At 43.3% G+C, this 288,358-nt stretch overlaps 1 protein-coding gene across 2 annotated transcripts; it reads right to left on the bottom strand.

Moving 5' to 3' along the window:
- Positions 1–94,498: 94,498 nt before the first annotated feature.
- Positions 94,499–207,888, bottom strand: TTC29 (tetratricopeptide repeat domain 29). 2 transcript variants are annotated; one of them, XM_060246672.1, is made up of 9 exons: positions 207,757–207,888; positions 203,269–203,352; positions 188,923–189,146; positions 186,959–187,144; positions 160,209–160,421; positions 158,408–158,493; positions 108,047–108,138; positions 99,171–99,294; positions 94,499–95,545 (listed from the first exon to the last, which is right to left on the bottom strand). In XM_060246672.1, exons 1-9 carry the CDS (start codon positions 207,843–207,845, stop codon positions 95,192–95,194), a joined length of 1,452 nt encoding a protein of 483 aa, XP_060102655.1. In that variant the 5' UTR covers positions 207,846–207,888; the 3' UTR covers positions 94,499–95,191. The 2 variants fall into 2 exon arrangements, with proteins under 2 accessions (XP_060102655.1, XP_060102656.1); XM_060246673.1 differs by lacking the exon at positions 186,959–187,144.
- Positions 207,889–288,358: the final 80,470 nt, after the last annotated feature.

The following is a 288,358-nucleotide window of genomic DNA, read 5'->3' as shown; positions in this document are numbered from 1 at the left end:
TGGCCCTCTTAAATGAGCCATTCACTTAAAGGCTATTATGGGCGAATTAATAAATTACACAGCGAATTATTAAATCCAGATAATTACAAGGAATAAGTAAGTAATCATTCGTTATCTCAGCTAATTACTGTGGGTCACAGTGAGCTGGAATGTGAAACCCTCCTCGGGAATTGAAATTAACTTTGCCACAGCGAGGCTGCGCTTGACATCCTTAGTCTGTAGGCGCATGGCAGCTCCCCTGTGAGCCAGGCTTGCTATTTAACTTGGAGAGGGTGGAAATACAATTAAGTGGGGAGGAGATAATAGGAAGCTGCTTAGAGAGTCAAAACGGAAGGAAGGAAGGAAGGAAGGAAGAAAGAAAGAAAGAAAGAAAGAAAGAAAGAAAGAAAGAAAGAAAGAAAGAAAGAAAGAAAGAAAGAAAGAAAGAAAGAAAGAAAGAAAGAAAGAAAGAAAGAAAGAAAGAAAGAAAGAAAGAAAGAAAGAAAGAAAGAAAGAAAGAAAGACACTTGCCCTTTGAACAACTCTCTGGAGACCTAAACCTTTCTATACCCACAGATCAGGGAAGTTCTCGAAATCTGCTTGTTTCCTACTGATCTTTAATCACATATTAAAGGAGACAGGGACTGGGCTACAGGCCCCAGGCAAGGCACAGACTGGCAAAGCAAAGAGCTCCCAGAACTGAGAGGGTTCAGGGAACCAGCGTGCGCTTTGTTTTGGAGACAATAAAAGCATTCATCTCTTAACTGCAGGACCCTAATTAGGAAGCAGTGTCGCCTCTTCTGTTGATCTTTCGCCAAATCTCGCCCAGAGCTAATGTCAGGGCTGGGTCCTCCCCCTTCCCCTTTTCCGACAGGACTTCCCGTTCTTTATTGTATTTACTTGGATCTTCGCAGAGGGCAAATCTATAGTGTAAACTAGGTGACATTCTGTCTATATTTAAACATACAGCTCATGGTAGGGGGAACTGATAATCACATATTGGAAAAGAAGACGACAAATCTAAAGGGTTCTTTTTTATCTGTTGTAATTAGGTGGACAGTCTTTCTCCCCTTTCCTTCCTCGAGCCTGGGATGATAATTAAAATTTAATGAAGGCTGGGACGAGAGGGAGCCCTTGTCTGGGGACGCTGGAGTAGAATATTTTAACTGTACATTTACGCCAAGTGTCTGGCTTCAAAGACGTGACTGCTTTTAATCTCGAATTAGAAAAACCACAGACCTGAAATTAAATATTAGAAGACGCCCTCTCGGTTCTTTTCCCTTCCTGCAGCCCTGTCACCAACGCGTTGCCTTCTCTTGCCCGGCAACACGCACACACCTCTCAAATCTCCAATTACATTTGCGTAAATAATACATGACTTTGATAGGGTACGGGATTCTGGTGCTTTTGGATTTTTGTTGTTGTTGTTGAAAAAATGGGCTAATGCAATATTAATCGCTTGTGGCTGTTATAAGAACGCGCAGGGCTTTTCAGGAACAAATCGATGGAGGCTGGGGATGGGAAGAGCAAAGACTACCTCTCTCCTTGCGGTGCAATCTGGTTTTCAAAGGCTCACAAAGCTTTGGGTGAGTCTGTCTGTATATGTGCTGGTTTTTTGTTTTGTATTGTTCCTTCTTTTCTTTCAACCAGAGGCCCCTTCGCGCAGGTAGAAAGAGACCAGTGACCGTCTTGGCGTGCAGCTGGAGTGCTAATAATGCACCGAAGGTGGGTGGCTGGGTGGGGGGAGGGGAGGGAGGCCTCGCAAGGCTTTTGCTCTGTGCCTAAACATTAATCACAGCAAAACGTCCCCGGCGCCTGCCGCAGCAAACAGCGAAGTCCTCACCGCTGGGAGAAGCACAGGCCCAGCGCTGGGGCAGTAGGAATTCCGCCTGCAAAGTCTGCCCCTCCGCCCGGTTCTTTCAGATCAACGCCTCTCCGCCAGAGACTGGATCTTAAGCTCCCAAATCAGTCATCCAGAGTTAAGGCTGTTTGAAGCCCGTTGTGTTTTCATAATCGTGCCTATTTGCATTCTAATATGGCTCCACCGTTTCCCAGATAACCGAATCCATAAATTGTTCTCAAAAAGCTGGAGGCGCGACTCGCGAGAGTTGCACGAGGCTTCTGGATTCTTGGGCAAGCCAAGCGCGACTTCGTTTGCGTTCCGTTCCTATTGAGGGTCACTTCCAGTTGTGTTTCTTTGCCTGGCAGGACTTAGAGACCCCTGCTGTGCGGGAGTGTTTTGAAAAGGTTTAGTAGGCGAGTTGGGCCTTGGGTGCTGCACGTGCAAGTCAAGGCGAGTGGCCATCCCTCTTGAGTCTTAATTCACAGGTCTGTGTCCCCTGAAATGGATGAGGCACGTCAACCCTTTGAGCCGCGGGATTTCTGCTGCTGTGTCCGGGTCTGCAATCAACCCCCAGCACTGGAGAGGAGGCTCCACAGGCGGGCATCCGAGCACAGCAGAGAAAGACTTCGACGTGTAAAGAGAAGGTAAACTGTTCTGTTTCTTTCCCCAACTAACTAACCTACCCCGCAGTAGGACCAAAGGGACGAGTCTTTCCGTTTTTGGTAACTCCTGTTCCTCAAACACAGAATGTTTGTTCTTAGCCTTCCCTTCTCACTTGGCGTGTTTCTGCCCCATTGAGTCTGACTTTACCTTAAACCAACGTGCCTTTGACTTCTGCAAACTAAGGGGAAGGCATTTAAACTCGATCCAGATTTAATAAGAAGAGGAGCAGTCCTTTGGGTGTAAATCAGACAGATAAGACTTTTCTCCGATTTTTTGGAAATGTGTAGGACCTTCGAGACAGAGGCTCTTTCCCCCCTTTTTTTACTGCTTTCCGGAGGTAGTTTTGTTACCGGAGCTTCAGATATAAGCTTTATTACTATCACTGCATAATTCAGTACAGGGTTTGTCCCAGTTGTGCCACACTCTGCTCCCAGGTATGAACAGCATAGGATTGCAGCACTGGGAACAACACTGGATCTGCCCAGTGTAAGATCTGTTCTACAGGGAAGAGGTAGGACGGGCTGAGAATTTATAACTGGCCCCAGGTCACCCAGAAAGCTTGCATGGCAGAGTGGAGACCCTAACCCGCCTCTCCCAGATTCTAATCTGACATTCCGACCACTAGGGCCACTCTGGATGTCGCTTGAAAGCCAGCTCCTTCCGATTTACTTCCACTCCTCAAAACTACATACCTCGGAAGTCACTCGGTCTACTCCAGACGTAAACAGATGGAGGATATCATTTTGCCTTTCAATATCCCTCGGGTAAGTGTCATCGGCTCTTTTTGGCTATCGAAATGCCTCAGTAGAGAAGATTTAGGAGTGCAGAGGCTGCCTTCCTGTGGGTTACAGTAAAAACAAAACAAACCCTGACAATTGCATTCCGTTTGGAATATAATGTCTTTGGTCATCTCTCCCCTCCCCTCCCCCCCCCTTTCTGTTCACTTGGTGAGACTTATATTACTGGGGAGATGGCAGAGTTTTTAAAACAGCAGCTTACAGAAAACTCAAGGGGAAAACAAACGATTGGCAACCGACTTGGAGCTCCTTCTCCGCTTTAAAAAGCCTGCTGTGGGAGGAAAGGCCCGGTGGGGTGGCTCGCTGTCGTCCGATATCAGAAGCGAAGCAGAGCTGGTACTTGGAAGGGAGGCCACCAAGGAAGGCTCTGCGAACCCACATTGGCTTCACACTTGCCTTAGAAGCCTCTTGTTGGGGTCGCCATAGGTCTGTTGCCGCTTGAAGACATAGCTTGGTACTGTTTACCAAGGAGCCCGGTGGCGCAGAGTGGTAAAGCTGCAGTACTGCAGTCCAAGCTCTCTGCTCAGGACCTGAGTTCGATGCCAGCAGAAGCTGGGTTCGGATAGCCGGCTCAAGGTTGGCTCAGCCTTCCGAGGTCGGTAAAATGAGTACCCAGCTTGCTGGGGGGAAAGTGTAGATGACTGGGGAAGGCAATGGCAAAAGCACCCTGTAAAACGTCTGCGGTAAAAATCGGAAACGACTGGTGCTTGCGCAAGGGACTACCTTTACCTTTTTACTGTTTCCTTGGTGGGCGGGGAGAGAACTCCTCGTTCGTTTGTCAATGCCGACCGGAATAGAGGGGCGCTGTTCTGTTCTAGATGTAAAACAGCAACCGCCTAGACCATTAAATGATCACCGCTCCTGATAGAGGAGGAAAAGAAACGTCTTTGGGTAGCTTCTTACATCCCACCGCTGACCGCACCCTCTCTTGGGATAAGTCCAATGGATTCACCAGTATTAGGTCAGAGTAAGCACATGTTCCAAGTAAAGTTGCTTAGGATGGGGAGGCCTAAAGCAGGATCCAGCGCCTCCTCTTCGAGTGGAGGGCGGGGAGCGGGAGCGGGGTTAGGTTACTGTAGAACAAAGCAGCAGAGCCTGGCCTGTCCAATAGCCAGAGGGCCACTTTTGCTGCTTTCTTTCCCAGCCCCTACCAGCCCCTCCTTCCTCCCCAGGGACGCCCATCATTGCCTGACTTTTTAACGCGAATCTAGGCAAGCAACCAAAACAAGACGAGCGAGACCCCGATAGATAGACCAGACCAGAGATATGACTTTGCAATCCTTTAAACTCTCTGTAAGCAGACCAGTAGCAAGCAGAGGCCTCTCTCTGTTTGCAGGGAGTCTGGCATATTAAACGGCTGTGTGTCCCTGTTCCCACCTGCAGTCTGGAGCGATGCTCTGTCATTTTGCTGCAGGTGAGAATCAGGCGAGGCTGCTGGGGCTGAGTCTAGCCAGTGAGGCGTCCGCTTGCTCCCTAAGAAAGGTGGAAGGCAACACTAGAAGCTACGCAGACCTCGTGGACAAGGCGCTCAAGGGAAGCGGGCGGCGGTTATTCTTGTCCCCCCCCCCCCCCAATCCGCCTTGTTTTTTGTAACATTCCTGCCATACAGAAATGAAGAGCTCGGCGCTGAAAGCGCTGCTTGCCTGGAACTCCAAGCCATCTGTCACCAGAGCAAAATAAACGAAAATCTCGTGCGGGCTTCTGTCTGGGACTGTTGCTCTTGAGACAGAAGGAGGCCGCTTTGGGTTGATGAGCCGGCCAATAGGATTGCTCAGAAAGATGGGCAAAGGTGGAGCCGGGGGTGGGGGCGGGAAAGCAATAAGTGGGCAACTGATCCATGCAGAATTCCAAAAAGGAGACCGTTCTCCATCTCAGGCCTCACAAAACCTTGTATGGAGGAAAACGGAATGCTAAAATGAAACGCATCACAGAAGACAAGCAGCAGTTGAATACACACCTCAGGTACCCCCAACCCCCGGTGCTGTCACAGGAATCGATCGCCTCTGAAAGGTACCATCTGCTCTATTTCAGACAGACGTTAACAGAAACACTTAAGAAGGTTCCCTTCCATTTCCCCAAATATCTTAGTGGCATCGAAGTCATTTGATCCTAGTTATGCTGTGACCCAGCAAGCGTATTTATATTCCACGACAGTTAAGCATTCACATTGTTGTCCCTGGGACTTAAAAGTGCCTCCTTTTGCTAGACTACTCACGCCTAGTGCGCGCGCGTGTGTGGGGTGGGGACAGAAACCGACATGTATTGTTAGGATCTCTCAGTGGAGGCTTCACCATGGACGGAAGAGAGCTGAAGAACCCGTTGCGGTTGCCCTGTGATCGCCCTGTTTTACTTTGCGCTTTTATGTCTGCAGCACCGACAGCTCCTTACAGCTCTTTAAAGGGACGACATTGTTTGATTTATGCAATGCAGAAGAGAGCCCTGCCATTAGTAGAGTTCTAGCTGTTTCTCCCACAAGGAATTAGGGGTTGTGTGCACTATGGGTTTAATCTGAAATTGCGTCCCAATAGAGGAGCTGGGTGATAGAATGCCTACTCTGCATTCTGAAGGTCCCGGGTTCAATCCCTGGCATTCAGTTAAAAGGATCAGGGGAAAGAGGGAGAGCCGCTGCCAGTCAGAGTAGGCAATACCGACCTTGATAGACCAATGAGCACTTTGAAGCCTCTTTTGTTTTATTCTCCCAGAGGGCGGAGGATGTTCTGGAACTTAGCCTTAGCAGTTCTTAAAGGACTGCGTTGACTGTTCTGGTTTTCTCTATTCATTAATATTCTAAATAGCGACACATATCCCGGACACACCTCCCCTCCCCCGCAAACTGTCTTACAATTGTCTACGCTGGTTGTTTAGCGTTGTGTATGAGTCCAGCGTGTTGCATTAGCGAGAGCGGAGGTGTCTTTCTCCAGCAACCTCTAACTGTCTGCTGCTCATATGTAGGTTCCTTCGCCCTCACCAAAGAGGATTTCTCTTGGGCTGTAGGAACTGTTCCCTCTAAGCGGAGGTAGTATGAGCTAGGTCCAGGGTCGTAGTCAGAAATTTAAAGGCTGGGGGGGGGGGGCGGCATTTTAAAAATTCAGGGGACTCCTGAATTTTTAAAGTCCCCCCTCACCTAAAAATCACTCTGGAGGTGTGTAGCACAAGAGTGGCCTCCAGCCTGCAGGAACAATTTAAAGATCCCACCAACAAGCTGGATCGCCTCCAGTCAGACATTTTTCTATATAATCAGCTCACATTACCATGGGACGTGTGACGCTGCAGTATTCTGAATCAGACCTCTTGGTCCATCAAGAACAGTATTCTTTGGTAGATCCAGGCGGGCAGCCGTGTTGGTCTGAAGCAGCTGAACAAAGCAGGAGTCAAGGTGCACCTTTAAGACCAACCAAGTTTTATTTAGAACGTAAGCTTCCGTGTGCTCTTAAGCACACTTCATCAGATCAGGAATCCAGCACAGTGAGCAGAGCCATACATAGCTGAGCAGAGCCATACATAGCTGGTAGGCAGTGGCCCAGAATGCAGCATGGTACAGATTTATTGCTCCCTGTGCTTCATCGTCTGATGAAGTGTGCTTAGAGCACACGAAAACTTAGGTTCTAAATAAAAATTGGTTGGTCTTAAAGGTGCAACTTGACTCCTGCAGTATTCTTAGGTGGGCAACAGCTTGGAGAGAGTGAGCAAATCCATGAAAGAGAGTCAGAGAAGGGGCTCTCTAGGACTCAGTCTGGCAGCAGCACCCATATTCCCATCCCATCCCAAACCCCACCACCACCAGGATGATGCAGAAATTGAATGGCTCTTGAAATGAAGATCCCCAGGTCCCACCTGGAGCCTGGAATCCCCACAGACAGTCTTAGGGTACAGTTTACACTGCCCTGGACTACCCTCAATTTACCAGGCTTATCCACTAGAGACAATGGCAAGAGAAAGGAGAGGGTGAGTGTCAGCAGGCAACAGAAGTTTTTGGCTACAGACAAAATTAACTGAGCAGAACAGTAGCGCCAGTGTGTGATTGGATGGGAGGGGGGGCTAAGGGCTTGCCAGCAAGAGAGGGAAGGCACAACAGAGCAATAGATTGGCTTCTGGGCAGCTTTGGAGGCGGGACTTTCCCCCTTGCTGGGGCAGGGCTACTTTGCCAGATACAACGGGAAGTGTGAGATGCTTTTTTTTTAAACTAAATATATTTTCTGTACTTTCTTTACTGCCTCTGGGCAGCTCGTCCCCACGCCACTCTATTCGGACGGCCCAGTTTACATATATGTAAAACTCAGGAGTATCCTCACACAGCAGGCAGGAACGCACGCACCTCCCAGCCGCACCTGGGGGAAGCCTCCCACTGCCCTGCTTCTCCTCCCGCCCCCCAGCTCTGGGCTGCAGAGTCCATTGAGGCGTGCTGCCTGCCCAAGCCTGTAGCCAAGAGGTGGGAAGAGAGGCCTTTATGCGAGAGGAGCCTCAGGCGGCAGCAGCCGCAGTCTGGCCACCGGCGCGATTCCCTTCCGAGGCTTGTGCGGCTGCCTCCCCCTCCCCCCCTTCTGCCACTCAAATCGCCCACCAGAGGGGAGCTACTGAGGCAGCCTCCAGTGCAATTCCCTTCCCAGGTTCCTTCCGAGGCTTGTCCTCGCTGCAGCTGCCTCCTCCTCCTCCCCTCAAATCGCTCACCAGAAGGGCAGCTGAGGCAGCCTCTGGCACAATCCTTTCCCCTTCTCTGTGCTCCCGCTGCCTCCCCCCGCCCCCCACTACTCAAATCGCGCACCCAGCACCATTCGCTTCCCTTCCTTTCTCGTCGCTGTCGCCAGCCACGGCTGCCTCCCCCTGCATATCACGCACCAGAGGGACGGCTGGGGCAGCCTCCGGTGCAATTTAAAGGGGCCGCGAGCAGCTGATGGGTGGGGCCTTAAAGGGGGAGGGGGGAGCCAACAACTGCTTGTTCTTCCCGCGGGTGATTGGAATCGCGGAGAGTGAGGGGGCAAGTCAGGAGGCCAGGTAGGGCCGGAAGGTTAGGGTCGCAAATAAGTCAGGGGACTGTGCCCCGGGAGGCCCCCTCGTGGCTACGGGCCTGGCTAGTTCACACATTTTTAGCCTGCAGCTCATACATTTTTGTCTTAGCTCAGGAAGGATGACCCCGGAGCACATTAATTTATGCAGTAACTCACAACTTTAATGCCCGGAGTAGCTCACACAGTAGAATTTTTGCTCACAAGACTCTGCAGCTTAGGGGTTGTGCATTGGCTGTAGGTCTTTCACAGAAGTGTACCACTGACTTCCCTGCGCTGCTTGTTCCTGCAGGCGCTGCAACATTGGTGCTGAAGAGCCACGCCTCACCCAGGGGACTGGCCAGGCGATGAAGTGCTACTTCCTTCAGCCAGCCACAGGACGTTGGAATACCTCTAGAGGCAGGGTAAGTTGGCGGCTGGTTACGCGTTCACCCCCCCTCCCCAAAAAGCTCTCTTTATTCTAATAGGAGAGAGTTGTTTTGTTTTATGAACTGTAGATTTCCTGAAGAGGGAGTGATCTTAGTTATTCTCATAGCCGAAGTTCATGATGGATGACACAGATTATGAATCATAATACTTAACAAGCATCCTGTTTGAAGACAAGGCCTTTCTTCTGAGTAGCTGTGCAACAAAAGAGGGTGGCCATCAGAAATTGGGGCCACACTAGGGCAAACTCTGAGTTACACTCAGGGCTTTTTTTTGTAGCAGGAATGTCTTTGCATATTAGGCCGCACACCCCTGATGTAGCTAATCCTCCAAGAGCCCACTGTAAGCTCCAGGAGGATTGGTGACATCAGGGGTGTGTGGCCTAACATGCAAAAGAGTTCCTGCTACAAAAAAAGCACTGTTTTCTATTTCGCCTCAGTCTCTAGTTTCTCCTTAAAAACAAGGGAGCTTTGAAATCAAGGACCTCATTCTGCAACAGACTCAGCTTATCTGATTCTGCAACCTAACAGTTACAGGAAATTCCTCTGAGTTCATCTCTCTCCTCAGGGAGTAACCAGAACCAGCCCCTAGATATCTCCAGTGAGGGAACTGGTCTTAAGCAATGGGTTCTAGTTATGACTTTGCCTCCCACAGCTAGCTGTGCAACTGCTTTCCAGGGACCTAGATCAAGATGGGTAGCCATGTTAGTCTGTCTGCAGTGGTAAAAAAGGAGCAAGAGTCCAGTAGCAATGAGCTTCTGTGGTACAGAGGAAGGGAGCACTGACTAGGGCCACAAATTTTGTTAGTCTTTAAGATGCGACTGGACTCTTGCTTCAGGGACCCCTTATTCATGGCACCCCTTTCCCACCACCACCCTTTACTGATACAAGTACCATAGTTGCCAATCTCCAGGTGGTGGCTGGAGATCTCCTGGTATTATGACTGATCACCAGGTGACAGTTCCTAAAGAGTAAATGGCCACTTTTGAAATAGGACTCTGTGGCATTATATCCCCACTACAGTCCCTCCTCTCTCCAGACTTCACACCACAAATCTCCAGGAATTTCCCAGCCAGGAGCTGGCAGCCCTAACAAGTACACAGTGCTATAGGCTGACAGGGGAAGATCTGCAGGTTCAATCCCCTGATGAGTTGGGGGCGGCTGGGCTACAGGTGTCTCAAGATCCCAATGGACTTCTGAACCCCGTTGCTACAGTCATTTTCAGGAAAAGAAAAGCGCTAATGCCTCCCTCTCCCAGCATTCGCTCTGCGCTCTGAACTGGGGCTCTTCTGTAGATGCGAAGCTCAGCGGCGACAACTCTTTCCCAGTAATGACCTCTGGGCGTTTAGTTCTGCTGTGGCTGAAACCTGGAATCTTGGGACGGGTGTAGCCACGCCCACGGAACTCCGAGGAAATGATGTGACACCGGGTAGGTTTGAAAGGCGAGTGGCTTCCTGTGTGACCAGCAGAGGGAGCAATAGTGCTCCCGGCGGGAATTGTACAAAGAAGTCCCAAGGGAGCGGCTGTCTGCGTGGATGTTTCCTCGGAGGATGTGTGAGTGAAGGAGCTCATTCCCACCTCGGTTGGTTCAGTCTCCTGATTAAGGCCGGGAGAATTTCCTGGCGCTTTCGGTTTGTGGCTTTGTAGTGACCGACCTGAAGCATTATCCAATCCCGTTGTCACTCACCAGCATGAATTCCAGATTTCACATTCATTGTGAATGAATGATTGAATGAATGAAAATTCAAGAGTCGTTTCACAGGCTAGCGTTTCCCCATCTGGCGGTATATTTAATGGAGGCCCCTTTTCCCTGCACGGTTTACATCTTGCTGCTCGCTTCTATTCGCTGCTCTGGCGCCCGCAGCTCAGGAACAAGAAGCCTGCAGTGACAGCTTGACCTATAGGGGGCCTCCTCGACCTTCTGCGCAGATACAAAGGCTGCGGGATGAGGCGCCTCCTCCGGTTTAGCAGCTTGCCGGCTATTCATTGGTTCGCGTTACAGAAAGGCAAGAATAGGCTTGTAGGGCACTCCTCCACTGAGTGACTCCGGTCTCAGTACATGGGAATGAATGGGTTCAGATTCGTATAACTCCGTGCTGTCAGTCTACAGACTGACAAATGTTCTGTCTAGTCACTAGGGACTAGTGGCTGGATTGGAAATTTTAAGTAAAGACCATCCATAAATCAACAGCAACGTTTCTTCTTTAAGGTTGCTAACCATCCAGTAAGTGTATCATATTTCTGTTTTGGAGAACAGGAACGAGCAGGACAATTGGAAGGGAAAAGCCAGATTTTTTAAAACGCTTATTTTTATTTTCAGTCACATGCATTTATAATTTAAGATAAAATATCCCACTTTTTTCTAGAAAATGTGAATTTTCAGACATACTTTTAAATCACTCGAAGAAAGATTTCGCTTCGATAATTGAGGACAAAAATCGATCATCATTCTGGTTCAAAGAAAGACAGCATCGATCTACAGGTTTCCTGTTCGCTTTCCCCTTTCATACACACACCCAGCTGGGACCCATCCGGGTCAAGCAGATTGGCTTCTTCTTCTCCCAAACAAAACATTCGCAGTCACTCCCGGGAGAGAATCGCTGGCATCTCCTCCTTTCACCACAAGGAATTAGGTGCAGGTTTTCCAAGGTCCTGCGTTGGGATACCAGGTGTTTGTTTGGCCCTCCAGAATGTCTGCCAAAGACTCGACTGAATCAGAGCCCAAGGCAGGCGGCGGCTAACAAGACAGGCAGGGAAGTGGTGCTCTTGCAAAATGGCGACCGGAGTTTCGACCCAAAGGAAGACAGCCGGTAATAACCCCTCTTAGAAACCTCGGGCCAAACACATGAGAACGCGATCAGGGTTCTGACGTATGGGTGGAATGCAGAGTCCAGCTTGTGAAAGTCTTTCCAAAGCAGAAGGTAACGTAGAGGCCGCCTGTAGGGTCAGCTTGGCTTCCGTCGAAGACTTCTCAAGCCCGAGAGATCCCCGTTCTCAAACAGAGAGGAGGACTCTATTCTGGCTCTTATCCCGCAGGCCAGAGGGGCCAGCCTCGGAAACTTCCATCATGTTCCAGAGGGTTGTTGTGCCAAGGCCAAAGGAGTATCAGGTGAAAGCCAGAGAGGGCAAGATGGCGCGGGGGTGGAGCTTCCTGCTCCAGGGCGCCTTAGCCGCCTCGGAACGATGACTCTGGCTGAGGGGCTTGGCCGGGCCAAAGGTTCAATCCCCGGCTCTTGCAGCCTTGGATAGGGAGGCAAGGAGGCTTCCTCCGCCCTGGGCGGAAGGCCCTCTTCTCCCCCTCCTGGCGCCCATCTGTCGCTGCTCGCCTTCAGCCCGCCCCGGGGTCCGGCCGCTCTCATTGTCTCCGTGTCGCTCGGCGTAATATTTACTGCTCCACCCCCCGCGTGACTTTTAGCTGGAAATGCCAGGAGTGGCCTGCCCAGTTCGGCTGCGGCTCAATTAATCATCTGCACCCGGATTGCCAACAGGCAGGGCTCGCTCCGCTCCTCAGTTTATACAGAACAGGATCATTTACATAAAGTCCTTAAGGCAAATAACTGTTGGGGCTCTAATTTATATCTGATCGAAAATTAGCCGTCATTATGCGCTCCATTAGCAGCGTCTTTAATGTGCTTCTAAGCACCATTTGTCAAGCGGCTTGTTAATATCCTTCAAGTCTTTAAAGTTGAGAGCTCATTAAAGAGTGCGCTCTCTGTTATTGATGTAATTTAGATGAGTTTGGAAGAGCAAGCGCGCCATGCCTGGAATGGACAACCGGCAAGAATAAGGGGCGGCGGCAGGAGGAGGAAGTTGGCTCGCTTACAAAGGAGACCTGCCGGGGAGCAGGAGGAGGACCCCCGGGCCTAGCTGAAGGAAGGAGGCGGAGTGGCTGGCCTGGACCTCTTCCCTGTTCTCATGCCTTTTTGACTCTCCCCCCCCAGGGGGGCCCCCAGCTCAAGCTGGCCGAGAAGAGTGACAAGGGAAGGGGTCCTCCTGGGCTAATGCATCATCTCCCCGCTGCAGTGACCATTTGGCCTTGCCCCTGGCCTGCCTATCCCACGGGACTCTCAGCTAGCCAGGGCCAGCCAAGTCAAAGAGGTCCCAAGGTCGCTGACGTTTGGCCCTGCTGGGGCTGCTCCTGTGTCTTAATGCTGTGGGTGACTCTCCCTCTTCGGGGCTCTTTTGCGCAAGCGCTGCCGTTGTGGAGCCAGCAGCCCTAGTCCCTCGGAAGGCCGTGGCCCCGGAAGGGAGCGACTTGGTGCACTGCAGGGCCTGCCCTGGCACCTGAGCGGGCCGCAGAAGGGAGGATTCGCCGTGATCCGCCGCCAGCGTGGCCTGTCGTGGGGGGGGGGGAGCACATTCTGCGCGCAGCTGCACCTAATTGGACGGAGGTACAGTAAACCCGCTTAATTATGTACATATTATTACATTATCTATCAACCATTCCATCAGAAGAGCATCAAGGGCGATAAATTACCCCTGTTATTTATCTAAAAATCCATATATTCTGTCATCTTTTTTTCCTGGAGGACATTATGCTCGTGAAAGATAATAAAGGGAAGCCCATTAGCCGGGGCATTAAATTGCCGCTGAGTGCAACAAGCCTTTCACCAGCGCAGACAAATAACAGAAATCTGCATACAGCCTCCGGGCCCCCCTCCGCGCTCGCTGCCGCCGCGCCAGTCCCCCTCCCCCAGGTCAGGCACGCAGGGCGAGTCCCCCAGATCCAGTCGGCTCCGGGCGGGGCATCGGGCAGGAAACCGAACCCTGCAATATTCTGGGAAAAAGGTAAAAGTCGGATCTACACGGATCTTCATGAATTCATATGATTTTTACATTGAAATGAAATCAAACCACTTTAATCCTATAGATCCTGTCTTAGACTATAGGCAGGACCACAAAAATCATGCCTCCACGAATTCGTGGCGCCTCAGCAATGCAAAAACTGGCTTCCAAAGCACGGATCCTCATGAATTCATATGATTTTTATGGAGAAATGAAATCAAACCACCATTATGTTGTAGATCCTGTCTTAGACTATAGGCAGCACCAGAAAAATCATGCCTCCACGAATTTGTGGCGCCACAGCACTGAAAAAACATGTTTCCAAACCACGGATCCTCATGGATCCTCATGATTTTTGCTTTGGGCCACCCCAAGATAACCAGCCAATCACATATCATGTCCATGGGCAGATGTTGCACCACAGAAATCGTGGATCCACGTGTTCGTGGCAGCGCCAGGGACCAAAAACTTGCTTTTGGACCACGGATCCTCATGGATCCACATGATTTTTGCCTTGGGTCCCCCCAAGCCATCCATCCAGTCATATATCATGTCCATGGGCACAGTTTACACCACAGAAATCATGGATCCACGGCTTCGTGGCAGCGCCAGGGACCAAAAACTTGCTTTTGGACCACGGATCCTCATGGATCCACGTGATTTTTGCCTTGGATCCCCCCAAGCCATCCATCCAGTCATATATCATGTCCATGGGCACAGTTTACACCACAAAAATCATGGATCCACGGTTTCGTGGCAGCACCAGGGACCAAAAACTTGCTTTTGGACCACGGATCCTCATGGATCCACATGATTTTTGCCTTGGATCCCCCCAAGCCATCCATCCAGTCATATATCATGTCCATGGGCACAGTTTACACCACAGAAATCATGGATCCACGGCTTCGTGGCAGCGCCAGGGACCAAAAACTTGCTTTTGGACCACGGATCCTCATGGATCCACGTGATTTTTGCCTTGGATCCCCCCAAGCCATCCATCCAGTCATATATCATGTCCATGGGCACAGTTTACACCACAAAAATCATGGATCCACGGCTTCGTGGCAGCACCAGGGACCAAAAACTTGCTTTTGGACCACGGATCCTCATGGATCCACATGATTTTTGCCTTGGATCCCCCCAAGCCATCCATCCAGTCATATATCATGTCCATGGGCACAGTTTACACCACAGAAATCATGGATCCACGGCTTCGTGGCAGCACCAGGGACCAAAAACTTGCTTTTGGACCACGGATCCTCATGGATCCGCATGATTTTTGCCTTGGATCCCCCCAAGCCATCCATCCAGTCATATATCATGTCCATGGGCACAGTTTACACCACAGAAATCATGGATCCACGGCTTCGTGGCAGCGCCAGGGAACAAAAACTTGCTTTTGGACCACGGATCCTCATGGATCCACATGATTTTTGTCTTGGATCCCCCCAAGCCATCCATCCAGTCATATATCACGTCCATGGGCAAAGTTTACACCATAGAAATCATGGATCCACGGCTTCGTGGCAGCGCCAGGGACCAAAAACTTGCTTTTGGACCACGGATCCTCATGGATCCACATGATTTTTGCCTTGGATCCCCCCAAGCCAACCATCCAGTCATATATTATGTCCATGGGCACAGCTTACACCACAGAAATCATGGATCCACGGCTTCGTGGCAGCGCCAGGGACCAAGAACTTGCTTTTGGACCACGGATCCTATTGGATCCATATGATTTCTTCTTTGGATCCCCCAAGCCCTCAATCTAATCACATATCATGTCCATGAGCAGAGTCTGCACCACAGAAATCATGGATCCACGGCTTCGTGGCAGCGCCAGGGAACAAAAACATGATTTTGGACCACGGATCCTCATGGATCCGCATGATTTCTGCTTTGGATCCCCCAAGCCCTCAAACACATCACATATCATGTCCATGAGCAGAGTCTGCACCACAGAAATCATGGATCCACGTCTTCGTGGTAGCGCCAGGGACCAAAAACATGATTTCGGAGCACGGATCCTCTTGGATCCACATGATTTCTGCTTCGGATCCCTCGAACCCTCCATCCAGTCACATATCATGTCCATGAGCAGAGTCTGCACACAGAAATCGTAGATCCTTGTCTTCGTGGCAGCGCCAGGGACCAAAAACATGATTTTGGACCACGGATCCTCATGGATCCACATGATTTCTGCTTCGGATCCCCCCAAGCCCTCCATCCAGTCACATATCATGTCCATGAGCAGAGTCTGCACCACAAAAATCATGGCTCCACGTCTTCGTGTCAGCATCAGGGACCAAAAACATGATTTTGGACCACGGATCCTCATGGATCCACATGATTTCTGCTTCGGATCCCTCAAACCCTCCATCCAGTCACTTATCATGTCCATGGGCAGTGTTTGCACCACAGAAATCGTGGATCCATGGCTTCGTGGCAGCGCCAGGGACCAAAAACTTGCTTTTGGACCACGGATCCTCATGGATCCACGTGGTTTTTGCTTCGGATCCCTCCAAGCCCTCCATCCAGTCACATATGATGTCCATGGGCACAGTTTACACCACAGAAATCATGGATCCATGGTTTCGTGGCTGCGCCAGGGACCAAAAACTTGGTTTTGGACCACGGATCCTCATAGTTCCATGTGATTTCTGCTTCGGATCCCCCCAAACCCTCCATCCAGGCACTTATCATGTCCATAGGCAGTGTTTACACCACAGAAAATGTGGATCCACAGCTTCGTGGCAGTGCCAGGGACCAAAAACTTGATTTTGGACCTCGGATCCTCATTGACCTGCATGATTTCTGCCTTGGATGCCTCCAAGCCCTCCATTCAGTCACATATCATGTCCATGGGCAGAGTTTGCACCACAGAAATCATGGATCCACGGCTTCGTGGCAGCGCTAGGGACCAAAAACTTGCTTTTGGACCACGGATCCTCATGGATCCACATGATTTCTGTTTTGGATTCCCCAAGCCCTCAAACCCATCACATATCATGTCCATGAGCAGAGTCTGCACTACAGAAATCATGGATCCACGTCTTCGTGGCAGCGCCAGAGACCAAAACCTTGATTTTGGACCACGGATCCTCATGGATCCACATGATTTCTGCTTTGGATCCCTCGAACCCTCCATCCAGTCACATATCATGTCCATGAGCAGAGTCTGCACCACAGAAATCGTGGATCCACATCTTCGTGGCAGCACCAGGGACCAAAAACATGATTTTGGACCATGGATCCACGATTTCTGCTTTGGATCCCTCAAACCCTCCATCCAGTCACTTATCTTGTCCATGGGCAGTGTTTGCACCACAGAAATCGTGGATCCACGGCTTCGTGGCAGCGCCACGGACCAAAAACTTGCTTTTGGACCACGGATCCTCATGGATCCACGTGATTTTCGCTTCGGATCCCTCCAAGCCCTCCATCCAGTCACATATAATGTCCATGGGCACAGTTTACACCACAGAAATCATGGATCCACGGTTTCGTGGCAGCGCCAGGGACCAAAAACTTGGTTTTGGACCACGGATCCTCATGGATCTACATGATTTCTGCTTTGGATCCCCCCAAACCCTCCATCCAGTCACGTATCATGTCCATGAGCAGAGTGTGCAACACAGAAATCGTGGATCCATGTCTTCGTGGCAGCGCCAGCGACCAAAAACTTGCTTTTGGGCCATGGATCCTCATGGATCCACGTGATTTTTGCTTTGGACCCCCCCAAGCCCTCCATACAGCCACATGTCATGTCCATGGGCATAGTTTGCACCACAGAAATCGTGGATCCGTGGCTTCGTGGTAGCGCCAGGGACCAAATACTTGCTTTTGGACCACGGATCCTCATGGATCCACGTAATTTCTGCTTCGGAACCCCCAAGCCCTCCATGCAATTACATATCATGTCCATGGGCAGAGTTTCCACCACAGAAATCATGGATCCACAGTTTCGTGGCAGCGCCAGAAATAAAAAACTTGGTTATGAACCACCGATCCTCATGGATCCACTTGATTTTTGCCTTGGATTCCCCCAAGCCCTCCATACAGTCATATATCATGTCCATGGGCAGAGTTTTCACCACAGAATTGGTCGATCCACGGCTTCGTGGCAGCGCCAGGGACCAAAACTTGCTTTTGGACCATGGATCTTCATGGATCCACATGATTTTTGCGTTGGATTCCACCATGATTTTTGGCAGACCTTGCACCACAGGAATGACAGGTCCATGGCTTTGTGCCGGTAACAAGGAGCCAAAATATGGTTTTGAAATGCGGATCCTTCTTGATCTTAAAGTTATTTGCGTTGGATCAAGGAAAACTCGACATTATACCACATGTAACATCCATGGTCATAGCTTGCTGAACAATTATCACACATTCACAATTTTATTGTTCACCACACTCATTATCCATCCAGATGTCACGTCTATGTCCAGCGTTTGCAAAATACAAATTGGATTTCGAGTACCTTGTATGATGTCACAGTGTGGTTACATACTTTGAAACACTTAATCTTCATGAGTTCTGTGACTTTTCATTTTTGAATAGTTGGGCTCATCATGCATGGTCCCCCTGAGGTTTCTTTCACATCACACAGCACGTCCATGACCACAGAATAACCCACGAAAACCTCAGAACACTGCCAAGATGCCAAACACTGCTTCAGCTACTTTGAGGCTTGTGCATTATGACATCACACCAATGTCTACAGGATGACCAAACAAAAAAAATCTGTAATGTCTCTACCTTATCAAGGACACCACAGTAACATGAGAAATCAAAATCATGTCCGTACCTTTCACTGTAAATAACTGCATTCTGAACTTTCTGATGCCACTGAGTTGCAAACTATCCAAGGCAGATATTGTAATGGTCTTATCTTTGACTTCAAAACATCTTGCTCACTAGATAGAGGCCACCAAATTAGAATAATGGAATCATAGAGTTGGAAGGGACCTCCAGGGTCATCTAGTCCAACCCCCTGCACAATGCAGGAAACTCACAAACATCTCCCCCTAAACTCACAGGATCTTCATTGCTGTCAGATGGCCATCTAGCCTCTGTTTAAACATGTCCAAGGAAGGAGAGCCCACCACGTCCCGAGGAGGAAGCCTGTTCAACTGAGAAATTGCTAACCATCAGGAAATTCTTCCTGATGTTGAGCCGAAACCACTTTTGATCTCAACCGCTTCTGCTCCTACCTTCCAGGGCCACAGGCAACAACTCCACACAAGGCAAACACAATTTATCACCAAAAACCAAGTGTCCACATCATGTTCAGTGATTGTGTCACTTTACTCTGCTGTGGTTAGGACCCTACCAGACTACTGCGTTCATTTTGGGGCACCACAGGTTAATAACGAAATATGTCCAGAGGAGGGCAATGGAGATGATGAGGTACATGGAGACCAAGTCCTATGAGGAAAGATTGAAGGAGCTCGGTCTGTTTAGCTTGGAGAGGAGACAACTGAGGGGTGATATGATCACCATCTTCAAGTACTTCAAGGGCTGTCATATAGCGGATGGTGTGGAATTGTTTTCTGTGGCCCCAGAAGGTGGGACCAGAACCAATGGGTTGAAATTAAATGAAAAGAGTTTCCAGCTCAACATGAGGAAGAACTTCCTGACCGTTAGAGCGGTCCTCAGTGGAACAGGCTTCCTCGGGAGGTGGTGGGCTCTCCTTCCCTGGAGGTTTTTCAACAGAGGCTAGATGGGCATCTGACAGCAATGAAGATCCTGTGAATGTTGGGGAAGGTGTTTGTGAGTTTCCTGCATTGTGCAGGGAGTTGGACTAGATGACCCTGGAGGTCCCTTCCAACTCTATGATTCTATACAATTCTATTATTTTAGTGTAGAACAGGGGTGGCCAACAGTACCTCTCCAGAAGTTTTTTGCCTACAACTCCCATCAGCCCAGCAAGCATGGCTGATGGCTGGGGCTGATGGGAGTTGTAGGCAAAAAACTTCTGGAGAGCTATCGTTGTCCACCCCTGGTGTAGAATGTCAATTTGGGGACACTGCTAAACCAGGAATAAAGGTCAACTGTGAAATTGTTTTCCAAGACTCCTATCTTTTCATAAGAGGACCCATGAGGATCCGTGCCTCAAAATCATGTTCTGGATCCATGGTGCTGCCACGAAGCCATGGATCCATTATATCTGTGGAGCAAGCTCTTTCCATGGACACAACATGAGATTGGATGGTGAGCTTGGGATGAGCCAATGCAGATATCATGAGGATCCATGAGGATATGTGCTTCAAAGCCATGTTTTCGCTCCATGATGTTGCCACAATGCCAAGGATCCATGATTTCCAGGGTGTAAACTCATGAGGATCCATGGTGCAAAACCAAGTTCTTCTTCCATGGTGCTGCCACGAAGCCGTGGATCCATGATTTTTGTGGTGGAAGCTCCGCCCATAGACATGATATGCGATTGGATGGTGAGGTTGGGGGAATCCAAGGCAAAATTCATGAGGATTCATGAGGATCCATGGTCCAATACCAAGTTTTTGGTCTCTGGCACTGCCACGAAGCTGTGTATCTATGATTTCTGTGGTGCAAGCTTTACCCATGGACATGATATGTGATTGGATAGAGAGCTTGGGGTGGCCCAAAGTAAAAATCATGAGGATTCATGAGGATCTGTGTTCCAAAAGCAACTTTTGGTCCCTGGCGCTGCCATGAAGTTGTGAATCCACAATTTCTGTGCTGCAAACTCTGTCCATGGGCATGATATGCGACTGGATGGAGGGCTTGGGGGGCTCCAAAGCAAAAATCATGTGGATCCATGAGGATCCGTGGTCCAAAAGCAAGTTTTTGGTCCCTGGTGCTGCCACGAAACCGTGGATCCATGATTTCTGTAGTGTAAACTGTGCCCATGGACATGATATGTGGCTGTATGGAGGGCTTGGGGGGATCCGAAGCAGAAATCACATGGATCCATGAGGATCCGTGGTCCAAAAGCACGTTTTTGGTCCCTGGTGCTGCCACGAAGCCGTGGATCCATGATTTCTGTGGTGGAAACTCTGGCCATGGACATGATATGTGACTATATGGAGGGCTTGGGGGGTTACGAAGCAGAAATCACGTGGATTCATGAGGATCCGTGGTTTATAACCAAGTTTTTGATTTCTGGAGCTGCCACGAAGCCGTGGATCCATGATTTCTGTGTTGTAGACTCTGCTCATGGACATGGTACGTGATTCCATTGAGGGCTTGGGAGGATCTGAAGCAGAAATCATGTGGATCCATGAGGATCCGTGATTCAAAACCAAGTTTTTGGTCCCTGGCGCTGCCATGAAACCATGGAGCCATGATTTCTGTGGTGTAAACTGTGCCCATGGACATGATATGTGGCTGTATGGAGGGCTTGGGGGGATCCGAAGCAGAAATCACATGGATCCATGAGGATCCGTGGTCCAAAAGCAGGTTTTTGGTCCCTGGAGCTGCCACGAAACTGTGGATCCATGATTTCTGTGGTGTAAACTGTGCCCATGGACATGATATGTGGCTGTGTGGAGAGCTTGGGGGGATCCGAAGCAAAAATCACATGGATCCATGAGGATCCGTGGTCCAAAAGCAAGTTTTTGGTCCCTGGTGCTGCCACGAAGCCGTGGATCCATGATTTCTGTGGTGGAAACTCTGGCCATGGACATGATATGTGACTGTATGGAGGGCTTGGGGGGTTCCGAAGCAGAAATCACGTGGATTCATGAGGATCCGTGGTTTATAACCAAGTTTTTGATTTCTGGAGCTGCCACGAAGCCGTGGATCCATGATTTCTGTGGTGTAAACTGTGCCCATGGACATAATATATGACTGGATGGACGGCTTGGGGGGATCCAAGGCAAAAATCATGTGGATCCATGAGGATCCGTGGTCCAAAAGCAAGTTTTTGGTCCCTGGTGCTGCCACGAAGCCGTGGATCCATGATTTCTGTGGTGTAAACTGTGCTCATGGACATGATATGTGACTGGATAGAAGGCTTGTGGGGATCTGAAGCAGAAATCATGTGGATCCATGAGGATCCGTGGTCCAAAAGCAAGTTTTTGGTCCCTTGCGCTACCACGAAGCTGTGGATCCACGATTTCTGTGGTGCAGACTCTGCTCATGGACATGATATGTGACTGGATGGAGGGCTTGGGGGATCCAAAGCAGAAATCATGTGGATCCATGAGGATCCGTGGTCCAAAATCAAGTTTTACGTCCCTGGCGCTGCCACGAAGTCGTGGATCCATGATTTCTGTGGTGCAGACTCTGCTCATGGACATATGTGACTGTATGGAGGGCTTGGGGGATTCGAAGCAGAAATCATGTGCATCCATGAGGATCTGTGGTCCAAAAGCAAGTTTTTGGTCCCCGGTGCTGCCACGAAACAGTGGATCCATGATTTCTGTGGTGTAAACTGTGCCCATGGACATAATATATGACTGGATGGATGGCTTGGGGGGATCCAAGGCAAAAATCATGTGGATCCATGAGGATCCGTGGTCCAAAAGCAAGTTTTTGGTCCCTGGCGCTGCCACGAAGCCGTGGATCCATGATTTCTGTGGTGTAAACTGTGCCCATGGATATGATATATGACTGGATGGATGGCTTGGGGGGATCCAAGGAAAAAATCATGTGGATCCATGAGGATCCGTGTTCCAAAAGCAAGTTTTTGGTCCCTGGCGCTGCCACGAAGCTGTGGATCCATGATTTCTGTGGTGTAAGCTGTGCCCATGGACATAATATATGACTGGATGGATGGCTTGGGGGGATCCAAGGCAAAAATCATGTGGATCCATAAGGATCCGTGGTCCAAAAGCAAGTTTTTGGTCCCTGGCGCTGCCACAAAGCCGTGGATCCATGATTTCTGTGGTGTAAACTGTGCCCATGGACATGATATATGACTGGATGGATGGCTTGGGGGGATCCAAGGCAGAAATCATGTGGATCCATGAGGATCCGTGGTCCAAAAGCAAGTTTTTGGTCCCTGGCGCTGCCACGAAGCCGTGGATCCATGATTTCTGTGGTGTAAACTGTGCCCATGGACATGATATATGACTGGATGGATGGCTTGGGGGGATCCAAGGCAAAAATCATGTGGATCCATGAGGATCCGTGGTCTAAAGCAAGTTCTTGGTCCCTGGCGCTGCCACGAAGCCGTGGATCCATGATTTCTGTGGTGTAAGCTGTGCCCATGGACATAATATATGACTGGATGGATGGCTTGGGGGGATCCAAGGCAAAAATCATGTGGATCCATGAGGATCTGTGGTCCAAAAGCAAGTTTTTGGTCCCTGGCCCTGCCACGAAGCCGTGGATCCATGATTTCTGTGGTGTAAACTGTGCCCATGGACATGATATATGACTGGATGGATGGCTTGGGAGGATCCAAGGTAAAAATCATGTGGATCCATGAGGATCTGTGGTCCAAAAGCAAGTTTTTGGTCCCTGGTGCTGCCACGAAGCCGTGGATCCATGATTTCTGTGGTGTAAGCTGTGCCCATGGACATGATATATGACTGGATGGATGGCTTGGGGGGATCCAAGGCAAAAATCATGTGGATCCATGAGGATCCGTGGTCCAAAAGCAAGTTTTTGGTCCCTGGCGCTGCCACGAAGCCGTGGATCCATGATTTCTGTGGTGTAAACTGTGCCCATGGACATGATATATGACTGGATGGATGGCTTGGGGGGATCCAAGGCAAAAATCATGTGAATCCATGAGGATCCGTGGTCCAAAAGCAAGTTTTTGGTCCCTGGCCCTGCCACGAAGCCGTGGATCCATGATTTCTGTGGTGTAAGCTGTGCCCATGGACATGATACATGACTGGATGGACGGTTTGGGGGGATCCAAGGCAAAAATCATGTGGATCCATGAGGATCCGTGGTCCAAAAGCAAGTTTTTGGTCCCTGGCGCTGCCACGAAGCCGTGGATCCATTATTTCTGTGGTGTAAACTGTGCCCATGGACATTATATATGACTGGATGGACGGCTTGGGGGGATCCAAGGCAAAAATCATGTGGATCCATGAGGATCCGTGGTCCAAAAGCAAGTTTTTGGTCCCTGGCGCTGCCACGAAGCCATGGATCCATGATTTCTGTGGTGTAAACTGTGCCCATGGACATAATATATGACTGGATGGATGGCTTGGGGGGATCCAAGGCAAAAATCATGTGTATCCATGAGGATCCGTGGTCCAAAAGCAAGTTTTTGGTCCCTGGCGCTGCCACGAAGCCGTGGATCCATGATTTCTGTGGTGTAAACTGTGCCCATGGACATAATATATGACTGGATGGATGGCTTGGGGGGATCCAAGGCAAAAATCATGTGTATCCATGAGGATCCGTGGTCCAAAAGCAAGTTTTTGGTCCCTGGCGCTGCCACGAAGCCGTGGATCCATGATTTCTGTGACGTAAACTGTGCCCATGGACATGATATATGACTGGATGGACGTCTTGGGGGGATCCAAGGCAAAAATCACGTGGATCCATGAGGATCCGTGGTCCAAAAGCAAGTTTTTGGTCCCTGGCGCTGCCACGAAACAGTGGATCCATGATTTCTGTGGTGTAAACTGTGCCCATGGACATGATATGTGACTGGATGGAGGGCTTGGGGGGATCCGAAGCAAAAATCACATGGATCCATGAGGATCCGTGGTCCAAAAGTAAGTTTTTGGTCCCTGGTGCTGCCACGAAGCCGTGGATCCATGATTTCTGTGGTCCAACATCTGCCCATGGACATGATATGTGATTGGCTGGTTATCTTGTGGTGGCCCAAAGCAAAAATCATGAGGATCCATGAGGATCCGTGGTTTGGAAACATGTTTTTTCAGTGCTGTGGCGCCACCAATTCGTGGAGGCATGATTTTTCTGGTGCTGCCTATAGTCTAAGAGAGGATCTACAACATGATGGTGGTTTGATTTCATTTCACCATAAAAATTATATGAATTCATGAGGATCCGTGCTTTGGAAGCCAGTTTTTGCACTGCTGAGGCGCCACGAATTCGTGGAGGCATGATTTTTGTGGTCCTGCCTATAGTCTAAGACAGAATCTACAGGATTAAAGTGGTTTGATTTCATTTCAATGTAAAAATCATATGAATTCATGAAGATCCGTGTAGATCCGACTTTTACCCAGACCCAATATTCTGCAACTTTACTAAACGACAGTTTACTAATTTAGCGGCCAATCGATCCGCCTACCGATCCGGTCACCACATCAGTTGTACCAAAGAACAGGCGGGCTGGAGAGAGTCTGCGACTCTCCAGCAACTGCTTTGGAACCGCGAAAAGTCTTTAGAGCGGCCGCGCCTTCTGATGCCAGACTCGGCGGGAAGGAATGGCCCCTTCGCCCAGGCTGCGGCAGAAGTCTTTGAACCCAAAGGCTTTGGGCTGCTGCGGTTGGGCCTCGGCTCTGGAAACCCCTTCGATTCCAAGCGTCCTGCGGCTCCGCCCTGTTCGGCGCCCATGGTGGAAAGGCAGTCCCACCACGCGGCTCACTGGGAGGGATCCCCGGGAGTTTAGGCCGTGGGCGGCACCACAGCAGCCTCAGCCGGAACGCCACCTCGAAAGATGGGCACACACACACAGAGGTGTTTGCACGGGCTCTGATTGAAGCGCGGCGTCTTAAATGGAACAAGAGACCGCTCTGTAACCATCTGTCCAGGCTTTCGAATCCCCCCAAACAAACTTGGGCCTTGGGAGAGATCAGCGGACCGGACCTGGGAAGGAAAGCAGAGGAGACTCCGCTCTGCTCTCCTTAGTGGAGGCCAGCGATGGCCTCAGGGCCTCTGAGCGGGAGGGCAGCCTTTCCCGAGGAGGGGCCCGCCTCGCCCTCCTCCGTCCCAGCTGGATCTGGCTGCGGGGACTCTCCCGGGCTGGACCTCTGGAGGCCGGGCCCGCCATTCCTCCAGGCGAAAGTCATAACGAGCGTCATTAGCATGCTAAAGACAGATGTAAAGAACCGGAACGAGGCGGCGCTGACAGCTGAGCCAGGAGGAAGGGCGGCGGGCGGTGGGTGGCAAGGACACGGTGCCAGGGCCCTAGGCCACCAAGCTGGGGACAGCCGGTTGTCTGGGAAGGAAGGAAGCCGGGGGCCGCCTGGCTTGGCCAGCTTGGAAAGGAGACGAGAGTAGGCCTTCCAGGCGACGGGCTAGACTGAAGTAATGTCGCGAGAAGGGAGGGCGGGACATCTGGGGCCTGGAGCGCGGCCGCTGCCAGCTTGGCGCCCCGAAGAGCCCCTCCCGGCTGGCTCCTCCCCCTCAGGCTCTGGCCGCCCGCCGCACGCGCCCCTCCCTTCAAAGGGCCGCCCCCCCCCCCCCCCCAGTCTGCTGCCTGGCCTTGGTCGGGGGTGCTTGTGTGCCTAGTGGATCCAGGGAACAGCTTGACTAGTGCAGAAAGCAATCGATGCTCTGCTTTTCAGGAGGAAACAAAAACTGAACAACAGAGCATCCATTAGTGCTCTTTGCCCTGCCTCTGACCTGCAACGATTCAGCTGAAAAACTGCTAGAATTTCCCTCTCTGTGTAGTGGCACCCAGAGGTAAGGACGGGGGCGGGGGGAGACAAGGGAAAGAAAAAGTGAATCTGGATTTAAAAGAGTTAAGCATATCCCAAACACTCGCACTGTATTCGTGATTTTGAAGGTAATAGTGATCTCGGTTTAACAGAGGCTATAAATTAATATCAGATCGTCCCGAACATGTATGCTTTCTTCTGAATCGCCTTACACCTTGCCATTACCAAGCCACTGTCCACTGCTTCACCCCCTAATGGGAAACCTTTTCTTAAGGCACTGTCAGAAAATACAGCTTTAAATGCCTCTGCTGGAAGCTGAACATGAGTCACAACTACACAGTGTTTGCCCCAATGCAGGTTATTGTACACCCCTCCCCCTTGGAGCCACATGTCATCTGTACATAGAATCCTTATTTAACTGCTATTTTTAGTTATTTGCATTTCTGTGGTGTGGATGGATAGTGATGGCCAGTGTTCCCTCTAAGCTGAGTTAGCCTGTTGTCTTAGCTCAGGAAGGATGACCCCAGAGCACAGTAATTTGTGCAGTAGTTCACAACTTTAATGCCAGTAGCTCACAAAGTAGAAGTTTTGCTCACAAGACTCTGCAGCTTTGAGGGAACATCGCTGATGCCTAATATGGGATTTCCTACCAACCTTCAATGGGTAGAGGAATTTCACTTTACATTCCAAGAAAGGATGTATAATGTGGCTGCTGGTGTAGCAAGATTAATAAAAAGTGTGTGTGTGTATCCCCAACTTTTACTTCAATCTAGTTTGATTTTTTTTAAAAAGTGCAGTCCAAAACAAAGGTAACCTTCTAAGTCTGTTGACTTAAGCGGACTTAGAAGGGCATAACTCTGGTCAGTATTTCCCTTTAGAGGACTATGCTAAGTTTGTCCACTCAGAATCCTATTGAATACTCAAAAGGAGTGACCCCTCCCCAAGAAAGTGTTTTTATGATTACACTGCATCTGCACTTCTGAGTGGAGCTAAACTCTTCTAAGCCCATTGACTTATGTGCACTAGAAAGATCTTATTCTGCTTAGGATGGCACAGGTAGGTTGTAATCTTATACACACTAACTTCTGAGTAAAGAAGACGCTCTGGTGAACATATTTCTGAGTATGTATGCTTCAGAGCAGGCTGTTGGGTCTTATATGACATACTTTAGTTTTCATATTGGAGGGAAGGGTATAGTAAAGTGGTAGAGCACATATTTTGCATTAAAAGGTTCTTCACATCTTCAGCTGACAGGATCTCAAGTAGCAGAAAGCACCTCTGCCTCAGATCTGGTTGGGATAGGTACTGCCAGTTGAAGCAGAATGATCACAGAGGCAACTTGTTTTAATTTGGCATGTCAGGTGGCTGTTCTAGTGTTTATTTTTTTCTTTTTTGTGTTAACCCTTGGTTTTCAAACAGTAAACTTCCTGATAAATTATCAGAAAGATCACAACAGTATTACAGTGTCTTATTCATTTGCCTCTTTTTAAAAGGATGTATCTAATCCTTGAATTGGTGCTTCCATATGAAACTCTTGCTTCACATCCCCATCCCCCGCCCCACAGAGGGTTGGACAGGCATCCACATGACCTTTGTCCACCTTCTAGCTTTCCTCCAGCTTTGCCGCTTCCTTCCTCTACAACCCATCTTCCTTAGAGGTCTCCCATCCAAGCACTAACCATGACTGAACCTACTTAGATCCCAAATTCTGATATGAAAAAATCCCCATGCAGAATCATTACCAATGCTTTTGCATCTGCACAGGAGAGCAAAACTGAATTGCTCCTGTATGGAAGCAACCTGCACTCCAATTGATTACTCTTGTAGAATTCATTGTAGTGGATTGAGAGTTCAGACTGTGGTTTCACTTTTAATGCAAATTTTTTGTTGTTAATTTGTTTTACATCTACATTATTTCTCTGAAGAGAAAAACTAGGGGTCCTCAGTGTGGTACCTGTGGGCACCCCGGTGCCTGCCAACATCTTTTCTGGGACCTGCCAAGTGTTTTAAGAAGGTGGGTGGTTTAATATATTTCAGAAGTTACTTTGGCAGCAGCTGCCATAACAGGGCATGGATCTCCATTGCATGACCAAAGAAGAATGCAAAAAATATTTTAAAATTACATCATATTAAAAGAGAACTTCTGCCTGAAATGTTGAAGAGTTCCAATTAGAATTATGCATAGCCTCACTCCTTGCCATTTTGTGGCTGGGTGCACATTTTATGATAGCCATTTTGTAGTTGTGCCCACCACCAGAGGTGCTTACAGGCTCAAGAAGGTTGAGGACTCCTTATGAAGACTATCGCAAGTGAACTTCTTTGACTTTTTATCTGGCTGGTTGTCAGTGCTAACCTGTTTCAATGCGCAGCTTCTTCATAGCACTCCAAATTGGGACAACTGTTACTCAGCACTTCAATGACATAGGCATAGACTAGGTAATAGATTTCTGGTCTTCAGGGTAAGGAACCAAGTCATGGCTTCAGATGGACAATTTATGTTGATGTTGCACATACATCCAGGAACCTTTGAAACCACATGTGATGATTGACGGGTGTCTCATGCAGATGACAGAATAGTGATCATGCCAGTCTTCAAAGTAAGTCCCAAAGCCTAATCATTCATCAGCATACAGCAAATGCATGACTAATCCATGGGGATAGTGCAGATGATTTGGGACAGTTGGGCATCAAGGGCCCCCCTATAATATCATGAATGTATGTTATTAATCTTCAGTACTCACTGACTAGTGACATTTTTTAAAAACTGTAATGCTGTTGCAGGCTTCTGTGTAGTCTATGCAAATATATAAAACAAGACAAATGCAGATCATTACCCAGGGCTGGATTCAAGGATTCCCTGCCGGAAATCCTTCTCCATCAGAGGAAGCCCCCTCTCTTAGGAAAAAAGGTGTGGTGTGGTTTGATGCAGGCAAGGAGACAACACAAGGTAGGATTCTTAACAGAAGGTTTTATTTTTTACTTCTTGCAGCCCCTGCTTCACATCTTCTTCCATCTTTCATTCCTCTACTCCCCTTTTCCTTTTCAGTATGGAGGGCTCCAGTCTGCCGAGTAAAATATATGGTTTTCCTAATGGGACAAACTTCCAAACATAAACAGTGAAACAAACCACAACCGTTAAAACACAACAGGGAGTCCTTCAATTTAACTCGCTGTAATCACATTCTAAACTACAGTTTTATAGTCCAGTTTTATGTTTTAATTTTCAAGATTTGGGTGGTGGGAACAATCATAGACCATCTAAGCTTTCTTCTGTGAATTGGCTTACAATATCACATGAATTTTTTTTGTTAATTACCCAATGCTAACATTAAAATACCCAAGGCTTGGTGTGACTTTGTCCATGGGGTCACAAAGAGTTGGACTTGACTGTGCAACTTAACAATAACAAAACATTAAATACAACTCTGGCTGATTTCGATCATTTTGTGGCATGTGGATGAACAATTCAAGGTCTATGCCTCAGCACTCTTATCTTGAGAAGGACACAACAGAGAATCCAGAATTTATGTTGGAAGTTTTAAGCTGAAAAAGCTAGTTGAGTTACATGGAAATCATCCATGGCACCCAACCCACTTTCTTCTATACATCACATTATATTGCATATTGGTTTTTGATATACATAGTTACTGTGGTCTTAATAGTTTTATTTTTCAGAAAGGAAACAGAAGAGAAAAAGAAAGTTAACAGCACACATGTAATGGTTCTTTTATTTTTGAAACAATTATGGATCTACTTGAGCAGTGGAGAATGCTCAGGCAAAGATATATGTTTCTCTAGAGATTGCTTATACCGCTTTCCTGTAAAACATCTTCGACTCAAAGCAGTTTTTGGTATAGCTGTTCTAATTCTGTCTACTGAAATTCAACTTGCTGTTATCTGATGATCTTTTTGATGAAATGGAATCTGGAATGAAGACAGACACTAAACACAGGCAGTCAGGTTTTACACAGAACAGTTTATCTTTTTTTTTTGTAACAAAAATTGCCACTGTTCCCAGATTGTTTTGTATCCACAAAAAGATACCTTGAATAAATACAAATCTTTGACGTCTAATCAATATTTAATATAAACATTGTAAGTTTACTTACATTTACATTGACTTAATTCATTTATATTTACTTAGTTCATTTACTTAATTATGTTAACAATATTAGAGAGGATTTAGTCAAATTTAGTAAATGTTAAATAAATCTAATAAAGGTCTGATTCAGGTGGGTGCTTGTCTTGGTCTGAAGCAATAGAACAACATTTGAGTCCAGTGGCATCTTTAAGACCAGTGGAATTTAATTCTAGGTATAAGCTTTTGTGTGCATGCACAATTCTTCAGGTATCTGAAGCATCCTTTTTTTGTAATTAATATCAATCACATTTCAGAGGCAGAATGGGAAGTTACAACAGCCCTAGGAAAGGCATATCAGAAGGCCTAATCCATCTCCATAATCAGGTTCAAGGGCAGAGCTTAGCATGTCAAAGAGCACAAAATTGTAAGGCACAGTGCCTGATTTTGGCCAATCCTTTAGTGTTGTTTCCTATTTTTCCCAGTGCACTTTTTCATGAAATTGGTGTAGGTTTTCTTTAACTATCCATGTCCTTTTTCATTTTAAAGTAGTGCAGTATCCCTCAGGAGAGGAAAGATGCCTTGAGGGAAGACACATACCATGGCTAGCCTGCAAAAGAGGAGGCATTTCCACACTCAAGCACAACAAGTGGTCTTGTGAGCATTGTGTTGGCAGAGGATGCCCAACTGGACATGTGTAGAAAAGAGCAAGAGTCCAGTAGCATCTTTAAGACTAACACAATTAGTGGCAGGGTGAGCTCTTGTGAGTCATGGCTCACTTCTTCAGATAAAGTGTAGTCAGTATAGCTTATGTTGATAATTACCTCCCAGACCCATAACCAGTGTCACTGGGCTTCAAATCCAGAGGCCCTGGGACAGCACAGGAAGAGATGCATCCCTTCTATTGGCGTCATGGTTTCCAGTTCCAAGACATGAAATGCCAGAATCTGACACAGAAAGAGGAATCTGCTCCCACATTTTTGCCTTCCATTGAAGATCACTGGTCTGTCAAGGTTGGTATAATCTACTCAGACTGGCAGTGGGTCTCTAGGGTTTCAAGTCAAGGTCTTTCACTTCATCTTTTACCTGATTCTTTCAACTGGAGATTCTGGGGGATTGACCTGGGAACATGTTTCTGTGTTGATTGGCTCTAAGGCTTCAGGTAGACAGAGTGCAACAAGAGCTTTCCTCTCTTGGCTGGCAGGAAGGATAGCCTGGCTACCTTCTTGTTTCAGTTCAAACATTTCTAGGTGAAATGACTCAATTTCCAATTCTTCCTGCACTTCAAGATGTGTTACAGCAACAATCCAGCAGAACAAGGAGCTGCTGGTACAGACGTGGAACTTGAGTTTAACAAATTATTGCTAAAAAGGGCCTACACACTTGCTATACATATATAATGCAGACAGGGAGTGGACCATTGTATCAAGTTGTTGGAAGGATTGAGAATAAGAAGGTTTACCTTATAATAATGAAGGCAGTGAAAACAGGTGTGATGTTCACAAAGAAAGGATGGACTGGAGGTGCCATAAATGAATGTTCTGTAGCTTGCAGAGCAATGTGTGTAGCAGAATAGCCAGAGAAAACAAACATAAAAACATTGCCTTGAGTTAGAAGGGAACCCCTCAATGACAGGGGTCCCTGTGCAGAAGGAAACTCAAAGGACAGGGGCCTGAACTTCTCATAGTGAGGCAACAGTCTAGATCTCATATCAGATTATCAGGGAGTTCATCTCTCTCAGGCGATGGAAACCTAGTTTCTGTTGAGTGTCTGCATTAAAACAAAAGACACAAGGAAAGTATGGCCAGTGTTCTAGGGGAAAATAGTGGTATGGCAACTAATTATTTAGAACACCAGGACACACTGAGAAACATGTGCCTTCAGCAGGGTCCCCACACCATAGGGAAGAAGAGATCAGAGATGACACTGATTTCCAGAGGCGCAACTTCCAAAGAAGTGTTCTGAGCAAAAGCACAGCTGAGAGCACATGAATGGTGCATGTTAGGTCTGTCCCATAAATAAGGAAAAATAAGTCTGGGCATCCCCTGAAGGGTAAAATATACACTAAAATACATATTCTGTTACAGTGTCATATATACATATATTCACCAGAAAAAGGCAGCAGTGGAAGCTACAAAGAGCTGACGATCATAGTAAAATAAGGACTGACTACAGAAAAGAAAGACAAAGGAACACACAAGACAGGTTTCCCTGGCATGGAGTAGTAACTTAGTCAACAGAGTCAGGAAAAACAATACAATGGCCTGATGAGGGCCACCCTAATAGCTGTGCATATTGTAAAATGCCAAAGGGTGGACTAAAAATTGAATAAATCAAAGCAAAGCATAGCCCCAAATGAAGGGTATTTCTACCACTGGGAACTTTCATCTGCAATGGCAGAGGGGTTGTCTATAGGAATGGTAGCGAGGTCACGGCAAGACAAACAACAAAAGTTCAGACAGCAAGCCATCTGCTCTAGGCTAGAACATAGGCCTCTTCAGGTGTGCATCAAAATACACAACAATCACTTGAAATTAGTTTTTTTTTCTGTCCCAGGGGTAGCATGGAACTGAATAATCTAATTAATGGGAGACAGGCAACCTCCCTTTAGATGAGAGTTGGGAAAGATCTTGGTAACATAGGTGCAACATACATGACATAGGTATGAAAAGAATTGTAGGAAATGTGGTACAGTGTTCCTTCTAAGCTGTTAGTGTAAGCTGGCTCACCTTTTTTTTTTTGGCTCCAGCTTCCACAATCTTTGTCTTAGCTCAGGAAGGATGGTCTGAGAGCAAACTAGTTTATGCAGTAGCCAAATGGCTTGCTCACAATTTTAATGCCAATAGCTCACAAAATAGAATTTTTGCTCACAAGGCTCCATAGCTTAGAGGGAGCATTGACTGGGGGGCGGGGGGGGGGGAAGGTGACTCAAGGATCTGACAGCAAGCCCGTTACTCCCCACAGAGTGCTGATCATCTGACCAATTGTACTAAAGAATTTATAGCCTCCCCGTGGGGCACACTAATTCCTAACATGGGCTAGGGCAATGTAAAAAGACTGGTCCAGATTAAAGGAATTGATCTGTCAGGTAAGTCACCAGCATAGGCTGTGAGATATAGTGTGTCAAACTCCAAATGGGATAGTAAAAAGACCATCGTGACCTGTTAATTCACAACGTAAAGAGAGACTGCAATAGAGAAATTCTGCTTTCCATTCAGGTTACGTGTACAACAGTCTTACCCTGTAATGGTTAGAGACCAAAGTGCTCTCAGACCTGTAGGTCATGAAGAATAATAGAGATGACCACTGGAATCAACCATATATTTGCCAAGGAATTGTATTAGAGGCTGTAACATCAGTTAGTAATTACATTAGGGCCACCATGCGTTCAAACAGCGCACGACCCACTGCCAAAACAGAGATGGGCTGTGCATGTCCCAGAGGAGTGGTCAAACTATTCAAGTGCATGAGCAATGCTTCCCCAATGCTCCCTGGTGGTTCAGATGGCTGGGAAAGGCGCCCTGGAAGTGCACCAGTGATTTGCTACCTCTTAATACCTGGTAGCTTTTTGAAGTGGCAGAGCAACGGTGGAGGACGAGGTAAGGGCAACAGCGAGGTGGGACCCAGATGTGTGCGTTTGAATCCTCACTAGAACCTTGCAAGGTAGGTCAGGTGGAGAGAATGTGATGATCCAAAGTCAGCATGTTTGCAGACAAAATGGCTTTTGAACCTGGGTCTACCAGATCCAGCCCAACACTCCAAGCACTACACCACACTATGCCACACTGGTTTTTGCTTTGAAGTGCATCATAAGAGTAAGTCAGCTAAGGAGTCCCCCAATTCACTGACAGTTCTGAAGGATACCATGGAACTGAGAGGAGTGGTGAACTACTTAGGCTTGCCTCCAAAAGCAGATAGTCCAATCAATTCTGAGTTCCTCATGGAGATGGCAACAGTATCAGTGCTGACAGGCTGCAGCAAGGTGGTGTATTGAGGCTGCTATGTCAGCTTTTAAAACTAGACTTTAGGAGTTCAACAGACATACAGGGTTCTTTCACCACTAGGTAAGAAACTCCATGCTTGAGAGGGCAGATGCTGTTCCGATCAACTTCAAGTAGGAAAAAAGTTCAAATAAGTGGCCAAATTTATTCCCTGTGAACTTTTGTGTTCCCTCCTGATGGGCTTTGATTGTCTTGATGACACTCTGCATATTGTTTTGATTCGGTCCTCCATGTAAACAAATGCATTGTAATGCCACCCTAAGCAGAATTACATCCTTTTAAGCCCACCATTTTAAATGAATTTAGAATGGTGAACCACTGTTTAGGATGACATTCCTAAGATTTAATATTGTTCCCAGTACCTTCCATTTTTTTTTTGTATTGTATGTCAGCTTGCTGGAGTGATTGTTTATGGATGCCTTATGACAAAAATTATGCTCATATTATAGCATTCTAAACTGTCCTAACAATCTTCAAGATAGCAGGTTGACAAATTATAACAAAGTGGTCTACCAGTTTCCTGAAAATTATTAATCTCTGTCAGGGATCTATGTATTGCTGTTATGGAAAGCTCTGCAGTTCACATATAAACATTTGCACTTTATATATAATCAAAAATGTGCTTATTTTCCACTTGATATGAGCATGTAGTTTATAATAACAGCATTATTGAAATATATGCATGAGCAAGTGTGTTTAGTATTTACATCTTTCTCAGAGCATTTAGTGTGTGCTAGCTCAGAGTTCTCCAAGAACTGCAACCTGCCGGGAGCAATTTTAGAAGTCATAAATCTTGACCCTATTCTGCTTAGATGTTACCACCTCAGGCATTTCTTTAGCTGTCACTACCAAATGTATTATAAGACTCTGAATACACTGCTTTCTTACAATGATCTCAGGAGAAGCAAAGTAGAAGACCCAGTTCATCAAAATTTGTGAATGATATAAAAGCACTGTAAGAACTACGGATTTGTTCCCAGGAATCATTTTGTAGAAAAAGAAGTGCTGGAGCTCATCAGCACAACTCATTTGCATATGCCACACCCCCCTGATCTCACCGGAGGGTGTACTAAATTATACCAGCTCAGCGTCTACCTTAAAATGCTTCTTGAATTATAGTTGTCATTATCAAACCTTACTCTCATCATACTTTTAAAATTACATTCTCCTGTGTGCCACAGTGGCATGATGAAGATTTCCATCTGTCTGCTTTATATGTTTGAGTTTTCTCATTTTTTGTGGGGAAAATATTACAAAGTTTGCCAAATCTTAAGAGTTCAGCAAATTTCTCATAGACGGGGGTTGAACAAGGGAGCCCAGAAACAAGTATTTGGGGGTGGGGGTGGTAAGAAAGAAAGAGTACAAAATTTAGAGGTTCTGGAGCCCTGCTCCTGAGGGCTCCTGCCCAAAATGAGGCCTGTTTGTTCCACATATTACAAGTGTGGCAGTGACACTACTCCTCTGTGGCTCCATCCATATCAGTAATGCTAGAACAACTGAGATTACAAGGGAGGAGCTGGTAATGAGGGCTGATGACTCTCATATCGGGGAGAACACTGAGAAACAACATCTGGTTCAGCTGTGCTACTGCCATAAATTCACTAAAATCGCCTAAGGCAAACCACTACTCAAAACACAATGCCCAGTCTCTCTCTGCCCCTTGCCTTAAATCTCTCTGCCCCTTGCTGTGCATCTGTACAGCAGTTAAGGGATCTCTAGCCTCTTGAGTGAAGTGCAGAGATCGCAGGCAGGAGCAATCTGGGCAGCTGCAAGGTGGTTGGGGGCCCTTCCTAGTATCTGCCCCTCACCATTGCCTCTTGATTTGCTGTTGTGTGGTAGTAGAGAGAATAGAAGCAACCAGGGCAGCTGTATAGCAGTTGCCCCCACAATGTGGGATTCAGTGCAGTTGTCCTGGTTGTCCCAGATAGCTAAGACTGCCAGTGGACAGTCAGAGAGACAAGACCACAAACCATGAAAGAGGCTGGACCCAGACAGCTTTTTTGCTGAATATCGGCCGATTCCTTCTGCATTATGGCCCCTGTCCAGCATACCTTTTGTCCTATTATCCTAAACACAGACTTTTTGGTGGTCAAAGGGAAACCTTCCTTTTTCTCCAGCAGAAAAGTTGTTTGGATTCAACCCATTATCTTCTTTTAAGAATTGTTGCATTTACAAAGTGTTTTACTTTTCTAATAGTAATGCAAAGTAGGTTAGACAGAAGGACAGTAAATTGTCCAAAATATCTTAGTCAAGCTTCACAGCAGAACTGAATTTTTAGATTTGGATTTTACATATTCAGAATGATGTACTTCTGTGGTCTGGTCCTCATGCTAGTGATAATGGCGGAAACCATGCGGCACAGGTAAAATCATTGGGTAACCTTGGTTCTCATGGTAGCACTGAACTGGGCCTACTGCTATCAGATGCATCATACAGTGCTGTCCCTCAGTGCTGTCCCCCCACCACAAGATTACAAATATTTGTTTTCATAAAATACAGACTAATTATCTGATACATGTGAGAAAATCTTTAATTTCTTTTTAGCATCTTGTCAAACAAATATAATCTAAGAGTCAGAGGAAGACATATATATCTCATCTGCATACATCAGTCCTATAAAGTATTGAATTTCAGTATTTTCATTAATTTTAATGATACATCTTGTAGTGTATGCTGTCAAATGTAAATATACCATATGGTTTCTTTTGCAAGTCTGCTGTTTATGCTGATAACTCTATATGTAAAAAAAAATGTACACTGCAAAATGTGCTTGAGTAGTCTGGACATGTGATTATTTTGTACTTTCTATTAGCATTCCAAGATGAAATTCAGATTCTCAATGTGTTTCTTCTAACAAGCATCTTCCCTTATTCACACATCAACTTCAGAATCTTGTATAACTCTCTGGAATGGAAAACAAAGTGAAATGAAGTTATCTTGATAGCTGTGAAAAATCTGCTGAATTTTAAATGTCATGAAATGCTAATGTTTCTTTACTGGTTTCATGAGGAACAGAAATCTATTTGGAGGGAGTAAAAAACAAATTAGAAGTATGTCGAAGGCCAAGTTAAACTGCCTTTGTTGACATCAGTATATGCTGAAGAATGTACATCATGCATATAACTTAAAAAGAAACATATGTACCACAGTCTCTTCAGAAGCAGAAATCTTTCATTAAATTTGTTTCACTGTTTCTTCTTCCTTGGCACCTGTAAATGATACATACTTAAGTACTCGCTATAGCACAGATGACAATCATAAAGTGCAATCCTGCTTGATTTATGCACAGAAAGCAGAGCACAATGCAGCCTGACTGGACACCATTATAATCATCTCCTGCTGCCTGAGGTACTGCCACTCCCTGAGCACTCTATCAGAAAATTCTCTTCAAAACAAGCCCTCTGGAACCTCATGATGAAGTATCCAAAGATCTGCTTTTTGCCAAGGCCACTTGCATATTGCTACTTCTGGTGGAAGTAGGAACAGCATTATCTGTGAGCTGGGGAATGCTAAATGCTTAAACATTTAGTGAATCAGCATGTAATCCAGTGTCACTAATTTATGGAGGCTGTGCTAATGCAAGGAACCTGCCCTGAGTCTGCTCTGCAGGAAGGGCAAGCTATAACTCAAATAAAATAAATAAAATAAACATGATGCACAGGACAGCTTACTCTGAACAATATTCTGGCTATGATAAATCTGCGCACAGATGACAGCTGATTTAATTATTTAGCCAATTTTTCTAGAATTGATTTGGAATTGGTTCCAAGAAAAATGCATTTAAGGTCACCATGTCGAAGCATGCAGCTTTTATACAAGAACTTAACTTCAAACATTATAATCACATCACTGTAGAACTGACACAGCAACCAATGGATAAACTGGATTGGTCTTAAACAGAATTGTCTGAGCTCTATTCTAACTACCTTCTCCACTATTTCTGGCAGAAATATTCCGAAGCCAACGGCAGCGTGTTTATGCCAAACACAGCAAATCAATATGGAAGTACAATATCAAGATACTGCTACTATATCTACAGTGCAATCCTAAAGAATGCTTTCCTGGGGGTAAGTCCTATTGAAAGACCTGAGAGGGATTCTGAGCAGAGGTGTTTAAGACTTCTCTCTAAGTGAGTCAGCCAGTTTGGTGTAGTGGTTAAGTGTGTGGACTCTTATCTGGAAGAACCGGGTTTGATTCCCCACTCCTCCACTTGCACCTCCTGTAATGGCCTTGGGTCAGCCATAGCTATCTCAGGAGTTGTCCTTGAAAGGGCAGCTGCTGTGAGAGTCCTCTCAGTCCCACCCACCTCACAGGGTGTCTATTGTGGGGGGAGAAGATATAGTAGATTGTAAGCCGCTCTGAGACTGATTCAGAGAGAAGGGCGGGGTATAAATCTGCAGTCTTCTTTTTCAATCCAGTGTCACTTATGGAGGCTGTGCTAGGAACATGGCACCTGAATTATATGGACCAGTTTAACCTGCAGTAATGCAGTCCTATGTACACTCCTATGTCCAAGAAACTGGAACAAAACGTTGGCTGTATCTTGTTTGAAGATAATTCCCCCAACTTGTTAGTTACTGATAGCTATGACTGGGACACCCCTGCATCTATCCCTGCATTTTCAGTGGGTCAAAAAGATCTATAAGCTTCCTCACAAGTGGGCAGAAAAGACACTGCAACCTCTGCAAATCAATAAGAGATACATAAAGTTCCTCGCAGGCCAATAGTGTCAGCAGAAGAATCCTTAAATTTGATCTTATGCTATCAGAGTTATTACTGGCTTCAACATAATGCTAGATATGTTTTTAAAAGCCCCCTCACACTACACTGTCATGTATGCATGCATACTATTGACCCTAGTATTCTACTGAGATGCCTTTCAGCACTGGGACAGGAGGTGGTTATGGTGGTTCGAGTCCTTTCTGGGGGGCTGGAGTAAAAAAGCCACTGAGAGACATCTTCAGGAAGTTTGGGCTGTGGTGTCACCAACATGTGGATGACACCCAGTTCTACCTTTCTTTTCCACTTAATTCCAGGAATGCTGTAAAGAACATAAGAATGTAAGGAGATCCCTGCTGGATCAGACAAGTGGTCCATCTAATCCAGTATCTTGTCTCACATAATGGCCAACCAGTCTCTTGGAGGTCTGGGCATAGGGGCCGAGGCCTTTCCCAGTGTTGCTTCCTGGCACCAGTATTCAGAGGTTTACTGCCTCTGAATGCAGAGATTCCGTTTAGTCACCATGGCTAGTAGTCATATGGACCTATCCTCCATTAATTTGTCTAATCCCCTTTTAAAGCTGTCTGTGCCTGTGGCCGCTACATCTAGCAGCAAATGCCACATTTTAATAACTCACTGCATGAAGAAGTATTTCTTTTTGTCCATCCTGAATCTATTGCCCATCAGCTTCATTGGATGCCCTCAAGTTCTTGTATTTTGGGAGAGAGAGAAAAAGCTGATGTTCTGAACCTGTGCTTGGAGTCAATAGTGGAGTGGATGAGGGTGAACAAACTGAAACTTAATCCTGACAAAGCAGATGTTCTCTGGGTTAATAGAAAGGCATAGCAGGGACTTCAGATCTCTCTTGTTTTTAGTGGAGTTATACTACCCTTGAAAAGTCAGGTTCATAGCTTCTAAGTACTATTAACACAGCTGTCACCTTAGAAAACCAGATGGCTGTGGTGGTCCAGAGTGCTTCTGCCCAACTGCCTCTGTTCCTGGGTCAGTTAGATCTAGCCACAGAAACCTATGCCTTAGTCACATCTATACTAGACTATTGTAATGCACTCTGCTTGGGGCTACCCTTGAAAGAAACTGCAGCTAGTGCAGAATGCTGTAGCTAAACTGTTAGTTGGAACCAGGCCCGGCCCTGGGGCGTATAGTGCTTGCCACCCTCTCTGCATGGGCATCCCCTGCCCCCCATCCGCAGTGTCACAACACGGTGCCGTGCCCCACCCCCACCCCTTTCACAGTGCACTCACGGAGCAAAACGATCCTCCCACTTCAGTGACTGTTCTCTTAATAGCGAGGAGCAGGAAGGGGCTTTGAAGCCTCTTTCTGCTTGCTATTAAGAGAACAGCTGCCAAAGCGGGGAAGCAGAAGGATCAGGTTGCTCCACACACACACACCGGCGCGCTCACTGGAGCAAAGCGATCTTCCTGCTTCCCCACTTTGGCGGTTGTTCTTTTAATAGTGAGGAGCAGGAAGGGGATTTGAAGCCCCTTCCTGCTCCTCGCTATTAAGAAAACAGCCACTGACGTGAGGAAGCAGGAGGATCACATTGCTCTGGTGAGCATGCTGGGGGTGTGTGGCCTCTGGGAAGCTCACAGGGAGCAGGCCGGGCGGGCGAGCTAAGGAGGAGGGGAAGGGCCCGGCGGAGGAAGAAGACGGCGGGCGAGGGGAAGAAGGGGCGGGAGGGCCACTGAGAAAAGAGGAAGACGACGGTGGGCAAGCTACGGGGGGAAGGGGAGAGTGGGGGCAGCGGCAGCAGTGGCAAGCAGTGAGGGAGGGAAGCACGGTGGGAGGAAAGGACATGGGTTGGTGGTGGTGGTAGCAGCGGCGGCGGGGGGGGGGAGGAGGCAAACTAAGTAGTTGTCTTGGGCACCGGGAGGGGAGAGCCCAATTTGGGGCCCTCCCCTTCCCGGTGCCCTACGCAACCGCCTAGTTTGCCTAGTGGACGAGCTGGCCCTGGTTGGGAGCATGTGAGCATGAGCAATTATACTGGCTACTGATCTGCTGCCAAGCCCAATTCAAGGGTTTTGCTTTTAAAGCCCTACACGGCATGGGATAGAGACGAGTTATCTGAAGGATCATCTTCTTTCATATATTCTTGCCTGTGAATTAAGATTACAGGGAGAGGCCTTCCTGGTTGTCCCACCAATCAAAGAAGGCACATGAGAGAGAGCCTTTTCAGTGGCAGCCCCATGATTATGGAGCAAGCTTCCCAGAGAGACCTACTTGACCCTCACTTTTAGTCTTTAGGAAGTAGCTGAAGACTGTTTTATTTAGAACTGCTTTTGATTAAAGAAGTCTTAATTTGTCATTTTAAATTTTGGTTTCATGTATTTTTATGCACTCTTTTATGCATTTTATTTATACTGCAAGCCACGTTGAGCTCTGTAAGGAAGAAAGGTGGCTAATACATGTTTTAAATAAATAAACACACTAGCATTACTAGTGTAGGAGAGCCAGTTTGGTGTAGTGGTTAAGTGTGCGGACTCTTATCTGGGAGAATCAGGTTTGATTCCCCACTCCTCCACTTGCACCTGCTGGAATGGCCTTGGGTCAGCCATAGCTCTAGCAGAGGTTGTCCTTGAAAGGGCAGCTGCTGTGAGATATAAATCTGCAATTCTTCTTCTTCTACTTATGTCATATACTCCTGAGTCACTGATCCCTAGAGCATAAATGCTATATGCCCAATTGCCAGAAACCTGGTTTACAAGAGACTAAGCATAGAAGATTCAGCATAAGCATAGAAACATGATGGTATTAATAGTGATCATAAAATAATACTGTTGCATCTGTGAAAAAACTGGGATGGACTTGAACAGCTTAAAAGGTCTGGTTTCAGAAGCAACCTGGCATAATGCACAGCCTACCCCACGTTTAATGATAACATATGTACAAGAAGCTAGAATAGAAGTATCCATCATCCCCATCTTGTTATCCAACACTTGATAAAAAAGCAGTAGAAATGAAAAACTCTGTTGCTTACCGCTGCTTATTTCTGGAACGGCAACAGTACCTGCCTCTCCTGTAGAACAAATAGAATAAAGTTGCTGTTATTCATCCCAAGCATTAACAGCAAGCATTAAAATCCATTGCCATCACCTACGTTTGAGGTTCATTCATGCAAACCTTATGAAAGAATCCACTTGTTCTCAAGGAAGTTAATGAAAACAAGAGTACCATTTTGAGAATTCCTGGCACTGTGGCACCTGTTATTACTAGGGCTGAACTGGTTATGAAACTGTTAGCTGACTAATCATCTATTTTAACAAGTAAAGCAATTAAAATGAAATAAAAGTTCATATAACCAGAACCTCAACATGAGTGCCATCTTAATATATCGAAGGGAAAATAACATAAACCTAAATAATCTTTAATATTATATTTGCATTTCTTATGGCAAGGACATACCAGAACCAAAACATCTTCAAGAATAATGAAGTGTTCCCTTAACTCAAAGTTCTGTGAATGTAATTTTTTTCTCCATCATCAGCAGTATATGGGATATAACCTTCTGCTTTTCCCTTTTTCTCTGTGCCTGCACTGCCACTGTGAAGTGGAGGTGGGAGAAAAGAAAGAGCAGCACCATGCTGCTGAGGTAAAAGAAAGGTGGGGAAAGTATCATGGGACTAACCTGAATCAGCAATGAATTACAGCACATCCTTTGCTGAGATTCTGCATTTTGGTTGTAAACAAAATACCCTGCTTGCCTCCCTCCCATTGTGAGTGTAATCAGCTCAGTAAGTCATCATTAACTTAAATGTTTAGTCATTTCCTAGTTTTCTCTTTGAAATACCAGCATTTGTTCATTTTTCTTTAAGGGACCTTTCATCACAAAATTTCATACCCATGGTTTATACAGAAACAGTATACCGTTCCCCCATACAAGTCACTCTGCGACAGGGATTTATTAATGAGGCACAAATTTTAGATAGCCATGCATGTTGATTGAATTTTTTTTAAAATCAAAAGCCATGCAATCTCTTTTATTAAGACCATCCAAAATGGTACAAAACAGTGTGTGAACTGTCTCCAGAACTCTTCATCAGGTTGGATTTTGCAAAGAGGAGGGGGATTATTGAGACAATGATCTTGAAGCCTTTTATCTGCAGATTCAGGGTACTGGACTGAGACAGCATCAGACATCTTTAGCTTTTAAGAACAACCACCACCTCCATTGTGAATATAAAAACCCAGTGGTTAATGACCATTCATCCTTCAGAGCAATACCTCAGACTAGGGCTGGCCCTAGACTATCTGCCACCCTCGGCAAGGCTAACTTCCGTGCACTGATAGCATTACCGAGTCACATGGGAGGTGCCCAGTTCGGTGTCCCCAGAAGACTGGTGCCCTAGGCTATTGCTTAGTTTGCCTAGTGGCAGGGCCTGCCCTGCCTCAGATTTCCCTTTCATTGTACAGCAAGCAGGCAGGAGAGAAGTGCTACAGGTGTCTGATGAAATGTATTGAAGTGCAGAAAGAGGAACTTAAAATATTTTAAAAGCCTTTCTCAAGTATATTCCAATCAATAGGAAAAAATGGTGGATGAAAGACTACAAATAACACATCAAATGAATCCCTCCATTCACTGGTAGCAAATACTGCAGAAAGTTTAAATTTCTATTGTACATCAACCTTCTTGCATGTCCATCAACTGATCCAGAAACTTGCTTTTAAAAACTCATGCATTTCACATATACACACTAACAGCACAATCCAGGGAGGGGGGAGCACTCAGGAAGCTGATCAGCCTCTATGCTGGTATACCCAGGGCTTTTTCTAGCAGGAGCTCCTCTGCATGTTAGGCCACGCCCCCTGATGTAGCCAATCCTCCTGGAGCTTACAGTGGGCCCTGTACTAAGAACCTCTAAGCTCTTGGAGGATTGGCTACAACAGGGGGGCATGTCCTAATATGCAGAGGAGCTCCTGCTAGAAAAGAGCCCTGGGTATATCCCTCCAAAAGGCTAGCATAAACCAGAGATACACTGCTGGAAGAAGAAGATATTGGATTTATATCCCGCCCTCCACTTCAAGGAGTCTCAGAGCGGCTCATAATCTCCTTTACCTTCCTCCCCCACAACAGACACCCTGTGAGGTGGGTGGGGCTGGAGAGGCCTCTCACAGCAGCTGCCCTTTCAAGGACAACCTCTGCCAGAGCTATGGCTGACCCAAGGCCATGCTAGCAGGTGCAAGTGGAGGAGTGGGGAATCAAACCCGGTTCTCCCAGATAAGAGTCTGCACACTTAACTACTACACCAAACTGGCTGTCTACTAGGAATGTCCTAGTGTTGCCATAATGTTGCCAAACACCAGTGCAGCAATGCCACAGCCCCCCACCAGAGCATCACTGGTGCAAAACTTTGCATTAGTAGGGGCAGGTTCAAGGCATGGCAGGAGTTAGGTGGCCCTCCTGGGAATGTCCCCCACATGCAACAGCACAGTTGCACTTGCAAAAAATGCAATGTAGCCCATATGCACTCACGGAGTCCAGGAACTGCAACCCCACCACCAGCCACCATAACCCTGAGGCCCTGAGAACTACAGCAACTGGCCTCCCTGCCATGGTCAATGCTAGCTCTTGGCAGCCAATATAAACACTGGTCTGTGCATGGGCAGGCCACATGCCATGTTGTATGGCACAGGGTTGGTTGCCAGGACCAGTGTTTATTAAGTAGGTTTGTTTGCACATCAGCTCAATGACTGTGGACCTGAAGAATGAGGACGTTAGTACTATTGTGGGCCCATTGACTTTGCTGGTTGATCTCTCTTTAGGGCCTCCAGTTGGCCACATTTGTGCCACCCATTCTGTGTTTGCAAGCCAGGAAGAGATAGAGGTCATAGATGGGGCAGCCATCCCCACTATGATGAGGACAGAGATAAAGCAGCCATGTGCTCAGGATCTGGTCATGGGGCTTTTGTGTCATGGGTATACCCTGCTTTCTGATATGTTTTTCTCCATTGCTCCCCCAGGCTCCATCACTCTGACCTTTTCCATTGGAGTCAAATAGCATATTTTCAGCCTCACCATTTTGAGATGGGTCATGCCAGCCATATCAATTGTCCTCCAGACTTTGTGCATCAGAGCTCTCCCCAAAGTGACTAGATGTGGACAAAGCATAACAGCTGGTGAACTCAGAATCCTGATAGAGATGGTGCTGCAGGGGATGCGGAAGGCTGGTGGGGTAGTGCTGCACCTGGACCAGCCATGGATGCTATGGTCAGTGCAGTCTTGGTGGGGCTGGTAACTCTAAGATGGGCAAAGGCCCTTTCATTTGTTTGGGCAGCTATCAACAGGGCGCTTTGGAAACCAGGTACAAGTAGAAGGATGCTGTGGCCTAGGATCACTAGGGCTTGGATGGCCTTGCAGCAGTTCAGGGAGAGTCTACTGGCCACCTTGAGTGGGTGGTAGGTAGTGGTAGGGACATGGAGGGGCAACAGGCATGCATTGAAGGATGGCTTGCAGACATGTCAGTGACACTCTATGATCTGGCTCTGGATCCCATTCCTCTGGCTCCCCTCCTGCTTCAGCAGTGGTGGGCAGCTGGGATTGCCAGTGATGACCTTCAGAATCATCCTTACCAACAGGGCTGCAACCAGCATGGAGGCAGCACAGGGGGCACCCTTTATTGATTTTACTAAGCCTGCTATCATTTTTCTGTGCCCCCAGAATCTCCCCCTTTAATTATGAATGTTGGTGGGGTGGCTGCAGACTACTTTCCCAGTAAACCACAACTCCCCAAAACCCAGAGATATTTTCAGGAAGGGCTTTCCACTCCCACGATATGGCGGAAGAATGGCCCTGGCAAGCTGTTCAGGATTACTTCTCAGGAGTAAAGAGTTGAAGAGAAGTCTGCCGGGGCATGAATTAAATTAAGGCAATTAGAGTATCTTTAATTTAATTAGAGATTGTGCCTGAATATTCCTAAATGCTCCCCCACAAAAAAATTCTTGTTTCCAGCCTGCTTTCCAACATCCCCATGGAGCTGGGAGCCTCCTTGCCTCTGATCATTGGGTGGCTGTGGCCAGTTTTGTGTTCCTGGTACAGTATCCAGTGGATTGGGTTTGCAGATATACTTAGGGTGATGGTATGTGAAATAGTGGAGCCCCCTTCTCCTTTTTGTGCCGCAAACTCTGTTCTGTTTGGCGGAGGGTGAGAGCATTGCCTGCCTGCTATGTGGGACTGCCCCTCCCATTCCTTCTCCTCATATTTCTCCAAGACAGACTTCCCGTGGTTCCCCTGTGGTTAGTTGGTGCCCCCTGTTATTGCACTTTTGTTCCCCTGTAATATTTTGTGGGCGTGATTGCTGAGGATGCTGACATGGTCACTCAGCCTGTGAGGCCCCGCTGCAGGAGCATTTGTCTGGTCCAAAGCCTGTGCAATTTATCCTTAGGGAACAGACCAGTGGTGCCACTGTTGTGCTGACCACCTTTGCACTGCCTGAATGGGAGAGTGGGTTACAAAGATTTAAGCAACATGTATAAATTCAAACTGAGATGAAGAATAACTAACTGAACACATTCTTCCCTCTTTTACCTTTGTCTCCATCCTCCTGTCCATTGAATTATCTGCCAAGTCTAATTTTAAATTGCAAAATCCTTAAGGCAGAGACCTGTCTCTTATTGTTACTCTGTAACGCTCCATGCAAACTGATGCCACCATATGGTTAATTAATGTTAATCTAGTGATGAAGATTAATTAACAGTTAAGCATCATGATAAACTGGTACTTTAACCAATGAGTAAATTAATATATTTTCTGACCTCTGTCCCATTATTTTGTCTTTTAATCAATTTCTTAACCCTCTAGTCAAATGCAAAGTTTTCAGGTCATATATATCACTATGGGTGTTCACAAGATAACATAAAAGTTTCTTGCACCAAAGAGCTTTCAATGGAAATGGAAATTAATAACTAAGGTACTTTTATTGTTCTTTGCTATACTTTAAATATCTGAATATAGTACATAAAATAAAACTCAGGTGGTGTTGCTCAAGTTGCTTAGGTCTGCAAGATGTTGTTTTACATAAGTCCCATTTGTTGCAGTGTAAACTCTATTATTTGTCAGTGTGTGAGTTATCACTTCAATATGTCTAAGTGTGAACCATATACACACTATTTCCATAGTCACATACATTTAATCAAACTTGACTAGGATTTGACTTCAATTTGGCACAATTTAGATGACAAGATCCATTTCACTATTCTCTTCTGAAGTTTATTTGCATTTTTGAACCGTCATGTTTTTGTGTGTAGGCAGCTTTAGAACAACAAAATAAAATGCAACAGGAGCAAAGTACCATAATCACTAATGAGCATCCTCTCCCCCTGGAATTTCTTCAGACAGAAGCCCTGGGAAAATGAACAGAAGGTATACAGTTCCTATTCATTTCAATGGACCTTCTGCATGAGAACTTTCTGGGAGTCATATTCATTATCTACATGATTTTCAACTTTTGTATTTCACTTAATCAGTATTAACAGAATGTCTTAATCTTATCAGATATGATTGTTTTTATCTGTTTATCTGGAATGACTGCCTTGAAACTGAGGCAGGTTTATTTGGCAGTTTTATGGAAATGACAATTAATGAATGTGTAGAATTTGACTACATAAACCATTTTATCCAGCATATTCTATTCAGAAAAGAGTAAACAGTACCTTATATAAAGGCTGTGTCAAAGTTTACACAACAGGACCCTTGGTAGCTAACATAACACTTCTCCAACAAATCAAAGGTATTGTTCTCAGCTTACATGAATATATAGTAGCCACTGCCTTAAATTTAAACCTTGCAATGAGTGGCAGACTTACCACGGAAATATGAAGGCCATATTGTATCAGTGGCATCTGCAAAAATTTTCTTCATACATCTCTGCTGTCTTGAAATATATGTTGCACTTGAAAGCTAAAGGGATTACTTTTGAATAGCCATCACAAAGGTTGATTATATTCGTATTTCATTTAGCTAAACCCTGCAGGCTATTATTCCATTAGTTCTGCTTCTTCAATCCAATCCTGCATTGCCAAAAAGTTGATCATGTAATGTAAGAGGCTGGGCAATATATTAAGCTATGAGAAGCTGCTTCAGAAAAAGCATAGGAATGTTGTATTTAAAACTAATGGGTTAGATCCAGGCTAAAGTGGCAATTTCCACCAATTCTCCCTACCTGCTGCAGATCTGCCCATGTCATTCCTCAGGGCCCCCTATCGCCTAGGAGCAGCATTTTGTGGGCATCAGTGGGAGGGGGAGGCAGGAAATTGCTGTTCTGCCCCTGGAAAATGTAGTCTGGATCTAACTCAATATTTGTAAACTGATTAAGGCTGCCATTTAGTATACTTACTTCCAAGTACCTGGTCTTTTTGCTAGAAAGCTAAACAGCATCTTAGATTAGGAAAATGGTATGGGGAAAAGGATTAAACTCTCTCCTAATCAAATTAGCATCAACCTCTTATGGAATTTTCTGTGAAAATTAAGAACTAAGAAAAGTGCCCTTTCTCCTTTCTGTACCCATAAACTATGACAGGTAGATTCATATCACTTAAATAGACTAAAAGAAAAGCTACCAAGCAGATGATGGACACCAAAGGTCTACACAACTTCTGGAATTTGTATCGGCCTAGTTGTATTCCAAAATAGAATACGGTAATTACAAACTAAGTACCAGTCAGGGCTTTTTTTTAGCATGAACGCACATGAACACAGTTCTGGCTGGCTTGGCATCAGGGGATGTGGCCTAATATGAAAATGAGCTCCTGTTGGGAGGGGAGCAGGAGTGATGGCATAACCTTCTAGAGGGTTCCACAAGAACACATACTGATTGGATTGTCACCATCACCTGATGCCATATGGCTCAAGACTATAACGGGGCTAGGAGCCAGAAAGAGATGATGCTAACTTTGTGTTTCTGGTGGACTGGGGCCTGGACTATGATATGCTTGTGTTGCAATGGATGGCTATGTAGAGAATGCTTAAGCTTCTGCCTTGGACTTTGAGACGCTAAGATTGTGCCATGTGTTAGATAGAAAAGTTAGCTTTTTCTTGTTTTCTCAGCTGCAAGGATTTTAGAATTTTGTGCTACCTAGAAATAAACTTATTCAAAGGTATTTAATAAACTTCATATATTTGTGTACAGCAGCCCTGGGAACCCATGGGGTCAGACTTGGACTCCTTGACACCTGCAATACATCTGCAACTAAATAAGACGCCAGGGAGATTTTCTGTAAGGTCAGAGTTTTGCTTTAAAGCTTTTAAGGAGCATTAGACTTGAGTGCATCCCTTCAGGGTAAAGAAGTGTGGGAAAAGCAAGTTAAAGACACTGATGCTTTCAGAGAAGATGCAAGGTTCCTGTCACTGAACTTTACTGAAGACTCAGTTTTTCTGCAGTCAGTTTACAGAAGAGTTAGTTTTCCTTCAGGGAGAAGAAAACCACCCTTCAAAACTATCTGTTATCTGTCCATCTTTGTATAGGGTGGGGCTGCTCTCCTAGCAGAAACAGTTATCTTTCTCTTAATATGTACAGGGAATATAAATGGACACTCAGGCTACATTTAGGGAATAGAAAGGAAAAGTAATACCTCCAAAAACACAGGACCTTCCACTGCAAGGAAAATGATGTTTGTAGCTAATGTAGAAATTGAGGCAATGGCTCAGAATCAGTCAAGAAGTAGTATTTAAAGGAGCCAAAGCACTAACCCCTTTGCTTTTCACATGGCACCCATCTGCCCATGTGGTAGAGATATAATTGAAACTTCACCTCATTTTATATTTAGTTGCTATTTGTATTTGTCTGTAAGAACTAAATTCATATAGCCTTTTCTGATTAGGTTTCCTCACTGTTCACATGATTTTTATCTGTTATATATTGGTTGGTAGCAATAGGCATGTTATTTTGTCTATGGTATAGTTTATATTTTGTTTCCTTAGAATTTGGCAAGCATTTGCTAAAAATATCTCTGGGGTTAAGTATTAGCAGGACTGTTTTTACATTAGTTTCACTAATGTACTTTGGAGCACTAATAATTTCTCTCATACACAGTCTATATTTTACAGGCATGAAAGAAACACTGTAGATCTCATGCAAAATTGCTCAGTGGCTGACAATAAGATAACAAGCTTAAAAAGGATTGTATGACCAAATGCAGTTCTCTCTAGTGAACTGCTCACTGCAGCTTTGCTTAATTCTTAATCTTTGCTTTCACTATTTAATTTGTGTCTGCTTTGGAGATCTGCTGCAATGTAGCAGTTAAAAAAAAATCCACATGTGCTCATAAACCTCCCCAAAGACCACTAACTTGACACACAGGCCATGACAGCTGAGCTTCGACTACCAGGAAACCTAATCCAGGGTTTCCATCATGTCAGTTGCTGCCTTTATTTCATTACACTTTGACTCAGCCCCTAATGGATTCAGCTTTATAAAGTCTGTAAAAGAGGAAAAGAAAGCAATTTATTCATGTTTCACTAGAGCTCAGCAAAGACCTGAAATTTCTCTAAAAATGCAAATCATTTTGTGCTAGGCAAGTGGAGACTGGGCAGCTAAATCTTTTGGAGGAAGACTCCTTCCCAGGCCTAATGTTTTTATACTCAGTGATGGAATAAATCGATTCCTTTATTATAACATCTCCTTCCCTCTCTATTTACTAGAAGAATGTAATCCAAGACACTAAAGAAACATGTTTAGCTAGTTGTTAATTTTGTTATTAATCCCTAATATTTCAAAATAAGCACTATAAACACATGTAGAAAAAAAATCAATACAGATCTCTTCAACACCAGGTCAGGGAAAGGCAGATTTACTTAGAATCCAAGATGTAAAACTCTGATGTACAAAACTAAGCCCTTCCTTATGTAGCAGGAATGCATACAAATGTAATATAAAGCAGAAAGAAACTATTTCAGGAAGCAGAAGCATTCTACATATGCTGCTCTAAAAATGGCCCCCAAAGACTTTCTTTACTTAAGCCATAGTGTTTAATGTGAATGTATGTATTTAAAAGATTTTATACCTTAAGTCCAATCACTTTCGCTAATTTATGATAAAACACACTGCAAGGCATGCTTTTGTTACATAACATTTTGTTACATAACATACTTAACAAGTGTAAAGCTGGTTATAAAAATAATTAAACCTGCATTCTTAAAAACAATGACATTGGAAAGTATAGTTAGTACTTGACTTTTCAGTTCAAAGAACATTTGAAATAAAACAAAATGTCTCTGAACAGTTTTTAAACCATTATTTCATATATATAAAAGGTCAAATTTTTCTTCTTTAAGGAAAAAAACTCACATTTGACTAGATATCGAGCTATGGTATTGAACTGAATTTGTGAAGACTAGATATTTTACCTTCATCCCCTTTCAATAGGATGACTGACAATACACTTAAATTGAGTAATTTCCCCCAAATTACCTTCTGTTTAATTAGTTTAGTTTATTTGATTTCTATCCCACTCAATTTCCTATAATCAGGATTTAAGGTGGTATACAACATATAATATACATCAAAATATAGTAAGATTCAGACAATACAGTTAAAATCTAGTACTATGCAACAATTTAATCTATTGTTGGATGGCACCACATATTTATTCCATGGATAGCTGGAGTGGCTAACATATCTATACCACAGGTAGCTGAAGTGGCTGGTATATAATCCATATTTCACCCATAGACAGGATCTTAAACATAAAAGAATAAAGGAGGGAGGAAAGAGTCTAGTAAGCAGGGTTCTTTTTCTAGCAGGAGCTCCTCTGCGTATTAGGCCATGCCCCCTGATGTAGCCAATCCTCTTGGAGTTTACAGAAGGCCCTGTACTAAGAGCCCTCTAAGCTCCTGGTGGATTGGCTACAACAGGGGGCATGGCCTAATATACAGAGGAGCTCCTGCTAGAAAAAGAGCCCTGCTAGTAAGTATGAGAAAGATTATGTTTATTGCTTATACATACAGTCCGTCTGTATGTAGAATATGGGAACAGGTATTTTTGATATCCTATGTTTATTAAGATAGAAGAAGATATTGGATTTATACCCCACCCTGCACTCTGAATCTCAGAGTGGCTTACAATCTCCTTTACCGTCCCTCCCCCCACAACAGACACCCTGTGAGGTAGGTGGGGCTGAAAAAGCTCTCCCAGAAGCTGCCCTTTCAAGGTCACACTAGAGCTATGGCTGACCCAAGGCCATTCCAGCAGCTGCAAGTAGAACACTGGGGAATCAAACCTGGTTCTCCCAGATATGAGTCCAAGCACTTAACCACTACAGCAAACTGGCTCTCACTGTGGTCATTATGGAACCACATTGCTGAGGAAGTCCCTAATTGCAGATTGTTAAAGTGGTGTAGGGTTGCCAAGTCCTCTTTAAGAAGAAGAAGAAGATATTGGATTTATATCCCGCCCTCCACTCTGAAGAGTCTCAGAGCGGCTCACAATCTCCTTTACCTTCCTCCCCCACAACAAACACCCTGTGAGGTAGGTGGGGCTGGAGAGGGCTCTCACAGCAGCTGCCCTTTCAAGGACAACCTCTGCCAGAGCTATGGCTGACCCAAGGCCATGCTAGCAAGTGCAAGTGAAGGAGTGGGGAATCAAACACGGTTCTCCCAGATAAGAGTCCGCACACTTAACCACTACACCAAACTGGCTCAGTTTAAGTCCCAGCGGGGGGCTTTTGTGTGTGCGCAAAGTGTGTGTGCGATGAAATGATGTCACCCAGAAATGGTAGCGCATACGCAGGACCGCTCTAGGTGTATCCAGGAAAACTCTATGGTTTTCCTGGAAGCTCTAGTCATTTGGGAGGTAAAACTCTATGGTACCACAGATTCCCCGCCCAGACCGGGGGCTTGGCAGCCCTAAAGTGGTGGCATACTGGCATTTAATTGGACACTGCAGGGTAAAGAAGAAGAAGAAATTAGATTTATATCCCGCCCTCCACTCCGAACTTCAGAGTCTCAGAGCAGCTCACAATCTCCTTTATCTTCCTCCCCCACAACAGACACCCTGTGAGATGGGTGGGGCTGAGAGGGCTCTCACAACAGCTGCCCTTTCATGGACAACCTCTGCCAGAGCTATGGCTGACCCAAGGCCATTCCAGCAGATGCAAGTGGAGGAGTGGGGAATCAAATCCGGTTCTCCCAGATAAGAGCACTTAACCACTATGCCAGACTGGCTCTCCCAATGGTGTCATTCCAACTAGTTTAGTGACTTCCAGCTGAACCAGTTAACCATAGTTTTGCCTATCCCTGCCACATGTTCAGCCTTGATCAATCTTAGGTGAATTTCTTCCACATGAAGGAAACTTATGCCTCTCTGGTTATTTATTATAACCACTTTTCAAGATGTTATCTGGATCTTCAGCAGTGACAGATTAATGGTATAGGATTCTAGTTCTAGTTAGGCCCAGTAGCCCTGTGCCATCAAATGCAAAAATATGAAATAGAACCCCCAGCCTCCTAGACTGACTTCTGTAGTTACTGGGATGCATGGTGGTTCTTAAAATGAAGATCCAGATTGCAGCAAGTTCTGATCCAGCAACCACTTGACTTTGTGGAGACTGGAATGTGCTTTAGTTTCTTGCCTGTTGTGATACCTGTTCCTTGAAAAGGATAGAAAAGCATGCTTGAATCCATTGACTTGAACTATATGTAGATATCTTATCACCCAGAACATTTACTAAGGGAAACAAAATATTGCTTCTGATTTACAGAACTCTTCAGCCATAGATAAGTAGAATTTCAGAACCTGTCTTACATCTAAGTGATAAACACTTTCTTTCCTGTCTATGGATTAGGTTGGGACAGAAGAAGAGTAACACTATCTTCTCTGACATGTAAAAAAAGAGAGTTAATTTTCAGGATGAAAGTGTAGAACCACCCTATCTTCATGAAAGATACACAGTTCCCTGTTGATTGACAACGTACTCAGCTTGGAGATTCTCCTCACTGATGTAATAGCTACTAAGAAGATGGCTTTTCTTTTGGTTGATTATGAAGCTGTGATGCTGGAGAGCAGAAGTAACAGCATGAACATTCTCAATATCCTACTGGAGGCTGGGCAACCTTATTAGCAGGTTGCTGAGACAGGGAAAGAGGGAGAGTCCCTGAAATTGAATCCGATGACTAGGGTAATTCTGCAAATACTTGAAAAGGCAAAACCAAGTCTTCAAAGTAAAGGTTAAAATGGTAAAGGTAGTCCCCTGTGCAAGCACCAGTCGTTTTCAACTCTGGGGTGATGTTGCTTTCACAATGTTTTCACAGCAGACTTTTTACGGGGTGGTTTGCCAATGCCTTCCCCAGTCATCTACACTTTCCCCCCAGCAAGTAAAAATAACTCCCCATATATGAGAGATGAAGACAGGCCCCCGCCCCAAATCTATCATTACTGGGGTGTTTGACTTCAAATTGATTTCAAATGGAAATCTTTGAAAGTACATTTTCTTTATCCAGTGTTTCAATAACTTCAGATGGCTCATGTTCTTGGGAACGGTGAAAAAGATGCAGTAGATGCTCAGTTGACAATTATTTATCAGCACTCGTTCTTTTGCCCTGATCCCCAGCAGGCAGAAGATTGCCAGGAGAATATATGATGATTTCTCTTTGAGACAATAGACTCTCTTTCTTGGAAGGGCTTTGAATTCCAGGGAATAACCCTGAGAGACTGTCCCCAGCACCCCGTTTTGACTGAGCTCACAATACTATCAAGTACTAGAGATGGCTTATTGTGGGGGAACTATCAACAAGTTTGACAGAGTTTCCTTCTACCTCTGAAGAAGCTTTCAGGGAGTCACTTGGGAATGGAAATCTGTGGTCTTCCAGATGGTTCAGATGAGCAGCACTTTCACTCAAAGGTTCTAAATCTTTTGGCTTGTGTAGGCCATGAAATCATAGAAGAACGACAATACCTTTTCTCTTGTTTTGACTAAAACTAGTAGAGAGACTCCCAAATAATTTTGAGCTTGTGAATGACACACCTGGCAGATACAACTGGGAGCCACAATCTCCCAATGTCTCACTCAAGTACTTCTACATACTGTAACATTGGTAGTTATTCCTCTTGCTGTGAACTGACTTGAACCCATGGAGGAGATGGCAAAGATAAATCTTTTAATGCTAATTCTTGGTCCCCCTGGCGAAATCTCAGCTCCCTGGATTCCAGTTATTTGACCATAAATAAACTTCCTTTGCAAATAAAGAATTAACACTGGAAGTTTTAAAGGCCCTAGAATTTAATAAGAAATGTTTCTTAGGGATAGCCTGATGTGTTTGTCACCTTGACTTGGCTACAACTGATGAACACAGAGGAATCACTAAGCACTGAGGCAACCTACAATGTGTCCTGATTAATGGGTCAAAGGCTATATGGATGTACACATGCCTAATAAAACAAAAATGTTTTAGAAAGAGGCTGTGCTGACTGATATTATTCCTTCTCAGATGAAACAAGCAGTTGTACTTCAGCACAGGACACACTGACCTGGTTTTTCGACAAGTTTAAGGCAATTATTTAATTTTTTTAAAATCACCATATGCAAGTTATAATAATGTCAGCAATGGAGGTTTTACATTGCTCCAGCAAGTTTATCCAGTACAAAAATAATCAAGACTTGTACATCAGAACAGAGAAATTGTCCAGAAAGGGATGTTTGAAAGAATTAGTCTGGAATTTGATATGATGGGGAGGCTGGCTAGCATTCTAATTTTCTGAAATAATCTCCCCTACCCTCAGATTATAAAATATTATGCCACTGGCTGAAGTTTTGATAAATGACAGTTTGCAATAGGTGTTTATGACATTCCATGATGTGATATGCATTCAGATATTTCTGGTCCAAATATATAGTCAAAAATATCTTAATGATATTTTGATGTCTCTTGGCACTTGGGTGATACTCAGGTTTCCTGAAATATCAGTAATCCAGTCCTAAAAAATCTCAGAAACATTCATGAGAATTAGGAACTGGCAATTTACGGCTCCCAGGCCTGTTTTCCTTCCCTTGTATAGATTTCCTGAGCAACGGCAGGGTAGGAAGAGGGAGGCAGTTCTCTCAAGCGATGGGATCAGATGTAACTCACTGAGCATGGGCAAGGAGAATTAAAAGGAGACCTGCAGCTTAATTTCAGAGTACAATGTTTTGGATAGGGATGGGCACAAACTGGCCGATAAATTAAAGTTCATCACGAATTTTGGCCTGTTCGGTGTTTGTGAACCAAAGTTTGTGAAGAATTGGGACAAACTATCACAAATTTTGGCACAATTCATTGTGGCTTGTAATGGTTTATGAAGAGAAACAGCTGAGCAGCTGAGAGCTACCTGTTGCTCAGTTGTTTGGTTTAAATGGCTCAGAGTCACTTAAACCCTTGTTTTCAGCTTCCCACTGCTTTCTGCTCCCTGTGGCTTTCTGCCAGGAGCAGAAAATGGGTTTAAATTTCCTTACTTTCTGATCTCCATGAAAAGATGTAGGGAGCAGAACAGGGGGTTTAAATAGAAGGGGTGAAGTGTCTTCCCTGGGCCACTTCACGCCATCTTTCTGCTGCATGTGGTTCACTGCAGCCAGCAGAAAAGTGGGAGGAAAGTCCATTCCTGGGGAAATCTTCCCCCTTCCTGCTGGCTACTGTTTTTTGGGCTGTCTTTTGCAATCATTTTAAAGGGACTGCAGCAGGCAGCCCCAAACAGCTGTGTTTTCCACCAGGAGCAGAAAACAGTGATTTAAATGACAGCTGTTTTGCAGCCCCTTTAAACTTTAAAGGGACTGCAGAAGATAGCCTGAAACAGCTGAGTGGCAGGGAACAAGCTGCTGCCCAGCTGTTTTTTGGGCTTTCTGCAAAACCAATTTAAAGGGTCTGCAATTCCTTTCAACTGGGTTTGTAGATTCAGTTTGTAAATCAGCCTCCCAGTTTGGTTTGTGTTTCAGCCATGAACCAAAGAGCATTTTCTCAGTTCATGCCTATCCTTAGTTTTGGAGGGCTGGTGCTTACTACTGCTGCTGCTCTGGAGTGTGCTTTGCATTTCTGCTCCCTGCTGCTTCCTGCTGGGGAAGATCTTTTTCTTGTACCTGTGTAGTGTTTGCACAGAGTGGACTTGGTTTTAAAATTTTGTTTAAAATATTGTTTCAAGTATTTCTGTGTTTTTTGCTGAAGGGTGATGGTGGGTAGAGAGCAGCTTTTTGTTTGATTCTTTTAAAAGTAGTTTCCTTGTTTTTATTTTATGTGGTTGTTAAAAGGATTTAAAGGCTTGTGCTGTTGTTCCCTTACCTTGTCTTCTTTTAGCATTTTTAAGTGGTTTGCATGTTCTCTGCTTGTAAAAGGTTTGCAATTTTTAAAGGGTTTGTATTTGGGTAGGATTCTCTGGTTTACTACTAGCTCTCTTTGGCTTGTTGGTTCTGTTTGCATTTGGAGCATTTTGGCCATTGTGTGTTCTTTGGCTCTTGTGTGTTTGTCTATTGGCTCCTTTCCTCTGGAAAAAACTGATTTTTCTCCCATAAGAAATAATGGAGACAGGTAAGATGCATCTGGGGACACCTTGTTCAGCAGCTGATAGAGTTGTACCCTTTGATCCAATTCATCTGAAAACTGTGGGTGGGGGACTTTCATGGCCAGGCAGGGTGAGGATCTCTGCAATTTGGGTGTTATAAACTTGAAAAACAGCCATTCCAGCCCCCTTGAAAGTGTTCTCCACAGAAGATAATGACCCTGAAGAACTTTAGGTGAAAGACTCCAAAACCTCAAATCCAAACCCAAAAATGATACTGGGTACGCAAATTATCTGAAATACTGGTATGGAAACCATTCTAGCAGTCTGAAAAATACCTATTTTTCCCAAATGCACATTCCTAATTGTATATTATTACTATTATTATATTTGATTATAATATTAATATAATATTACTATATTATATTTGATGAATCACCCTATCCCGCCAGGCTCTGGGCGATGTACACCATTAAAAATACATATATAAAACATCAGTTACATTAAAAATATTACAAACCTGGATGGCATCTTTAAAGTGCTCTTATTCAGTCATTCCATATATGAGAGGTCTGAGTAAATTTTGATTTATTTTTCTATATTTGTTTCAGCTTTAGTTAACTCCTGTGTCTCAACCAGTGCAATATGTTAATACTGAAACATCAGACCAGTAGAATTTACTTGGGGAATATAAAAGAAATAAATTCTGCACCTACATTGTTTCAACCTTACATTTCAAGGACCTGTGATATCATTTTAAAAGCTGGTTTCTACTCAGTTCCTGTTAATAGATTTTTTCCTAGAACAAATATATGCAAGCTAGCTTCCAGTACAGAATTTGCTCATTGCATGCATAATCAGTGTTGAAATAAGAGCAGCATGGAGTGTTCATGGATTATATTATTTGAGCATGGGGTCAAAGCTGCCTTGTATTCCTTTGGGTTGGATTTGGGAATTGCAGGAGACTTCAGTTGATCATTACCCCTAAACAATTTTTTAAAATACATTCGTGTCTGTTGTTCTCCTTCCCTTGCTTTATCTTTAGTACAGTACAGTATACATAATTTAAATAACCAGGGAATGTCTCTGGGCTTGAAACCACCTGCTGGCTTATATTAGCTAATTAATGGTGATTTATCTGAGTTACTAATTTGAGTAGAGCTGATCGCCTTCAGGAATTTTTGTGAACGTTCTAAGAATTTTGATTACAATTATGCTTATTTGATGGGCAGTCTACTTGAAATACTTTTTAAAAAACTGCCTGTTAGCTGAAAGGACTTCTTTCGTATCATTACAAATAAATGACCTTGTATTATTTTCTAGTGTAGATCATATATTCAGGTGGTTTGTTTACTCCTATATTCAATTTTATCTCTGTCCTACTCCCCATTTTCTTGCTTATATTAAGGATTATTTGCCTAGACTCCAAATAGAGACTATTTGAAAAATAGAACTGATCTTGTACGCAGAAAGCGTAATCATTTTCACAAAAATTAATATAGGTGATTCATTTTAGCTTAACATCTCCATCATGGTGGCCTGATTCCCAGGGCCTTAAAGTGTGAATTTAATGGTGATACAATCTCTGAGGGAGACATATAATAGATACCTCTCAGCCTATTGGATCTATGTAATTTCTCTTTTTCTCTTCTGGTCTCAGTGTCTCTTAAGGCAATCTGCTCTGAAGATGGTAAAAAAAGACTGGCCATTTCTTTTAGTGTGATCCCATTACTACTTATACTAAACAAAGAATCAAATCCCAAGATAAGCTATGCAGTACACATCTGTTAACTACACAATCCTAGGGGGATGTTTACTATATTAAGAAGTTTATTATTTTGCTCCCCATTTAAAGAGGGGCTTCTTGTTTTTTGAAAAACTGAAACATTTTCTAGGAAGCAACATAAAACATAGACATAGTTGTTTCCCCCAAAATATGTTCCCATTTGTAAACACTAACACCTCTCCTCCTTTTACTGACAGGATTTCACTTGTTAGTACCAGTCTGTATTAGAATATATTGTCTATAAAATGGAGGAGTGGAGAATGATGAAAACTGCTTTGGGCCCCATTCGGGAGAAAGTAAGGGTATAAGCTAACTAAATAAGTTGCCCTGATAGATGAACTATATCTGTCTACAGATGAAAAGTGTAGCACTTCATTTTTGCCTGGATCTCTCAGCAGTGTTTGAAATAATCAACATGGTATACTTCTTGACTGCTTGGCCTGTAGGTACCTAGGTGGTACTGTCTTGTGTTGGTTTCAACTCTCTTGCTCTCTCTCTCAGGTAGGTCTGAGAATATGTTACTGGGGGATTTCTTTTCAGCCCCTTGATTACTTGCCTGAAGGGTTCCTCTGGTTCCACTGGGAGGGCTGAAAAGATCCCCCCACCCAAGCAACATCTTCTTGGGACCTGCCCTCCAAAATAATTTAAAACCAATACAAGACAGCTGCTGATAACAAATGTTATGAACCCTAGGCTGTGAAATTCCCTTCCCTGAGAATTGAGGTTCATGCCATCCTCGAAGTCTTAAAGAGGAAATCAGAAGGGTTTTTGTTGATGTTGTTACTCGAAAAGGCCTCCAAATTGGTGACTTAACTGATTATTGATAGTGCCATCTCCTCTTCTGATGGTGTAACACCCCCTGCACAGGGCACACCAGGTAAAAGATGTCACTTATCATCCTTCACCCCCCATTCTCTCACAATACACTTACCAGCCATGCCTGGTACAGGAGTGGGCCAGAGTGGGGCCTGGAAGTGTAGTATAAACTAAGTTGGAGTTGAACCAAACAAAATGGTTCCTGGCAGCTAAGCATAAGTCTGATTTGCTATTTTGGGAGGTGGCTTTAGGGCATCTTCAGGTGAATGGTTTTACTTCGCTATCTAAAAACAAAGAGGTATTTTTCTGCATTATGGAGCCCACAGGAAAGAAGAAATTTCTCCTTATCACAAAACCCCAACACCTGGTTCCTCCTTTCCTGAGGATATCACTTTAATCAATATGCCATCCCCACAACTGGGTAGCCTTTTCTTTTCATCAAGCAAAGATCATTAAGGGACTGTTAAATCTCACATTCCTAGCTGCATTCCAACAGAAATATTAACAGTTCCTGTTTACACCTGGAAACCCTCAATTTACATAGATGCAAATATGACATCTTTGTCTTTTCCTGAGAACTCCATTCAGCATTTCCCAACACATTGTTTTACTCCCAGTTAATCCCATCATTACATTGTTTCAAGGTGCAATTATGTTAACTGCCTAAGGACACTTTTCCCCCTATAAAAACAGCACTTAGAGCTTAGTCAGCTTGCCCTCCTCCTGGAGCCTGAGGACTCTTTGGGATAGGTAGATATATTTTCTCCAAACCCCTGCTATAATCCCTTTTAACCCTGTCTTTCCTACAACTGATGTATTTGTCTTTCTGTGTGAATTTATTCTCTATATGTGTGCATTATTTTATTATTTTCTATTAATAAAAAAACCTTTCTTGGTTAAGAAACAGCCTGGTTAATTTTGAGAGTTCTCTAGGGAAAAATCTCCGTCAACTTTGGTGGAACAATCCCACTGTTACTGGCCTCTCACTAAGCCTGCAATCTCCTTTAAGAGCTAATATTTCCCCAAATATTAGGAGACCCTCCCTACTGGTAACAATTGGGGTTTTTTTTGTAGTTTTAAGATGTTACATCGTTTAAATAATGTTATATTTTTATTGTCCTTGTTGTGGAACTGCCTTTGGGCCTTCTTTGGAGCTGAAAGACAGCATAAATATTTAATTGTGAAATAAATAAACTAGGATGTATTGGCGATATGAACTCTGTTTCAATGTATATTTATAATCACTGCCAGTTACATTAACCAGAATATAGTATCCCTTTTATTATTATATATTAGGAATTTTGAAACTGGTTCTGTCTTAGTGTAGTGTTCAGCCACATGTCCTGTAACACTCTTACCATTCTTCACCCAACCAACCCATACATCAGCCAAAATAAGCAAGAGAAATAAGACATGCTGTACAGCAGAAACCTAGCCACTGTACTTAAAGGTACATAAAGATCAAGATGGGCAGCCTTGTTAGTCTGTCTGTAGCATTAGAAAAGAGCAGGAGTCCAGTAACACCTTAAAGACTAGCCAAATTTGTGGCAGAGTATGAGCTTTTGTGGCTCTACTGCTAAAGGTACATCTCTGGCACTACACTTCATCTCACGATTCATCCAAGAAAGGGGGAGTTCAAAGGCATAGGTCACCCCATTCTTTTGTGGGTTACCCACAAAAGCTCATACCCTACCACAAATGTTAGTCTTTAAGGTACTGCTGGACTCTTGCTCTTTTCTACTGCTACAGACAGATTAACATAGCTGCCATCTTGATCTATATGTATCTTTAAGTACTGTGGATAGGTTTCTGCTTTATAGGGCTTCTTCTTTCTCTTGCCTATTTTGGCTGATGTTTGGGTTGGTTGATTGGAGAATGGAAAGAGACTGTTAGGAAGTGAGCAGTGTCTCACGAAAGCTCATATCCTGTCACAAATTTTGTTAGTCTTTTAGGTTCTACAGGACTCTTGCTCTTTTCTACTGCTAAAGGTATATATCTTTGCCACTATACTTTATCTCATGATTCAGCCAAGAGGGGGGAGTTCAAAGGGAACCTCAAATGTAAATATTTGTTAGCTTATTGACTTTTGTTAAATTTTGTGACTTATTTTTATTTGTGTGATACGTCATCTTTTTTTATTATTATGGCTATGGACCACAAAAGCTGGACACACTCATACCTCTAGAAACTTCTGAGAGTGCCTGCTCAAGAGATGCACAGAGACTGGGCCACAGCAAACTTAGGGTGCTTGCCTTATACTTTGAGAATAATATACTTTAGTGCCAGCTTAATTTTTATACAAGCGCTATAAGGTCAAATGGACAGCCCTCCCCTCCTACACATTGTAATTGCTCATAGAGGAGACAAGGGGCAGAAAGTGGAGTTTCCTCTGGAACTTGTTGTCCAAAGGACTTATCAAAAAATGCAGAAAAAATAATACAATAGGGCATGCAAATGTCATCTTAGTGTAAAGAAACAGAAGCATGAAAGGTAAAAGTAAGGCCTTTCATGCACAAGTCAGTGACAGAGCGGAGAATAGCAAACTTCCTAAGGTCGTTATTCTGAACAACAATGCTGTGAATGGTACATCTTCAGTTTATATCTTTGCCATTTCTTCTGAGTCTCTTTTGTCTACTGTCTTGAGAATATGTTCTTCTGCAGGTGTTGGATTTTCTAAACTTTTCAGTATCCTTTGATGCAGTGGCCTCTGATCTTTCTTCATCACTACTATGGATTTCTATCTGACCTCTTGCCAATTAGTTTACCTCCTTCTTTATAAGTAGCAGAAATTATAGAAGTTATTAACATTCTTGATTAATGATCTTTAGCTACTTCACATTTATTTTTTATTACAACTATGCAAATAAAACACATCAACAAGTTTCAGACTTGTTTAATTTTACTACTCATGAATATTATGCAACTGAAAAGCTCTAACACAATCAATGGCTCACCAGTACCATCCATGGGTGTGTTCACAGACACTAAATAACATGCTTTGCAACTGGATTTTCACTGTATTAGAATAGCAAAATCCACCTGCAAACAGTTGCCATGTGAAAGCACCCTTTGTCCTCTGTCACCAAAATCTAACCCCAGCCAAAATCTTATAAAATTAACTGTATGAAGGATACTAAAAACTAATCTGAACAGGAAGTGTTTACAGAAACCTATGGAAAAAGTCAGTACATATTTCAAAGGGAGCTAGCTTTCTAACCTGCATCCCGAACCCTGGATGCAGAAAGTTTCCAAGCAAGCCTTAAGGAGACATGCATGCAGAACCTCTTTAGTTGGTAGTGCAGAACCTAAGTAATGTCAAAAGACAGTTACTGAAGTAAAATCTAGAGATAGATATAATATATGCAAACAGTGGATTAGTCTTTGTATAAGATAACAAACTAGCGCATAAGGTTTAAGCAGTAAGGTTACTTTCATAGTTAGGATAGCAGCGTAATACTTAATGATGCATAAGTTTGGCTGATATTGGAGTCCAGAGTGTGTTTTAGAGGCTACTGTCATAAAGTCTCCCATTTCAAGCATTAAATGGGGATGTTAATGTCTATATATGAAGAATAGTTGAATAACAGAATGTTTTTTTTAACCATCTATGGATTTATTTTTCCCTAAACAAGAAGAAAGTACTTCTTGTAAGTTTATGTACCATCATTTCTCGCTGCAAAGATCACAGAATCACAGAATTGGAAGCAGCCATACAGACCATCTAGTCCAACCCCCTGCTCAATACAAAATCAGCCTAGAGCAGGGGCATCAAATTCATTTGTTAGGAGGGCCGGATCTGACACAAATAGGACTTTGTGGAGCCTGGCCATGTGTATAGGCTTCCCCCCCCCCCCAAATTGCATCCTCCTCCCCCGCTCTCAAAAAATCTGGGGGCGGGGGGGAGAGAACATACCTTTAGGCATCATGTTGTACAGCTTCTGATCCGTTTTAAAATGTGTCCCTTTAAGGCTGCACAGGAAACAGGAAGGGCTTCATGGGAAAGTAAGTTTCCATGGAGAACGGCCCCTCCCTTTCTTTTCCTGTGGAGCCTTGCTTTCATTTTCCCAGCAAGCACATTCTGCTGGAAGACCAAGTACGGTAAGTGTTTGTGTGTGTGTGTGAGAGAGGGAGGGGGCAGGGAGGGGGGATTCCCTGGTATGGAGGCCCTCCCCCCCTTTAGAAAGTGTGTGTGGGGGAGGGAAATGTCTACTAGGCACTCTATTATTCCCTATGGAGAACGATTCCCATAGGGAATAGGGAATTGTTCCGTGAGTATTGGGGGCTCTGGGGGGGCTATTTTTTGAGGTAGAGGCACCAGATTTTTAGTATAGCATCTAGTGCCTCTCCCCAAAATACCCCCCAAGTTACAAAATGATTGGACCAGAGGGTCCAATTCTATGAGCCCCAAAAGATGGTGCCCCTATCCTTAATTATTTCCTATGGAAATGTGATGGCCAGAACTCCCTTGGAGTTCAATTATGCTTGTCACATCCTTGTTCCTTGCTCCACCCCCAATGTCTCCTGGCTCCACCCCCAAAGTCTCCTGGCTCCGCCCCCAAAGTCCCTAGATTTTTCTTTAATTGGACTTGGCAACCCTACATGTGTATCATAAAATGTAATGTGAGGCAGTGCAGATGTAAACTTTATAAAGGACACAATTAATAATCCTGCCCTTAATCTAGACCCATTATTGCAAGTCCTCTCCTCTACCATCAACAGGAACGGCTCCCTGTCTTCCCTATAAGTGGCAGTCCTTCAAATACTTCAAGAGAGGAATCATGTCTCCCCTAAACCTCCTCTTCTCCAGATTGAACATTTCCAGCCTTTCCTCATAGGGCTTGGCCTCCAGATGGATCAACGAGTTCAGTTTCCAAGGCTGAGTTTATGAGTATATATGGGTATGTTATAGGTAAAACTTTTAAAACATATGGTTGATGAAAGCCTCCAGCTAGGAGAAGAAATCTGAAGAGAGTGTTTTCTAAGCGCTCCAAAACCAGTTGTTTTTGTCTATGTGAAACCACACAGCTTGAGTGACAAAGACCAGCTTTGGGAGTAGCAATTTTTAGTTATTTTGAGCAAGAAATGATGGTGATGCATCACACTATAGATTAGATAAACAAGTTTTTTGTGTATCATTCTGCACTCAGGAAACTCAGCTCTTCATAGTTTTCATTCAAAAGCTCACTGAACTTAGCTGACTACTCCCTGAAGACCAGTTTGCATTTTATTTTACATAAGAGTGCTATAAAAACAAACTGCTGTGGTAGCTTTTGGGGGATAGTGCAATAGAATGCTGTTTTTACTGTAGCACTATTTCTTCCTAAATTTTCTCAGTGATCACACAAGTGAAATTCTGCCAGTAGTAACAACAGGAGAAATGCTAATAATCTGCAAAATGCTGGCCTTCAATAATTTATCTTTGAACCATCTAATCATGCAAGGAGCAAGCAGAGAGGAGGTAAAATCAGTGCTTAGCAGGATTAGTAAAATCCACTTGAATTCTGGAAACAAAGAAGCATTTTTGACTGCTATCGCAATTCCCCATTTTTTCCAGTCCAGGATTGTTTCATGTAAGAACACCTTCCTTGAAATGAGATTTCTTTCTGTGTAGATCAGTTTTGGAGTGTTCCCTCAATAACTGCTAGGAATTGAGAAACACAATTCTTAACAGTACTTGCAGAATACTTAGCTATAATTTAACTCACATATACATCCAATAATGCTTATTAGAAAACCTGGGAAACAGGACAATTACCTTCCCCTCTTAATACATGAGATATGAATAATAACAGCAAATACACCAGACCAGGACAAGCTGAGGCACAGATGGGATGGAATGTTGGGCTATAGAAGTCACAAGGAGCCAAAGACTGAGACAGAGGGATTTGCATTGTCAGGTAGGATTTTCAGTGATTTCCAGGAACACACTTATGCAAAATGCAAGTTATGTTTGCTTATGAATATATGTGCATGCACACATAAAGCAGCATTTTAAAATGTTAGATCCATTTTAGAAAAAATATATCCAAAATGCTTTCCTTCACAATTTGTTTGGACTGAGCAAATAATTACCTTTATAATTATTCAGTTAAAACATATTTGACATTCAACTATAATAGAAGGAAAAGTCAAAGGGATGAATACAAATGGAAGTAGTTAGTTTATAATTTAACATACCTGCTTACAAACAAATTTTGGTATATAGCTTAAGTGGAATTCTATGCAAGCAACAATTTCTATTATGTTGAGAGCCAATGGTCCAATTTCATATAACAGTCAAAGCAAAACAAAAGATGACATTGGTGGGCTTTTCCTCCAGCACATCCACAAAAGCTACACTGTGAAACTGTGATGGAAATATTAGAGCTGTTATGCTTGAGAAAAAAAAGAAAGAAAAGCAATGATCATTTCATTCTTCCTGTCTTTTAATGCTCCAGGGTTTTGGAGACGAATAGGAGCAATAAGTTCACTTTGCAGAATTAATGCTGTAATTCTTTATCATAAGAGCAAAGCATTACCTCAATCTGATTTTTCCTACAAAATGGTTCAAAGTATTTTTAATGATGGCCCTAATTTGTTAACACCTCCTAAATTATTAATCCCCCTTTATATTCAAGTAGTTATTGCATGTCATAACAATGTATCTATGCAGGGAAATTTAATACTATTTTCTGCATATCAAGAAAAAGCTTGTTCTGCAAAATGCTATTAAAATTGATAATGAGCTAAATATTTGCCATAGTAAAGGCAGAAATTACTGTATCAATCAACCTGGATGCTCTTATTCAATAAGCAAAATTATCATATTAACCTTCCCTAGTTATAAGTTGCAAAATGCTTGTTTTCATGCACACCTAAGGCCTCTGGTGGTCATCTCAGGCAGCTCCTATTTGCTGATGTAACTGGAGATAATACTACAAGCTTTTTCATTCCCTTCCGAACAATGTATACTGTAATCTTCAATAAGAAATATTTTTAAAGAGAACCTTCCTCACAATCGCAACAAAGAAAATATGACACAAAATACTCTATAAAAAGGTAAAGGTAGTCCCCTGTGCAAGCACTGAGCCAATACTCTATACACTTGCAGAAAACATTACAGGACCAGAACTCAAAATATAGAATAGTACACAACATACAAGATAGACACTGGGTCAACTCAGTATCTTTTTTATGCCTTCTAAAAGAAGCACAAATGAAAATGAAATCACACAACTCCTATTTCTCAGCAGAATACAAAGCACCTGAAATGGAACATTAAGAATATTTGTCATGAAAGGATTCTGTTCTTGAATTAAGCAGCTGGGTTTGTCTTCACTTCACACAACATGTGGCCAAAAAGAATGAAGATAAAACCTCTCAAATTAGAAATTCAGCTTCAGAAGGAGCTAATCCAAACAAAGCATTAATTTATGGTGTTTGGTGCAACCAAACATCTGTGTGAAATCTGTTATGGTTCTACAGCTAAATTATCACCAAATACAGAGAAGTGCTTCATGAACTTATTATATTTTATATTTTAAATTTAAAACAACTGAATCTTACCTTACCTCCATGGATACCAAATGGCTAACAATGCAACGCCAAGTATATTTTTATCTGTGCAGCAATACTATTTGTATTGGTGATTAAAAGAATCTCTAGATGTAAGCATTATGACTTAGACTGTTAAAACCAAATCTAGACATGAAGGATCTTAGAGAAGCTGGAACCTGTTATAGTAAGCTGCTCTGCAAGCTCTCCATCAGCTTTGGAGCTTCAAAGGGTAAGGATAGGAGGGGGAGGAGAGGGAAGAAAAGAGCCCCGCAGGCCTGATTAAAGCCATGGGTGGGCTGGTTCTGGCTCATGGGTGGGCTGGTTCTGGCCCATGGGCTGGACATTTGACACTCCTGGTTTAGTCTGTAGAGTGGCACTGGACTTCTGTTTCATTTTCTTATGGCCCTGCTAATCCAAGGCTATCCCTTCAGCACCTGAAGAAGATTTTGACTGTTTACACATGGTCTTAGCCAAAGACCATGGTCTTCTGGTGCAGAAAGGTACAGATATGAACTGGCCATGCTGGATTCAAACCAGCTCACTTCAACCAACCTGAAATCTGAAATCTACACATCTGTTACAGAAATTATTCTAATTGATATTTTATCAATAAAAGTTAACTAAACTTGACATGGATCTGGGAGACCCAGGGAATCCCCACTCTGCCATGGATACTTGCTGGATGATGCTGGGTCAGTAAAACACTCTCAGCTAACCTGCCTCAGAGGATTGTTATGAGGGTAAAATGAGGAAAGCGTAACATGGCAAGAAGAAGATGATTATGATGATGTTGGATTTATATCCCACCCTCCATTCCAAATCTCAGAGTCTCAGAGCGGCTCACAATCTACTTTACCTTCCTCTCCCACAACAGACACCCTGTGAGGTGGGTGTGTCTGAGAGAGCTCTCTCAGAAGCCATCCTTTCAATGACAACCTCTGCCAGAGCTATGGCTGACCCAAGGCCATTCCAGCAGGTGCAAGTGGAGGAGTGGGGAATCAAACACGGTTCTCCCAAATAGAGTCTGCACACTTACCACTACACCAAACTGGCAAGCCTCTTTGGGTACCCAGTGGGGAGAAAGGTGCAGTATAAATGAATTTAAAAAATAATACTTAAGTGTTTCTGCACAAACATATACAGAATTTTCAAAACACTTTACATACATTATCTTTTAATCCTTACAACTACACCTTGTAGTGTACACTCTATTACTGCCACCATACTGTAGATGGGGAGATAATCTAAGGCTTTCCTAAAGCTCAGCGAGTTCATGGTGTATGAACTATAGCTTTTTTTTTTTTTTGTTAGGAAGCTGTCCAAACTGATGTCAGGGCTAACAGTTTGGAAACACTTATCCATGCACTAGTTGCATACAGGTTGGACTACGATGTTCTGTGTGGGGCTGCCTCTGAAAATTGCTTGGTACCTTTAACTGATTCAGAATGTGATGGCTAGTCTGCCAGCAAATTATTAGGATCATACGCTGTAGTTTCATGCTTTGTTTGGATTAGCTCCTTATGAAGAACTCAACTGGCTACTGGTCTGCTTCAGCACCACTACCTATAAAGCCTTAGAACCAGAGTATCTGAAGAGTTGTCTTTCTTCCATATTAGCTTGCCATCAATTGAATTCAGCATTAGAGGTACTGCTCTGTGTGCCCCCATAATCTGAGGTATGGTGACTGAGCAGGGTTACTGATGCTACAACTTAGAATCCCCTTTCCACTGAAGCTCATCCGGCAGCAAATATATAGAACTGGATCCTAGATAGCACCAATGAAAGGTATTATCAGAGATCAAATTTATCTGCCTTCTGCTGCTTCCAGCAGCCTTCCTGGTGAAGCCTGGAGTTCTCTAGAATTATGACTGATCTCCAGACTACAAAGATCAGACTACTGTGGATGAAATGGCAATTTCCAAACCATATGCAAAAGAATAAATTTATATAATTCTGACATAAAAAACCATAACACTCAAAAACCAGCGAGGGAACATTTAATCTTCCAGGACATTCCATTGCTGACCTAAGAGTGGCAGCCCACAAGGAGAGAAGCTTCAAGTGGAGATTACAACATGAGATTGCTGAGCTTTAAGTTTATTCACAAGTTTTCAATAATGGACCATACAGGGATAAATGGCAACATAGAATTCTTACCTCACTACAGACACTAATCTTTTGCCCCAAAACAGTCCCCCGCTGCTTTACTCAAGCTGATTACTATGCTTACTGCATCCCAAATTCCTTCTCTGCAGCACTGGGATATAAGGACTCTGAAATCTCCATTCCAACTCATATCTGACAAAAGGAGCTTTGACACTCAAAAGCTTACACAAAACAAAAATTGTTGGTCTCTAAGGTACTACTGGGCTCAAACCTAGCTGTTCTACTGCAGACCAACATGGCTACCTTCTGAAACCAGTTTTAAATTTTATTCTAACACCCTTTGGGTATTTTGTAATTCAAATAAAGATTTGAATTAATTGATCAAATGAGGGCCATATAATGCTGAGAAAATGCCAAGTAATGATCAAGGAAAGAGTGCTTTATAGAGCCACATCCCACCTTGCAACAATTTGGAATTACATCCAAGGCAGGTTTGAGCGCTAGTATCTCTAACTTCAGAACTCCATAGCAGCAATATGAGTAAAAACAGTACCATGTTTAGATCCAAACAGGCAGCATGACAGACAAATATACAGAAAAAAATACAGAAGGCATTGATATGTTGAAGCCATTACAAGGAACATATGTTTCTCTGAGATCTACAGAACAACTCTGACACTTCAGTGCGACCAGGATATAGAATCCTAAGTAAGCCTACTCTGAATCCTACACAGGTCTCTTCAATGGAGCTTACTATTCAGATCAGAAGAGAAATTAAGAGTAAGAATTTACTCATAATGTTGAATGAAGTTTCTGCTAAAGGATTATATATAGGCTTTTTTCATTTCATCTTGAAAGCAATATACCTTGAGATAATGCTAAAGAGTTAGTTTTCAAACTGAGCTGAAAATTCTCAGTATCTGGAAAACAAGAAAGAACTACCAGTAATGCACTGTATTTATCCAAGGCTTCATGTTGGAATATCACAACATTGGTTTAATGAATTTCCTGCCTATTCTTCCATAGCACTTCCCAAGCCAGTCCTTTCCATATAGCTGTGCAATAAAATATCTAAATGGAAAAATATGGATTTTGTGTAAAATAAGGGGTGTGAATGGAAGGAAGCCGTATTAAGCTATTTTGTTATTTAAACTACATGAAAAATGACTCAGAAATGACAGGAAAACAGAGTTTACTCCTGTTGAGTATCTCATTATTTCAGTTTTAAAGGGAAATTACTGATTTAATTATGAGATTTTCCTGCTGAAGCAGGTTCTGCTCTTTATGACAACTGTTTCTATTAGCACTACACAACTTAAGGTATCGTCAATTGCATTAAAAAAAAAACCCAGTACTTATACTGAACATGCAACTGCCAATGGCATTCAACGTTTTAGAGGCTTGCCGTATTCCCTGCCTTGACCTGCGGTATATCTACACTGAGTCACTGGAGGGCATTTGAGACTTAGGAGTGCAAAGAAGTGGAGGGGGGGAGGGATTTGGGATGAGTAATCCTTCCAGAGATCTTCAACTTTAATGCTCTGATAGTAGATCAGAACTTTTGTATCATAACTAAAACCTCTGTAGTGCTGGTGAAAATATTTATTATGGCCCAGTGGCAAAGGACATTTTCATCCAAAGGGATGGCTGGAAAGAACATCTCAGACATTTTGAGACAAATGCAAGATAAAATCAGCTCTTCTAATAGAACTAAGACATGCCAAATCCAGAAAGTGGCTTCTAAGTAATCATAAAGATTATCAAAAACTAAGCTGAATGATGCAATGTGGCTCTCATACTATGACCTGCATATAAATATGGCAATCATAAAAGAACACAAATGAATTACTGTGTAAAAACTAATAATATTGCAAATTGAGCAAAGTAGCACCTTTAAGACCATCAAAGTTTTATTCAGAATGTAAGCTTCCAAGTGCATGCATACTTTTTCAGACAAGGAATCAGGTACAGTGGGCAGAGCTACATATAGCTGGTAGGCAGTGGTTTAGAACGCAAAATGATACGAATTTAAAATCCAATTACAGAATAGCAAAATTAAATTGAGCAAAAAACCTACTCTCGGTCCCCAGACCAAAAGAAGCCAGGCTATGCGTGACAAGATCTAGGGCCTTTTCGGTGGCAGCACCAGAGCTTTGGAATGCCCTTCCAGAAGCCGTACGGGCCCTGCGAGATCTGTCTGCGTTCCGCAGGGCCTGTAAGACTGAGTTGTTCAAGCAGGCCTTCGATGCTTGATGGAAAGATGGCTGCCACCGGACATCACACAGATTGCCGGTGATCACTGTTTGGAATTTTAATGCCGCTTATAATGTATGGATTCAGCACTATATAATGGTTTTTAAAAATTGTAATATGTTTTTAAACTATGAATTGTAAATTATGGTTTTATATATTTTATTAGTTTAACTGTGTAAATGATCCTGTGAGCCGCCCTGAGTCCGCTTGTGGAGAGGGCGGGATATAAGTCAAATTAAATAAATAAATAAATAAACAAACCTTTGATCTGGGTAGCATTAGCATTTTAAATTTAAATTGGATTTTAAATTTGTACCATTTTACATTCTAAATCACTGCTTACCAGCTATATGTAGCTCTGCTCACTGTACCTGATTCCTTGTCTGAAGAAGTGTGCATGCACACGAAAGCTTACATTCTGAATAAAACTTTGTTGGTCTTAAAGGTGCTCCTTGACTCCTACTTTGTTCTACTGCTTCAGACCAACATGGCTCCCTACCTAGATCAATACTGCAAATTGTTCAGCTTGCAAAAAAGAAATAGCACAGTTACTGCATTGTGAATCTAGAAGAAAAGCCAATACCATTCCTTAAAGTTGGGTAATCAGAACTCTGTGGTGGGTATGACGGAAATTGGGAAATGCATTTGTGTAGAATTAAGTATCTGTATCATGTAAAAAAGGTAAAAGGTAGTCCCCTGTGCAAGCATCAGTCATTTCTGACTGTGGGGTGACGTCACATCACAATGTTTTCACAGCAGATTTTTTTACAGGGTGGTTTGCCATTGCCTTCCCCAGTCATCTACACTTTATCCCCCAGCAAGCTGGGTACTGATTTTACTGACCTCAGAAGGATGGAAGGCTGTGTCAGCCTTGAGCTGGCTACCTGAACCCTGCTTCCACCAGGATCAAACTCAGGTTGTGAGCAGAGCTTGGACTGCAATACTGCAGTTTACCACTCTAGGCTATGGGGCTCTTTGCATCATGTAAGGCTGAAACTATTTAAAGATCTGACTAAAGCAGCAGAATCTTTCATGTGAGCAGATATATGGCTTGATGTAGAATGGGCAGAAACAGCTAACATAATATATAACAAGAGGGGATCATGATTAGAGCACGTAATAAAGCTTAATGAAGCAGAATGATAGACTAACATTGAAATTAAGAGTGTCAGATTAAGTGTGATAAGATTAAGGCCTGGCAATACAAGCCACACTTTGTATAAAGATCATTGTGCATAATAGTAGCATTTTTCTTTCTCTTTAATGTTTTCTTCTTTCTATGCCAATAAATGTCAGGTTTCTTGAAAAATTTATAGATGCTCATGGCCAAGATGATTTCTGGTAATGTCCAAATTTACCATGCATGTTTTGGTAAACCCACCACCTTCAGCACTTCTATTTTACTGGCACTGCAGTCCCAAACATAAATGTAGTGTGAATGTAAACATGCATGCTTACTCAGAAATAATCACCAGTAAATTCAGCAGGGCTTATTCCTAAATAATTGCAAACACGATTACAGCCTTAGCAGGATACAAATCCTGCTGTTATCAGCTGAACTACTATACTGTAAGTTACACCTAAGGATGGATTCAAAAGAGAGTGTTTTTACAATTATTAGGAAGAAGTTCCAGTGCTATGACACTTCTGCTGTATGGATGAGTTAACAGGATTTCTGTTTCTACTCTGGGTGTCTTACAAATAAAAGATTAATCTGCCATTAAATAAATGTATTATAGAAACAACAAGCCTTGATACTTGCTTAAATCATATCAAGATGTTTTTCTCTACCCCCCCAAAAAGGAAAACTCCACCAAACATGAAAGTATGTGTATTAATCACTGTCTGTTTTTATTTGCCAATTTCTGACAGCTGTCAATAGGGAGATCTGATTTCTTCATCCAACTTCACAAATATAACATTAGTAATTTCAGAGAAAGATCTTGTCTGTGAGATCTCCAATTTCATTGCCCCAATTCAATTACTACATTCTTGAACGGCAATGTATTCATTTGTGGGTACTGAGGCAGCCAGTAGGAGGCTATTGATTGGAGTATAATGTCATGTGTAGCAGCGAGAGTAAGATAAAAAAGTGTTTTCTGCTTAATGGGTTGGTATTAAGTAGGTGGGGATGGCTTCTAATTAGCCAACAATTGCTGTGTTTCCCAGTTTTCCTTCTTTCCCTCCTCCTGTCGGTCACCAGCTGCCAATCTCCCTCTCCCTTTTTTTTTGTGTGGAGTTCATTGCTCACTGCAGTGAAAGCCTTTGTTTAAAAAAGAGGGCTCCCAGGGTCTCAGCTGCTGGGGTACAGCTTGCTGCCTGCGATGAGTAGCAACTGTCAGTTTATTTTATCTCAGCCTTTTCATCATTCTGCTGAAACTGGTCGAGTGAAACCACCTGAGAGACCTGAGGATTCAGTACCTACAAGTCATTAGCCAAGACTGCTCAGTCTCTCCCCACACAGCAAGTCAACTGAATGCAGCCTAAAATACAGTCCACTTTAACCCCATGTTTTCCTATGGACATATATGACTTGCACTTGCATCTTTTTGCCAGACAGAATGCATCCATAATAAAATAATCTAAAATGTTTTATAGTGCCTCACAATACCTGTATTCAGTGTAAACCCTCAGAGCTGAAAACTATAATGCAGCAATATACAAGAGATTATTTATTGCAGTCTCCTTAATCTGATATGCTCTCTGATGTCTAAATTATTTTCTGGAGCACAAATACTGAAGACAGTAATGCAACCAAAGTTAAATTTTTTGCTTATCTAAATATTTTTGACTGTATACATTGTTTTTTGGGGAAGGGATTGAAACAATGTAACTGGTACACATTGGATTTTCTGTATATGATCAAAAACATTGGAGCTTGCAATCAGATCTGAATTCAGATTAATTTATATTATATGGGTAGTTAATCATTTTTTGTAGATGTTCATAACTGTATTATTATTTTAAAATGTTCTTGATTACAATCCATCAAATTATGCACCCATTTCTACTAAATGTGTACATATCTACAATTTGTTATACATAACTTCTCTTGCTTCCTCCTATATTTCCAGTTTTGTTAAATACCATAAATGGGAAAAGTTTTAAGCTATCCATGAACAAGAATATTTGCAGTAGATCACGAATGACCTGTTGCTTTCAATATCAGTATTAACAACTGTATGGGAATCGGTTGCTAAAGAAATTTGCAATTCCCATGTGACAACAATATGATTCTAACAGCTTTTCTACATCTCCTTTGTGGGTCAACAGAACAATCCAGGTAGCTAAGAGAATCTAGGGTCTTGTTCAGCCTGGATTTCAAGAAGAATTTCAGCATAACAACTGCAATTTGGTACAAATGCCATGCATTATACAACCATAAAGATATTAGGGAACTGGATAAATGCAAAAAATCCTATATATATTTTGGCACAAGTGAATTTGGCTTTTGAAAATAAGATTATCCAAATAATTTACATTTTCTTAACAAGGCCATCTGGGATATCACATTTTAGACAACCTGCTCAGTTGTCTTGGTTCATCTAATATACTTTATATACGGTAAAAGAGGCATAAATAAAATATATGTGTGCATAGTGCATTCACTCCGAAACATAGTTTTCATTAAATATTAATATATCACCCTATGTGCTCTGGGGCACAGGACCAGGATGAAACTGGTACAGAGTTTGGGGGTGGAAGTACTTAGTGGGTAGTAAGAGAATATTTATTTCATAATTGTAAGATGGTGTGCTTCTCTGAAAAGTACAATTTACATTTATGTGGTATTCTTCAGAATTCAGATTGAGTTCTACTGATCTGACAGAGACAATATTGGCTATGGCTGCACTAAAACATTATGACAAAGTTATTAAACAGGTCTTTCCACATAGTTCATGAAAACTGCTTGTTTTCCATGTCCGTGTGCTCCTCCTACTTCCCTTTGTGTGCACAGCTGGACTGCATACTTCCTGTTTTGATCAAACTCCAATTTGCCATTATGTCCAAATATTGGCAGCATGGCAAACTGGAGTTCATTTCCCCCTACAAACCATAATGCTTTCAGACACCATAGCATATTGGAGCTTGTTCAAAGTAGGAAACGTTTAGTCAAATTCTGTATACTAGAGGAGGGAAGTAGGAGAAGTGAAGGAAGAGCACAAGCACACTGAAAAAAACCTGTTTATTTAATGCATTTTAAAACTTGCTTTCCCCTAAGAAGTACTCCGAACAGTTAAAACCTGTATGTTATGCAAGTTACCAAGTGGTAGCTTTGTTATTTCCAGCAAGGTCTACTGTTAGCATCCCCCTTATCTAAGTAACTTTCAGTAACATTCTGGGAACAAGCTTTTTCAATGGCTGCCCCATGCCTCTGAACACTCTCAGAAGACACGGGGGGGGGGCACTCCTTCCCTTCTTGCTTTCTGGTGCGGATACAAAATAGAGCTGTTCTGGCCAGGAAAAGGGAAAAAAGAGGAATAAGATGTTTTATCTGTTGTTTAAATGTTTGTTTTAACAAATTGTTTTGAAACTATTGACTCCTACCTTCAGTCCTGAGATACTCATAACAAAGGGAGGCATATAAATATTTGATATAAATAAATAAATGAGTAAAATGTGCAACTTGTGCAAGATGCCAATTAGAGCTTTCTGTGATGTCTTAATGTAGTCTATGGCTCCTGATTCCAAAACATTTAAATCTGGAACAAAAGTTTTCCTGAGTAAAAGGCAACACAGGAAAGAATAATAATACAGGAGATAATCATTATTAGTGGTTGCAACTAGGGGTGTGCATTCGGTTCGGCTGAACCGAATCAACCGCCGAATCACCCGATTCGGCTGTATACGGAATCGCATACAACCGAATCCAATTGGGATACATTATGCGGGAGCCGAGTATGGCTCCCCGTATACTTCCGTATAGATATTCGGAAGTATACGGAATTCAATGCAAAAGGCGGGAAAGGGCTTCTGCAGCCTCAGGAAGGCTGCTTGCCTTCTTTTGCGCCTTTGGTAGCCTTTTCCTGCCTCTCCCATAGCCTCCCTGGGAACGGGGGGGGGAGGGGGAAGAGGAGCCCCAGCAGCCAATCCAATGCATGCTTTGCAGGGCTGTTGTGTAGCTGATCCTCCAGCCATCAGCAACATTGTTGTTCTTTTGATCTTTTGCTTACTTGGGTATCCAAGTAAGCACTGTTGTCTGGCCAATTACAGAGCAGTGCTATTTTTTGAAACTGCTCTGTAAGGCCAGAGAACCTTTTTAAGGAGTCTGCCTGGCTGGACTCCTCCATTGCTGCTATGTTGGTGTGAGAGAGAGATTGTGCTGTGCTGGCCCTTGGCCTCAGCTGCTGCTGCTCTCTCTCAGCCTTACCGGACTTGCCTGGAGTAAAGGTCTAAGGTAAGACAGTCTTGGGGTTCTTGTTTTTATTTTAGTTGGTAAAAGGACTTTTTAAGACTCAGAGTCCCTTTACTTATTCAGATTTGGGTGGTGGGTAGCTTATTTGGGGTTAGGGGGTTCTGCTGGGGGAGGGGGCCTGGGGTAGGGTTTTTTTTGCCAATTTGCCCATATCTTACTTTAGTGAGAGGACTTTTAAAAGTGCAGTGTCCTTTTACTTTTCCTGATTTGGGTGGCTTGGATTTCTTGGGGTTAGGGTGAAGGTTTTTTTTGGGGGGGAGGGGTTGGTAAAGTTACTGTATTGCTAAAAGTTAAGTTTTTTCCTGTTTTAAAAGGATTCTGTGTTTGATTTGTTGCTGCTGTGTTATGCTGCTGTTGTTCCTTTTCTCTTCTGGTTCTGGTTCTTTGGTGAGGGGGCTGTTTGGCCTAATTTTCATTGTTTAAAAGGCCACTTTTTTAACAGTTGAGTTTCTTGGCCTTCTTCTGTTGTCCCTTTTCCTGGTTCTGGTTTTTTTTTGGGGGGGGGAAGCTGGCACTTGGGTGAGAGACCCAGAACCAGCAGGCTTGTTGTGCTTGGCCAGCTCTTCCTGTGTTGTTTGGGGCAGGGCTGGAGAGCTGGCATCTGTAGATTGTGTGTTCTGTGGCAGGGAAGCTGGCACCTGGGTGAGAGACCCAGAACCAGCAGGCTTGTTGTGCTTGGCCAGCTCTCCCCACATTGTTTGTGGCAGGGCTGGAGAGGAATCTGTAGATTGCGTGTTCTGTGGCAGGGAAGCTGGCACCTGGGTGAGAGACCCAGAGCCAGCATGCTTGTTGTGCTTGGCCAGCTCTCCCCGCGTTCTTTGGGGCAGAGCTGGAGAGCTGGCATCTGGGTTTGCTGCAGCCAGGTCTGCAGAGCAGACCTTGAGCAGATTGTGTTTTGTGTGGCAGGGTTCATAGAGTAGATAGATGTATATAGTGCATTTGGATCCTATAGAGATTCTCTGGTGTGAAGTTAGGTTTGGCTTTGGGTGCCCCAGGAATTAGACCCCCTGGCCCAAACTTTTTGGGACTTGGGGAGTTTTGTAGGGGAGAGTCCCCTGCAAATTTGGGGGCTCTCCCTCAAACCCCCTCCCCTCCAGGTGGCTTCAAATATACCCTGTTTGCCATTGATTTCAATGGCCCATAGGTTATATTGGGGCCCTATATTCGGAAACAGCCATGCATCTACCGTTTATGTGGCTATTCTGACTACGGAATTCAGAAATATATGGGATTCTGTATTCCCCCCCCCCCCCCATATATTTCCGAACCCATGTACTACCGAATTTTTTTTTTTTTTTGGACATCCCTAGTTGCAACTAGAACTTCCACAACTATGGAGAAGCATTCTGAAACAGAGTACCTCTTCCTTCTTTCGGCCTTCATCACTGCACTTAGGCCCTATGGGGGAAAACTAGATGACAGGGACAGAGACTTCTTCTACATCGGTTATATGCCCCAAATTTGGTTCAGTTGGGAAGTGGGTTTTTTCTTACCCTGCCCCCCAACACTGTGGTATATTTGTGTTCCCTCCTGGATTTACCCTGACCTTTCCCAACCCTACTTTGCTATTAAGTTTTGAGAAAGATTACACAGAAGTCTGGATGGCTGCCATGTGAGCAGGAAAGTCTGTACTTTCCCAGTCCTGCTTAAATGGCAGCTGTTTCCTTCACCCCAAAAGTGCTTAGTAAGAGGTGGATGGCAAGGAGAATCTGTAGTGGTTACAAGATAATGCAAATATGGCCATCCACATTTAAAGGGACCACACTCCTTTTAAGTGCCTTTCCTTCATGGAAATAACCCATGGCAGTGCTAGGATTGTCAATCCCCAGCTGGGGGCAGGGGATCACCTGGTTTGGAGGCCTTCCTCTCGCTTCAGGGTTGTCAGAAAGTGGGGTGTGGAGCATTCCATTATACCTTATGGAGACCAGTCTCCATAGGATATAATGGAGAATCTGTGGGTCCTTGGCTTTTGAGCTAGAGACATCAAACTTTCCACACAGAATCTGGTGCCTCTCCTCAAAAAAACCCTCAAGTTTCAAAAAGTTTGACCCAGGGGGTCCAATTCTATGAGCCCCAAAGGAATTCCCAATTCTATGAGCCCCAAAGCCCCATCTTCCATTATTTCCATGAAGGAAAGGCATTTAAAAAGAGTGTGGTCCCTTTAAATGTGGATGGCCAGAACTCCCTTCAGAGTTAATTCATGCTCGTCACAACCTTGCTCCTGGCTCCAACTACAAGTCCCCAGATATTTCCTGAGTTGAACCTGGCAACCCTAGCCAGTGCTAACCTTCTTAATACTGTGCCATGACCTCCAGATGGCCCATATCTTGTGGATGTGAGAGACAGACAACATAGATATCTTAGGTGGTAAGCAGTCACATCTTCAGTGCCATAAGGGTCAAGCTGAAAGAAGCAGGGCCTGTAAGAAGGTTCAGAAGGAAGCAGCAGCTTGCTTGCTTGTGTGACCATCATCTTCCCACAATACAACGGGCAATAATGAAACAGCAGGGGTGGCTGTATTGCCATGGGCACCTTCCTGTAACCAGATATATTCTTGTGGGAGAGGAAGAAGAAGATGATGATACTGGATTTATATCCCGCCCTCCACTCTGAAGAGTCTCAGAGCGGCTCACAATCTCCTTTACCTTCCTCCCCCACAACAGACACCCTGTGAGGTGGGTGGGGCTGGAGAGGGCTCTCACAGCAGCTGCCCTTTCAAGGACAACCTCTGCCAGAGCTATGGCTGACCCAAGGCCATGCCATCAGGTGCAAGTGGAGGAGTGGGGAATCAAACCCGGTTCTCCCAGATAAGAGTCCGCACACTTAACTACTACACCAAACTGGCTCTCCAAGGGAAGGGAAAGACTACAATTTGTGTAATCTATGAGCACTTGCAAGAGCTCCTAATAGTGGATTACTAAAGAGGAGGATCTATAAAGCTCTAGGAGTTGAGTTGGGAGATCAGAGGCAAAGGCAGAGAACCCTCTTCCCTCTAAGTTGAAGCTGAAAGGTTAGAGGCACCACTAACAGACAAGGGGATGGGAACACTTCAGACATCATAGTCCTTTTCTTTCTTCTCTCAAACAGTCTTTCACATCACTTAGCAGCTGTGACCCTGAGGCTGAACTTATTACAGTCTTGATGATCAAGGAACAAGTAATTTCATCCATTTAGTGTGCAATATCAACAAGTTCAAGGGCAGCAGATCATTTCAGAAATGTACTAATGATACACCTTGTAAAGAAGTAGTTATAGATGAAGTATTAAAAAGACAAAGGAAACTTTAAAAATGTATGCTGACCTGAAGGGACAAAGTATTTAATTGAAAAGTATAAAATACTAATGTGTAATTTGTGACTGATAGAAGTATAGCACCTATTTCTATCTATTTTTTATATTTTTATATTTTATATTTTTAAACTTCAATTAATTTATGTAATTGAACCATATTTTAAATTATTGTTATCTGTTTTAACCAAATCATGGCTTGCCATGTCTGTGAGCCGCCCTGAGCCCGCCTTCTGGCGGGGGAGGGCGGGATATAAGAATAAAATTTACTTTACTTTACTTATTTACTTAATATAGGTGATGTTTCAATGTTCATACAGAAAATGGCAAAACTGGCGTAAATTGCAATTAAAACCAAAAAGAGAGAGTAACCATTTGCTTCTTTTTGCATAAAGGAGTAATAAAAATGCCAGATCTGCTGGGTATAGTTAACCTATATCACTGTAGTTATTAATTAAACAGAAGGCAGAATAACGGAGTGCAAGAAATTACTTGGAATTAAAGTAATTTTTTATCTCCCTAATATTGCTGGAATACGAGGGAATTTTCTCGTCTTCATACTGCCTATAGTAACAGAATCTGGGCACCTTTCTCCTTTCCTTCCCTTTGCAGATGGGAAGAGTTCTAGTCAGAAAGGTGCAGCCACTTTCAGGTATTTCCTTGGTATCAGTTCCTTGGTAAGTTCAACAGTTTTATTCCTGTCACTCAAGCTCAGCGAACTAATACCTGACAGTTCAGCACAACTGTTACCTTCTCCTTGGTTCTCTTTTAGTTGGTTTTCCATTCAGTTTCTCTATAATCTACAACCAGCAGCCCTTTCTCTCACAGATGTCCTTGTAATTTATTTGGAAGGAAATGCATGTTACACTATCACATTGTGTCCTGAAATCCCAGCTTCTACTTCTCAGCACGGGGAAAAACAATGAGGAGCCAGCACAAAGGATATCAGTGTGCTAATGCGCCACAAGAAGCTCAAAACAATTTAAGTGCATCTAGACCTCTGTTTGGAATTAAGTCTCATTGACTGCAAATTCACAACAGTGGGACAGTCAACTCTGTGGGGAAACTTCTCTAGTCACTGTGAAGCATGAGGCAAGCTAAAGGAGCAGAATGTCATCCTAAGATGTGAAATTAGGCATCTTATGGTCAATATACTGAAACCAAATGTCTCTTTTTAATAAAGAAAAGTGACAAAATTGCTATTCAGAATTGTTTAGGTGCATGTAATCAATCATTCTATTGGGCAAAGGCTCCCATCTTGCTTTGGAACCAGGCATATAAAACTCTTTCAATTCTGGAATTGGTGGAGTGATGCAAAACACTTCCTAAAAGTGGAAGGGACTAGACCTCCACTTAGGGATGCCATCTGTTAGTAGGACTTGGCGGTCCCCTGGAATTACAGCTGAACTCCAGACTAGAGAGATCAGTTCGCCTGGAGAACATGGATGTCCTCCCCAGACTCCACCCCCAAATCTCCAAGAGGTTCTAAACCTGGAGCTGGCAATCCTAACACCTCATCCCCCGCTGGTGGCCTGGGGAGACCTCGTAACCCTACCTCAGTCATCAGGAGTTATAATTTTCTGAACCGGAACACCCTATGATGCAACAGTTAACATCCAATGAACTTGTTGGAACATGTACCACAACTTGTATCTCAATTTTTTTTAGGCAAGGAACATAAAGTTGAGTCTTGTCTTTGCTATCTCAAATTCACCAAACAAGTTTGCAGAAGTTTCTCTCAAGGTTTTTATTTGGGAAAAGGCTTTTGTGCTCACAGTTACAGCCAGTTCTGCTGAGCAACACTGATATGAATCTATCAGTTAGCCTTGCTCATGAAGAGATTGCTGGTGGCCTTGTCCATTTTTCCATTCTTGGAGCCACTGCACAGTCTATTTCTGTGCTCCTAATAATTCTCTATGACTCTTGGCTTTCTACTAAATGGAAAAATGACCCAGGCATCTAGGAGTCAGGTAAATTTAAGAGTGAATGGAAGAATGGAAGCTGCATTCTGGTTCTGAGAAGTCTGATAGAGGTTTTATCACTGGATCAGGGTTCAGTTCCTTGTTCAGCAATGGTCCAGCCCAGAATTTTGGCAGCACAGTAAATTTAGTTTCTAGTAATGCTCTCCTGGCAGTCCTGTACTGGACTCTTCACAAGTGCTACCCCAACTGATGTTGGAAAAGTGAGAGTTTTTAAAACTTCTTCGAATCACATACTTATCAACAAACAATTATGCCACTATTTACTCAGTCAGAATACAAACATATACAGTGTCAAGAGTTTACACAGAAATGCTGATCTACACAAAGTGTAAAGGAAAAATGATCCACTTTAGCAATAAGAAACATTTATCTTCTGTATATACTTCCTGTAGAAATGCCCTTCTATGTGAGATGACCTATCAATTAGCTGCATAAAAGTGGATACTGCATGTTAGGATTCAGAATCCTATGTCTCAAAATGCCATGTTCCAAAACCACCAGGAGGAAAGTTTTAATGCTAGATGCTGCAAAACTTCAAAAAAGCTGTATGAATGTGAATAAAATCATCATCATAGTTGTGCAAGTGATCATAACCTCTACATTTATATATCTTAATGGCTACCCAGCTGATATAAGGCCTCAAATTGTTAGGCAAGTTATAATTTTTAATGGCCATGAAACAGATGAAAATAGAGAATTAAATTGCCACTTTGGTGCTATTCATACAGTATAGAAAAGAAAGAATTAAGAAAGCAGCTATACAAAATAACTGTGTCATAATAGGTGATTTTAAACTACCTGCACATCAATTGGGTCAATATATATTCAAATCAGGAGAAGGAAATTGGGTTTCTAGATACTTTCAATTACTGTGCCATGGAGTAGATGGTCACAGACCCTATGGTGGTGGGGGGCAGGCAGAGGCAGTCCTGAACTTGATCCTAAGTAATGCTCAAGACTTGAAGAAGTATGCATGCCCACAGATGCTTATACCTAGATTTAAAGTTTGTTGGTCTTAAAGGTGCCACTGGACTAAAATTCTGCTTAAGACCTGGTGAGAGATGTAAATGTGATAACACTGGTTGGGAATGCCAACCACAATGCTATTAAGTTTAGCATTTATGTAAATAGGGAGTAGTCTCCAAAGACCATTTCAACAATTTACTTTAGAAGGGGTAGTTCAAATGAGGATGATTGTGAAAAATAAACTGAAAGCAAAAGTAAGGAAGGTCAAATCTCTTCAGGAGGCCTGGAGATCATTTAAAACTACAATCCTGGAAGCTCACATAAAATGTACACCACAGTTTAGGAAACGTACAAATAGGTATAAAAAAAGGCCTGCATGGTTAATGAACAAAGTGATGGAAGCAGTAAAAGTAAAAAGGATTCTTTTAAGCGGTGGAAGGCTAGTCCAAGTAAGGTAAATAAAAGGGAGTACAGGCCTTAACAGAATGCTAGTCGGTGTTCAGACAGGGAAAAAGAGAGTATAAGGAATATATTGCAAAAAAACTCACCACCTTCAAATACATTAGTAGCAGAAAACCAGCCAGGAAGGCAGTGGGGCCACTGGATGACCAAGGGGTGAAAGGATTACTAAAGGATGAAAGGGGATTCTCAGAGAAACTGAATGATTTTTTGCCTCTGTCTTCACTGTGGAAGATGGGAGATGTCTGCCCACTCCAGAAATACCAATTTCTGCAGGGGTGTTGAAAGTCTTGCATTGGATTGAGGTGATGAGAGGAGGTCCTATGACTGATGAATAAATTAAAAACTGAAAACTCGCCAGACCCAGATAGCATACATCCATGAGTTCTGAAAGAACTCAAATGTGAACTTGTGGATCTCCTGTCAAAAATACACGATCTATCACTAAAATCTGCCTCCATTCCCGAGGACTGGAAGGTAGCTAATATAACCCCTATCTTTTAAAAAGGTAACAGAAGAGATCTATGAAATACAGTCTAATGTTGATTCCAGGTAAGTTGGTGGAATCTGTTATTAAAGACAGTATTAGTAGGCACATTTGAGTATCCTCTCTAATCTCCCTCTGGGAATCCTACCCCCCCAGGGAAAGTGCATGCGCAATACATAGCCTCTCCTCTCCCGGTGTAGTGAACGCCGCGTGGTCACTGTCTGGCTATGCCTGGCAGATGGTCACTGCAATGGCCTCTCCTGCATTACTGCATCCGTAGCAACACCTTCTCGCTGGTCCCCCCCGTTTTCACAGAGTTTGCTACGTCATGGTGCGACCGAATGTCCGGCGGTATAACCGGATGGGCAGGCTGGGCCCACCAACCTCGCCAGCCTAAGAGAAGGAAAACTCTAACATCAAACCCGGGCAGATAGAGCTCGTTAATGTAACACCTACCACCTGGAGGACTCGCTGCCGGCGTCCCGGCTTACTGGGCCATGGCAGATGACCCCCAGGTGAAAGGGTGGAGCCAGTACCGCGCACACTGCGCTTCACCTAAAAAATTCCTCTGCGCAGGCCTGAAGGGCATATCCACACACACAACACACAACGCATCAAGTCCTGCAGCGATGGGCAAGGGGCGAAACGGCAGGTGGAAGGTGCCACTGGAAGCCGCAGTCCCGATCCTGCATGTAGGCGGTTCAGGGTATTGGTCGCCTAATGCTAACCCGGAGACGAAAGCATTTTTCGGCAGCACCCTGAACGACCAAGCAGCCTTATCTAGGGACAGCACTGCTTGCTCCACACGGAGAGGGGCCTAGAAAAGGTGGCCTAAACAAAGCTCGTCTCCCCCACCCCAGTTGGCTAGCCGCGGTCAACGGGCATCCTTACTTGCGGTCGAAAAATAACAACAAAGAAAAGGCATGCACCTGCCTCACAAAGTGTGCAAAGACTAAAGCTTGCGTGTTGGAACATCAGAACCATGCTTGACACAGTAGGCAGTGGTCGCCCTGAACGACGCTCTGCTCTAGTTGCCCACGAACTTCTCAGGTTGAATATCGACATAGCAGCTCTCAGTGAGGTCCGTTTCCCTGAGGAAGGTAGTCTTCAAGAACACGGTGCTGGCTATACCCTCTACTGGTCGGGTAAGTCAAAGGCTGAGAGCCGCCTTTCTGGCGTTGGCTTCATGGTCAGGAACTCCATTGCCTCCAAACTCGAAAACCTGCCAACAGGTCACTCAGATCGCATCATGTCCATGCGCCTCCCACTTCAAAACAAGCAGCATGCAACACTCTTCAGTGTGTATGCCCCAACCCTTCAAGCAGATCCTGCAGAAAAGAACAAGTTCTATGCTGATCTACGCAACCTCGTACGGAAGACCCCTACAGAGGACAAGGTGATCATCCTTGGCGACTTCAATGCCAGAGTAGGTAAAGACTCGGAAGCCTGGAAAGGAGTACTTGGCAAACACGGCATTGGCAACTGCAATGACAACGGGCGCCTCCTACTAGAATTCTGCATGGAGCACCAGCTCACCATCACCAACACTATCTTCCAGCAGAAGAACAGTCTGAAGACAACCTGGATGCACCCACGGTCCAAGCATTGGCACCTTATCGACTACATTCTGGTGCGCCAGAGAGACCTTCGAGATGTCTTACACACCCGAGTAATGCCCAGCGCAGAATGTCATACGGATCATCGTCTTGTACGCTGCAATCTCCGTCTTCACTTTAAACCCACACCCAGGAGAGGAGGTATCCCTCGGAGGAAGTTTCAGATTGGCAGCCTCCAGTCAGCTGAAGTTAAAGCTGCCTTCCAGGCAAAACTCCAGTCAAGAATTGAGGACCCCAGTTGCCCCACAGACCCTTCTCCAGAAGCACTCTGGGAACACCTAAAAACTACCGTCCTGCAGATCTCTGAAGAAGTCCTCGGGTTCTCCACAAGGAAGAACAAGGACTGGTTTGATGAGAACAATCAAGAGATCCAAGAATTACTGGCAAAAAAGAGATCTGCCTACCAAGCACATCTTGCTCAGCCCTCCTGTCCTGGGAAAAAAGCAACCTTTCGCGCTGCACGTAGCAACCTCCAGCGCAAGCTTCGAGACATTCAGAACGAGTGGTGGACCAAGCTTGCAGAGAGAACCCAGCTGTGTGCAGACACTGGTGATTTAAGAGGGTTCTACGAAGCCCTGAAGGCAGTATATGGTCCATCATATCAGGCTCAGAGTCCCTTGCATAGTGCAGACGGCCAAGTGCTCCTCACAGACAAGGCATCCATACTGAACCGGTGGTCGGAGTATTTTCAGGTTCTCTTCAGTGCCAACCGTGTAGTTCAAGATTCAGCAATCCACCTCACCCCACTTCAACCGGTGAAAACAGAGTTGGATGAGATCCCCACCCTAGAAGAGACTGTTAAAGCCATCAAGCAACTGAAAAGTGGCAAGGCAGCGGGAGTTGATGGAATTCCACCAGAGATCTAGAAGCATGGGGGCACAGTACTACATAGCTCACTTCACAAAGTACTTGTCACCTGCTGGGAACAAGGCAAATTACCACAGGACTTTCGCGATGCAATCATCATCACCCTATACAAGAACAAAGGGGAAAAGTCAGACTGCTCCAACTACCGGGGGATAACCCTGCTCTCCATCGCAGGCAAAATCCTTGCCAGAATACTCCTGAACAGACTGGTGCCCGCCATTGCAGAAGAACTCCTCCCAGAGAGCCAGTGCGGCTTCAGAGCTAACAGGAGCACCACCGACATGGTATTTGTTCTCAGGCAGCTCCAAGAGAAATGCAGGGAACAGAACAAGGCTCTGTATGTGACTTTTGTCGACCTTACCAAAGCTTTCGATACCGTTAGCAGGAAAGGCCTGTGGCAAATCTTGGAACGTTTAGGATGTCCCCCAAGGTTCCTCAGCATGATCATCCAGCTACACGAAGACCAGCGAGGCCAAGTCAGACACTGCAACGACCTCTCAGAGCGCTTCCCAATAGGCACAGGTGTAAAGCAAGGCTGCGTTCTCGCGCCAACTCTCTTTACGATCTTCTTTAGCATGATGCTTCAAAGAGCCGCAGTAGATCTAGATGATGACGACGGTGTATACATCCGCTATCGCACCGATGGCAGCCTGTTCAACCTGAGGCGACTAAAGGCACACTCCAAGACAATGGAAAAACTCATCCGAGAGCTACTGTTTGCTGATGATGCTGCACTCGTCTCCCACTCGGTATCAGCTCTGCAGCATATGACGTCCTGCTTTGCAGAGGCTGCCAAGCTATTCGGCCTAGAAGTTAGTCTGAAGAAGACAGAAGTTCTCCACCAGCCTGCACCCCAGGAAGATTATCACCCCCCCTGCATCACTGTGGGTGAATCAGTTCTGAAGACAGTCCAGCAGTTCAGCTACCTGGGGTGCATCATCTCCTCAGATGCCAAGATCGACAAGGAGATTGACAACAGGCTGGCAAAGGCAAACCGTGCATTTGGCCGACTGCACAAAAGAGTGTGGAGCAACAAGCATCTGAAAAAAGGCACAAAGATCAATGTTTACAAAGCGGTTGTGATGACAACCCTCATCTACGGCTCCGAATCGTGGGTTTTATACCGTCATCACCTGCGACTCCTTGAGCGCTTTCATCAGCGCTGCCTTCGCACCATCCTCAACATCCACTGGAGTGACTTTGTGACCAACACTGAAGTCCTCAAGCGGGCGGAGGTTACCAGCATTGAGGCACTGCTGTTGAAGACGCAGCTGCGCTGGGCAGGGCATATTTCTAGGATGGAAAACCACCGCCTTCCCAAGATTGCCTTGTATGGCGAACTCTCCACCGGCCATCGAAATAGAGGGGCACCGAAGAAGAGGTACAAGGACTCCTTGAAGAAATCCCTTAGCACCTGTCACATCAACCATCACCAGTGGTCTGACCTAGCCTCAGATCGCAAAGCATGGAGGCACACCATCCACCAGGCTGTCTCTTCCTTTGAGAACGCACGCATAGCTGGTCTTGAGGACAAAAGGAGATTGAGGAAGAATCGCACTGCTACAGGACCAACCCTAAATCAGACTTTTCCCTGCAGCCGCTGTGGCCGGACCTGCCTGTCCCACATTGGTCTTGTCAGCCACCAGCGAGCCTGCAGCAAACGTGGACTATTGCACCCTTCTTAAATCTTCGTTCGCGAAGCCAAGCCGAGAGAGAGTAGGCACATTGATGAACAAAAGCTATTAACGAAGAATCAGCATGGATTCTGTGAGGGAAGATCTTGTCTCACTAACTTTTTAGAGTTCTTTGAGGGGGTGAACAAACATGTGGACAAAGGTGACCCAATAGATGTCATTAACCTAGACTTCCAAAAAGCTTTTGATTGAAGTTCCTTGTCCAAAGCTCCTATATAAACTCAGCAGTAATGAAATAAGAAAACAAGTCCTCTTGTGGATTAAAAACTGGTTAATTAGCAGGAAATAGAGGCTGAGTATAAAATGGACATTGAAAACAAATGGGGATTGAAAACAAATAAGTCATTATCATAATACCCCTGTATAAATCAATGGTGCAGCCTCATTTGGAATACTGTGTGCAGTTCTGGTCACTACATCTGAAAAAAGATACAGGATTGGAAAAAGGGGCAATTAAAATGATCAAGTATATGGAACACCTTCCCTATGAAGAACGTTAAAGAGGTTAAGGTTCTTTCGCTTGGAGAAACGTCAACTGAGGGGTAACATGACAGAGGTTTACAAAATTATGTATGGGATAGAAAAGGTAGAGAAAGAAGTACTTTTCTCCCTTTCTGACAATAAAAGAATTCATGGGCACTCACCCTGATCTGGACCGCCCAAGCAAGCCTGATGTTGTCACATCTCAGAAGCTAAGCAGGGTTGACTGCATTTAGTATTTGGATGGGTGACTGTCCTTGAAATACCCAGTCAGGAGGCAGGGGCAACTTACTTAGCCATTTCCCTGAATATCCTCCAGGCCCCCCAGTAGGGGTCAGTCACCAGTGGTTGACATTAGTTCCAGGTGAGACATACACACATGAAAAATACAATAACAAAAAAAGAATTCATGGGCATGCAATGAAATTAATGAGCAGTAAGATTAGAACAGATAAAAGGAAATACTCTCTCAGCCCCACCTATTTCACAGGGTGTCTGTGGGGGGCGGGGAAAGGTAAAGGAGAATGTGACCGCTCTGAGACTTTGAGGGGGTGGTGACTACAGGTGTAGACAGCTTCAAGAGGGAACTGGATAAAGATATGGAGCAGAGGCCCATCGGTGGCTATTAGCCACAAGGTTTAGATGCTCTGGGGCAGTGATGCTCTGTATTCTTGGTGTTTGGAGGGCATCAGTGGGAGGGCTTCTGGAGTTTTGGCCCTGATGGTACCTGGGTTTGGTCCACTGTACAACAGAGCGTGTTGGACTGGATGAGCCACTGGCCTGAGACAACATGGCTTCTCTTCTGTTCTTACTTTGGGGGTGTGGTAACTGCCAAATTCAGGGCTATGTGGGCACCAGTCTAGAAAGAAAGCAGTTTCTGTGAGCAGCTTCACAGCAGGGATACTTAAGTTTTTACAAATTATACAACAGAACATTATCTCTATCTCTCTCTGTTCAAGAACCTCTTATGCTCACAATGACTATGTGTTCACAATTCAAAATGAGCAATGTTTTGAATAATATTGCATTTATTACAGTTGCTGTCAAGATAAATGACCCAGAGACATCATGCACAAATCATGATTCAGTTTAAATCAGTAGTACAGTACTGTGTTGTTTTTGTGCCTGAACAGTCTATAGCATTGATCAGTCATCAGCATTCATCATGTTCACACATGGCCAAAAGCTATAGGATTACATAACAGTTCCCAGGTGGCAATGCAAAAGAACACAAAGTATTTGTGATCCAATTTGCAATATAGACTTTGGTAATGAAGCAGGTAAAATGCAGCTTGTATACCCTTCAGAAGCTCCTACCCAGCAGCTGGCGGAGGGTGGGGAGGGGCAGCAGCAGTTCTCCAGATGCACATGGGCCCTGTGCACAAGGACCCCCTCCCCACAAAGTAGGATGAAAACAAAGAACACAGTTCTTTTGGAAGTTAGTAGTATTTTCTGTTGAGCAGATGATTAATGAGTACACTTGTAGAAAAGGAAAGCATTGATATGCATGTGTAAAACAGTACAGTACAATTTTGAGTGCTTCATTAAAAAGTGAACATTTTCTATAATTGCTTAACAGAACAATTCTTGGGAGGGGGGCAAATTGAAACAGGGAGCTGACTGACCCCTATGCCAGTATAACTTGGATTCATGCTTATGTAAGGGTTGCATATGCTAGTGCAGGGCACCAGTGGTGCTGCACTGTGCACTTCCACTGGTATAGCTGCATAGTAGCTGCATGGCATTGGAGTTACAGCATGAACCCCTGTGCCAGTGTAAATGTGGGTGCACCGGGGGCTTGGCACCAGTCAGGTGGCTCCCAAAGTGTTTTCAGCATGGAAACACCCCCTCAGAAAAGGCACAAAATTGCTGATGCACCCCATTGGCAGTCCTGGTGACTTCTAATTCATCCCCCCCACTCAGCTGTGGCCACCCAATCAGCACATCCCCCTACTCTGGCCCCACCCCCTTAGCACCCAATCACTGCCCTAGATGTGGTTCCAGGAAGTCACCACACAAATCCAGAGGTAAAGTGCATGGCATGGAATGCTGTCTGACAGCCCCATACCCTGTGGACTAACAGTTAGTAAACACACACCTCAGTGGCAGGCAAAACACAGACAGGACACCTAACACCACTGAGTGAGCACTTGTGGGGAATACACCACAGGGAGACCAAAGTCCACGCTCTGTGGCGGACTTTCCCCAGATTCAGCCCCCACAGGTCCATTAGCTTGTCCACTAGGATCCCAAGGAACAGCCACACACAAAAAGGTAAGTAAGGCACCCCTTCCCAACCCGCATGTCCCCCTTGGCAACAAGCTGCACTGGACAGTGTCTCCTGCTTCCAAACCCAGCAGCTGGGGTGGGGGGCAGCAGCAGTCCCCCAGATGCACATGGACCCTGTGCACTAGGTACGTAGGTATCTTGGGAGCTGTCTGAGCCAGCTGCTGGAGGAGAGGGACAAAAGTGGCACTAGTGCACTAGGCTGCATAATATTGTGCCAGGTGGTGAGCCCCACCAACCTGAGTGCAGAGTGATCCCACATGATGCTCAAGTCCTACAGGTGCAGAATACTCTGACTCTGCTGACAAAGTGCTTTTTCCAGATTCATGGAGGTTCTGATAGAACACTGACTCAGGTGTGGATGGTCTGGATTTTGCTACCAGGGAGGTCCCCACTTTGTGGCATCAGAGTGCCAGATGAGGTGTGTGCAACTGCCAAATACCCTACAAGCTGCCAACAAGAAATGGCGGCAGCTGCTCCAATGTATATTTTCCCTGTAGGCAGGTGCTGATCCCATAGTGGTCACCCCATCCCTGGAGCCAAAGCTCCACCATGTTCCCTCTCTGCAGCTGGAGCCAGCCCTCAGGAGCACACAGGCATATCTAGCCTCCTGGCCCTTCCCTCCCCATGTAATCTGCCATGCCCACTGGGAAGGCACCCCTAGCACAAAGGATATGGTGGGGTTCCATTCAGAAACACTGTGATCCCACCCTAACCACTCTGTTGTTCCAGATTCCATCCAATAATCAAACTGTTTTTAAATGCTTTATTTAAGTATTTTAAATCCTGAAAACTTTGTATGTTTGTATTTTCCTTTCATTTATTTGGTCTAATGACCACAATAGCAACAAACAAACATCCAATAAAACTCATCTATTGTATATGTCTCAGGTGTTGATGTTTGTTGTGGAATATGGGAGGTGGGAGCACAACAGACACAACAACAGCAGGGGCCCATCCTGACAATAATGCTGCCACAGCAGTGGACACAGATGGGTGAGAGGGAAAAGCTACTGGCCAGGCAGCCATTTCCCCAGCCAAAAGCACACAGCATGCAGCCAAAAAATGAAAGGCTGCCCCACTAACTTCTCTGAAACAGGTGGGGGGCAGCCCAGGAGGAGACATCTTGGCATGACAGTGATCCAACATGAAAATGTCATGGGTGGTCCTTAATGGAATGGCCCTAACTGTGGTTCCTGGGCCCAGCATGGGTTGATGACCCACCCAGGAACCGCTGTGCATACAAAAACCATTGTGGGCTTTAGGGGCTGCCACCTCAGTGAGTCTTGGTGGGCAGCAATCTGCGCTGCTGAGTGGAGATGGTCAATTTCACAGGGTAGTCCCCTACAGAGGCCTGCTAGGCCCATCTGGATCCCAGCTTTCCTGGGGATATATGGTTATGGAACTGAGGGGCTCAGATGGCACATGACAGTGGCTACTGGGCAACCTTGGCCACTGAGGGCACAATCGAAGGTTGATGTGTTCAACAGTCTTCCTGATGGCCCTCCTGCAGCATGGCTACCATGAGGTGAAATACTGTTGCTATGTGTGCCAAGACAGGTTCCAGCCATCCACAACCATACTGGGGCCCAGTGCTGACAGAGCTTGGAATACCTACCCTTCATGAGGTGGGTGCAAAGGTATGTACCATGGAGGGATTGGCCATCTTCATGGATGTGCAATTCCTTCCATGACTCTCCCTCTTTTGCAGAAATTTGCAAAAACTGCAGGTTGCCCAACTGGCCACTCATGTGACCGATGTATGCCTACATCATGTCAAATGGTGGAATTTTCTAGCTCTACAGACACTGATGCTCTTTCCCCTTTTCAGGGGACCAAATCATTTTGAAAAAACAGAATGTGTGTCACTGGAGGCTCCCCATGGCTGCAACAATTACCGACCAAGGGGCCCAGTGCAGTGTGGATCCATTCCAGAGCCATCAGCACTTTCTTTGGAGACCAGAGGTTCTGAGGACTGCAGCAAATGGGCCGCAGAGATGCCACACTAGTCCTGGGTGAACCCTGTACCTGGCCATTAGGGGATGCAGCTGCTGATGCCCCAGAAGAGTGGGGATTCTGGCCCCTTGCTGGGTCCCCACCAGGGCATGGGACTCTCATCCAGCCCAGCCATTTCACCTACCCTTTCCTCCATGTGGGTGGTAAATGAGTGTGAGTGACTGGAGAGCCATCATAAGTGATGGGAAGCCTTTTCCAGGGGGCAGCAATGGATGGAGAAGCTGTCAGCATCTGTAACGGTGGCTGCCAGGCACCTGGAGGTGCTTCTTGCCATAGCAAGGGACACACATGAGGGACAAGGTGCATCAAGAGGATGCTGGGGGACTTCTCAGAGTCTCTCTGGGCCCCCAGCACTTCCCACTTCTCCTGCTGTGCCTCCACTGGGGAGTGGCACATGAACGCCCTTGATGGAGTGGTGCCTGTCTGGCTGCCGTGGCTGGCAGTGAAAAGGGGGCAACGTCACATCCACCTTCTTGTCTGCCCTCACCTTCTAGGGCCTTGCACACAGAGCACTACCATGAAGTGCCTGCAGGGCTGATGGGTGATGCCTCCTACCCACTGACAGGTGGTCAGAGCTTGTGATGGGAGCTGGTCTCTTTATGGTTGTGTGTGCAGCAGAGGACAAGGGTCACTCCTGTATTCCACCTCTATCTGCTTCCTGATAGTGACAGGCACTTGGCAAAGCCTCTCGGGCTCATGGCTCTCATTGGTCCTGCCTGCCCTGTCTATTAGGCTGCCCCTGCCTCACAACAATTCTGGAAAGGAACAATGTGGTAGGGTTGCCATGGATACTGCTGCAGCAGTGTGCCTTGGTCACACTGCTGGGTCATCTCTTCCCCAATTTGCTCCCATATACCTATAACCTTGGGGAGTAACTGGCACTACTGCAGCTGCACCAAGGCCAACCGCCACAGCACAGGCACAACACAGGATTGCTCTGCCTGTGTCCTGCTTGCGTATTTGCACTTGACCCCTAACATCTGTGTTAAATTGTGTCAAACATTGCCAAGAATCTGAGTTTTCTGAAGAGAGTAGTTTAGGTTTCATATTATGTTTTTGGTTCTCTACAGCTCTTCAACTTTTTGGAAGCAAATTAAAAAATGTAGAATTATGAGACACATTTTGTAATCCTTGAAAGTGTCAGAGAAACCTGTCAGTCACCTGTGTTTCTCAGAGTCTGTGTTTATTTACATTAGTAAATACACATTCTTTGGCAATGAACTGCTGCTACCAGAACTGTTGCACATTCCAATGATGCAATGTTATACTATTCCAACAGCTGTACTTATATGAAGACAATTTCTCATTTGCATTTCCTCATTAGTACCCAAAAGAAGCACTTTCCCTCAACATATTTTTAATTTTCTGCAAGAGAATTTCCAATCTTATAAACACCTGTAATTTAATCTGATTTCAGCAGCAGCTAAAATACACATCAAGCAAAGGAATTCAGCTCTTGATGCCAAATTCGCTGTGTTTTTCCAGTACACTGATGAACAACCAGGACCTTCTAACCTTCTGCAGAATTAATTAAATAAAGCTTGTTTTCTAGCTGATGTGATGCTAGAAAGGCATAATGAAATACTCTATAAATGGGACTTACATCCACATATCAAGGACATGAAGTAAAGGACTATACAGTCACAATACAACACTGATCTTTTATGTTACCCTTGTCTTAACAGACTTCTAACTATTTAAAATTTGTAACTAATCAACATTTTTCCTGGCCTGTTCTAAGCTTTATGTGGAGGCAGCTTGAAAAACAACAAGAGGAAGCTGGGAGATTCTAGTGAAGATAGCTGTTATACGCATACGCATACACACACACACAGCACATACTTCACATGATCCCAAATCTAACCTTCTTGGAGGAAAACTGGATTAAACTTAGAAAGTAATTTAATAACACCATACAAGAGAAATGACTTAGCCATTAAGGACAATGAAGCACTAATGCGTTTCATAACTAGCATCTTACCAACTGTAAAAGGGTCAATGCACATGTCACTTCTATTCCCCTTCCAAGCCAGCAGGTATTCGATGCTGACGTGATCTGCAGCTTCTGTATGACTGTTAACTTTCATCATCATGTTGTGAGCTTTCCCAATGCCACAATATGCCTTTGTTTCGTTCACTAAAGGCAAATCACCAAGAAGATTTGCCGCACAAAATGCTTGATTAAAATATTCACAGGCTTTGGAGTAGTTCCCCTAATAAAAGAAAAACATATGCTTCTCAGTTGTTAAATAGTTTTTACAAGGTTGCAGTTTGTTGCTGATTGAACCAATTAAGTAGCAAACTATGTAATTTTGGAAGAAAAAGTTTACCTTGTTGTTTCAATATCTTCACATGTAAAACACAAGCTGATGTTAATTACTATACTTTTAAAAAAAAAAAAAATCCTTTCCTACTATGTCTGCTATGGTCTTACGGTGCTCTCCCCCCTCTCCAAGGAGAAAGAAAAAATGTTGTTGTCAGGAGTATTTTCCTCTGCTTCATGCAGAAGTAGGAGGCCTGAACTTTAGAAACAGACAGCTACAATGGAGGAGGGCTGAAGTAAATGAGTTCACTTCAGTGAACTGAATAAAACTTGCATTACTGAAGTTGCCACTTCCCCTCCACCCCATGATAATCCCACTTCTTATACAAAACTCTGTCACCACATTTTTAATTTTTAACCAAGAATCTGTCCTGAAAACACCATCTATGTAACAAATCAAGACGACAAAGATGCACAGAGAGGCAGTCATGATGGCTCCTACTTGGTGGTCTGGAATCCATTCCCTCGCCAAAGCCGGTGCCTTTACCTGGAGCAATACAACATTTAAAAAAATTCAAAACAGCTAGGTTGTCCACTTACAATCAAAAATGGAAGATTCTTTTCATTTACTGTGAAGTCTTCCTTCTCTGTGGTCCTGGAGTGGGCCAGTCCTTTTACTCCTGGGATAATAGCTTCTCCTCTCCAAAGGCAGGGCTGGCAGACTTTGAACCCAGAGGGGAGGTGCTTGTCCCATGGATTCCCAGTCTGTCTTCAAGCCAAACCTCCCTATACATAACTAACAACAACATAGTAGGGGAAGAAACACAAACAACACACTCCCCCACACCAACTGTAACGTATTGACTTTCACACTCATACTGGGGAAAAACCCAGTTCCTAGAGACAAACAAGGCTTCCCACTAAACTAGGGATGCTCTTAAGGCTGTAAATCAGTAAGTATATCCTACAGTATCACTTTTGACATGGAGGGAACCTCCAGAACGCCAATCAAATCTGGAAGCTGAGGAAGCCAAAGAAGAAAGGTGAGTAGGACTGGCCCACTCTGGGACCACAGAGAAGGAAGACTTCATGGTAAGTGAACAGAATCTTCTGTTCTCCAGTTGTTCCAGGAGTGAGCCAGTCCTTTTACTCCTGGGACATAAACAAACAGCTTCCCAGACTAAATGGAATGCTGCAATACCCTCCCACCAATGCAACTTTGCTTATTTAGTAGTATCTAGTGAAGGAACGGACCGACCTCCTTGTGCTGCCTTATAGACTACCTCCAAAAACAGAAAGGAACGGTAGGCTGCTGAGGTGGCTGCTCCCCTCAGTGAGTGACCCCCTGAGGAGGAACTAACCCTCTGGCCTTATACACCTCTATGATACACCCTCTGAGTCACCTATTTATGGTTGCAGTGGAAATCCCTTTACCCAAGAAGGATTTTCGAAAGGAGACAAAGAGTGTTTCAGTAGTGTGGAAAGCCCTGGTTTGGTCCAAATAGAAACTCAGGGGTTTGTGAACATCTAAGCAGTGCTACAGTTTCTCCTTGTTGTGAGTTGGGTTTGGACAAAAGGATGGAAGGACAATGTTCTCTGAATAATGGAAAGTGGAATTAACCTTGGGTATGAATGCTGGATCTGGGGAAAGTACCACTCTGTCCTGGTGAAAAACACACCATTCCTTATGGATAGATAAGGCCTGTAGCTCCAGCATCCGTCATGCCAAAGTAATGCCAACCAGAACACGGTTTTAAATGTTGGTTGCTTAAGGCTCCATGAGGCCATTAGCTCAAAGAGCTTCTGACATGGGGATTTTAAGACTACATTCAGCTTCCAAGTAGGAAAATGATGAGTTTGGGGTGGATTAATAAGGGCCGACTCCTTGAGAAAATTTCTGACATGAGGGTGGAGACATAGAGACCTCCCGTTCTGAGTACCTCTAATGGTTGAGATGGCAGTCACTTGTCTCCTTAAAGAACTAGAGCTGAGAGCCTTCTCTAGCCCTGATTGTAAAAAGGCTAGGACATTCAAGGCTGTTGCTGACATAGATTCCACCCCTTTCTCTAAACACCAGGATTGAAAAACCTGCCAGGTAATGTTATAGGATCCGTTAGTGGATTTCTTTCTCGAAGCCAGCATGATATGGATACTCCAGAGGCACGGGGATCAAATAAAGCAAGGGGGGTAGCGATCCTAACTCATAAAAGGTATGATATAAGAACAATAGAGGTGATAAGAGAGGCTGAAGGGAGATTTATCATGGTTAAGTGTTTGTTTGAAAATAGGTTAACATCATTGATAAATATATATGCTCCAAATACAGGGCAGAAAACCTTTTTATTAAAAGTTCTTTAAAAAGCTAGTAAATTTATTGAAGGATGTTAATAAGGATAAAATAATAAATTGGAGACAATGGAACTTTATTGAAGTATATAAAGCTCTTAAATTGGCGCCTAAGCCCACATACTTTAAGACTCTATTCTGTTATAACATACAGTTAGAGAAAGTGGAACAGGACTAATATTTCCACACAATACAATGTGGGAACACAGAAGAAAAACTTCAGTCATTACTAAACCTATCCTGGAATAGAATCCCTTGTCCCATTTCAATTGGCTTATCAGTTTTCAAAAATAAGATAAGAGCTGGATCCAAAAATGCTTTTCAGTGGCATAAGAGTACTTACGTTAACAGAGTTTCAGTTCAAACTGACATTCCTTGATTTTTGTTAATCATACTACCTCCCACATGGAGTCCGCTTGCTACCTCCATATTGTTCAAAAGGTAGTAAATTCCTGTTCCAATGTCTTTGCCTGCAATACTCTGGGTCTACCCCACATTGATTAAGCAATAAAAACTCAGGTGTTTTTTTTTAACATGCCTGTCTTTGATTTGCTGGTTGTGGGTGAGATCACACCAGGAATTTGGTGCACCAGTATCTCAGCTTTGAAAAAGCTGGTTCTCTCTGATGCATGCTGCAGCCATCAGACAGCTCCCCTCCCTGCTGCTGGGAGAGGCAGGGGCTGCACACATGCAAGAGGAGCATTCAGACTGCTCCTGAATGTGCAAAGCAGGTACACTGCACACCTGGCTGTTCAGATAGCTGGGAAATGAGCCCTGCATGAATTTTAGAGATTTGTTATTGGGAAGTTCCTGGTAGCTATTTAATTCAGTCCCAGCCCATCCTAAAATGAGGTTAGTATGGGTGGGACTCAGGGGGCAGATGTGCGCACATTAAATCCAGAGGGGAGGTGTGGCTATGTTGGGCCAAATCTCTTGTGTGATTGCACTCTAAGCTTCCAAAGTTAATCACAAGCTTTAATGTTTTCCCTTATGTCACCTATGCTGTAATCTACTTCTAATTTTCATCTGAAAGTCACAGATGTAAAAATGTGTTTATTTCAGGAAGCGTGCTGCTACCAGAGAAGGAGATGCCATGAGCTTGGAAATACAACCTTGGAATACAAGCAGTATTCTGTTGAAACTGCAGACATATGTCAATACAAATATCAGGGATCAGGTTCTCCAAATATAGATTCACTACAGACTTCACTAATCAAGCTAGTACTTACTCTTTCATTGTAAATGTTTCCAAGGAATGTGCAGGCGTCCACTAAGCTATGTGTCAGTTGAATGTTCTTGGCAATATTCATAAACTTCTCCAAGTATTTAATAGCTTCATCCACTTCTCCCAGACTAAGAAGAAATAAGAGACTGTAACTTAAATATACAAGTTCTGATTTACATGAATAACTACAGTTGAGCATTGAACAATCAATCCATATATCCTTGACACTGAAAATTCTACAGCTTTAACTTTTTTTTGTGTACTTTGGAGAAAAATCGCAAACTGCAGCAACTCGTACAAACTTGAGGTGTACATTCAGATCTACCTGAGATACATTTTGGCTTCCCAAATCCAGAGATACATTTTGGCTTCCCAAATGTACCTGGGGTTTCTTGAGGAAAAAAAAAACCCAAGAAAATCCCAGATATATTCAGTGGTTTCTTGTGCAGGTTTATTCAATCCCTTTATACTTTAAAGGGATTGCAGAAGTCAGCCCAAGGATTGGCCAGGGTGATGAGGAGCTGAGAGCTCCCCACCATCTTGGCTGTGGCTGACTTTTCTTGCAGTCAGCTGAAGATCAGTTGGGTCGGTGGGGAACTGACATCTCCCCACTGGTGCAGCTCTGCGCTGCCTTCTCCTGTAGCCCAGGGCTGCCAGTCCCAGGACTGACTTAGTATTTTTTTACCATCATTTTTTGGTTTGGGTCTGTTCGATCCTAAAATTTTTAGGATTTTCAGGTCCCATAGACCCAAACTGAAAAAAATACTGGTAAAAAACCATTACACGCACCTAGTACAAAACATGAAGGCTTCTGCTTAGAAACATGATGGCTTCCTTCAACAGATCATGGCTGCTCTTTATGTTAGTGAGCCAAGGGTTGCTGGTGTCACTCTATCTACCTTACCAGAACCGAACTGCAGGTGTCACCTCTAATTCCCAATTCAATATACACAACCTGAGGTCACTCCATAATCTAAGCTGAATATTGGCCAATATACACTGACAAAGACATTTTTTAATAAAGAAAGCTATATTAACAATAAAATATTTCACCCTACTGTAACAACACACAAGTCCAATACTAAACTTTGTGAGTGAAAACATCACACACTTTTTTTCATGTGTCACGGCTGGTGACCTTAATATTAGCTGTGAATCTGAGTGTCTAATGTAGTCGTGCAGAAATCAAAATGTCAAGCCACCAGTGAACTAAAAGCTCACATCCTAATATAGAAATGTGTAGTAACTAGAGTTTATATATGATAAAAGGCATAAAAGGCATTTGTTATCTTCTTTAAAAAAGGTTTGCACCAGTTTTTGAGTTGCAAATGACTGAGTTTTAAGAAATAAATATGTAAAACATGTAAACAAAAATGTACAAAAATATGATATGTTGAGCCAGTGTCCTCTCACAAGGGAACAACAAAAATAGTAGAACATCTGCAAAACTGTAATAGTGTGACACATCCAGGTGAGTGGAATACAGCAATATAATGCTACAAGTTGAAAAGGTACTTAAAATTACCTAAAATTAAAATGGCCAATTTTATGCTAAAATAAAATTGTTGATATAAACATTCCAATTAAGAATAGATGGCAAATGAACAACCTTGGAATGTAAAACATTACAAATATTTGCCATACATCAAAAGGTTTCTAAAGTTTACAGAGTCACATTTTGAAGCCTATTTATCTTGCAAAGGAGAGAAAAATCAAACATTACACATTGAAAAACTGAACTGATTTATATAAGTAAAAGGACAAGGTTAAAATGTTAGACAAATATTAATTCCAGTTTTTCTAGTTTTCTATATGCAGTGCACAGGTGCAACTTGAAGAGCATATTATATGGTATAATCATTAAATTCATTCAACCAGACCTTAGAGAGTTAAAAACATATATTCTGAGGAAAAGTACTCCTCGGTCCAAAGAATGAGAATGAAACTGTGCAGAATATTTGTGTATCAAGGTGATTCCAGTTTCCAACTGGGAAAACAGGACTGTTAACACCCTCATCCCCTGACAACTGTCCAATTATGTATATCACACTTGGCCTACTGTTTGCAGTAGAAGTAATCAATAAAGGATGTGGTTGAGTGAACATAGATTTTGGTTGAACCAATGCATGAAATCTTAATCATTTACTCAGAGTGGAGAAATCAAATAGAGCAGAGATGAAACAGCCACTGAGGGGTTTGTTGATTGTGCCACCAAGTTTGTGGGCCAGAGGCTGAAAGTAATAAGTCAAATGGAATCAGTGATAGGAGAAAATGTAAAAAGGTTTTCTTAATGTAATGAATTAATAGAAATGCTTTTGATGTATTTTTGGTCATAGCAACATTCTATGTTTCATTTATCAAAAAAAGCAAAGTTCCTAGGTCATGTCATTTCTACAAAGTAAAAAAATAAAATTTAAAAAGTAATGTAATTTACAATCAAAACATAATGTACAGACCCAAAGCTTTATTTCTGCCATGATAGTAGACTCTGCTACAGGAGTAAAACTGGACCAAAAAAGTCTATAGGTTTATTATACAAAAAAACAACTCTATACAATAGTAGTACCATTTGAACATCTGTTTACCCCAACCAAGCTTTTCTTTGTTCTTTTAAATAATTATACATTTTGTTTTATATTTACTTTTCATAGCTTCATGGAATCTGAATGGAACCATATCTTAAGCAGTATTTGAACCCTCAATTTCAGAAGACAAAAGTGCCTGCTTGATATCAGTATTATTGTTTTAAAGGTCTAGCTAGAAGGTCCAATTATATTTCATGAGACGTGAAGCCTTATGGTATCTTCCACTTCATCCCAGTGCTCTGAAAAGGATATGATCTGACCCTAGAAATGCAATCAGCAAGGGGTGATCTTAGCAATTCTGGAACCTAGGGGAGGGGGGAATCAAAGATATCTCCCCACCACAAGCCCTATATTTCAATGCAACTCACTCTTCTCAGCTGCCTGGATGGCTGGCTCAGTGGGCAGGCAAAAGCTGTGCAGCACCCCATCTCGACTTGGAAGAAGCTCAGGGCATTGTGAGTTTGCTGTTTGCATTGCAATTTGCATTTGCAAACTGCAGGAGAATGTGTTGCTTGTTGGTGGGGTTTGCAGCGACCAGAGGAGCCATGAAATTGCCAGAGTGCCTGAGAATGAGCAGCAGAGTTCCTCTTTGCTATCGGGGAGACAGGGTGACACTGATTGACATGTGCAGGAAAATGAGGTGCAGGATGCTAAGAGGGCAAAACAGCCGTATGACAATCAGAGGCCCTCTCCAGTGCAGGGCCCTGGGCAGCTGCCCTGTAGCTAGGGTTGCCAAGTCCAATTCAAGAAATATCTGGGGACTTTGAGGGTGGAGCCAGGAGACTTTGAGGGTGGAGCCAGGAGACATTGGGGCGGAGCCAAGAACAAGGGTGTGACAAGCATAATTGAACTCCAAGGGTGTTCTGGCCATTACATTTAAATAGGGTTGCCAAGTCCAATTCAAGAAATATCTGGGGACTTTGGGGGTGGAGCCAGGAGACATTGGGGCGGAGCCAAGAACAAGGGTGTGACAAGCATAATTGAACTCCAAGAGAGTTCTGGCCATCACATTTAAAGGGACAGCACACCTTTTTAAATGTCTTCCTTCCATAGGAAATAATGAAGGATAAGGGCACCTTCTTTTGGGGCTTATAGAATTGGACCCCCTGGTCCAATAGTTTTGAAATTTGGGGGATACTTTGGGGAGGGGCACTAGATACTATATTGAAAATTTGGTGCCTCTACCTCAAAAAACAGCTCCCCCAGAGCCCCCGAAACCTCCAAATCAATTCCCCATTATACCCTATGAGAATCGATCTTCACATAGGGAATAATGAAGACGTTTCCCTCTTCACCCCCCTTCCCCCTCCGCTCCCCCCCCCTGTTTCTGGCAAATCTGATGCAGGGGACTGGCCTCTCTACTCACGAGTTGCTGCCAGCTTCTCACAGCAACACAGGCACACCAGCTGGGCACTTTATGGCATGGAATAGGAAGCCGGCAGAACTCACTCACCTCCGGAGGTGCAAAGGCACATGGTCCTTTGGAGGCGGGGCTGGGCTCCCCTCCCTTTACCGGCCAGCTGACTGGGGGCAGGAAGCAGCCTGAGAAAACGGAAGAACTCTGGCTGCTGCGATCGGGGCTGGGTGGGAAGGGCTGCCATTCTCCCCCCCTCCCGCTTTCCCTTTTTTGCCGCGTGGGGGGAGGAGGCTCCAAATCAGGGGTCTCCAGGCCAAGCGGGGGATTTGGGAAGCCTACATTTAAAGGAACCGCACACCTTTTTAAATGTCTTCCTTCCATAGGAAATAATGAAGGATAGGGGCACCTTCTTTTGGGGCTCATAGAATGGGACCCCCTGGTCCAATCGTTTTGAAACTTGGGAGATACTTTGGGGAGAGTCACTAGATACTATACTGAAAATTTGGTGCATGTACCTAAAAAAAAAGCTCCCCCAGAGCTCCTGAAACCTCCATATAAATTCCCCATTAAACCCTATGAGAATCAATCTCCACATACAGAATAATGCTCAGCTGACATGTCCCCCCCATTTCTAGCAACTCTGAAGGGGGATTGGCTTCTCTACTCACGAGTTGCTGCCAACTTCTTCAAAGTAACACAGACACACCATCCCAAGAGGAAGCCTTTCAATCAGCGACTGAAGCCTCTGGAGGTAAAACCGCACATGGTCCTCTGGGGGCGGAGTTCCCCCTCCCCGCCAGGCAGACTCCCCGAGGAGACGCCACCCAGCAGCCGGAGAGGATGCAAGGACTACGAGTCCCAGCATGCACCTCACGAAGGGAGGCCGGACTGGAGCGAATAGCAGGCCGGCAATGGGCGGGTCTTTGTGACCCGGAGGAAGGGAGAAGCCTGAAGCCAGGCAGGGAAATAGACATGGCGCCGTTCCACCACCCCCACCCCCACCCCCGCTTCCAGATTTTTAGAGAGCGGGGGATTAGGCTGCTAATCCAGGGGTCCCCCGGCAGGGCGGGGGGGGGGGGTTGGGAAGCCTACCTGTAGCTAAGACCACCCTTGCAGGTAGCCCAAAAAATGATCACCCCTGCAGGTAGCCCATACTATTCTGATAGCAAAAATAAAAGCAGTTCCAAAAAATGCAAAGAGATTGCTGGAATAAGCTTTCATGAGCCAAAGTATTTGTCTGATGCAAAGTATTATATTTGGTTGAAAAACAACATCCAGCTGAAAGAGTAAATGGTTCAATTTAATCTGAGTAGGTGCTGGCCATTTCTAAACTATGAAGACTATATTTAAGTTTTTTGTTGAGAAACATAACATACATTAGAAGGAATGCATGTTCCCAAGCAAGTTTTACATGCTAGCTCTTATAGATAATATGGCTGGCCTGAAAGGGCTTCTGCTTATTAAAATGCAGGTCAGTCTTCTGGATTAAGAATGAATGATTCCTGAATTAATCACTGAAGGAATTATTAAATATTTGAACAGACTTGACCCTTCACAATAAGAAACTGAGAGGCTATTATACACTATTCACATTTCATGAATAACTCTGGTCCTGACATATAGAACAGAAATCTTCTCTTTCAAGAAGAAAGACTAGTTTCAAAAAGCAGTGCTTCAATCACCATCCAAAAGCAAGACTTTCTCAATCCATCTTCTTAGGATATGATCACTGCTAGAGGGTCCCTTAAAAAAGGACCTTGCCAAAGCAATCTCAGGTTTTTTTTTTTTTAAAGGAAGCCAATTATAGCAATACTATTCTCCCAGCATTTACTTGTCTGCCATTTATTGCCTCAGCGTCCAAAATCTCCAAAAGCTAAAGGCCTTGGCAGATATGTCATCAATAGTCTCAGTCTCTGGCAGATACTTAGGGAACAATGCATGAGCTCCAGTTCCATGATTTCTGCAATTAGCTATGCAACCATATATATACACACAAAAACATACAGCTTGTTCTTAAGATTCTGAATCCCTTTCTAACATAAATCATATTATAGCTTTCTAGCTGCCCAGAGTGGACCTAAGTGGAAAATTAATAAAAAGCACATTGATCAATGAATACTAACATTGCCATTATTGCAAATATAATTTGATTAATAACTAAGTAGTGATGAAAGCATTTTGAATGATCTCATTAGGTGAAGTCTTCTGAAGTCTTCCCAAACCACAAAGGAACAGAAAAGAAATATAAAGGTGTGTGATCCCCCCCGCCAAGAACTTCCTTCTTACCTTTTCTGAAGTGAAATGCAGGAGACTCCAAGAATAAAATTATGACTGTAATCTGCTCAGAAAAGTGATTATTGAGGTACTCAAATGGTCCACCAAGGTCCCCACAAATTAAAGCATTTCCATAAATTTTATAGGTATAGGGGAAACATCCATGCTTTCTCTTGTATTTCTAACCGTTGAACTAGATGCTGTGGCTTCCTCGAGTCTGCCACAGCAGCTTGTGGGCACATTGGGGCTTGGAGGGGGAAACTGGGAAACACTCCAGGCCCTAGTGTGCCTGCGAACTGCTGTGGAAGACTCAATGAAGGAACAGAATTTATTTATTTAATTCTATTTTTAGCCCGCCCTTTCCGTAGAACAGGCTCAGGGTGGGTTACAGCATAAAAACAGTTAACAGTAAAAGACCAATTAAGAAATATAAAATCTAAGATTACAAAGACTAAGATGGCAGAATTCTGCCTCACAGATGTGACCTATTGTCCATGTTCAGCAGATCTTGTAGTGCTGGGATGGAATGAGGGATGGAATTGGGGGGGGGGAGGCCAGTAACAAGTGACGCCCACTGCCTCTGCTGAAACCCTGGCGAAAGAGCTCTGTTTTACAGGCCCTGCAGAACTGAAGCAGATCCCACAGGGCCCGGATCTCCAGGGGGAGCTCATTCCACCAGGCAGGAGCTAGGGCTGAAAAGGCCCTAGCCCTCATCAAGGCCAGATGGATGTCATGAGCCCTGACAAGGAGGAGCTGGAAGGGTTAACAGACCTGGAAGAGTTGCCAGCCAGTTCCTCAGCTGAACAAAGCAGCTGGTCCATCAATCACTCTCCAGGCACCAGTGTCAGCTGTTGAAGAACAATCTCCTCCAAGCTCTCCTCCTCCCATTTCAAGAGTTCAAAGCAGGCTCTGGAAAGAACTTTCAGAGCGAAGACATGAGGCATGCCGATGCTTCGGATCTCTCAGCCCTGAGTTCTAGCAGAGTCACTGCCACCCAGGGAGCAGGCTGATTGAGATTCCCATATAGCTCCCACCCAGGACCTGGTAACCTTGTGGAAGCACAAGTCTATTCTCTGGCTTGCATCCATGCTCCTTCCTGATCCTGACCTGCTTGATTTCCTTGGCACCCTGACCTTTTGGCTTTTGGACATTGACTTCTGATTCCAATTTGTGATTCTACATTGGTGACTTGGCTCCTGCTTGACTTCCTGGACGTTGACCTTGGACTGGCTTTGGACTCCTGCCTGCCTGCACCCTGAGAATGTAACAATGGACATCTCTGGGGCCGGGTATTACCAAAAGTTGCTGGTTTGTTGATCATAAGGACCTATGGGGCTCATACAGGGAGAGGCAGTCCTGAAGGTATGCTGGCCCCTGGCCATATAGGGCGTTAAAGGTAAGTACCAACACCTTGAACCGGATCCAGTACTCAATAGGTAGCCAGTGCAGTTCACGCAGTACAGGATGGATCTGTGCCCTTACAGGCGACGAAGTCAACATCCGCGTAGCAGCGTTCTGCACCAGCTGGAGATTCCGGAGGAGGGTCAAGGGCAGCCCCACGTAGAGAGAGTTACAAGAATCAAGTTTGAATGTTAGAAATATCATCACAGAAATAGAAATAAAATCACTGCAGGATGGCAGAAAGAGGAGGGACTCCTGCCTCCCTCCAAACTGTTTTCCTTAGCTGAAATGACAGGGGGGGAGTATTATCTGCTCTACTGAAAATTCATGTGCATGCAGCCCCTCCAGTGGGGCAAATAACACCACCTGTGCCATTCTGACTCAGAAAAACAGTTTACAAGGAGGAAGGATCCTTTCCACCCCCTGCTCTGCTATCCGAGGTTGAATCACTCCCCTGTGGCAGTTTCAGAAGGAGTTCCCACCAGAAATTCTAAGTCCCAACATGTCTGCAGACCCACCCTGGTGGACTTGTGGAAGCCATAACATCTAGTTCACCTCTACAACTGGGTCCTTCTATTGAAACAAATGGGGCTGCTGTGTAAACAGGACTCTGTATGTATATCAGACAGTATGCTGACCAGTTGACTGGGATGCCTGTGTATAATTTAATACCTGTAAACAAAACATTTAAATTATCTCACTTTACTGGGAACACATTGATTTCTACCAAGTTTCAGTCTGATTTCAAAACATCTCCTACCAAAATCTATATTTTTATGGTATAAAATTACAATCTGAAATTATGGAAAGAGAATTATATTTGCAACAGATGTTTAGTCATGTCCTGAAAGCATACATAGCGTCTTGCTGAAAGAAGTGAGGCAGAACAATAAAAACCAAAAATTTCTAAAGAAGAATTCTAGAAAGGTTATACAGTGGCACATTTACTGAGGCATGTTATAATTTTCTGCGCATTTTGTTTTTTTAACCAATAAGGGACATCAGCATGTCTATTTTCCAGTTATGTCTTTACACTTTTTGAAAGGGAAAATAATCAATCCAGCTCCTAACATTTATAAAGAACTGTTTTGAGGGCACACCACATAATTTAAGCAAGTTATGATTGAAGTGTCACATGGTAAAGGAGGGCATTACTAAAACTTTGAGCAGCCAGTAATAGCAAGCAACTGACCTCTAACAATTTAAGTCTTTCACAGCTGACTGAATTTACAGTGACAGCAGGATAAGGACGCACTAACCTACCTTACCAGGACTTGGGCTAAAGCTTGATAAGCTCTGCCTATGCCAACATAGTCTCCCAGTATTTTAGATAATTCCAGGTAAGCATTTAGCTTCTGTAAGACAAAGAAACATACAAACATCAGTAGCCATTTCTTTTTAAAGGGCTTTAGTCCTCACTGCAGGACCAAATAGGAAACTGCTGTGTTGATAGCACCATTCATTTGAAATTATTTACACAAAATATTTCCTTGTATAGTTATTCTATACATTTATATCTGTAAATACTATACATAAACTTCTGATTTAATAAAAATAACATTATTTACTGTATTAGAAAGCCACATAAATGGATTCAAGTTTACAAAACAACTTACACAATTCACAAACTGTGCATACTTGCATGGTGATTACAAGCTAATATTCCTAAAATGACATTGGCATGCATCACTCACATGCAGTTTCCTTTTAACAGTTGTTGAGAGGATTTTTAGTAATAAATTTATTTCAGTAATAAATCGTTAAATATAATAATTTTAAAGGGTAGTATTGAAAACAAGCAGTTGTATATCGACTTATCACATGTACTTCTAATTATCTTTGCACAAAAGTGATTTGTTAATATTCATTTGGAATACAGTCTATTAATGTGACTTCTCCTGTAAGCAAAGGATTACATCTGCCACAGTGAAACATATGATCTTAATTTAATATAACACTGACATAATCTGTATTGCATAATTTCCCTTTCCATCAATTTTTTTCATCAGTGAGTAGCAGGAAAGCACGTATGTATAATGAAATCCCATTCTTTCCTTCACCCCTCTCAGTTCCTTGACCCAATCTATTACACACATGAGGACACAAGAACCCTCTAAAGACTATCTATGGAAATCTTTTTGTACATTTTAAAGCAAGGATTAGCAAATGTGATTTGCCAGGTTTGAAAAGGGGTGCGAAGTGCAAGAGACCACAGTAGAGAAATCTTACACAAATAGTGAAGCTTGACTGGATGTTCAGATGTATCCCAATAGAAATGGATGTAGCTTGGGCCAAACTGACTTTGACCAAAGCTGTTTACACATTACTACTGAGGTGATAAGGCAATTCTTTTTTAAGGAATTAGCTAACAGGGTTCTGATCCAGGTCAGCTAGAGTGAGTCACTTTAACCTTTGCACTGCTGGCACCTTGGAATGGATTTGGGTCAGCTGCTTCCACTGAAAATATTTCAATAACACATTTGGATGCTCAAGAGGGAAGTGACACAGCCAGTTTGAACCATTCATTCAAGTGATATGAAAACCCCTTGTTAGATAAAACTGGGACAAAAACATACTATGCTATGTGGAATGAATCATGCAACTCTCAAGGTATTTTGTTTAACAGATGTTCTAGGGTTTCCCCCCCTAGTCCTTCAGTTCTATAATTCATAGTTTAAGCCATCTTCATATTCGGCTGCTGTAAATTTGTCCTTCTGTTGTCCATGTGTTTCTGATTGCTGAGCAGTCGGGTTAAAACAGATAAAAGGAAGTACTTCACCCAAAGGGTGATTAACATGTGGAATTCACTGCCACAGGTGGTGGTGGCGGCTACAAGCATAGACAGCTTCAAGAGGGGATTGGATAAAAATATGGAGCAGAGGTCCATCAGTGGCTATTAGCCATAGTATATTACTGGAACTGTCTGCGGCAGTGATGCTCTGTATTCTTGGTGCGGGGGGGGGGGGGGTGGCAAAGTGGAAGGGCTTCTAGACCCACTTGTGAACCTCCTGATGGCAGTTGGTTTTTTTTTGGGGGGGGGGGGTTTGGCCACTGTGTGACACAGAGTGTTGGACTGGATGGGCCATTGGCCTGACCCAACATGGCTTCTCTTATGTTCTTATGATTTAAATAAGGCCACATTAGGATGACACTCTCATAACTGGAAAATCTACACTATAAGGAGAACAACAATTCTCAGTGTACACAATGAATAGAAGTTTTATACCCTCCTTCCCAATCTTACCTGTGAATTGTGGCTTAGTGTAGATTGGAACTACAGATACTACTGAAGCATCAGAAAGAAAATGGATAATTTTTTTTAAATCTGAAACTACAGGTAACATTGTTTCCAGGTCTTTCATTCATGACTGCAAAATGAATACACCCATAAAGCCGACTCAGGTGCAACTTAATGCATTAATGTCTACTAGAATTTGCATATGGCCTGAAGCAACTGACTCAGTAAATTTAATTAAATTCTTCTAACTCTCACACATCTGTATTTTATAAAAATTTACTAGCATTTTTAGACAGAAAATTAAATTTAAACCTAAGGAGTTCCTTGACTTCAAATTGGAAGAACTTTGTGTATAGAAATATGTGGATCTATACCAAAGACAATTTTAAAAAAACCCTCAAACCTTTTTTCTTTTAGTTAAGGAATCACAACATTATTCTAAGAGATGGAACATATCTGTTTGAACATTTTGCTGTTTCTCTGTCCCCTCCCTCAAATAATAAATACAGGCTTTCCATTTTAAGATGGCCTCTGTAAGAATATATTACAGATGCCTCCAATAACAAAAAAAATACCTGTAAAAGGATGCTGCTTTTGTGGCACAGAAATTTTTGTATTTATTAAAAAAGTTTTATTTTGTGGGAAGGAAACTGGCATGAGAAGCATGCTATTCAGATGTACAATGGGTATTCTCTTTATATTGCATCAGCTCTAGTGCATTATTAAATTGATTTTAGCTTTAATTCTCTTAAGAAATACTACATAGACAAAAGTTATCATCTTCGATCTCCAAATTTGCCTAACATTATCAGATACATTTATATAACAAAAATGTAGGTAGTATCTGTTTTCCACTAGTCATATTGTTAATAGATATTATTGAAGTGGGTGAAGGCTGTACTTTATAGGGTTTAAAAATGGGTTTTGGGTCAAGAAGACATATTCTGAGGCATGTGCATAAGCTTAAAACATTCTGTTCACCTTCTGTGGTGAAAGCAGTTGTACAATAGAGCTAGGAAAATATCAGCAGTATGAAGGAATAATAGCAAATATTGAAACAGGAATTCCAGATGAAAAAAGAAACTGAGGTGTAGGTTATATAAGATGAGGATGGAAAAAACTGTTCTAGTAAAAATGTTTAAAGTACTCAAAAACTAACAGAAGATTAAATTGTACTTATGTTTTCTTAACATTAAATATGTATTTCCAAGGTCAAACCTCAAGATGGAGGTCATCTTCAACTCAATACTGGAGCTTGTGAACACAATCAAACAGCAGACAGGGAAATTCTCTTCCTTACCACTGGTACATAAATCTGCTCTCATCCTCAGATACAATTTCTTCTTCTGCTATAAGTTATGAGAACAAATGTAGAAATCTGGCATGATAGCAGACGTATTCTAATGTACCACTTGAGCTGGGCTTTAAAACAACTCTTGCTGAGATCTTCATGCATGTTTAATTCTTCTGACTTTCCTAAAGTATTTATTTCATTTAAGCAGTACCTACTTTCAGTCTTCATTACATAATTGCAACAAATCTCTTATAATTCCAAATAATTGCCACTGGAAATATTGAGGATCTTATTCTAGCCCCTCCACATGAGTGGGTCAGAATCACTGACAAAGAGCAGGAAACATGGTCAGAAACATGGTCTGGGGACCAAGAATACAGGCTGTTCTACTGGGGCAGATGCCTTTGCTGCTGGGTTAACTGTTGTGAAGAGACCTTTTCCCATAAAGTGGCCTTGAGGTGAACAGCATGATCAGCCCTGGCTTTTGGGGTTATCAAGAACCACAGCTGTTATTATTAAACACCCAGCTGCTAATATGTCAAAACAGACATCCAGGCCCAGGGAGTATATGCCACGCCCTTGAGTCCTGCTAGAAGGAAGGGAGAAAACTAAATAAAATAACTTTAGAAAACTTAAAATATCCTTGTAGGTTCTTGTGGTATTACCTGGTCCCAGGTCTATAAAATAAGGAGACGAAACTATAGAAAAATATATACTATTCATTTACAGAAAAAAGGGGGGAAAGAGAACATAAAAAGGGATATAAAAACCAACTAAAAGAACATAAGAGAAGCCATGTTGGATCAGGCCAACGGCCCATCCAGTCCAACACTCTATGTCATACAGTGGCAAAAATTTTTATATATACACACACACTGTGGCTAATAGCCACTGATGGACCTGTGCTCCATATTTTTATCTAAACCCCTCTTGAAGGTGGCTATACTTGTGGTCGCCACCACCTCCTGTGGCAGTGAATTCCACATGTTAATCACCCTTTGGGCGAAGAAGTACTTCCTTTTATCCGTTTTAACCTGTCTGCTCAGCAATTTCATCGAATGCCCACGAGTTCTTGTATTGTGAGAAAGGGAGAAAAGTACTTTCTCAATGTACTTTCTACTTTCTCAATGTGCACAGAGGAACACAGAAACAAAACCTATGGCAATTAGCCAACCTTCTTCTACACTGGACTGTGCAGCCTACTTACTCGATGCTCTCATAGTCAGGCCCACAACACCGGCAGACGTCTTGATGTCCCTTCTTCCTTGTTGTTGTCATTGGTGCTGAATGCATATCCTGATCATCCTGGATCTGGCTGAAATGTTGGTGAGCACCTAGCCCGAATATACTCTGGCTGGTTATTGGCTACCCAATCACTGACATGATCTAATTAGAGAGCTGTCATCTAGCTCTAGATTCAGATGTTGAGCTGTTAAAGCTAGATCAAAAGGATCTACCTGTCAACTGGGTCTGACTTTACAGGTTTGATAACTTACCTCCAGATTTAATTAGGTAATTGCCTATTACTCATTCTATTCATTGGTGCAAATCCTGGTAACATTTACAGACAAAGACACTGAATGACATAAACACATACATTACAAATTACAAATCAGTTTCTTGACAGGGGTAAACTGTTGACAGATCTTACATGCTGATATGTTATGGCTCTCTCTCAGACACAACATGAAATTGGTGTGCTCATCCATTCTCATCATCTTCACCTAACAAGAGGAGCACTTCTTAAATGACATTTTTTTAAGACCAACAAACAAGAGCTAACTAAGAACTGTTATTTTCAGCAGCTGCAAAAATAGAACTGAAGGAGTCTGTGGAGCCCCTCCCCAGAGCACACAACTGTTGGGTGGGGAAACAGCTTTAACAGTTCCCACTGTGAGGGGCTCCTCCTGCTCTGTTACTAAGCTAGTTAAAAAAAAGCTTCTAATGGCTGGAGATGAACAACCACAGTTGACCTTGGACACTCATCATACTACATCATAATGTGGCCTGAGTGAGAATCCAGAATATTTACCTCCAGAACAGAAAAGTTTTGATCTTCTCTGCACTAACCTGTCCTAATATGGTCTAAACCAGGAGCAAGAACGTTAACAGCCTTTTAAAATCAGACCTAGTGGTTCATCTAGTCCAGCATCCTGTTTCACACATCAGCCAACCAGTTGCCCCAATGGGCCAACAGGGCACAAAGGCTAAGCCTCTCCCTAATGTTGCCTCCTAGCAAATGGACAGATGTGGAGTAAGTGGATTAGAGCAGAAGAGGGGAAATCACAGCCAATGCAAGAAAGCATGTGTGCAAAAATATTTTTGTGATTTAGAACTGTGAAAAATTGAATAAAAGTAAAACATTTTTCAAATATTTGAGATTATTGATGATCAGATTGCAATGTGAAGAAAGGAGTGCTCAAGAACCCTAGAGAGAAATGCAAGGATTATCTTTATTTTTCTCATATAATCAAGTGTTAATGTTAGTTATTGTATGACAATTAACTATATCACTTTATGTCTTGCATCATTCATGTCATTAATAATTTTGTGGAATTATAGCAGGCAGAAAACATACACAACACAGAATCTAATTCGGAAGCCTAGTATGGAAATTACTTTATACAGAAGCAGAACTACAGGTTATACTTAGGCAAAATGCAGAAGCTGGATAAATCTGTATTTCACAACATTATCATCTAAGGTAACAAAAATTGGCTCTTCCAGTATATCATATCCTTTTGTTGGATGTAAAGAAGTGCTCATGGTACTACGCCATGGAATGTGCTATTTTTTCCCCTGACTCCCTGTATTCTGCAGCCTTTATGCCACCCCAAAAGCTGTTTCTGAGGGTTAAGGACTCTCAGGAATGACACAGGATGCGGTATGGGGGGTTTGCAGCTTGGGAGAAGGGAGAATGTGCAGATATTGTGGATCCCCCTCTTTGTGTGATAAGTGCCTTTTGCTCATGCAAAAGCTGTTTTGGATCCAGTCTCCTTAAAAATTAAATAAGGATTTAATGACACTAAGCTACATTGCTATAACAATCACACCATGTACATTCACACTCTTTAAACCCTCATATTTTAAATCACTGCCAAATTTTATTGGAAATACATTTATTTTGATTTCTGACAATTTAATAAAGCCCAGGCATTTCATAGTTGCTGAGCAGTTAAGACGCTTCTGCCTCATTTACAGTTCTTAAATATGGTTCAGACAATCAACTATAACATTAGTCAAAAACATGACTAATAGATTCTGACAAGCATCGCAGTAGCAGCCTAAAGACCAGACTGGGTAGCAGCTTCCAAGGATATTTCCTGCAGTCACAAGAGGTGTTGGTAGACAAATTGATGCAGAGGGAAGTGGGGAGAGAGGGAAATGCCTAGTTTCACAAAAGGTGCAGACTTCTGACTTACAGTTTTTTAAAAAAAAGTCTGCTTATTCCTATACCTGTCTGAAATTAAACTGCAATACAATCAGCAGAAATTTGGTTGAAATCAATTTATTTAGTGGCACTCTTGTATTTCTGCTGAATCAAATATACTTTCTTCAAGTTCTGCATATTCTTCTTCTAAATGTTACTGAATACATTTACCAGTGAGAGGTTTACCAGCCTTCTTCCCCCTCCTACTTGTAAACAAGGAATGAGAATACCCCAGGCCTCTAATTATGTTATCTGCTGTTGATTCAGATCCAGAATTGAAAACCATGTGTGTCTCTCCTGTAGTAGTTATCCAATAAGGCAGCACTTTCTTTAAAGAAGGGTTATATTTAAAATATTTAGAAAAATATTATTATATTATAAATAATATTATATAATATTTAGAAAAAATATTAAGAACATTGTGAGGTAGATTAGGCTGAGAGTGTGTGACTGGCCCAAGGTCACCCAGCAAGCTTCAATGGCATAGTGAAAATTCAGACCTGGGTTTCGCAGATCGTAGTCCAACACTTTAACCACTCCATTCCACTGGCTCTCCAGTATATATATATATGGGTGCGTGTGTGTATCGCTTACAAAAGCAGGAATTTTATGAATTACATTTCACAAATAAAAATAAGGACAATCTTATCCATACTCCTCTACCAAAGTCCAACAAACCCAAGTCCAACAAACTGGTAACTAAACACTAATTATTACACATTGCCAAAGCTTCTGATCTGCTTGTTGAATGCTATATTCATTTCACCATAGCTGGTCCTACACTAAGTAAAAAGTAATGGGGGGACACATGGGGAGGGAACAAACACTGATTTGTACAAAATTTTAATAAGGCATTTTTTTCAAGAGGCAAAAATAGAGGCCAAATAAGAACAATGATTTTACCAAGAACAGCTTCTAGAAAACAGATATTATCCCTTGTTAAGTAGTGATGGTTAGAAAATATGCCACAGTAAAACAAGACAGCTTTGTCAGTCACCAAGACTAAAGAAGGCAAGGCCAAATGCCCATGATAAAGTGGGAAAAAGAAAGTTTATTGAGTGGATACTTTTTTTAAAAAAAAAGTCCTCACATGTTTTCCACACAACTTTATCAGGAGACCTCTAAATATGATCTCCAGCACTTTCCCCACAGCCACCATGGCATTTGGCTTTGCTTTCTTTCATTTTGAAAATATGTCACACCACAATCTTCACCATGTAGGCAAAACATTTTAACATCCCAGAGATGTAGGTTTCCTGCAAGAGCAGAACCAGTTCCTGGTCTTGCTAGCCATCCCTGGGTAAGAGGTTCTCCAAATCCCACTCCCAATATTAAGTACACTGCCTCTTTGGCCATCCACATATACATGCAGGTAAACTCCTACAGGATGAAGGAGCACAGTGCCACACTTTCATGCTCCTTTAAGCTGACACCAGTGCTCGTACAGCTGAAAAGCAGTCTATAGGACATAAAGTGACACAGGAGTCATGCTCTACTCCCTCTTCAAGATGCCATGCCCAGCAGTGAATGGGAGATTATATCAGAGGTCATAGCAATGTCATTGGGATCTGAGGGGTGATACCTCATTCTTAGTAGAAGTGCATGGGCCAAATATTTCTGACTGATCACATGCCTTTTACCAAGCTGTGGTCCACATCAGATGCTCAAACATGATGTCCCTTGATCCTGACACTGGTGAAGTGGTCATATAACAGATTTGGCTTAAAGCTTCAGTTATGACTATTAATCCCAACGAATAGTATTGGGTGAGTCATATCATGTATTTCAAGAACAATTCTATCATAAACTTGAGAATCAGTGACAGAAACATGAAGCCACGCAACTCCTGTCATATAAATTAAGCTGATTAAAGTCACATGCATAAAGTTTCCTATTTGTGTATATATGTCTCAAATAGATAAATATACCAGAAAGTGAAAAAATGCAAAGCTAATTGAAGAATTGGCAAAATGTCCATGGCATCGTACTGAAAACAAGATTACCCAATGATGTTTGTGATTCTTTGTGATGTTTCAGATGTAAAATGCTTGACATTCTGGAATTAAAACCATCCCAGAGATGCAGCATTCTGTTCTTCACTGGTTAAGGTTATCTGAGCTGTTCCAAGGGATTTTGATTTTCTTGGCTTTTTCCTTACCTACTTTATTATTTTATTAATTCTTAATGTAAAACATTTGTTTTTTAAAAAGATTTGTCAGTTTGCAGTATAAACATCCACAGTAATTGAATCTGGTAATAAGGGGTGTGTGTGGAAATGATAGGATTATAGCCATGTGTCATACTGTAGCTCCTTTCGGCTGGTGACAGCATAGCCAATTAGGGTCAAACGAAACTTGACAGTGAGTTTGTGACTACCATGAGGATGGCTCTCCTTCCCAATGGGGACCCCTAAGGCAGCTTACATAATTCTCCTCCTCTCCATTTTATCCCCACAACAATCTTGTGAGATAGATTAGGTTTAGAGTATGTGACTGGCCCAAGGTCACCCAGTAAACTTCCAATTCCATGGCAGAGTGGAGATTCAATTATTTTAAAATGCTTCAGGGGTCTCATCCTCATTGGGCCTGTGGTACAGACTTGTAAAGTGCCTCAGAACAGCACTAAGGCCAGTTAACAAACTGCTTAAAATGCTAGAAATATGCAACATAATGGGAGAGGAATGGGGCTTTGTTAGTATTCTAATGACCTTCAATCTGGATTCTGCTCTATATGCTAGCATAATGTTGCTGGTGAAAATACTAGCATAAATGGTTGTGAAAAACAAAGCCTCCTTTTTAAATCTCCCACTGTGCCTACACAGACACAGAGCAGCAACTAAGCCTGCAACTTATGAAAGAACATCTAATCGCTATATAACCAGAGATAAAATACCCATATCTTCGATTACAGGGTGCATGACATCAGGCTATATATATCCCCAGAAGTGTCAAACATAAGGCCTGAGTGCCAGAACCAGCCCGTCCAGGGTTCTTATGCATCCCACAAGCAACTGGTGCAAGGGAGTGAATAAGAGGTTGTTGAGGGGAGCAAGCGGGAGGAGTCACTCCAATTGTGGAACAGCAGAATAACCTCATCTACAGCAATCAAGCAGAACCCCTTCACTTCAGTGGCAGTTTCCCTGGTAAGTATCAGTGGGTTGTACTATGCATTCTGTACACTCAACGTATTTCCCCATACTATGAGATCATGTGACTCTTTCCCGTTTTTACTGTGGCTGATAACAGCAGACTCCCCTTGTGCTCAGCAATATGGAATATGGAAAAAGGGGGTTTGCAGCTGCTTGTACATTTCAGGAAAAGTCTGATCAGTTTCAGGAGTGGATTTCCCCCCCCAAGCCGCATTCCTTTTGGTTTCCTTTAATTCAATGAACTAACACTAAAAGTTATGCCCAAAACTTGAACCAAAAGATTTAAATGAGAGGTGCTTGATGGACAATACTGCACAGCTGCAATAGGAAAGACAATTACATAACCACATGAACAACAATACAAGGAGACTTGGCAAAATTATCTAAACTAAAATGATCATGGCTGGGAAGAATCTTCACAATAAAAATGAATGTATTGCCAATACTAAATTTCTTATTCCAGACACTAACAAGTCCCATACAAGAAAAAACTTTGATGGACTTGCAGATACAAATAAATGCATTTGTTTGGAATGGGGAAAAACAAATTAAATTCAAAGTGTTGCAAGATGGGAAAAAAGAAGAGGACTGGAAGTTCCCAGCTTCAAGCAGCTAAACTAGTCTGGATCAGAGAATGGATTAAAAAACCAAATGACAGATTAATGATACTAGAAGCTACAGGGTTAGAGAACAGACTGCATCACATTCTGAAGAATGAAAAGACAAGACAAAACCCACATCATTAGAGGCAGTTTACTTCAGACTTGAGGGTCTTTGAGAAAAATAATCAGCCCATGATATCCCCTGTTATGTCACCAATACATGCATATTACAACAGACAAGAGAAAAAGCAAGAACTTCTTAACTTACAGAGATATGATAAACTCAAAAGGTAAAACCAAATCCTGGCAAAAAGATTCAAGAAAAAGTGGAGATGATACAATGGCTAGTCTACTTTCAATTAACTTCTAGACTTAAGAAAGATCTTCTCACAGAAAGAGTTGGAGTAAGAGACTTCATTGAGTTTGAAAAAGTTATTGCACAACACAAAAATCATTTGCTAGGATGACTCTACAAATCAGGGGTGGGATTCTAGCAGGAACTCCTTTGCATATTAGGCCACACACCCCCTGATGTAGCCAATCCTCCAAGAGTTTACAAAGCTCTTTTTTGTAAGCTCTTGGAGGATTGGCTACATCAGGGGCATGTGGCCTAATATGCAAAGGAGCTCCTGCTAGAATTCCACCCCTGCTACAAATTATTACTCTACTATGGCATGGAGACTGAACAAGTTAAAATGTGCATGATAAAAGGTCTGTAGAATCTTGACAAAGAGATACCTTTCAGAAACTGGGAAAAGATATGGACAAAAGGCATGAAGTTTACAGCCTGTAAAACTCTTAAGAAAAAACTGGTATAAGATATTCTTCTGATGGTATCTTACTCCTATTGGCTATTCACAAAATTGACAAGAATTACAAAGGGACTTCCTGGAAATGTAAGGTAGTAGAAAGCACATTTTATCATATGTGGTGGTCATGTAGAAAACAAGGAAATATTGGACTGAAATTCATGCAGAGATCAAAAAAATTATTAAAATTAAATTCCAACTGAATCCAGAGACAATGCTATTGAGAATGATTCCAGACAACATGGAAAAGACATCACAAGATCTACTCAGATATATATTAACTGCAGCAAGAATAGTTTGCATCTATTTGAAAACAGAAGATTGTTCAACAAAAGAAGCTTGATGTGATAAATTAGCTGAATATACTGTCATGGCAAAATTAATGAATCAAGTAAATAAAAGAACAGTTAAAGAATTTAAGCAGAAATGGAAAGCATATTATTTATATTATGGTAATGGCTTACAACTGATGATAAGTTTCTAATACCTGAGATAAAAAGCTGGTACCTCCTGGAAGTCAGGGAAAAATTATAGTCATGATTAATGTGTATTATTTGTCTTCAATCCTTAGTAATGTAATATATCTATTTTATAAAAAAGATTTAAAATCATATTATGTAAGCAAAATGTAAAAAAATTATAGAAAAAGTTATAAATGCTAGTTTAAAATTACTATATTAAAATATTTTAATTAAATTGTTTAAAAATTGGTGTTCTTAAAAAAGTATATTGATATTCTGAAAAAATGTATGAGAGTTGAGATAAAATTCTACTCATAATATGTATCTATTATACTTATTCTATATATTCAAATTGTTTCCTCAGTAAATGGAAAATGTGAAAGCTTCTGATGAATAATGCTTAATGACTTTTTGTTACTCCTTTCCCCCTTTTGTTTCTGTACCCCTTAATTATATAATAAATAAAAAAATTACCAAAACACAGCTGCGATACAACAATGGCATGAATTAGAAAAGGCCTTTGGATCCCTCAAGCCCCCCCCACCATGTCACAAATTACGTTCCTGCCCCAATTAAGAGAAACTGTGGGCTTTGGTTGCAGTTGCAGAATAAATACACAAAAATACTCTGAAGAAAAAACAACAGTGCATAAGGCAGGCACACAAATTCGAAGTCAAGCTTAAAGTGTTGACTGCTGAGATTCTCTGCAGTAAGCTGTCACTGCATAAAGGGCCTTGGAATGCACAAAAAGAATCTGGAGATGGAATCCTAGAGAAAGACTCTATACTCCTTCATCTTGGAATGCAAGGACAATGCATTCCATACAGGAAAGCAAGGGAAAGAGGTCCTCTGCTTCAAATGTCTACTGTTGCCAAAATCTCCCACTGCATCACATGCATACTATATAATGGCTCAACAAACCTCCCTCCCTCAACCTTTGTTATTAGTGCCTCCTTTACACAGAAGCAAACAAATGTAAAATCTCACTACAATGTCAGTTTAATGTCATGTTAGATGTAACCACACATAAAAGTGGTGAAACAGGAACCACAACCAATTTCTAGGTGACTACCAGCTATGGGCATACAATTATAGGGACAACTCTAGCTGTAATTTTGAGGTCTGTTAATGTAGGTTTCAATGCAATAGGAATCTTAATGTTCAAAGATAACTTGCACCCCATTCACCTGACTTGCTTTCAGAACTCCATTCCTGATGCTGTTAATAAATGTTTGGATTGTTTCACAGCTTTGCTTCATTGGGTTTTGATAGGTACAAACTGATTTCCACTCTGGTTCATATTTAACCTCAGCTGCCTTCATCATAAAAGGAGGAGGCTGAGTGGATTCCTCCAATGTTTGCATAATGGTGTTCTAGCAAGAGGCAGTGGCAAGCTCTTCCCAGGTCACAATCCCTTGGATTACTGCTGGTACGTGACTAACCATACAACCTACATAAACAATCCCTTTACACACCCATTGCCAGTAGCCACTGATGGAAGTTTCCTCCATGAGAAGCACTGCAACTCCCTATCATTGCTCCATTCATTTGCTAACCTTACTCTCTTCCAAAAAGTGCTCTGTGCCCTACCTGGAAGTTGAAAACAACTTCTGTCTTCATGGAACTTCTGGGGTTAGATGGGTATTTGTGCTCATCCAATTCAGTCCAGCCTCAATATTCAAACAATCTTTAAAACAAGCACTGTTTAACAATATTTATGGGATAGCTTAGAACAAATGGTAAACCCAACAATAAATTCTAAGACCAAATTATAACATTGTATTAGTTTTATTATTTTAATTATTATTTTTAAATTATTAGGAGCCTTGATAATCTGCAAAAGTAGAAAAGCAGTATACAGATGGCCTAAATAAATAATGCATATTATATTTGTTCTTTTTCAACCTTTCATACTAACTATAACTTTCTTCAAAATGAACAGACTACAAAATACAGAGTTTAAAAATTTTAAGCAACAGATTCTTTTAGCAGTATGAAATTATTAATTTTCACTATATTATTTTTATGAATCAGAATTTACAAAAATAAAGTATACAACATAGTTCTATAAAGGACCTATTTGTTTAGTAGCTATATATTTATATTAAGCAGGAGTCAAGTTGCACCTTTAAGACCAACCAAGTTGTATTGATAAGCTTTTGTGTGCTCTCTAAGCACACTACATCACACCCTTATAGAAATGCATGCTTAGAGAGCACACGAAAGCTTATGTTCTCAATAAAACTTGGTTGGTCTTAAAGGTACCACTTGACTCCTGCTTTGTTCAACTGCTTCAGACCAACACAGCTGCCCTCCTGGATCTATATGCATTTATATTAGTTTGCCTCATTAGATCAGTATAAATCCAAGTAATTAAAAATCTATTTAAAACCAAATCTTAAACAATTTGTTTCATTTTTTAAAGTAAAATTAAAGCTCTTAACAAGATCTTTTCTAATTTAGAAACTAAGACATAATATTTCAAACAGCAGCACAGTATGGAGAGATGAAGCTTTGTCTGTTACCTCATAGAGGTGATATAGGAAGCAAAAACAATTTATGTATCCCTTCTATCCTGACAGCTGTGACAATGACTTGCCTGCCAAGAGCTTTTATCAAGTATGTTATAACAACTAGTAATAAGTGTAAATAATAAATGCCTACGATCTTATGGGAAACAGTAGCAATAGCAAACAATTTTTGGTGCTTGCTGATGGGGGACTGCTGATCTTGGAATTCCCTGGCTTCCCAGAAGAGTTTTGGCATGACAATAAACAACAGTTTAATACTTTATCTAATCCCAGCCAGGAGGTGAATTCAGCAGCAAGCTTTTGCAGATGTTCACATCCAATAATCTATCCATAATTGATGAAACAGGGAGGTCAGATGTAATGGCTGCTACTACTCCAGCAACAAATAAATGGTTATTGACAAAACAAGCCAGTGTGGCACTTAGTACTGAGCAGTGACAAGCCTGAAAGCAGAGCAGAAGTAGGGATGAGAATACAGTTTTCATTTTGAGATTTTTTCAATGTGATGTGTAACATAAGGGTTACCAAGATACACTCCAGCAGATGGAGATGACTTTTGCTGGAGGTTCTTCAAAGCAAAGATGGTGAACAGAACAATGAGTTAGATGACAATAAGATGACTGGAGATCTGGGTAAGTAGAAATGCATGCTCTTGTAGAATAACACTTTGATCCAGATGTCTGGATTGCTTTATCATACTGATATACCTGAAGTTTTATACCTAGCTGACAGGATGATGTTACTTCATAAGATCTTCATATACTATATAGTATTTTATACATATATAGTTCCAATTGCTTTTACTTTTATACTCTGACATGTTTATATACTAAGCAATAATTGTATGTAGTGAAATGGGTTAAACACATTTACATTAAATAAAAAATACCAAGTTAAAAAAAACACATTTTGCAAAATTGCATTTTCTACAGATCCTGAAATTGCAGCAAAAGTTTCTAATCAATAAAAGCATGTATTTGTAAAGACTAAGCTAATAATAAATTATAGGAAATGCACTAAAAGACTGCATTATTTATTAAATAAAATATAGACACTTATATGCAAACAAACCCTGAAATCCCAAGCACTCATCTAAATGTTAAAATACAATATTTTATTATGTTTACTAAGCAGTAACTGAAATACAGTAGAATGAAACAGAAACTGTGATTGCCATTTAGAAACATAAAAAGATTTCAGGCAGTAGTAGTCTAAATATTGCTATTAGTAAATTCACTTTAAATAGCAGGGAATGTTAGATCAATTTATTTTCCCATTTACTACCTACCCTTCTAATCAGAACTGAAACAGAAATATATGCAAACTGAAAATAATAGAGTGTACTGTGGCAAGTAATGCTCCAAATTTTATTGTATAACGAATATTCATGATCTTAGAATTTTCTTGCATTTTCACAAAGGAAATTCAGTTAATTATACGAACCTTCTGTGTGTCCTTTACGGAGGAGGGGCAACAGATACCCTCACAGTGGTTGTATAATACTTAACGTTTATATTGAGATATATATCAGTTCATTGATCCTCACATCAAGACAATTAATTATTATTAATCCCATAGTTCTTGTTATGTTTTGTATTAATCCCACAGTTCTTAGAGTCTGCTGAATGTTAGAGTATTACACTAAGCATACAATAACTCTGAAATGTAGTTTATCACTATTATTCCCATAATGATCAACAGTATTTGTATGAGCTAGGATGGGCTATGATGAACTGAGTCAGAATGGCTTACAACATCTTGCAGTGTAGTTCACTAATTGCCCACAAGGTTTGCTAGGAGTGAACAAAATAATTTAGTACAACTGTTTTTCAACTGCTGGTGTACAGATACTTCTCATTAATAAACAGAGACTGGTTGAGGCTTTAAATGAAACCAAAAATGTTGAAAAATGCGTTACTGAAGTCTATTGTGTTAACCTTGTATTTTCTCTCTATAGGGAATGCAGTATCAGCGTTTTAAAAAAAATGACGGAGATCCACTTTCCAGTCTACTAACTTAGCCACCCACTGGCTGCAATTCACTTCATTTGTCATGGAATTATTTAAACTAGGATACATACTAAGGCATGCATAAGCAAGGGAAGGCTCACAAAGGAGGATTGCTTGTGTTAGCAAGTGTAGGAATGGTCACACAAATAAAGCATAGTAGCAGCAGATAAATTATCAGGAAGAAACTTTCGAATTAATGACCCCTGTGGCAGAACAATCATGCTCCGCCCTGTTCCACCCTGCCCTCCAAGGTTTTCTCAACATTTGAACAGGCTTTTTTCTCTCGCTGGTAACCTGCCACCACCACCACTCTATAGGAATTGCCCACTGGGGGAGAGGCTACATACAACACTGAACAAACCATGAATAATTACTAATACCAATGCTCTCTAAATATATGTGATACAGAGAACCACCACCAGCATCAAAAGTTATCAAGTATTTATTAAAGAGAAAATGTTCACAAGCATACTTTTAGCACAGCACCAGATTAAGCAAGGGAATCAAAAGAAATGGGCAAAATGCAATTCCTCCCTCTATACATGCCCTATCAGACGTTAAATATAGGACAGGCTCTTTAGCTTAGAACATTATAGATCTTCACAAAGTTCTCTTTACCTTTCTGCTTCCTCTGACTGTCTAGGCAAGCACAAGGCAATGGCCGCCTCCTCCAGACCTCAGTTAAGAGTTCTGTCTGATCTGATAGATTCAGCACAAAAGAGACCTTCCTACTTGCTCCTTTGAGTTTTATCACCTCTTTCCCTTACCCACTGACCAGTTCAGGCCAAGTCAAAGAGGCTTTTCCTGGAGATGACCAGTTCCTTCCTTCCTGAAGGCTCTCTAGTATTTAATTCTTCCAAATCTCTGTTCCCTGTTTGCAGGGGGTGGAGGAGACTGACCTTCCTATTGTCTCTAGCTAGACCTATTAGCATTTCTTAAGAGCTAGCTAAGATGACCAGAGCCAGTGGGTCCATTAGGTGGCCAAAGGTGCCTGCCTGGAGTGTGGCCTTGGGGGGAGGGTGCTAGTTAGGTCCTCCTGCCCACCCTCACGTCTGAGGCAAGGGAAATAGCAAGCTCAGTGACAACTGACACAGGGCTTCCGACCTCAGAGTACATGCTCGCTACTAGTTCGCCCTTGCTCCATCCCTCATGTCTGTGCTTCTAAGAACAGACACAAGGGATGGAGAGCTGGTGTGCACACACACTGAGCCCAGAAGCCCCATAGTGGCTGCTGCTGAGCTCACCCTCGCTGAGGAGGTGAGGGGAGGCTGGGGGTGCCTGGCTTGGGGTGCCAGCCTTGCATGGGCTCTTTAGCGCCGGTGCTGGAGGTGAGCCTGAAAAGAAATTGCCTTCTCCCTGCCTGTTTTCTGCCCAGAGAGAAAAACTCAGAGTGAAGGTTTTGCTCATTTCAAACCTCTGAAGAAAAATGCATTTTTTCACAGCATGTTTTAAATTTCCCTTTGATTTCCTTGATCTTGTGGAACAATCTCTTCATCCTTTTTTGTTGTTCTGTTTCTTTACACTGGTTATTGCAACAGCTCTCTTTGTCTCTACTAGGGTTGCCAAATCCAACCCCAGAAATATCTGGGGACTTTGGGGGTGGAGCCAGGAGACACTGGGGTGGAGCTAGGGGGGAGGGGGGAAACGGTGCCGGGGAGCGTGGCGAGCCGCCCCGCAGCTGCGGCCTCTGCTCCGCTTGCCGTGGCTGCTCCTCCGAGATGGGCTCAGCCTGAGCCCATCTTGGAGGAGCAGCCACGGAGAGCAGAGTAGAGGCGGCAGCGGCGCAGCGGCCTCTTCTCCGCTCGCCGTGGCTGCTCCTCCAAATGGGCTCAGCCTGAGCCCATCTTGGAGGAGCAGCCATGGCGAGCAGAGTAGAGGCGGCAGCGGCACGGCGGCCTTGCCCGCTCCGCCTCTGGGATGGAAGCGGAGGGGGGGGTGAAGGCGGGCTGAAAGCGTGCGAGCCGCAAGTCCGGGTCCTAGAAGGGCCCGGATTCGCGGCTCGCCATGCTCCTGGCCTGCCTCACCCTCCCCTGCACTGCTGCCGCCTCTTGGCTGCTCCTCCGAGATGGGCTCAGCCTGGGCCCATCTCAGAGGAGAAACTGCGGTGGGCGGGGAGGGGGCGGCAGCGGCGCGGCGGCCTTGCCGGCTCCAAGATCCGGCGGCTCGGAGCCGTTTCCCCCCTCTCCCCCCGCTTCCATTTTTTGGGGGAGCGGGGGAAGAGGGTGGAAATCCTGGGGTCCCCCGCCAGGGCAGGAGGGTTGGGAAGCCTAGTCTCTACATGCAAATTGCTGGAAGGCTGCATTCAGACTTCTGATTCTATTTGCCACCTTTTACATTTGTGTGTGTGTCTGTTTGTCTTTAGCAATTTTAAGAGTTTAAGGGTACGTAGCTGTTACAAAGTCATCCATACATGTTATCAGGCCACCACAGGTCAACCTAGCACTATCTAGACTGTATAAGCAAAAAGCAAAAGCTAAGTAACTGTAATGTATATAATTCAGGCAAGTTACAGACTACAGGCTAACAGACAGCTCTGGGGAGCTGCCAACAGTCATGGTGCATGTTGGCACCAATGACATTGGGGAATATAGTTGTGTGGTCCTGGAGGAAAATTTAGGTTAAATGCCACAACTTCAAAGGTAGCATTTTCAGAAGTACTGCCTATTTCATGCAGAGGGCCAGCTAAGCAGTCACAGATCAGGGGTCTCAATGTGTGGATGAGAAAGTACTGCCAGGAGGAAATGTTTAGATTTGTTAGGCACTGGGGGATTTTCAGGGACAAGTCAAGCCATTACAAAAAAGACAGGCCTCACTTGAATCATAAGGGAACCAAGGGTGCTGGTGGTTAATATAAAAAGGTGTCAGAGCAAGTTTTAAACTATTCCCAGGGCGGAACATGACAGGAGCTGGGATGTCTCCAGTTCAAAACAAGTCAGTCCAAAGGGATGATTGCATAAACACTCTGGGTAATATTGATAGCAGCATAATAGAACTTGGGGGCGAGGGGAGGATGGCGAATGAGGGCCAAGTGTGATGACTAAATGAAGGTTGCTGAAGAGGGAAACACATTATAGGTACCTATATGCCAATTCTAGAAGTCTTCGAACCCAGATGGGGGAGCTGCAGTGCTTGGTGATCACTGACAATTTAGATATAATAGGTATCTCAGAAATATAGTGGTATGGAGAAAATCTATGGGATATAGTCATTCCTGGATATAAGCTCTATAAGCAGGGCAGGGAGGGACGGGTTGGTAGAGGTGTTGTGTTGTATACCAATAAGGCATAGAATCAAATAAGTTAGAAAACATCAGGGGAATTAACTCCCTAACAGAGGTGACATGAAATATACTGGGTGCAAGATTTACTTAAAAGTGGGGGTGTACTATTGCCCATCTGATCAAACCCTTGAATGATATTGAAATGGAGAAGGAAATGAGGGAGGTGATTAAAGCACATAATGAGGAGCAAGTTGTTAAAAGCATCAAGACAAACAATAAGCATTTATTTAAATATATCCAGAACAGGAAACAGCCAGAAAACCTTTGGATGACAAAAGAATAAAGGGATTGTTAAAGGAAGATAGGGAGATGACAGAAAAACTCAGTGAATATTGCTTCTATGCTCATTGTAGAAAGTGTGAGGCATTTATTTAAGCGACAGCCACTATTTTCAGGAATGCAGTCTAAAGAACTTTGTCATATTGTGGTGATGAGAGATTAAGTTCTAGATCTATTGGGAGAAATTAAAAACCAATAAACCTCTAAGGAAACTCACATGTGAAAGGTTACATATATGGGCTATTACAGGGGTGGGGAACCTTCGGTCCGTGGGCCATAAACAGCCAGTGAGACCCCTTGGACTGGCCTACGCCGGCCTCCCCGGACCCAGCTGGCCAGCAGGGATCACTGGGCCAGCTGTGCTGAGCGCTGGCCTCCCTGGGCCCAGCTAGTTGGCGGGGATCGCTGGGCTGGGGAATGTTGGACTGTGCTACACGCCAACCTCCCCAGGCCCTCCTGGCCAGTGGGGATCACTGGGCTGGGCCGTGCTGCCCCAAGTGCCACATCTTGGTGGGCTGCGGCGTGGACGAGCTGCCCGCCAACATTTTGCTGGTCCATCTGCTGGACAGCATAAGGCAGAGACCCTGTGGTGGAGCGGGAGCAGAAGGCGGTGGGGGCAGCAATTGTGCTTGAGCAGCCACTGTGGGGGCAACCCTGCAGCAGGGGGAGGAAGAGGAAACAATCCCATCACCGCTGCTCCACGAGGCTGTCACCCCGCTGTGATTGTGGCTGCATCCATCGGTTCTCCTACCACAGCCGCCACCACTGCAGCTGCCTCAGCTGCCACCAGCCTGAGGGAACTGCCAGCTGCAGCGCCCTGCTCAAGGTAAGCGGCAAGTGCCCGGGCCGTGTTCTTTCCCCCCTTTCCCGCCTTTTTCTTCCCCCTTTGCTCTGCAATCACACAGCGCTCCGCCCCAGCTAGTGGGCTGCCTGGACACACCCACCCATGTGGACCTGTCACAACAATGTGCATGCACACACAGCCCCCCTTCAGAGGACTCCTTGTTTTCTGACCTGTGTGCAGGTGTATGTCCTGGGTTTTCCCTCTTTGCATGCAGGCGAATGTCCTGATTTTTCTTGAAGGGTGGGAGGGATGGCAAGGGTGCGGGGTGGGAGCCAACTACCACCAGTTCAACTTGCACTTGATTATCCCAGATGGTGTGGCCTAATATGCTAATACTGGGAGTATGGCTTAATATGCTAATGAGTCTCTGCTGGCCCACTAATGATGTTATAAATTTCTAAATGGCCCTTGGCAGAAAAAAGGTTCCCCACCCCTGGGCTAGTAGATCAACTATCACTAAATTCAGCCACTGTACCAGAAGACTGGAGAGTAGTGAATGTTACACTAATTTTTTAAAAGGGGTCCAGAAGGGAATCAGGGAATTACAGGTCAGTCAGACTAATGTCTGTCCCAGGTAAATTAGTAGAAACTGTAATTAAAGATAGAATTATTAGGCATATAGAAGAACAAAGCCTGCTAAGGGAAAAACTAGCATGGCTTCTGCAAAGAAAAGTCTTCCCTCTCCAGACTTTTGGAGGTTTTTAAGTAACTGAACAAGCATGTAGACCAGGGGTGTCGAACACATTTGTTATGAGGGCCAGATCTGACATAAATGAGACCTTGCCAGGCTGGGCCATGAGTTTCATAAAATGTAATGCCAGGTAGTAAAGATATAAACTTTATAAAACACACAGATTAACACCAATATTTTAAAAACTTAAAGCATGCTTAAAACATTACCACTCATTGGTCTTAAAGGTGCTTTCTTTTTATCTCTCTTGTGCGATCCAGGGAACTTATTTATTTATTTTATTTTATTTATATTAAGATTTATACCCCGCCCTTCTCACCTAGGTGTCTCAGGGCGGCTTACAACACAATAATTAAAACAATTTCAGTTTAAACAATTAAAATACCATTAAACCATAATTTAGTAAAAACAAGATAGAGTAAAAACCGGCGGCCTATAGATACATTTTTTCATCCAGGATATTTTGCATTGTCAGTTAATATCATAGGCCTGCCGGAAGAGGACTGTCTTACAGGCCCTGCGGAATTGCCCTAGATCCCGCAGGGCCCGCACCTCTTCCGGCAGTTGGTTCCACCAATAAGGTGCCGTTATTGAGTAGGCCCGATCCCTGGTGGATTTTAGGCGGGCCTCCTTTGGCCCGGGGACTACCAACAGGTTTTGTGAACCTGAACGTAGTACTCTCTGGGGAACGTGTGGGAAGAGACGGTCCCTAAGGTAGGCAGGTCCTAGGCCATATAGGGCTTTAAAGGTCATAACCAACACCTTGTACCGGACTCGGAATATTACTGGCAGCCAGTGCAGACCCTGGAGCCCTGGTCGAATGTGCTCCCATCTTGGGAGCCCTAATAACAGCCGGGCAGCAGCGTTCTGCACCAACTGCAGTTTCCGGGTTCGGCACAGGGGTAGCCCCATGTAGAGGGCATTACAGTAGTCCAGCCTCGAGGTGACCGTAGCATGAATCACTGTTGCCAGGTCGTCACATTCCAGGAAGGGGGCCAACTGCCTCGCCCGCCTAAGATGAAAAAAAAGCGGACTTGGCAGTGGCTGCTATCTGAGCCTCCATCGTCAATGAAGGCTCCAACAGCACCCCCAGGCTCTTAACCCTGCCCGATGCTGTTAATGGAGCGCCGTCAAAAACTGGCAGGGGGAGTTCCCTTCCCGGGCCGCAGCGACCTAAGCAAAGGACCTCTGTCTTCGCCGGGTTCAGTTTCAGCCCACTCAGCCTAAGCCACCTAGCCACTGCCTGTAACGCCCGGTCCAGATTTTCTGGGGCGCAGGCGGGCCGGCCGTCCATAAGCAGATAGAGCTGGGTGTCATCAGCATACTGATGGCAACCCAGCCCATACCCTCGGGCCATCTGGGCAAGGGGGCGCATATAGATGTTAAATAACATCGGGGAAAGCACCGCCCCTTGAGGCACCCCGCACTCAAGCGTGTGTCTCCGGGACAGTTCCTCCCCAATCGCCACCCTTTGTCCCCGACCGTCAAGGAAAGAGGAAAGCCATTGCAAGGCCAACCCCTGAATCCCTGCGTCGGCAAGGCGGCACGCCAGGAGCCGATGGTCGACCATATCGAACGCTGCCGATAGGTCCAACAACATCAGCACCGCCGAGCCGCCTTGATCCAGATGTCGCCGAAGGTCATCCACCAGGGCGACCAGCACCGCCTCCGTCCCATGGCCCGGGCGAAAACCAGACTGGTAGGGGTCGAGGGAAGTCATTATAATTTGGTCCTATTATGAATCTGTACAGGGCTTTTTTTGAGAAGGAACGCATCAGCAGGTGTGATCTAATATGTAATGAGTTCCTGCTGGGCTTCTCCTACAAAAAGCCCCATGTAAAACAATGGTGACATCAGGGGGTGTGGCCTAATATGAAAATGAGTTCCTGCTGGCTTTTTCTTTTAAAAAAGCACTGAATCTGTATAAGCAAAATATTCCAGACTGAAAACATTTTAACGCTGACAAGACTATCTTCTTGCCTGTGTACACAACAGTAAAACATTGAAGGGGAAGTGGCTATAGGATTAGTAATCAAAACTCCTTGAACAGAGAAGGGTTATGAGTAAGCAAGGTAGATTTATTCTTATTAACGAATTACTTGTCTTGAAGGAATATGTTCACTGACGTGTTATGAATGTGTTATGACTTCAGTGCTGAGACCAAACTAAAGATGCATACAAAAGATCACTTAGCAAAGACTAATTACTCCTTAAGACACTTTCAAGCACTCTTTTATGCATACAGACAGGAAGATCAGACAGGCAAATGAGATTTTCTACATGCAGAGGAAACCCTAATATATGTAGAGAATTGAACATACAATAAAAGTTACATTTTGAAATGATCTAGTACGGAAAATGTCATGCTTTTGATATAACATTCTCTATGACTTGAGAAGAGTCTGTAAGGAAATGAATAGATTAGAAACTAAATCCAGATGACTGAAGAATATTGATAATGATGGTATACACAATAAAAGAGAGCAACACTTCCAGGTGACCATCATCGCTACTCTGTAGAAAATCTCTTTGCAATCCCAAATGTGTTAGCCAGATTGTAAGTAAAAATGCCAGCTCCATTCAAGAGAACATTTTCTACAATGTAACAAAATATTATTATGAAAAATAGCTGGATATTCTATTTTATGCATGTTAACACATTTTCTCCAAGTCTGACTCTCAAAAAGTAAGACTCAAATGCTGTGTTACAATCCACTAATCCTAAAAAAGCCACTTGATGGAAAGTTGTATGATGACAAATGGGGTTTGAAGGATGAGTTTGTGAGTTGTAGCTAGCCATACACTAATGACATGGCATGAGAAAAAGGAGACACACCTTTGGAAATGTTCCTAGGTGGAAGAGACACAAAAGAAAGAGAATCATACAAAGTCCCCAGGTCTAGAGATGAAAAACTACCAGAAATATTGAAACTACAACTCCCCCCACCTCCCCCCCAGAAATTGGGGATAAATTGAAATACATGCAATACTAACTTTATGACAAATTTTATTTTAGTGATTTAACAAACTAAAAACCAGGTGTCATCAGGTGGTCCCTCCCACTGTTGTCTCCCCAAGCACCAAGAATACAGAGCATCACTGTCCCAGACAGAGAGTTCCATCTATACCCTGTATCTAATAGTCACTGATGGACCTCTGCTCCATATGCTTATCCAATCCCCTCTTGAAGCAACTCTCAAGGAAGGCCTGCTCATAAGTGTGCCCAAAGCTTTCCCTGCTGCCTGAGCAGTCTCTCTGACATTTTGCTACAGCAAGGCATAACATGAAATGGCTTTCTATACAAAAAAGGCAAAAAGGCAACACTAATTAGGTAACTGATGGGAGTGGGAGGGAAACAGAAGGGCTGATTACAGACCGGCACTTTGGGTCGACTCAGAGACGCCTCTGAGATTGACCCAAAAAAACCTTCTGGACGGCAACATCTGCCGTCTGTCCGGATCCCGTACTCACCCCGTCCTGGAAGATGATTCACCTGGCTCAAAAAGGGAGCACTGCAAAAGTGGTCCCTTTTTGCTAGGGCGGCTCTGAGGTGGCTCCCAGCCGTCTGGAAGGCCAGAGACTGCTTGAAGAGCGCCCAGGGATCCGCGAGCTGGACGCGTAGTGTTCCAGACGCTCCCCAGCCACCCAAGGCCCACCCCTTTCCTCGAGCGCCGCCTGGAAGCTCTGGGATGCTCGTTTTCCGGCTCTCTGTATTTGGGGCGGCTGCCAGCCCAAAGCGGCTGTCTGTTATGAGCCAAAGAGTTTGGAGGGCACCTGAGTCAGGTGGCATGTGCAGAGAGGGGGAGGGGTGCTCACTGCTCCTTTGGCCAGGTAGCACCCTGGGCTGCAGTCTACCTGGCCTACTTGGTAGTGCCAGCCCTGACTACAGGAATACTCTTTGAACATTCTTCCTTGATAATATCTCTGGTTTCAATCCATTGTTCTTTTGGACTTAGTGATACATGGCCTTGAAACTCTTCAGGAATGTTGTTTAGATTCTGTTTTGGCACTACAAATGTTTTAGTGTTTTTCTTCAGCTTTATTCTAATTTTCAATATTAACAATTCATCATTTGTACAGCAGCTCCTGGTGTTGTTTTAGCAGAGAGAACAGAGCTTCTCCATCTTCTGCTTCCAGTGCTGTATTTCATTTCTATATTGGATACTCAGTTCTGTCCATGTTTACAATCATCTGTAAGTATGATTCTACTGTGTAATTTCTGCATTGTTCAATGTATCATGTTAATGCCCATCCTTTGTTTCAGTTCTGTTTAGAGTTCTGCTTGGTCCCAGATTTCTGATAGTTCTAACTTGCTGGGTGTTAATAACTTTCATGCTAGTTATAAGCAAACAGAAACATCCAAGGATTCCTGGTTTTACAAGTTACCAAGCATTTTATGAAGCTTTTCAGCTGAATGTGCATTCTGCCTCTATATCAGAAAGTATTTGCATTTTTCTACATACTGAAGAAATGTAATATGAGACCACAATACATCCAGATTCCTGTATTCACATGCAAGATTTTCTGTAAGTTGAATTTCTTTATATAGATTTTTTGCTTGCACTATAATATGCATTCTATTGCTTGTGGCCAGGACTTGAAAATAAGTGAACTGTTCACTCTCTCGTTCACAGGAAGTGCTTTGTACTGTTTGCTTTGTTTCAAGACTTCAGCAATGCAAATTCTATTGCACTATTTATTGAGTGTTCCATTTTGTTAATTATATTAACTTACACTGTGTAATCATCCTTGAATCTCAGTGAGGAAGGCAGTCTTTAAATAGCAAATAAAATAGTGTTAAACTGCAAGAGGTGGATTCTCTGCAATGTCTTTCCTAGAAGTCTCACCACCACCCACTTGTTAACTGGTAGATGGATGTCTTAAACTCCCTTCTCCTTTTTAGAGATCCTGCCTTTGGAGCAATAGCAGCTGCTATTTTTTGGTTCTCACTATTAGTGAATCATACACAGAACATGAGTCAGCAGTGTGATGCAGTAGCTAAAAAGGCAAATGCAATTTTGGGTTGTATCAACAGAAGTATAGTGTCCAGATCATACAAAGTGATTGTATTGCTTTACTCTGTTCTGGTTAGACCTCATCCAAAGTATTGTGTTCAGTTTTTGGCACCACAATTTAAGAAATATATAGGCAAGCTGGAACATGTCAAGAGGATGGCAATGAAGATGGTGAGGGGTCTAGAGACCAAGTACCTACGAGGAAAGGCTGAAGGAGCTGGTATGTTTAGCTTGGAGAGGAGACAACTGAGAAGTGAACTATCTTCAAGTAGTTAAAGGGCTGTCATATAGAGGATGGTGCAGGGTTGTTTTCTGTTGCTCCAGAAGGTTGGACCAGAACCAATGGGTTGAAATTGAGTTTTCGGCTAAACATTAGGAAGAACTTCCTGACAGAATGGTTCCTCAACTGAACAGGCTTCCTCAGGGGGTGGCAGGCTCTCCTTTGGAGGTTTTTAAACAGAGGCTGGATGGCCATTTGAAAGCCATACCGATTCTGCGAACTTAGGGGGAGATGTGAATTTCCTGCATTGTGTAGGGTGTTAAGACCTAGATGGCTCTGGGGGTGTTCCTTCCAATTATATTATTCTACAATTCTATGGTTCTAATTTGGAAGCACAGAGGCCAAGGTTAACAAAAGGAAAATATTTGCTCCCTCCTTTTATCCTATTCCCACCCTCCTTCACACATACCCAGAATCAACTGTGCCAGCAACACAAGAGGTAGAGTTCCTGGACACCAAATTGAGCTTATCTGTCTACATGGAGGATTGTTGAGAGGCTGGAATTATTTACAGCCTCCCTCTCCTGGGTGAGTAACCAAGTTCTGCCCTTTTCCCACTATCCAACAGTATCTTCTCAGGCATGTGCCCTTGCACATGTGGTTTCCAGAACAAAATATGACTTAACTAAGTACTCAAGTGTCCCACAAAACCACATTTAGAAGGAATCTGTGGTGCTTGCTTATTTCAGATCCCAGAAAAGCATGAAGGCCTCACAGACAGGGTACTCAATTGCCTCTGCCACAGGTGAGTTGTCAGTGAAAGAAAAGCTTTAAGGTAGGGCTAAGAGCTCACACAGAGTACACACAAAGGACTTTGTTTGGCTTGTGGGAGAGAGCAGATAGAGGTATTTGGGTACAGTCATGTTTCTAATGATGTCTTCAGGAGAATGACAGGCTCTGAATTCCAGAACCTGGCTTTGACCAAAAAAAGAACTATTTTCAGACTTTTTTGGGGTGGTAGATGTGGAGGATGGCTCATATGATGTGAGCCAAATTCTAAGCCAAGGGGAGCTCATTTGTCAATCACCACCAGAAACTCACTCCCAGTCTTATTTCAGCTAGTACTAACTTGGCAAAATGTGAAAATGGGATTTGCTCTGACTAGACCAGGAATAAAGTATCTCATGAAATGATCTAAATATAATTTAACTTACATACCCACAGACACCCAACCCAGTTGCTTTCTGCTGGGGTCTATATACACAGGCCAACATAATTTATGCCTCACAAAGCCTAACATAATGCAGCAGCTTTGTCTATGCCGGCCAAGTGCTTAGCCACCTGATTGGGGGGAGGCGCAATCCTAGGAAGACAGCAAAAACAGGCTGTTTAATTAAATTATAAATTCACATAAATTCACTTTTGCTGAAATAGTAGAATATGTATGAATCTTTCTAGGCAACTATGAAGTGTTCCAGGGAAAACATCCTGCTCCATTTTTTTTAAAAAAGCCTCAATCTCAAGACAAGGTTGTATTTTTAAAGGCTGCAGCTTAATAGTGCCAACTTTTAAATTAATGCATTATGTGATTGCTCTGAATTTATGCTTTCCCTACAGTTTGGATTAAGAGAGAGAAGTAACGAAAGGAAACAGTATCTGAAAAAAGCTGCTTCCTTTAGATTCCCCCAGAAGGGGACTGCCTGAGGTGGGCCATAGGACAAAGGGATAAAGAAGATGAAAACTCTGATGCAAAGCAGGAAAATAACTGCTGAGACCCCCAAGTGTACACCTAAATAGTCCCATGCTGTGTGGCAAGACCCTTTTAGCATGCTACAGAAGCTGGTGATGAACTACACATTACCATGTGGCAAACTGGTTCCTAGCAGTATTGTCTGCACATTACAAGTAATGAAACCCACTAGTCCTCTGGGACCACACTGCAATGATTTCATCTCTGTAAGCATCTGAGCTCCCCTTGGATAAAGAAACCATTAAACTGAGAGCAGAATGGTAAATTTTAACCAATGATTTCTAATTGGATAATAAACCTCACTGCATTCAGTGAAACTGAAAACTTTTGGTATTTTACTGATGTATATATTAATCAGTGCTGATAATTTAAAAGACTATATAAAAGAATTTCTATATCTATGCTAACATCCATGATGTCTTGTGTGCTTTCAACAGATAAAATTAAGAAAAAATAATTATTGCTACAACTAAGTTTTTCTGAAAAAGTATACCATTTAAAATTACATATAGCATAGAAGTAATGTATTAAGGACTAAACTGAGAAACAGATGCTGGTCCTAATTCATCCTCTATATTCTAGCAACTGTAAAATGAAAAAAAAAAAAAAGGATTACGCTTAAGAGCAACTATTCTGCTTATGGCTTATTAAAAATAGTTACAGGCACCAGAGCTGATCAAACCCTTTTTGTTTCGTCAATAAAGTGAACCTATGCTACTATTTTGATCAAGGTGCTCCTAGAGTTGTGAAAAATGTGCACACAGATTTTTACCTTCTATCATTTTCTGTGATTACTTTTGTATTATTATCTTAAGAAATACTTGTGGATCTCAGGAGAAACTGTTTTATGATTTTATAGTTTCATTAATTTTAACTACAAAAGAAAAGAGCAAAAGCAAAGATACATAAAAAGGGGGGCAAGGGCATTTACAGAGTGTGAAAAAACCAAAACAGAGAGAAGTACAAATATATCAATTATAATTCTACCTCCAAATAAAATATCCAGATCATTCTACCTGCAAGTATAAAGTTCTCCCTATATTTTACCATCTTTGTCTTTCGTTATAGAAATTTTTTACTAAACTAATACTAGCAATATGAATCTAAACAATTCTTCTTGAACACAAATATATATATATAAAAATTTCAAGCTATCTCAACACAAAGCTATCTGATTTAGCTTAACCAAGTTATAAGCACAAACTAATTTGTTGATTTAAAAATATTCTTATTAAAATAAGCACATAAAATCATATCTTTATCCTTAACAAATTAAAAAAGATACAACATAATGTTGTCTATCTCAATATGAACAGTTTCTCCAAAGGAAAATATGAGAGACAAATCTATCAGATTACAAAATATTTGTGCTATGTGCCTTTTTAACAATTAATCCAACTCATGTATCAATATGAGCAATTTCACCAAATAAACATACTAAGAATAAATCTACTATGTAAAAATAAATGTGTTGTCTGCACTCTTTAACATTGATCCAAATTAACTGTATGTTTAACTAAAATTTTAACAACACCCTTCCTTCCTTAGAATCTCCCTTGGTCTTTTAAAGTCACATACCAATTCATTATTAATAATTCCATATTTGTTTACCCACAAGGAAAACCAGAACTCAGGAAACCTTCTTCCCAAAATTTCAAAACTTTTGGATTCCTTTAGTTTCCATATCCATATTATGCCAGAGAAAACCAACTTAGTGTAACCCAGACCTCACACTTTGCCTTTTAAAATCACATGCCAGTTCTTACTGAGAGTTCCATATCCAACTATCCCCCTCTCTCGGCTTGGCTTCGCGAACGAAGATTTAAGAAAGGTGCAATAGTCCACGTTTGCTGCAGGCTCGCTGGTGGCTGACAAGACCAATGTGGGACAGGCAGGTCCGGCCACAGCGGCTGCAGGGAAAAGTCTGATTTAGGGTTGGTCCTGTAGCAGTGCGATTCTTCCTCAATCTCCTTTTGTCCTCAAGACCAGCTATGCATGCGTTCTCAAAGGAAGAGACAGCCTGGTGGATGGTGTGCCTCCATGCTTTGCGATCTGAGGCTAGGTCAGACCACTGGTGATGGTTGATGCGACAGGTGCTAAGGGATTTTTTCAAGGAGTCCTTGTACCTCTTCTTTGGTGCCCCTCTATTTCGATGGCCGGTGGAGAGTTCGCCATAGAGGGCAATCTTGGGAAGGCGGTGGTTTTCCATCCTAGAAATATGCCCTGCCCAGCGCAGCTGCGTCTTCAACAGCAGTGCCTTGATGCTGGTAACCTCCGCCCGCTTGAGGACTTCAGTGTTGGTCACAAAGTCACTCCAGTGGATGTTGAGGATGGTGCGAAGGCAGCGCTGATGAAAGCGCTCAAGGAGTCGCAGGTGATGACGGTATAAAACCCACGATTCGGAGCCGTAGATGAGGGTTGTCATCACAACCGCTTTGTAAACATTGATCTTTGTGCCTTTTTTCATATGCTTGTTGCTCCACACTCTTTTGTGCAGTCGGCCAAATGCCCGGTTTGCCTTTGCCTGCCTGTTGTCAATCTCCTTGTCGATCTTGGCATCTGAGATGATGATGCACCCCAGGTAGCTGAACTGCTGGACCGTCTTCAGAACTGATTCACCCACAGTGATGCAGGGAGGGTGATAATCTTCCTGGGGTGCAGGCTGGTGGAGAACTTCTGTCTTCTTCAGACTAACTTCTAGGCCGAATAGCTTGGCAGCCTCTGCAAAGCAGGACGTCATATGCTGCAGAGCTGATACCGAGTGGGAGACGAGTGCAGCATCATCAGCAAACAGTAGCTCTCGGATGAGTTTTTCCATTGTCTTGGAGTGTGCCTTTAGTCGCCTCAGGTTGAACAGGCTGCCATCGGTGCGATAGCAGATGTATACAACATCGTCATCATCTAGATCTACTGCAGCTCTTTGAAGCATCATGCTAAAGAAGATCGTAAAGAGAGTTGGCGCGAGAACGCAGCCTTGCTTTACACCTGTGCCTATTGGGAAGGGCTCCGAGAGGTCATTGCAGTGTCTGACTTGGCCTCGCTGGTCTTCGTGTAGCTGGATGATCATGCTGAGGAACCTTGGGGGACATCCTAAACGTTCCAAGATTTGCCACAGGCCTTTCCTGCTAACGGTATCGAAAGCTTTGGTAAGGTCGACAAAAGTCACATACAGAGCCTTGTTTTGTTCCCTGCATTTCTCTTGGAGCTGCCTGAGAACAAATACCATGTCGGTGGTGCTCCTGTTAGCTCTGAAGCCGCACTGGCTCTTCTGCAATGGTGGGCACCAGTCTGTTCAGGAGTATTCTGGCAAGGATTTTGCCTGCGATGGAGAGCAGGGTTATCCCCCGGTAGTTGGAGCAGCCTGACTTTTCCCCTTTGTTCTTGTATAGGGTGATGATGATTGCATCGTGAAAGTCCTGTGGTAATTTGCCTTGTTCCCAGCAGGTGACAAGTACTTTGTGAAGTGAGCTATGTAGTACTGTGCCCCCATGCTTCCAGATCTCTGGTGGAATTCCATCAACTCCCGCTGCCTTGCCACTTTTCAGTTGCTTGATGGCTTTAACAGTCTCTTCTAGGGTGGGGATCTCATCCAACTCTGTTTTCACCGGTTGAAGTGGGGTGAGGTGGATTGCTGAATCTTGAACTACGCGGTTGGCACTGAAGAAAACCTGAAAATACTCCGACCACGGGTTCAGTATGGATGCCTTGTCTGTGAGGAGCACTTGGCCATCTGCACTATGCAAGGGACTCTGAGCCTGATATGATGGACCATATACTGCCTTCAGGGCTTCGTAGAACCCTCTTAAGTCACCAGTGTCTGCACACAGCTGGGTTCTCTCTGCAAGCTTGGTCCACCACTCGTTCTGAATGTCTCGAAGCTTGCGCTGGAGGTTGCTACATGCAGCGCGAAAGGTTGCTTTTTTCCCAGGACAGGAGGGCTGAGCAAGATGTGCTTGGTAGGCAGATCTCTTTTTTGCCAGTAATTCTTGGATCTCTTGATTGTTCTCATCAAACCAGTCCTTGTTCTTCCTTGTGGAGAACCCGAGGACTTCTTCAGAGATCTGCAGGACGGTAGTTTTTAGGTGTTCCCAGAGTGCTTCTGGAGAAGGGTCTGTGGGGCAACTGGGGTCCTCAATTCTTGACTGGAGTTTTGCCTGGAAGGCAGCTTTAACTTCGGCTGACTGGAGGCTGCCAACCTGAAACTTCCTCCGAGGGATACCTCCTCTCCTGGGTGTGGGTTTAAAGTGAAGACGGAGATTGCAGCGTACAAGACGATGATCCGTATGACATTTTGCGCTGGGCATTACTCGGGTGTGTAAGACATCTCGAAGGTCTCTCTGGTGCACCAGAATGTAGTCGATAAGGTGCCAATGCTTGGACCGTGGGTGCATCCAGGTTGTCTTCAGACTGTTCTTCTGCTGGAAGATAGTGTTGGTGATGGTGAGCTGGTGTTCCATGCAGAATTCTAGCAGGAGGCGCCTGTTGTCATTGCAGTTGCCAATGCCGTGTTTGCCAAGTACTCCTTTCCAGGCTTCCGAGTCTTTACCTACTCTGGCATTGAAGTCGCCAAGGATGATCACCTTGTCCTCTGTAGGGGTCTTCCGTACGAGGTTGCGTAGATCAGCATAGAACTTGTTCTTTTCTGCAGGATCTGCTTGAAGGGTTGGGGCATACACACTGAAGAGTGTTGCATGCTGCTTGTTTTGAAGTGGGAGGCGCATGGACATGATGCGATCTGAGTGACCTGTTGGCAGGTTTTCGAGTTTGGAGGCAATGGAGTTCCTGACCATGAAGCCAATGCCAGAAAGGCGTCTCTCAGCCTTTGACTTACCCGACCAGTAGAGGGTATAGCCAGCACTGTGTTCTTGAAGACTACCTTCCTCAGGGAAACGGACCTCACTGAGAGCTGCTATGTCGATATTCAACCTGAGAAGTTCGTGGGCAACTAGAGCAGAGAGTCGTTCAGGGCGACCACTGCCTACTGTGTCAAGCATGGTTCTGATGTTCCAACACGCAAGCTTTAGTCTTTGCACACTTTGTGAGGCAGGTGCAAGCCTTTTCTTTGTTGTTATTTTTCGACCGCAAGTAAGGATGCCCGTTGACCGCAGCTAGCCAACTGGGGTGGGGGAGACGAGCTTTGTTTAGGCCACCTTTTCTAGGCCCCTCTCCGTGTGGAGCAAGCAGTGCTGTCCCAAGATAAGGCTGCTTGGTCGTTCAAGGTGCTGCCGAAAAATGCTTTCGTCTCCGGGTTAGCATCAGGCGACCAATACCCTGAACCGCCTACATGCAGGATCGGGACTGCGGCTTCCAGTGGCACCTTCCACCTGCCGTTTCGCCCCTTGCCCATCGCTGCAGGACTTGATGCGTTGTGGGTTGTATGTGTGGATATGCCCTTCAGGCCTGCGCAGAGGAATTTTTTAGGTGAAGCGCAGTGTGCGCGGTACTGGCTCCACCCTTTCACCTGGGGGTCATCTGCCATGGCCCAGTAAGCCGGGACGCCGGCAGCGAGTCCTCCAGGTGGCAGGTGTTACATTAACGAGCTCTATCTGCCCGGGTTTGATGTTAGAGTTTTCCTTCTCTTAGGCTGGCGAGGTTGGTGGGCCCAGCCTGCCCATCCGGTTATACCGCCGGACATTCGGTCGCACCATGACGTAGCAAACTCTGTGAAAATGGGGGGGACCAGCGAGAAGGTGTTGCTACCGATGCAGTAATGCAGGAGAGGCCATTGCAGTGACCATCTGCCAGGCATAGCCAGACAGTGACCACGCGGCGTTCACTACACTGGGAGAGGAGAGGCTATGTATTGTGCATACACTTTCCCTGGGGGGGTAGGATTCCCAGAGGGAGCCCACCACCCCAACTATCCACAAAAAGGAAAAAAGTTCAAGAGTCCTTCTTCCTGAAAGATTTCCACATCTTAATTTGCTGGCCGGGATGCACCTTCTCTCTTCTAAATGTGGCCTGCCCTCTCGTTAATGGGAAGAAGAATTCAGCACCATTTCCTCCTCTCAGCATGACTTCACTCAGTCTTAATTTCCGGTGTTGTTTTGTAACTGCGCCATAAGGATCCATCTTGGTTTCTTTTTGTTCATTTTGGAGCAGATCACTTTCCCATTCTAATTCCGCAGACGTCATCAGAATCTCTTTAGCACTCAGCTCCTGTAGATTTGAAAGTTCGCTAGCTTTCAGCATAAAAGCTCCCATTTGCTTTCTAATTAACTGCATTAATGAGCCAAGATCCTGTTTCAGAGAAGTGATATTCCATAAGATATCTTTTTAATAAGACATTTCACTTGGCGGTGCCATTTTTCTCTGTCAGCAAACTCAGTCTCTTAATTCAAGTTGAAAAGTATCTTAAAGATCCAGTTAAATCATCATTCCAAATCAGCTCCAGCTGAGATTTCAAATGTTATCATTTCAATTGCAGTCAGATGACAGGAACAGATCTCTCTAGAATATATATCATTTGTGTTCAGATCATATTGCAGCCAAATAATAGTCTCTTCAACATATATCCAATTATAATCCGGGTCAATTTAAGTATTTATATTCGGTCCAATTCAAGTAATTACTGATACTTAAGATTGCTCATAGACTTTTTGAGGCCTCATTTGCAAGAGAAGTAGGTGTATAATCAGCCTCTATCCCTTCCTTTGAGCTAGCCACTCGTTGTTATGCAAAACAACCCATCCAGTGGTATTGAAAGCTTACTTACTTGCCAAGAAGAATTGTCACGTTAGAAGTAGAAAAGCAATACATCAAAGGCTTACTGAAAAGAGCGAAAGAAAGCAATCAGGTGTTCATCTTTTTCTTTCTGCTGCTGCGCCAGCTATCATGGCGGCAGAGCCTCGGGACATGCAAGAAGCACAGGAGCAGCTGCCGCTGTACCCCTAGCTCCCTGCAAAAGTCCCATGCTGAAGAAAAACCCCTCCAGGGTCTTCCTATGGCGGTGCCACGTCTGCGACGCCCCTCAAACCTCCTGATTCAAAGGTGCCACAGGAGGACGATCTACAGACACCCCTAAAGGCAAGATGATGTAACCTTGAAGTCAGGAGAAACTGTTTTAAAAGCAGTAGGATGAAAAAAAGCTTTGAGCGGGTTTGCCTTTTAGAAGATAACCTGAAGAAAACAGATCCAGGGAGTCCTGTTTTGCAACAGCACTCAGTGAACTAAAGAATCTAAGTCTATTTTGAAGCATTAATTTAAGAAAATCTGCATTTCTGAATAGCTTGACAGCACAATCCTAAGTGGGGGGGGGGGGCTGAAAGTGCTTTGGAAACCAACTAACTGCTACTTCATCATAAGTGTGGGTTGCACCATTCTAACTCCCTCCACGCTGGCACAAATGGGGGTTGCACCACTCTACGCCCACCTCAGCATACGCCTGTCCCTAGCTTATGGCAGAGGGATGCTCCACCCAGACAGTGGCGCAACTGGGGTGGAGACTGCTACACTGCCAAGCAAGGGGGTGGCCTCAGGAGTATGACCAGTGTTATTTGGTCTCCTCAGACCTTTCAGCCTGGGAACACCCCCGTGAGAGGTGCAAAATTATGACAAGGAAAATGTTGGCATATCCCGAAAACAAAGTTTGCTGCCGCTCCCAGTGCAGCCTCAAAACCCCACAGCGAGCCGACTAAATGGCACACCAATCCCCACATGCCCTGGGCAGGACAAGCCCCCTTCTCCAGCACCTGATTACAGCCCCTTCTCCTACAAAGGCTTCTGCCCCAGCCCCACACAACTCTTTAGGTAGGGTAGGGGGCGTGGCACGGGACTCTGCCATGGAGCTCCCTGCCATGCGGACTTAGAGGGCTGAGGCACTTTGGGAGTGCACAGTGAACAGCGAGGGCACTTAGACAGTATAGGGTAAGCTCTTTTACTTCCGAGAAGGAGAGCGAGGTCTCTCCCCTAGGGCTAACCTCTCTCATTTCCAAGTCTCAACAGGTACCTGGCATCTGGAGGTTCAGCGTGAGAAGGCAGACAGTGGATGGGCAAGTGCGACTGTGCACCCCCAATTTTCTCCCCCTCCCCTCTTTTGGGGCTGGGTGGTGTGACAGCATCTCCAGTACTTGAACCAGGCAGCGGACTCAGACATGGGGTGGTTGCCACGTCCCCCATGTGCTGCTGCCTGCCCCCTTCCCTTTGTCTGTCCTCTGCCTCATTCCCACCCCTGGCAGGGCGGGGGGGGGGGGGTTTGGCAGCTGCTTTGATTCCTGTGGGGAGGTGGGTCAGAGACTGTCCCTTTAAGAGAGCCCCTGGCTGAAACACAGCGTCCTGTTCCAGCTGCCGTCCCTTCAGGTGCTCTTGATCTCTGTCTCTGTTTTGCAGGCGGGAATTCAACACAGAGGCTTCCGTGTGTGGCAATTCAAAATGCCCCCCTGGCTCTACTCAGTCAGCTGTTCCTGCGCACCGCTCTGAGTGAAGCCCTTCTCCATGAGAGACTGTCCAAGTTGTACCTGGGATACCACTGCATTCGGTTCCACACAATAAAGTCTGAGATGTGCCCTTCTTTGTCTCTCCTGCTTGGTGTCTGCTGCATGTTCCCTGTGCCCCTCCCCTCTGCCACTCTGAAGGAATGTACTGAATGTACTGGAGAGAGGTCTTGCTTGTTTCCTGGGGAGGAGGCAGGGGGGAACCTATGAGCCACCTCGCCACCGCTAGGCTGTACGGAAGGGGGAGGTCTTTGCCACATGCATCACATGGGTGGGAGGGTGGCCTTCAGCTGGGTGCCACACCCCAGCCCGATAGCCTGCCCAACCCACAGCGCTCTTGTGCTCATGGCACAAAGAAGACGGGAATGCTGGGAAGGGCACTAATGCAATGGGCACCTGGCTGGTGCCTTGCACTCTGTGTTATGCTGCCACCGGGGGAAGGGTTCCCCGCAAGTATTGAGGGGAGTCAGGGTGTCCTGGAGGGGCTCCGAGTCTGTGCTGTGGAGGGCTTTCCTGTAGGGCTTGGTTGCATGCTGGGACTCTGTCTGCTTGTTCCAGTGCACATATTTTGCCTGGGGGCTCTGCATGCAGATTCTTGCACTATGTGTTTCCTGTTTATGACTAGCTCGGAGGTTACATGCCTCTGCTCGTCTGCCTGCCATTAGCAGAAGCCTCTGACAGTGGGTGGGCTCAGCTGCGAGACTGGCCAATCCTGCACTTCCCCTTCCCTCCCCCCGCCCCCACCTTGGCAGTGAGCCAGGCTTCTCTCACTCACGCACGCCCAGCCTCATTCCTTTCCCCTCCCCATGTTGGTCAGACTTTTCTCCTTTGACTTTGCCTGTATGCCTGTGATTGGCAAGGTTCTCTGTTGGGGCGGGGAGGGACAGGTGATCAGCCTTTCCGGGGCCGCATCTCCCCACCCCCGACTGTCACACCCCAAACTGCCACAGCGCCTGTGCCAGGAATGGCCAATCTGGGGGGCCAGGGAGGCCATTTCCCTCCTGCTATCTCCACCGTGCACGCGCGCTAGGAGTCTGCACTCCAGCAGAGTTGCCATGGCGATGGTCTCACATGCAGCAACCTACACTTCTCTCCCCCTGCCCCCATGCCTGAGCATGCCAAAGCCCTTAGGAAGTCGATGAGCGGCATCTTAGTTATGCCCTGGCCAGCCGACTCGTATAGAGGATGGTGTGGAACTGTTTTCTGTGGCCCCGGAAGACAGGACCAGAACCAATGGGATGAAATTAAATCAAAAGAGTTTCCAGCTCAACATTAGGAAGAACTTCCTGACCGTTAGAGCAATTCCTCAGTGGAACAGGCTTCCTCAGGAGGTGGTGGGCTCTTCTTCCTTGGAGGTTTTTAAACAGAGGCTAGATGGCCATGTGACAACGGTGAAGATCCTGTGAATTTGGGGTAGGTATTTGTGGGTTTTCTGCACTGGGCACGGGGTTGGAGTAGATGACCCTGGAGGTCCTTTCCAACTCTATGATTCTAAGTCAGGATTGCACTGCCCATCACCCCCACAGAATATAGTTCCTATGCTTGAATGTTATCATCACCCTAGATCATCTGTATATACATGGTATCACTTAAAAACTAGGACTTACCAGACCACTGCTTCTTCAGAATAAAATCTATTTAAAATATGTTTGTAAACTCTATCCAGCACAAACTAACTTGAAGAAGATGGAACAGTACAATTCAACAAAGTGTGCGTGTAGTCCATTGTTTCCATGAGCTGAAATCTTTATGTTCACTTTGAACTCAGAAGTATGATTTACGCAGGGCTTTTTTTGTAGCAGGAACTCGTTATCATATTAGGCCATACACTCCTGATGTAGCCAATCCTCCTGGAGCTTACAGTAGGCCCTGTACTAAGATCCCTGTAAGCTCTTGGAGGATTGGCTACACCAGGGTGTGTGGCCTAATATGCAAAGGAGTTCTTGCTACAAAAAAAGCCCTGATTTATACATCAGAGATATTATAACTTCTTATCAGCATCTCTATGACATCAAATCATCTTGTATAATGGTCAAGATAGTAAGCAGTTAAGAAGCAAATTATTGGTGCAAAGCTTTACTCAACAATAACTTCTTTATGTTGCCTCAGAATCAAACAATATGTGACATTGTATTTCCATGACTAGAACACCAGACATATGCCTCTAGAAAACATTTATGAAGGTTTCCATAACTTGAATCCAAGTTATGGTGCTGGGGAGGGGAAGGTAAAGTTAATTTTTCCTCTGCCTCACTTCCTCAATCAAAAATACTCCTCCTCTGAGCTGCTTTAACCTTGGCTGAAAGAATGTATGGGGATGAGGTGTGTGTGTGTGGGAGGGACATGCACAGGTGAATTTATTGAGGTGGGTTGATTGAGAAAATGGCATGGAAGGAAACATTAACCACGTCCACAGATACACAGCCACGATCTATTTCAAATTCCCCTATGGTAGCTTTTAGGATCAAACATGTTCGGAGTTCTAATCCCAGAATGTCAACATTACATATTTTGACTCTTATTACATTATTTTGACCCTTAGGCAACACATTCTCTCAGTTCGCCATCTGCAATATACAGACAATACCGAGATTCTTTAAAATGCTACTGTAAAGATTATTCCAACAATTTAACATACAGTTTTCTAAAGCACTACATAACTATAATTATCTCAAGACATATTTTCCCTAGATTAAAAGAATAAATTTTAGAACTATGACTTTGGATGGTGTGGATATTCTGGAAAAGTTTTTGAAAGTAAGATGCAGCATATTATCTTAAAACATTTTCATGCTACCTTTCTTTATTGACCAAAATAACAGATTTTTTCCCCTTAGAGCCCTGCCTTCTTACATTATTGGCCTTCTCTAAATGATTCCTGAAGTAGGTCATCTTCCTGTCCCGTTACTCTGACTATACTCCTTGCCCTGGCATTCCGTTCAAATTCTTTGTTATTGCTAAATGACTTTTCTGATCTGATGATCAGATTTGGGCTGAGTTGGCACCAGGGATGTGGATGATATTCCATCTCATGCTTCTAGCAGATCCCATTGAGGCTGCAGTAACTGTCTACAGACGCCTGAAGGCAGTTTTGGGGTGGATAAGAGCTAACAAACTAGCAGGCGAAAGGTTTGACTCAGGAACTGAGATCTCCTCTCCTGTTCTGGATGGAGTGGCACTTCCCCTAAAGGAACAGGTTTATAGTTTGAGGGTGCTGCTGCATCCCGGCTTCCCATTGGTGCCTAGGGTGCCATTTCCCAGTTTCAGCTAATGTAATGTATCGTGCTTCAGTTAAGCACCATGCGACGCAATAGAGGTGACCAGGGGGAATCCCCTGGTCATTAGACACAGCGCGCGAAAGCAACCCGCCAATCAGGACCAGTGGCGGGAAGTTTGGCGGGCCAGGATAGGTCTGGGCCAGCTAAGGGGCCGTTCCGGGTAGAGTGTATATAAAGCGGGTCCTGACCCGCGTTGCCCCGTCTTGTTGTGATGTACCAGCAAATAAAGCATGTTGCCTTCAACACATCTCGTCTCCGAGTACATTACACTGGCGACGAGGATGGGATCTAGGTAGGAAGACATCCCTGAGGGGAACCTTACCTGGCCGAAGACGAGGAAGGCGTTGAACAGCAAGAACCGAGATGCCCGCTGCCACCATGGCGAACACTAGTGTAACGACAGGCCATCTTGCCAAGTTCAACCCGGACCACCCCGAGAGGTGGGAAACGTATACCGAGCGAGTCGACTGCTACTTGCGAGCCAACTTAATTACAGATGACAACAGGATGAGGGACGTCCTGTTGAGCATCTGTGGAGAGGCGACCTTTGAGATCGCCCGAGGTCTCTCGGCACCAGCGAAGCTCACCGAGAGGACATATGGGGAGGTAGTCAGACTCCTCACAGGGCACTTCGCGCCCCAACCCTCCATAGTGGCCCGCAGATTCCTCTTCCACAAGAGGGATCAGAAGTCCGGAGAGACGGCGGCGGTCTACCTGGCCGCTCTCCGCCAAATCGCGGGAAACTGCAAGTTTGACAAACGGGAGGAGGCCCTGAGGGACCGGTTCGTCTGGTCACTGACAACGGGATGGCGTTCACGTCCCAGCAATTCTGGGAGTTTACCAGTCGGTACCTTATCCAGCACATTAGATCCGCCCCCTTCCATCCGGCCACCAACGGCCAGGCTGAACGCATGGTGAGGACCACCAAAGAGGCCCTGGGTCGCATAATGCAGGGGGACTGGGACCACCGCCTGGCAGCCTTCCTGTTCCATAACAGGATTACCCCCAGCCCCACAACGGGGTTGAGCCCTGCTGAACTACTCATGGGGAGGAAGCTGATAACCAGGCTGGACAGGTTACACCCAGACCGGGTGACCGACGTCCGCAATTCCCCCGAAGTCAGGGAAGCAACGCGGGGGTTCTTTCCGGGCGATCCGGTTTGGGCGAAGAACTTCGCAAGTGGTCCGGAGTGGGTAGCCGGCCGGGTACTGCGGGTTACAGGATCCCGATCGTACGAGGTGTCGATGGAGGAGGGTCAGATCCTCCGGAGACACATTGACCAGCTGCGGGGCCGCACTGTACAGGACGTGCCAACAGGAGCCGAGGAAGCAGCGAGCGGGAGCGAGCAAACAACGGAAAAACAGGTTTCCTACCTGTAACTGATGATCTTCGAGTGGTCATCTGTGCAGTCACACTGATGGGAGTAGGCGCCAGCGCCGGCCTCGATCGGTAAACTTCAAAAGCTGCGGATTTCCGCGCCGACGTCCCAGTGCGCATGCCCGGCAGCCCCCACCGCGCATGCTCACTGGGACAGGAGCGGACATCCCGCCAGTTCCTTCTGACCGCCGCGTCAGCCCCTCAGGAGGGACCGTCAGCAGCGGGGAAGGCGGGCGGGTAGTGTGACTGCACAGATGACCACTCGAAGATCATCAGTTACAGGTAGGAAACCTGTTTATCTTCTTCGTGGTCTCTGTGCATCACACTGATGGGAGATTAGCAAGCTCAAGCCTACCTGGAGGCGGGTGCGACGGTCCATCATGAGGAGATCGACTGCAGCACAGCGCGGCCCACGGAGGAAGCTTGTCTCCGCCTCAGATCCAACGCGTAGTGTGATACAAAGGTATGTGGCGATGCCCACGTGGCAGCTTTACAGATGTCCTGCAGGGGCACCCCCCTCAAGAAAGCAGCCGAGGTTGCCACCGCTCGTGTGGAGTGAGCCTGGAGTGGGCCAGGGAGAGGCATCTTGCTAAGCAGATAGCACAGGCGGATCGTCCCCGTGATTCATTTGGACAATCGTTGTGAGGATATCCGCTGACCCGCGGAGGGCCCGGCATATGAAACGAACAGTCCAGGGCCCTTCCGCGACGGGTTCGTGCGATGGAGGTAGAAGGACAACGCCCGTTTCACGTCCAGAGCATGCAGACGGCGTTCAGCGTCGTTGGCCGATGACGGAAAATAGACCGGCAGGAAGATTTCTGAGTGTAGGTGAAACGGTGAGATCACCTTTGGTAGGAACTTGATGTCAGGGCGGAGCATCACCCCGTCCGCCGAGAAAATGAGGTAGGGGGCATCGCAGCGCAGTGCCGCCAGTTCTCCCACCCTCCTAGCAGATGTGATGGCCACTAGGAAAGCTGTTTTCCATGGCAATAGGTGTGGAGAGCAGGAGGCCATTGGCTCGAAGGGTTTCCCTGTTAGGGCCCTCAGGACCAGGGACAGGTCCCAGGCTGGAGCGGGGTTGCGTACCGCCGGGTACAATCTCGCCATGCCCTTGAGGAACCTCTTGGTGTCCGGGTGCGTGAAGACCGACCGACCCTCTATGTGATCGTGCTGCGCGGAGATGGCCGCCAGATAGACACGCACCGACGACTGGGCCAGGCCCCTGTCAAGTAATGCAATCAGGAAGTCAAAAATTACAGGCAGTCCCGCTCTGATGGGTTGTGTAGAGCGACCTGATGCAAATTCAGCAAACTTCGCCCACTTGGCCGCATACGACTTCCGCATACGACTGGAGAGCCAGTTTGGTGTCGTGGTTAAGTGTGCGGACTCTTATCTGGGAGAACCGGGTTTGATTCCCCACTCCTCCACTTGCACCTGCTGGCATGGCCTTGGGTCAGCCATAGCTCTGGCAGAGGTTGTCCTTGAAAGCGCAGCTGCTGTGAGAGCCTTCTCCAGCCCCACCCACCTCACAGGGTGTTTGTTGTGGGGGAGGAAGGTAAAGGAGATTGTGAGCCGCTCTGAGACTCTTTGGAGTGGAGGGCGGGATATAAATCCAATATCTTCTTCTTCTTCTTGTGGAGGATTTTCTAGAGTTCAACATGATAAACTGTGCCCTGTCAGAGATCACAGGCGCCAGGCAGTTAGCCGGAGATGCGGAACATCGTGATGTAAAACCCGTCCCTGGTGGGAAAACAGGAGGTCCGGGGCCTGTGGGAACTGATGAAACCTCTCCTTGGACAGGCGCAGGACCAGGGGGAACCAGTGCTGTCTCGGCCACCACGGGGTCACCAGGATCCCCCGTGGACGCTCCCGTAAGAGTTTCTGCACAACTTTGGTAAGCAACGGGATGGGTGGGAACAGGTACACCGTGTGGTGAGTCCAGGGTATCAGGAGGCCATCTCCGAGGGCCAAGGGATCTGCTCCCCCCCTGCAGCAGAACAGGCCGCACTTTGCATTGTGTCTGGTGGCAAAAACGTCCAGCTCCGGGGTCCCCCACTTCTGGAAGACCGGGTCCAGAAATTCCCAGTTCATTTCCCAGTCGTGGGATAGGGCTCCCCCGCGGGCAGATGTGCAGCTTGCAGGAAGACCCCCAGCAACCTGCACAGCTCCCAGATCCTGATGGCCAGCCGGCAGAGGCTGCGGGATACCGTCCCCCCTTGTCTGTTGATGTACGCCACCGCCATGGTATTGTCGGTCATCACTGCTACCGACTGTCCCCACAGGAGGGGTTGAAAAGAGAAGATGGCATGGAAGACGGCCAGTAGCTCCAGCAGGTTGATATGTTGCTGACTGTGGTGAGTCGGCCACCTGTCTCCGACACATACTCCTCCCATGTGGGCTCCCCACCCCCACAGGGATGCGTCCGTCGTGATCGTTAGAGCGGGCGCTGGCTTGTGGAAGGGCGCCCCTTCCACTAGGCGCTGCCTCTGTCCCCACCACTTCAGGGAGTCCAGAACATCCTGAGGTATCGTTAGGAGACGGGAGTGCGGCTCCCAGTTGCACTTGAAGCTTCGCAGGAACCAGAGCTGCAGTGTCCGCATCATCAGTCTTGCAAAGGGGAGCACCGCTGTGGTGGCTGCCATGAGTCCTAGAAGCCTCTGGACCTTCCTTGCGGAGATCACCGGATTCCGCTTTAAAAGCCGCTACCGTCTGGACAATGGCGTCTGCGTGATCGGGAGGGAGAAACGCCCTGCACTCTTGCGTATCCAGTATAGCCCCTATGAATTGCACCCGTTGTGCAGGCTGGAGATGGGACTTCTTTTGATTGATCTGGGGGCCCAGCTCTTCCACCAGGGCTAGGGTGATCTCTATGTGCCGCAGCAACGACTCCCTGGTCTCCGCCACCAGGAGCCAGTCGTCGATGCATGGGAAGAGTGTTATCCCCTGCAGCCGCAGGTGTGCGGCTATCACCACCATAGCCTTGGTGAACACTCGCGGGGCCGTGCATAGCCTGAACGGCAGAGCCCTGTATTGGAAGTGTTCTTCCCCGACTGTGAAGCGAAGGAATTGCCGGTGGAAGGGGTGAATTGATATGTGAAAGTAAGCATCTTTCAGATCGAGCGTGGCCATCCAGTCCCCTGGTCCCAGTAGCGGGAGGATATACAGCAAAGTTGTCATCCTGAACTTGTCACATCTTACGAACAGGTTCAGGGCCCGCAAGTCCATGATGAGCCTGAGGTCCCCATCCCGTTTCGGGACTGCAAAGTATCGGGAGTAGAAGCCACGCCGCAGCTGGTGCGCGGGGACCCTTTCGATCGCATGCTTGCAGAGGAGGGAGCGTACCTCCTCCCGGAGGGTCTGCGAAGGAGGGGTGTAAACGAAGGTCGGGGTGGGTGGAGGGTTGGAGAACTCTATCCCGTAGCCCTGTTGAATAATTGACAATACCCAGCGGTCCGACGTAATGCGGGCCCAGGCAGGGAAAAATCGTGCCAGTCGAATGAGGTCCGAGTCCACGGGGCTACCCAGGGGTGGAAGGCAGTCAAAGGCCCTGTTTCTGTTTGGATCCCTTCTGCCTGGGTGTCTGAGCAGAAGGAGGAGAATATTTGGGTTTTTGTTGGTACTGGGGCCGAGTAAACGCCGACTGTTTGGAACGCCACTGTCTTTCCGGTGATTTCGAGTAGGGCTTCTTGTGCCACATCTTTGGCCACTGCCGCTTGGCTGGAGTACGAGGGCTTGACACTCCCAAGTTCCTTGATGTCTTTATGCTTTTGTCCAGCTCTTGCAGTACTGATTCCGTGTTAGAGCTGAACAACCCTGAGCCATCAAAAGGCAGGTCTTCCACGTGTTGCAGTGCCGTGGACCGGAGCCAGGAGTGTCTACGGAGGGAAATGGCCGTCGTCAATGCTTTGGCGCACGTGTCTCCGGAATGTTTCGCCGAATTAAGCTGCTGCCTTGCCAGAGTCATGCCCTCCTTTTGCAGCTTCCTCAGTGCGGTCTTTGCCTGTTCAGGGAGAGAACCGAGTATGGTGGAGACTTGGTCCCATAGGGCGTACTGATATCTGCCCATACAGGCCGCATAGTTAGCAATTTTGACTCCCAGAGAGCCTGTGGAGTACAGCCTTCTCCCAATTGCGTCCAACTTCCTCCCCTCCTTATCAGGGGGCGTGGAGTGAGTCTTTTTTGCCTTCGAGGAGGAAGACACTACTACAGAATTCGGTTTGGGGTGAACGTACAGGAATTCCGCCGATGACTCCTGGATCCTGTACATATGGTCCAGCCTGCGGGAGGACACAGGCGTGGACACCGGCTTGTCCCATGAGGACTTGGCAGTCTGTAACATAACGTTGGTGAGAGGAAGCGCTACAGCAGTGGATGTGTCCTGCTGGACTATATCAAACACCGTGTCGGTAACGACGGGTTGTGGCTGGACCGTCGGTAACGAGAGGGTTTGGGCCATTCTTTTTATCAAGTCGCCGTAGGACTTGAGGTCCTCAGACGGCGAGATAGGCTGTTCCTCCGAGGTCTTCCCCGGTGGCGATGGTTCATCCGGCGACGATGGTCCTCCGTCGGGCGACGAACCGCCCCGCGACCTGGGGGACTCGCCCGAGGAGTCGGACAGATCCGACGGCTGCACCGGCTTCGGGGACACTGGAGCTGTCGGGGTCGACTTGGGCTTCACCAACGGGGTGGCCTGCTGTTGTTCCTTCCTGCGTGGCTCTGGAGGCTTCGACACCGACGGGGCTTTCTGCACTGTGCGGAAGGAAGTGCGAGACCGATAGGATGTTTTGGAGGCTTGGTCCCAGTCAACTTGTCATGGTGGCAGCCATGGATAGGGTGGTTGGACTGGATAGGCCCCGTACAAGTACTGCCACTGTCTTTGGTCCCACGGGACCTGGGCTGGAGCTCTGCATGGCAATCTGTCTTCGTCCTTGCGGTGAGGAGATCGGGACCTGCTTGCTGAACGGTCTCGATGCCGATCACTTGGCCGAACCGACGGGCTAGATCGAGGAGTGCTTCGGCCGAGACGGCTGCGATCAGTACCGATTCGTTGGCCCGACTCAATCTCCGAGTCTGAGTCCGAGATCACTAGTTGGGTCGACCTCGACTCCAATGGGGTGCCTGATTGGCGTATCGGGGATGCGAAGAGCTTGAGAGGAGGGACGATCGGAGCCGTAGGGTCCGCAGGAGACACCGGTGCTGAGAGCGGCGCCGATTTGTGTCTCTGCTTCTTGTCCTTCTTCGCCTTCGCCGCAGGCGCCCCTATGTCCTCTTTGCACCTCTTAACCGGCATCGAGGATTCCGAAGTAGCCGCCGAGCCCGATCTCTTTCTAGGGCGATCGGCATCGGAAGGGGCCCGGTCGGTATCGACCAGCTTCGGCGCCGACTGGTCGGACTGCTCCATCGGCTGACAACGTGGAAAAAGAGCCTGCTCTATCAACGCCGCCGCAAGTCGAGCCGCCCTGTTCTTCCTGGTTTGCCGCGAAAACTTAGCGCAATGAACACAGGAGTCAGGACGGTGCCGCTCGCCCAGGCACAGCAAACACAGTTCGTGCCTGTCAGGAGGAGCAATTTTACTCCCGCACGAGGAGCAGCGGCGGAAAAATCCCCACCGTCTTTCCATACGAGGAAAGCTAGCGGCGGGAAAAACGAAAGTAGGGAGAGGGGGCCCTGAAGGGCGGGAAAAACTACCTCGCTCTCCCGCAGCTATAACTAACTATCTACAACTATACTATAACTATAACTATAACTACAACTATCTAACTAACAACAATAGAGGAAAAAATATCCAAAGATAAAGTTCACCGACCGTGGCAGAGAAGATCGACTGATCAGCGCGGCGGTCAGAAGAGAACTGGCGGGATGTCCGCTCCTGTCCCAGTGAGCATGCGCGGTGGGGGCTGCCGGGCATGCGCACTGGGACGTCGGCGCGGAAATCCGCAGCTTTTGAAGTTTACCGATCGAGGTCGGCGCTGGTGCCTACTCCCATCAGTGTGATGCACAGAGACCACGAAGAAGAAGATCCACCGGACGCGGCCCTACCAGCACCGACCTTGCCGTCCTACGATTCCTAGGAACTGGTCGACCCGGACCCGCCACGGGAGGCGGTCCGCCAACCGCAGGAAGAAGAGCGCCAAGAGGGAAGCACCTCCGAGGGGGCCGCCCCAGTGCCCCAGGCAACCCCAAGGCGATTAACCCGGGAACGCCGGCCCCCTGCCTATTTGCAGGATTATGTGACTAGGGGGGAGGAGTGTAGTGTATCGTGCTTCAGTTAAGCACTGCGTGACATGCAATAGAGGTAACCAGGGGGAATCCCCTGGTCACTAGACACAGCGCGCGAAAGCGACCCGCCAATCAGGACCAGTGGCGGGAAGTTTGACGGGCCAGGATAGGTCTGGGCCAGCTAAGGGGCCGTTCCGGGTAGAGTGTATATAAAGCGGGTCCCGGCCCGCATTGCCCCGTCCTGTTGTGATGTACTAGCAAATAAAGCATGTTGCCTTCAACACATCTCGTCTCCGAGTACATTACTGCTAATGAGCCAGATGCAGCCCTTCCTGGCAGGAAAGATCTTGCCATTCAGGTGCATGTCCTGGTAACTTCTAGACCAGATTACAGCAATGCTCTCTGTATGGGGCTACCTTTGAAGACTGCCTGGAAGTTACAACTTGTGCAGAATGCTGTAGTCAGAATGTTGACTGGAGTGGGTTATAGGAATCATATTACTCCAGTCTCATTCTATTGACACTGGCTCCCAGTTTGCTTCAGGCTGCAATTCAAGATGCTGATATTTACCTTTAAAGCCCTATACCAGGGGTGGTCAAACTACACATGTGGCTCTTTCACACATATTGAGTGGCTCTTGAAGCCCCCAACCACCCCATTGGCCAGCATGGAGAAGGAATTTCTCTCTTTAAATCACTTATCCAAGCCAAGCCAGCTACTGGCTTGGAGAATGCATTTAAAGTTAAAGTTGCTTTCTTTCTACCTCTACCACCTCATCTTTCTTTCTTCCTTCCTCCCTTCCTTCCAACATCCGACATTCATGTCTTGTGTCTCTCAAATATCTGATGTTTATTCTATGTGGCTCTTATATTAAGATAGTTTGGCCACGTCTGCCCTATACAGTTTGGGGCCAGCATACCTGAAGGACCACCTTCTCCTTTATGAATCTACCTGTCTTCTTCAGCGGCACTGCTTCATGTATGAAGACTTTTTAAAAAAATTGTTTGCCATTTTCCCAATAACAGTTATTGGTCCTCCTCCCTGGTTGTGTTTTGTATTTACATGTATTTACTGAATTTGTTTAACTATTTTACATATACTTTGTTTTAAATGTTGTTTTAATGTTTAAAATATTTTAGTGTTGACATGTTTTAATATTTTGATGTTCATTGCCTTAGGACCCTATTTGAGTGGAAAGGTAGCCTAGAAATGTTTTAAATAAAATAAATAATGATGGTCTGATCTACACCTTAGGAAAAAAGCATGTGGTACATCCTCAGCTCTCTACCACTTCAAAATACCAATGAAGAATCGCATGATCAAACATTCCTAAGCATCCTTCATGTAGAAACCAAATGTATCAGTGAGAGGGTTCTAGTTTAGCCTCCTCCCAGATGGTCAGTGATTTCCTTTTCATTTGTTCTAATTTCCGCTGCTCTGCATAATTTGATAAAATGACTACTCTTATTATTTTCTTCTATTTCTGTCCTTTATTACTTTATTTATGCTACATCATAAGGATTAAAAAAACCCATTCCTGTCTCTAATCATAAAATCACTTTTCTTTCCTTTTTAAAAGCTCATGTTCAAAACACAGTATTTCCTGGTTGTTTGTTTGTTTGTTTATTTATTTCCTCATATTTATATCTTGCCCTCCTGCAAGCGGGCTCTTTTTGGTTCTTTTTGGCTTTGTCAAAATCACAATTCAACCATTATTTTGCTTACTTTTTTGGAACCATATACTGTTAAATCCCAGTTCTTTGCCTGATTTCTATCCTAAGTCCTCTGGAACAGGAACTGCAACTCTATGTTCTGCAAAGCACCTAGCACACTGTTAGCACTATTTGAACACATGAAGCTGTCTTATACTCAGTCAGACCATTGGTCCATCAAGGTCAAATATTGTCTACTCAGACTGGAAATGGCTCTCCAAGGCCTCCTGTAGAAGTCTTTCATATCACCTATTTACCTGATCCTTTTCACTGGAAATGTCAGAGACTAAAGCTGGGGCATTCTCCATGCTAAGCAAATGCTCTGTCACTGAGCTATGGCTTGTCCTCAGTGCTATCTATTTAAATGATACACTACTAACAAGTAGACCTATCTAAGTGGAACACATTAAGTATTACATAATTTTTATGAAGACTAATTGGAGGATCTCCCAACAGAGAGGATGATATATTTTTCAAGTACAATGATAAATACTAGTTCAGATAGCTAATCTCTCCCTCAGATTAAGTTCAAATTCTAGAGTTTAATATGACAACATATTATCCTACTTTCAAATCCAGCATCTCAAAGACAGTAAAGCCTTTAGACAGCAGGACCACAATCCAAATAATACAACAAATAACACCAGATGCCCAATGGTTCTTTTAGGGGCTTTATTCTTTTAAAACACATTTCCACACATGCACCATTGCCAACTACACATTATTCTGTGAAGCCATTCTGAAACTAAAGACAGTTTCATGTGGCACAAGAGTTACTACTCAAAGGAATATGTTAATCTACCAGTGTAAGAAGCAAAGCAAAACACTTGGTCAAGGGTTTGAAAGTCTCAAGAGAAACTTCAGGGATTAAATTTCAGTTATAATTTCTACAGATATGTAAACAATGCAGAGGCAAGACTGCAATCCTAAACAGAGTTGCATCCTTCTAAGTCTATTCATTTGCATGAATTTAGGATTGCTCTGTAAAACAATCAGATAAACATACCAGTATTGCTGTCTCTTCTTCTCCTGCTGAATGATACGCCAGACCCAAACAGAAGGCAGCATCCGCCTCCATATTCCTGTTGCCTGCTAAATGAGAAGAACTACAGTTACCATTATACTTAAAAAATAAATTATATTACTGCTAGTTGTATATGCAGTTTTCAACATCATGGTTTTTTTAAAAAAAATTATTTCCTTGATATATATTGAATTTTTCTACATATAAAAGCGGGAAGATATTCTTTAAAAGCATTTTATGTTTTTAGGGGGGAAAACTTATAGGCAGCTTGGTAACACAGTATTTATTACTTGTTTTATCAATCAGGGAGCAACTGCAAGGAGGCTGAGACAGAATTATGTTACAGAGAGAGTAAGTGACATGATTCTTGACCTTAGGAACAGCAGAAAAGCTCATAAAAGGGAAGTGCCTTAGGTTTCTTGCCAAAGGACTCGAAAACTGTGAAACCCACCCTTATCCCAAACATATGACTAGAACATTACCATCTGCGATTTACCGGTAGTTCTGGACCGCTGAAACTTTCCCCCAAAACAGCCACTATCATGTTACCCCTAACATTTTAAAAATTCACTATGCAGAAGTATATAAATATATCCATCAACAGTTATAATGTTTTCAATTGCAGTCAGCTTTAAAGTGCTGAAGAATATGTTCCTCTAAATCTCAAGAGAAAACCATCTTTCTGCTGAAATGGATTTGGGATATACTGACTATGATGTGATTCCCATGGAAAAAAGAACTCTATGCATAATTCAGATGGGTGATTCTACTCCCTCCCAACACCCCCCCCCCCCCCCCCAATATTCTGAAATATGCATCCTAGCATTGTGTGGTTCCTCCCATAAGGTCTGAGAATTTGATTTCTTGACAAGTTATGGTAGGGCCACAGTATGAAGCTTTCAAGAACTGAGTTTATCTGTACCCAGAATGTTCTGAGCTGCAGTGCTACAACTGCTGATTACCAAGCCATCATAACACTGCAGTTCAGTGCTTACTAACTTATCTTACTAACTCCAACATTTAGTTGCATGTTAGAAGAAGGTATAGTTTGATGGTCAAGAATCACAGAATTTGCCCCAAGTACAGTGGCTGTAACACTCATAAATATTGTGTCCATAAGGCGATCACTACAGTTAAGCAACACCCCACATGTATTGGTGCATAGGCGGACAATAGAGAATGGAGTGACGGAGTCTAAGCTATTGTGAATACCAGTTTTTACATGAGTAAGTCACAAAACATATCTGACATACACGTTATATTCCCCATTGTTCTATGTTAAATCAATATTCAGCATCCTTACTACAGACCACATCACCAAAATCTTTTCTTTTAATTAAACTCTAAAATTTGTCATTTGTAAGAAACTCAAAGAGGCATATAAACCTGCCAACTCTAAGATATAAACCATCTTATTTTCATAATTAACTAATAGCTTGTCCAATATATAGTGTTAGTCAAGTAAAAGTGAATAATCAGTAAACCACAACCAGAAATGCTGCCTGTGACCTTACTTCCAATTATGGTCTCATTGTTTTACCATAGTACTCCCAGAAGACTGCATTTTTGGAGTTAAAAGCTTTCAAGAAATAAATGGATTCCTAGTTGTCAGCAAGTAGGTACTTCTGTTTTACAACAAGATTTAGAAATATATTGATAGCATTTGTCTTGAATTTCATAGAAAATAATCATCAAACACTTGGCGATGTTTTTTACTTTACTCCGGGGAAAGCAAGGCCTGCACATTAAAGAAAGAAATGCAGGAGTGTTATTTTCTACCCACCTTCTTTTGCCATTTCAAAGGCTTTTATTAGAGTTTTGATGGCCTGTTGGTGTTCTTTATTTTGTAGCATTTTCTCTGCTAGTAATGTGTAAATCCTCCAGAGATGTTCACAGGCTAGCGTATTAAGAGTCCGGCCTGTCTCATCTTTCCATATCCGCCCCACTGTCAAGTGATAGAATGCTTCATAATGTTCTGCAGCTTTCAGGAACTGACCTGAAGAACACAAGTCAGTCATAATTATGAGAAATATACTTTACAAAATATTTTGAAAAAGTTCACAATCAGATAATCCCCACAGCATATTATTTATTGATTAAAGGTATCATATTTTATAATAAAGCAGCAGAAGTTATGAAAAACTGAAAATATTTCAAAAGTCCATTCCCAAAACATAAGGAAGAGTTATGCTCATAGTTACACTAGAACAACATTGTATTAAAAAGGACACTTGGGTTGTAGACATGCCAGCATTCATGGTTTCAACTGGCAGGTGATATTTACAAAAACTGCAAATAAAAATTATGTCTGGGACAAATACATTATTCAAAAGATTATCTAAATAAATACTGAAATTCATATTTCTCTAAAAATCTATAGATCATAGTCAACACAGATCATTAATCATCAGTCTCTGGAATGCCTTCACTCTTCAGGCTCACCAAGCAGTTTTCCTAATCCAAGCATGGCCAAAACATTTTTAACCCAGGCTTTTAACTAAAGTTTCATCTCATTCTTTTTCAGCTGGTTACTATATGACCTGTACACTGTTGTTTTTATTAATATTGTTGCCTTGAATATTGAGTTCTTTGTTGTGGTTTTATCAACAATATCATGGCTAGTTTTCAATATTTGTAATTCATGGTTTTTATGAAAGACATCCAATTACAGGGCATAAAGGCCAAGGCCTTCCCCTGATATTGCCTCCTGGCACTGGTATTCAGTTTAGTGCCTCTGAATGTGGAAGGTTTCATTCAGTCACCATGGCTGGTAGCGACTGGTAGACCTATTCTCTGCATCAATTCATCTAATTCCCTTCTAAAGCTGTCTGTGCCTGTGGCCATCACTACACTATCTGGAAACAAATTTCAGATTTTAATAACTCGGTGTTAAAAAGAAGTATTTCTTTTTGTCCGTCCTCAATCTAATAGCTATCAATTTCATTGGATACCCTTGAGTTCTAGTATTTTGGGAGGAGGGAGAAAAAAGTTCTCTTTGATAACTCCCTCCATCCTGTGCATAATTTATAAACCTCTATCATGTCCCCTCTTGGTTATCTCTTTTCTAAACTGAAAAGTCCCAGATTCTTCAGCTTTTCCTCATACGGAAGATTCTCCAGCCCCCTAAAAGTCTTAGTTGTCCTCTTTTATTGTTTTATTTCGTTAGTCACTTTGAGCAGTTCTCTGAAGAGGCAGCTTATGCACTGATGAATACATACACACCTACTCTGTATGGTGGGGGGAAATGATAACCCTAGTCCAACAATATATTCATGTAATAGTGGGATACTTTACCACTTGGACGTTCAGGATGATAATCACAACACTAGAAGTCATTCTGTATCCTAACATGCCCTATTTCCATGCTTCCTAGTTAATACTACTGCCCAAAATTTATCTATATGGTTTGTATTCCTAGAGAAATACTTTCAAGTTAATGAAATTAATTTTATCCAATCCTTTCCAAGTTAATGAAATTAATTTTATCCAATAAGCAACTCTGAGAGGCTTATTTCTTCCCTCTCTAATTCAGCCTTCACAACACCAGTGTGAGGTAGACTAGGCTGAGAGAAGACAATTGGTCCAAGGTCTCCCAGTGAGCTTTACAGCTGAGTAGGGATTTCAAAGTCAGTCCCCTTAATTTCTAGTTCAATTATTTCAATATAATGTACATGGGCTGTAGTTAGATAACACCATATAACTATTTTCTCTCTATAGTTTTCCTGTTCAAAATTGCAGCTAGTAATATGTGAATGAAAGGGACTCAAATTAGTAGGAAATATGTCACAAAATTCTCAGTTTCTAAAACACACACACACACTGTATGTCTATACAGTTATAAAGTGAATACGATTCCTTATAACTCTTATAAGGAATCTTATAATTTTTCCCTTGCCCTCTGCCTCTTAAAAGAAAATTTTTATAAGGATAACATGGTTTGTTTATGCCAGTAAGAGTTGAACAGAACAGAGGTTATTTCCTTGAAACATATTTTCCTCAAAAATTTGCCTTCAAAAGATAATTGATAAAAATAGCAGTTTCTAAACAACACCTTTTAAACTGTATCAACATTGCAGAAGTTCCAATAAACATTTATCAAATAAGATAACAGGAAAAGTTAATATTTAAAGGCTCTCAACTGATTGAGGACAATACACTCCTACACAAAACAGCTATATTTTCAAGATCAGTCAGTCATGAATTCACCACTGGCAACCAAGCCATGGGCTAGAAGATCCAAAGCTTCAAACAGAATGAGTTTGTGGAAGGGGTAGTTAGCACCCTATCCTGATGGTGGCCCACAAAAGCTGCGCTATGTATATGTCCTGACTAGGGATGGGCATGAATCAAAGCATGAATAGCTATTTGTGCCTAAAATAACTGATTCATGTTTCATTCTGAATCAGTTTGGGTACTTATGCTATGCACCATTCACAAAACGAAGTAACTTGTTTGTTACGCGTTCATCTGTGTTGTTATTGACAATCATGCCCGGCATAATAGCGTCACTTCCAAGTGACATCATCACACTGGGCACATTCGCAGTGCACTGTGCTTTCTAGACCTCCTGAACAAAACAAACCAACGAACCACAATTTATTCAGAAAATAAAAAACACAAAATGAAACAAACCACCGAATCAAGCAAACCAACAAACCATGAATCAAAACAAACCACCATTTTCGCGTTTTATGCCCATCTCTAGTCCTGACCTTTCAAAACACTACAAAGTGGGGTGGGGGGGGGCTGTAGAATGGAGAATATACTGAAATCAATCCATTACTCATGCACAAGTGGAGCAAACTCCATGAAGTGAGCAAAAGCAATTTTAATCGGGGCTTCTTCAAACAATATCTAAGCAAGCTAGCACTTTGATTCAAGAATCTTTATCTTCCTCAGTTGTACAATGGAGTTTGCTGAAAGCGCAAATAAATAAATCTTAAAGAAAAATATTACTAATGGCAAACAATGGAGTTGCATGTCTAAAGCATTTCTATCTACTCTGACATCAAAGCAATACTATTTCACATATTCTTCCAAAACACAGTGTGTTTTTGACTGCACACTGGGCATTAATATTGGTACATATAAATACAGGCTTTCAGGATTAGATATGATCACTCAATTCAGTAAATTCACTTTCAAACTTAGATTTCACTAGAGGAGACAGTCAGTTTAGAAAACTCTGAGAACCATTAGAGAACAAACTATGAAGCATTAAAGTCCAGGGACAATGCCCCTGATGAAGAGAATGCCAAGTTAACTAACAAATTAAAGGATTCAAGGCTGTGAGAAAAATGCCAGGATAGAAAGCTTAGCAATTATACATAAGATCAGCTGCAAATACCAGAATGATTTAAAGCAAGGGGGAAAAATGGTTGCTTTTATATTTCTCACAGTGCAATCTTAAGTATGCATACTCAGACATAAATCCCAGGGTTTAATGAAACCTATTCCCTAGCAAGTCTGCTTGGGACTGTTGCCTTACAGTGCCATACTAAGCAGTTACAACCTTCTAAGTCAATAGACTTAGAAGGGTGCAACTCTGCTTACGATGGCACTGTAAATTCCCAGTACTGTCTCTGCCATGCTGAAATACTTACTCATATGAGTAGTAAGTAATCACAATTAATGGCAGCAGATACATCATTTGTCCACTGGGAAAATGTGCGTGTGCATGTGCGCATACATGCAAAATCACAGGTGCCCCTGGCAATGAAGCAACTTGATCATATGTTCACATAATATATTTACTAATCCAAGTGGGCATTTGGCAATGTTAAGATGTCTGAGAGTATGAAAAAAATTCACCCATAATCTCATTGTTTCAGGTCTTCTGAATCATCTGATTCACACATTACAGCTGGTCAGCTGTGAAGGAAATTGGGGACAATAAGAACAATTTGCAAGAATAAGACCACAATGTAATATCTGAATCAGATTTCTGAGACAGAAAAGCATGGAGAAATGGGCAAATAAAGCTGAAGGAAATTTTGAACCTGGCACTGTAATCTTGCCTGTCTCCCTGCTATTCATTTTTAGAGCAAACTATAAGGACCTTTATCATGAACTTAGGACACTCATAATACCACAGAAAAATTGAGTTTTCTGAGTACTACAAGTACACTGTGCCATTTTTTTTTTAGGAGGGGGGTCAACATTTAAAATGTAGAATGGATTTGCACCAAATTGGGAAAGCTAATTGAAATGTTAAATACTAGTACTGCAATTGTTTTGTAAGTACCTCCTGCTACTGAAGATGTGTTTAAGCATTAAATTTAATTATATATAAGAAAAAGACTGAATTGTATTAGTTCTATGTGTTCAAAACTAGCATTTAAAAGCAGTTTTTTGCTGCCAAAATGATGAGTGAAGGAAAAATGCAAACTGTCTCCCAAACACCTGAGCAACAAACCAATATAGACTTAGATGCACTTAAGCACAATCACTTCTTTGTGCATGAGCTTTTGTGGGATAGTGGTTCCACTGGATCAAGAAAATCTGTAATAAAAAGGGTTTAAGTATGTAACAAATGCAATTCACACTGTCATTAAAAAGGATCTAGCTATTCAATTTCTCCAAGCAATGTCCCCCCCCCCCAAATTGCACTAATGTAACATAAATTTCAAGTTAAAATATAGCAGCACTTCTCATACACAGTCATGAGTCAACAACAAAAGCTAAAGCTTTGCTAAAAATAGTAAGAATTTAACAGGGCCCTAGGATACAGCATCAAATTAACAATCAGTAATCAATTCTTTTTAATAGCTAAAATGACGTATAACTACGTGTTTCTTTCAATAGGGGGTCCCATTCTAAACAATTATATTAATGCAAACACATCGCAGTAAAATGAATTAAATATCATAAATCATTCACTTTTCATATAAATTAGAAATGGGAGTACAAAAGATTTCTGTTATTCTCTTAAATAAGGTTGTATTTTGAACAACAATCTAGTAGACGGAGTAGATAAAAAAACACCCTTCCTGGGGGTCAGAGGGAATGGGGTAAGGGTTAAAACGTTTGCATGCTATAAATGGAAAACATAATCCACACATATATATCCATGATTTTTTAAAATTATTCTTTTTTACACTTATTCTTCCTATAGAGCAACCTATACAACAACCTCAAAAGCGTATATTTTATTAACTAAGAAATATCTTAGGCAAATATGAACAGGAAAATGAGAATATATAAGATCTCTAACATTTTGCACTATTTTTGAACAGGAAGATTGACTAGATATTAACACAAATGGGTTTAAATGTGAAGCTGCCATAAAAGCAGGCACATAAATGTAATTCTCCCAGACGCTATTTTGATGCACATTTTTGATTCCATGAATATTTTATGAAATGGCCCAAACTAAAGCCATATAACATTCCTGCATTACTGATGCTTGCGCCCGTAAGCTACAAACATTAGAGGCATGATTGAATGCATTAAAATGAACTCATTCAGCAGCACATTGATTACCTGAAGGCGGGGGAAGCAAAAGAAGAGTTACTCCACTTAAGAAAATAGTACACAAATTTGAAGTTTCCAACACAGAAAAATAAAGATAGGTGATTGCATTAATGTTTTATTAAATAAGCAAATAAATGCAAATATGTCTTAGATCTGCATGGTGCAATCTGACATTAATTAGACAGGCTGTTAATTAGGTCCAAAGATTGCTTCGAGTATTACTCAGGTAATTTAAAATGTCGCAATCTGCAAGATACCATGAACTGACCTGTTCTAACTCCATGTCAGCAATATTGAGTACAGCTAATTATTTCCATCTCTACTAGACTTTACATTTTGCAGTGAACCACTGGAAACAATGGCATAAAAATAACCTGAGAAGCATATTAAGCTTATTTGTTCAGCATCCCCCGCTATAGCTAGAAAGCATATTAACTGTATTTTATTGTATTAATTGTATTTATTGTAATCATGGTACACACCATATCTTGTGAGTCGCCCTGAGCCTGCCTTGGCGGGGAGGGCAGGATATAAATAAAAGTTTATTATTATTATTATTATATTTAATTTTATGCTGTCAACACTGTATGTATGGGAATCTTGCAGAAACAGGTAAAGTACAGAGACAGAATAACATTTCATGTACACTATTTATTACAATTAAAGCTAGAACTACTGTTATCTTGTGAGATAAGTTACTGCACAGTAGATATAATCTGTTCAGAATCAATATTCAGTAGTAACAAAGAAAGATCACCATTAATTGGTAAAAGTCTTGAATTCAAGTTAACTGGCTAAAGTATTTATATTTTATTTAGGCACATGATAATTAGTGCATTCTTCCCTACAAGTTTTTTATGGTTATGCTAATGACCAAGTCCTTTCCAAATGAGTTCAACTTTTATTTCCTGCCACAGTAATAAAATATATTGACTTGTTGGCCCAGGTAATGTTCATTAAAACTTGGATGTGAGGGCGATCTGGCTGCGACATCTGTCACCCCATTGATCGCCAGGGTTGATTCGGCTGATCTGGCTGGCTAGGCGGGTGTCCCCTACCTCCCTCACCGCTCCATGTGCGTCCCTCCCGAAGCTGCGCGCTCGGTGGAAGAGGACGACCATCCCAGATAGAAGGAGTGTACCGTTCTTCGGTCAAGGGTATACGATAGCTGCGCTCCCCTGCTAGAACCTCCATTAAAACTCATATTGGTAAAATCAAGAGTGTACCTACTAGTATACTTCTAAATGCATGAAATCAAAACACATTAACATATTTCTATGGAACTGCAAAAAAGAGGAGAGAAATTATTCTTGTGTCAGGGTAGTCTAGACAGAAGACCAGTCACCTGCAGTGATAGATACAAATCGAACTACAAAGAAAAATTTGTCACAAATTTTGCCCTGTTTGTGGTGTGAACCAAAGTTCATGATGGGTCCACCATCACAAACTACCACAAACTTTTAAAGCATTTTTGGACAGAGCAGAAAGCAAGGGTTTAAAGGGACTCTAAGTCCCTCTAAGTCTAAAGGGACTCTAAGTCCCTTTAAATCCCTGCATTCTGTTTCCAGAAAAAGCTGCAAAACCAGCTGTTTCTGGCTCTCTTGCATACTTTCTTTAAAGTCCCAAGGAAAAGCTGAGCAGTGGAGAGTGCCTGCCTGGTCTTAGCCACTGAGCTGTTTTTCTAGCTGTCTTGTACAGTTTCTTGAAACTTTAAAAACAGCTGAGCAGCAGAAAGCATCTTTGTGGTTTGTGCTCCCCCCCAACACCACTGAAAAAGACTGCAGTCCCTTTCAACAAGGTTTATGGGGCCTCATATTACAAACCAGTTTGGTTTGTGAATGAACCTCCCAGTTCGGTTTGTGGTTCAGCCACAAACCAACATAAGCCACATTTTTGCAGTTTGTGCCCATCCTTAGTTACCTTGACTACAAAAAATGTAAATAAAGAAACAAACAAATAAATAATGAGGTGCTATTGAGGGCACGACCTAAGTTTGATCCCAGCGGAAGCTGGTTCAGGTAGCTGGCTCCAGGTTAACTCAGCCTTCCATCCTTCTGAGGTCGGTAAAATGAGTACCCAGCTTGCTGGGGGGAAAGTGCAGATGACTGGGGAAGGCAATGGCAAACCACCCCGTAAAAAGTCTGCTGTGAAAATGGTGAGAAAGCAATGTCACCCCAGATTTGAAAATGTCTGGTGCTTGCACAAGGGACTACATTTACCTTTATTGAGGAAGCACCAAGTGTGCAGGCAGGTCAAGAGAAAAGTAGGTTTGTGTAGCATGGCAACAGACTGATCTTCTCAGGGCAAGATGCAGCTAAGCGTGAGAAGCAAGGTCAAAGCATCCAAGGCTTCTGAAAGCTAAGTGAAAACTCTATTACCCCCTTGCGCCATTTGACAAGTGCTGCATCATCAAGCATCTGCACTGGTTATAATCAAGCACAGGAGACAGCGGCATCAGTAACATCCTCTTTTAGACATTCATCCCAGTATTAAAGAAAGTAAGATGCTTAGGTCTAACTGCCAGAATGCTTAATTTTAAATCAGAAATACTATTAGATTTGGCCATTGAAAACTGAAGGAAGTTAGGGACACAATCTAGTTCAGCTGCGCTAAATCCTTTTGAGTGAACAGGGAGAAAATTAAGCAAATACAACTTTCACTATATATTTCAGGACAAGCTTAAAAGTGCTAATCTTTGCCTGGATTGTGCCATAGCTTGGATTTATTAATTTATAATAATTAGCACTACAATTATTAATTGTAGCACCCTGAAACATCAGCATTTACACTAGTTTTTCTACAGACAATAATTTGGAATGTATTTTGCAGAAGTTCCACTAAAAAGCCATCTCTAGCACAAGAACTTGCCACCTACTGCCAATAAACTTTGTCTTTCCAAGGTTTATCTTGTATAACAAGAACTTAAGGTTCTAATGGAGGATTCCAAGGCCTTGTGAAGCTTTGAAGCAAAAGAAGAAAAAAATTCAGTTCAGAATGCTTTGAATGAAACTTCGTGATCTCAGTACTACTCATTAAGCAGTAAATAATTAAAATACCATGGAAATAGATAGGTAAAATACAAGCAGCAGTGTCAGTAACAGACTTAAAAGAGAAGAGTGGGAAAATGAATTTTAAAAAAGCAATGAAATAATTCATTTGAAGTTTTAATAAATTTCATTTGCAGCCTTGTTTAAAGTTATATTAGACTTTAGGGATAGAACCTAATTATGATCCAAATGGGCACCTGAATTTTTTTAAAACAGAATTTCCTCTTTAGAAGTTACTGCTGGAGAAACCCAATCTTCTTTCTTAACTCCCATAAGCTCAAAAGGAGGTTTGGGAATTTAGTGTAAGAGTAGTTCAGAGGGAACCAGTGTGGAATTCCAGCCCCCTGCTCAGTCTCCCTTGAAACTGTTCTTGTGCCCACCAAACTGCCTCTTGAATTCAGCTGAGCTCAAAGCATGGCAAATGGAGGCAAAAATGGATAACGCAGTTAGCCCCACATCTGTACAATGTGCCTGTACTATCTACACTATATTTTTCCACAAAAAGATCTTGGACTTTGTCTAGAGTTTAAGGAGACAAATATTTGCATTCAACAATGTATCTTTTTCATTTTAAATATGATTCACATATTATCATATACATAGCAGCTGGAATATCTAATAATATATTCATAAATAAATAAAGGTATCAATGCTGTAAGGGAAGATTTTCCAGTAACAGAGCATGTACTGGGCAGAAACAGATTATGAGCTGGATCCAGACTAAATCAGCAAATAATGCCATTTCCCCCTTCCTGCTGCAGATCCCCTTCATGTCAGGAACAGCATTTCATGGAGATCAGTGGGCTGCAGTGGGAGAATGGCACTTGCTGCCATTGGAAAACTTAGTCTGGATCAAAGGCAATGAGATGTCTAGATCAGCTACAGGATGTGGTTGTTTAGAGAATGAGCTTATCTTTCCTCTCAACAGCCATACTAGAGATTCCATTTCCTGTTTACTCAAGCCTCTCTTCAGAGTTAGCAGGTCCCCACAAAAGACAGGTATGCCAAAGCTGGAAATGAGAGATGAGAGTCAGAGGACTGATGAAAAGAGAAAGTCAAAACTTGAAAAGCAAGTAGACACTTTTTTGCTTTGAACCACAAACACCTGCCTCCAATCTAGTGTCTTAGTTCACAAGGAGATAGGACTGTGCTCACTCTGGTAGAAACAGACAAAATGCATGGCATCCTCTCCCCAACATCTGGGCTGCCTCCATCTCTTTTGCCCTCCTTTGAGATGACAGCAGGGAAATCATTGTTGTAAAGGAGAAAATGGAACAAAAAACTATGGCACATCTTGTACGAGCTAAAGAGTATGTTATTTCCTATACTACAATTTCACCAGTTGCCTGCTCGTTTATGGGCCAAATTCAAGATGCTGATTATTATTTATAGAGCCCTTCACAATCTGAGATCACCTCTCCCTTTATAAGATCAACATGCCAGATGAAATCCTCTTTGCTACAGGCAAATTGCATATTAAGCTACACTGCCCTGATGTAGCCAATCCTCCAAGAGCTTACAGGGCTCTTCTTACAGGGCCTACTTTAAGCTCTTGGAGGATTGGCTACATCAGAAAGGTGTGGCCTAATATGCAAAGGAGTTCCTGCTACAAAAAAAGCCCTGGCTATAGGTATTGCACTCATTTCTTCTCACCATTGTATTTGATCTGCAGTGGCAAGATCTCACCTCCCCACCGCCCAATTTCTGTCCTCCTAACCCTAAAACAAACTCCCAGAGAAAGGGCTTATAAGCATGATGTCCTTCACTGAAATAATTTTTTTTCCCCCTGTGACATGGCAAGAGGAGCCTACTCTGAAATGTGACTTCTAAAAGGAATATCTGATCCTTCCTTCACTTTAGTGTCAGTGTGACAAGGAGGACAGATTGTTTTCTAAGACTTCTATACTCAGGAGTGGTGTACCAAGGATGGGTGGGGGTCCAGTCCACCCCAAGTGCAGCTTGAGGAAGGCCCTTGAAGAAACACCTTTAAAGCCAGTGTCATGCTGTGTCCAGCTGAATGCTTTTTCTTTTAAAAATGCAGTTCTGGTTGCAGCCACTGGGTGCACAAGGAAGACTGAGTACAGCAAAATGTCTAGCATTAACTAGACTTCCCTTTCTCCAAAACTGAAGCAATCTTGCATAACATTGTATAACCAAGCTAGCATGCTGATAGCTGCTACAGTAATTGTCAGCCTGCGGGTCATTTTCCCCAGTTACCTAGCTTTTCTCCCTTCCTTTCCTTGCACCCAGTTCAGACAGATCTTGCAAAGCAGTAGTTAAGGTGCTGCAGCAAGATAAAACAACCGTTCCCCCTCTTAATTTCTTTCACTATTTCCCACGTTTCTCATACATTTCTGTCTCCCTTCACCTAATTTTCCTGTGTGCTTCCCCTTTATTTTCACTTCTTGGTCTCAAGACCTTCTCACTCCTATCCTGCTTGGTGACAGAATGTATTTAAGAGTATAGTAGCAAATCTTTGTTAATATTGTTAACAGAAGGCACTGGGTTTGCTGGACACTGTACATTGCACTGGTTCTGCTGGGCTTCCCCTCCCCCCAGCTTGGACTGTGATTCTCTGCTTGACATTAGCTGGCATTGCCACAATGTCCCTGGGTTCTGCTGGGCACTCTGATTACACTGGTACTGCTGGGTACTTTGTACATTGCGCTGGTTATGCTGGGCTTGCAAAAGTGCCACCCACACCTTCATTTTCTACTGCAGAGATTCTCTGGTTTGACTATAGTCCTTTAGAAACAATGGATGATGGGGGCACCTTCTTTGATGGGTAGTTTGTTTCTTAACATCCAATCTGGTGAAGCTTGTGATCATTATTTTGTGATGCTTTGGCTAGTGTTAGTTAGTAAAAGTTAGCACAAAAGCAGGCTCCTAACTCTAAAAATGCCTTGTAGATGTTTGGGACGCTTAGCTCTTAGGCTTTAAAATGGAGAACAGAAACCCTCTCAACTGCCTGCTCAGAATTCAAGTATATGATGGATTTCTTTTTTTCCCCATCAAGTTGCAGCTGAGCAAGAGACATTTGAAGGTGGTTTGCCATTGCCTGCCTCCACGTGTGCCCTCTTAGTTTCCGAGATCTGGCTATCCAGGTCAGGGCTAGGCTGAGAGTAATATGACTGGCCGAAGGTCACCCAGCTAGCTTCCATGGCATGAGTGGGGATTGATCTGAATTTCCCAGATCCTAATCTGACACCTTAGCCACTACACCACACTGGCTTTCATGATGGAATAGCATGTTGGAATTTGAATCTTTTTTACTAGCATGATTATATACACAAGGGTAAATAAAGGAAAAAATTATCTGTGTTTCTTTTGTGGCCACAGAAACAAGGTTTGAGTCCAGTGGCACCTTTAAGACTAAATTTTGTTCTGCTGCTTCAGACCAATGTGGCTACCCACTTCATTCTATTTTCTGGCCATTATTTTTATTCGTTTTATGTTATGATTATTACTGAAAATAATTTTGTCATATAGAGGAGGGGTCCTGAGCGGGATAGCTCCAGCCTAGCCTGATCTCGTCATAGAAATTAAGCAGGGTCAACATGGAGGCAGGCAATGACAAACCATCTTCAAATGAAACACTATGAAAACACTATGAAAACACTATGGAGTCAACATAAGTCAGCTATGACTTGACAGCAAAAAAGAAAAGGAGGGTGTGTGTGTGTTAAAAATTATCCACCTTAGGCTAGATATGCCACTGCTAAGAAAATAACTATTTAACAATATGCCTGGAATTCCCATTTTTGTCTACGTAATGGTTTTATCCAGCAACCATAATGGCATGCTGTGTCACTCTCATATGTTAGTATACACATGGTTATGTGTGTTGTTGTAATTAATATATTTTGATTTGCAACTTTGTTGATTCTCAGAATCAAAGCATCTGTCCTTTATTTTACTGACCATAAGAAGCTAAACTATAAGCTCTTTACCATTAAAAACAGTAGATGAGAAAACTATGACAGGTGATGGAAAGCTGCTCCTTTTCCACTCATGTTGCTATCCTTCTCCAAGCCCCCAAAATGCAAACAAATTATTTTCTTCCTGGATTTTGACCTCTGGCCCTCTGTTTAAAGGACCAAGAGCACAAGGAGAACATTTCTCAGGTTTTGCCCAGCCCCTTCTAAGATATCTGCATTTCTGCTAGCACGTATCAGAACATACCCAAGTAACTGACTGCAGAGATTTCTGAAAAATCTGCCAAAATGGGGATTCCACTCAATGCAGGTATTTGTTTCCATATATTAAAAATGTAAAAATTATTATTTTATAATATGAAGGAAAGAGTGGTTGCTCCATGACAAATCCTTCAAATCTGTTAAAGACCCACCAACAAAGTTTACCCCTTGCATATATCTTTAGCATGGTTAAGATTAAAAGGGTAACCAAATATCAAGATATGTCCTATCTTGTCATGTCATGTACAGCACCATTTGTAGATTTCAATATATTATTCATCTAAACTGGAGATACAAATAATCATTGTGGAATCAATTCAAGCTAATAACTGTCAGTTCAATATCTGTAGCAATATATTATTTCAATGTAATAAGATTACATCCTTTATCTGGAAAAAAACCCTGTACTTGCATGGAGATGAACTGAATTATCTAATAAGTCTTTCAATCATGCTGCTCTTCAAACTTGTCACTCTGGATTTATGGGTGCTTCCCTCTGGCCATGGAATGGCAGGGAAATGCACCAGAGTCAAAGCTATTGCACATTAACATACTGTAGAAACTCTCACATTGACCTCTCAAGTAAAACTTCATTGGCTAATTAAAATGGTTATAGATTTTAAAGTAATAGAAAAGATGAAACACATATGCTACAGTAAATAATTGTGCACTGGTATCAACTCTCAAATTGAGAATAAAATTCAAAGGTATAATATCTGACTTCATCTAACACAAAAAACCTGTTTCAAAAATAGTAGCACAGAGTGCTTTGAGTCTTAGGAAGAAAAACAGACTAGAAATACCATAAACAGATAAGTGTGGTATCAAAATTTTGCATTTGTAAAACATTTACACTTGCAGAATTGTAGCAATGGACTCTGAACACTTCAATATCCAATACATTATGTATCACCAAAAGGGCAAAGCTGTCTCTACAATGAAGCCAACTCAAGTATTCCTCTCAGCAATAAATTTAGGATTAGGATAACCTGCCCATGGGTCTCACCTGCCCATTTTCAGCCTCCTGCCTCCCACCTTGTCAGCACTGCATCCACTAGGAGGCAGATCAGCTAATCCTTCCCACTCCTTCACAAACATTACAGTAAGCCACGCATGTCCTATAGGGCTTCCCAAACTCTCATGAAATTATTTTATCTCATGATTGTTCCACTACCATTTTGGTACTCTTACCACATAGCAAGCAAGTAATTTTGTGGTTTGAGTTGTCCCTTTCCACTTTTTTAAAATTTAAAATTGATTACTGGGATGGAGTTCCCAGGCACAGCTTAAGTTTTTCTATCACCAAGCATAATTGTGGTCTCATGTAAACTGGTAGCCCCACACAATAATTTGGTGGGCAATTTCCCAAGAACTATATTTCTGCTGCAGTGAGGAAGTTCTTTACTGCTATCAGTTCCTATTCATCCCCATCAAATCTTGTGTCCCACCCTCCTTCATTATGTAGGCTGCAAGGCTTATAAAATGATTATGGGATTGTGAAACCTTCTTCCTCTTGCACTCACTACAGTTCATATTAAGCAGCCAGTGGAGGATGACATCAATTCCCTCTCAGTGTGAAGACAGCTGAGGTCAATCTGGATCATGGGAGGGTAAGTTCCTATCTACCAAATTCTAATCAAACAGAAAATGCTGTAACCAATCCACAGTTCATGAGTGTAAGGAGAGCTGACACTAAGGCTGTCTAGAGGTTGCCAACCCTCTTGTTTCAGAATGGCTCCTGAGTTTTTGACAGCTAAACTGACAGACCACAAGATTAGAACTGTCCCTATTGAGACAACCATGAAACTATCTCTTCAGCAGCTTTTAAAGGTGCAGAAGCCAGGCAGAGCAGAAAGCCCAAGAGCAGCTAGATGCATGCTTATTACTGCAGTTGGTGGTGGTGTAGGTTCAGCAGGGCAGGACACTACATTAAACCAAATCCATCCTACAGTCTCTGTTCCAGCTGGATGGCTACCTGCCAAGAGAGACACAAGGACAGCAATCAGCAATGTTCTATACTAGGAATAAACATCAAGTGATCTCCCTAAGTACACACATGGTGTTTTTGCAGTCCTCTCAACTCCCTCTACTCTACTTGGATTCCCACATTGTGGGATACACTTGTTGGGGACATGATGTACCCACTAAGGCAATACTTACCCCTGTTTTGTAGGGATTTGCATTGTAACTGTGTCTGCACCTTATGCTCAGGCTCCACAATGAGAATCTGATCCTATAAGGCAACAAGTACCATAAATATTAGCAAGCAAAAGTAAAGGAGTAGTTACTAGTCACAAAGAAATGAACTTGTGCTCCCTATGACCTGCATGAAGAGATTACAATTAAAGGGATACTGTGCTAAACAGAGCTTTTAGCCCGTATGTCTTGCATAACGTGGTGTCAAACTAACAGTGAGGTGCCATGCTACCAGCATATATGCATAGTGCCGGGTGGGGGGGGGGAGGGAGGGTTTCCTTTTATACACTGCACACACTTATTTTTAGTAACTATTGAGAGAGAATTGGCTGTTGATGCAATATATAGAGTGGGTACATGTGATGGGGCATGAAGAAATGTTTGCAGCAATTAAAGTTTGAGGAAGAGGCCTCCGCTGGCTTACCTGTGTAAGGCATACTATCCTTGCTGTGGAGGATTGGAGACTCCATTTTGATGCTTGTTTGCTGAGGAGGAGTACCTGCAAGGCTTCTGAGCAGAGAACTGTTAGAAATTTGATACAACCGTGTTTGCTCTTCTCTTTGACATAGGATGGTTCTTAAGACAATAAGGAAGTTCTAATAACTACATATTTACTCTACAAGGCAGGCTTACACATAAAACATGGGCGGTGGTCACAACAGGTACTGATGTTCAGGCAGATAGGAGACGGAGGCTAACAGGCAATTAACCTTTTTTCTACAACTTTGACAGGAAGAAACTTAACTTATTAGCAAACCAAAACACTGATAAATTAAAACCACCAAATCAGTTTGCCAAACACACCAATTAACACACGAAATTGGCTCTGAACCAGGTCAGGTTTGTGCTAGAATAAAAACAAACACATCAGGGCTTTTTTCTTTTAGCAGGAACGCACAAGAATGAAGTTCTGGCTGGCTTGGCCAGGGCTCCAGCTCAAAAAAAGATCTCCAGCAGAGTGAAGGCACTAGGCAGCTACACACTCCATGACTACATGCTCCATCCTCTTTGCCACCTCCAGCCTCTAATGTGCTTGCAAAAAGAGCAAGAGATGTGGAGCCACCCACAAGCACCACCTCCTGGGAGAAGCTCGGCCTGCTGCTGCCTGCTCTACCACGTGGCTCTCTCTCTCTCCAATTGTGTTTGGAGGAGAGAAAAAGAACATCTCTCATTGGGCTGTGTGAGAACACACATGCATTAAATGCAGCTGGTGGCACTGTACTGTTCTGTGTCAAAGTGACAGGTGATGTCACTTCTTGTAATGTCAGTGGCGGGGGGGGGGGTGGCCTAGTATGAAAATGAGTTGCTACTGGGCTTTTTCTACAAAAAAATCTCTGAAATGTGTTAACCCTGTAACAACTGAAATTTAGATCTTGTCATATCCCAATGAAAGCTGCCCCATGATCTTGGAGAGACCACACTTTCTATTATTGCCCTGAAAACTTTCCTATTTAATCACAGTTGCTGATAAGTAATGTTACTCAGGGTGCAGGCAGCACATTAGAGAGGACTAGGATACCAGCTTTTCTCACGGCTCTGACATGTCTTTGATGCCACCCAGTTCTGCACCAAAGTTTCACTGGTGCAGGGTTTGTGTGGCACCAGTTACAGTCTGCAAGTTACTGTCATAGAGCTTAGAGACAGAGTTCAGCACTGAACTGCTCAGGTACATTTCTTGAAGAAAATTTATCTAGCTGTTCTCTATTGAAAAAGTGTATGGGCAAGGAAAAGAGTAATCTATACAGAATGTAATAACCCATTGTTCTTGGAACCTTTCATACAGCTAAGCCTTATAGCTTAATTCCTTTAGTTTTGATTAAATGAGGGAATCCTGTAGAGTCTCATGTCACAAATTACTCCCTCAGAGCAGCTGCTTTTATCAGTTGTTCATGTCAGAACAGTATCATTACATTTCTATGTTTAAAACACCTCAAAATATCTGCCATACAATGTTTCATTATTCACACAGGATTTTTTTTCCTTATTGCCTTATTTTTTATTTTTAAACTTTATTGAAACCAAACAAAACAATATACAATTAGCTTTAAAATAAGAATTAAGATACACAAGATGATCTCCAAAAGAATCCATATAAAAATATAATACATACATATCTCATAACTCTTAAACTGTACTACTTTGGAGGCATAATGCCTTATATTTAAAGATATTTATGTATTAAGGTATCTTTTCCATATACTGTATTACAGAGTTTATGCTGAGTGTTAATAAAGGCAGAGAGTCACATTCAAAAACACTACTTTCTGAAAATATTAATTTTATATTGTTTTTTAGAAACTGCTACGTTTATAATAAGCGAAAGGTAAGGTAGAGCTTTAAAATCAAACAAATTGAATTAAGAAAGGCTTTTTATTTTTATACAAAATTATCTAACAATAATCACCTAGGATTATATACAAAATTGTCACATGCTTCATAAAACAAGAAAATATGAACCTTCAGAACTAATATAGGAAGGAGAGGAGCACATAATTGTTGAGGACAGAATTTTTAATAAAGAATAAAGTAATATATTGGAGAACCACTTCAGTCCTTATGTCAGATTACAGTGTCTATGATAAACTGACAAAACCTTCTTAGAGTTCACAGAGAAAGTTTAAGAAAAGCGGTACAGAGACACTCCCCTTCACCTGCATCTTGTTAGTCAAATTGCCTTTTTGTGTAAATTTGGGGGATTTTAGTTAGATGGACAAGATGGCAAAAATAGCATGGGATCAATAACCCATGTCTACCAGAGTCAGTATTTCCCAGGAGCCTCAGAGTCAATGATGACAGTAGGTATCTAAAGCAAATAATTTTTATCTGAAGAAGAATTCAAGCACACACGAATGAATCAAGCACTCACATACACAGTTCAGAACTAGGAAATATAGTGAGGAAAAGATAGAGACAGTTGCATTAACAGGAATTACGTTGATGGGTATACATTATCTGTCCAGACAAGAGGCAGAAATGCAGCGGGGGGTGTGGGGGCGTGAGATGACCAGCACCATGCTGGGAAGGGAACCAAACTTATCAGGAATGGGGGTGACTTCTTCCAACAAGATAGCAGTCAGAAAAAAGTTACAGCTGAATAGCAAAAGAGTCTGCCTTAAATAGCCAATGTTGTGACCTTAGGCAGTTCCCAGGGGTTTGACAAAAGTACTCAGAATAGGATTAATTTGTCTCTGAGTGGAAAACATATATTAAAGGAAACTAGAGTGGGCAATTTAGGTTCTGATGTTTGTTACTGTGACACCTCTTGGGGAGACATAGGGAGGACAAAGGAATCGGGAGCAGGGGAAGATGGGTGACAGGATCTGGCTGATGGTGAAGGATCAGTCCAACAATGTTCTATTGAAAGAAGTGATTCTCCTGAATAGGTGATAGGAAGGTTCTTTTGTTCATGGGCAGATGTTGCAACAGTACTTTTGTTAACAACAAGGCGATTGTATCTGCATAACCAAAGTTTAAGCAAGACTTTGGAATGCAGTATGTGGTGCAGGTGCAGCATCTATATGCCTGCTTGCAGGAAAATATGTTGTCCTTTTAAACATCTCCAGGAGCATGGCTTCCTTCTGGTCTGCTGCTGAGGACAGGGCTTCAGGCTTTGACAACAGGAGCTGAGCATCCTGGGGTACACATAGTCCTGAGACCTTGTCGTTTCGGGGTCTACAACTTAATAGTCCCAGTAAGAGGTACTTTGTATACAGTTTTGTATATAGTTCCTTAGAATCCATGATAGCTGTGGAGGTTTATTAGAAGTCATAGTCCTCTGGCAACAATTTCTAGATCCCTTAATCAGGCTTAGGAGAGGAGAGATTGGAAACAAATGAAAGATTTTATTTCACTTACAGTGAATCTTCCTTCTTGGTGGTCCAGGAATGGGGTGGTCAGTTACCTCTGGGAAGCGCCTCCTCCTCCTAAAACAGGGTTGACCCCTTTAAATTGCTTCAGGAGGGGGAGTACTTAATTTCCAGTATTGACCTTAAATCCAATAAATGTGTTCTCCACTGTTTCTGAGGCAGCTGCAGCGCTTCTTTTAATATCTTCTACCTCATACTACTTCTTAACTTATTAGTTTAAAGCAGATTATTAATATGTAAAGAAGTAGACTACACTTAAGCGGTTGCAAAAATCAACTGCAAATAAATAAGATTTTGCAACCGAAAGAGTTATAAGTCTGCTGCTATCTTCTAATAAAAGAGATAATGTCTCCAACTTCATATAATCTATATTTGGAGGAAAGGAAAAATTACACTAACTGCACCACAGTCACATACTCTATCAGTGCATTGTATCTTAATTTACCTCCCCTGCAAGACTCCAGATGGTAAGGTAATTCAGGCGCCCAACAGCGCACCTATACTGAGGAACAGCCAAATATGAACAGTAATAAGGAGCTACCCAGATGGAAGAATACTGACCAACTGAGTAGAGTGAACATGTTGTCTTCTACAGATTGCACTGTTGTAATCATACTAAATGTTTCTTACTCAATCTCATCGCTTCCTGTCGGGTGACTGAATGAAAGGAATCTAAGGAAAGGCTGAGGAGCTGAAGTCGTTGCTTTACAAGTTTATCCCAAAGCAAAACATAAGAATCTTCTCTGATCAGGCTGAAGTAGCCCTCTTGGATGTCACAGACTGATTCCCCACTAGGCTTGTTCCAGCATTGGAGCTCTTTTCCCCCATGATGCTTCTGTCTAATTTTGCACAAGCTGCAGCACTGCAGCAACTTGGCCCGCCTCTTTCCTGAGGCAAACAAGATCCTCTGAAAAACAGTTTCTGCTTGCCACAGGAAAGAGGCGGGCCAAGTTGCAGCTGCAGGGAAGCATGTGCGAAATCGGACAGAAGCATCAGGGGGAAAAGAGCTCCGACACCGGAACAAGCCTAGTGGGGAATCGGTCACAGTGTATAACTTTGACTTTAAAAGACAAAGAGTTCAACCAAGCCCAAGCTTCAAGAGATGAAAGTGCTAATTCAGCTCAAAGAATCATCCCCACTACAAATTTGATATTCCAAAGATGGAACATAGGAATATAATAACTGAATCAAAGGATTCTGCTATTTTATCAATCCAGAGGAGGGATTCAATCACACACTCTCAGCCTAAACCATCTCACAGGGTTGTTGTGAGGCTAAAATGGAGAGGAAGACAATGTAAGCCACTGGGACCAATGAGGACAAAGGCAGGAAATAAATGAAAAATGAATGAAAGTATCTTACAGTAGCACATATCTTGCTGCAGAAACCTAATTGAAAAGAACAGTACCTCCCCAATAATGGGACACCTTCTCCTACTCTTATCTGTCCTTTATTCCAACAACTGGATATATCCCAATAAAGACAGAGACAACAAAGGGCTCCCCTGGTATGCAAAAAAAAAATTACTCTGATGCAACAACCAGCCCAATCTCTCAATCCTATGTGCTTGCCTGGGAGCAAAGGGGACTGGAATGGTAGCCACTCAGTATCTGTGGATGCGAGGCGAGGTGCAGAATTGGTGGAGTGCTGCCTGCTCTCCACTCTGAATTTGATTCCTGGTAGGCAGACCATCAGCCACACTTAGGAGGTTGGAAGCAGAGAACATCACATCAGGAGAAAAGGAGAAGGCTGTGTGTTAAAAGCAAGGGAGTGGACCTGAGATTAAGGTCAACATAAAGGACAGATGAGAATACCATAAAAAGAGATTAGAGAGAAACGAAGAGGGTGGAGGCCTCATGGTGGGGAAAGAAAGTAAATTGGAGAGCCAGAGGAGGAGTGAGAGGAGGACAGGAAGAGGACACTCAAGCCTCAGAAGACAGCTAGCCAAGTAACTAGACAAACAAAAGGAGAAAGAAGAGTCTAAAAAGAGGAAAAAAGAGAGGATCAGGAAAGGAATTAGTTGGACAAGATGCAACTTGGGTGGCATTAATCATAGAACTTGCCGATACCTGCTATAAAAAAACCTTGAACTTTGCAGTAATTTCCCCATGAGGCTGTGTAGATTGTGTGTGTTAAATCCCCCGTCTCTGCCCAAGGGTGACACCAGTAAACTAACTAAAGAAAGGAGATGGAGGGACTTCAAATGGCATGCAGAAGAATAAAAAAAACTTCAGAAGAGATTAAACACTGAGAGCAGCTGAGTCTCAGCTAATGGAGAAAAAGAACAAAGGAGGAGAGATCAGCATGCTCTAGCCACTAAGAAGCACTGGTGGATGGATTTCCGAATTCTTCTCCACCTTCTGCAGTTCCAAAGGCTCTCTGGTTTATGACTAATATAATGATGATTTGGAAAGTTACACAAACTGGTCTGGGTATTAATAAATGAACTTTGATTTGGCAGGGTTTTTTTTTTTCTTTAAGTACAACTGAAAGGCAGGAGAAAAGCTGGAGTGTACTAGAAAAAGGGGGTAGAGGAGAGACATGGACCCATTATGCATGCATATTTTACTGAAGATTTTTAGGGCAGTAAATCTTTAATCTCAACTTCGGATTCTGTCCCACATTACCACCATTCTTCTTCCTACGATGTACCTATTCTGCAGCTACAATTTTTTTTAAAAATACACTTTTCTAAGTTGGGGTGAAACATCACTTATGACATGTGAGGGGAGGTGTCCGAAGTTTTAAAAAAATTATACAATTGTCCTATCATAGCTGAGCAGTAGAGTCCAGCAAAGCGCCCTTCACATGTATTTCAGTATAGTTCACAATGAAAGGGGCAGAAAGGAATGCAGGCAAAAGGAGGAAGCCTGATGTTGAAATTGACAAGACTCTTTTTTTGAAACTGACAAGCAGCTGCAAAGACCTGTTTTCCATATTGCAGGGCATTAGGGGATTCTTTGCTGTGTTATCAGCTATTGTGAAAAATGGGCAAGAGTCCTATGATCTCATAATATGGGGAAACATGTTGAGTATACAATATGCATGGCACAATACACTGACAGTGGCACTGCAAGCTATGACTGTTGGCAATGTGTGCACATCTGTGTGTGTGCACTTTGTAAAGTCAGTTGCAACACACTTTGTACAGGGCTGCAATTTGTATGGGGAAGGAGTCTTCTAGCACAGGGGTGTCACACTCATTTGTTACGATAGCTGGATCTGACATAAATGTCATTTTATTGGGTTGGATCATGTATGCCACAAAATGTAATGCCAGGTATGGGAGATAAAAACCTTATAAATGACACAGGCAAAGCAATTAATATTATTATTTTTGCTCAAAATACAAACATGATTTAAGCATTAACATCATTGCAGTACTTCCTTAAAGTATATCCCTGATGCCCACCCTCCCACTTCCACCACAAATTACTCATTTCCCCCGGGACAGTAAAAGAGACATAATGCACAGCCTCTGTCATCTGGAAATAAAGGTAATGACCAGTTGCTTGAGACCCGGATAATAGCCCTAGACAGGCCAGTTCTGTTCTGTGGCTGGACCATATGTTTGACACCCCTGCTCTAGCAGAAGCTCTGGAGAACTTTTTTAGTCTTGTACCACCCTACTGAAAAAAATGGGTGGGGTGTAAATTTTCACTGATGCTTTGGAGCAGATGCATAGTGATGCTAATTTCCTGCCCTTCCTTGCAAATTTTAGTATTTTTCTCCTTGTGATTCTCTTATTTGATCCTGCAGACTGTGCAGATTGCACTCTTCTTCTAATTGGATCAATCCTAAGAGATTCTTAAATTCAACAGTTCACAGAACATCCATGTGGCTCAGCTGCCATGTTAATGTAAGCCTTCCAGAGACTGCCAAAATGGCTCCCCAAAAAACTTTGTTCATTAATGCATTAAAAAGGAAAATGTTTTCAAAGCTTTAGGCTTCCCATCCCCCCCCCCCTCTCTCTCTTTACATCTCATGTCTACCCTACATTCGCCTACAAATGGATCTTAAGCTTGTATGAAGGTTCTAGCAGGGGAGCGCAGCTATCATATACCCATGACCAAAGAATGTTACACTCCTTTTATCTAGGATAGTCATTCTCTTCCACCAAGTGCACAGCTTCGGGAGGGATGCACATAGAGCGGTGAAGGGGGCAGGGGACACCTGCCTAGCCAGCCAGAGCAACTGAATCGACACTGGCAATCAGTAGCATGACAGCAGCACTGGCACGAGGGTGCCAGCACAAGGCCAGCACCCTGGGCACGGTGACCCCCTGCCCACACCCTCCCTCCCACCCACCCTCATCCCTGGTGAGGGCGAGCTTGGACAGCAGTAGTGCAGCTACTGTTGTGCACAGTGCATGTAGCTGCCTGGCTGCTCATATTTTCCTTCACTAAGGATGAGGGTGGGTGGGAGAGCCAAAACCAGCACCCTCCCCCTCAGGCTGTGCTCCCGGCAGCCACCTAAGACTGCCTAATGGATGTGCCAGCCCAATTTTTGACCCCTATCAATGGTCATCCGCCTAAACTTGCAGGCCGAGCGGTCCCCTTATTACTTTATGCCGATGACACTACCATCCTCTCTTGTACAAGAGTGGGCCTGCAAAGGTATTTGAACGCCTTTTATGACTACTGTAATTGTAATTCACTTACTATCAATTATACCAAATCTAAAGTAGTTGTCTTTTCAAATTGCTGGGGCCCACAGAGATGGTTTATTGGCAATTCAACAATCGAGCAAACAAAATTTTTTAAATACTTGGGGATCACTTTTAACCACAAGTTAAGCTGGGTTTCACATCGTAACAACACCATCAACTTGGCTAAGTGTTCAGCTGCTCAAATTAAACAGTTTTTCTTTGCAAGGGGCAACCAATTAGTTCCAGCAGCTATTAAAGTATTCAAAGCCAAAACGCTTGCCCAAATCCTCTATGGTATCCCTATATGGATCTCAGCTTTTACCAGGAAAGTGGAGGGCATTCAAGCCTCATTCTTTAGACAAACTCTTGGTTTGCCAAAATGTGTGTCCTACTTTGCTCTCTGCTCTGAAGTGGGTCAGTCTTTGGTGGAGACAAAAGCCTGGATTGCAGTGTTTAAATTCTGGCTCAAAATTCATTTTAGAACAGATCCCAACAGCCTTCTTGATTGTATGAAAAGAGACCCATATATTTCGTCCTGGACAGCAGTGCTTCTGTCTAAACTCAATCAATTGGGGTTAGAGGTAGATGATTTTTCTACCTCTGAAGAGTCATATATCTTCAGATGTATTAAACTGAGACTGTGGGAATTGGAGGAAACGAAATTACGGCCAACTCTCCCTTATACTTGCTCTCCAGCTTCCTTAGGTCTTTATGCTTTTTGTGGCAAAATGCCCAATTATCTATCAGACCTAACCACTCCAAGTCATCGCAGGGCATTTATGTTGGCCAGACTAAACGCGTTTCCCTCCAAAGTTTTACAAGGGAGATATCAGCGAGTCCCTTTAGCCGACAGACTTTGCTCCTGTGGAGCGAATACCCCTGACTCAATCCAGCATATATTGCTTGATTGTTCTTTTTACCATAACCTCCGTAAAGATTTATTTGGCAAGCTTTCTTTTTCTCCAGATTTGTCTATTCTGCCACCCTGTTATTATTTATTGAGTGATACTGAGGGGGTGGTTAGTGAGGCTGTGGCAAAATTTCTGGCTGACATCCTTAAATTTAATTCTGACCATGTTTGAATGTATCTGTAAGCTCGGTTTTATTTTGATTTTATCTCCAATGTTTAAATTTTTATATTCTGTGTATTTTTATCTGAATCTATTATGCCATTAAAGGTTTGGTATGATGGTATGATGGATGTGCCAGCCCTGGGTGACAGATGTCATAGCCAGATCACTCTCACATCCCTTAACATCTCATGTCAATTTTATTCCATGCTGATGATCCCCCTTATTTTGTTTCCATACAGCACTGAAATTCTTTTTTTCTTTTCTTTTCTTTTCTTTTCTTTTCTTTTCTTTTCTTTTCGCACTGGGGATGCTGCCATTTGCCTCTTCTCCAGTCCCCCTTTCAAGACAGTAACAGCAGGGAACTATACATGCAGCTTCTTTTAAACTCCCCAGTCCCATTTTAATTTTTTATTTAGCTATCTGAGACTTCCAATAGTCTCATATTGCTAGACTTAAGGCAATTATAAAAAATAAAAATTTAAAATGAGGTGGAAATAGAGTTTGTACACCAATTAAGGGGGAAGACGGCAGGAAGTGCAGAGTAGGCAGAATGACCTTGATTTGAGAAGGAGTAAACTTCAAGGGGCAGCAAAAGAATGGGGGGGGGGGGAATCTGTATGCTTTTGAATTACCTTTGGTTTGGAAGCAAAACAAGGGAAAAGTTAGCACAAAAGGACTCTCAGAAACCTAGGGAAACAGTGACCAGAAAGTGAGCCGAGTGCTGAAGGGAGGAAAATCAATGCAGAATTACAAAGAAAATCCAATGGACATGCACGGTGAAAGTGAGAGAAACGATCTGTGCATAACGGTCATGGAGAATGGTTATGTTAGGCGCAAGTCCTACTTGCTTATTGCTGGAATTTCACTCAAATCATATTGAAGTTTTTGCCTGAGCAAAACTGCCATGTTTTCAAATTTATATTTACAAGTGTAACAGCTAAGGCCATTTCCACACAGGCTATATTGGCCTGGGTTCAATACTATTGGGAAGAAGGGTTTTTTCCTTCTTTCCCAAAACATTGCAGTACATATCAATCTTTTGGGATTTCCCTAGCTTTTCTCCAGTTTTTCCTCAAACTTGTTTTGTTTCTAAGTTTTGGGAAAGATCACAGTAAAATCTGGATGGCTGCCATTTGGACGGCAAAGTTTGGATTTTTCCCACCCACATGGCAGCTATTTGCCTTGGAACCATCCATGGCATTTCCTTCCCCCCACCACAGAGGCTCTTAAAAAGCTGAATGTCATTATATTGATATAATAGAACAAAATAGGAGTCAATTGCACCTTTAAGACCAACTTAGTTTTATTCAGAACGTAAGCTTTCGTGTGCATGCACACTTCTTCCTTGTCTGAAGAAGTGTGCATGCACACGAAAGCTTATGTTCTGAATAAAACTAAGTTGGTCTTAAAGGTGAAATTGACTCCTATTTTGTTCTACTACTTCAGACCAACACGGCTGCCTATTTGGATCTATACTGATATAATGTTATAACAATATACATAATAGCTTTTTTGAATTCCCAACCTTCAGTAAAAAAAAAAAATCTCTTGGCCCCTTCTCTTGGAAAAGGCATATATTCCCTACAGAAGGGACTAGAAACTTACTTTCTTTAAAAAAGTGAAAGCAAAGAATTTAAAGAAACTACTATACATATTATTATAACATTATATCAATAATATTAGATGTTATTGAATTGCTGGTTAATAACAACATTCTAACAAAAAAACCCCCAACAGTGTCCTGTGAGAGGGAGAAAAGCCACTGCTGGGGGACTGGGGCATGAAAACTCATGGAAACCTTCCATGTAAGATCCACTGCTGTGGTACTGCATCCGCAGCAGCACCAGTTACAGGGAAATCACACAAGCCCATCCCCCTGTGGAACACGCAGATGATTCTCAGAAATCTAGGAAACTACTAGATTTTACAGCAGATGCCAGATTCCGCATTCTAAAGCACAACTGCTGATCTACAGTTTTCTAAAAATCTTGGCTGTAATTTCTGATACAGTGAGATAAACTGTAAGTTACTTACCTTTCTCCTCATAAACCAGCCCCATATTTGAATGTGCATCAGCTTCTTTCCTCCCACCATCAATTTTAATTAGTTGAGCAGTTTTGTAGCACTGTTCATAAAAGTAATTCCTTAACCATCTGTCTTCAGGTTTGTTGAAGCAATATGCCAAGTTGAGTTGGTTCAAATACATCTCTTCATAGTATTCTTCAATAAAAAGAAAATAATTTTATCTGAGAAATGCTAAAATACTTCTCAGTAGTAAGCATTACTGATAATTTCCTCTGTCAATCAAAACTATGTAATATACAAGCCAAATTTATGCTTTGGATGTACCAAGACACATGTATATATTTATCTACATACACTCACACACAGATTCGCAGAAGCATCTTACTCATACTTCCAGGGTCCCTTCTTACATGAAATCTCATTCATGTTATTCATTCACCCTGTTCATCTCTCACTCTTACTCACTATTTTGTGGTGGTTTGTTGGGTCCTAATAAAAAATTACATTGTTATTTTTCATTGTAGCAGCTGATGGTTATCATGATAGCAGTGTCTCCCCCTTTCTGTCCATTCCACTCAACCAACAGCTCTATCTCATCTGAAATATCTTTTAACCTAAGCAATTGGATTATCCATAAGTATTTATAACATGAACAGCTGAGTCAATGGCTAGGCCAATCTAACCAGAGCTTTTATAGCCAATAGCTACCAAGATTTCAAAATGCCCTTTTGTCAGGTTTATTTGCATTTGTGAGGGGGGGAAGTTGGCAAAACCACTATTTTTGTATAGTTCAAAACTGTACAACTCTTCATTCATCTATCTCCAAACCCATCTCAAACATCTCTCTGTTAGAAATTTAACAGATTATCCAAAGCAGTCATAACTAAAACTTAGTGCAAAAAAGGAAGCAGGTTGCACTCTAAACCAGAGGTGGCCAAACCTGCTTAACGTAAGAGCCACAAACAATAAATATCAGATGTTTGAAAGCTGAAAAACATGAATGCCATTTGTTTGAGAGCCAGAGGGAAGAATGCTAGTTGAGGGAAAGGAGGTGGAAAGAAAGCAACTTTAAATGCATTATTCAAGCTGCCAGCTTGCTCGGCAAAGTGATTTAAAAAAACAAATGCCTTCTCCAAGCTGGCTGATGGGGTGGTGGGGGCTTTGAGAGCCACACAAAACGTGTGAAAGAGACACATGTGGCTCCCGAGCCACAGTTTGGCCACCCCTGCTATAAACAATAATTCTATTGGGAAGACATTAAAAAATGCAATCAGATGGCCTTCCTTTGGCAGACATGGTTCTACCAAGCAGTTGGGATCAACTGAATAGATAATCTATTGTATTTAAGACAACATTTTTAACTCCCCCCTCCCCAATAAGCGAATGGCTTCCACTTACTCCTTGAGGAAGGAGGGGAAAGTATAGGGGCTTTTATGCATTCTCATGTTCCCTGTGTAATGCCTATTTTTTCTATATTTGGATTTCAGAAAGCAAGAACACATTTGTTGAAAGAAAAAATATATGGTAAACATAACAGCTTAAGAAACTGACATTGTTAGAGAAAACATCACAGAACAGCAGAATTACTGCATTACAGAATGAAAACAGAAAAATAAACAGATTGTATGAACCTGTGAAAGAGGTCATAATTGAGCTATTGATTATGATGAGTATAAATGTAGCAAAAGGATCCTGGTGGTGACATCATTACACACACACAAAGACTCCCTTCTCATTTAAACATTCTAATGTCTCTCTAACTATAAACTCATAATTCAGAGTTACTTATCATTTATTTTAGAAATACAGTTTTAAACTTTTGTTATATATATATACAGTTTAGCTGAATAAGACTGAGATGTACTAAATTCTAGTAATGTTTCAAATTCATACATGAAACAATTTGGAATCTTCCCTCAGGCACATGCTGCTGCAACTCTTGCTGCTTCATTACCCAGAATTCCCCTATTTACCTGATCGCTGGGCTGCCTCTGCCCTGGTCAGGAAGTGGTGAAGCTGATCCAGTTTATCAGGCTGCTCCTCTAGGGACTTCTGCAGCCATATGGCTGACCCAGGCCCTGAAGCCTCCCTCAAGGCATTCCACTTCTCTATCAGAGTAAAGAGCTCAGCGAAAGACTTGTGATAACCCTGCCGTAGCATGTCTATGCAGATGTTCTTCTTGTACGAATTTCGGTAACTGAGAATTTAAAAGGGATTATTTTAATTTTTTAAATACGAAATACTCTTCCAACAAAAGAAATCACAATGCAAAAAAGAAACTCTCTGTATATATACATAAGTGATTAAAAAGTGGCAAGTGTTATTTTGATCAGCTGTTTTTTTTAAAAAATCATATTATCTTGCCAGAACCCTTTAAACAGAGAAAGCTGCGACAGGAGTTGAACTGTATTTTTGCCAGAACTGCACTATAAATATAATAGTGTTCTGCAATTGAAATCAGCTAAGGAGGTCAACTAAGTTAACCTACACAAGTAAAAAAACATACTGGCATTTGCTCACTGAAACACACACACACTGTTTGCTTAAAACAGTGAGCAGTGGGGGAAACTAAGCATATACTGCATGTCAAAACAATGTATATGTTAAATAGTTTTGCTGGAGGTTATAGTGGTTCAGTTTAAAATGTCTGACATAGTATTTGTTAAAACCAGACTTCTGACATATTATTTGCCTGTGTTCAATATCTGTCTTCAGATGGGACTCATTCAGTAATGCAGAAGTTTAATAATTTTACCTAATTTTAAAACCAAATTACACATCCACAGAGATACAATTTGTATCAAAGGTATTCCACTAATAAACACAGAACAGATATACATACTAAAAACTCATGTTTATAGATGGAAGAGCAACATTTCAATCTGAACTCAGTAACTGAATTAACCACCTATGCACACAGGAGCACATTGTTATGTATAGAAGCTACATACAGAAATAGAAGCCAATCTATAGCAGAAAATCATATGTAAACAATTTTTTAAAATGAGTGGAATTTAAAATTAAGGTGACCACTGGTCTAGAGTTAAACTGAATAAGGAATAAAATATTCCTGTCATGATTGATGTGGTGGTGAAGTCTACAGAGCTGAGTTACTTTTTGTGGAAGAGTTCTCAGTAACTGAGAATGTTGGCAAGGAAACATTCTTGGGGCTGGAATAGAGGAAGCACTGTTCCTGAAGGTTCTACCCTCTTTTTCATCAGTGAGAGAGAAACTGACTCAGTGGATTCTTCTCAAGATGGTCCAAAGAGAGGGTGTCTCTAGTTTAAACTCAGAACACTTTTTGTGTGTGTGCCAGTAGTGACCAAGACTGTACCCTGGATCATCACACTAGTTTGCAGAAAAGGTTGGATCAAAGAGCAGTACAATGATTTACACAAATCAAGGCACTGTAAGAATTAATTGAGCTGTCACAGACATAATTGAAAGTTTGAAATAAGATTTTAATGTAGCTGATATAAAAGGACAAAAGACAGATCAGAGTTGAAAAGAATCACTAGATTACAGAACAGGCAAATGACAAGCAGATACAGAAACAGAGAAGTGAGAGCCAAAAGAAAAGTAACATCAGAACAAATTTCTAAAAATTTAAAGGTTAATTTCAACATATATAGAAGCAGAGAAGATATCCATGAACACACAGCAACAAGAAAGGCACAAATATAAAAGGTGGTGGTAAGTTAGGAGTGGAAAGATATACTTGTATACATGCCTTGAATTCAGCAGGAGATCACAGGAGCACAGCTCCTGAACCTTTCTGAGGGTTCCCCTTCTTCCTCCCCACCTACCTTGTCCATTGAATAGTAGGTGTAGCTGCATAACAATCCCTGGATTAAGAGAGAGGGCAGCCAGCCAGCCAGCCAGCCACACACCCAGCAGCCCTCATTAACCCCTAGAAAAGCCCACACCACCCTTTCTCCACTACTTATGTGATTTTGGGTGGCAGGTAGCTTGCTGGCCTTTTGACTTGTGGGGGGGCAGCCAAGGAGAGTCCCAGGTGAGCGAGGCCTGCTTGGGCTGGCTGGAACTCTAGCCAGCCCAAGCAGCCCTCTCCTTTCTTGCATCGGGTTGCTTCTGGCTGTTAAGGGGGCGGCATATGCTAATGAGCTATGCTAAGGAGCTCCACCACCTATTTTTCTACAAAATGAAACCTGCTTGTTTATAAAAACTCTAATTAGTGGGGTAGAATCCAAGAGTGACTTTCTCACCTCTCCCCACTGCAGGCCAAAATCCCATTTGAACATTTGCCACTTAGGAGGGCATTCAGGGGTGTAGTGGGAGGATGCAGGTAAGGAAGACATGCTCTGAAAGGAAATCTGTCAGCTACATAAACATGAAAAACTGAATCATCTAAACTGAAGTAATTTTATTTAATTTTTTTTTGAAAGGCAAAGCAGGGGAGAGAAGGAGAGAACTGAAAATGAAAAACATGAAGAAAATTTAGTGTAGAAAAAGTTAAGATATGGGAATAAGTGTTTTAAAAATTATTACCATTTGGTATACCATAGCTAAGGCATATTAAAAACAAAATACTATAATATAAGTTATACAACAAATTTTAAAATCAACATTCAACTTAAAACATTCCAATTTAAAATTAACATTTTTGATGCCCCTTAGATACTAAATATAAAAATTCTGCAACAGTTTCAATTACCAATTGGTTCCGAGTTGACAACAGGAGGACAATTTTATATTTATCGGGCTTTGCTGTTCAGATCCCATTAGCCTATACTTGAAGCTGAGATTTTTTTTCTCCCAATGTGCATCACTTTACACTTACTAACTCTGAACTTCATTTGCCACATTTCACCTGCTCTTGTCAGGCAACCTTTGTTTTTACCATCCTGAATAATTTTGTGTCATCCACAAAGTTGTCCGCTATAATATTTACCCCTACTTACAGATCATTTATTAATAAATTAAATAGTACTGTAAAAAGGAAATCTGTTTAATTTACTATTAAATAGTAAATCTGTTTTCTTGTCCCATGACTGCTAAGTTTACTCAGGAGTTTTTCATGGGGTCTACCAGGTTACCATTGTCTATATGCTTGTTCACTTTCTCAAAGAACTTGAAATGGTTGCTGAGGCAGGACTTCCCTTTGCAGAAGCCTTGCTGATTTTCCCTCAGCAGGATTTATCCCTCTAGCCAGCAAATCCAGCTTTTATTACAGTTCTGCTAATTTGCCTTGGACAGACGTTAGGCTGACTGGCCTGTCATTTCCTGGTTCCCTTCTGGATCCCTGGTTAAAAATTGGTGTGACATTTGCTACTCTTCAGTCTTCTGGTACAGTAGCTAATGTTCACATGCAGTTGCATGTAATTTATATTGAATTATCCACATTAATGTATACTTATTTAAAACAAGAAATCAATACTGTCTGGAATCTGCAGCCAGGAAGTACAACAGGTTGCCAACAAATTCCAGAAAACTAACATACAAATCATTCACGATGTATGAACTATTCAGAATATTTTTTTAAAAAACCTGATTTTAAAGATCTACCCAGTTTATTTCTAATAATTTCTATAGATCAGTTTCAAGTTTCAAGCAATTATTAAAGAGTATTTGTGTTTACCATGCTGCTTGCTCTTCGTATCAATATTATATTGTTTTAGGGAACAAAATTCAACACCACTGGTAAGAGAACTTTTTCATTAGGTAGAATGGCCTCTGGGGGCATCTACTGGAAATATAGCAATACTGCAATCAATCCCTAATATTCAAGTTAAGTCCAACTGTAATGAGATACGGTTGCAGCACCAAAGCATGTACTAAATGTAATCAAATGCACTGGATGTGATCCTCAGGCAGTGTCCCCTTACAACTAACACTAATGCAAGTTTTTCCTATGAATTTCAGTGGGATACGGATTGCACTTAATGTGGATACATAACAGAACTCAGCCTCCAAAGTTATTTGCTAGAATTATGCAACAATATCTTGATTGGCTACTTGTCAAATACTGTAAGAATTATTTAAAGTTTTAAGATATTACAAAGCTTTGAATTTTTTATAGCAGATTACATCACAAATTTAGATAATCATAATAGGCTGTGCCTGGCATGGGAGGGAGGCCAGTACCTCTATCACAATACATTAAACTACCCAAGTGATTTCAGTCTCAACACAGAGAATCTCACTTGATTTAATACAGCAGATTCTGCTCTGCTCAACCACTTCTCCTTTTCCCCTCTCCTTCTCTATAAAACTGAGGAAAAAGGTTTTCTTTTTCCTAGTGTATTTGAAGGAATGAGCTCTGTCTAATGAAAGCTCATACAGGAATGAATGATGTTAGTCTTTAAGGAGCCACTGGACTTCTGTTTCATTTTGCTACAATAGACTAACACTGCTGCCCCACTGGAATTGTGTGAGAAAAGAGTCAATAGAAATGCAAAAACAGCCAAACAATAGAGAAAGGCCTTACTGTAGGGGGCCTTATGTTTCTGCTGTGCTTCTCAATGGAATATTCTACTTCATTCATAGTCTCTCATAAGATAGGGAGCAAAAGTTCATACATGCTCTTTGGTGGTTGTTTTCCTTATACAGCAAGATTGGTTTCTGAGTAACAGAACCAATGGGGAAAGTCTTCCTGGTCCTAAGTACGCTGGAGTCTCCAGATCTGGCTTCCTCACTCCCTGAAGCATTATGTTATAGTCTGACTGGTTGTATTTTAGGGTCCTGATGATGAGGAGTGGAACCTAGACCTGACTAGAAGTCCCTTCGGCTCTTGCCTCTCACTGGGTTTCAGAAAGAAAGAAAGAAAAAAGAGGTATACTCAAGGAAAAAGCTCAATGAAGCTGAGAAAGATCTGTCCCCATACAACTGGCTAATGAGGGCCAATGAAGTAAGCTCAGAGACTTCAAAAGGCAGCTGGAGGAGAGGAAAAGCAGAAGAGGGCAGAAGTGAAGGCACTAAAGGAGGAGCGCTTTAATTGCCAACACCTCTCTCTCTCATGGGAAATCAGCTACTTCAAGCAAATCAGCTCCTGTTACCCTTCCTTCTACAAAGCCTTTCTGAGAAGATCTCAACTGCCCTCTATTGGAGGAGTCTATCTAAACAACCTAGACAGGGCTGTCTTTTGAGGCAACTATCTTAGACCCAAACAGAAATGACCCCCCCCCCTCCCCGGGTTTCCAGCAGGAAATAAAGACCTGTCATACAAGCTCAAGCAGGAGAAGACCCTGTCTCTGTAAGTGCAAATGAAACTACTTACTTATGACTCATTGTCTCTTCTTCAAAGGTGCTGATGCCTGGAAAACCTGCCTTTTCTACCCTCACACTGACATATGTATGATGTTGTCATAATACATAATATGTTAATAATGGCAGGTCTGCATGTGGTGGTAACTAGGCATAGATGGAACAATTATGATGCGGGTGCAACACTCACAAACCTTCAAGTGGTGCTTTGTTTAAGAGGTCTCAAGGGGTTGGATTAGTCTTACAAAAGACTGCCACATATTTGGGAACAATTATGATGCGGGTGCAACACTCACAAACCTTCAAGTGGTGCTTTGTTTAAGAGGTCTCAAGGGGTTGGATTAGTCTTACAAAAGACTGCCACACATTTGTCTGCTTCTGTCCTATGCCATTCTCTGCAAAGCTCACTGTTCATAAGATCCCTGCCATCTGATTATCTTGTCATGAGCCTTTGGTATAGTGTATGGCTTCTTTTCACCACAGCCTTGCACGGTGAACTTTTTTTCTTTCTTCTTATTTCTACTGCGGCCACAATTTAGTATTTGGATCTACAAACACAGATAATCTCCTTCCATTGATCTATAAAAGTTTATTATTTCAAGTTAAAGAGGCCTGGTCAAGCTCAGAAGAGTGTAAGGACCTGTGGCCCTATCTCACACTAGCCAAGTATCACAGCCATACACACATGCTGAAAAGTTTATCAAGCACCTGGCAGAACATAATATATGGCCAGTATGATCCAGGATATGAATTTGACTGTTGCACATTTAAGATTATGTCTAAAGAGTTGGTTTGTACTACTATAGAAGGATATACTCATTCCTGAACTGATTTAAAATTGTAGAAAATATTCAATGGAGACATCTGAAAGATAGTTTTAAAGATAATTCATTGTAAACATTACTTAAAAGGGTACTGCATGTTGCTTGCATGCTCCACTATCCAGGGCAGTGATGCTGAGTATTCTTGGTGCTTGGGGGGGGGGGGGGGGTCAACAGTGGGAGGGTTTCCAGAGTTCTGGCCCTGCTAGTGGACCTGATGGCACCTAGGTTTTCCCCACTGTGTGACACTGATTCTGCACTAACCTTGCTCTGCACTAGGCTTCCGTTTGTCTCTGGAGTAAGCTAGTGATTTCTCACCAGCTGCTCTGCGCTGCCATTTTGTGCTGGGGCAACCCACGATTTGCCGTGCGACAGAGTAAACCTGAAAAAAACAGGTTTACACTGCGGCATGGCAAATTGCGGGTTGCCAGAGTGCAAAATGGCAGCACGGAGCTGCTGGTGCAAAATTGCTAGCTTGCTCTGGAGAGAAACGGAAGCCTGGTGTGGAGCAAGGTTAGTCTGGAAGCAGCCAGAGTGTTAAGACTGGATGTGCTACTGGCCTGATCCAACATGGCTTCTCTTATGTTCTTATAATTAACAAATACTGCTCTAAAGCTTAAATGTATTAGAGGGAGCAAATACAATATTTTAAAATAGCCCCCCCCCACCCCCGCATACCACACTGGCTATTTTGATGGAACAATTTTTTAAAAAGTGAATCTGAAGACCTTTGTATCCTTTTCACCAGTGTTAAACCACCAGTAAAGCTTTCAAAATCAGTACAGCAGAATTTAAGAAATGTTATTGTAAATATTATTCCTCAAGTGTTCTAGATTTTTTTAAAGATAGATATTGGCCTGCATTACAAATCCAGTAGCAGATCAACAAGATTTTCAGGGTATTAACTTCTGGGAATCAAAGCTCCCTTTGTCAGGTACCCTGAAAACCTTGTTGGTCTCAAAGGACTACTGGGTGCAAATCTAATTTTAAAAAATTTCCATATAGTGTCATCAGTTGCTGCTTTAATGCTAAATTATTTTATAACTTGATTCTTCTACATAGTTTTAACTTCTTCTTTCGATTAGTCACTCTTTATTTTTAACATTCCCTTTTTAGTAAGTAGAATGATGCTTGTATTAAATTAACCCTTGTGGAAGTATGGATATTAGGAGTAGTTTTCAAAATATTACTGTCCATGTTATTATTTATTGGAGACACTGAAAGCTGAGTGCAGAATGCATCCAATTAAACAGTATTCAGCTTTAAATCTTTTATTTAAATAAATATTCAATTTCTTGAACTTATCCTATAAATGTAAATTACAGAAAATCATCCACTGAGTAATGATGTTACAAATTATGAGGATCAGCTGGTCTGCCCAAGTCCAGAGTTTACTAATTACCAGAATCTCATCCTCTACATAATACTTAATTTTTTACTGCTTGCTAATCTTTTATCATATTTTTCCCAGAGCCTGCTTGAAACAGACATGTAATCTAGACATCCAGTGTACCGGAGCACTTCCTACATTTCAGTTTACACTATTTTAATATACCTATTAGTTACAAATAGCTAAACTCTAGTATTTACTAGCAAAAATGTTAATATAATACAGTAATATTTTGCATAAATACTAAATATAAAAATAGGCATGTGTAATGTTTTTAATGTGATAATAGCTTTTATCATTTGTAGAAATCTTTCTTTGCCTTTGTTAACAAGCTCAACATTTAACTGAACTATGCCACCAAGTGTGTGTTCACAGCATGTCAGTAAACTCTTTAATCAATACTTGTATATAGAACCATAAAACCAATAGGAATAGTAGAAATCAATAAATTATAAACTACCTAAAGAGGACATTGATTAAATTATCATAAATGAATTAAAACACTGCCACCCCCAAACACACAGGTTAATGGAAATTCATGTTTTGAAAGGTATTTATTTTATTTGTTGTGACCTTGACCACATTCATTATAACCATAAACTTCACTAGAACTTAGTTCCAAATAACTATTTATTTTATTTGTTGTGACCTTGACCACATTCATTATAACCATAAACTTCACTAGAACTTAGTTCCAAATAAGTTTGTTTACAAATGGGATCTACAAGTGGTTTAAGAAATGCTTACACTAGAACATGGTAATATTAAAACCATACAAAAATATACTGTTGGTGGAAAATACTGGTCTCTGAAATCAAACCTTTTTTCTGTTTCTTGTAGCAGAAGAGATAATCAAACTTTTCTTTAGCTGAATGTTCTGATTTTGAAGTGTCTCTTATTAACAATGTACAGCAACTTGACAAAAAGGGAGAACTAATTAAGAGTCATGTGGCACCTTACAGACTAACCAATTTTTATTCTCTAGAACACCATTAAATAAGATGCATAAAGTAAGATCATGAACTAGTAGATTACATGCTATATATACACAAATACATGTCTGTGTGAAAAGTGTGGTCAAATCTTCAACATAGCAACCCCATAGAATTTTCAAGGCAAGAGAGCTTGCCATTGCCTTCATCTGCATAGCAATTTTGGAATTCCTTGGTGGTTTCCAATCTAAATACTAACCAGGGCTGACTAGCAATGATAATTCTTTTTTTGAAATAGTATAATAAGAATGCCAATAAAATACAGTGGACAACAAATGCATGAGACATTTCTCTAAAAGCTGTAATGTATCCAATATAAGAATCCATTCACAAGAGCAGCAATTGTTGATATTTTTAGCTTACATTATATAATTTAACGCCAGTAATGATAAAGAAACTCATGGTCACAATTACATCTAAGAATCAAATTTGCAGATAAATTCTAAATAAAGAACTTTGTGCTGGAATGTCACGTTAAACTACAGCAAAGTGTTTTAAAGATTATGTTCTAAATTTATTTGGAAGTCTAAGCCAGTTTTGCTCTAATTTCAATTTTGGGAAAGTATCTTCTTTGTGATTTTGTGTCTTTGCCTCTAAATCAAAACTAGTTTGCACTACAGAATAAAAACATTAAGAATTCCACATGCAAAGTTATAATTCATTTTACATTTACATTTTTCAGTTATAATGTACAGATTCACATGAAAAATTTCCCCAATTGATGAGAGTTCCGGACAAAACTTAGAAGCATTTGTATACAGTCCAGAAGATTGACTTTACAAATTGACTCTATAAGTTCTGGGGCAAATAGAAATTCCCAACTATATTTCATACCATTTTACTTATTGAATATTTCCACAGAAACTGTGCACTGCCTCAAATAAAGCAGTTGTTTACTTGTATCCTATTTCCTAAGAATTGTTAAACTATTGAGAAATAACAGATTTGGAAAACAGAATTAAACTTAGCAAAAACAAGAAGCTGTATGAAAAGAAAACCTTCAGTTCAGCGTCCTTCTTTATTAAAGTATGTCTTGTATTTTATCTTTGCAAGAATTTGATGAGTTTTTGCAAGTAAAATTCTGTTTCCTCGACACTTGCTAATAGTCATGAGAATCTGTAGTTTGCACCTTCCCATTAAAAATGTATTGTATTTTTTGAAATTATTCACCCCGCCTTTTATCCAGATCATGTCTTTGAAAGGAGGAAGTAGATAATAAATGGAATAATTCATGATTTCCCATTAAATATGAAACTTTCTTTTGCAAAGTTTAGAAAATGGAACTTCTACATAATGTACGGAAGTTGATTAGAACTTTTTAACCTTTTCAAGAGAAGTCTTCAATGTTACTTAAATGTATGGGCATTTATTTAGAAAGGTAAACTATTCATTTGTTATGCAATTCTGTTATTTAATATTTCTCTAATTACACTGATATGTACATTAGACAAAGCCAAAGTGCAGAAAGCAAATGATATGCATAAAGACATTCATACTCAGTCTCATATACACACTTTCAGAATTACATTCTCATTCTGAATGTTGCTCAAAACATGATCTTGGTCACAACAAGGAAGATTGTTAGCAGGCCCGTAGCTATGAGGGGGCCTGTGGGGGTACAGCCCCCCGACTTCTGGGCAAGGCCCCTTGACTGGAGGCCCCAAGCAGCCCCCAGGGCCTCTACCATGGTTCTAGAGGTTGCTGCTGGCCCTGTGAGCATTTGGCAGGCGAGGGCAGAAGCAGTTCCAGCCTCCCGCTGGAGTTAAAGGGCCCCTTATCAAGCTGTTTCGCGGGCCCTTTAACTAGCACAGGGGCTGGGGCTGCTTCTGCCTCTAGGCCTGTGCACTATTTTAATGGGGGGGAAGGAAGGGAGGGTGGTGATGGGGAAAGCAGCAGGGAGAGGAGAGGAGGGAAAGGAAGCTCTTCCTTGCCTGCCCCTCGCCACCACCCTCCCTTCCCCGCCATTAAAACAGCACTGCGGGGCTGAAGGCAGAAGCAGCCCCAGCCCCCATGCTAGCTAAAGGGCCCGCGAAAGCTGATCACCGGGCCCTTTAACTGGCGGGGAGGTGGGGGGGGCTGCTTCTGCCCAGATCGCTGGCTTCTCCTGGCCTCTTTCCCAGTTTCCTCTCCTCTCTTCCAAGCCCCGATCGCTGGCTTCTCCCCGCTTCCTTCCCCTCCCTCCCATTCCCAGCTCCGATCTCCCTTCCAAGCCTCGATCACCGCCTTCTCCCCGCCTCCTTCCCCTCCCAGTCCCAGCCCCGATCACAGGCTTCTCCTAGCCTCTTTCCCTCCCTCCCTTCCAAGCCCCAATCACCACCTTTTCCCCGCCTCCTTCTCCTCCCTCCCAGTCCCAGCCCCGATCCGGCTTCTCCTGGCCTCTTCCCCTCCCTCCCAGCCTTGATCGCCGCCTTCTCTCCTGCTTCCCCTCTCTCCCAGCCCCGATCGTTGCCCATTCTCCTGCCTGTCACTCTCATCGCCACCCTCCCTTCCTTGGGGGGGGGAGGGGAGGGTGTTAGAGAGGGAGAACAACTAGAGGGAAGGTCGTGTGGGGCTCTGGGGGGCATCAGTGCCTCCCCCAAATGTAAATGGATCTTCCAAATCCTGCCTACGGCCCTGATTGTTAGGAATTAATTAACAAGGAAGATTATTAGGAATTCAGTAAGAACAGAATGCAAACTTAACATTAAGTTTGTGAAAGTATTAGCAGAAAATACAGACTGTATCTTCCAACACTATCTATAACTTGTGCTACTTTTCTTTTGGCAGAACCTTACCAAAATGGAGTTTAGAGAAAGAACCATTAATCTATAATGTCTTCTGTTACAAAAAAGGACATATAATGTATTTTTTCTATAGAATAATATTTCAATTTAAATAGAAAGGTACATATGATCAGGAAAGGAAATTAGTAAAACAGCTGGTAAGAGAAAGATTTGAAGTACATCATGAAAAACTTATTTCTTCAGTCATAGCTTTATATGTTGTACAAGAGCAATAATGAAAATTAATTGAAGTTGTGCTTTCATGTTGGGTTTAATTTCAGTGTTTAATGATTTTTTTTAAAAAAAACTTTGAACAAAACTATGTTGAAATAAAGTCAGTATGTGACAGAGATATTAAAGAAGTGTGTGTGTGTGGGGGGGAATTCTCCTCCCCATAACTTCATACATCAGCAAACACCACTGACAACCAATACAAGTAATCTAAAGAAAGGAATGGTGATGAAAAATAGTCCATGGTCACAGGAAGATAAGTAAGCTTGGGATGGATAGGAGAAACATAAGAGAATTTCAATCAAAACACACTAAATATGTCACTCCAGTTTCTGGAAATGAGTCCAACTTGCGTAGATGTCCAATATGTAAGCACTCCATGTATGATGAACCCTGCCCTGGATAGGACAGGCTAGACCAGTCTTGTGAGATCTCAGAAGCTAAGCAGGGTTGGCCGTTGGCTCAGATGGTAGACCACTCCCCAAAAAATCCAGAGCTTATAAGCATAGGTACACAATGGTGGGTCACCTCATTTTGTCTTCTGCCTTGAAAGTCCTATGAGGTTGCTGTAAGTTGGCTGAGACTTGATAGCTCTTTCTACTTCATGTACGGTGAAGATACAGAAAGACCAAGTTCTCCCCTTGCCTCATGACATGACTCTGGAGATAAATAAATAAAACAATGTCTGGGCCTGGACTACATGTGAATTGACTTTGGATTCTGTATATTTAGACTCACTCAATTTCCTGGTATATTCATAAGGTTTATTTTTGTATGGCAAATTAAAATCGCTTCACAGCAAATGAAGGCCCTTGGTATAATTTGTATCAGTCCTTATGGGCCATTTAAAAAACCTGCTTCACAAAATTGCAGTAATTCCCTCTTATCCATACCATTTTATATGTAGCATTTGTTTGGCAAGAAGTAAAGTGCTGGGCTGGATCCCACTCAACACACTGCAAGTTAAAGTTGCTGATCAGTTATAAAAGAAATGAACTGGGGCTTTTTCCTGTTAATTGCAATGAAGGCAGGCAAAGGTTCATGCTGAGACAGATAGTTTAGTTTCATTTTTGAAACTCCCTTTCTGCAAAAAGAAATACAGTATGAGGAGGAATGTGTACTGTTCACTAGATCACATTGGGTCCTAGTTCTTGTGTCTGAATTCAATATTACTCTGTGAGTGCTGGGATGGTGTATCGTGTGCTCCAGAGCCAACCACTGATCAATTTACCACTGAATGTTTTCAAGGGATACTTTTTTGTAGGGTTGCTAACAGCCAGGAGAAAAAGTGCCGTTCCTTTAATGGGATATTATTCACCAGATAATGCTATTGACCTCTATCCAGGAACAACTTCACCTGCTCATTTCCACACATTAAGGCTCCATTAAATGAACAAGACACCTTTTCCAGGTTGTGGGCAATCTACTTTTCCCCAGTCCAATAGAACTTTCGCCTGTACCCTTCTGCTATGATACTACCAGAATCACAAGCATATGGAATCATTCGGGAGTGTAACAGTGAGTCCCTTCCCAGAAAAAGGAAAGAGATGGAGAGAGACAAAGGGACAAAGTTCCTAATACATGGAACCAAACTACCAACAGCCCAAATAAGCTGACTTCCATAGAGCTAAGGACTTCATAGAAGTAAGACTTTAGACCTGTAAGTATTCAGCTTCACAGAAATCCTGAACAGATCACAAAACGTCAAAATCTGCTACATGTATTATGTATTACTCTTTCCCAAGCAAAGACAGACAAATATTACCCAAGGCATCACGAAAAAAACCCCAGACCTTCAAAATGGGATCATAAGATGCATTAATGACAAACCAGTGTTTTTCTTACTTTTCATACTTTCAGCAGTAACCTTTTAAAAACCTGTCCTACCTTAAAGATGAAACTACTGTCAGGTACCTTTGGTCAATAAGTGCACATGTTTTGAATCACTGAAAAAAGAGGGATACTGGCCCTGACTTGGATAGCCCAGGCAAGCCCAGTCTCTTCAGATCTCAGAAGCTAAGCAGGGTCAACTCTGGCATGTACTTGGATGGGGAGACCTCCTTGAAATACCAGCAGTTGGGAGGATAGAGGTAGGCTTTATTGAGCCACCTCTCTGAATATCCTCCAGGCCCCCAATAGTGGTCAGTCAACAATGCTGACATAACTTCCAGGTGGAAACACACATGCACAAATACAAAAAAAGGGAAAAAAAGAAAGAGGGATACTACTAAAGAGACAAAGCCCAGAGAAGACGTTCGGCTAACAACCCTGTTCCAAGTATACATGCTTGAGTAAAGGATTACATTGGCACACCGCTCCAGCATTCTTTATATAACACATGTTGTGCCAAACACCACTTGCAACTAGGGCACTGATCTCTAAACTAGCAATTCCTGAACAAGAAGTGTGAATTACAGTAATTACAATGAACCTGAAATTTAAATGTGTTTTTAGAAATGATCAGCAAATGAACTGATGTTTATAGGGCACAGCACTTTCCCTAGACCAGACAGGGACTTACATGAAACCAGTATACATTAAAAATCACTGTTGCAAATCTTTATATTACTTCTGTAAGTAGTATTTCAGCCTTAACTTACAGGATTTCAAAAACTAAGATAGAAAAAGAGATAGTTTTAATTACTGACAAACAATTAAATGCTGTAAATGTTATAATACTTTAGTAAGAGAGAGAATTAACACAGGCATCGAACTAGATGCTTTGATATATGCAAGATAAGTAGCAGTGAAACATAATTATTTCATATCATTTTTAATTTTTAAGTGCCATGTTCCTCAGGCAATTTTCTGAGGAACTTTAGATTTCAAAGAATAGGGCTAGAAACAAAGAAAACAATAAACTTACTCCATAAAAATGCCTCAGAAAGACCATACTTACGCAGCAGCCTCTTGTTTTGACAATCCTTTGATATGCATGGCCAAATAACGATCTATGGCATCTTTGCCTTTGATCAAATGCATCCTAAATTTAAATTAAAAAATTAAAGAACTGTGAGGTGATTTAACGTCAAAATCTGCTACATGTATTATGTATTACTCTTTCCCAAGCAAAGACAGACAAATATTAAAATATTGACAAGGTATTTTATCAAACATATTTTATAAAGATGGTACAAGTATCATTTTAACTTTTTGGTCTGTAGATATTCCAGATCTTTATTTTTTGTATAAGGTATACATGACTTTAGCAGAAGATTTCAGAGAATTCCACCCTCAAAGCAGATACAACAATCCACGTTCTGAAGAGTTTAGGGTGTGGATTTAGATTTTCTCTTCTTCTTTAAATGTTTAACTCATGTGTGCTAATCACAACTGCGCATTGCTATAATGCAAGAAGATGATACATACACAGGCATCAGGAATATAATAGTCAATTTGTACTTAGCTGTTAATCAAAAATATATTGACACTCAATGCAAAGTCCTTAACTATAAAAATTAAAGACACATTCTAATAATAAACTTCTTCAAAGAAAACCAACTGATGTCAACTGACAAAGCCCTTATATCTTTGATAAAAAGTGAACTTGGAAAACAATTCAGGATGTATTCACATATTGTTTTTCAAGTATACCTAAAAACTCCCAAAACTGAAATTTTGTGAATTTCTATTCCTTTTGAACAATAGGGAAATTATGGTGAGAGATATCTAGGGCACCTTTGAACATACGTATAAAAAAAATTGCTTGAAGATATTCATTTGATGGCATCTAGTGATGGTAACTTTGGCTAAAATTTCTGGACAAACAGGTGTTGAAAATGTGGTGACAAGATTTGTTAAATTTATGGAGGAATTGTGGTTTACTTTTTAAACTTTGGGCTTCAGTTAATTAGTGAGTTATAAGCATAATAGAACAAGACACGTTTTTGGACTGACTCCTCAATTTTATTTCTTTAATCTGATTTCAGGAGATATATACCAGAAAAACGTAGCTCCAGTAAAACAATTAATTATTGCAACCAGAATATGGAAACAAAAAAAAGATACCAACAAAGTATCAACAGCTAGTTAAAGTTTGAGATGTGATAATTATGAATAAAATTATAGTTTTTAAATATACCGTATATACTCGAGTATAAGCCGAATTTTGGGCAGAAAAACCCCCTCCTCGACTTATACTTGAGTCAGTGGTGTAGGGAGGGGGGGGCGGGGAGGGCGGGTCACCCCAGGTCTGGGGTGTCTGGGGGGCCCCCGCACATCGTCTCGCTGCGGAAGAGGGCCCCATGGCCGAGCTCGCTTCTCCAGCCCTCTGGTCACCGCCTCCTCGTCGCCCGGCTCCTCTGGCGCCATCCGCGGGGGCTGGCGGGGTCCTCCCTGCCGGGGACCATCGGCGGAACCGGCCGCCGACCCTTCCCAGCCGCAGCCGCTCCTGGCTGGACCCCTGTTCGCAGTGGCTCCTCAGGTGCTGGAGGCGGCAGATCTGGCTCGGGCTGGCCGGGCACCGTCGTCGTTTCTTCCTCGTCTTCCTTCTGCCTCGACGGCAGCCTCCTCGCTCCCTCGCCGCAACTGCTCCTGCGGTGGCTTCGGCGAGCGGAGGATCATGTGCAGCCCAGTGGAGCGGCGCCTGGCCGGGTTGCGGGAGTTGCTGTCGGCGCGGCCGGGCGAGGGGACCGCGGGCGACCCGGGGCTGGAGGTGCTCCTCGACCTGCTGCTGTGCGTCCACCAGGAATGCAGCGGCGCCCCCCTGCGGCGGGAGCGGAACGTGCAGCAGTTCCTGGCCTGGGGTGAGTGAAGCGGCGACCAAGCGCCACCCTGCAGGGCGGGCGAGCAAGAGGGCTTCTGCACATGTCTAGAGTGCTTGCTTTCAGTTCCGAAAAGTCTCTGCTGCGGGCGTTGGAGCTGGCAGGCAAGTCTGGGGAAAGGCGGGGAGCACGCTGAACATGTATAAAAAGAACAGGAAATCTACCTATCTATCCCGAACCGGATTCAGAACTTAAAGCTAGGGAGGAGAGTTTCAGCCTAAAAATTTAGTTTCAATTATAGGGAACTGAGATGGGAGATTCCTGGAGTTTGGGGAGGGGACCCCAGTGGGTTATAATAATGCCATAGAGTCCAGCCTCCAAAGCAGCTGTTTTATTCAGGAAAACATCTCTTGGGTTTGGTGCATAGGCGGGAGCCGCGGGAGCACCAGCCACGGAGTAAAACAATTCACTGTATAGGGTATATGAAAGGTACCATAGGTTTACCAGTAACTGCTGCGTTTCCCACCCTCGGCTTATACTCGAGTCAATAAGTTTTCCCAGATTTTTGGGGTAAAATTAGAAGCCTCGGCTTATATTCGGGTCGGCTTATACTCGAGTATATACGGTATATTGTTGATAAATATTGGTCAAGTCAAAAATTGAAGTGTGGTTACCTTTCCTTGAACACTGGAATTATCGGTATTCTAATTATAATGCAAAAGCAGAGATGTTACAGCAGGAGTGCCAAATGACTGGCCATGGGCTTTAATTGGGCCCCAGGGGCTCTTTTCTCCCCCCTTCTGTCCTCACCCATTGAAGCCCTGAGGTTGCCTTCCCAGCTCCTCCTTCTTTGTCTTTGCAGGCTGAAACAGGAAGCAATTCTGGGTTTGCAAAGCTACAAAGAAAATGTGGAATGGTCTTTCCATTAATGTCTCCGTGCCAAGATAGACTACTCTGGAAGCAATCTATCTGGGCAGAGACCTTAATGGAAAATCCATTCTGTGTTCTCCTTGCAGCTTTGTTTGGGTTGCAATGTATTTTAATGGAATGGAGCTCAGTTTCACTTTTCAGCATTTATATGGCCAGTTAGAAGCTGTTGCTTGCTGGAGTTGTGTGGCCTTGCAAATAAAGGGCTGATGCTCTGAGTCAGTGTGACTCTGCTGAATGGACCTTAGAACTGGTGCCTACTATGAATGCTCTAACCTGGGAACCCACAGCCAAAGGGGAATATTATACTGAAGAGCCACTACCAGTCTGAGTAGACCTGGGGGAGGGGGAGGGGGAGAAGCTTGCAATGCCCAGCCATTTCATGGTTTCCTAAGCCCAGAGCATTTTATATTTTTGATTTATATTTCAGTATCTGCTGTGATCCTTGCGCTTTTTCTTGATGTTTCATTTTAAAAATTGCATTACCCAATCCCACTATTTCCCACTATTTCCCCACCTTTCCATTTTAAATAAAACATTGGAAACATTTTAAGCAAGTTTGTATTTTAAGTTTGACACCCGTTTTAGGCTAGGTCAGTTAATGATCTAATTACAATTAGGTAAAATAGGATTAAACAGTAAACTGGCATAACTGATGTTTTAACTTCTGGCTATCTCACTAAACTTTGATAATCTGGTAATTTATTATCTTCCTCTTACCTCATTATGGCCTTCTTACCTTACTGAAATAATTGTTAGAAACTGTTTTCCAAGACTGATTATCAGAGAATGGAAGTTTAGTAAATTTAGTAAATTTTTGTAGATGTTACATAAATAGGATTAAAAGGCCTTATTTCAATTATATTGACTGAAAAATTTCACAAAAGACTCAATCTGCTGTTACTCTGCTTGATTCCATTTCATAATGTAATATATACAAGAGTATAGGTATACAATTTTTATTAAAAAGGAAAAAAAGATCACCCACAAAATAGAAACTGAGCAACAACTGAAAATAAAGTTTTATTTGCAAGCATATGCATATAAATGTATACATCAGGGAGGCACATGGGCTACAGCACCCTGACACATGTATTTTCAACTGCAAACCCAGGTCTGTTACTGAATAATATGCAAGAAGATTCTTGAATCACAACTCAGTTCATCTTCAGCCTCTCTCACTATTCCACAATGGGATGAATGTTTTTGTTTTATTTATTTTTAATTATTTGGAGGCACTACATTGCTAGGAAGCAGACTTAACTAACCTGAAAAATCAGGGATGTAGCATATTTACACACATCAGTTTTATGTGCATGGTGCATTATACTAGATTTGCTTTATCACTGATATAGGAGCACAGTAAATAAAATGTAGTTGGGACATGCTTTGATCGTTTAGAAAGACTTCAAGCGTAGCTTTCTGAGAAATATGTAGGAAAAGGCTAAGAAATCTTGAGACTAAAATATACTATTTAAAATATGCATGTTTACAAAGCAGCTTCTCATTCAAAGGAAGAGAACATCATTTTAATCTGTTCTCATTTTAAGCTAAAACTACCACCACTCCCCCTCCAAAAAAACAGTAAATACTCTGTCCTGTGTTTTATCTATTATACACAACTATCATTCGTATGAGAAGATAAGCAATTATTGCAAACAATGTGACAAAACTAGACATTAACATTATTTGTTTTTTAAAAAAATATATTAAAATGATCAGTTAATTGAAAGAAGAGAGACACAAGTTATTCATACCTTGCAAGGGTTGGTGAAGGGCATCTAATCTCTTCCATATTTGGATGCTCTTTGGGGCTTTGTATTGGCACGGATGGTAATATGTTCATATTGAACTAAATAAATGAATACAGAATAGTTTGAGTAATTCCTATCAGACACTTTCTTTAGATATTAAATTCAAGTGTGTTATCTATGTAAAATTACGCCAAAGCTATTCAAGACCTTGCCTAAAGAAATTTGCAGCATTTTTAGACACTATGAAACTGACCACATTAGACATTTGCTTTAGTAAATTCACACTAGGACAGCTTTGTATTATGCTTACTCTGCACCTGCTTAACAGGGTATGCAATGTGGTAATTTGAAACTACTGGCCAAGTCTTGAATGAATCAACATGCTGTGAAATAAATATCATGTAAAAATATTCCCACAATATACCTTAAATAGTCCTTAAAAATTAGGATCAATGACCCCAGAGAAAAAGAAAAAACTGGTAAAACTAGGTTTTGCATCTTCTCCAGCTGTAAACTCCTCAGTGAGATCAGTTGCCTGTGGTATTTCATGCTTCTCTTCATGCTGTAATTTTTTTTTAATAAAAGTGCAGTTTATACATTGACAAAATAGGAGTCAATTTGCACCTTTAAGATCAACTTAGTTTTTATTCAGAACGTAAGCTTTCGTGTACTCTCTAAGCACACTCTCTAATGCATTCTGAGCCACTGACTATCAGCTACATGTGGCTTTGCTCACTGTACCGGATTCCTTGTCTGATGAAGTGTGCTTAGAGAGTATCTATTTACTTATTTTTTTATAACAGTCATAGACTAGCAAACAATTAATAAAAGTCCAATTCATAACCAATAAAAGGTGATATAAATATACAATAATTATTATACACTAAAATATGATACCACCTAAAATATACATAAAATACGAATAAAGACTTTAAGACACCGACACTGAAGATGTAAAATTAGTGTTAAAACCAAGGATGAACTAAAAACCCTGTCTAGACCTCTTTGTTTCTTCCCTTAATAAATAATTATTTATTCACTGCCTAAGCCAGCATTTAAAGCAGTAAAATCATACAAAATTAAAATTGATTGTCCAATCATACATAAAAGGTATAAAATACTATTATAAAACTACAAATACAACAAAACATGGCAGTTACAGTCAACAGATTGGCAAAGGTTTAGCCTTTAGTTTTCCTTATTCTTGTGGCAAGCCAGCCAAATTTTGCTAATTCGTATGTAACCTCAGGGTTCCTATCGCTAATAAGATTCTTAAGGAGTTGCAATTTTTGGCTACTGGTAAAAGGTACGGCTGTGGAAAATGGAAGTACTTCTCGATGATCATTATAAGCCTCATAGTCAAATATGACATGGACCAGAGATTCGATACCATCATTGCAGCAGCAGGGACATAATCGTTCTTGGAACGGCACCTTTTTGTATCTCCCCTCCACCACCACTGAAGGAGGAACGTCCCACCTCATAAGAGTAAACGTTCTCCTGTATTCATTGTTTGTTAAGCGTATAGGTAGGGCATTGGAGTCACCCTGTTGATTGATTCTGTCAGAGCTCGCCATTTGGTTGTGCTATTGAGGTCGTTTTGTCTGACAACATCCAATATTCTCTGTTTCACTATCTCCCTAGCATTATCATAAGTGAGAGAACTGAGATATTGTTTGGAAAGGTCGTAATAATGAATTCTGTCCTCTATGGCCCTAATCCATCTTGGGACCAAGGTATCTTGCAGAATTAAACTGATCAAGCCCTTAGGAAAAAACATGTTTCAACCAGAACTGGATGGCCAAATCCAAAGCCTCGCTTCTATTGTAATCATGCCAGTTTCTATTCTAATTAATGCATTTGGAATGCCCTTGGGTACCTGGAGAACCGTTCTTTAACATTTTGATTGAACACTCCCTAGTTTTTTGTAGTTTGTAGTGATGTTGATTGGGGCACCAAATGTTAGCTGGCAGAGGGATTTAGCCTTAAACAATCTAAGGGCCGCAATTATGCATTTACCCCCTTTGCCCCAGTAAAATTTTTGAATAGCCCTCACACTCCTTTTGGCATTTGAGGTAATCATGTTTATATTGGTGGTTCTTCTTCCATTCGCTTGAAACATGACCCCCAGGTACTTAAAGCATGAAACTTGTTCAATGGGAATAGAATTTAAGTACCAATGGTGTGATCTGGGTGTCTTTTTGCCAAAGGCCATTACTTTGGTTTTAGCGTAGGAACTACATGAAAGCTTATGTTCTGAATAAAACTAAGTTGGTCTTAAAGATACACTTGACTCCTGTTTTGTTCTACCACTTCAGACCAACACGACTGACTACTTGGATCCATATACACTGACAGTTTTGTGGTTGTTTGTTTTTTACTACGAACTGCAGTAAAATAAAACTTAAACTGGCAAATAAGATGAAAAATCAAAACTCCCTTAATTTTCACACATTAACCCCCTGTGGTGTTCTTGCTACTGCTCTATCACTTTACTCCCAAAGGAAAATACATAATGAAGGACTGGCTATTTTCTTTGCAGCTAGTGGCATATCTTCGAAGCTTGTATGGTTTACTTCAAGATCATCTCATCTCATACCAGAATAGTAAAGTACTCTTGAGCAAATGCTGTGGATATAAAAGTTTCCATTTTTTTTCTTTTTTAAAAATCAGGTGAATCTGAAGTACTTGCAGACTTAATACTAAATTTAGTTATATTCACTATACTCAAAAATAATGCCTGAAAGAGTTTTGTACAGATGTTATTGCACAGAGATACAAGAAACTAATGTTTTGTAAAGAAGCACTTAAAATTAATATTTAAACTTTTAACAAAAAAGTTTAAAGAAGTAAATAAAGGATACCAACAGTAGACACTGGCATAACCATAACAAGTATGAAAAGAAAATTAATCAGAAGAATTCAGTTCTGACTTAATTTTTTTACTGTGTTCTTCATGTATTTTTGATAACAGAAGATTTGTAAATAATTAGTAATACTATATATTTTAACAAAAACTGAGCTTAAATACTTGTATTAACCAATCTTAAAACTGAGGCTTATTAATGTCAAGTCAAGTTTATTACGATCCAAGATCAGAATTCAGACCCAAAGGCATCAGCAAACATTTACCTTGGTTCCATATCTTAAATACACTAGATACACTAAATATAAAGTGCAATACTGGGTTAAAATACGAACATTGGGTTGTATGCTTCTATCTAATTAAACATGCCTGAGCACTACATACACTAAATATAAAGTGCAATACTGGGTTAAAATACGAACACTGGGTTGTATGCTTCTATCTAATTAAACATGCCTGAGCACAAAATCTGGCTAATTCAAGAATTGGTTTGTTACAACAACCTCGAAGAATGAGAGAAATATAAAACTGATTAGTTCTACCTGGGAAATTGCATAAAATTGGAGATATATATATTTATATAAAATATTTTGATAAGGTTGATGATATAATGAAACATGCTCCATTATCTCTATCATATCTGAGTAGCATGGGCAGAGATGCTTCACCTAAGGAATTTAAGCAAATCTTCCATCAAGAAGGATAGATAACTCTGCAGTGTTTAGGGTATTCCAGCATATAGAGGTAAGTGGGTGGGGCAAAGTTATGATTGCAATTCTCAACAGCCAGGACAGGATGTGCTTTAACTCTGTCCAATTGAAGGGAGACAAAGGCTTATTAATGAAATGGGATTGCATATAATTATTAACTTTATTATATCCAGAGCTATGGTAAACTATTAGTTCTGGAATACTGAAGAGTTGCTATGACAATAGGACAGGAACTGAATACTATAATTAGTCTTATACAAACATGAGCTTTATTTCTTTTAAGCAGAACCCCCCCCCCCCCCAAAGACAAAGCTGTCTAGCTTGTCATTTTGTTCATAAATGCTAATAGGACTTTTTTTTGTCAGAGTACTGTGTTCTTTTCCCCACGTACTCAGCTTACACTCCCCACCATTAAAGTTACAGCTGCCACTTCCTTCATTTTACATGACTATGATCTGAGCGTATTAGCAGCAGGAGCACCCTTATTTTTAAATTTGGTTTAATGTAGGTATTGTAAGCCCTGCTGGCAGGCCTCAAGGCACAAACTTTTAATGGAGGCAGAAACATAGCATCGCAAAACTGGAGAGAGGATTCTCTAATTTGTTATAGATATTGCAATACACACAAGAACAGACAAGTTGATAAAATACGGGATCAACTACAGCCGACAGATAACAGGTAAAACTGGGGAGTTTGGAATATGAACTTCTTCAGTTTGGAACTGTTAAACCAAGTATGAGCTGAGACAAACCTCTGTAAAGTTTCAGTTCAGCTTGTAATTGATTTGGCCCTGGCCAAAGTTCTATCTCCACCCCCTCCTACAACTTCCGCTTTCCAGTGAAACTCCTGTTGGCAGCAACAAGAAGTGTTGTTGCAGCTGCAGTCTTCAATAAGCCTTACTAATGATCCAGAAACCTGAAAAATTACAGTTTCCATGAATTCTGGTGCCCAGGTCACTATGCCTACACAGTTCCAGGACCTAATTAAGGCTGCTGTAATAATCCTTCCTGTTACTGCTGCCACTGCCAAGTACATTTTAGAAAAGGGAAGCAAGGAAAAGTGGAGCTCATGAGAGGTCTGACAGGGCTTCCAGGTCTCACAGTGTTTTCAAAGACACCCCTGGAACTTAAAGCATAGAACAAGAGCTTGAAACGAGACCAAGATAAAACAAGTTAATCTGGGCCCAATCTGAACTGTGCTCAAGTAAGTTTCTTATAAACACAGCTATTTTGAATAAAGCTTGCTATGACCAATCTGAAAGAGAATACGTAATTTATATAAATTAGGCTTCTCTGATAGGGGAAAATCTTCTGTGTACTAACAAAGTAGGAGAAACTTCTAGACTTATTGCTAAGATTGTGAATGCACTGATCGGCAACTGTATAGTGCCATCAATGAGACTGCGATAAAAAAGCTCAATTGAAATTAAAGCACTTTCGTTGATTCCACATATGGATCAGAAAGCAAGAACATAAAACAAAGTCACCACATTAAATCAGCTTTAATTTGCTCTATGTGCCAACTATGAGCACATGCAGCAACAGCATGTTTAGCATTTTATCAAACATTCAGAATCATTTTCACCTATAATGTGAAATTGTAATGTGATGATGCACATAAGCTCACAATAGGTTAAGAGTCACTTGCTGCTCTCATCAGGTCTTAGAAACTTCTTAGCAGATGTTATTCAAAGAATGTGTTGTAATAAACCCAAAATGATCAATACTTACAGCTTTGAAGGATACAACTATCTGAAACTTGTTTTGTTACAATGTCTAAAAAGAAACAAATTACAACACTTTTCAAATAAAACCAAAGCTTTTTCATTTTGGCAACAAGCAAACACTGTTAAAATGCCATTATGATAACTATGATATGGGTAGAAGGAGGAAATGTCTGCTCCATGAGGACTCGTACACTGCAATTTATGCAGAGACACATCACCCCCCCCCCCGCCCCCACAGAAACTCTTATCCGTCATACACACAGAAGTAGACATTCAGTGTTTACTGAATTCATGCTACAGCATAACACTTTGTTGGGAATAATTTTTAGCCAGATTCATTGAATAGCAAGAGTCAAGTCCAGTAGCACCTTAAAGATCAACACAATTTCCTGGGTATAAATCAGGCATGACAAAAGGAGCTTGTCTCTCGAAAGCTTATACTCTGAAAATCCTATTTGTATTTAAAGTGCTACTGAACTTTAAAGTTGCTCTTCTGCTGCAGCCCAGTATGGCTACCCACATGAAACTAGATTCAATGAATGCACATGATTAACCAGAGAGGGATTCATACCTCAACAGCAACTTCTAGTTGGTAAAAAACTCCACAAGATATCACACTGCTGCTCTTGTAGGAGTGAAAAGATTAGTATCCAAGTGCAAGGCTGGCCACCTAGCAGAAGCACAAGCTGTTGCTTTTATTTTTATGATGATTGGAAAATTCAAAATTGTTTGTCATCAAGACAGTATTATTACAAAAATTTTTTGAAGTTTTCTTTGGGTTATAATTCAGTAAAAATTTGTAAGTAGAAAGCCACTACCACTAACAAAAATTTTTTAAATACAATAAATGAATTCCAGGTGTTGAATTCTCTCAGAAACAAAACATGAAATGCCACCCATTTTTCGGAAAAAATGTTTCATACTAAAGAGAAATGTGACTTTTCAAGTTTGTGCACTGTAGAAAACACAAAGAAATTTATTTTTGTTGTATTCTCCAACAAATTTTTTTTCTTCATTCCATGCTTCACTTGTTGATTTCCTATACACAAAACCTTTTTAATTTCCCTCTTTTGTCATATAGCTGGAGACCATTGTGTTAGAGCTCTACCATGGCACCTCTCACAGCACAAATGTGTACGTAAAGTGCCATCAAGTCGCAGCCAATTTATGGCAAATCCAGCACAGAGTTTTCAAGGCAAGAGAGAAGTGGAGATGATATGCCATTGTCTTCCTCTGCAGAGTCCTCTCTGGTTGTCTCCCTTCTAAGTACCAACCCTGCTTAGCTTCCAGGATCAAACAACAATGACTGTCTATACCATGCCACTTTCACTTCCCTTCCCCTCCCAACAAATAAATACATAGAAATTAGAGGGGTAGCTGCATGAACTCAGTAAGTCACGACAGCTAATGCAAACGAACTCTTGTAATATCTTAAAGCTTAGCAGATTTATTGTGGCATAAACTTTTGTGGACTACTGAACAATTTATCAGATGAACCTAATGAAATGGGTTCAAGTCCACAAAGTTTATGCCACAATAAATCTGTTAGTCTCCAAGACTCCTTTTTGAATGTAGTTTCAATGGGAAGTACTTTGTTTGCTATTTCAAATACTAAACAACTATAGAACTCTGATGAAGCTCCGGCTATTCAGTCAGAGACAGTAGCTGTGTTTTCATCCCCCCCCCCCCCCACACCCTTGTGCTCATGAACACTCAGCTTCTGGTGATTAAACCCCTTCTCTACTGCTGTGTTTTATACATTTCAGAGGGTCAGCTCCCATTTATAGTGAAGCATAATTGACATCTGGCAAAGGATCCTTGCAGAGCTTAAATGTGTCTGACTGGTTCTGCTGTGGTCTCTGCTGAGTGAACCAGAAAGAGAAGCACACTGGCAATCTAACTTCTGTGGATGGACAACGGAAGCATTTCCTACATTTCGCAGGGCTACTACAGACAAGGGGCTCTTCTCTTCTTTTGATGGGTGCCAAAAATCAATACCTAGGATTCAGAACTACTCTTTAAACAAGGGCAGTCAGGTATTTCAAACAGGAAGAAACGGCTCACGTGGAGGGTAATTGTCCTGCATTCTTACCTCTCTTTCCTGCTATTCCGCCCCACAGCTCTACCCCACTTTTTTGACCTCTTAGGAACTGAAAAAGAAAAAAAGGCTGTGAGGAAGAAAGGCGCTGTAGTGCAGACCACGCCCCCCCCCCCGTAACACACACACACACCAGAATTCACCCACCAGCCTGAAAGCCTTGTTTAAACGCAGAGACGGAAGCACTTGCAGCGAGAGGAGCTGTAAGGGCATTTTTGCACTTTCACCGGGCTGAAGCTAATTTCAAACAGCGCCGACGGACTGGGCCCACACAGGGGAGCCGCCCACCCCCTCAGCATCCCTCTTCAGGCGCACTCCGCCGCTCTCCTCCTCAAGCTGTCACCCCATCCGCAAACTTAGTTGAGAATAAGAGTCGCAACCATAAATCTTAGGACACCTTAGCGACAGACTAACCCATTTAGCTTGGCATAAGCGTTTGGGCGCCAAGCGCGTGTCTCCTCGGGAGTCAATTCCGTGGACTTCCGGGAGAGAGAAGAGCGCCACCCGCTGACTGACCCCCGAGCGGAACCGAGGAGTTTCTCGCGAAGGGGCTCTGCTTAATTCAGCCTGTGTACACTCTCTCGGGGCCCACCCCACGCCCTCCGCCGCCAGCCCCCAAAGGAAGAGGCGATTCTACCCACAGCAGACCGTCGCCGCGTCCTCCCTTTCCCTCCAGGCCTCGGGAGAAAGGACGCCCTGTCGTCACCATAGAAACCAGGGCAGCGACAGCGAAGCTGCCAAGGCGGCCGCTCCGCCCCCCACACGCCCTTCTTTGCTGGCCGCGCGGGAAGAAGCCTCCTTCCCGCCAATGGCCGCCTGGCATCTTGCACTATGCGACTCCATTTGCGGCAGTTGTCGGGAACATCTTCGGTTCTGCCCCTGCGCTGCCCGTTTGGAGTCTCGTGGGGTGTGAGGGAGGTCTTGTTTCGAAGGGGCCTCCGTCGCCCACAAGGAAGGAAACCCTGCTGCAGACGGTCGCGGCTCCACAGCCAGCGGCGTTAACTCAGTCAGATAGAGGTTCACCCACGTCGAAGATGAAGGCAGTAAGTGCGGGCAACGGTCATAAACCCTAGAGTCGCCAGACTTTATAAACTGGAGTGCTGGAGCAAACATAAAGGTTCAACAAACTATTGGAAACGCATAGGATTTCAAGGCGCATATATGATCCCTGAGGAGTCCATGCAATCCAAGTCTATATGCGTGATTTATGTATGGAAGCAAACTGCTGAACTCATCGGAACTTCTAGTTAAGTAAATGCAAAGAATGAGTGCATTTTAATCAAATTAGCAAAGGGGACCCAAGGTGGCTTAATAGTCAAAATCATGCTTTTCTCAAGATGGGTAGATCTGTTGTAGTTTGCAATCCAAGATGGAAGAGGTATAGATCTGTTGCAATCCAAGATTTGAAGAGGTGTAGTTTGCAATCTAAAGAACCGCCGATACATCTAAAAAGATCGGTAGATTTATCTTATGAGGAAGCGAGCATGCTTGTGTTTGCTATGCATGTGAAGAATTCATCATATTGTGAAGGCAAACAACCAGGTGGGATGGATCATTGGTTTTCAGTGAGCTTGGTGGCCATGTTTGTATGCTACAACCATTTTCATTTAACAAAATTTCCACTTTAAAAAAACCCAGAGTTCAATTTTTATTAACAAAGGAAGAATGCTAATTAGTGCATTCTCAATAAATATAATGCACTTTGCACCACTGGACAAGTAAGATAAGGAAGTGTGTGGCAGACTGTCTTCTTTATACACCTTTGCATGGATGTCAGCGTTCGAAGGCAAAGCTAAGAAGCATAACTTAAAAGTTTAATGAAAAGTTCCCTTTAGCAATTAGAATATAAATTCCTGTTGTGTTTCACGATCTTTCCTTAGAATTTTTAAAACCCACATGGAGTATGAATGCTGCCATGGCTCCGGCACAGATAGTTTGCAAAAGCAAAACTTTGCTACTCCATCACACAAATCCTGGAAAGCTGCATTACTGGAATTATATTCCAGGGTCCAGCTCTAGGCCAAGATGCCTACAGCTAAATTGGGGACTTCCCCAATGCTGCCTGCAGGGACCCCTATACCTCAAGCAGCTACCATTGACTTGGTCAGAATACCCAGAACCAGCACTTTTTTTTGAGCAGGAATGCAGTTCTGACTGGCTTGGTACCAGGGGGTGTGGCCTAATATTCAAATAAATTACTGCTGTGCCTTTTCTACAAAAAAGCCCTGTGTGACACAATGGTGACATCAGGGGGTGTGGCCTAATATACAAATAAGTTCCTGCTGGGCTTTTTCTACAAAAGCCAAGACACATAGCTTTTTCTTCCCTGCCCAAGACACATAGCTGCAGCTACTGGACATGAACCTTACTACCTGCCTCCTGGGCACCAGAGTTTCAGGCACCAGACAGCTGATAACAATCTTCTAGCACTGGGAACAACAAAGATGATGCCCTGGAAGAGCAAGCCTTAGAGTCCATGAAACCAGCAAGCAAGCAAGCATTGAAGCAGCCAGCAGACACCCAACTGTGATGGCCTGGGCAGAGCATGGGTGGGGCCCAGTAATGCCAAAACCTGAGTGGAGTCAAGTAGAAAGGGACCTGGCTGAAGACCTCCCAGGAATTGGCCAGTGAGAGAAAAAGGGAGGGCTTTCAAGAATGGGGTTAAGAGACTGAAGGGAGTGGAGTTCCAATCCCTGGGCCAGATAGCATCTCAAGCTATAGGGGTGGGCCTGGGGCTAATTGGTGGGGGTGGGGATGAAATATAAATAGCTCCATAACCAGGCAAAGGAAGTATAATTCTGCCTAGACAAAGCCAGTGCTCCAGGAATGGGAGAGGAGTTGGTTGGTACAACCCTTCCCCTCCCTCTGTTTCTATTCTGAAGCCTGGTAATGTAACTGGCTCAGTGGCTGAGAAGTAGTGTTGACATGGAAGGAGTCGCACAATGGCAAATGTCGATGTGGTAGTGTTTGTCCCATAGTTATTAGGATATGGCACAGCTTTCATTCAGCCATCTCTTCAAGTAAACAGGCTGGTTTTCTGTTGACTGATTACTGAGGCAGCCTGTTTACATTTATCTAAACATACACACTAAAGTAGACTGTCTCTTCTTTGTAATGATACGTGTATTTTCTATTGAACAATCCTCAAAAATGTCTCCACATTGTATGTTTTTTTTAATCTCTGCTTGAGGGATGTGATGATGACAGTAGTGCCAATGAAGATCAAATACACTTCCTGCACAGGACAACTGAAGGAAACTTTAGCCTGCTTTTCATTAATATGCTTTGATATACTGCATCAATGTCATGTGTCCTGTCAGAGTCACATTTAACCCAAAAAATCTCATACTTCCAAAACTTTTATTACATTTTTAACACCAGGGCTGCAATCATAAAGCTAATTCATAAACTTTAACTGCATTTGTTTGGGGTTTGGCTTATAGAAATCAGTTTTGGGGTAAGACCTAGAGAACCTCTTGTTGAGGGTGAAAGAGGAGAGCACAAAAGTAGGCTTGAAACTCAACATCAAAAAAACTAAGATCATGGCATCCGGCCCCATCACACCGTGGCAAATAGGAGGGGAAGGCATGGAAATAGTGATAGACTTCACATTTCTGGGATCCAAGATCACTGCAGATGGTGACTGTAGCCATGAAATTAAACAAAGTTTGCTCCTTGGGAGAACAGCTATGGCGAACCTGGGCAGTATAATAAAAAGTAGCGACATCAGCCTGCCAACAAAAGTCTGTGTAGTCAAAGCGATGGTATTCCCAGTAGTAATGTATGGCTATGAGAGCTGGACCATAAGGAAGGCCGAGTGCAGAAGAATAGATGCTTTCGAGCTGTGGTGCTGGAGAAGAATCTTGAGAGTCCCTTAGACTGCAAGAAGATCAAATCAGTCAGTCCTAATCAACCCAGACTGTTCCCTGGAAGGTCAAATGCTGAAGCTGAAGCTCCAATACTTTGGCCACCCAATGAGAAGGGAGCACTCACAGGAGAAGATCCTGATGTTGGGAAAGACGGAAGGCAAAGAAGAAGGGGGCAGCAAATGATGAGATGGCTGGACAGTGTTACCGATGTAACAAACATGAATTTGAGCAGAGTTTGGAGGATCGTGGAAGACAGGAGGGCCTGGCGTGACTTTGTCCATGGGGTTGCAAAGAGTCAGACTTGACTGTGCGGCTGATAACAACAAAAAAGTTAAGCTTACAGCTGCTGCAACAGGGCTCAGTAAAATGCAAAGTAGGCTGTTATGATTCGTATTCTTAAGTGCCTATTTGATTGTCCATCATGTTCAATGAAGCTTACAAGTTACATAGAAAAAAAGATTTAGAAAACAGTGCACTAGCAGGTTCTTTGGCATATTAGAAGGGGATACAATTGTGTTATATTTGGATTTTTGTGCTACTGCTACATACTATCTCAGTTTTCCATACTGACTCCTTTTTCCACTCTAGATCTTGTTAGGGTAATATACTTGCTGGTTAGGTGCTTTGTCTCCCATCTATCTTTTTTTGAGATTTACTTTCCAAAATAGAGAACTGTGTATACATCAGACAATGATTCCCGTTTTATCCCCACACTTGTGTTTTGGCTGTACTTGTGTAGGGGACATAGATGTTGGGTAACATAGGATGAATACCATGCTGAAGACAGCTAAGATTAGTCGTGAACAGAGGTTAGGAATTGATTCATACCTACCAAACCCCATCAAAGCAGACACACAGTTGTGAAACCATCCAAATGTTTACTGAAGAGCATCAGAAATGGAGTTCTGAAAGCAAGTCAAATGAATGGGTTTGCTGTCTTGTTTTGCAAGGTTTCTGTGCCTTTAAAAGTTACAATGACAGACAGTTGAATCACAGGCAGAACTTTGCCTGTCACTGCATGCCTATGATGGGTATAACTGTGCTGGTCATAGAACTGTCAATTAAGCATTGGAGCAGGAACTGTGGAGTAACAGCATACAGCAGCTAGATGTTTTTATAGAATTTGCTTTATTTCAGAATGTACATGTTGAGCACAGGCAGAGACACAGAGGCACCCCTGCAGAGCAACAGATTTGGCATCCCACATTAAATGCTCAGGGAGAGAACAGAGATCTTACACCTGCCAGATATTTCCTCAGCCGTGGTGGTTTTCTTCACTCTTATAAGCTGCACCTTCTTAAACAGACACCCACCTACACCTACCCCTCCAGCTAAAAGAGAAACCTGCCTCTTGCAAACCTAACGGGCACATGTCCAAAAACAATTAAAGCCCATTAAGGGGATCTGGCCAGAGCCTTTAACAGGTATTAACATTTCCTTTGTCTTGTGGTACAGACTGATCCCACACTTATTACAATATCTAGCAATATTAGAAATAGGGGGGGTGGGTCTAAACTATGAAGTGTCTGATGATGGGGAAAGTAGCATGGAATTATTTTATGTTGGAGATGGGGAAAGTAGCATGGAATTATTTTCCAATGGGTCCCAAAAGTATATTATGCTCAGAAATGAGACCCATTTTAAAAGTTTTTTAGTATCATTGTCCTAGGAAGATAAATTAGTAGGTCAAGGTAATATGAAAATGAGATGAAGGTATTTCATATAGTAGCAGCAGCCTATTCATCCTATTTCCATATATTCATGCATTGTCTATATCTCACTATATGGATATCTAGATACGTTCATATTAACTATTGAGTTTGGCTACAACTTAAGTAAAAGTTTTCATTTAACACTGATGATTCAGCTGATACAAATATAGGCCATATTCACAACTATTGAAAGTTATACCAAATTATAAGGGGAAACTACATGAACTAAAATAAATCAAGCATTGAAGATACAGTTTGTGCTAGTACAAAAGTAGTGAGCTTGTGTAGACGAGTATCTCTTTCTGTAAGGGCAGTTGTTATCTGTCTTTCCTGAGCATGAAAGACCTGGAGTTCTTCACTGCCTCAGGCAAGTGAATTTGAAGGTCTTCTTCATGAGTGAATGAAAGATAATCAGAATATAGGCCAAGATAAAATTCATTTGGCGTACTTTATGGGTTCTTTGTGGTTTGGGTTTGTTCGGGGGGGGGGGGGAGTGTTAGCCAGAGTTCTTAAGAATAATGCTCTTTTATCACACAGTTTTGCCTTCAGTACAATTGGAATATGTCAGTTATAAATAGCTTTAGAATTAGATAATGGTGATTTTTAAAACAAAGTGTAAACTGAACAGTGTTTTTGAATCCAATCTCAGCAGAAGAGTTTAGAGAAAAGAGTAAGACTAGGGACAGTAAATTAAAGTAAGAATAGGAAGCGAGTAGGATACAGGAAAAAAGGAAATACTTAGCAACAGAGAGGCAGGGCCAGTGCTAGGGTTTTTGGTGCCCTAAGCAAGCTGCCCATTAGCGCCCCCCCCAAAAAAAATAAAAAACAGAATTGTAGGAGAAATGAAGAAACTTGAAACTTTACATTTTTAATTTACAGTTTATTTTAATTTTTTTTAAAAGTGAGATTAAGCATTAAAAAATTGTGAGAGTACTAGATCCTTTTAGCTGGAGGTACTAGGGCCAAGACATGACCTTTTCTACTTGATCCTTTTAGTTGGAGGTGCCAGTGACAAGACCTTGTGCATGCGAGAAACATGCTCTACCACTGAGCTATGGCTCCCACCCCATGGCTCTGTCAAAGTAGAGTAGGAAGGATGAGTGGCAGCATACAACTTCAACAGGAGCCAATTTTTAGAAACTAATTGGCTCTTCTTTAGCTTTTACAATTGGTTAATTTATCCCTGCCGGGCTCCAAGGAGCACACTGCACACTGCACAAGCAAAACCAGCTGGGCAGCGTCTGTGCTCCATGGAGCCTGCTTTCCATTGGGGAAGGCAGGCTCCAAGGAGCACACACACTGCACGTGGGGAGAGGTGGTGCCTGGCGGCTGCCTACTTAACCTACTCCCATGCAGAGAGGAGACAGACCTAAAATGGATGGGGACATTTTAGCCCTTTTTATGTGTTAAGTTGATGCCTACCAGAACCCAGCAACCATGTTTCAATTCTCTTGATATGTGTGGTTCCCGTGCTGTCTGACCAAGGGCCCTGCATCAATTTTGCATGCAGGAGTGCTTTGGTATATGCAGACTGCTGGATTTTCTTGGATTCTGGTTAATGCACACCAAAGCTGTACATACATACAAAATATGTGGAATTTTCCTCTTTGGACAACATGGCAGCTGTGCATATAGGGAGTATCACAGATAGCACTTGCTCCCAATATATGTGGCTGCCAAGTTCCGGATACATGTGACCACAGCATCTCAAAAGAGCTTTTGTTGGGAGATTATCTGTATTCCTATCCTTCCTCTTGGTATTCCATTCACCATGTGTGAATCAGATAGAAAAAATGGGCTGGGTGGGTGTTGTGACAGTATACTCACAAGCACTGTGTACCAGCAACTTTTTGTTGGTGCTTTCTCAAGTCTTGAGAGAATTGGTAGAAATCAGTGCAACCTTATATATGAGTACTGGGACTTTTGTTTTTAACAGAACACTGGATAAAACAACAAAGACCACATGTCTTCTGTACCTATTGTATAATACTTCTGTCTGCTCTAAGACTGTGAGATGGCACAAATGTTAGATATGGTACTATATTTGTTTTAGATATATTACCTATGTCATTACTTAGATATTGGAGGGGGAAAAAGTCTATTCTGAGGACTCAACAAATTAGCTACTAAAATTCTAAAAGACGACATTTCAGCATTTCCTACAAGTGACAAGCCTCTTTTATTAATTGTAGCTGATTAGCCACGAGGCAAACATTTAATTAAACCTTGAGAGACAATAAAGTGGCACATAAATTATCCATTCAGGAGTACAAAGGTCTTTACATTTCATTAGACATAGTTTAACCAATAATTACACATCTTAAGCTCAATTTGTATTTTAGCAGGATTGAAGACTGCTTATCCCCATGTGAGTCTCCTGTTGTTGTTTTGTCAGTCATTTATTTTTTGATGCTTTTTGACTTGTGTTTACTCTGTCACTTATTCATGCTATTTCCCCAATTATCACAACTGTCAGTCAAATCACAACTGTCAGTCACCCTGATTAACATTTGACTCCAAAATATTTTCCCATTCTCCCCCCCCCCCAATTGTTACCAAATTTCAAATGTACTCTGAAGGTGCAATCTTAGATGATTTAGGTATTTTCAAAAAGTTTTTGATGTATTAAACTTCGTTGTTCTCTGGATCTCTGCTATAAAGGCACAGATACTTTCTTTCAAATAAAGACTGTTACTAACTGCAAGAGAACTAAAATTAATACACAAATGGAAAGCCAATGTGAAGTAGTAGTTAACAGTGGATTCCCCACTCCTTGACATGAAAGCTGTTGGATGACCTTGGGCCTCTCAGAATTCATAGTTCTCTCAGAATTCTCTCAGGTCCACCTTCCTCATGAGGTGCCTGTCGGGAGAGGAGGGAAGGAGATTATAAGCTTTGAGACTTCTTAAAGTAGAGAAAGCGGGGTATAAAAACCTCTTCATATTTGAATGTGGTCTTCTAATAGACTTTCTCATGTGGTTAGATGCAGAGGAAGTATTCTTCAGTACTAAAAACATACAACGGGATTGTAATGTACGATATACTACTACCAGTGTTCCCTCTAAGCTGAGTTAGCATGAGCTAGCTCACAGATTTTTAGCCTCCAGTTCACACATTTTTGTCTTAGCTCAGGAACTATGACCCTAGAGCACAATAATTTATGCAGTAGCTCACAACTTTAATACCAGTAGCTCACAAAGTAGAATTTTTGCTCACAAAACATTGACTACCACGATATCACTCTAACTCAGGAAATCTAAAGTACCTTTCCATGTGCTAAGATGATGCAGGAGACTGCCCCGTGAAAGTACACAATTCCAATTACATGGGTCCCAAAAGCATAGATGGACAGTTTTTCTGTGAGAAGAGCATGAATGGTTTTCTATAGATGTAAAATAAACCAAAACCAGTAAAAAAGGTAGGTGAAGAAAAGTGACCAACCAAAAGGGAAATCAGTGAAGACGCCATGGGACAATTAGAGTACCTAGCAAAAGCAGTAACTGGGACTTTTGATCTGATGTCTTTGATGGGAAATCAAGACATTGGACTTCCATCACTTAGATTTTGGGCTGAGGATCCTGGGCTTTGCTCCAGCCCTGGAATTCTTTCCTGCCCCATCCAAGAAAAAAAGTCTAATATAGCAGAAAGGTGACATATTAATAGAAAGCTTCACACACTCAACTTGCACAATAAATCCAGAGTAGATATTTTATATGGTTGTGTTCTCTATAATTTTTATTAGTGCACCCATCTTCCAGATTCTGTGTTAAACATAGAAGGTACCTACTGGCATCTACTGGCAAATCAGTCATGGAAGTTTTTAACAGGATGCAGATATTTCCATGATTGTTCCACATACGGTTAATTCACTTAACAGAGGTAAAGCAAATGTATGATTTCAGGTCAATTCTCTTTTAAAACTGTTTTTGTGAATGGGTTAACTGTGTGTCTGTTGTCCCACCACTATGTACTGGGAATTATTCAAAAATAAAACTTGTATCTGTTACCTAGCCTGTAGTGCTAGAATATTGGGACTTTTAAAAAGGGTTTAATTTTTTATGTTTGAAGTTGATAGCAAGGGTCATATAGAAATCAATTATCAAATAAAAGCAAGCAGCCAAAAGCAAAAAAACACACCCCTATTCAAAATCTGAATACAAAATATTTGTAGTAGTAGTTCTGAAGTTAAATGTAGGTTGCTCCAATTGTATACAAAGATGGCAAATGAAACCTAGCTGCTGTGAAGCACTCACATTCATATATAATTGAAATACTCAAGAGTAAAACACTCAAGCACAGTAGATGACAACTGATAAAAACAAGGGAAGGACTTTCAAACAAGATACAAAACTCTGGGGATTATGAGAATTTCTAACACAGACTGAAGGCCCTTCAACAGCTACATCTAAATTACCACCTAATAAAAAAAAAAACCTGAACTATTGAAGCTAATGGATGTTCTTCAGAATGTACTAGAAGAGCTTCATGCCAATTCAGAGACACAGATAACAAAGCTTTAGCTTTTATCTTCTGCCACTAGGTTCAAGAAGGGACAGAATCAGCCAGCCAAGCATTGGCAACTGATGGGAGGTTCAGGGGGGCAGGGAAACACCAATTGCTGTCAATTTGATACCACAAGGACACAAACTATAGTGTTTTAGTGGAATCCTAAAACAGCAGGCTACTGCAATAACATAATTTCCAGGTTTATACCAGAAATGTCTCACCATTGGAACAACAGTGTCTCTCCCCCCCGCCCTTCACTGCTCTATCAAACAGCAGCAGGTGTCTGGGGCTGCCAGTGCAAGGTCTCTAGCTAGGGATGCAGATGCCAACAAAAAGAATTGGAGGGAGGGAAAGAAAAGAGATGGAGGAAAACCAGAGTTTTTGCAAAATGCTAGACTGCCAGTTCCCAATTTTGACCTAGATTGATGTAGTGCTTAAGAACTAGGGTTGTCAATCCTCAGATGGCGGGGGGATCCTCTGGTATGGAGCCCCTCTCACTGCTTCAGAGCTCTCAGTAAGTAGGGGGAAATGACTACAGGGTGCCCTTCTCCATGGCAGGAATAACCCCCCACAACAGGCAAGAAGCAAGAAATAAATGTGACATGCCTACATAACCAGGAAGTGATTTAGGCATGTTGGTGACATCAGGGGCAATGCTCTGGTTTTTGGCAAAACTGTATGGTAGAATTAGCTTCAAACCATAGAGTTTTACCCCAAACCCAGAGTGTCTCTTCCCTCCCCCCCCCCCCCCCCCCCATTACTGATGTGCCTATGTCACTTTCTGCTGTTGTAAGTACATCACATTTATTTCCTGCTTCTTCCTTGTGTCAGTTATATGTAAAGGTAACAGTTTTTAGCACATGCTGGGAAAGTGAAACTGAACTGCCAGGTAGATCATCTAAGTGACAGATGGTGGCTGGTTGCCAAATTGCATCAGCCTGGGCAATGTCAGCATAACTCAGCAGGAAGCTGATTGGTTACCTGGCTGGACCTTATGTATAAATGTACAAAGACACTTTACTGTGTGTGGGATTTGTATGGTGGAGAGCAGTGGAGCACTTTGTCGGATTGGAGAGTGAGAGGTGTAAATAAATTGTATATAGTGGTTTTAACACTACTGTGTGCAAGCCTTCATTCTTTGCGTCACTAAAGACCACCCTCCTAAGCACGGGTGCATCAACAGGGTTATGGGCCCAGCACGCTTCCGCTGTGCCTGTAAGCTCTGAGAGAGGTGGTGAAGAAGGACGCTGAGGTGCTCCAGAGGCTGTCGTGGAGGTGAGACCAGCAGTGGCTGAACGTTGGAGGCTGAGCAGGATGACTACAGCAGCAGCTACCGTGCTGGTGGATAAACTGACTACCACCAACTACAATACCTGGTCGTTGAGGCTAGAGCATTTCCTGAAGCGAGAGGGGCTATGGGACTGTGTGTCAGCTCCTCCCGATGATCCCACACCAGCAGAGGCCATTCAGGACCAAAAGGCTCTAGCCACTATCATTTTGAGTGTCTCAGATGACCAGCTGGTGCATGTTCGTGGGCACCAGACAGCAAAGGAGGCTTGGGAAGCCCTCAAGGCTGTGTATGTCCATAAATCAGCAGGCTCGCTGATATCTCTAACTCGGAGGCTCTACAGGAAACGAATGCTGGCCGGGGAGTCGGTGAGGGACCACCTCGACAGTATGTCTGTGTGTTTCCAGGAGTTAGAGGCGCGAGGGAAAGCTGTGGCTGATGAAGACAAGGTCTATTTAATACTCAGCTCTCTTCATGAGAGGTTTGATATGCTGGTGATAGCCTTTGAGGGCCAGGACACAGATAAGCTGACTTTGCCTTATGTGACTGGGAAACTCTTGGCTGAAGACAGCTTGAAAGTAAGGAGCAGGCTGGCCACGACCGCAAGGGCAAGCAGAAGCCTGTGGGAGACGTTTCCAGCTGGCAGGCAGAGCCTGAGAAAAGAGCTTTGCAAGAAAGAAAGAAGCGGTGCTATATCTGCAATCAAATTGGACACCTGCATAGGAGTTGTCCTCAGCAGCAGAAGAGAGGCCGGCAGCCGTCTTCAAGGACACAGCAGGCAACTCTGGTGAGAACTGGCTCAGAGCTACAGAGTGTGCCGTGGATCGTTGACTCTGGGGCAACGCAGATTTTTTGCTGCAAGCAAGAGCAGTTGCAGGACAGCAGACCGGCCAGTCAAAAAACTGTAAGCTTAGCTGATGGCCGGGAGGCTGACGTGCTTTGCCAAGGCACGGTCCATTTTCCTGGACTAAACTACACCTTTAACAATGTGCTGTGTGTGCCAGCTCTAGAGACTAGTTTGCTAAGCGTCTCAGTGCTGGCAGCAGCTGGTTTTACAGTGTCTTTTGATGCCAAGGGCTGTGAGATACTGAGAAAAGGTAAACTGCTGGCTAAAGGTGTGTTAAAAACTAATGTATATGAGCTAGACCAGGTGGTGGGAAAGGCACAGGCAGTGTGGAATAAACAACCCCACAGCAGGTGCATTCACCACTTACATAGACGACTTGGCCACACTAGTTACAATACCATAAACAAAACACTGGGTATATTGCAAGGGTATAAAGTTGACAAATGTAATGTGTTTTTGGATTGCAATATCTGTAAGGAAGCAAAATCAAAAGCTTTCCCAGTATCTAAGAAAAGTGACCGTGTGTCGGTGAGACCACTCCAATTAGTCCACGCAGATGTTGTGGGGCCGTATGCACCCAGTGTATCAAAAAATAGATATGGCTTGGTTATAGTGGATGACTGGAGCAGGTTTGCGTGGGTGTATGCAATCAAACATAAGAGTGATGTTTTTCCTACTTTCAAGTACTGGGCAAAGAGAGTCCAAAAGCAATTAAACTGTAAGATAGCCGCTCTCCAGTCTGACATGGGGGCTGAGTTTATGAGTCAAAGCTTTGTCAGCTATTTAAGACAAGAAGGCATTAATCACAGGGTTGCCAACGTCTCCTCTCCGGCCAAAAACGGGGTGGCAGAACGCAGAGGGGGCCTTCTCCAGGCCATGTGCCATGCTTTACTGGCAGACAGTGCACTGAAGTTGGCATATTGGGGAGAAGCATTAAAAACAGCTTGTTTTATCTCTAATAGATTATGGACTCAAGCTCTGGATGATATACCATATAGAGTGCTGTATGGCAAAAAGCCAAACCTAGACTACCTTAGGATCTTTGGGTCTAAGGCATGGGTCAGTATTCCTCTGGACAAAAGGAGGAAGAGTGGTGCCAGAGCCAGGAAGCTGTTATTTGTGGACTATCAAAATGGCATGAAATCCTATAGGTTTGTGGATGAAAACAATGTAATAAAGCTAAGTTGTGCAGCTTCGTTCTGTGAGGATGAGAACTGGTCAGAAATCCATGCAAATGAAATGCCTAAGAGAGCTGAACTGTAGCTATCTCTAGATAGTGAGGAGGGGCAGAAAACAGATGTAAGCAGCGAAGCTCCCTCACTGAAACAGAGAGAAGAAAGTGCTAGCAGTTCAGGCAGTGTGAAGCAGGAGAGCTCTGTAAAAGGTCAAACGCCTGAAATCAGGGTGTCTGCTAGGGAAAATAAGGGAGTGCCACCGAAACGGTATGGCTATGACGGTGTCATACATTATCTGGGCAATGGAGGTTATCTGCCTAATGGAGAGCCCAGGTGTTACCAGAGTGTACTGGACCTAAACTATGGTACCTCTTCCACAGAGGAGGAAGGGGGTAATGGAGGTTATCTGGCTAACGAGGAGCCTAAATGTTACCCAAGTGTAATGGAATTGCTCTATGGGACCTCTTCCAAAGAAAAGGAAGAGTCATAAGCTAACAGCCTGAAAAAGTGTGGCTTCAATAAAGTGACTGAATAAAGGGCTCTATGTGGAAACGGACAGAGAATGTTAAAGAAAGAAAGGTAACTCCAAAGACAAAGCTAGCTGCTACAAATGTTTTAAGCAAGAAATAAACTGTGACTGTTAAACTGAAGTGTAGAAAACTCAAAGCTGTAAAATATGGTAAAAAACAGAGTGCCTATGTACTAGAGATGGTACGGTAATATACTCTGGCAGAACGGGCCAGAGGAGATAAGGAGAGTGATCAGCCGGGGGAGGCCATCTAACTGATAAGAATGTGCTTGCAATTGTAATTAACAAGCAGAGCTAAAAGTGTGTGTGCCAACACAGAGTTTCAGAGGCTGAATACTGAATTGTGACAATTGTGAATAAGAAAGCAAATGTAAACTATGTATCAATATTACTATGGAGAATATTGAATATGTAATATTGAGATATATTGCAGCATGAGCTTAAAACTGAGGAGGGGTGTCAGTTATATGTAAAGGTAACAGTTTTTAGCACATGCTGGGAAAGTGAAACTGAACTGCCAGGTAGATCATCTAAGTGACAGATGGTGTGGCTGGTTGCCAAATTGCATCAGCCTGGGCAATGTCAGCATGACTCAGCAGGAAGCTGATTGGTTACCTGGCTGGACCTTATGTATAAATGTACAAAGACATTTTACTGTGTGTGGGATTTGTATGGTGGAGAGCAGTGGAGCACTTTGTCGGATTGGAAAGTGAGAGGTGTAAATAAATTGTATATAGTGGTTTTAACACTACTGTGTGCAAGCCTTCATTCTTTGCGTCACTAAAGACCACCCTTCTAAGCACGGGCGCATCAACCTCCTGGAAAGGTAAGCCCATCCCCTGAACACTGATCCGACTGACCTGGCAACCCTGTTAAGAGCAGCAGACTCTAATCTGGACAACCAGGTTTGATTCCCTACTCTTCCACATGAAGCTGGCTGGGTGACCTTGGGTCGGTCACATTTCTCTCAGAGGTCAGCCCCACCTACCTCACAGGGTGTCTGTCATGGGGAGAGGAAGGGAAGGTGATTGTTAGTCATTCTGGGACTTGTTTGGGTAGTGAAGGGTGGAGTATAAACCAATTCCTTCTCCTCCCAGGAATTTCTGGCTGCAGCTTAGCAACCTTGTCTCCAGCGTCTCAAGTCCAGCTAGAGCCATGCTACTTCTAGAATTTGAGCCACCAGCCATAAAAAATGTTTTAAATTATGACACGTGCATAAAAACAAATTGTGAAACTTATTAGATGCTAAACAATTAGCAAGTGTCTAAATTTTAGGCCCACTTTTGAGACTTAGGTGTAAGCCAAAATGCCCTCAAAACGAGGTTGGGGAATTGACAAGTGGGCACCTGGCTTAAACAGGATCTTTTAATCTATGTATACAGGATACATATCCAGAAATTATTGCTTAAAATGACCAGGGACACTAATTAAGTAAAAGCAATTAAAATTTATTCCAAAAAAATATAGACACACATACAAGGTAATAAACTCATAAAACATACATACAGTCCTAAGAAAAATAGAGAGAGATTCAGAGACAACACAAGGATGGACAAACAGGGTGATAATTACCAATCGTAGCCTTCAAGGAAGGCTCCAATGGCAATGAACGAGGACTAGGGGGAGGGGACCCTCAACCAAGCAAGAATCGGGGATGTATCTAGACAGCGGAATTGGGGGTACTGCTAGATGCACACCTGTGAAGAACTGGGTCACAGGTTATAAGGACTACCTTGAGTCCTTAGGGGATGGGAGGTACAGGGGTGGAGAAGAGGTGGTCAGCTGGTACATGACCTCAGAAAAAGGGGAGGCACTGCAATGACCATAAGGGCTGGACTTTTGCAGTAGCCAATAGCAAGTAAATTGGTGGCACCTAATTGGGTGCCCATAACTGACCAATGAACAAGCTTGGGCCCTGGTTACCTGATTGGACTTCCAGGTAACAATGGGCCAGGGTGGGAGGCTCCAGAATGACTGTTAAGGGAAAGAATGGGGGAAATTACTGGGTGGAGGTATGCTTGAGTTTATCAAACTTATCTAAAAAGGTGACAATAGGTGGCCGAATTACTACCTAAGGTAACACCCGGTTTACACAAAGGAACTTGCCTTGCTGAAGATGGTCTTCCTTTTCTTCAGTCTTCTCTTGACACCAGTCTTTGTCTTGGGTTCTGATAGACAAAGGCTTAGGCGGTCTACCAGGATCCACGCCTAAGATAAGCTTGATGGTCTCATGCACAGGTGGCATCTGTTGAGTATGTGAGCCTCTCGCTTCAATGTAATGGAGTCTGGCACGGCAGGAAGATAGTTGCTTGTGGTGTTAGCCTCCCAAAGTGGTCAAGGCTGATTCTGTGATCAAGGCTGAAAACCGCTTGCCCAGACAGTTCCTGGCTGCACAACTTCTTCTGCTCCAACGGCCAAGATGGAGTTCGCATGGAGCAACTGAAAACCATCTGTTCTCTTGGCTAGCACTCTTCCGGAGGCACTGAGTGCTGCTGCAACGTTATGGCTGTTAGTACTCATAAATCCCTTCCAGTTTGGGTAGACAGATCCCATGTTATCCGGCAGATGTGTGTGAGTTGAGTCTCTAGACACCCTGACAACCCAGTGGGTGACTATGATGTTCTGGAAATAGGGGCATTTTCCTCACATAGGTCCAGGCCATGTTCTCCTGGCTCACCCTCCTATTGGCCTTGAGAATATTTAAAACAGATCATATTTTTTTTTATTTATCTGAGATTTATACCCCGCCCTTCCCACTAGGTGGCTCAGGGCAGCTTACAACATGTAAAACTAATATAAAATTAAGCATTAAAATTAACATTACATAATTTATAGTTAAAAATCTAAACATTTGTTATATACATAAAACATTAAAATCATTCAGCGGTCTTAAGTTACGCTCAATTCAAATTCGATGTTCAATGTTCAGTGTTCAGTACTCGGTGCCGGTCAGTTGTGGGCCAGCCGGAAGAGGGCTGTCTTACAGGCCCTGCAGAATTGGGTAAGGTCCCGCAGGGCCCTTACCTCTTCCGGCAGCTGGTTCCACCAAGATCATACACTCTTTCACTTCATAATCCTGCATAATCCTTAGGAATCCTTTGCATTGTATAGCTAGATCACTGCAGCTCTTGATTTTCCAGAGCACCCCTTGCTTGGTTGCGCCATGAAGTAGGAAGGAGGAGGATTTGCTACAGCCCACAAACAGCATGTGGGCCACAGCAGCAATTTACAGGATAGTTCGCTCTTCCTATAAGGGTATGCCAGAGAAGCTGATACGTCCAAGGGTTCTAGGGTACAGGATGAGTTTGACAATAGAAGCAGTGATTGGTCCTTATTGCTGCCAAGCCACTATTGCTAGGGTAGGATTTAGGGTTGCCAACCTGCAGGTGGGGACTGGATACTTCCCGGAATTACAGTTGATCTCCAGACAACAGAACAGTTCTCTTGGAGAAAATGGCTTCTTCGAATGGTGGAGTCTGTGACATTATACTCCATGGAGGAACGCCCTTTGACCTTCCCAAGAATCCACCACTCAGATCTCCAGAGTTGGCAACCCTAGCTGGATCTCCCAAGGCACAATCGTTGCTCTGCAGCAACAAAAGCTGGATTGTCAGGGTTGCCAGCCTCCAGGTGGGGCCTGGCGATCTATCTCACACTTTTACAATTGATCTCCAGCTGGCAGAGATCAGCTCCCCTGGAGAAAATAGCTGCTTTAAAGAGTGGGCTCTATGGCAGGGGTGTCAAACATGTGGCCCGGGGGCCAAATCAGGCTCACAGAAGGCTCCTATCAGGCCCACAAGCAACTCACTGTTGTCTTCTTCTTCCTCTTTTCTTCCTTCTGCATCACAACTTGCTTTGCCAGGCTTGCTCAACTGCACAGGAGCTACAGAGCAAAGCTCCTCCACAAGGGGAAGGAGAGCTAGCTTTGCCAGGCTCTCTCAATTGCACAGTAGAGCTACTGAGCCAAGCTTCTCTTCTGTTGGCTGAGGCTCAACAAGCCAGTGAGATGGATTAGGCTGAGTGTGTGTCTGTGTTCTTTATATAGGTTATAGCTCCCCTACCTGGCATGACATTTTATGACACATGTGTGGGCCTGACAAGGTGAAGATCTGGCCCACATAACAAATGAGTTTGAAACCCCTGCTATATGGCATTGTATCATGCTGAGCCCCCTCCCCTTCTGAAACCCCACCCTCTCCCAGCTCCACCCTCAAAGCCTCCAGGTATTTTTCAACACAGACCTGAAAACCCTAATTGTTCTGTTCTAAGAATTTAGCAGGAAAGAAGACATGCTGCTGCATTCTGGGAATTCCCAGGCTACAAACACAATTTGATAGTGATTATGGTGGCCACTTGGCTGCTCCGCATCCTTTAAGCAAAGAACATCAATACAAATAAATGTTCCTCATGCCCAACCCTATCATTAATCACACCGACATTTCACACCTCTATTTTATAGTAGAAACAGAAATATTAGTAAGTATGTAGCCAAGCAAGACTGGCAAATAGGTTAGCAGCATAACTTTAAAAATCTATACTTTTACTAATGTGGCTTGTAAAACAATGCCGTTCTCTCTAGTTACATATTCATACAAATTCCAAATTTTTTTTCTACCTAATAATAATTAAGCGTAGTTAATGCGTTTTTGAATGGTGTTTATTTCTATAATTACAACAAGCACTGAAATTAATTATGATGCAACCTCTTGCATCTATGGGCCAACTGTTATGTCTTCAGCTAATTTTTAGTCTTTTTTATTTTCCCCTGTTTCTTTGATGTGTTTTATCCTCCTTGTTTGGTTTCTCTGTGGAATAGTCTCAGAATAATCCTGCAGTTTTCTTTTATGACTGAAACTCTGCATTTTAACACTTGTCTGGAGGAAGAGCCTTCCTTGTGAAATATCAGTTTTAATAACCAAAAAAAGAAAAATGCCATAAATCTGCACTAACCACATAAAGCTGAAGTCTCTCAGAGACTGATTAACATTGAGGCTCTACACAGGTTTTTCAATAATTAGAGAGTGTGCTTGCATGGAACCACAACTGTTCTGGCCTTGATGCCTTTTCCCTGGGCAGCCAGCAATTATTGCAGCCTACAGTATATTTCCTACCTTCTTTCCCTTCAGCCACTGATCTTTGACGGGTGTGTGTAAAAGGCTTCTTAATTTCTTACAATCTCATCATAATCAGGACAGCAATAACAACATGTTCTAATTACTTATCACTGTTTTTATTTGCTGAGGATCAACTGGAGGCAGCTGCCTATTTGCCAAATGTTTCTGCAGCTGGTAGTGAGGAGAAGATTATGATCATCTCTTGACTATATTAACATAACAGATGACAGTTTTACATTACAAGGTAAGATGGCCTGTAGCAACTCAATTCCTCTTTCACAGGGCTCTACTGATGCAAAGCTGCCCTGTAAGCATTCTCTGGCATTGGCATTACATTTATTTATTGCTCTTGGATTCCTTTTGCCTTCATGTTTCATAAATAACAAATTAGATATAGAGGTAGATCTTAACATTGCCCATGTTATGTGGAGGCATTTAGATGTGATATTCCTGTGCCATGCGAGTACCAAAATACAGCTAGAAGACATAGTGTTGGATCACTGAAACTTCAGATTATATATTTGCTAGTTGCTGTTTAATTTTTCAGTTTCACAATTTAAGAATGGAGTGATCTTGGTCTTTCTCCAAAGCAGAAGACTCATTTGTATAGATTTGGGCAGGAGTCATTTTGTAGAAAAATAGGTGGTAGAGCTCATCCAGGGATTGTTATGCAGCTGCACCTACTATTCAATGGACAAAGTGGGAAGGAGGAGGTGGAACTCTCAGAAAGGCTTAGGAGCTGTGCTCCTGTGAGATCCCACTGAATCAGAGACCTGGATTTGGAGAACTTTCTATTGGACAATCTCCAAAGTGAAACAAATGAGAGACTTGGTGTAGTGGTTAAGTGTGCGGACTCTTATCTGGGAGAACCGGGTTTGATTCCCCACTCCTCCACTTGCACCTGCTAGCATGGCCTTGGATCAGCCATAGCCCTGGCAGAGGTTGTCCTTGAAAGGGCAGCTGCTGTGAGAGCCCTCTCCAGTCCCACCCACCTCACAGGGTGTCTGTTGTGGGGGAGGAAGGTAAAGGAGATTGTGAGCCGCTCTGAGACTCTTCGGAGTGGAGGGCGGGATATAAATCCAATATCTTCTTCTTTAGTGAATAGTGATGATTGATTTATTGCGATGTTTATACTAGCTGCCCGACAGTTCACTAGTGAATTTTAAAAGTTGTTGATGAGATATTGGTAGATGGTGAGCAAGTATAAGTAAAAAATTAAATAAGTACTTTAAAAGGGTTGTGGAAAACTTTAAAAAGAAAAAGTTGAATAGCCTGGGGTATATACTGGGACAATAGTGGAAAGTGGCTGAAGAATAATGAGCTGGATCCAGCCAGTTTTTTCACTGAATCTCACCAATTCTCCTCCATACTACCACCCTCCATCTCACATTGCCTTTGTGCATTCAGATCCCATGAGCCCCCAGTTCAGCAATTTTTAGTGGTCAAAGGGCACCCTCTCATTCTTTTTCACCAGTAAAAAAGCTCGTTGGATCTTGAAAGCCACCCATTGCTTGCTTTCCACAATGCATCTATTATTAGAAATGACACAAACTAGAATGTTAATTGTCATTAAAAATCTATACTTTTTAAGCCAACTAAAGTCATCATACAAAATATACTTTAAAAAAATTCAGGGCTTTTTTTGTAGCAGGAACTCCTTTGCATATTAGGCCACACACCTCTGATGTAGCCAATCCTCCTGCAGCTTTCAGTAGGCCCTGTACTAAGAGCATGGTAAGCTCTTGAGGGATTGGCTACATCAGTGGGGGGATTTGGGGGGTGTTCTAGGAGGTGCAAGGTGGCATCATGCAGAATGGCAAGCAGATAGATGGATCTTTTAACAAACCTGGAAAACGCTTCAGATTTGCAGAAAAATCTGAAATCGAAAAAAATACACTGGGGCCGAGGTCAGATGCACATAAACTGACGAGATGGGCATGGATGAAAGCCAGATGCATGTCGGATTTTATGCGGTTGTCCAAACATGGCAATGGTTGTTGGCTCGTTCGTGTCCCGAACTGCCACAACTGAGACACAGACTTTTTTGATAGTACATTAAATCTGGAATAAGAATGCTTCCGACGACTCCCGCATGTACTTTCTATGTTTGAACGCTCCATTGTAGCTGACTCGTTGCAAGCGCACATCCACTTCCCTGCGAGAGCCCATTCCAAATGATATCATTGCGCCAGCAATTGTTACCTCAGCCTTCCAACCTTCCAAGGTCGGTAAAATATGTACCTAGCTTGCTGGGGGGAAAAGTGTAATGACCGGGGAAGGCAATGGCAAACCACCCCGTAAAAGGTCTGCCGTGAAAACTTTGTGAAAGCAGCGTCACCCCAGAGTTGAAAACGACTGGTGCTTGCACAGGGGACCTTTCTTATATGGGGGGGGGGAGGCAGATCGCCCACCTTTGCTGTCTCTCTGCCAAGGGAGGAGGATGACCCACCTTTGCCGTCTCCCCGCCAGGTGGAGAGACAGGAAAGAGAGTTGCCGTGCTCCCCCCACAATTTAAACACCGTGGTGGGGTGTTTAAATGGGGGGTGGGGAGGAAGATGACCAACCTTTGCTGTCTCCCCGGCAGGCGGAGAGACAGCAAAGAGAACTCCTGGGCTTCCCCTTCCTTTCCGGGTGTTTAAATTGGGGGGGGGGGGGCAGATTGCCCACCTTTTCTGGCACCTTTAAAAAAAAAGCCAAGCACAATATCCCACGGTACTGCGCTTGCGTGAGTGTGGAATGCCATCTCAAAAAATGGGGTCCAGTTGATCAACCAACAACAGGACCAATGCTGAAGGATGGAAAGATGTCTGATCAGGAAATTCGTTGTAAAAAAGCTGTGGGGTATAATAGCGATGGGTTAGGGATGGATTTAATGGTGAGTGTGACCACGGCCTGGGTGTTTTAAAAACCCACCCAAATGATAAAAGGAGCACTTTAATAAAGGCCTTCAGTGGCTGTTGCTAGGCAACCACAGCACTTTGGTTAGCATTCCACACTTAGTATCTACTTGGTTTCTGTTTGTAAAAGGCAGCTGGAGGGAGAGTTTTGGCCTATGATGGAGGACTGATTGTTGCCAGGCTCAGCAACAACCACCAGACAACTTGATACCACCCCAGTTGCTTGACTCACCCAGGTTGGCTGCTTCCTACTGTTCGACAACAGCCATCCCACAGAAAACCAGTGCAATGTAGTAGTTAGAGTTTCAGACTGGGACATCAAATCCCCATTCTGCTGTGGAAACTAACTGGGTGACACTGGGCCAGTTACTCATTCTCAGACTCACTTGCCTTATAGGGTGGGGAGGGGAAGGCAGATAAAAGTAAGTTGGCTGTTGGATGAAAAGAAGAGAAGGAGGCAGGAGAGAAGGAAGGGGAGAGGCTATGGATGTTTTCAGGAAAGGAAAACAGGATGTAGTGAGGGAGGTGGAAAGTCCCTGCAAATCCCTGTGGTTTGCCCACTTATGGTAACCTAAGCAAAAGCTTCATCATACTTTTTGCATTCGCTGCAAAAATAATTACAGGGCTTTACATTCATAAGTTAAAACTTCCTTTAAATTAGAGGTCCCGGTTTAGCCAGCCCCGGAGGCGGTGGGCCACGGGCGCCAGCGGGGAAGGCGGCGAGTGAGGGAGGGAGCATCCCTGCGCACGCACAGGGATGCTCCCTCCCTCACTTGCCGCCTTCCCCGCCCGCGCGCGGGGCCCAGCGGCGGTGGCGGAGGCCTCTCCGCGGCCTCCGCTGGTCGCTGGAGGCCCTCCAGAGACTCTGGAGGGCCTCCAGCGACCAGCGGAGGCCGCGGAGAGGCCAGCGCTGGTCCCTGGAGGCCCTCCAGAGACTCTGGAAAGCTTCCAGCGACCAGCGCCGACCAGCGGAGGCCTCTCCGCGGCCTCCGCTGGTCGCTGGAGGCCCTTCAGAGACTCTGGAGGGCCTCCAGTGACCAGCAGAGGCCGCGGAGAGGCCGGCGCTGGTCCCTGGAGGCCCTCCAGAGACCAGCGGAGGCCCTCCCCGGCCTCCGCAGCCGCCGCCAGCCCCGCCAGCAGCACCAGCCGCCCAGAGGAGAGGCCGCCACCCGCCCTGGATGAAGGTAAGCAGGGAGGGAGGGAGTGGGCCGAAAGCGGGGGGGGGTGGCTGGCGGGGGGGGCGGCCGGCCTTCCTTCCTTCCCTCCCTCCCTCCTCCCTTCCCTCCCTCCTTCCTCCCTCCTCCCTTCCTTTCCTCCCTCCTTCCTCCCTCCTTCCTTCCTTTCTTCCTTCCTCCCTCCTTCCCTCCCTCCTTCCTCCCTCCTTCCTTTCTTCCTTCCTCCCTCCTTCCCTCCCTCCCTCCTCCCTTCCTTCCCTCCCTTCTTCCTCCCTCCCTCCTTCCTTCCCTTCTTCCTTCCCTCCCTCCCTTCCTTCCCTCCTTCCTTCCCTCCCTCCCCTCCTTCCTTCCCTCCCTCCTTCCTTCCTTCCCTCCTTCCCTTCCTTCCTTCTTTCCCTCCTTCCTTCCCTCCCTCCTTTCTTCCTTCCCTCCTCCCTCCCTTCCTTCCTTCCCTCCCTCCTCCCTTCCCTCCTTCCCTCCCTCCCTCCTTCCTTTTTTCCTTCCCTCCTTCCCTCCCTCCCTCCTCCCTTCCCTCCTTCCCTCCCTCCTCCCTTTCTTCCTTCTTTCCCTCCCTCCCTCCTCCCTTCCTTCCCTCCCTCCTTCCTTCCCTCCTTCCTCCCTTCCTTCCCTCCCTCCCTCCTTCCTCCCTTCCCTCTCTCCCTCCCTTCCCTCCGGCCACCCCTGGAGTAGACAATACTGACTTTGGTGGACCCAAGCACTGATTCAGTGTAAGGGAGCTTTGTGTTTGTGACTGGACTAGACAATACTGACTTTGGTGGACCCAAGCACTGATTCAGTGTAAGGGAGCTTTGTGTTTGTGACTGGACTAGACAATACTGACTTTGGTGGACCCAAGCACTGATTCAGTGTAAGGGAGCTTTGTGTTTGTGACTGGACTAGACAATACTGACTTTCGTGGACCCAAGCACTGATTCAGTATAAGGGAGCTTTGTGTTTGTGTCTTCTGGTGCAGTTTTGTTCTCAGATCCTGTATTTACTTCATCAGTATATGGGATAAGGCACTTTCTCAACTGTGCTGCATAATGCAGCCTATTTATTTTGTCCTGTTTGCTCTGTTGGCTCTATCTGCGCCACCTTCTTCACTTTCGGGGTGTGGCTCCCCCAGTGGGGTGGTCTCCCGACTCCCTCCGCCGGCTGTTTGATAGCCCTGCGCCCCCTCTTTCATTTCATATGTGTCCCGTGCGGGTGCCACCCTCCCGCCGGGAGATGCCGCAAAATGAGCCCTCTTGAGGCTTATGGCGGCAGGGCTCAGGGGAAGCGAGCTAGACTGCTGTTCTTTTGAGGGGTTATAGAGTGTTTCGAGCCCGTCCCCGTGGCATTGGTCCCATCGTTGTGGGGCCCAGGGGGCCGGCGCAGCGGCACGCTGAAGCAGCCTGTCGGTCACTTCCGGGTTCCTGTCCTGCATCTCGACCTGTGTTATTAGTGACAGGCTGCTTCCCCCTCCAAAGGTGTCCCTGGCTGACCTTCAGACATTATGGCCACCCTAGAGACAACACAAGGATGGACAAGCAGGGTGATAATTACCAATCGTAGTCTTCAAGGAAAACTCCAATGGCAACGAACGAGGACTAGGGGGAGAGGACCCTCAACCGAGCAAGAATCGGGGATGTATCTGGACAGCGGAATTGGGGTACTGCTAGATGCACACCTGTGAGGAGCTGGGTCACAGGTTATAAGGACCACCTTGAGCCCTTAGGGAATGGGAGGTACAGGGATGGAGAAGAGGTGGTCAGCTGGTACATGACCTCAGAAAAAGGGGAGGCACTGCAATGACCATGAGGGCTGGACTTTTGCAGTAGCCAATAGCAAGTCAATTGGTGGCACCTAATTGGGTGCCCATAACTGACCAATGAACAAGCTTGGGCCCTGGTTACCTGATTGGACTTCCAGGTAACAATGGGCCAGGGTGGGAGGCTCCAGGATGACCGTTAAGGGAAAGAATGGGAAAAATTAAGGTGGGGGGTACTTAAGTCTATCAAACTTATCTAAAAAGGTGACAATAGATGGCCAAATTGCTACCTAAGGTAACACCCGGTTTACACAAAGGAACTTGGCTCGCTGAAGATGGCCTTCCTCTTCTTCAGTCTTCTCTTGACACCAGTCTTTGTTGGGTTCTGATAGACAAAGGCTTAGGTGGTCTACCAGGATCCACGCCTAAGATAAGCTTGATGGCTCTTATGCATGGGTGACATCTGGTGAGTACGTGAGCCTCTCGCTTCGATGTAATGGAGCCTGGCACGGCAGGAAGTCCTCCAGACTTTCCTGGAGGATGCTTCCATCCTTGACCCATTTCAGTCCGGCTTTCGCCCGGGACATGGGACGGAGACGGTGCTGGTCGCCCTAATGGATGACCTTCAACGGCATCTGGATCGGGGCGGCTCGGCGGTGCTGATGCTGTTGGACCTGTCGGCGGCGTTCGACACGGTCGACCACCGGCTACTGAAGGGTCGCCTCGCCGACGCAGGGATTCAGGGGTTGGCTTTACAGTGGCTTTCCTCTTTCCTTGAAGGTCGGGGACAAAGGGTCGCAGTTGGGGGGGAGCTGTCCCGGAGGTGCACACTTGACTGCGGTGTGCCTCAAGGGGCGGTTCTCTCCCCGATGTTATTTAACATCTATATGCGACCTCTTGCCCAGATTGCCCGAAGGTACGGGCTAGGGTATCATCAGTATGCTGATGACACCCAGCTCTATCTATTGATGGATGGCCAGCCGACCTGCGTCCCGGAAAATCTAGACCGGGCACTATATGCCGTGGCTGAATGGCTCAGACTGAGCGGGCTGAAGCTTAATCCTGCGAAGACAGAGGTCCTTTGCTTGGGTCGCCGTGGTCCGGAAGGGGGAATCCCCCTACCAGCCTTTGACGGTGCGCCGCTGATAGCGGCGGACAGGGTCAGGAGCTTGGGGGTGCTGTTGGAGCCTTCCCTAAAGATGGAGGCTCAGATAGCAGCCGCTGCCAAGTCCGCGTTTTTTCATCTTAGGCGGGCAAGGCAGTTGGCCCCCTTTTTGGAGCGCGACGACCTAGCAACAGTGATCCACGCCACGGTCACCTCGAGGTTAGACTACTGTAATGCCCTCTACATGGGGCTGCCCCTGTCCCGAACTCGGAAATTGCAGCTGGTGCAGAATGCCGCGGCCCGGCTGTTATTAGGTCTCCCAAAGCGGGAACACATTCAGCCGGGTCTTCGGACCCTGCACTGGCTTCCAGTAATATACCGAGTCCGGTACAAGGTGCTGGTTATCACCTTTAAAGCCCTATATGGCTTGGGACCTGTCTACCTGAAGGACCGTCTTTCCCCGCACGTTCCCCAGAGAGTACTGAGGTCGGGAACACAAAATCTCCTTACTATCCCTGGGCCGAAGGAAGCCCGGTTGAAGTCCACCAGAGAAAGGGCTTTCTCTGTTATGGCCCCTACATGGTGGAATCAGCTGCCGGAAGAGGTGAGGGCCCTGCGGGACCTTGTTCAGTTCCGCAGGGCCTGTAAGACGACCCTCTTCCGGCTAGCCTTTACTTAGCTTGAGAATTTTACTGTAACTTGCTGGATTCCTTTTATATATAGCTGAAATATTTATGTGTATTAATAACTAGGGTTTTATCTGTTTTATCTGTTTTATCTTTTTTAAATATGGATCCCTTTATATGTGTAATTTTGATGGATCTACTATTGGAAGCCGCCCTGAGCCACTTGTGGGAAGGGCGGGATATAAATCTTAAATAAATAAATAAAAAAATAAATAGTTGCTTGTGGTGTTAGCCTCCCAAAGTGGTCAAGGCTGATTCTGTGGTCAAGGCTGAAAACCGCTTGCCTGGACAGTTCCTGGCGGTGCATCTTCTTCCGTTACAAGGCCAAGATGGGGATCGTACGAAGCGACTGGAAACCATGTGTTCTCCTGGATAGCACTCTTCTGGAGGCACAGAGTGCTGCTGCAATATTATGGCTGTTAGTACTCATAAGTCCTTTCCAGTTTGGTAGACAGAACCCACGTTATCCGGCAGATGTGTGTGAGTTGAGTCTCCAGACACCCTGGCAACCCAGCGGGTGACTACGATGTTCTGGAAATAGGGGTATTTTCCTCACAATTCACCATAATAATAATAATAATAAATTTTATTTATATCCCGCCCTCCCCGCCTAGGCAGGCTCAGGGCGGCTAACAACAGTTCAATAAAATTATACAATATACAATATAAGGTGATTTAAAACAACATTTAAATTATACATTAATTTAAAACAACGATCTAAAAACCAGTTCCAACTGTCTGGGTCGTTCCTTAGTTTAAACGGCGGTGATCTTCCTGATGTTATTCTGTACACTTATATTATGGCAGGGGTCACTAGATAAATCGTTGGTGGATTAAATAGCCATCCTATTAACGTCTACAAAAGCCTGCTTGAAAAGAATGGTCTTACAGGCCCTGCGGAATTGGTCCAAATTCCGCAGGGCCCGTACTTCCTCCGGAAGTTGATTCCAAAGGCACGGGGCTATAACAGAGAAGGCCCGTGCCCGTGTACTCTGTAATTTTGCCTCCTTTGGCCCAGGGATAGTCAGCATGTTCTTCCCTGCTGACCTCAGTGCTCTTTGGGGCTCATATGGGGAGAGACGGTCCCTCAGGTAGGCAGGTCCTCGGCCATATAGGGCTTTAAAGGTTATAACCAGCACTTTGTATCGGACCCGGTATGTAACTGGCAGCCAGTGCAGTTCACGCAGCCCCGGCTGTATATGCTCCCATTTCGGGAGTCCTAATAACAGCCTGGCCGCTGCGTTCTGCACTAGCTGCAGCTTCCGGGTTCGACACAAAGGCAGCCCCATGTAGAGGGCATTGCAGTAATCTCGTCTTGAGGTGACCGTCGCATGGATCACTGTTGCCAGGTCCCGGCGCTCCAGGAAAGGAGCCAGCTGCCTTGCCCGCTTCAGGTGGAAAAATGCCGACTTGGCAGTGGCCGCTACCTGGGCCTCCATTGATAGTGAAGGCTCCAGTAGGACTCCCAGGCTCTTGACCCGGCCCGCCGCTTTCAGCGGCGCACCTTCAAAAACCGGGAGAGGTATTTCCCTTCCCAGAGCGCCGCGCCCCACGCAAAGGACCTCTGTCTTCGTCGGGTTCAGCTTCAACCCACTCAGCCTAAGCCAAGTTGCCACGGCCTGCAGTGCCCGGTCTAAATTCACTGGGACGCAGTCAGGCCGGCCATCCATTAGCAGATAGAGCTGGGTGTCATCCGCATATTGATGACAACCCAGTCCAAAACTCCGGGCAATCTGGGCAAGGGGGCGCATGTAGATGTTAAATAACATCAGGGAGAGAACTGCTCCCTGAAGCACCCCACAATCTAGTGTGCGCCTCCGGGAAAGCTCACCCCCGATTGCCACCCTTTGTCCCCGACCTTTGAGGAAGGAGGAAAGCCATTGTAAGGCCAGCCCCCTGACCCCTATGTCGGCGAGGCGGCGGGTCAGTAGCCGATGGTCGACTGTGTCGAACGCTGCCGACAGGTCTAACAGCATCAGCACCGCCACGCCACCTCGATCCATCTGGAGACAACGTCTTGAATAACACAACAAACAAAAGTCCACAGTTGATCTTGACAGGCGACGTCTCCACGGAGAGCCAAGTATCAGCTGGGGTGTACATCCTATCTAAAAGTCGGAGCCACTAAGCTAAAATACTCAAAAATCCATTTGAAAAATACAGTATCCAGTGGGCCAAAGACTACTTCCTTAAATACTACGATGCAGAGGCAACAGACATTGGCAACATTGTCTGGCATACAGTATTTAAAACACAAGGTTACAATCATTGATAAAAAGTTGAGTTCATAAAATCATTGCTGCTATTTAAGCCATATGAATAATAAGAATTGATTGGTAACGCACACACAATTATGATAACAATTGATTAGAAAAATATACAATTACATTTGAATTCATGGTTACAAGTGAATTCATGCATCATTTCCTATAACTAGTCTAATACATTTGTTTACTAATTCCTATCTCATCCTTGATTCTTCTTCTCTTCGTCTTCTCCCCCCTTGATAAGCTTATTATACTGGGGTTTGAAGAGGATCTCCTTCCATATATCTATGAGGTATGTGAAAGTCCTGGTGGGGGCGCAATAAAGAGCGCCTCGCAGCGGTCATTAGTCTTCCCCCCCCCTTGTATGGAGATTGCCCGGGTTGAAGCCAAACTCTCCCCAGAGCATGCTCAATGCGGGGTTCTCTGATGTTTTCCGAGTCAGCTCGGGTTCCTTCGCCTTCCTCAGTCCTGGGCCCACATGGCATCATTAGACCCAATTATGAGGAGGCTTCTGCTCTCCTGGATAGCACTCTTCCGGAGTCTCTTCTAGTTTGGTAGACAGAACCTACGTTATCCGGCAGATGTGTGTGAGTTGAGTCTCCAGACAACCTGGCAACCCAGCAGATGACTATGATGTTCTAGAAATAGGGGTATTTCCTCACAGTATTCATATGCTCAGCAGTGCATACAAAGAGTGAATCAGGGGTAGAAACCTTAAATCAACTGAGAACTAACAGCCTTTTTGAATAAACTACTCTTCCTTTTCTTCCTCTAGCCCTATCAGCTATTCCTTCCCTTCTGCAGTATCTTAAACTATTCCCTGGATATGTTGGATTTTATTTTTTTTAAGCTGTGTTCCTACCTGAAGTGACAATGAAAAGATTTTATAGTGTTTATGATATCACTTATTGGCAATATATTTTCAAAAGTCAGAGCCCATGAAATGACTCTTTATACTATGTCTCATAAACTATAAAATGCTTTCTTCAAATAAAATTGTAAATCTGCACTAATGACAGCCTTTACTGAATTATTTCTACCAGCCTTGCAGTTAAGGTAATCCTTTATAGGTACCACTTAAATGTAATCAACATAATTTGTATAATTTGTTAATAGTTTTTTCTTGAAAGCAAGCGCATAATAGCTCTGAAACAGTACTTTTATTCCAGTTGTCTTTGCTCTGGCTAAGAGAAAGTTAAAACTATCGGCTTTTTAAAAAGCATTAATGATTAAATTAGACATTGAAATTTGCATTGTTATGAAATTTTAGTGCTGCAATATTTGATATTTCACAAAACACTGAATTCTTTGAATAATGAGACTTTCAGTGCCTATTAAACTGGGTTTCTTTGTCCACCTGTTCTCATGCAAGTGAGATAAAGTCTCTCACACTGTTTTACAAATGAAAATGAAAGGACAACATTGATCAATTAAATAATTAAAATTAATCAAATCTATAATTTCCACATTAACACAGGTGAATGAAAGCCAGAGGGTTATGTTTCTGAATACCACCATCTACGCTGCAGAAACTGTAGTACATAATGAGAACAGCTGTAATATAGACTGCTTTTGGCGGTCTGCAGCCTAAGCTTTGACTGGAAAATCGGTGCAAAAGGTCATCTAATACTAAGTTATTCTGTTTGAGCCTGGAGCTTTGAAAAGGGGGCTAGTCATGAAACATAAGGTCCCTTCGAGTGTTCAGTGATACAATGTAAATAAAACATTGGGGAGCAGAAATACACGTGGAAAGATCTTTGGAGATGCAGACGAAGGAATTGGATAAAGAAAGAAATGGATAAAGGAAAAAAAAATAAAGGTGGCTTTGCCAAAATTAAAGTGGAGTTGATAAGAAGTGAAATCAAGGGAAGGGGAATACATTGTTAGTGCATACTGTTTGTAAAGTATAGAATGTTGTTTAAACCACAGAGGGTTTTTTTTAAGTGCCACCTCTTTATATTTCATGCATCATGATCTGCATCTCTGTCATCAATAGAGAAACAAAAAACAAAGAAAAAACACCTTGATCACAGAAAGCATAAAGTTTTAACACTTGTGATACTCATCTAACTTTCCTACTTTGGAAAGCTTTTCACATTACAATTTAATGGCCCAGGAGTGCACCTGAGAGTCATTCCTGCATCTGAAAACATTCTGTGGGGATGATTAATATGTATCTAGCTCAGAGAAAGTCTCATTTGCTGTTAAGCTACTTCTGGAGTCTCACAGCACAATCATCATACCAAGAACTAAATGCTTGTGTTAAGCACTCATATTAGGGAGTTTGTTATAACTGATTTATAATCTGTGTTTGTATAATAAAAGGGAGGAATCTTTCTCCTTTGATGTTTCACAGCTCAGAGGTGCTTAAATGAGTGCTCAGACATTTTGCATTTGGGATGTGAAAAGCAGATCTTAGTTAAGTGAATGAGTGTAGATAGCTAGTATTGCCAAGTGTGTGAGAAGACCCTGTTATCATCCTGACATACGAAAGGAAACTTTTGCATGGAAAACAGCTTCCAAGAACAGAACACCCATGATCTGGTCAAGGTCACATACATACTAAAGGGTGTTGAGAGCCTGTGTGAGGGGCTAGAGCATGAATCAAGCGTTTTCAGGGTTATACATAATACTCCTGAACATTATGTTCCAAAAGTAAGTGACTTTAGTCACAGCCAGCAGGTATCTGGCCCTGTCAGCTTTGATAGCATCAGTGACCTCTGTGGTGTATGACTGTGAGGATTCCAGGCATTACCTTTCTTATGCAGGCTACCAGAACTGTCAACGTTTACAACATTAGTCTATTCTTCAAGGCATGTCCTCGCATACAGGAGCTGTTCTTTTTAATGCCCTGTTTAAAATCAGGGCAATTTACTGTAGCATCAACATCAGAATCTTACTTGATAAGAGAACTTCATATCTCATACAGAGAGTAACCTTCAAGCTTTAATTTATTTAACTGGAAATCACATACTGGCCATTTAAATAAGTGGCCAAAAATACACAAGGAGAAGCAATTCTGCTTGTAGAAAATCAGTCTCAGGCACAACTAAAGAAAACTATTCCCTGCTTGCTCACCCTTGATCTCTTGTCTCTTTGCCTCAAGCATGCTTTCTGATTCCCTCTCTCACCTGTATTTTGTATTTTTCATCTGGGACACTTCTGTGCCCAAAGTCACTTGCTTTCAGACACATAAAGCTTGTGTTCCTAATGCTTAGCATGAACTAATTCAGATGGGTCTTCCTATTTATTCTCCTTTGTACAGCTGCTCTGTTGCACAGAAGAACCTCACAGAGAATTGATAATGCCTAGTGTCTAGTTTCTTGTTAGGCAATTTCAACTCAAAACAGTGGCTCCATACATACAGTCATGTAACTCATTCCCTGAAGTTTCAGGTGATTGGTAGTGAATTCTTCTTATAATTCTTAACATTTGTAGAAAGTTTTTTAAGTGTTCAAAGCTCTTAACATGTATTGTTTCACAAACTTACAGCTATCTTGTTAGGAGATCAGTATTTTATTGTCAGTGGAGGCTAACAGACTATTTAGTGACCATCACTAAAGAAGGATTTTAATACCCTAGTTCATCACTCACATCTAGGTCACAATAATATACCAGAGAGGTGTGCCAGTATACCCTTACTCAGGGCCAGATCTAGAGGGGGGGCAGAGGGGGGTGCTTGCCCCATGAGCCAATGGTGGGGGGCGCCAAATTGGGTATGGAGTCCATTGTATTCTATGGGACCATAAGATAGAATGGCCCATAAGGGGCCATCATTTTTTAATTTTGTCCCCCCTCAAAAAACATGTAGATTTACTCCTGCCCTTACTTCATGCATCTTCACATAAAATGTAAATATAAAGAAAGCAAAATATTTCGAGATTTCTGCCCCCACAGGCCAATTAGTAAGCACAGCCATTTAAAAAAATAAGGTCATATATAAATCAGTTAATTGCTTATAAAAATTTTAATTAAGTTCATTGGTGATAAATTGTTCATATTGTAAAATCATGTAGGTTTTAGCAAATTAATTGCATTGTGGGGAATTAATTCACTCTAATTGATTAAACGGGCTATTAAATTAATTTATGGTTGTTGGTAAATCATTAGAACACTGAATGGAATTTCTAAATGGTTGATTTTAACTGCTGCATCAGAACTCAAAGAGGTTGTACCCTGATTCAAGGTGTGGTGTAGAAAAAGCACCAGTGCCTTTGTGTTTTTTAAAAAATGTTTTTCTCAAGAGATGAACAGGACTGGACCTAGACTCTTTTGCACCCTAGGCAAGGCTAACTATTTGCACTCCCCCCACCTTCCCACTGATAACCAGGGATTTAGCAACAGAGCTAAAAATTAGTTCCAGGCTGTAGACAGACAAGTGCTTCTGGGGACTTGCAAGCCCCCCCGACCCAGACAGGGCCCATGTTGCTCCAGTGCAGACCAAAGTGCACGCCACCCCTTCTGATGATCACATGGCACTGGGGTGAGGGTGCACTTGCAGCAGGCCTTGCTACAGTGGGTGTGCATCCAGGACTGTCAGAGACGACTTGCTAGGCAAGCCAGCCTCCGAGGTGCCTGCCAGCAGCTAAGGCCCCTCATTTTCACAAAGTCTGCATTCACCACCAGGTGCCTGCAAGGATGGGGTGGCCCAGGGGTGGGAGGGGTTGGAGCTGGCAGGCTGCCAACTGCAGGGGTGTTCTCTGGGCCAGGGCCAGGGTATTTTGCTTCTTGAATCGCATGCCAGAGCTCCCAACATTTAGTAGAGTTATCTAGCTCAGCTGCTGCATTTTACTGGTTTCCTGGGAGGGAGGGGAGTTGTAATTTTTAACAAGTTGCTTTGGAAATAGCTTATCAGGAGTGCCAGCATTAATGTTTGAAATGAACCAATAATTATACAAGCTTTTGGTAATCTGAAAAGGGCCCCTCCTCTATAGGCTCAGGGACATGTGCCCTGTTTTGGCAGCCTCTCTCCTCCCGCTAGAACCACTCCAGGAGCTTCATTTGGGAAGCCTCTCTGTCACTTGGAAAGAGTGGGAAGGGGAGAAGAGCACCCCCCTCCCTCTATTGGGTTTTTTTTAAACCCAGTCTTTGTTTCTCTTCTTTTAGTCATTCCTCTGAACAGGAAAGGAAGTCTTTGCTTCTCCCCCAAAGCCCAGGCACCAGCTTGCAAAAGGAGAGGAATCTCCCCACCTTAGCACAACTGTCAGGGTATCCAACCTGCCCCACTCTGGTTTCCGCCCACTTAGAGCCCTCCACTCACTGTCTGCCTCCCATCATGCTGCCCCCTCGGCTCATTCTTGGGGGGAGATTGCTTCAGAGACAGAGTTCAGGATCAACAGCTGGGGCAGGGGGGAGCTAGGCAGCCACAGAGTTCTGAGGTTGGTTCCTGCGTTGGGGCTGCGTGCTCTTGGCCAGTCAGGCTCGGGCACAGTCTGGTGTGCATGTATCCTGATGGGTGTCCAGAAGCAGTCATCCATGGCAGACAGGCAGAGGGCAAGAGTGGCCAAAGGGAATATCTCCCTCCCCCCCAAACTTCCAGCTGCAGTGCTCACACTGAGCTGAAAAGCTGTGCATTAGCTGGGTGGGAAAAAGCCAGTGCAGGCTGGTACACTTTAGCGGGAGCCCTGCTTCTGCGCCTACCCCAACGCTGTGCTCTAGGCAACTGCCTAACATTACCTAGTGGAAGATCTGGCCCTAGAGGCAGAGAAAAGAATCAGAAAATGGGAAAAAAGGAGAGAAAGAATTTGAAACATACAGAGAAAGGGGAAAATGAAAAGTATTGTAAGTAACGATAGTTACAAATAAAACATACCCTTATAAAAGCAATATTTCCAATTAAATTGAAGTTTCACCAGACCTCCTTAATCTTAGTCCTTTGATGACATCCCTAGAATGAGTTTTATTGCTTTTTCAAACATCATATCATTCATTATCAGCTCAGATTTGACAGTCTTCTAGAACAGTGGTCGTCATTCAACCAAAAGAGCCACATTTAGTTCCATCACTGGCATGAGGCTTACCCCTCAAAAAGGCCTGGAACTTGCCTGTTCCTTCAACTGTTTTAAGGCGTGAACCACCTGCCAACCACAAGCCCCTTCTGTCAACTTGCTCAGTTTTCCTGGAAAATGGAGCAGGTACTACCTTGGAGAACAGTGGTCAGAAGACCAACAAATGGCATGTTAAAGATCCATATGTGACTCCTAGGCCACTAAGTGAGTATCAGAGGATTAGAATTGTAGAGCTGAACGTTGTAAACCACTTTTGGTCCTCAGTAGGGAGAAAAGTGATATATAAATGAAGTAAATAAACATATAAATCTCAATAGGATATTGTAGAGCTAGAAAAAGTATGGAAAGGGCAACCAAAACAACCTAGGGTTTTGGGATTTGTTGTAAGGATAAAAATGGGCTTTTTTGGTTGGTGGGAGAGGACAAAAGTGTGTGAGGAACATTTTTACAATTTTGTGTAATGTGAAGGAAGCAAATAGAAATAATTTTTCTTGTTTTCCAGTAATACTAGAAACTGAGGTCACCCAGTGAAGAGGATAAGCAAGATAGACAGCAGATACAGGATGAACAAGGAAGTATTTCTTCATGCAATATACTTACATAACATATTGCTACAAGATTAGTGATAGCCACTAGCTTGTATATCATTAAAAGGAAATGAAAGAAAAAGATAGCACATATATTAACAGATATTATTAGCCTTCATGGTTAAATGAAGCCTCCATGTTCACAGGCAGTGCATCCAGTGTCAGGACATACTAAGACAGGAGAATCTGGAACAAAGCCAAAACACTAACCAGAGATGTAGTTGAGAGTTCAGACCAAAAGTTGTGCATCGGTCCAGAGGCAGATGGGGTAACAGCAAGTCCAAGAAGGTCTGCAGTCAAGCAGGTCTGGGGCTCAAGGCCAGAGGTAGCAGTGATTGCTGCCCTGCCTGAGCCATCCACCATTCCCTCTTTTATGCCAGGCACACAGCTGGGTCCTGTTGAGCCCATGAATGAGCCCTCCACCTGACTCATTAGCCCCATGTGCTCCTCATTGCTTGGTAATTGTTGGCAAGGCATGCTTTACCTCCTCTTGAGGAGTTCCAGATGCACCCACTTCCTTCTGTGTTCTGGTGGCTTGGAGGAAGACAGAAGTGAGGCGGCCTGTGGAGTCTCTTCAGAATCCAGGACTGACAGGGCACTGCCTTGCAGAATTACCCCCTTGGTGGCTGCAGTGCTGGGGGGGGGGGGGGTCTGACAATGTAATCATTGGCCTGTACACTGGGGTCCCTTCTGCCACCTCTGACATGGCTGTAGATGTTATCAGAACCAGCTAGTTCAGGCTGAGGCTGACTCACAACACAGTGCAGCTCTGAACATCAGTTGATACCCTGCTTCCTGGAGGCATCTGGCTGGCTACTGTGCAAAACAGAACACTGGAGTAAATGATCCAATCCAGCAGGGCCTTCCTTGTGTTTTTAAGGAGGTGCCTGAAATATTTAGTGGCAAAGCTGTTATGGGTTTTATGAGTAAAAACAGCACTTTGAATTGTGCTGTATACAAGTTCTGTTTTGTCATGCAATATTAACCAGAAGTTAATACCTTTCACGATTCCTACTTATCTCTAAAAGTTAACTTTACTAGCAGACTCAGTAAATGTTTTGCTCTTTTAAATGAATACACTACATATATCCAGTATATTATCCCATTATCTATAGTAATGAATGCTTTATAGCCTGTTAATATTTTCTTTTAATTTACTGGTTAATAGCACATAATTTTATATACTGATTTAAATCCTAATAGTATGCAGTAGGGTTGAATAATAAACTGAAGGGAACAGGCATATTTGGCAAGTATATGCAACTATTTTCCTATGTGAGTGGGATCACAGCATGAGTCTGAATAAATGCTGTTGAGTTCCCAGAATACTCCTGTCCTTCCTCTCTTGCTTAGATTGGCCCATGTTATCACTTCTAACACCACTCATTAAACACTGTTCAGGTGACTCCATTTTAAAGAATTGGGAGGATTCTAGAATCTGAAACTGCATTCTCCCCTGGTCAAAAAAGTGATCAGCCTATTAAAGCTGACAGCATTCATCATCTGTTGCACAGTGTGTCATAGCAGACATTCCCCAGCACTCAGTACTCCCTGTGAAATCCTGATTGAACCCCTTATCCTTTCCCACACATGCTAAGGGTTGATCTACAAAGGAAATCCTATTTCCATTCATGGAGAATTCTTGCAGAATATGTTTATTAATAAAACGGGGATCTGAACCCTCATTTATTAGTAGAATAATCTGTGAAAGCTGGAGTTTAGTTACCTTATATGCTTTTCTTTCATTTCCTTAATTCTCCATGGATGGTTTCTTTTTTTAGAAATTTGTACTGGATTCTTTGGAAGGAATGGCTAAGGGCCAATCATTTTATTGTGAAAAAAAGAAGCACCTATTTTAAAACTTGAAATTGCTCCATAAATAAAATAAAGTTTTATTTTAGATAGAATTTCAAATATCTTGCTTTAAAATATATTGTTAAATATATTATTTATAATCTAATGTGACTTGTCTAAAAAGCTTGCAATAGTGGTGTACCATATGGTTGACTTAACCTTTAGTTAAGCAAATACTTCGGTTTCCTTCAGTTTTTAAGCAAGCAAATAATTATCGATAGAATATAAGAATTTAAACCTAAATTTTCTGGGTCAACTGCTAATATTTTCCATATATATGGAATATATATATGGGCTGATTTATCTAATCTCTTCCAGACTAGAATTTTATAAGGTTACAGGTGTTTGGAAAACTGAAGAAAATACAGTTTAATGCATCCATTTAAATTGCCCGAGAGGAAACACTGCATACAGCTTTTTAAAAGCCTTTCCCCTTAGGCTATTAAATAAGAAGCCGGTCACTAAGTGCTGGTAACAACCTATTTTGGAGGGATTATGCCTATTACTAGTATGCAATGGTTTATGGCTACATTTTGTTAAAGGCATTAGGCAATGAAATACAGATTACCCAAATGAGCTAGGGTGGGGAAATCATTCTTTTCCCATGAGGTCGATAGTTATTCTCCTTATCCATTCTAAATGCATTGAGTGTGCAGGACAAAATGTATTCATTCCCAAGCACAGCTTTTGTCTTACAGTTTGAATACACATCTACAATATACATACTGAACAAACAAGAATAATTATTTAAAATGTTTTGCAAATATGGATATTTCTAATATTCAGACTACAACCAGAGTTTATTGTGCCACATCAGTTCATCTTTGCTTTTCCACAGGTAGAGAGGGCTGCTGAAGAAGCCAAGTGACTGCTGTGATTTTATGGAACTGCATTATAGATATGATAACTTTTATGCAACATTAAGGCTTTACATAAGTATAAAAACATAGAAACATAATCTGTTTCTAATTCTTGGAACAAAACAAACACATTTGGAAAAACAAGAGATTCTAGAGAAGCTCAAAACTTCTGTTACAAAGTTCTAAGGAAACGCCCCCCTCCCCCCGCACACCTGCATCTAATATTTTGACAGCTTAATGGTATAAATGATGTCATCGAGATTGAATACAAAGTACAAATAAGTTATTTGCATGGGAAACATGTTTTTCACTTCTGTTCTGTCCTTTCCTCTACCCCTCCTCCTCTTTTAATTTTAAAAAAACTAGATCAGAACATATCATTAGCCATGCTTCTTAGTGAACCTGACTTTTCTCAAGAAATTTACATCTTTCTCTCATTTTCTGTTAAGGTTTCTTACTCTGTTTTTTCACCTAAAGAATTATAATGAGGTACAGTGAATGAGATCTATGGGGAAAGCAGTGGACCAAGAGACTAAAGGTAAAAGGATGATTGATGGTATGAAATTACCATAAAAGTACAATCAGGATCAGATTTTAAAATGAATTTTTAAGCAGCCTAAGAGATACTCTTTGATTTGTAGTCTAGTGGAATGAATAATGTCTCATTCAGTGAATAAAGTTTCTCACTGTGTGACTTGAGCTTTTTCTGATCTTTCTGACTGGGAGTAAAGTGGAACCAAAGCCTAAAGTGGTTTTTAATGCTGAAAATATCAAACACAATGTTCCTAATGTCAAAACCTGGGTCTAACAGGCAAGGAGAGAAAAATAAATATAAGGCAGCCTCAACATTAGTATCAAACAATGATGCTGCCCCCTGTTCTAGGGACCTTCTTGATTGGTACAAAGCATTTAAAAACATAACAGGCAGTTACATTGGCATCCATGGATAAAAGCAAACCTTTGAATAGATCACCAGTTCATGAGTTTACAGAGGGACATGTCAAAGACCACTCAAGTATATTAATGTTACTGTAGTGTAAGTTATTAGTATCATCTTTAAAAATAATGAAATTAAATTCAGTCATGTGCCTTTAAACAAGCCACGGCAAGGCACACTATCGCTGCACAGAGCAGCTCTAAGGTAAACTTAGAATTTGGAAGGGTGAACTCATAATTATTGGGAGTCTGTGTATATTACTACAAATAAATATCCCTGTTTAAATATTACTTTGAATACAGACATACATGTTAATTAAAGACACACTGTTGTGCAGAATTGGTACAGTACAGCTATATTTACTATTTACTTTTCATGTTCAAATAGTGCTTGGAAATATTCATTGATGTTGTTGAGTGACCTACTGATTTAAATAAACAGGTTTTTAAATTTTAAATTCCATAGGCTTCTGTTAGTCCACACTCTCACTATCATATGCATAATATAACCCTACAATCCTTAAATAAGCTCTGGTCAATTTTTATCACTAGTTAGTTCATCAAAACAAACTTTGTTAACAACAAAAAACCCTACTCTATACATTTGTTAAAACCACTGAAAGGTATGCTTTAGTTAATTTAAGTCACTGTCCTAATAACAGTTCTCTCTAGGCCCCACTGAATCAACTATCAAGTAAATGTATTTTATGTTGGGTTCCGGTCCCATTACAATCGTTGGGTGGAAGAATGGCCAATGTTCAACTTTCTTTGCCTCAACTGGGTTTGAAATCAAACAGTGATTTCATTTCCAGTACTAAGATAATGAGGGAACACTATGACTGTGATCAAAACCTATGCATGTGAGCATGAATTTTGTTACTTCATTTTAATTCTAGTTGGAGATCGGGAAATTAAAAGCAGATAATTTAACTGAGATTAACATTAATTTTTTTAAAAAATCCTTCTGCCAGTTGTGTTTTTTATGACATTTTTCATTTTTCTGCCCTGCTGACAGTTTCCATAATGACTTTAATCATACAGTCTGGAGAGTGAACATGTTATTGAACAGCAACCATCTCAATGGTCAATGTCAGTGTCACTTTTCAGGGAGCAGGACTCTCTCGGCATCAAGGAACGACTGCAATTCTAACAGCCGCCTAGAACAGTGTTAAGTGCATTAAATCTCTGTCAATCACAATTTTTAAAAAACTTGGTGGCCAAATTATTATTATTTAGCTGAATATATTCTCTGGCAACTTATTTATTGTGTCCTTATCTGTGTACCGTATATGACTAATGATGATTGTTTATGGAGAGCTGCCTGTCCAATTATTTTTGAAGGAACACAAGAATGCAGAATGACTGGAAGCATCAGGTTTTTGCCAGAGAATGCCTCAGGTAAGAGGAGAATGGCTAGAGGCTATAAGGAATCACAAGAGACAAGTCAGAGTCATAAATTGGGAAACTGACATATCTCATCTAATATACTTGCTAACTAGGCCTTTAAAAACCTTGACGTTTAACTAAGTTTGTGGAAAAGTTATGGATTTTTGTCCTTTCTCATTGACTATAACTCATTAATATGATGAACTGAGATGTTTATAATCATTTTCGACATTAGCAGACTAACCTATGGAATGATTTAGTATTGCAGTTCAAAACCCTGTACCTGCAGAACTGCTTATGTAGATTGCATCCATTTCAAAGACAAGTGGGGGGGAGAGATACTGCAAGTTATTTACCTTCTTGGTTCTTTGCTGGCATGAAAGGCCTTTATTCTGCATGGGCATTTAAATAATACTTCTGAATCTGTAGCATGTTTGGAGAAGACCAGAATCTTGCTTTCAATAAAGAGAGGTTTCCAGTGGTTTAATTAAAAATAAAAGTCTAAACAGAGAAACTGTGCAGCAAATGTTACTTATTAGCAGTCTGATTTAAATATGTATTGGAAACCTAATCAATAACTAATCTGCATGGTGTGGTGTTTTTTTTCTTTTTGCATGGTGGTGTTTTCATTGACATCCTTAATACTAGAGGATGCTCACTGTGATAAGGTACAGATTCCCACTGTGATAAGGTACAGATGTAGGTCAGTTAAGTTGAGAAGAAAGTAGCCAACGTATAGGGTAAATAAAAATTAAATATTTGCAGTTGGACTGAAGTCCAATTGCATACTAAGTGGTTCAAAGGATTATGAGATTATTGGTATACATAATTCATAATTCCAAAAAGGTAGGAGAGAAAATGGCACTGTGATTCTGCACTTAAATTATGCCCACTAGAGAAGGACAGGATTATTGAATACCCTTTTTTGGTGGAACATTAAATATGCTGTCCTAATTATATTATTGCACCAATATTCTATTATGGTCAGTGGTATGTCACTAGTTCCAGAGGGTGAAATTGTATACTGAATGCCTCTATGTAAAACCCTTAGGAGAAATTATTCATAACTTTGGAACTGGATGGCATCAGTATGCTGATGACACTTAGTTCTCTATTTCTCTATCCAGTTCTCTTAGTGATGCCTTAGAGGTCTTGAGCCATTGCCTGACTGTCATAGCTAAATGGCTGCAAATGAACAAGATGAAATTGAATGTGGACAAGTCAGGAGTGACGCAGGTTGGGAAGGCAGAGAACTTCTTGAAGGATATTGTGCTATCCACTTTTGATGAAGTTCTGCTGACTCTTGCTGACTTGGTTAAGAACCTCAGGGTTCTAATAGATTCAGCATTGTTGCTGGAGAAGCAAGTTAATGCAACTACAAGAAAACTCAGTCTAGTCCAGAAGATGGCTCCTAGCTTGACAAAGATGATCTGGCCACCTGGATCCATGCTACTATACTACTGTGCACTTTAGATAAGTCTCCCATTAACTCAACAGGGAGACTCCAGTTGCAGAATGCTGCAGCTCAGTTATTACGTGGAGGCGTGGAGCATGCATATAATCCTGGTTCTGCAGCCACTTCATCGTCTGCCATCAATTACTGGGCTCAGTTCAAGGTATTGACCTCGACAGTTTTGCTCATTTGAGAAGAGCATTCTGCAGGTGCCATGCTCCAAATGGGCAAAATCCATACACATGCATTCTCTGTCATGGCACCCACTCTATGGAATGACCTGTCTGATCTACTGGCTTCCCTAAAAGCATGCAAAACTGAATTATTCAGGTCAGCTTTTTTATACAGGTTTTAGAGCTGTACTGTAATGAAATGGTTCAGAAAGATGCATTGGTAAAGGAGTAGGGAATGTGGGCTATACTACTGTGTGGTACAATGTTTGCAGCTGGAAGTAAACGTCTACTATGTAATTTCTGCTTCCATCATTTAATGTATCATGTTAATGTTTCTGCTTTATTTTAGCATTGTTACAGCTCTATCTCAGAGGTTGGCTTGTTTCCAGATTTCTGCAATCCCAACCCTATTACATTGTTCATTGTATCTTGCTGTGTTGATTTACACTGTGAAATTCTCCTTGAGTTTCAGTGAGAAAAGCAGACAATAAATTAACATAAGTAAATAAAACATCAAGCAACGTTTCTGCTTTATGGAAATGTTTCTGATTTTCATAGCAGATCATCAGTTGTAATAACTTAATAATGCCATGTTGCCATGTTATTTAACCAAAAGATGCTATCCAGCTTGATCTTATCCAAGTTTCCATTGAACATGAGTTGGATCCAGCACAAAAGTTTTGCTCTTGCTCCAGCTCTTGCTCAAGCAGAAATGAAAGGGAAAAATTGGCGTAGCCACTTGCATTAAGTCAAACTTAGTGAATCCCCATGCAATATTATACTACCAATGTCTGGGTGCTATGTTATATAGAGTGGAAACTGCTATGTGTTGCACAAGATCTTGCACAATAAGTATACTAAATCAATTTCTAATGGCTTAGATATATTTCCCCCCCCCCAACATTCATCATTTATTGAGATTAGTATATATAACAGATCCATAGTAATAATAAGTATTTAACAATTAAACAAACAAAAATTACGTAGTTCATAATTATCCACTCATCCAACACCCTGTGACCCGTCACCCTTGTTGCCCATACTTATCTATCACTGCCTATTGTATGCCTAATACTTGATATAGCTCTCTGGACCACCTTGGCCGAGAATGGCTTAGATATGAATTTATTTATGTACATACTGCCTTATAACTCAATAAATTCCTATTAATAATTATAAAACAGGTTCATCCATATCTGATTCCACAGTTAATTTGCTCAATAGTTTGGTCAGTTCACATGCCCATGTCTTTCTGCCTTTGGTATACAGATAGTACAATAGCTCCAGAGAGAGAAATGTTTAATCTGTTTCTTCAGTTATCTCTTTTGTTACTTCAAGAGCACAATTTAGATCAAAGTGGGTCTTAATAGCATTTGTTATTTTATTTTTAACTACAATTAATTGGTTCCTTTAAAAGGCAGTTGAGAAGTCAATTTCTTCTCCTTGTAGTGAATCTTCTGGGTTTAATAATTTACTATTATCTGTGCCTTACTGTAAGAGATGTTATTTCTTTGCACACAGAAGAAACATAATTTTAAACTGGATGTCGATAATACACAATGTGTTTTACTCAATATACCATGAGTACTACTAATAAGTAATTCTAAAACTGATTAAGTTCTAGTAAATTATCACATGCCTTAGGCTTTTTATAAAATACTTGAAATATGGACTTGTAGTTTTCTTTATATTCATTTATTTTATTTAAAATAGTTCTGTGCCACCTTTCCACCCAAATAGGGTCTCCAAGACAGTAACATTAAAACCACATTTAAAATGTGCATGTAAAATATTTAACAACACTATACAAACATATAACAACACTATACAAATATACAGCTCCACCAGGTGTATATGCATTTAGGTGCGAGGGAAATTCAACCCTGAATTTTCCAAAACTTTCTAACAGGTTGCCACTCATCTCCATTACATCACCTTGACTATATTACTTCTTTGCTATGCCATAACAGTTACCTACCTTAGGGACCGCCTCTCTCCATATGTTCCTCAGAGAGCACTGCGTTCCAGCTCACAAAATCTCTTGGAAATCCCTGGGCCCAAGGAGGCCAAATTAAAAACAACCAGGGAGCAGGCCTTCTCTATAAAGGCACCCCAATGGTGGAATCAGCTACCAGAAGAGGTGCAGGCCCTGTGGGATCTTAATCAGTTCCGTAGGGCTTGCAAAACCACCCTCTTCCAACTAGCCTTTTAAGATGAACCTGGAATTAACATCAAGCCATCTTGTATATACTGCGACTGTAGCACCATTATACTGTTTTTAGATTAATGATTTTAATGTTAACTTATATAACTTATATATTATATAATTTATATTGCTCTGTTTATTGATTGTATAACTTTGTTTCATTGCTATACCATGATATTTTATATCATGCTTTGTAAGCCGCCCTGAGCCTGCTTCGGCGGGGTATAAATAAAAACTTATTATTATTATTACCTATTTTGATTTTCTCATGACATCTATGGAATATATATCTGACAACACTAAATAAATTCAGTGTAAAATGATGCCCTGTATTTATTTAGTGTTATCAGATACAGTATATAAAATGATGCCCAAGAGCTCCATGGCGCAGAGTGGTAAAGCTGCAGTACTGAAGTCGGAGCCCTCTGCTCACAACCTGAGTTCGATCCCAGCGGAAGCTGGTTCGGGTAGCCAGCTCCAGGTTGACTCAGCCTCCCATCCTTCTGAGGTCGGTAAAATGAGTACCCAGCTTGCTGGGGGGGAAAGTGTAGATGACTGGGGAAGGCAATGGCAAACCACCCTGTAAAAAGTCTGCCGTGAAAACGTTGTGAAAGCAACGTCACTCCAGAATCGAAAACAACTGGTGCTTGCACAGGGGACTACCTTGTAACATTCTTCAAAGTCGTTCAAGTTGGTTCAGAAGACCTTGGAATGGGATCCCAGTTTCAGCATTGGCATTTCCCTGCAAGTCCCTCTGGAGTCCTAAATAGAGACATCAGGGTTAGAGCTTTCTTTCCAAAATCTTCCTGATTCCCCAAAAGCCCACCCATATGATGCTTCTGTAGATCAGCCAGCTGGAAGATGTGAAATTCCACTAGGTCAGCTGGCTCACCTGACACTCAAACATGACTGTTTTTGCAACAGTAATTTTGAAGGTTGTATCTTAAGGTTGAAGGTATCTTGAAACATCAGTTCTATGCCATTCCTTACAGTCAAACCCTGTCCAGATTCATTGTTCAGTTTTTTAATACTAAACATGAGCAAGATGCAATCACAGCAGAACACTTTAAAATCTCATTGACTTAAACTGGAGGGATTTAAGCACTTAATTTTCCCAGTGAAATCAGTGTAGATTCAAAGTGCATAACTGTGGCTGGATTGTGCCCATTATTTTTTAACTATCAAAATAGCCATCACTGACCATGAATGTGATGTGTAAGGAGAGACATGGTGCATCCCTCAGTGGAATTCTAGTTACTGAAGCCAAATTGCTCATGGAAAAAGCTGTGGCCAATTATTTCACCTCTGGACTAGGTTCCGGATTCCCTCCCGCCCATAAAAGCTAGCAATTTTGTCTGCTAGATTTTGTTTCAGAAAAACTTCACTCCTTAATGTGAAAACATCATAATTTGACTTTATTGCTCTTGCATAATCTGTGTGGCCTCTACATGCATGGTAGGGCACCCAGGACTTCCTGGGGGTGCAGACATCACTGCATTGTTTCTCCAGACTCATCCTCCAGAGGCTTGATTGAGATTAGGGAAGCAGGGTGGTGAGTGGCAGAACAATGGGGTCATAAGGCAGCACTAGCTGTGGGATTTCTTCTCGCACCTTCCCTGGGTGAGCCCAACAACTTGAACTGGCACAAGTCTGCCCTTTTATTGTGCCCTGGCAGGCCCGTAGCTACGAGGGAGCCTGTGGGGGCACAGCCCCCTGACTTGGGGCCCCTAACCAGGCTCCAGCGCCTCGGTTGCATCCTTCTCCATTCTGCCATCATCATACACAGTTGCTTCTGCTTGCTTAGGGGCCGGAAGAATTCTCTGATCCCTCAGCAAGCAGAAAAAAGGGGCACTTTCGGAGCCCAGGACTGAAAGTTAAGCTACGAGTTTCTTCTGCTTGCTTAGGGGCTGGAAGAAATCTCTGACCCCCCCCTCAGCAAGCAGAAAAAAAGGGGCACTTTCAGAGCCCAGGACTGAAAGTTAAGCTCCCTGTTGCTTCTGCTTCCTTAGGGGCTGGAAGAAATCTCTGACCCCTCAGCAAACAGAAACAACGGGGCACTTTCAAAGCCCAGAACTGAAAGTTAAGCTACGAGTTTCTTCTGCTTGCTTAGGGGCTGGAAGAAATCTGTGACCACTCAGCAAGCAGAAAAAAAGGGGCACTTTCAGAGCCCAGGACTGAAACTTAAGCTATGAGTTGCTTCTACTTGCTTAGGGGCTGGAAGAAATCTCTGACCCCCCCTCAGCAAGCAGAAACAACGGGGCACTTTCGGAGCCCAGGACTGAAAGTTAAGCTCCCTGTTGCTTCTGCTTGCTTAGGGGTTGGAAGAAATCTCTAACCCCTCAGCAAGCAGAAACAACGGGGCACTTTCAGTGCCCAGGACTGAAAGTTAAGCTCCCTGTTGCTTCTGCTTGCTTAGGGGCTGGAAGAAATCTCTAACCCCTCAGCAAGCAGAAACAACGGGGCACTTTCAGCGCCCAGGACTGAAAGTTAAGCTCCCTGTTGCTCCTGCTTGCTTAGGGGCTGGAAGAAATCTCTGACCCCTCAGCAAGCAGAAACAATGGGGCACTTTCGGAGCCCAGGACTGGAAGTTAAGCTCCCTGTTGCTTCTGCTTGCTTAGGGGCTGGAAGAAATCTCTGACCCCTCAGTAAGCAGAAACAACGGGGCGCTTTCAGCGCCCAGGACTGAAAGTTAAGCTCCACCTTGGTCTGACATTGGGCTAGAGGGCGCCTGTAAGAAGAAGCCGTTCTCGCCCTCAAGTGGGGTGGCAGGGGTAGGGGGTGGATGGCTGCATTGCAGGCTTTCTCTGCCAGACAGGGCAGGGTAGGGTAGGCTGGCGCACACAAGTGGAGGTCCCGGCTGCAGTCCGGGGCTGGGGGTCTGTGGAGAGGTGATGTTCGCCTGCAGGGGTTTTCTGTCCTGGTCTCGCTGGCCACCCGAGCGAGGGTAGGAGCTGTGCTGGGCAGCCTCGGCTTGCCCTCCGACAGGAAGAAATTCAAATTCGAGGTCTTGCAGCTGCAGAAGTCAGCTGCAACTTGGTGGCGCCTTCCACCCCCCTCCATTGTCCCGCTGGCTTGACTAGCTGGATCATGCTACAAGTAAGGGCAGGAGACCGTGCGGCATGTATCTAAACCTCTGAGTGGCTCCCCACAAGAGCTGCTTGAAGAAGGGTGGAAAGGGATCATCTTCGGGCAACTGTGGGGAGTGGGGAGGTTGTATGGCAGCGAGCTGGCAGTTTTCCTCCTCAGTGGTGGTAGGAGAGAAGGCCATGGAGGTTGGGGCTACTATGTGCCCCCTGAAAAAAATCAGGGCCCCCCAATTCTTCAAATCCTGGCTACAGGGCTGTGCCATGGCAACAGAATTTTTAAAATCTGAAGCTGGTCACCCTATCTACTTTCAAGAAAGAAGGGCAGTGTGTTCTTCACTGCATTTATGGCCCTGAATGTATCATTTTAATTTCCTCACAGGAATGAATGGTTGTTGCTTGGAGGGGCTGTAGCACTGAGTGAGAAGCATATGTGATCTTGTCCTCTGGTGTTCTGAAGCACTGCAAACAAAGTTTGCTTCTCTCAGCCTTGCCCCATCAGTTCTGTTTTGAGTCGCCTTATTAATCTTTTGCTTTATGCTTAACACAAAAGTGACTCTGAGGATGGACCATGCCAGCAGAAAAATAAGGTAGTAATTAAATGATGAAACCTTGAGGTGATAGAACGGACTGCACCAAGTTGTACTTTCCAGCTTTAAATATTCCTTTACCTAAAAATTCCATGCAACTTGAAATGTAGCACAGTAAAAAGAAAGGGTTCCAGTCCCTGTCTGCATTTGCTGTGCTGCTGTATTGTTTTCTGGAGTTGTTAGTATAGTCAGGGCTTTTTTTCTTGGGGAACATGGTGGAGTGGAGTTCCAGAACCTCTTTGTGATAACAACATTCTCAAAAAATGTTTAAAAGTTCATGAGGGGCACTTGTATGTTTCTTCTTCATTTCCCTCTTGAGAGTTCCAGCACCTCTTTTTCCAGAAAAAAAGTGCTGACTATCATGATATATTCCATTGTATGATCCTCTATGATCCTCTGCCAGCAGCCTGAACTGGTGCAGTCCTTTCTATGGCATGACAGGTCTCTGCTCCTTATTGTCCCGTCCATGGGAATCAGATTTGAATTCTGCTGTTAGGTAGAAAAAACCAGCTCAATTCTTTAAATGAGCATTGTCTGAAAATATGCTTTTCCAAACAAGTAATTGCTAACCCATTATAGGAGCTGATGCTTTTCCAAGCAGTACAGCAGAGTTGTCTCAACATTTCTGTGAGAGAAGGGAGGTATTTTTAAAGCTAATTGTCCACGAGGAAGGAAAGCACAAGAAAAACATAATAAAATGGCTATTCTCAAAAATGGGCAGAAATTCTTTTGGCAGCAGCATCATAGGTAGTAGCTCTTTAGTGCCTTCTTCAGCAGCCTGCCTGAGCATTCCAACTGCAGTAAATTTAAGCTGGCTGTTAACACACAGCAATCCCTTCCTCTTTTGGATCGAGACAATAAGCGTACCCATTTATTGCTGCTCAGTTCACACATTTCTTAAAGCATGTCTCAAATCACTGATATGTTTTGTTTGCAGGCTTTCATTTTTATGGCAATATGGGAATGGTGTCTGAATGCTCAGAGGGCTAATAGAAATTGGATTTCACCTCATTAGGAATAGGGGTGCCCTGTGTGTGTACTCTGCTTAGCGGCTGCTGTCACTGGCATTCTAATATGTTCTTCTGTTTTTAAAGAAGCCATTTGTAGCAATGGTAGAGATGGGGAAATGAGAAAATAAAATTTCAGGATGTATACTCAGCTCCTCTGAGCTCTTCATGGAAAGGGGACACCCTTTTTCGCATTATGATGAATGTGTGTAAGGAAAACAAGGATTCTTCACATGGAAAACAGCATCTGAATTGGCATACTGATTAAACCTGTGGTCTGGCTCTAACGACAGTAGCTAGTCAGAAACAGGGTTGACAGCAATATCTATTCTTTATCATTAACCCCCTGTGTCTGGTATATTGTCTCTGAAACCTGAGGTTGTGTGTTGGCTATCACTGCTAACAGTTTGACCTATCCTCCACTTAACTATTTATTTTTAAATGTGTACCTCAGCAAACATGAGTCTATGAACTCTAGAGCAGCTAACAACTTCTAAAAAAATAATTAGAGACCGTATCAGACTGAGAACAGTTTTGATTGCATATATAAACCATACCTTCATAAAACCATATGGCAGTAGAGCAAAATCAAAAGACCCATCTGGCAGATTCAAAACACAAGCACCGGTGCTAGCTCCTGCAGATTAGCACAGCCATATCCCTCTTCACACCAAGGCTCACTGGAACAAAATGATTTTCACCTTCTAAAAGTAAAAAATGAGTTGGCGTTATTCTATTTGAGAGCCCTACAATAAGGGTGCCACAATAGGAAAGACCATGTTGTGGTATTCAAATCTCTAATAAATACATATTTGAGGTCATCATATTATTATGGTAAAGATATATTTTCTTTAGTTAAACCTGTTGTTTATCAATTGAATGGATAGTAAAACATAATAATATTGAGCCCTCACATAGTGCTTGCATAAACATAGAAGAAAAATATTATTTGAATATTAAAGCATGAACAATATATTTTCTACATTTAGATAGCTCATGTAAACTTTTTGTTGTCTAAATATGACTGCATTCAGATATCATGATAAACTAACTAAACAAAAGGTTGTCAGTGCTGGGCAAGATCCTAACTTGTGTGCTGTGCTTGCGTACTGTTTCTCCTACCTTCCCCCTGCCTTGTTGGGAGAAACCATCTCCAATTTGCTGATGCAATCTGAGTTACCAAGGAGGATGGAAATGGGAGAATCAAGCACTAGAAACATACCATGATTGTGCCTGATGCCGACCAAACTCTGTTTAGACTTTACAAACCACCCAAGAAAAGGTTGTGATGTGATGTCACTTCATGGGTTGGTAACGACTCAGTGCTTGCACAGGGGACTACCTTTACCCTTTTTTTAAATGATACCTGAGCCCTGATCTGGATGACCCAGCCTAGCCCAATCTAATCAGATTGCAGATGCTAAGCATGGTCAGCCCTGGTTAGTATTTGGATGGGACACCACCAAGGATATCCAGGGTTGCTATACAATGGCAAGCTACCCCTGAACATCCTTTGCTTTGGAAACCCTGTGGGTTGCCATAAGTCATCTGAGGTCTACAGTACTTTCCACCACCATGATGTCTGAATGCAGCCTGTATGTAAACATTGGAGCTTGAGTGGGTAGTTAATTTTTTTCATAGCCAGTTATGGCCATTCATATGTTGATGAACTGTCTGAGCACTATATGATGTAGGCCTGGACATGTATTCATCACAGTGTATCTAAATACATGATGTGTATAGATTTTCTTACAATAAGCATTTTTAGAGCAAGACAAAGGAAATAAATTCTATACTCTACAGTCAAACAATGCAATCCTAAGCATTTTTAAGTTCCATTCAGTTCAATGGGATTTATACTCTAGTAATTGCACTTAGGATTGCATTCTTAGAGACTTCTGTCCAAAGTAATAATCCTTTACATTAACCATTTCTAACAATTAGATTTAGTCTTACTTCAAAAATGTCCAGATGAGACATCCTACAGTTACAGCTTTTGTTACTGATCTGTCCATCCTGTTGAAAACATGTTTTTTGATTATGCAAAACTAAGAATAGGACCCATTGTGGAGAAAAATACAGTGGGCTCTAGAAAGAAGTTCTGGGTGAGTGCCCCTCACCCTTGATGTCTTCCCACCCACCCAGTGAAGGCATTCACTCCCCCCCCCTCACGTCAAGAGGAGTTGTCTGAGATCCCACTCCTCAAATCCCACCCTCTCCAGGCCCCACCCCTTAAATCTCCAGGAATTTCCTAACCTGAAGTTGGCAACTCTATCCTCTTCCCTTTATCTGCCCCTCTGACTTAAGCTTTCCATCACCTTCCCCCTTCCTGCAGCCTCTACATAGGAAAAGGAGTCTTTCTCCACAATGTGTATGGGGGAACCAAAGCAGCTTACATCATTCTCCTCTCCCCCCTTTCGATCTGAACAACAACCCTGTGAGGCAGGTTAGGCTGGAAGTATGTGACTGGTCCAAAATCACCCAATCAGTTTCCACAACAAGAACCTGTGTCTGGCAGACCCTGAAGTCCTGGATCCTATGCCCTCCTCAAACTCCACCACAGAATCTCCAGGAATTTCCCACCAACTTGGAATTAGCAGCCATAGTCAGGACTGGCCCCAATGAGTTCTGCCTCAGAGACCTTTAATGATATCTTTCAGACCGACAGTCTGTCTCTGATAAAATTGTTGGTCTTAAGCACAGGACTTCAGTTTCTCTCTGTGTCTCACTTTCCCTCTGTATCTCTCTCTCTGTATCTGGTCTGTTGCCATAGCATGCCATTTTTTCCCCTTTCCAGAGGAGGATAAGGAGGAGTCCTCAGCCAATTCAGGGAAGCTTTCCTCTGGCTGTTTCCCTCCTCCTCCCTCCCTCAACCAGTTGAGCGAAGAGGTTTTTTTCTCCTCTGTGAGTCAGTGAGACAGACAGCTCAGCCAATGGGAGAATAGGGACAGTCAGTGACTGACAGGTTGGTTGCCTTTTACTGACAGAATCAGCTTTGCTAACTAGCAACAGCCACTCAGGTGGGAGAGAGGAGTGGACTCAACCAATGGCACACAAGTACTCTTGATTGATAGTTTGATGGGCCAAAGGTTGATGCACTACAGTCCCACACAGTCCCAACCAATGACAGAGCTCAGCTTTGCCAAGATGAAAGACGTTTTGTTATAAAGGATGGCCCTCTTCTTTAGGTCTATTTGTTTGCTTACGCACTCTAAACACAATGGTTCTTGATCAGTTTCTTTTGATGACTGGTGGCTAGTCCAAATAATAGGAACAGGGCTTCTTGAGGGAAGTGAAATAGAAACACATAGGTGCCTCTCATTAATTTTTAAACATTTTTTGAGAATTTTGTTCCAGAGGTTCTGGAACTCTGTTCTGCCGCATTTCCCCAGAAAAAAAAAACCTTGAATAGGAATATGTCACAAATCACCTAGTTGGGTGAAGGCTGAAAGAAACAGAGGCCTGCACCTAACCATATGTTCCAAAGGCTTAAGACAAGGGCCGCCAACTGTTTTGAAGGAGACATAATGAAGGTGGCTGTGCCCAAATGGGTGCTTCCTGCAGACATAGAGGGAATGTCTCCTGCTCTTCTGAAACATCTATGCTATTGAAGTGGGGAAAAGCCAGAACTGGCTCTTTGCATTAGGGAAGAAATGTTTTGGAGGAGTAATTGCATTCCAAGAAACACATCAGGAAACACATCAGTGGGTACCATGATTGCCATGGGCACCTGTTTTCTTAAGAGAGGATTTCTGCTGAGAGTCCATTCCTACTACAGATCCCTACTTTGCCCCTATGCTGTTTCTGAGGACATGTTGACTCCTAGGAACAAAATTGCAGTGGGCTCATTGGGAGGAAGGAATTGGCAGAAATGTATTCATTTTATACAGGGCACATCATGATAAATACTTTAAAACATACCTTTATAATATTAAAATAATCATTCCATTTACAGTAGTGCTCAATAAAATCAGATCAAAGCATTGCAGGTGGTCAAGGTAGGTAAGAAGGAACAGAACCACAAGAGGAAGGACAGTACTCTTTATCGTTGCTACCCCTGCCCATACATCTGGTGAAACATCTGTCTTATAGGCCCTGCTAACTCATCTTAAGAAAACTCAAGTGCCTTTAAGTCTTTGGAACTACATGGGTGGATCAGGCCATTTTTTTGTGTTTAGAATATGGGGAGAAGAAAAGTGTATCTAAATGCACAGATTTCAATTGGCTTAAACATGCTGCTCTTTATTGGATTAGTACTAATCTCATGAGATCTTGGAAGCTAAGCAGGGTCAGCCTTAGCTAATATTTAGAAGGGCAATCTCCAAGGAATACCAGGGTCATAGCACAGAGGCAGACAATGGCAAGCCACCTCTGAAATGTCTCTTGCCTTAAAAACAAGTCTAGCTTGTCACCTAGTGGTGCATATTGCTAAAAGAGCTAGAATGTTTGGCTGCTAGCATCTGCTTATGCTGGGAAAGGTTGCTAAGAAGTTTCTGGCTGGAAGAGGCTTCTAGGTTATTGGGTAGGAGCTAGATGTATAAACTGATAAACTTTGAGGTGCAGATGAGTAAGAGTGAAGAGACCATAAGTAGCTGACATTTTTAGATACACAAACAGAAGTCCTTATGAGCCTTCTAGCCTATTGTTCAACGTATAGGCATTATAAGAGTTAGAGTGTCTATATAGTAGATCCAAGTTGTGACAAAGAAATATTGGTTGCAGCAAATATGTCAAGGTAAAACTAATGGGCTAAATTCATTCTTGGTGTCACCACATTGACAACGCCAAGGATAAATTTAGCCCATTTTTTTTTACCTTGAAATTTTGCTGCAATAAACACTTTTCAGGGAGAGGGGGAAACGCTGGACTTTTAAATGTGTCTGGTGTAGCATTACCTCTTTCATTTCATATTTCCTGTGGTAAGCTATGGGATTTTGGTCTTTGAATTAGATACTGTTAAGTGTATGCTTTCATAACACATTCTCTTTGACTGCACTATACACAATTGTATGTCTTAGTTTTTGATTTATAAAATATGCTTATCAGACTCTACGAGCACATACAAAATAAAAATTCATTACACAAACTGAGATGCTGTCTCTTTTTCTCAGCTCATCCAAAGTCTCAGGGAAAATGTCATTTCTAAGTCACCATTTAGGCTAAATGCACAATATTAGAAATATAGCCTGAAGCTCAGGAGGTCTAACCTCTGTTTTTGTCTGAGAGCTGGTGTGACTAAAGTGCTGTTAGACATTAAATAGAAAATCTTCAGCACCCTGACTTAAGAAAATAAGAAGAGTCCTGCTGAATCAAATGAATAGTCCATCTACTCCAGCATCCTATCTCACATAGTAGTCAACTAGTTCCTCTGGAGGGCCAACAACAGGGTATAGAGGCTGAAGCCTTCCCCTGATGTTTCCTCCTGGCTCTGGGATTCAGAGGATTAGTGCCTCTGAATGTGGAGTTTTCCCTCAGTCACCATGGCTAGTAGCCATTGATAGATTTATCCTCCATGAATCTGTGTAATCCTCTTATAAAGCTGCTTATTCCTGTGATCATCATCGCTACATCCTTTGGCAGCGAATTCTACATTTTAATCACTCCCTGTGTAAAGAAGTATTTCCTTTTGTCTGTCCTGAACCTACTGCCCATCAGCTTCATTGGATACTCTCAAATGCTAATATTTTGGGAGAGGGAGAAAATTTCTCTTTGTCAACTTTCTCCACCACATGCATTATTTTGTAAACCTCTATCATGTCCCCCATGTAGTTGTCTCTTTTCTAAACTGAAAAGTCCCAGACTCTTCAGCCTTTCCTCATAGAGAAGGTGCTCCAAACCCCTAATCATCTTGATAGCCCTCCTCTGTACTTTTTTTCAGCTCTACAGTTTCCTTCTTGCAATACAGTGACCAGAACTGTACACAATATTCCAAATGAAGCTTCAACATAGATCAGTACAGGAGCATTACAATATTGGATGAGTTTACTTTTTTTCACCACTGCAGCGCACTGGGTTGATATGTCCGTTAAGCTGTCCACTATGACCCTAAGATCTTTTCCCTTCTCAGCAAGCTTAGAGCCCATCAGCGTATACTTGAAGTTGGGATTTTTTGTTCCAATATGCATCACTTTACACTTACCAACAGAACTTCATTTGCCACATTGTTGCCCACTCACCTAGTTTGTGGAGGTCCTCTTGGAGCTCTTCACAGTCAGCCTTGGTTTCATCAGCCTGAATAAGTTTGTGCTGTCTGCAAACTTGGCCACTACATTATTCATCCCTAGTTCCACATCATTTATGAAGAAATTAAATAGTACCAGCCCCAATACTTACCTTTGTGGGATCCCACTGCTTTCTTCCCTCCATCGTAAGAACTGTCCATTGATTCCTACTCTTTGCTTCCTGTCATTTAATCCATAAGAGAACCCATCCTCTTTTCCTATGACTGCTAAGTTTACTTGGGATCCTTGGCCCCCTGGCGATTCCCTTGATGCCCTGGTTGATGCCTGGCAAGATCGGCTATCCGGGGCAATCAACGAGATCGCACCTCGACGTCCTCTGCGCCCTCGTTCAAGGCTGGCTCCTTGGTATACCTTGGAGCTACGCCGGTTGAAACAAGGACTCCGACGACTAGAGAGGCAGTGGCGGCGCACTCGTGACGAAGCGGCGAGAACATCCTATAGAACGTTTATGAGGTCTTATGAGGTGGCAGTCAAGGCCGCGAAGAAGAAGTACTTCGCGGCCAAGATTGCGTCTGCAAATTCGTGCCCAGCACAATTGTTTAAAATAATTGGACAGTTAACCACACTGCCCCAAGGCAGACGAAACGTTAGAGAATTGGAAATAGGCTGTGAGGCTTTTGCGAAATTTTTTGCAGACAAAATCACGTCGCTCCGCCAGGACCTGCCCATCACCTTGGATACAGTATGTGAGCCCAAGGCCCCGTGCCTGTCTTCGGATTTAATCCTGGATCACTTCAGCCCGCTCAGCCTGGAGGAAGTTGACGGAATTCTCTCCTCTGCACGCCCTACAACTTGCGATTTGGACCCATGCCCCTCCTGGCTAATTAAATCCTGCCTGAGGGAGCTTGAATGTCCTTTACGGGACATCATAAATAGATCCCTCTCGGAGGGGCGCTTTCCATCATCTCTAAAAGAGGCTTTGGTCCGTCCCCTCTTGAAAAAAAGTACAGCGGATCCGGCCGAATTGGCAAACTACCGACCGGTCTCTAATTTACCATTTTTAGGTAAAATTATAGAGAGGGCAGTGGCGTCACAGTTGCAGAGCTTTCTGGATGACGCTTCCATCCTAGACCCTTGCCAGTCCGGCTTTCGCCCGGGTTACGGGACGGAGACAGTACTGGTCGCCCTGGTAGATGATCTCCAACGGCACCTGGATCGGGGCGGTGTGGCGGTGCTGATGCTGTTGGACCTGTCGGCTGCGTTCGACACGGTCGACCATCGGCTACTGACCCGCCGCCTCGCCGATGTAGGGGTGAGGGGGTCTGCCTTACAATGGCTTGCCTCCTTCCTCGAGGATCGGGGACAAAGGGTGGCAATTGGGGGCGAGCTGTCCCAGAGGCGCACACTGGATTGTGGAGTGCCTCAGGGGGCAGTTCTCTCACCAATGCTATTTAATATCTACATGCGCCCCCTTGCCCAGATTGCCAGGAGACATGGACTTGGGTGCCATCAATATGCAGATGACACCCAACTCTATCTGCTAATGGACGGCCGGCCTGACTGCGTCCCAGAGAATTTAGACCGGGCCCTGCAGGATTTGGCAACCTGGTTGAGGAAGAGCGGGCTGAAACTGAATCCAGCGAAGACAGAAGTCCTTTGTCTGGGTCGGGGCGCTCGGGGAGGGGAAATACCTCTCCCGGTCTTCGACGGGGCGCCGTTGAAAGCGGCGCACCGAGTTAAGAGCCTGGGAGTTTTACTGGAGCCTGCATTATCAATGGAGGCCCAGATTGCAGCCACTGCCAAGTCAGCCTTTTTCCATCTAAGGCGGGCAAAGCAGTTGGCTCCCTTCCTAGAGCGCCAAGATCTGGCAATGGTGCTTCATGCAACGGTCACCTCGAGACTGGATTACTGTAATGCCCTCTACATGGGGCTGCCTCTGTGCCGAACCCGGAAGCTGCAGCTGGTGCAGAACGCAGCGGCTAGACTGTTGCTGGGACTCCCTAAATGGGAGCACATACAGCCTGGGCTGCGCGAACTGCACTGGCTGCCAGTTACATACCGGGTTCGTTACAAAGTGCTGGTCATTACCTTTAAAGCCCTATATGGTCGAGGACCTGTCTACCTTAGGGACCGTCTCTCCTCATATGAACCCCAGAGAGCACTGAGGTCAGCCGGGAAAAATCTGCTGACTATCCCCGGACCGAGAGAGGTGAAGCTGCAAAGCACTCGTAACTGGGCCTTCTCCTCTATAGCCCCGAGCCTATGGAACCAACTTCCAGAGGAAATGCGGGCCCTGCGGGACCTAGAACAGTTCCGCAGGGCCTGCAAGACCTTCCTCTTCAGACTGGCCTTCCCTGATGAAAATGGAAATTGCGAAGGAAACCGCCATCAGAAAAAGCAAACATAGCATTAGCACTTTTAAAAATTAACTAATTTAATTTTAAAGCTTAACCAGATTTTAACTAAATGCTGATAATGTTTAATGTAGTTTTATTTACTTGTATAATTTAACTCTGAACCATGTTGTTAGCCGCCCTGAGCCTGCTCTGGCGGGGAGGGCGGGATACAAATAAAATTTGTTGTTGTTGTTGTTGTTGTACTTGAGGTCAAAAGCCTTTTGAAAGTCCAAGTATATAATGTCTACTTGGTCACCATTGTCTATGCTTGTTCACTCTCTCAAAGAACACCAAACGATCGGTGAGGCAGGACTTCCCTTTGCAGAAGCCATGCTGATTTTCCCTCAGCATGCTTAGTCCCTCTACGCACCTAATAATCATATCTTTGATGAATGCAACATTCCTGTATGCAGCCCAGTGCCCCTTGAGGTTTAGGCAGCTGCAGGGAGTTCCATACAGCCTGGCTGGAAGTACACAAAGTTTACTTCCAGCCTATCTGGAAGTGACAGACAGCCACTAATGGGAGATGGGGCCTGTCCCTGCTGCCTATGCAGCTCAAAGGAGGTAATGGACTGGCAGGCAGGGGACTGGTGACAAAGAAGGAAGTCTGGGGCAAAGGCAAGCAGTGATGCAGGGAGGACAACGAGTGGGCATAGGGTTAGTACCTGCGGTAGAGTAGAACTTAGCAGCGGTTCCACATGTGAGGAGGGGTCAGGAAAGCTGGTTCAGTAAGGAGCCAGATCCTTATGCTTACCTCAGAGGAAGATTGCACTTGGGAAGTGGGCATGCCAATACAAAGAGAGTCACTGTGAGTTTTACATTTAGAAGTGTGTTCCACTGAGTTCAGTGGAGAAGGGTAAGCATGCTTAGGACTGGGTTGTAAGATTGTGTGAAGCAATTGCCACATAGGTCTAACCTAATTGTCTCTTGTTTTCTTGCTGACATTGCACTGACCTAAAGATGACATAGTGGCACAACAAAATGGGGAACTGGGGCATGGTATCCATGCTCTATCCTAAAAATATTTGATACATTGACTTGTTAGTTATTTATTACAACTGTTAAAAAGGTAAAGGTAGTCCACCGTGCAAGCACCAGTCGTTTCTGACTGGGGTGTTGTTGCATCACGACGTTTTCACGGCAGACTTTTTACGGGGTGGTTGCGATTGCCTTCCCCAGTCATCTACACTTTCCCCCCAGCAAGCTGGGTACTCATTTTACCAACCTCGGAAGGATGGATGGCTGAGTCAACCTTGAGCCAGCTACCTGAACCCAGCTTCTGCTGGGATCGAACTCAGGTTGTGAGCAGAGAGTTTGGACTGCAGTACTGCAGCTTTACCACTCTGTGCCATGGGGCAGGTATTATAACTGTTGCATCTGCTTATTTTCTTTATTCTATTATCTGCTTGTTTTCATTGGTTTCAAAGAGAAACACATTTCCAACTGTAATAGTTTGTTTTCTCTCCAAATGGTATGAAACATTCAGGGACTGTACATTAGTACAGGTGGCACTAGTGTGATGTAGCATTGGCTTAGAAGAGTGAAACTGTGTTTAGGGTGGCACAGTTAGAGTGCCGGACTAGGGCCTGAGCAAGATACTCATCTATGACGAAGCCCACCAGGTGACCTTGGATCAGTCACGCTCTCTCAGCTAAAACCAAAGTCAAGGGATTCCTTGTAAAAATGCAGGTCATTTCTATGCAGGCTATCTGCCCCAAGTTCAAAGTTTTGGAGAAGTAGATTTTTCCCATTTCCCCAAGGTATTGTGGTACATTTCTGCATCTGTGGGGGTTTCAGCTTTTCTTCAGTCTTTCTCACTTGCCTTGCTCTGAAGTGTTGGGAAAGATTGCAGTAAAGCCTGGATGGCTGCTGTGTAGGTGGGAATATCTGGGTTTTCCAGTACATGTGACAGCCATTTTCTCTCACTCTGTCCCCTCTGAGGCCATTTTCTCCCACTACCAGAGGGCTTTTCATTTAAAAAAAAGAAAAGAAAAGAAATTGGCACCAATATTTTTATATTGATATCCTATTGATATCCTTTTGTAGCAGGTTCTCTAAATTCTAAGATTTCATTTTTTTTAAAGTAAGTCTCTATCCCAATCCCTTGTGGAGATATAAGGGAAAAGGCACACATTCATGAGAACAGGGCATGCTTTATTTTTAGCAGAAAATGGGAATTCAGAGAATTTGCTACCCCTGCAGTTATAATGATACCTCAATATAACAATACACTAGCATAGATTTTTTAAAAAATGTAAAACTCCTTGAAGCCCAGAGAAGAGTGGGTGGCCACTTCTGGGGGATTGGGTCAGGGAAACTGATGGGAAACCTGCTGTGTAGAAGCACCATTGTCACTGTGCTTTATCTGCAGCTACACCAGCAAGTAGGGTTGCCAATCCCCAGGTGGGGGCAGGGGATCCCCCGGTTTGGAGGCCCTCCCCCCGTTTCAAGGTCATCAGAAAGCAGGGGGAGGGGAGGGAAATGTCTGCTGGGAACTCTGTTATTCCCTATGGAGATTTATTCCCATAGAAAATCATGAAGAATTGATCCGTGGGTATCTGGGGCTCTGGGGGGGCTGTTTTTTGAGGTAGAACCACCAAATTTTCAGTACAGCATCTAGTGCCTCTCCCCAAAATATCCCCCAAGTTTCAAAACGATTGGACCAGGGGGTCCAATTCTATGAGTCCCAAAAGAAGGTGCCCCTATCCTTCATTATTTCCTATGGAAGGAAGGCATTGAAAAGGTGTGCGTCCCTTTAAATGTGATGGCCAGAACTCCCTTTGGAGTTCAATTATGCATGTCACAGCCTTGATTTTGGCTCCACCCCTAATGTCTCCTGGCTCCACCCCCAAAGTCTCCTGGCTCCACCCCCAAAGTCCCCAGATATTTCTTAAATTGGACTTGGCAACCCTACCAGCAAGGGGGAAATCACAGACCCCATCCCTTTGTGGAAGCCACTACCATGAGGAAGGTGAGAGTCATGCATGCTGCTCTGAGCTCTTTCAAGGAAGGGTCAGATAAAAACACTGCAGTTTGAACACATCTGCTGCTCTAGTTTGTATTTCTCCAACCAATTGAGATGACATTCTCAAATGTTGTATCCTGGCCAAATTGCATACAGGTCAGAGAAACTGACTGCCTTTTCTTGGCAACTACTATTCTTGTTTGCAAAGCAGGCTCAGGGAATTTTTGGCTCCCCCAAAAGGCAGGCAGGGTTATACAACAGGCACAGAGGCTTGCATTTAGCACCCCAAGGAGGCAGACATTAGTTGCACTCTCTCACATATCTGGCAGTTGCACAGCCATGGCATGACCAGTCAAGTGACAGAGATGAAGGGAAAGCACACTAAAGAAAGCAGGGGCAATGGAATCAGGCCCAGCTCCATGTTTATATGCAATCTGGATAGTGTTTCTGACAAGAGAGCTGCCTTTTCTGAAGCAGGCAGCGGCATTTACCACCCCCATCTTCTCAAAAGAAGCACAAAAGCTGGGGAAAACCAATTGGGGCTCAGCGTGGGAGTGCTGGCCAATGAGATGTTGACTCGCTAGCCAGGTCTGCCGTCAGCCACCCCTTCAGCATCAGTTTGGTGCAGCGCAAGCTCCCCACCCATCTACCCTCTTTTTAGACCATGTGGGATCAGCTAGTCGCCGGTTTAGGGGCTGACCAGGAATTTTGGGGGCCTCACTCAGATTGGCAGGGAGGAAAGCCTTTTTTCACCTGCTCTGCATGGTCAGAAGGGGTGAGGGATAAATAGACCTGGCAAAACTGGATAGGCCCTAACTGGGAAGGTGGGAAAAACACGGGTTGAAGGGATTTTGAGTTGGCAAGCACCCCGAGATATCAGCAATAGGGGGTCCTCAAGCTGGGTACCTATGGGCTTTGCAGTCAGGGTATCTCAGTTGGGGGCCTCTTTGGGGTTGGGAAAGCATATTACAAGCCTTAAGGCTTGGCAGTCATGGGCCAGAATGTGCACTCCCTCCCCTCTATGCACTATAGTGCGGGCTGTGATGAGTAAGGTCCAGAGGGATCCCGGACCTGGCTCTGAGCTGGGGTGGGTTTGCCCTGTTAGGACGCTTGCTCTGCAAGCACAATACAACCTGTGCTTTAATGTGTTGCAGATCACCTTATGTTTAAATAAAATTCCCCGTTTAACCCATAACTTGTGTTGTGTTTCATTCAAGGAGTGGATGGGCAATGCAATGAATGGTGGGAATGTCCAGAAACCTATCAATGCAAGCCTCTTTCGTAGTGAGATCGATAATACACTCTGCTGGTTGCTAAACGTGCCTGACTGTCACATTATCTGCTGATTTACTCTCTATTCTCTTTCTCTCCCCTCCCACTGTTTTCCTTGAAAAGAGAGCCAGTGTGGTGCAATTGTTAGACCAGAGGACTAGGAATGGGCATGCCTGCCTTCAAATCCCTATTCAGTTAGCATGAAGCTCCTGGCATCCCTTAGTGGGCCATTCAAACTCTCTTAGTCTGACCTACTTTCCAGAGGTACAGTGAAGATAAAGTAAGAACAGACCTATGAATACTGCTGGGAGCTCTGTAGGAGAAGGCCAGGATAAAAATGTAATATATCGATAGAAAGCCATAATTGCCAAAAGAAAGCCAACAATTAATTGTATAAATTTCATTCTTGAAATTGTCAATCAAGGGACAAAGGTAGCTTAAGTACAGTGTGTTCTAACAAGCATTTCCACTATTGAAAAAGGAAGTATGGGGTCCCCTTTGGCCACTGAAAAGGTTATGCTGGGAATCATGAGGCCAGCATGGACAAAAGCCATGTGAGACAGAGAGTGTGTTAAGGAAGAGAACTGGGCAAGATTAAGGGCCAAACTAGATGTTTTGGTGTCTACCACCGTTTAAAGGTGGACTTGGGCCTTTTATTTATTTATTTATTTATTTGATTTATATCCCGCCCTACCCCACCGAAGCAGGCTCAGGGCGGCTTACAATACACAGCATTTAAAAATGCTTCAAGAGCCTGATCCTAATTGGGCCTGCAGCGTGTCCACAGCAAGCAATCTTCCCCCTCCTTCTACAAGGCCTTTTCAAGATCCGAAACTGTCCTCCAAGGCTGTTTCAGCATTTGAAAGCAGGGAGACAAGAGGGCCTGGTCCTATAGAAATGTGGACCCAATTAGAATCAGGCCCTTGCAGGCTTTTTATATGGCCTGAATTCACAACTAAAATGGTAACTTCTTGTTTATTAAATTGCATTGTATAATCTGCCTCGAGCCAAAATTAGAAAGGTGGATGATTAATAATGTAAATAAATAAATTACAAATCCCTAGAGAAATAAAATTCTTATTGCCATGGTATAATAAGGATCCCAGTTCCCTGGTCCAAGAGGGAGATCTCCTGATTTGGAGAGGGTTTCTTCACTTCCAGCCAGCTGGCTAGTGGGGGAAATCCCATCCCGAAATGGTTTTTTTCAGGCCACTTCCAGCAAAACCAGAGGTGGCCTGAAAACCCAAAAATGCTGATCTAGAGCAGCAATTCGAGTGGGGAACCAAAAAGGTTTCAAGTGGGGAAGCAAAAAAATGGCTGCAAGCTTTCAGCAACCCTAATCATTTGAAAAGGTTTGCAGCTAGTGCAAGCTTTTTCAGGGATCAGTTTTGCTCCTCTTTCCCCCCTACCATTAGAAGTGGGGCAGAACAAAACTGGCCATGAAATGGCTGGCAACCATTTGAGTCATCCCTTTCAGTTCCCCCTAGGTACCACTTAAATGGCTACCAGCTGTTTCCAATTTTGGGCCACTTCCAGTTTCCAGAAGTGGTCCAAAATGTCATTTGGGTCCCCCTGCCAGAATGTCCTCCCAAAAGCCCCCTCCAGAAAGGTAAGGGGATCTGGCAACGCTAAAGTGTAATAACGGGAGACTGAAAATGCAATAAATCACATTATTTCATGAGTGAACAAACTGTACATGTGTAGATAATGATAATGATCAGGGTTCCTGCAAAAAGCAGAGTCTCTGATCCTATAGTCACATGTAATTTGTACATGTGCAGGCTCTTGCAGAAGTCTTGCTGAATGTGAGCAAGGACAGGGCTAAAGCAGTCCTCAACTTGCATATTTGAATTTTATTTATTTATTTATTTATGATTTGTATCCCGCCCTTCCCACAAGTGGCTCAGGGCGGCTCCCAACAATTAGTCAGACATAAAATTAAACAAATATTTGAATATATAAACAATTAAAACATTTAAAACCTTAAAACCATTAAACATTCCAAAACTATGTGAACAGGAGTTTGGCAAGCTACATTGAGTTTCTCATCTCAGCTAGGTGTAAGCTAGCCGGAAGAGGGTCGTCTTACAGGCCCTGCGGAACTGAACAAGGTCCTGCAGGGCCCTCACCTCCTCCGGCAGCTGATTCCACCATGCAGGGGCCATAACAGAGAAGGCCCTGTCTCTAGTGGTTTTTAAGCGGGCTTCTTTTGGCCCAGGGGTAGCGAGAAGATTTTGGGTTCCCGATCTCAGCACTCTCTGGGGAACATGTGGGGAGAGACGGTCCTTCAGGTAGGCAGGTCCCAGGCCATATAGGGCTTTAAAGGTAATGACCAGCACCTTGTACCAAACTCGGTACATCACTGGAAGCCAGTGCAGGGTCCGAAGACCCGGCCGAATGTGTCCCCACTTTGGGAGACCCAATAACAGCCGGGCCACGGCATTCTGCACCAGCTGCAGTTTCCGAGTTCGGGACAGGGGCAGCCCCATGTAGAGGGCATTGCAGTAGTCCAACCTCGAGGTGACCGTAGCATGGATCACTGTTGCTAGGTTGTCGCGCTCCAGAAAGGGGGCCAACTGCCTTGCCCGCCTAAGATGAAAAACGCGGACTTGGTAGTGGCTGATATCTGAGCCTCCATCTTTAGAGAAGGCTCCAATAGTACCCCCAGGCTCTTGACCCTGTCCGCCGCCGTCAGCGGCGCACCGTCAAAAACTGGTAGGGGGATTCCCCCCCCGGTCCCCGACGACCCAAGCAAAGGACCTCTGTCTTTGCAGGATTTAGTCTCAGTCCGCTCAGTCTGAGCCACTCAGCCACGGCCTGTAGTGCCTGATCCAGATTTTCCGGGGCGCAGACTGGTTGGCCGTCCATCAGCAGCTAGAGCTGGGTGTCATCAGCATACTGGTGACACCCCAGCCCATACCTTCGGGCAATCTGGGCAAGGGGTCGCATATAGATGTTAAATAACTTCAGGGAGAGAACCGCCCCTTGGGGCACACCACAATCGAGAGTGCACCTCCGGGATAGCTCCCCCCCCCAATCGCGACCCTTTGTCCCCGACCATCAAGGAAAGAGGAAAACCACTGTAAAGCCAACCCCTGAATCCCCGCATCGGCAAGAAGGCACGTCAGTAGCCGATGGTCGACCATATCGAACGCAGCCGATAGGTCCAACAGCATCAGCACCGCCGAGCCACCCTGATCCAGATGCCGTTGAAGGTCATCTACCAGGGCAACCAACACCGTCTCCGTCCCATGACCCGGGCGAAAGCCGGACTGAAATGGGTCAAGGACGGAAGCGTCCTCCAGGAAGGTCTGTAACTGCATCGCCACTGCCCTCTCAATAAGTTTGCCCAGAAAGGGCAAATTTGAGACCGGCCGATAATGTGCCAATTGGGCCGGGTCTAAAGATGTTTTTTTTAGGAGGGGACGGACCACTGCCTCTTTGAGCGGCGTTGGAAAATGCCCTTCCGTCAGGGATCTATTTATGATATCCTGTACAGGATATCTAAAGTCCCTCTGGCAGAATTTAATAAGCCAGGAGGGGCATGGGTCCAATTTACAAGTTGTTGGGCGAGCAGATAAGAGAATCCTGTCAACTTCCTCCAGGCTGAGGGGGCTAAAACCATCCAGAGTATAATCCGAAGACAGGCTCGGGGCCTCGGTTTCACTAACTGTCTCAAAACTGGCAGGGGGGTCAGGGCGGAGTGACGCGATTTTATCCGCAAAAAATTTCGCAAAAGCCTCGCAGCCTATTTCCAATTCAATAGAATTTGGTCTGCGTTGCGGCAGCATTGTAAGTCCTCGAATTATATCGAACAGTTGTGCCGGGCGCGAAGTTGCAAACGCAATCTTAGCCGCAAAGAATGCTTTCTTTGCGGATTTGATTGCCATCTCATAGGCCTTCAAACTCTCTCTATAAGATGTTCGGGTCACTTCGTCTCGAGTATGCCGCCATTGCCTCTCCAGTCGTCTGAGTCCCCGCTTTAATTGCTGCAGCTCCCAGTTAAACCAGGGCGACGGCTTCGAGCGGGGGCGCAGAGGGCGCCTGGGTGCGATCACCTCGATGGCTCTGGAGAGTCCATCGTTCCAGGACTCTACCAGATCATCCAGGGGATCGCCAGTGGGCCAGGTATCCCGTAGGGCCAATAGGAACCGTTCCGGGTCCATCAGGCTCCGCGGGTGAGCCCAGCCCGCCACGGCCTCCACCAGGGATGGTAAGGCGCTGGCCGGTGCGTTAGGCGGTCGGTACACCAGCCAGATCGCCAACCCCTCCCCAACATCCCACATCAGGCCAGCACATTCAATGCCCGGAATCTCTGGGGCCGGAAGTGCCCTAAAGGAGTAAGCCTCTCGTATGAGTAGTGCCACCCCTCCCCTCCACCCGCTAGTCTGTGACTGGTGAAAGACCGAGTATCCCCGGGGGGTCATCTGGGAGAGAGCTACCGTCTCCCCCTCACGCACCCAGGTCTCGGTCACGCATGCCAGGTCCATATCCTGTTCGGACAGGAACTCCCAAAGGACAGAGGTCTTATTATTAATGGACCTGGCATTGCATAACACCAGTGACGGAGGCGAGTAATCCAACCTGACCCTACTACCTGTCACCGTCGGGATGGGACGAAGGCTGGAAGGGGGTCGAGCACTATTATGTCTCGATCTCCTTCCCTTATAATTCTGCCTAGTCCCACCGTCATATCTTCCCCTCCCCAGGAGTACTGGAATCCCCAGGCCAGTCATCTCCTGTTAATGTCCACCTAGTCCGATGGGATGGTTAAAGCTGCCCTCTCCTCCACCCCCTCCCTCCAGCCAATCTATCTATAAAAACTAAAAACTAATCTGCCAATCAACTAAATAGCTATTTAACTAAAGCCCCACCCTAAATCTTTCCACAAATTATTAGCTAAAATTTAATTAGTTTAGTTCTAAAAGCTCATTAATTATAAAAACCCTCCCAATAAATATCCTTCACTAATTAATTTGCCACAAATCAGTTTTAGTTCCAAAAGCTCATTAATTATAAAAAACCCTCCCAATAAATTCTTCCCTAATTAACTTGCCACAATTCAAACTTTCAATTTAGCCAATAATCAACAATCTAATTTAAATAACCAATAAAACCACAATCAATATTATCATTAAATTGGCAGTTTAGATCTGCTGGAGTGAGGGATTAGGACAGGGGGTGTAAACAGTTGAATAAAGTGCAATAATTCGTTTTTTTTAAAGAGCTGATGCCTATAAGGTGCAGTGTTCCTATTTTTGCCTTGTCCTTGTCTTCGGGCGTGCTGGTATCCATATGGAGCCTGTTCTTTCAGAGCAGTAAGTGGGAGGTTGCTGAGAAGTAAGTAGATGGATAGGAGGTTGTTGGGGTGTTCTTGTGCTGACTATCTGGCCGACTGGCAGACCTGGGCGACTTACTGCGCAACCTCGGGGGCCCAGGGTGGTATGAGCCTCCCTGCGTCCCCTTCGTCACACAGCCGCCGCCCCAACCAGCCTGTCAATGACTCAGCCCCCTTCCGATGTTCCTCCCTTCCCACACGGGGGGGGGGGGGGTTGAGTGGAGGATCCGAGGCAATCGTCCCGTTCCCCTCCCAAGCTCCGTCGTCGCCCACAGCTCGTCTGTTGTTACTGTCACTACCGTCGGCACCGCCAGCGGCCCCTCGCTCATCTCCTCGCTAATCTCCTCCGGCCCACAACTCAGGCCCCCAGCTCAGCTCGTCCGGCCCATGACTCAGCTCCTCAGCCTCAGTCACGCCCGGCACACGGCCCTCGGCCGGCTCGGCTCGCGCCTCCCGCTGCTCGAGGACAGCCCGCTGCAACTTGCGCCGCCCACCGCCGCTCTCCACTCGACTCCGCTCCGGTGCGGCCCGGCCCAGCACCGCTGGTAAACACTTAAGATGTTTTTTCAAGGGGAAGGCGGGGTAATAACATTTGAAAGTTTCCCCTCACCTCCCTCAGCCGCATATCATTCAGTCAAGAAACTGTAAAAAACGTGTAGCCTAGCTTGTGCGGCGGTAAAAGGTGTTATCTTGAGGAGCACAACGCTAGGACTCCTCCACCGCCGCCGCCATCTTGTTCTTCCTTTAGTGTATTTAGTGAATTTAGTGTACACACCTGTATCATGGTACCCAGCAGGGCTAGTTTTACAGTACTGGGGGCCCTGACCAGAGAGTTTCTCAGGGTCTCCTTCCCTTGCTCATTACCAGATCCCCTGCCTGTGCCTCTTTTCCTGCCCACTCATCACCATGTGCCCTCTACTAGTTATATATCCTTCCCATACCCATGCCCATCCCCCTGCCCCCTGCAGCCCTTTCCCTGACAGTGCTGGAGAGTGCATGCAGCTGCATGCACAAGTAATGGAGCGCTTGCAAGTGAGCATATTGAGAAGGGCACTTGGGGGTCAACAGCAGTGGGCCCTGACAGAAGCTCTGGGCCCTGATAGCTGCCCCACCTGAGGATATGCTGATACCTGCCCAGGTGCCCAGTCTTTGCTTTTCCCACAACCCCCCTGCATGAACACACACATACAAAGTTGGAAAACTGGAAGTCATTCTAGAAAGCAAGCAATGCCCTGTGCATTTCTCCGCCTCACAGCAGTACAAGGTGTTACGCTGACAAGCTGGAAGAAATTCACAGCCATGGCTAATGCCTTGATGTGATAGAATATTTACATGGGTAGCCTTGCTGAAGGTAACTCTGGAAAAAAGAAAGTAACTTACACATTTCCTAGTTATCTAGCTTTTCAGTTTACATCTTGTTTTTCATGACTCTGAGCAAACTGCACAGCAGAAGTGCTAATTACCGTATTTTTTGCACCATAAGACTCACTTTTCCCCCCAAAAAAAGTGGAGGGAAAAGTGTGTGCGTCTTAAGGAGCGAATACTGCAAAAAATTCACACAAATGCCTCTAAATTCACACAAACAGCTCTAAAAACTAGGTGCGTCTTATGCTCAGGTGCGTCTTATGGAACGAAAAATACGGTAGTTCACAGCATTATCCTCTTTAGCATCAGAGATGCTGGGGCTATCTTCAAGTGAACTCTCCAAAAAAAGGCAGCAAGAGAACAAAGTAGGTCCCAGATCCTCTTCTGTCATAAGGTAAAGAATAATTTTTAAAAATTAAAATCATATATCTCTTGTTAAATCTGTGATTCTCAGACAGACTCCAAAGCCACGGCTCTCTCACAGATGGGTCACAAGTGTAAAGTACCAGACTTGGAGACGAGCGTAGGGCAACATAGTTTATTCCATGGTACAATACAAGATGAAGAGAGAGAGCACGCGGGCCGGATCCCGCATATATACAGTTGCCGGACTATTCTCCCTGCTGGCCGGTCCAATGCCGACCAGCCGTATTTCCCGCCACAAGCTGTGATTGGCGGATCGTTGCGCCCAGCGCGGAGGCACCTGGATGTTTCTCAGTTACCTCCGCGGCTGGGGTGGACTGATGTCATTCTGCTGTTGTGGCCATTATGAACTGGTTGCGCTCTGCGAACGCCATACACTACAACAAGGCCAGGAGGAAGGAAGAGGGGTGGGTGGAGAGGAGGTCCTGGGAAGACAGGCGGCAAATTTGGATTTGCCTCTGCATAATGTACAGAATGGCCATGAAATACAGCCTATTGTCCAGGATATATTGACCATGAAATTTGTTCAGTTGTTAAATGAAAAGTAGCATTAAATTAAAAAGAGCCCTGTGGCGCAGAGTGGTAAAGCTGCAGTACTGCAGTCCTAAACTCTGTTCACAACCTGAGTTCGATCCCGATGGAAATGTGTACCCAGCTTGCTGGGGGGAAAGTGTAGATGACTGGGGAAGGCAATGGCAAACCACCCCATAAAAAGTCTGCCGTGAAAATGTTGTGAAAGCAGCGTCACCTCAGAGTTGGAAATGACTAGTGCTTGTATAGGATACTACCTTTTTTTTTTTTTGTAGCATTAAATTATTTTGCTAGTGAATTTTGAAAAGTATTTATTTATTTAGGCAATTTATAGTCCACCCTTTCCCAAAAATGGGCTCAGGGCGGATGACAACATTCTAAAAGCAGTATAAAACAACAGTTAAAAACCAAATCAAGCAATACAATTTAACAAATCATAAGGAGTTATAAAAGACAGCTCAGTTGGGCACATATAATATATACTAAGAGTCTAGAACAGTGAATAAATTTAATGTTACAATGAATCACACTTCAAAAAGTTTGAGGCAGCTGGATTATTTCATTTTTACTGTAGTGTTGTGCAGCACTCCTTGATGTGTGTCAGTTGATAAGAAAAAGACTTTATCATTGACATTTGTGTAACAGGGCTTCTCGTTCTCTGAAGCCAAGAATTTTTTTGGCCTTAGCAGATCCACAGTTTTCAAAGCACTGAAGTCAGGGAGGGGGGGGCTTAAAAGGTATAACTATGTTTAGGATTACACTGTAAATTATTAGAAAGTACCTTGTCTGAGAGGGCTTTTCTGAGATCTGTATTATTCCTTTCCTTGACAGCAAGTTTTTGTTTGGTTTGTTTTTTTTTTTAGTGACCCTGTCATGGCAAAACTCCCTGACCAGGATAGCCCAGGCTAACCTGATCTCATTAGATCTCTGAATTCAGAAGGCTAGTCTTTGGAAGGGAGACCACCAAAAGAATACCAGGGTCGTGGCATAGAAGCAGGTAATGGCTAACCACCTCTGAATGTCTCTTGTCTTGAAAACCCCATGGGGTTGCTGTAAGTCAGCTGTGACTTGATGGCACTTTCCACCACCATCATGGCATAATGCTGCGCAACTCTAGCAGCAGGAGTCTCCTACTGCCTGCTGCTACTGGTCATCAATCTAGCCCACTTCACAAATTTTAAATGGACAGTTTCTCATCCATTTTATGAGTTATTAGCTGAATATAGTTCTTCTACATTGTCAGGAAATATGTTGATGGGATGAAAACAGCTTGCTTTCAAAGGCTTTGCATTATTTGCACAAAAGGGCATTGGAACAGTGCTTCAGTGCATATGATCCCCTCAGGGTTATTTATGCACAGAGGGAAAACTTTAGCATTGTTAATGAATGTCGCTTCAGACCACTTTCAGGCAAACCTAGAAATCACAGCAAATGTTTCCTACATAAGGTGATTTCATTTAGCATTGCACATAAAGCTGCAGAGATGAATGCAATTGTTGTATGTGGATTGATACACAGTAGAACAATATAGCTCCCCCACATAAGACCATTTTCTGATTTCCACTGGTTTTTCTGAAATGCAGTCGCTGTGGCTGTGCTCTTAGTGTATAGATATCAACATGGTCACTCACTGTTCAGTGGCTTCTACACTTTGGTTTTTCCATTCTTCTGCATGGCTTTAGTGGCTGCTTTATAACCTCTCCTCAACCTTATAATTTCTCCTCACTGTTGGAAGATAAAAGTTTTTATCTGAAGAAGTGCATGTGCACATAAAAGTTCATACCTTGAATAAAACATCATTGGTCTTAGTGCCACTGGACTCTAACTTTATTCTGTACAAAGAAGGGAGTCTCTGATACCCAGAATTATGTGAATGAGTGGGCTTGGGCCAGATGCCTATAGTATCTGAAGTAATTTTAGACTGGAGTGAATACAGACAGTTGTTGAGCCCAGAGATAACTTCATTTACAATATACAATTACAATATACATCTATTTATCTTTCATACTAGATATTATAACTAGATATCATCTTGTATGAATGAGATTTATTATCTGCCCTGGCACTTTTTGGTAAAGTAAGCTCTAAAATCAAATAAATCAGTGTTTTTGCCTTAGCAGACCATCAGTAGTCCCTCTGTAACTATAATACATTATAAATTAACTATGTATCCTATGTGTGCATTCATGAGCATACAAAAAAGAATAAAAGCAAAATACCTTTATGTGCAATGCTAAATGAAGATGTGATGATGCCACCTCCTTGTAACGTCATTGTATTGTCAATGTCACACACAGAAGCATTGGCCCACCCTCCCCACTCCCAGAAGGCTCCCTCCTACTTCCCACCAGTCAGGTAAGTAGACCTGGCAAACCTATTCTCCACCATGCAGATGGTCAGTATTGCACAAATTGGACATAGTTTTTTCAGACAGAGGCTGCCAGAGTGAAGGAGGAAAAGCAGATGACAGGTGGCAGATAAAGGTAGATTGGCTGGTGAATGGGAAAGAGAGAAAGAAGCAGGAAAAGGGGAGCTTTCAGGGAAGCGAAAGAGGAAATAATGGGGAAAGTCAATGACATGCTTTTTGCATGTTTTTGCAGATCCTTCACTTCTAAGATATATTTGTAATATCATCCTAACATAGTACATCTCATGAAACTCCTATTAAAATCCAAGAATCTTGCATTAATAGGACTGGATTCAAAGAACCACCAGTGGAAGGGAAGTAACTGCTGTCCCCCCCCCACCCCCGAACATAAACCTTGTTGTACAAGATCTTACCCAAGTGCAAAACCACCTTGAAATTTAGTTTCACTTTTCTTGCAACATGCAACATGTGGAAGGGGACTCTTTGGACCCAGTCCATGGTTTTTAGAGTCACACTTTTGCACATTTTCCATCTTGCATGAAAGATTATAATCTAACCAAAGTTCAACTCTCACAGAATTAGACTGGGAGAATGAGGTCTATGATATCATCAGTCAAAAGATTATCTCTTGTATTTTGGTGGAGGTTTCATGTTCTTTAGAGAGCCTGTGGTGAGGCTGTCACTCTCTGCCACACTCAGAGGCTTTTTTTTTTTTATTGTCCCTGTCAGTTAGCAGCCCAAGGTTACTGCCAGCTCTCTGTCAGTGCTTTGATTTTTGTCAGCTATGGCCAGGTCCTTTTAGTTATCTGCTATCTTTTCAGCTTTGTTCCGTCGGAGCTCTACTTGTCTACTAATTAGCTCTTTGGAGATTTCCTTTTTAAAACTCACTATCACAGAGGACAGGAACCGTTCAAAAGTTTTGTGCTTCATAGAAATTCCATATTCATCCACATCCCATGCAGCCATCATTTTAAAATTAAAAGTGGCAGCTCAGACCAATTTAAGGTATATAAGGAACAGAGCCTAGTCTTTTTTTTTTTAAGAAGATACCTTCAAGGTTCTTGATCATGTATGAAGATGAATGTCAGAGGCAGCAAGAACCATTTCCATCCAAATGATCAAGTGTGCAAATTAAGAGGGAAAAAAGAAACCACCATTCTGTATAACTTATTCACATTTTCTTTATCTTCTGGTGTGCAAATATTGTGCTAGCTGAATATAAAAGTAGCACAACTTTAGGGTACAAAAAAACCCACACTGTAACAACATCAAGAGTGGTCTTACATCTAAGGAGGGCCCTGA

Source organism: Heteronotia binoei, chromosome 9 (genome assembly GCF_032191835.1).
Source record: "Heteronotia binoei isolate CCM8104 ecotype False Entrance Well chromosome 9, APGP_CSIRO_Hbin_v1, whole genome shotgun sequence".
Classification (NCBI taxonomy): Eukaryota; Metazoa; Chordata; class Lepidosauria; order Squamata; family Gekkonidae; genus Heteronotia; species Heteronotia binoei.
This window is presented reverse-complemented; position numbering and strand designations above follow the sequence as displayed.

What these genes read in the sequence shown, in the direction of transcription:
- TTC29 (XM_060246672.1), bottom strand. Translation starts at nt 207,845, where the DNA reads ATGAACATATTACCATCCGTGCCAATACAAAGCCCCAAAGAGCATCCA. An exon ending in AGAGGCAGCCCAGCGATCAG is followed by an intron (nt 187,145 to 188,922) that starts GTAAATAGGGGA and finishes TTTTTATTGAAG; the next exon opens with AATACTATGAAGAGATGTAT. An exon ending in GAAACATTTACAATGAAAGA is followed by an intron (nt 95,546 to 99,170) that starts GTAAGTACTAGC and finishes TTCTTTTATTAG; the next exon opens with GGGAACTACTCCAAAGCCTG.